Raw genomic sequence first — 288,358 nt, 5'->3', positions numbered from 1 at the left:
TCGGATATTTTCCATCGGAAAATCCGACCGTGTGTACGGGGCATTACCATTGTATTTGCCTTTCTGCATCCTGCATTTCTGTGTCCTGCACAGTCGTGACAAATAACTTTTTATTTCAATCAATAAACTAATATTTTTGATTAATACTGCCTGACTTTACTGAAGCAGGGACATTATTTTGCCTTCTTTTTTTTCTCTCACAGCCTCGTTTGGCGGAAGAGAGACGACTGCCTTCCTTGGACGTTGTCCAGGCAGTCAAGGTTTATTTGTCTAGATCTGCAGAGATCCAAGGATCAGACTCCTTTTTTGTTTTACCTAAAGGACCCAAGAAGGGGCAGGCAGTTTCCAAGGCTTCCATTTCCAATTGGCTCCATCAATCGGTCATTCAGGCCTACGGTCTGAAATGTAAAGCTCCTCACTTTAGGGTGAGAGCTCATTCTACCAGGGGTGTAGGAACCTCCTGGGCTTTTTGCCATCGGGTATCTGTGGCTCAGATTTGTAAGGCTGCTACCTGGTCTTCGGTGCATACTTTCACAAAATTTTATCAAGTGGATGTTTGTGCAGCAGAGGGTTTGGCTTTCGGCCGCAGTGTACTGCGGGCTGCCGTATAAGGTCTGGCTATTGATTGGCAGGGTGTCCCCCTCCCCTCAAGGCTATTGCTCTTGGACGCCCCAGTAGGTAATGAATATTAGCCCAACTGTGTCCCATGATGTATGAAAAAGAAAATACAATTTTCTCTTTCGTTCATTGATGGACACAGCACATTAGTCTTGACCTTAGGGTTAAATCACTACCTTTAGGCAGAACACAAAAAAACAAGCAAAGTACCGCCCAGGGGGCGGTCCTACTGGCTATAACCCCTCACTCTGCTTCCAGCAGCTCAGTTTTTTTCTGCCTAGTCTAGGAGGATCTGGCTCCCTGTGGGGACCAGTGGTCTTTGAAAATTTTTTTGCTGTCTTTGTTTTTTCTTCCTGTGATCTACAATAAACAGCCGGGCTGGGTGACAGGCTGGGTAATATAGATCCTGGTAGTCTCCCCAGCCTGGCCATCGAGCGCGTGCAGACTTTAGCTCCGCGCTGGGTCGGACGTGACAGGCCCCATTCTGGTCCGGGGCGGCCGGTGAGCTATATGCTCCAGGGCACACATATGACCGGGCTACTGCTGTCTGAGTCAGTGTTGCCATGGCCGACAGCCACTCCGTACTATGCGGGAGATGGGTCTGTCCGTGGAGTGCGTCAAGCAGTCCCTGCAGGAGGGATAAGTATGGTTCCACCTGTTTTGGCAGAATGGAGCAGCTGGGCACTCCCTGGGGGGTCGATTAGGGGGTCTCTCACTCCCTTTCCTCTCTCCCTGCCTCTTTCCCTCCTCCCCATCCAAAAGGGGCGATGCGTGGCCTCTTAGTAGGGGGTGCGATGCACTTACCTGGCCCGGGGGTCCTCCGGGCAGTCTCTGGGTCCTGGCAGGGGGTTGTGCTACCGTTTTTTTTCCCCCCGGCTGTTCCCCTGGTTTTTTTCCCTTCGTTTTGTGCCCTTTGTTTTTTCCCTTCGTTGTTTGCCTTCGTTTGCCGCCACGCAGGGGGAATGGTCGCCGCAGGAACCGCGCCCATTTTCTTGGAGCGCAGCGGCCATTTTCCAGGCATTTTAGGGCGCTTTTGTCTTAGACGGATGGCGACCATTTTCTTGTAGCCACAGGGGACATTTTCTGTTAGTTCTCTAGCGCTGGGCAGCTGTTTAAGCCAGGAACAGCGCGAAACTGACACAAAACACCTTGTGGTTTTGATGCCGGCAGAGGGGAGAACGGACAGCAGCACAACGCCTTGGTCAGGGTGGTGAGTCCTGCGGGGGAGGCCCCTCAGTCTGTGGCAGCTAGGTTAGGCATTTTTTGTCTCTTGCCTTAGGTCCCGGGTGACAGCCGAGAGTGGGTCAGACATGGCGTTGGATGCTGGCGCTTCTTCCCCAGACACCCCTGTGATAGCAACCGGTTCCCCTGCACCTGCGGTGCCCATGGATGCTCTGTCGGCGGTCCTGGAGTAATTTTGTTTCCAGGGTGGAAGCGGCGTGCGTGCGCAAGGTGGGTAAAGAACGCCCCCCCCGTCTTCCGGAGAAAGCTCTGATTCAGACTCGGGCCCCGCTGTGGCAGGCGGCCCCTGTTCTGATGCTTCAGAGGTTGCAGACCATGACCCTTCGGACAGTGAGGAGGAAGCCTCCGTGTCCGTTTCAGCGCAGGAAAAAGCGCTAGTGGGGGCACTTATCTCGGCGGTGCGGGATACCTTAAAGATAGAGGATACGGCTGGGGCATCTGCAGATGTGTCGGTCCCTTTTGGGTCCCTCAAGCCGGTCCGTACCACTAAGGTGTTTCCCTACCTAACTTATTTTGATAAGTTTATTTACAAGGAGTGGGAACGCCCGCAGCTTGCCTTTTCAGTCCCGAGGCAAATGGCTGTGCGTTACCCCTTTGAGGAGAGTTTTCTGAAAAAATGGACATCTCCGGTCGTTGACCCCCCGGTATCTAGGTTAAATAAGGTGACCACGATTCCGGTGGAAGGGTCCCCCTCTTTCAAGCACCCTGCTGACAGAAGGGCAGAGGCGGTTGCCCGGTCCATGTTTAAGGTGGTGGGGTCGACGTTTCGGCCGGTGTTTAGCCACGGCTCTGGTGTCACAAACACTTACTGAATGGACTAAGTTGTTGCACCTCGAGTTGAGGTAAGAGCAGGTTTCCCCAGTCTGTGTGGAACTGGCAGACCAGTTGGTGCACGGCCTTAAGTATATTTCCGATGCGGCCCTGGATATGGCCCCTTTTTCTTTCTGGAGCCTCGGTATCAGCAGTATTGCTGTGTCAGCTGATTTGGCTCAAGTGTTGGTCTGCGGACCAGACATCTAAGAAAGCGCTGGCTGAGTTGCCCTTCCAAGGTGAGAGGCTGTTTGGCCCCTCGCTGGATTACATTATTAAAAATGTTATTGGGAAAAAGAGTACTTTGCTCTCACGGTCCAGAAAGGGTAAGGAGTCACGCCATAGGCAGGGGCCCTCTTTTTCGTCAGAAGCGGCTTTTTCGTCCGTCCGTGTCTGCTGGTAAGCACTCCCATTCCGACAAGGTGTTCGCCGAGGGACAAAAGCGTCCCTGGTATCGCAAGCCGAACAAGCCTGCGAACAAATCAGCTTCCGCATGAAGGTTCGCCCCCGCCCGACTCTCGGGTGGGGGGTCACCTTTGGGAGATTGCAGACCGGTGGACTTCCCTTTCCGACCAGTGGGTCTGTGAGCTGGTTTTGTCAGGCTACAAGAGTTTCTTTCTTGTCAGCCAGACAGGTTTTTTCCCTCTAACCTTCATCTCCTTCCGGCTCGTCGGGAGGCCCTGTTTGGGGCAGTACAGGACTTAATACTGCGTGGGGTGATAGTGCCTGTATCGACGATGGAAAGGTTTCAGGGATTCTACTCCAATCTGTTTGTAATCCCGAAGAAGGAAGGGGTCCGTCCGGTCCTGGATCTCAAGGCCCTCAATTGTTTTGTGAAGGTTCGGAGGTTCAGGATGGAATCGGTTCGTTCCATGGTCGTTGCGCTTCATTAGGGGGATTGCCTGGCGTTTTTGGACATCAAGGATGCATACTTGCATGTCCCCATATGCATCAGACACCAGAGGTTCCTGCGATTTGCAGTCGGGGACTAGCACTACCAATTTGTAGCTCTTCCCTTTGGCTTAGCGTCGGCACCAAGGGTCTTCACCAAAGTGCTGGCTCTGATTCTGGCGTTGCTGAGACAACGAGGGATTGTGATTGTGGGTTACTTAGCAGTTACAAGCAGCTTTTGCCTCAGAACTAAGGGAGGATGTGGCGATCACCATGCAGACTCTTCAGGAGTTTGGCTGGGTGTTGAATCTCCAGAAATCTGTGTTGATGCCGATCCAGCGCCTGGAGTACTTGGGGTTGATTCTGGACTCCTCAAAGGCGAGAGTCTTTCTTCCTTCAAGCAAGCTGCAGACTCTCCAATCCGCGGTGCGGTTACTGATGTCTCGCAGGTGGTCCCTTTGGTCCGGGAAATCGTTCCTTCCTCTTCATTGGACGGTGATCACGACGGACTCCAGCCTGACCGGCTGGGGGGAATTTCGGGCATCCAGTCGGCCCAGGGTCGCTGGACGCAGGAAGAATCCCGCCTGCCAATCAATGTGCTGGAGCTGTGGGCGATCAGGCGGTGCCTCTCCATGTGGTCGCAGAGGCTGCAGGGCATCTGGTCAGGATCCAGTCGGACAACGTCATGGCGGTGGCTAATGTCAATCAGGGAGGGACAAGGAGCTCAGCAGTGGCACTGGAGGTCTCCCACATCCTGCAGTGGGCAGAGTGGCGCGTGCCGGCTCTGTCAGCCATGTACATTCCAGGTGTAGAAAACTGGCAGGTGGACTACCCCAGTCAGTTGCTGGACCAGGGGGATTGGTCACTGCATCCGGAAGTGTTTTGGCTCATTTGCCTATGGTGGGGCATGCCGGATGTGGATCTCCTGGCCTCTCGGCTCAATCGGAAGGTGCAAAGGATTTGTGGCCAGGTCAAAGGATTATCGGCTAATTTATGACTTTCCCTCCTCTCAGGCTCCTCTCTCGTCTGCTGCGCAGAGTGGAGGCCGAGGGGATTCCGGTGATTCTGATTGCCCCAGACTGACCTTGACGACCTTTGTACGCCGACATAGTATGAATGGTGGATGTTCCTTGGCGGCCGCTGCCGGTGCAGGAGGACCTTCTGTCTTAAGGTCCGATTCTCCACCCTGCTTTTACTGTCGCTGGCTTTAACGGCATGGCTGTTGAAAGCCAGGTGCTGAGGGACCGAGGGCTGTCAGCTTCGGTAATTTCCACTATGCTAAGGGCATGAAAGTCTTCGTCCAGGAAGATTTATCATCGCACCTGGGAAGGCCTACATCTCCCTGTGTGAGGAGGTGGGGTGGCATCTGGGTTCATATTTGGTTTTCAGGATCCTGCTGTTTCTGCAGCGAGGAGTGGATCAGAAGCTCTTGCATTAAGCACCATTAAGGGGCAGATATCAGCTTTGGCTGTCTTTTTTCAGCGACCCTTGCCGACTCACTCATTGGTGCGTGCGTTTGTTCAGGGGGTTTGGCATGTGACCCCTCCGGTACGCCCGCCACTACCCCCCGTGGGATCTGAATCTGGTGCTCTCTGTGCTTCAGAAACCACCATTTGGAAACATTAGGGCAATCCCTTTATTGACGCTCTCTCAGAAAGTAATCTTTCTAGTGGCCATTACATCTGCAAGGCAGGTTTCTGAGTTGGCGTCCTTGTCATGCAAGTATCCCTATTTGATCCTCCACAAGGATAAGGCGGTGCTGCGTCTGCAGCCCTCTTTTTTTCTTCCGAAGGTTGTTTCGACCTTTCATCTAAATGAGGACATTGTGCTTCCGTCCTTATGTCCTTGGCCATCGCATCCCAAGGAGGTCGCTTTACATTCTTTGGATGTGGTCCGGCTCTGCGGGTGTATCTGTCTGCTACGGCTCCTTGCCGGAGGTTGGACTCTGTCTTGGTGGTTGGTCCGAAGAAGGGCATAGCCTTCTCGTCGGCCACCATTTCTCAGACAGATTGCTGTTCAGGCTTATGCCATAAGGGGGTGGGCGCCTCCCTTTCCCATCGTTGCGCATTCTACCAGGGCAATTGGTGCTTCCTGGACTTTCTGACATCAGGCATCCGTTTCACAGGTGTGTAAGGCGGCTACCTGGTCGTCAGTACACACTTTCACCAAATTTTACAAGGTCATTTGGGGGGGCATCTTCGGATGCATGCTTCGGCAGCAAGGTTTTGCAGGCGACCGTCTGAGGTTGCGGCTCCTCTGATGGGGAGTTTTTTGTTGTGGGTGGAGTTTATTCTCTCTGTGTTCCCACCCCTCATTTTTGGCACTGCTTGGGGACGTCCCTAAGGTCAAGACTAAAGTACTGTGTTCGTCAATGAACGAAAGAGAAAATGGAATTTTTGTACTTGCCATAAAATCCCTTTCTCTGCAGTTCATTGACGGACACAGCACCCACCCCTCCTATTTATGTTTGTACTGCTTTTTGACGAACTGAGCTGCTGGGAGCAGAGTGAGGGGTTATAGCCAGTAGGACCGCCCCCTGGACGGTACTGTGCTTGTTTTTTTGTGTTCTGCCTAGTCCTCTCCTAAAGGTAGCGATATAACCCTAAGGTCAAGACTAAAGTGCTCTGTGTCCGTCAATGAACTTCAGAGAAAGGGATTTTATGGTAAGTACAAAAATCCCATTTTTTCATTATACTTACCTGTAAAATCCTTTGAGTACATCATGACACAGAGATCCCTCACCTCCTTTTTTGAGGATTCAGTGCTTGCTACAAAATTGAAGTACTTCCTGTATGGGAGGGGTTATATAGGGGATCACTTCCTGTCTAAAGACCTTTTGGTCTGCCAGTGTCCATTCACCTGGAGATGAAGTATAACCCCAGCAGGTAAGGAATATTAGCCTAACTCTGTCCCATGATGTACTCAAAGAAAAGGATTTTACAGGTATGACGAAAAAATCCTATTTCTTTCCAATATCAGTGTCACAGGGAATGACCAGGGTACATCAGGCAAATATACCCAGAAATAGTCCAATACAAGCACATAACCCCCACCCCACCTCAAACTATCTAGCAATGGTCTGTGAAATACTGTACTCTTACAAGATGCTAGCAGTTGTGAAGGATATTGCTCACAAACATTAATGCCCCAAGTGAAAAGAGCCCCTTTACTTCATCACAAACCACACACACAGAATCCAGGACAACAGTGTCAAGGAAATGCTGAGTCTGGTCGTGTTGTACAGTGAGTTTGGGTTAGTCAGACCCAACTGGAGTTCTCGGTCACCCTGTGCCCCGAATGGGCAAAGGGTGACTTACACATAGGAGGGGGCCATGGGAGCTGGACTAGGAGCTTCCAGTGCTCTGCAAGGTAAGCTGGGTTCCACAAGCCCCTCACCTTAAGTGACTCCCGTCGCACATCTCCCCTTTCGGCAGGGGACTAGCACAGGAGGAGACCCCAGACAGGTTGACTGAGAAGTTAGTCAGTAGTAGTTCCAGTCCCCCAATGCAGGTATCCACACAGTACCCCAAATTTTCCTAAATAGAGCATTACTCATTCAGCCAACCTCTACCTCTCTCATAGAACATACCCGCCGCTAAGGGGGAGGCGTGGATTGGCCCTTCTCCCTGGAGCCCTTTCAGCCGCTGGAGAGAAGACAGGGTGACTGGGCTCACTTCATCGTGCTGTTGGGGGTCAGGGCTGACTGCCCAGCGTCCATGGGGTATACATGTAGGGACTGTAGTCCCATCCACATTCCCGAGTGCTTGCAAAGCATTGCTGACCTTCTCCCTCAGTGCCGGACCATTTTCTGGGGTTGTGTCAGTGGATACCTAAGTCCCATTCACTTCCACAGGAACTTCATCTTCTGTTAGTTGAGGGCAGAGGCCAGCAGCACCTCTGCCCTGTTACAAGCCCTTCTGCTGGGTTGCTGTAAGTGGAGACTGCAGTCCCATCTACCGATATCAGCTCAAGCTGCAGTTGTTTGCAGAGGCCAGTAGCATTCTGCCCTGTTAGCACTTAAGCTGAGGACCCCACATCATCCACTCTGGCTAACTGTTGGGGAGTGACCGTCGCCTTCTCACCATGGGCCCCTGGAACTGCCGCAGGTGTGGGGCAGAGGTCTTAGACCCTCTGTCCGGTGGCCATTCTTCAGCTAGAGAAGTCTCTTGTAACTCCACAGATGCTGCTATTGGTGCTGGGCAGAGCTCAGTGAAGTTTGGCCCTGATATACCAGCTCTTCTGCTGAAGGCTCACCAGGTTGTTCTTCCTCAGCAGAACAGTCTATCAAATCTCCAGTCTCTGCAACTGGTGTCTTGGGATAGAGGTTCACCATCTCCTGTCCAAGTTAAGCAGGGTTCCACAAGCTCCCCACCCTAAGTGACTCTGGTCACACCCTTCAGGTAGGGTTTCCTGGGAACCACCCAACATGAATTATTTTGTAGGTATATAGAAACTCCACTGCCATACTCCATCCTCATGGATGAATATAACCTAGTTGCTACCTACCAGATAATTCATAGATTACACTTCCACTCTTACGTTTTATTTAAAATTGCAAAATTGCCCAAAAATGTATTGAAAAAACATTGGAATAATTGCCATACCTAAATGGATCCATACATACCACCGCCATCTAGTGGTGTTTTAATATTGGACACCCCAAAATACTAAACATTTTCTCTGTAGAAATCCTCCCTATATTAAATTAATAACAAGCTCATACAAGGTTTAATTGATTATTACAACGAAGATTAACTAGAGCCAACAAATCCTAACCATCCCCCCCCCCCCATTGGTTGCAATCCTATACAGACTAGGCATTTATATTAATAGTTTGTCAGAAAACATTTTAAATCTATATCTAAATTCATTCCCTGTGGCTGCAAAGTACATAATTCATAAATCCACTTCATTTCTATTATCTTTTTTGTATACTATCAAATGCAAAAAATGTATTTGATCCCATTCCCCATGAAGATAATATATTATATGCATTTATATTTCTTCAAAGAAGGCTTTCAGGCTATCCTCCCTTCCTTTCCACGCTATTATGACATCATCTAAATACCTTTTTATAGACCTCTAGTTCAGCTCTAAATTTACCAAAAATTTCCTCATATTCCCACTTACTGAGGAACAGGTTTGCTACACTTGGTGCATACCTGGCCCCCATTGCAACACCCTTATGTTGACAATAGTGGTCCCCATAATGCCAAAAAACTGCTTTCCGTGGCACATTCTTGTGCTTCCAAGATGTAGGTTTGCTGTGACAGTTCCAGTTGAGATTTGTCATTGAGGGCCTATTGGACCACTCTGAGGACATCATCCTGATGGATGTTTCATATACAGTGATTCAACATCCACTGTAGCCAGGGTAACACCCTCATCTACCCGGATGTTGTTCAAAATATTGTTTGCTGTCACGTAAATAAGCAGGATATTGTTGTAATAAAGGCTGTAAGTAGGTGTCTCGATATTCTAATCTGGAACATATGGAGTCAATGCCACTAATTATAGGCCTTTACAGGGGATGGTTGAATAAGATTTGAAATTGATAAACACTAATAATAATAAAAAACACAGGTGACATGAAAGGGATATTTGGACAGGAATAAAAGAATTAGAAGAAGGGAAACAAGTGATAATACATCCAGCTGACGGTGGGGGATAGTGATTCTTAAAAAAAAGACCATAAAAGATCATTGGATAGATTGGTGAGTGACATTCCTACATACACAAAGTCATTATACAGCGGCAGGTTGGCACATTCCTGCGAGCGAGGCCCCCGCTGCACTGCGGGGGTGCCGATGCTCATGACCGGCAGTCGCCATGACCGCCAGCCACGAGTAATCGCGGGCATGAGAGGCAGAACAGGGACGTGTGTGTGTGTGTGTGTGTAAACACACGAATCCCTGTTCTGTTCTGAGAGGAGATGCAGATTGTGAGTTCATAATAGCTAGGAACCACGATCTGTCATCTGCTATAGTCAGTCCCCTCCACCTACAGTTAGAACGCACAGTCAGGGAACACAGTTAACCCCTCCCTAGTGTTACGCCCCTAGTGTTAACCCCTAGATCGCCCCTAGTGTTAACCCCTTCCCTGCCAGTGACATTTATACAGTAATCAGTGCATTTTTATAGCACTGATTGATAATTGTCACTGACTCGGTTAAATTGATGATAGGCAACTCCTATCCTCATATTGATTAGTGGTTCCAAATTAATAACTACTGCAGTAGGGAACAGACACAAAAGATACCCTCAGCATCTTTCCAAATAACTGTTCTGTTTTATTATGACGCAATTGAAGGTTTTTATACACATGATTATGTAGGTATCACATTAATATTACAATTGTACGTTTATGGTAACAAGGGTCGTTACATAGGCAGTCTAATTCTAATCAGGACTCGAAAGAATGTAAACATGCACTGAAAACATTATTAGTGCTGTGTGCACAGTGAGGGCAGTGTGCAATACATACAAAATAGAATACAATTATTTACAGAACTTACAAATTTCTATTAGTCTCCCCTCTTTTGATCAATATTTTGATCACTAACCATACCTGCTATCACCTTTTAACCTGGAACCTCCACACGCTTAGGTGGAGGTAGTCCTGGCCAAAGAGGCAAAAAACTCCATTGTGGAGAAAATAATAGCTGAGCAACTTTTTTCATTACAAAATGACTTTTCATTGTGAAAAACAAATGATTGATAAGACATATTTACAGAATACTGGCTGTACACTCCTGTGGCCAGAATGGCCTTCCAGCTGAATTGTGGGCATGCTGACTTATCAGCATATGTAAACACAGACAATTCTACATAAAAATGGAAGACGTACAAAAGACAAATATGACTTCAACATGGCTAAACTACTTTTCAAATATATATATATCCCTTACAATTAAAGTAATTGAATCAAAAAGTACCCTAGACTGTGATCACAAGAGGGAAACAAATCAAACACAGAGATTTCTTTAATTTAGTCATTTTTGCAGTGTCTGGTGTGGATCCAGGTGACTTTTCCTTCAAGTTTTGCAAAAACTGTACATGAAATAGATGCTGTATTGAGTCTCCAAACATTTCCTTATAAATGTCTCTTAACAAGCCACAAGTCACCTGGCTTTAGCATTAGATCCTTCCAAACTTTTAGGATCTGGAATTGGGGAGAAAACACATAAATGAGTTTGTCAAAAACCTTAAAAGATCAGCAACATTCTCTGTGAGATCCGAATGGAGGACTTCAGCTGCTGAGACAAAATATAAGCAATTGAGTAACACACTCCCAAACCAAATCACATAGGGAGAGAGTCCAACATCCCCCTTAGAGGCTTGATAAAATATAAGAAAACATTCAGGCAAAATGTTTCTAGTTTCTTACTCTACTTTGTCTGCTACATTGTAGACAGTAGGGGGTGTAAAAATAAAACCTCAAAACTTCTAGTAAGGACTCTCCTATAAAAATGATTTCCTTTGTTACTATCTGTACTTTCTGCACTCTGTATTTACAAACTACTGATAACACTTTTTACTGTGGCCTTTGCAGTAGTATTTGCCACTGGACATCCAGAAAACATGTCCATACAAACAAAATCCATACTTTTAAGATCCTAACTTGGGCATCTGGATATATCTTTTTGTAATCTCTGGAAGGGATGTTCAGCTTTTGGTAACACCTTTGGTAACAGGTAAAACAAGAAGTGGTATGTTATAAAAACAACTGTGGTGAACCCTGGCTCTATCCCATGCTCATTTACTAAGGCAGCCATAACTGCTTGTGACTGATGACATGGTCCATGTGTCAAGCTGGAGGGAAAAGAGTGGCTGGCGGACATAAATGATCACCTTTTCCAAAGTCCTGTTTCATAAGAAGTTGCCCCCTGTGGACCACTTGTTCTTCTCGTTCTGGGGTCCTTAAAGTTGAATTATTAATCCCAGCTATACTGGGCCAGAACTAGGGTGGAATCTGTGAGTTGCACAGACCCATCAAGTGTCCGGAGCTGTAAATGCAGCATCGTCACCTGGTCTGCTTCCATGTGTGAAAGTTAATATGGCTACCTCAGCAAGAACCTGGAAGACTGAAAACAGCCAATCAAATGAACTTGGCATGCTTTATTGGTTTACCTGCCAAAGTAAAAACAAACTTCTAGCCCTTCAAATGGAACCAAAAGCTCTCTATATCTTGACTATCTATATAAATATACATTCTTTTTATAGCTCACAGGCTTTGCTAAAACATGGAGCTCTGCTTCTTGAGCTGGGGAAAAAGGATCCAATGACTTTGAATACAGATTGTCAGTTCACCCGAGACCAGATGACAGATGCACTCTGTAGGAGTCGGAAGTGCACCGCTAAGGTAGTGGACCCTAGGACTGACTGCTGTGGATTGAACCCAGGACGGTTCAGGAGGCAGGTCTACAGGATAACTACCATGGATCCCAGTAGGAGTTAGAGCATAGATTCCCCAGGGCGCTGAGTCTAAGAGCCAGCAGGTGTTCACCAGAGCCTCTAGTGGTCAGGATGGACTGCACTGCAGTCTGGCTCCAGGTCGCGGCCCCCAGGGTCTCACAGCTCATGCTCACCGCAGACTACAGGAGAAGAGGAAGGAGGCAGCAGGCTGGAACGACAGGGAAGTAAGGGGAAGCCAAAGGTCAGGGCAACTAGCAGACAAGGATAAACGTAACACGCCAAAGGTCAGGGTAACAAGCAAACAGGGGGAGAACAGGCCAAAGTCGGTAACAAGAATCAGACGTAGGAAACACAGCAAGTACACACAGAGGCTAACACACAATGGTTGATCAGCACTGCTGGCTTGCAGTGCACAGGTTAATATAGGGTTCCCTGATAGGGCCTGGGGTGGGGCCATGCTTAGAGGAGAGGTTATAAAACCAGTCAGGTGAGAGGCAGCTGGTCTTTAGAGATGAACACACGGAGACAGGTAAGCTGACAGAGAAAACTCTATTGCATAACCATGACACAGAGTATCCTTCTGGGTGATAAACTGTATACTCAAATCTACAAAACATTTAATATCTGGGTCTTCAGGGAGTGTGTCCCGCACTGGGCTCACAGCAGCTGATTCCTACGTCATCAATTTAACACATGTGTCTTCCTTTGTCTCCAGCCTCCTCCAATAGAGGCAATAAGGTGGCTGGATTCAAATGTACGCATTTTTCATTGTTAGATTTGTACATAAACAAACTCATATGTTAAACCTTTCATTAGACAAACATTTAGTTAGCTGTATATTTGCTGCACAGAATGTCAGACCAATAAAAATTAAATGTTTGACCAAAACAATATCTAGCTTTGTCTAATAGCACCTTTGCATAAAAGCTACAGCTCTGACATATCGGGATGAACCCTTCATTACTGGGTCCAGCTTCCATAAATATATTACAATGGCTTGTTTTCTATCATGCTGTTTGTGTAAGAACTCCAGTTTCATGTTTCAAAAGACAACTTTTTCCTGGCAATATTATAATAAATGATTATACTCTGCGGTCATGCAGAGATGCCCATAAATCAAAAATATTCTTCTGCTTATACCACTGTACTTACAAGGAAAAGGGGCACATCATTTCACAATCCACACATTCTGCTTTGGATTTTAAAAATAAAAGTAAATAAAAACAAAAGGACCAACAATCTGTATGATGGACCAGAAAGCATCAAAAACTAAAACTGGCTGCAGGTGGCATCTATCCTAACAGGGTGTGTGGACTTGATGTGATGGGTCTGTTATATTTAAATTGTATTTATTATAACTCACATCATGGACCGCACATCAAGTTATTATCAAAAACCTTAAAATTTCATTTTTGTAGAAAAACTTCTTATGTATCCCATCCATCTTGGCTTTGTTAAATATTATGGCAGCTGTATTCCAAATAAGAACCTCATCTTAATCTTTTTTTCTCTCAATAAGGGCTTATTGAATAAATGTAAAATTATATAATTGTTATCTTAATCTAAACTAATCCCATTTTTACAAATTTCCCCAATAACCTGGATTTCATTTCCAACCAAAGGTTGTCTAAACCAGTTTCAATATATCTATATTATCAATAAAATTGTTAAACTCATATTAGAAATGAATACTCATTATTACTTAATTTTACTTAATTTACCTTTTTTAAATGCACTGTTTCCACTATCAAAGGATATTCAATTTGTGTAATACATGGATTAATGTAACCTTCATTTTACCATGTCTGGAAAACGGATTCAAAAAATAATTGTGATCACATTGTTTACCATTAGATTTGTTAACCCGGCACATTTTGTTATAAATGTTTTGTCTAAAAAAACTGGAATTGGCATGGTGTCCTTCCAGCTTATCACTGACCTCTCATCCCAGCCACATTCTTTCAGGAGAGCACAAAGGAGGGGGTCACATCTGCATACATGACACACATAAACAATAGAACTAAAGGTCCCAGCATTCGCACACACATACACCAATATCTCTCTAAAATCACTTACATTTTTCCCATTTGTACACAACACATGCATATCATTCTCTCACTTTCTTTTAACTCTCATTAATATTTCCCTGCCTAAATTCTGCTTTCCTTATTTTGTTCAGATATCTTTTTTATATCTAGCTTCTATGATCAGACGGGCAGCCAGAGTGCTCATCCCATCTTCCCTCTCTGACAACATTTAAAGTATTTTGTTTTAATTCTCATTTCTCTGTTTCTGACTCTAATAGTTGTAGTGCCTGACCCCAAATTCACCCCACAAATTAACATGAAAATGTCCCTTTCTGTCTAGTGTTAATGTCGCCCTTGATCCATCTTGCTCACATAGCTGTTTCTCTAGCTGTTTACTCTGCATGATTCTTAGTCCCTGCGGACTTTGGTGGTAACCCAGTTACCCATTGTGGATCCCTGTAAACTTTAACCATTAATCTAGGGGCTCAGTATAGGCGGAACCGCACCTTTGGTTCATATATAGCGCTCCTCTTGCGCTGGGCATTTTTGAGGGTCTCTTACCCTTCATTCCCTTGCTTAATTCAATGCCCATAATGACTGGCCAGTCTTCTCTACATGTGCCTATACCTTCTTGCCTCTAAACTACTTTATCTAGCAGATGTACTATATACCCGTGAACAGCACTATTCTTCCCTTTCTTATCCATAACACTCCGATGGACAATAGACAGTGACAACATAACATATATCCACCAATCAATACAGTTCGATTAAGGGGAGTAAAATAGGTACCCTTTGTCCCAAAAATGCCTTACCGATCAAGGAAGTCTGATAACTCAAATGTAAGCAAAAGGCTTACCTCAGCTGGCTGATTATCAGAAATTCCCGGATCGTCTCAAGCTCCTCGTTTCAGATACTCAGGGCCACCTGGAAACCCCTCCTGGCTGGCTCGCCATGCTGACTCGGTTAAATTGATGATGGGCAACTCCTATCCTCATATTGATTAGTGGTTCCAAATTAATAACTACTGCAGTAGGGAACAGACACAAAAGATACGCTCAGCATCTTTCCAAATAACTGTTCTGTTTTATTATGACGCAATTGAAGGTTTTTATACACATGATAATCAAATCAGCTTTAAGGTAAAATCCAAATAAGTGTATAGACATAGAAATCATATATAATGTATAAATAATCAATAAATCTGTCATCAAAAGTGCAGTCTTCATGTGCAACAATAGAAAATATAATTATTGTGAAAAATAGACCACCCGAGTGTTGAATTAAATTGGAGTGAAGGTCCTGCTGAATTAGGACAAGGTGCTTGGGTCCACCACCACATATAGAGTGACTGGCCGCTTACCAGAAACCCATGACCCCCCGTTACAGAGGGTCTGGGTGAGCTGTTAGATCTGATCGCTCCGGACCACCGAAAAACCGAGATTGGACACTGGGATGAAACATCAGGGACCTTGGTGTAGATGGATGGATCAGCGGGGAGTTAAGCTCTCAGCAGAGTGATGTGACCATGTACGTTAAAAGGGGGGGCTCCAATAGTGTAAAATCTTAAGGCTTTATTAAAAACACGAATAAAGTATACACTCACATGTAAAATCGAAAATGAGCGCCTGTGGAAAGAGGTCTGGAGCACCGACGGATGCTCACAGACAGCCCGTCCTGCTGGTATCACAACATCGGTGGGAGGTGACGCAATTACATCGCTCAGCCCTACGTGGAGTTTCGTAAACAGATTACGTCTTCCAGGGGCGTAATGGAAGGCGTAATCTGTTTATGAAACGCCGCGTAGGGCTGAGCGACGTATTCACGTCACCTCCCACCGATGTTGTGATACCAGCAGGACGGGCTGTCTGTGAGCCTCTGGCCGGTGCTCCAGACCTCTTTCCACAGGCGCGCATTTTCGATTTTACATGTGAGTGTATATTTTATTTGTGTTTTTAATAAAGCCTTAAGATTTTACAGTATTGGAGCCCTCCCTCTTTTTCCGTACATACAAGAGAGTAACTAGCTCTCCTAGGCTTGCAAAAGGGGGCCGTGCCACATCCATAAACATACATAAACACAAGAAATTATGAGTTCCACTACTCAGCTGAGCGCGATGATTGCGCCGGCTGATTGGAACTCACCCTACTTATAGACCAGTTCCACTCATTCCCAGCTCAGGCACCGTGTCTGCCGGATGCTGGGATCTGTGGCTGGCCAATTCCTAACGTTTTCTAACTACAGGTACTGATTTATCTTTTCGTTTTGAAACTTTCTACCTATGTTTTTTAAATTCATGATCATTCATATAAGTGTTGCTTCTTGCTCCTTGTCATTATTTGTTGCCCTTTCAATTCATTAATACCTATGCCTGTAGGTGTGATATAGGCGCATCCTGTGGATGTGACATTGTTGTCACCCTGACAGGATGTGCAGGACTTTCCATCTACACATACTCCCTCTTACTATACAATACTATTTATACTCTATTTATTTATATACTCTTTTGTCTTTAAACTTAATGAAGCATAGTAGTGTATTATCACCCTCAGGATGTTTAAAAGATCTATAGTAACTAACATCATAGAGGCATACACTGTCTCATTTTCATAATTTCCAAAAAACTATTCTATAGACACTCTTTTACAATTTGACAATAAAACCGTCCACCTGAGCCTTATTACCCTACTTAATGTCATCTAGATTATCAACATCTAATAGGAACTTACTCTATTTTATTTATATGAATTACTCTTACTTTACTTATAGGAGTGCCTCCTCTTTGCTCCAGTATAACGCTGTGGCCGGCGCGCATCCGGGGCGGACGGGGTAGGTGTAATGCTACACACCCCCATGTGGGGAACTACTATACACTGGTAGAGTACCCAGAAAGCAGCATTTTACACATGCAAACTATATTCATTTGCCATCCTACTCCCAAGCATCTCTTGCCTCTCCTTATGGTTTCTAATTTATTTGTTCCAAAGAAAGCAACGCTAACATTACAGGTAGGTGATCAATGGATCATTTAACCTATAGGTGGACATCCATATATAGATTTGTATGGTAACTCATCCATTACGCTTTTCAATTAATTTAGATGAATCTCTTTCCAAGTAAGCCCCTGAAGGACTGAAATTTAATGTACCCCGAAACGCGTTGGGCTTGAAAAGAGTCCACATCTTCTAAATATTACCGTTTAGTAGAACACAACTACAAATTCTTCTGAACTGTGTTTACTAACAATGTTTTCGTTGTTCATTATGTTTACAATGCTTTTAATTCATGATAATCTCTAAATAAAAATATTGCTTTTATTCTTTATATGAGTTTGTACTCCTATACTTTATATAATTGCTGTGCAAGTGCCGGAAAAATCCACCCAGGGGGAACCCCCTTTTTCTTGTCTTTTTCCGTACATGGTCACATCACTCTGCTGAGAGCTTAACTCCCCGCTGATCCATCCATCTACACCAAGGTCCCTGATGTTTCATCCCAGTGTCCAATCTCGTTTTTTCGGTGGTCCGGAGCGATCAGATCTAACAGCTCACCCAGACCCTCTGTAACGGGGGGTCATGGGTTTCTGGTAAGCGGCCAGTCACTCTATATGTGGTGGTGGACCCAAGCACCTTGTCCTAATTCAGCAGGACCTTCACTCCAATTTAATTCAACACTCGGGTGGTCTATTTTTTTTCACAATTTGGACTCGCAATAATTAGTTATATTTTCTATTGTTGCACATGCAGACTGCACTTTTGATGACAGATTTATTGATTATTTATACATGCTAATTTACATGATATATGATTTCTATGTCTATACACTTATTTGGATTTTACCTTAAAGGTGATTTGATTGTCACTTGTATGCACATTTGTTCTCAATAGCGCAATTCAATAGTTTTACAATATTCATGTTTTGTGTTTGTGTTACATATAGGAATTCGCAGCTTTTATAATATTTCATTAATTTTTCTTTTCATATATTTTCAATTGATTCTTTTTTGATTACACAATTTCACATATGCGCAGTTAATTACCCCCCCCTTTTTTTATACACATGATTACGTAGGTATCACATTAATATTACAATTGTACGTTTATGGTAACAAGGGGCGTTACATAGTCAGTCCAATTCTAATCAGGACTCGAAAGAATGTAAACATGTACTGAAAACATTTAGTGCTGTGAGGGCAGTGTGCAATACATACAAAATAGAATACAATTATTTATAGAACTTACAAATTTCCATTACAGTCACACATCCCAAAAATGTGTCAAATGTGTCCGCCATAATGTCAGTCACGATAAAAATCGCAGATCGCCGCCATTCGTAAAAAAAAAAAAAAAAAACATAAATCTATCCCCTATTTTGTAGACGCTATAACTTTTACGCAAACCAATCAATATAGGCCTATTGCGATTTTTATTTATTTATTTTTTTACCAAAAATATGTAGAAGAATACATATCAGCCTAAACTGAGAAAAAAATTAGCTTTTTTTAAAAAAATTTGGGGTATTATAGCAAAAAGTACAAAATACTGTTTTTTCTTTTTTTCAAAATTGTCACTTTTTTTTTTTGTTTCTAGCACAAAAAATAAAAACCGCAGAGATGATCAAATACCACCAAAAAAAAGCTCTATTTGTGGGAAAAAAGGATGGCAATTTTTGGTACAGCATTTGCATGACCGCGCAATTGTCAGTTAAAGTGACGCAGTGCCGTATCGCAAAAAAATGCTCTGGTCATTGAGCAGCCAAATCTTCTGGGGCTGAAGTGGTTAACATCTAACCCTTTAGAAGGTTATAGAGCCAAATGCAAATTGTTGATTAAAAAGGCGATTCTAAATCCAAAGGAATTCCGTTATTTAATTCCGGACAACCTTAGGCTACCAGTGATATACCAAATCCCAAAGGTTCATAAAAATCAAACCCATCCTCTGGGAAGGCCTATAATTAGGCATTAACTCCCTATTTTCCAGATTAGGAGAATATCGAGACACCTACCTACAGCCTTTAGTACAACAATATCCTGCTTATTGACGTGACAGCAATCAATTAAATTCTGGATAACATCGGGGTAGATAAGGGTGTCATCTTGGCTACAGTGGATGTTGAATCACTGTATAGGAAACATCCGCCAGGATGATGCCCTCAGAGCGGTCCAATGGGCCCTCAATGACAAATCTCAACTGGAATTGTCACAGCAAACCTACATCTTGGAAGCACTCGAATGTGCCATGGAAAAAGTTATTTTTGGCATAATGGGGACCACTATTGTCAACAATAAGGGTATTGGAATGGGGGCCAAGTACGCACCAAGTGTAGCAAACCTGTTCCTCAGTAAGTGGGAATATGGGGACATTTTTGGTAAATTTAGAACTGAGCTAGAGGTCTATAAAAGGTATATAGATGACATCATAATAGTGTGGAAAGCAAGTGAGGATAGCCTGAAAGCCACCTTTAAAGAAATAAATATAAATGCATATAATATCTTCACGGGGGAATGGAATCAACAGCAAACTATTTTTTCGGATTTGGCAGTATACAAAAAGACAATAGATTGTATACCAAGACACATTTTAAGTCCACTGATAGAAATGGGTACATTCCCTGACATAGTTGCCACCATCCCAGGTGAATTGGGGGCATACCCAAGGGACAATTGATGAGAGTACGGCGTAACTGTAGAGACAATGAAGATTTCAACTATCAGGCAGATGTATTAATAGAGAGGTTTACGGAGAAAGGGTATAAGGTGAAGCCTCTGCAGGATCTAAAACAAAAAGTCCATGACATGGGTTGTTAAAGGATAAAATAAAAACAAAAAATAATTATGACAGTGTTTATTACCAATTTTAATAACCATTACAAGCAATTTGAAAAAAGTAGTTAAAATTGGCCAGTTCTGCTTAGAGATGTGACGTTGGCAGCCTTGTTGCCGAGCAGGCCAACGTTTGTCTATAGAAGGGCTCCTAATTTGAGAGATCGACTGGTGCTGAATTTACCTGATCCTCCTAGTAGGCTTGGCACATTTTTGGACCACAAAAAGGTGGTTGCTGTGGTAAATGGAAGCCGTGCAGAACGATTAAAAATATTATTAGACACACACACATTCCAATCAAATGCCACTTAAAAAAATATCCCATAAAAAAACTGATCACGTGTCAGAGTACTCCTGTAACCTACCTTCTGGCTTGTCAGTGTGGCCAACAATATGTTGGTCGCAGCACTCGCATTCTAGCGGAAAGGTTGGGTGAACACTATATAAAATATAAAGAATGGGTTTAGAAAACATAGCTTATCATATCATTTTAGGCAGTTCCATAATAGGGACCACTCTTTGCTTACCTTTGTCAGTATAGACAAGATTGAGAATCATTGTAGGGATAACAATATGCGCAAAGCTGTATCACAAAATGAAACGAGGTGGCTTTATGAAATATGTACTTTGCAGCCACAGGGAATGAATTTAGATATAGATTTAAAATGTTTTCTAACTATTAATATAAATGTCTAGTCTGTATAGGATTGCAACCATTGGTGGTGTTGGAATGGTTAGGATTTGTTGGCTCTAGTTATTCTCTGATGTAGTAATCAACTAATTAAACCTTGTATGAGCTTTCTGTGGAGAATTTTTTTTGTATTTTGGGGTGTCAAAAAAAAAAAAAAAAAAAAAAAAATATATATATATAGATATATAGATATATATATATATATATATATATATATATATATATGTATATATATATATATATATATATATATATATATATCTATATATCTATATATATATATATGTGTATATATATAAAAAAATGTTGTGCTCATAAGTTTACATACCCTTGCATAATTTATGATTTCTTGGCCATTTTTCAGGGAATATGAATAACACAAAAACTTTTCTTTCACTCATGGTTGGTGTTACAATATGCCAAACGTCAGAGACAAGCCTCAAACCTATTAACCTGTAAAGATTCCATTAACTCATTGACCTTTTATACACACACACTAATTACAAGCAAACAGATCACAGGTGAGGATGGTTATCTTTATCAGCCATTCAAACCCCTTTGTGTCAAATTTTGTGCGTGTTATCAGGCCAAAATCACCAGGGTATGTAAACTTTTGATCAGGGTAACTTGGGTAGTTTCTGTTGCCATTATGATTTAAAAAGAGTAAAATCAGTTGATTGATAATAAATGGCTTCAGCCAAACACTAACCATGAGTGAAAGAAATGTTTGTGTTTTTGTTCATATTCTCTGAAAAATGGCCAAGAAATCATAAATTCTGCCAGGGTATGTAAACTTATGAGCACAACTGTGTATGTATGTACAGTGGGGATGGAAAGTATTCAGACCCCCTTAAAATTTGCACTGTTTGTTATATTGCAGCCATTTGCTAAAATCATTTAAGTTCATTTTTTTTCCTCATTAATGTACACACAGCACCCCATATTGACAGAAAAACACAGAATTGTTGACATTGTTGCAGATTTATTAAAAAAGAAAAACTGAAATATCACATGGTCCTAAGTATTCAGACCCTTTCCTCTGACACTCATATATTTAACTCAGGTGCTGTCCATTTCTTCTGATCATCCTTGAGATGGTTCTACACCTTCATTTGAGTCCAGCTGTGTTTGATTATACTGATTTGGACTTGATTAGGAAAGCCACACACCTGTCTATATAAGACCTTACAGCTCACAGTGCATGTCAGAGCAAATGAGAATCATGAGGTCAAAGGAACTGCCTGAAGAGCTCAGACAGAATTGTGGCAAGGCACAGATCTGGCCAAGGTTACAAAAAATTTCTGCTGCACTTAAGGTTCCTAAGAGCACAGTGGCCTCCATAATCCTTAAATGGAAGACATTTGGGACGACCAGAACCCTTCCTAGAGCTGGCCGTCCGGCCAAACTGAACTATCGGGGGAGAAGAGCCTTGGTGAGAGAGGTAAAGAAGAACCCAAAGATCTGTGGCTGAGCTCCAGAGATGCAGTCGGGAGATGGGAGAAAGTTGTAGAAAGTCAACCATCGCTGCAGCCCTCCACCAGTCGGGGCTTTATGGCAGAGTGGCCCGACGGAAGCCTCTCCTCAGTGCAAGACACATGGAAGCCCGCATGGATTTTGCTAAAAAAAACACCTGGAGGACTCCAAGATGGTGAAAACTAAGATTCTTTGGTCTGATGAGACCAAGATAGAACTTGTATTGAGAAAACCAGGCACTGCTCATCACCTGTCCAATACAGTCCCAACAGTGAAGCATGGTGGTGGCAGCATCATGCTGTGGGGGTGTTTTTCAGCTTCAGGGACAGGATGACTGGTTGCAATTGAGGGAAAAATGAATGCGACCAAGCACAGGGATATCCTGGACGAAAACCTTCTCCAGAGTGCTCAGGACCTCAGACTGGGCCGAAGGTTTACCTTCCAACAAGACAATGACCCTAAGCACACAGCTAAAATAACAAAAGAGTGGCTTCACAACAACTCTGTGACTGTTTTTGAATGGCCCAGCCAGAGCCCTGACTTAAACCCAATTGAGCATCTCTGGAGAGACCTAAAAATAATAAAAAGAAAAAAATACCACGCTAGATAATGTGTATGAAGCAGCAACTAAAAACCATATAATATCTCCATGGTGAAAAAGTCCAGTAAGTAAATAAAGTTGTGCTTAAAGTGATAATGTGAAAATTTCATACAATAAATATTTGGATGCACTCTCTATATAGTGAAATAAAAAGTGAAAAGCAATCACAAAGTGCAAAGAAACATAGTCCACATAACATAGAAGGATTGGTGCACACAGACAGTGTGTATTGAATCCCAAAGTGAAAAATATATGGAAAACTCCCAGGGGCATGGATAATATGCGATTGAGTCACAAATTATAGAGCGGCAATCTGTATGTGCAGTCCCTTACTGGACAAGGTAGACCCCCTCCAGCGCAGGGTCGTGTAAGCAGACAGATTACCCTCTGTGGGGAGCTGTAGATGTGTTGGTATCTGATGCCTTCGGTCGCCGATTCGTTCTGATGAATGTAGGTGTCCAGCAGGAAGCAGAACAAAAAGCCAATAGACTGATCTCTCGAGCTCTGAAAGGAAAACACACTCGGGCTCCGGGCCCTGAGTGTATAAGCGAGAGAGATAGGAGACGCCAATCGTGTAGTAGAAAAGCGTGTTTATTAAAAACGTGCGGATGCCCACAAACGAACAATAAAAGTGTGAAGCCCGAGTGTGTTTTCCTTTCAGAGCTCGAGAGATCAGTCTATTGGCTTTTTGTTCTGCTTCCTGCTGGACACCTGCATTCATCAGAACGAATCGGCGACCGAAGGCATCAGATACCAACACATCTACAGCTCCCCACAGAGGGTAATCTGTCTGCTTACACGACCCTGCGCTGGAGGGGGTCCACCTTGTCCAGTAAGGGACTGCACATACAGATTGCCGCTCTATAATTTGTGACTCAATCGCATATTATCCATGCCCCTGGGAGTTTTCCATATATTTTTCACTTTGGGATTCAATACACACTGGCTGTGTGCACCAATCCTTCTATGTTATGTGGACTATGTTTCTTTGCACTTTGTGATTGCGTTTCACTTTTTATTTCACTATATAGGGAGTGCATCCAAATATTTATTGTATGAAATTTTCACATTATCACTTTTTTAAGAGACCTAAAAATGGCTGTCCACCAACATTTACCATCCAACCTGACAGAACTGGAGAGGATCTGCAAGGAGGAATGGCAGAGGATCCCCAAATCCAGGTGTGAAAAACTTGGTTGCATCTTTCCCAAAAAGACTCATGGCTGTATTAGATCAAAAGGGTGCTTCTACTAAATACTAAGCAAAGGGTCTGAATACTTAGGACCATGTGATATTTCAGTTTTTCTTTTTTCATAATTCTGCAAAAATGTCAACAATTCAGTGTTTTTCTGTCAATATGGGGTGCTGTGTGTACATTAAAAAGGAAAAAAATGAACTTAAATGATTTTAGCAAATGGCTGCAATATAACAGAGTGAAAAATTTAAGGCGGTCTGAATACTTTCCGTTCCCACTGTGTGTGTGTGTGTATATATATATATGTATATATATATATATATATATATAAATATATATATATATATATATAAACACCACTAGATGGCAGTGGTATGTATGGATCCATTTGGGTATGACAATTCCAATTTTTAAAAAAAATATTTTTGGGCAAACCTATATATTTCCAATCTTAAATAAAATGTAAGAGTGGAAGTGTAATCTATGAATTATCTGGTAGGTAGCCACTAGGTTATATTCATCGTGAGGATGGAGTATGGTAGTTGAGTTTCTATATACCTACAAAAGCATTTTGGATGCTTCCCAGGTAACCCTGGTATATAAGGTAAATCACACACCTAAATCTTCAGCTTCTGATGAAGTCATTTACTATGGTGAAACATGTCAAGCTAGGATACACGGTGTGTTGGAGCAAGCTTTAGATGCTTTACAGCAAGTTTTAGATGCTATACAGTAAGCTTGTCACTGTTTTGGAGAATTTGTGAGGACCTTTTACGTCCCATCAGTGATTATCGCAAGCTGTTACTAGCTCAGACTGTATATTGTTATCAATCTCATATGATGTTACCATTAGCTATTATCTATTCAAACCCTGGTGAACGCATCTCATAAATCCAGGGGGTTTCTAACTTTTATATTTCTCAATTTGTTACAACCTCTCTAATGTGGATTAATGATACCAATCCCTACAAATTTAATCAGAGAGGAATCCCTGTGATGTTTTCGGAAGTGAGCTGATAGCGAGTGCTCTTTAAAACCTTTTTATATTATATACATGGTCCCTCAACCTTCTAGTGGTTCTGCCAATATATTGCTTTTTGCAAGGACATTTAACCACGTGCTTACTGGGCACTTAAACCCCCTTCCTGCCCAGGCCAATTTTCAGCTTTCAGTGCTGTCACTCTTTGAATCACAATTGTGCGGTCATGCTTCACTATACCCAAATTAAATGTTTATAATTTGTTTCCCGCAAATAGAGCTTTCTTTTTAAAATCACTGCTGGGTTTTTTATTTTTTGCTAAAAAAAACAAAAAAAAATTTTGAAGAAAAAAGTTTCATAGTTTATCTTGAAAACAGGTAATTTTTATTGATAAGACAGCACTGATGGGCATTGACAGCATTTGTGGGCACTGGCAGGCACTGCATAACAGCAGTGCCTCTCCGTGTGAGGGACTGATGTCTCTCTGACAGAAGGCGGTGATCTTTTTTTTTTTTCCCCCTTCACGCTCTGTTGTAATTTTCTCCCCACAATTCTTTGCAAAATGTACTTTTTTTTTCACAAAATTGTCTTTTTACCAAGTTATTTTTTCAAACACTGTATAGGTATACTTGCAACTACACCCCAAAAGACATTCTGCTACTCCTGAGTATGGCGATACCACATGTGTGGGACTTACACTGCCTGGCCACATACAGAGACCCAACATGCAATCTATACACTGGGGGGCAGAACCTCTTGGGGAATCTAGGATGGAAAATGACCTGGGGGCCTAGTAGATAGGCTCAGAAATGGCATGCAATGCCAAGCTGCTACTAACAAAACAAACAGAATATTGGCATGCATTAAAAAGGGGAACAACTCCAGAGATAAAACGATAATTCTCCCACTCTACAAGACTCTGGTCCGGCCGCACCTAGAGTATGCTGTCCAGTTCTGGGCACCGGTCCTAAGGAAGTATGTACTGGAAATGGAGCGAGTACATAGAAGGGCAACAAAGCTAATAAAGGGTCTGGAGGATATTAGTTATGAGCAAAGGTTGCGAGCACTGAACTTATTCTCTCTGGAGAAGAGACGCTTGGGAGGGGATATGATTTCAATATACAAATACCATACTGGTGACCCCACAATAGGGATAAAACTTTTTTGCAGAAGGGAGTTTAACAAGACTCGTGGCCACTCATTAAAATTAGAAGAAAAGAGGTTTAACCTTAAACTACGTAGAGGGTTCTTTACTTTGAGAGCAGCAAGGATATGGAATTCCCTTCCACAGGCGGTGGTCTCAGCGGGGAACATCAATAGTTTCAAGAAACTATTAGATAAGCACCTGAAGGACCGCAACATACAGGGATATACAATGTAATACTGACATATAATCACACACATGGGTTGGACTTGTCTTTTTTCAACCTCACCTTCTATGTAACATGCAAGTAGCACCTCCGGGCGTTCTAGGAGCATAAATTACACTTATAATTTCCTGACAACCTATCACACTTTTGAAGGCTCTGGAGCACCAGGACAATGAAAATGCCCACAAAATGACCCTATTTTCAAAAGCAAACCCCCCAATGTGTCATTTTTTTCTACAAGTTTTTGGAAAATGTTGAAAGAAAATAAATTGTCTTTTTTTACACAGTTGTCCATTTATAAAATATTTCTAAGACACAGCATGTACATACCACAAATTACACCCCAAAATACATTCTGCTGCTCCTGAGTAGGGATGGGCCGAACACCCCCCCGTTCGGTTCGCATCCAGAGCATGCGAACAGGCAAAAACTTTGTTCGAACATGCGAACACCGTTAAAGTCTATGGGACATGAACATGAAAAATCAAAAGTGCTAATTTTAAGGGTTTATATGCAAGTTATTGTCATAAAAAGTGTTTGGGGACCTGGGTCTTGCTCGGTGCAAAAAAAAAAAAAAGTTTTAAAATGGCTGTTTTTTCAGGAGCAGTGATTTTAATAAAGCTTAAAGTGAAACAAAGTGAAATATTCCTTTAAATTTCGTACCGAGGGGGTGTCTATAATATGTCTGTAAAGTGGCGCTTTTTTCCCATGTTAGAATAGTCTGACAGCAAAATTACATTTCTAAAGGGAAAAAAAAGTCATGAAGTAATAGCGGCTATAGTGAATTGTCTATGGGAGAAATTAAAAGTGCTAATTTTAAGGGTTATTATCATAAAAAGTGTTTGGGGACCTGGGTCCTTCCCCAGGGGACATGTATCAGTGCAAAAAAAAGTTTTAAAAATGGCCGTTATTTAGGAAGCAGTGATTTTAATAAAGCTTAAAGTGAAACAATAAAAGTGTAATATTCCTTTAAATTTCGTACCTGGGGGGTGTCTATATTATGCCTGTAAAGTGGCGCATGTTTCCCGTGTTTAGAACAGTCCGAGTGCAAAATGACATTTCTAAAGGAAAAACTCATTTTAAAAAAATGCCCTTCAGGTCTGGTATGGATTTTAAGGGGAACCCCGCGCCAATTAAAAAAAAAAAAATGGTGTGGGGGTCCCCCTCAAAATCCATACCAGACCCTTCAGGTCTAGTATGGATTATAAGGGGAACCCCGCGCCAATTTAAAAAAAATGGTGTGGGGTCCCCCCAAAAATCCACACCAGACCCTTATCCGAGCACGCAACCTGGCAGGCCGCAGGAAAAGAGGGGGGACAAGAGAGCGCCCCCTCCTGAACCGTACCAGGCCACATGCCCTCAACATTGGGAGGGTGCTTTGGGGTAGCGGCCCCCCAAAGCACTTTGTCCCCATGTTGATGGGAGAAGGGCCTCATCCCCACAACCCTTGCCCGGTGGGAGGCTTATTGGAATCTGGAAGCCCCCTTTAACAAGGGGACCCCCAGATCCCACCCCCCCGTGTGAATTGGTAATGGGGTACAAATGTACCCCTACCATTTCACAAAAAAGTGTCAAAAAGGTTAAAAAAAGACAAGACGAGAGGGGGAGGAGCTGCTGACCAAGATGGCCACGTAGGGAGATCGAGAGTCTGATATGCCGGCACGCTGAGAAGCAGACACGCTGATAAGCAGACATGCTGAGAAGCAGATGCGCTGGAAAGCTGATATGCTGACAAGCTAACAAGCTGATAAACTGCGGACATTGGAGGCCTGCACATACCTAGAGCGAGATCGACGGTTCCGTTGTCATCCTCCTGAAATCTTCCCGCTGGGACACAGCAAGAGCGAGCGGGAGCAGGAGGGGTGGAAGGAGCGGTAGACAGAGCAGTGGCATTCGTGAGAAAAAGGAGACCCGAGAGAGCCGATAGGAGACGAGCCTGTGGGGTGCCGGGATCGCTTCCAGGGGCAGAGCCAGGAGACAGCGGGCGTGGTTGGGCGGGAGCCTCTGCGAGTCTGCGGAAGCGGACGGCGGAGACACTCGGCTACGGACGCCCTCTCCGGCGGAGGCCTCAGGAGCTGAGCGGCAGAGATCAGGCGGACTCGGGGATATCCATGATGGAAAGCAGCAGCCGCCTATGGTAAAGTTAATAATCATCCGGAGGAACAGGTATGACTTTGGCAAAAACAATGTAAAGAACGGAAAATCTAATCTCTGGTAATTATACTCTGGAAATAAGAAGGATACAACATTTAAGTAAGGAGAGAGAAATAATCAAAATGAAAGGAGGAAGATAAAGGAAAAAAGGGGGAAAAAAAAAAACCCCACAGCTTACCAATCTAAGGATCAGTGTTCATCACTGAATTGTTTAATATCCCTTTTAATTTAATCTATCCCGCAAATAATAAAGGACTACCAAAGGACTGTAAGTAAATAGGACCCCTTCAGTGCCCCCCCCCCCCCCCCCCCAGCATAGTACTCAAAAGTTTAATAAATAAAGGAGAGGGAAGGGGGAAGATGGCACCTAAGAAAGGTAGTAAAACACTGCAAACTCAAATAAGTAAAAAAGATAAGGTGGAAGTTTAATAGCAGAAATACTACAGGGGCACAACCAATACAAAAAACAGACATTAAGGAATTCTTCCAACAGCTACATTTACAATCCCCTCATGCAACACAGGAATTACAAACATCACAGGAACTATCAAATTTAGCAGAGTCATCGGCAACATCTAGATCATCAGGAGAAGAACAAGTAAGCCACCCTAGAAATAGTTCACCAATTGATAAAACAGGGTTAATAAACAAACAAAAAGAGGAGGATAAAGAGAAATGGGACATAAGGGCGTATATTCGATCGCTCCCAACTAGGGCGGACATGGACCAATATTTTCACAGGTTGGAAGAATCATATAAAATAGAGATACAAGAATGAAAAACATCCACCAAAAACACACAAGAAAAAATAGACACAGTAGACAAGAGAGTCTTAAAAACGGAACAAGAATTGAAAAGGATAGAGGAGAAAATACAGAAGCAAGAAAGACAACTAAAGCAAGTAATAAGCAATTTAGACGAACAAGAAAATAGAAATAGAAGATCAAACATAAGAATCAGAGGATTAAAAGAAGAGGTCAGCTCAAGAGAACTTATAACAACATTACAAAATATCTTTCAGGAAGTTGCCCAAGACATTGATATCAAAGATCTAATCATCGATCGGGCACACAGAGTAACAGGGATAAGGAAGTCTGACTTAAAAAAGCCTCGGGACATTATTTGTAAAATGCATTTTGCCCATATAAAGGATAAAATCATGTTTGCGGCCCGTCAAAACAAAAATATTCAACATGACTGAGAACCTTTATTATTTTTCCAAGATCTATTGAAATTCACGCTGGATCGTAGAAGAGCGTTAAGGCCTCTTGTGGAGCAATTAATAAAGAACAATCTCCAATATCGATGGAAATTTCCATTCCAACTGCAGGTTCAAAAGGAGGGACAAACTATATCATTCAGAGACTTGGAAGATTTGCCGGAATTTTTGGACATTCTTAAAATTCCAGAAATAGCACTACCAGACTGGCCCATTCTGTATACACAGAAAAAAAAGGTGTGGGGGGTGTTGGGGAGGGAGGGGGTTGGGGGGGGAGAAGGGAAAGGCCTATTTTTGATTATATATAGTTTTTTTTTTTTTTTTCATTAATAACAATGTATGAGGTGAAATATTTAATGGTTTAGGCACTGAAGTATTGAATTTAATTGGTGGTTTAAATAGGTAATGAAAATTTTTTTTTTTTTTTTTTGTATAAAGTGAAATATTTAATGGTTTATGCACTGGGGTATCGAATTTGAGGCAGTTTAATTGTAATTAATTAATTGGTGGATCAAACAGGTAATGTTGTTTTTTTTTTTGGAAAAGGGTTAACAACAATGTATAAGGTGAAATATTGTTTTAATGGATTATGCACTTGTAGTATTGTATTTGAGATATTTTTATTTTAATTACATACAATGAAATAATAAGCACAGAAGTGATAATATTAGGTTGGGCATAATGGTTTATGCACTGGGGTATTGAATCTGAGGTATTTTTATTTTTAACTAAAGGAAGGGGAAAATACTTTTTTTTTTTTTTTTTTTGTTAATAATGTATAAGGTGAAATATTATTTTAATGGTTTATGCAGTGTGATATTGAATTTGAGGCAGTTTAACTGTAATTAATTGGTGGAACAAATAGATAATGAAAATCTTTTTTTTTTTTTGTAAATAATATATAAGGTGAAATATTATTTAATGGTCTACGTATGTAATGAATTAATGAATTTGTAATTTGAGGTATTTTAATTATATAATTGGTGGTTCAAATAGGTAATGATTTTTTTTTTCTCCCCCCTTCTGAGAGCGTAAGATAATAGTGGCATATAGGCAAATACAGAAGAGATAATATATAGGATATACGCAGGGGGATAGCTATTTGGAAGTATACATATATAGGATAATAGCAGCAATTAGAGGTAATGAAATGAAAAGATATTGGAAGAAGGAAGATAGTTCGCAAGTGCAAAAGAAGGGTAGAGGGAAAACAGAAGAGGAAGGAGACAGAAGGAAAAAAAAGGGTTAAACTAGCAATTAGAATGTGGCACGAGGACGACGATCGGGCGACACTTCTTGGTCAGCAGGCTCAAAACCCCTCATAGTAGGGAACTTACTTTAGATAGTAAGATAGACTGTATTCATTTAAGTCAAGTAGAAGTAGGATAGATCAAGTGTGTGGGGAGCGTGAGTGAGTGAATACATTTTTTTTTTTTTTTTTTTTTATCCTATTGAATGGGCGAGATTAAATTTTGTTCCTTTAAACGCAAGAGGCCTTAACTCTCCTAATAAAAGAAATCAAATTCTAAATTTTTTCAACAAACAAAAAGTAGATATTATACTGTTCCAAGAGACTAATTTTCGTTCAAATCACATTCCGAAACTTAATAATCAAAATTTATAATAACTGGATACATGATACATTCTCCTATTCTAAATCAAGAGGGGTATCTATCACTTTCCATAGGAACGTACCTTACCAAATAATACAAAAATATATGGGTAGTGATGGTAGATCTTTGGTTGTTAAGGTAGCGATATATGGGAAAACTTTCACAATTATCAATCTGTATTTACCAAATTACGATCAGATAAGGATGGGGATAAGGGCCCTAAATAGCACTATGGAAAAAGCAGAAGGTACAGTGATTATGGGCGGAGACTTTAATTTTGTTATAGATATAAAAAAAAACATACAACTAATACCCACGCTTACAGAAATAAGGGCCAAATAGAGGAATTTAAGGGGATAATAGAGAAACACCACCTGGTGGATATTTGGAGAGCCCAACATCAAACGGAAAAAAACTACTCTTATTATTCTAACATACATGATTCCTACCATAGGATAGAATATTTTTTCATAAACCACTTAGGAATGTCAATGATTCCATCATTGGATATAGGCAGGTTTTTATGGTCAGGTCATGCTCCGTTGTATTTGGAAATTAAGGTAATAGAACGAGAAAAAATAAAGGGGAACTGGAGATTAAATGATAACTTGTTAAAAGACAAAGAGTGTATAGAGGATATACGCAAAACAATAAAGGAATTCGTAGAGATTCACGAGAAGGATGAAACATCAATTCCCATGCAATGGGAAACATTAAAATGCATACTAAGGGGGACACTCATCAAGCACGGCTCAAGATTAAAAAAAAGAAAGGATCAAAAGAAATCTCAGCTAATAAAAGAAATAGAGGAATTGGACAAAAAACATAAGCAGAGCCTAAAGTCATCAGATAAAATAACATTGAAAGGGAAAAGGATGGAATTACAAGCCTTGCTTGATGAGGAATCCCTTAGGATCTCAGACCGTAGGAGGGCACAATGGTATCAGTATGGGAACAAGACAGGAAAAATACTTGCTAAAACATTAAAGGAACAACAGACCTTAACAAATATAATTAAAATATTAAAAACAGATGGGGAATATACATATGATCCAAAAGAAATAATAGAAGAATTCCATACATACTATTCTAATCTGTACAATATTAAAACATCACGGGGGAATAAAGGGGAGGATTTGAACAGAGAGAAAATTAAAGAATATATTGAAGAAACAGCCCTTCCTAGGTTCCCTAAAGAAACACTTGAGATGTTGGAAAACGATATCTCCCTAGAAGAGATTCAACAAGCAATCAAAGAACTAGTTCCAGGAAAAAGTCCAGGACCTGATGGATATACTACTAGATTCTATAAGAATTTTCAGGATATAATTGCCCCATATTGAAAAAAACATACAATTCCATATCTGACATACAAGGCTTTGTACCACAAAGCACAGAAGCTCACATTACCTTAATTCCAAAACCGGAAGAGGACCACACGCTATGTAAAAACTACCAGCCAATTTCTTTAACCAATATAGATATACGACTATATTCTAAAATTATTGCGAATAGAATAACACCAATCCTACCTAATTATATAATATTAGATCAAGCCGGATTTACGAAAGGGAGAGAAACCAAGGATAACATCATAAAGACCTGCACACTGATGGAATTTGCTCAAAGAACAGCTATCGAAACATGTATGTTGGCCGTAGATGCGGAAAAAGCATTCAATAGGATAGGGTGGTGCTTCTTAGAAGAAACACTAAAACAACTTGGTATGGGTCCAAAAATGCGTAATAGGATCGCAGCTTTGTATTCTAACTCGAAAGCAAAAGTTAGAGTAAATGGCATGTTATCAAAGGATATTAAAATATCAAATGGCACCCGTCAAGGTTGTCCCCTTTCTCCCTTGCTGTTTGTACCTTTAATGGAACATCTAATTACTGCAATTAGAAACAATAAAGATATTAAGGGGTTAAAAGTCGGGAAGGAATATAGGATAGCGGCATATGCAGATGATCTACTAATATACATAACCAACCCCATCATAACTATCCCAAATTTAATGAAAGAATTTAGAAGATTTGGGGAACTAAGTTATTTCAAAGTAAATTATGACAAATCAGAGATATTGAATATATCAGTAAACGAAAAAAGTTGTTCACTGATGCAAAAGGATTTTCCATTTAAATGGAAACAAAATGCAATAAAATATCTGGGAATTTTTATAACTAAAGATTTGAAACAATTACAAGGGGATGAACTATGAGAAAATAATTCGGAATGCTATCAAGTTATTACAGAAATATGATAAATTGATGTACTCTTGGAAGGGAAGAGTTAATATTGTAAAAATGGATATACTGCCAAAACTCTTGTATACTTTTCAAACGATACCATTGGAACCCCCAAAAAAATTGATGAAGGAGTTAAGAAAAGCTATAGTCGAATTTATATGGGCGCATAAAACTCCCCGGATACAAAGGGAAAACTTAATCAGGAAAAAAAAGAAACGGAGGGCTCGCGTTACCGGACTGCGTCAAATATCTGCAGGCAGCATCACTAACCAGTATAGTAGACTGGTACCATAATAAAGAAAATAAGCAATGGGTTAGTATGGAGGAGGAAATAATAGGGCCCCAATTAAAATCCCTTCCATGGGTAGAACCCCACTTAAGACCCAAGAGAAATGAGCTGACACTCTTTGTAAGCACAATGTTAAACGTATGGGACGGTATAGTGAAAGGTGGGAAGCTCTCTACGATGATGGGACCATCCTCGAGAACGGGAAAATACCCACACTGAGGGATATGGGAGTGGGAAATGAAAAAAAATGGTTGCAGCACCAACAGATACAGACGTTTATAGAGCCCAAAATAGCTAGGATAACTAGACCACCGACCAGGTTTGAAAAATTATTGTTGGGAGAACAGGCCCCAATTAAGAAATTATCGAAGATATACGATGAATTAATCCCGATCAGCCCCCTCAGAGATAACAAGCATAAGGAAATGGGAAGCAGTAATCGGAAGGCCCCTATCTGAAGAAGAATGGGAAAAGGTTTTCGAAATTATACATAGAACAACCATTGCAAATAAATACCAGGAGAGAAACTATAAAATCGTAATGAGATGGTATAGGAGCCCAGTTACCTTTAACTTAATCAGTAAAAGAAATACAGATTTATGTTGGAGATGTAAAGCGGAAAAAGCAACAATGGAACATATATGGTATGGATGTCATATGGTGAAGGGATTCTGGAACAAGATATTCGAGATTTATTATAAGGTATCAGGAGTGGAGTTGACCCCGAGTGTGGAAATCTCACTACTGTCTCTGATACCAAAATCAATAAGGTCAATTAAAAAAGATATCATTCACCATATGACATCAGCAGCTAGAACAATAATCACAAGAAACTGGAAAAAAACAGAGTCCAACTATAGCAGATTGGATATGTGAAATGAACGAAATTCAATGTATGGAGGAACAGATAAGAGAGGAAGGGTATATAACAAATCAATTACCTGCAATCTGGCAAAGTTGGGATAAGTTTCGGTCATCGAGAATTACTAGAATTGGTATAAGGAACGAGGTTATGAAGATTAATATATTTTTTTTGGAACGGATGTGGTACGTATGTGAAGATAGGTATTGGGGGGGCGGGTAAGGGGGACTATATCCTTAGGGGATTAGGAGGAGTAGGTAAGGTAATGATGCAGGCGTTTACAGCCTGTTAAAAGGAAAACATTTTTTATGTATTAGAAATATGAGGAACACGCTGTAAAAACGTCTTGCATAATTGGGATGTTATGTTTTTTATGATTGATTTATATGAAATGAAAAACTTAATAAAGAGAGATTGAAACAAAAAAAAGACAAGACGGGGAAGGGCCTGGTATGGAATTTGGAGGGACCCCCACGCATTTTTTTTTTAAATTTTGGTTCGGGGTTCCCATGCCTTTTTTTATCAATAAACTTTTATGTGTATTGCTGGACTGACAATTCATTATAGCTGGCGCTAGCGCTAGTACTTTTAAATGACTTTTTTTTCCCTTTAGAAATGTCATTTTGCACTCGGACTGTTCTAAACACTGGAAACATGCGCCACTTTACAGGCATACTATAGACACCCCACAGGTACGAAATTTAAAGGAATATTATACTTTTATTGTTTCACTTTAAGCATTATTAAAATCACTGCTCCCGAAAAACTGCAGTTTTTAAAACTTTTTTTGCACTGATACATGTCCCCTGGGGCAGGACCCAGGTCCCCAAACACTTTTTATGACAATAACTTGCATATTAACCCTTAAAATTAGCACTTTTGATTTCTCCCATAGACACATAGACAATTCACTATAGCCGCTATTCATGACTTTTTTTCCCTTTAGAAATGTCATTTTGCGGGGGGCAGGAGGCGGAGCATAGCGGAGCAGACATGCATTGTTAGAGCTCCACACCGCTGAGGAGAGAAGAGAAGGACAAAGCGGAGCCTGCAGGCTCAAAAGGTACCCATTTGAACCTTTTTGCCCCAGGGAACAAACTGTGAAAGTTTGGGCAGGAAATATGGTACTGGGAGGAAACCGTGGCAGAAATAAAAATCGCCTCACAAAGAGCTCACAGGCACTCACTGCAGCTGAAGCAGCTCCAGTCACCTCACAAGATACAGCATCAGGGCGCTCTCACAGACAGAAAATGTCACAGCAAGACTCTCCATTTGAGTCAGATACAGAACAAATCCTCTCACAAACTTCTCCACAAGCCTCCTCAGTATCCCCAGTAATATTATTACAATTTGAAAAGATGCTTCATAAGGCTTTAAAACAAACCTCAGACCAAATAACAAAAAGCCTAACCAAAGAAATAAGAGAGCTGGGAAACCGCACTGCAGCCTTAGAAATAAAAATGGATGAAATTGAAATTACAACCCAAGAAAATATAACAGAATTGGAACAATTAAAAAAAGAGAATTTAATACTTCAAACTAAGCTCGAAGATTACGAAAATAGAGCCAGACGTTCAAACTTGCGCATAAGGGGAATACCTGAAACTGTGACAGACCTGCAATCTACTATTACTGCTCTATTACAAGAACTAAAGCCAGATATCCCTATTGAACGTTTAGAACTGGACAGAGTACACAGAGCCCTCACAGCCAAAAAGAAAGATGGACCCCCACGTGATATAATCACAAAATTTCATTATTACAGAACGAAAGAACAAATACTAATTGCTGCAAGAGAAAAAAAGGAACTTAATTTTCAAGGACACAATTATCAAATTTTTGCTGACCTATCCCAACTTACTATTACTAAAAGACGGTCAATGAAACCCCAACTAATGGAACTGCAACGCCACAACATTATGTATCAATGGGGCTTCCCCTTTTCAGTCAGATTTAACTACCAAGGTACAATTTACAGAAGCAGATCAGCAGATGAACTACAACAAACCCTTTTAAAATTAAATCTGACAGAACCCACAAGCAGCAACACTCCCACACGCAGAAGAATGGCATCATCTTCACCTTCAGGCAGCACCCAGAAAATTTCAGAACAAAATGGGAATCATCATTCTCACAAAAGAGGCCGTTATGCCACATCATCCATGGACCAAGAAGATTCAATGGACTGACATCCTAATTCCTGATATCTCTTCATTTATTATACTAAGAGATGATTCTCTATAAAAAAAAACTATATTTATAACTGAATGTAACTGCATTCTGATAGTCACACACTGTGTGGGATCATGTTACATTCCAGTTATATTTCTTATTACTTCTGATTCATATAGCCTTAGAATATATAAGTGAAATAAGGAAATTCTTGTTCAGTTATATATTATCAGGTAATAACAATAGATTTATTACTTTTTAGGACAAATATGTTCAATAATCCAGAAGTAATGGAAGCTTTTTCTTTCTTTTCTTAAAACAAATATATTATTACCTAACTAATTCCTAGAATTATGTTTTTGTTTATTCTAATCTGAAGCAATACAACCTCAATTTTATGAGTTAACATATCTAAACAGTTACATATGAATAAAATATGTAATTGTTTACTCTAAAAGGGTTAAAATCCCAAAATAATTCAAACTATCTTCATCAATACCAAAGTTATTAACAGTACCTTTCTAACTGAATTATTTAGCCTAGGGCAAGACTAACCATATACAACCACCCTGGAATAAATAATTTCAACAAAAACTATATTCTGCACTCCAATTAATGAAACATCATTTTGATGTCTTTTGACATAGCACTTCTCTCCTGTAAGCGGTAGATCCGTGTACCCCCATTAGCCCTCCTCATTCTCCCAACCATATTATGTGGGAGTGTGACGAAGGCACTTATTCCCCTGAGAGAGATATTTATTCTCTTTCACGGGTAAATTGTAATTACTTGCAAAAAATAATTTATACAATGTATCATCTAATCTCATATGTTTTTTGTTTACTCTTTACTCCAGAATTCACTGGTTTCTTTTCTATCTATTCATCTCTTCAGCCCACACAGGTTGATCTGCGCAGTCAGCTCTGCATAACAAAAAGTAAGTCAAAACTATTTGATCTATTGCCATGGCACCACTGAATATACTTTCCCTGAATGTTCAGGGAATAAATGTCCCTCAAAAAAGGACCAAAGCCTTCCGTACTTTCCATAACAAGAAGGCTCACATAGTATGCCTCCAAGAAACACACTTCACCAAAGATTCTACTCCAAAATATATTTCTCCTTTTTATCAACAAATTTACATGGCTTCTGCCTGTACCAAGCAAAGGGGAACTCTAATTGCATTTCACCGATCCACACCATTCACCTTATCATCAGAAATTAAAGACCCAGAAGGTAGATACCTGATACTCATGGGTTATATAATGGATACAGCAATCACGGTGATTTCCTACTATGCTCCTAACAAACAACCTACACCATTCCTCTCACATATATTACAAGTGATTAATACACACAAAATAGGAACAGTGATAATGTGTGGGGATTCGAACCAGGTCCTCCTCCCATTTCTAGATAAATCACCTTTTACACCATCCAAAATAACCTCTAGATTACCTTTTTCTCAACTTCTTTCCAAATACAATCTGGTAGATTCATGAAGAGAAAGTAACCCAGTAAAAAAGAAATTCACTTATTTCTCGCACCCTCATCAAACCTTCACCAGAATAGATCATATTTTTCTAACAATAGGAATGATACCAGAAATTATTGCATCAGATATAATTCCGATTCCGTGGTCTGACCATAATGCAGTATACACTACTATAGCCTCAGCCATACCAAAAGCGCACGACCCAACGTGGTACTTACCGGACATAATGCTCAAACACCCACTACATCAGATGGCCATTGAACAAGCTTTAAAGGAATACATATCAATTAATAATACAACAGACATCTCCCCAATAACACTGTGGGAAGCTCATAAGCCTGTCTTGCGTGGTACAATACAAAGACAAATGGCACTATTTAAACGGGAACGCAAAAATCTAGCAAAAAAACTAGAACTCAATTTTAATGCAGCCTACATATCATTTCAAGATAATCCATCTCAGAGTACAAAATCTCATCTGGAAAAATCTAGATTGGAATACGATCTATTTCTCACTGAGTCAGTTGATAAATCCCTCAAACGCTCCAAACACAATTTCTACATGAATACAAACAAACCAGGTACATATTTGGCTCGGGCATTAAATTCAACTAACAAATCTTTCAAACCAATACGTTTGAAATTATCAAAAAATGTTTACACTTGTAATCCAGTTAAAATAGTCCATAAATTTCACTCACATCTCGCAACTTTATACAAGACAAACAATGAATTTAATCCTACAGAGGCTGAATCCTTCTAAAAAATAACCTTACCTGAGTTATCTCAGAATCAAAAAAGCAGTTTGGATGAGCCTATAACTATAGATGAAGTTGCTAACGCCATAAAAGACCTAAAACTTAACAAAAGACCAGGCCCAGACGGCTACTCGGCTTTATACTATAAAACATTCTCAGAAATACTCTCTCCCATTCTCACTGAAACTTTTAACAAACTTCTAGTTGGACATTCTTTTCGGCAAGAAACACTAATGGCAATTGTTTGTATGATCCCAAAACCCCTTTCTGATGATACTTCCTGTGTGAATTATTGGCCTATCTCTCTGTTAAACCTCGATATTAAATTATTAGCAAAAATAATAGCAAAACGCCTCAATAGCATTATAGGAAAATTAATACATAGAGATCAAGTAGGCTTCATGCCAAATAGACAGGCAGGCGATAATATACGCAGGGCAGTGTTATTGGCACATATTGCTAAAAAACGGAAAATCCCTTTATGTTTTCTATCTCTCGATATTAAGAGGGCATTTGACACAGTATCCTGGCAATATATGCAATATTCATTACAAAAATGGGGTTTTGGACCCCACTTTTTAACATGGATCAAAGCATTATATAATAAACCCAAAGCCTATATAAAATATGCTGGATACAAATCTGATGCCTTTAATATCGAAAGAGGTACCTGACAGGGTTGCCCATTATCTCCCTTATTATTTGCCCTTATACTCGAACCCATGGCCCAATACATCAGAACAAACCAAACTATAACTGGCATTGAAGTAGGAGGTATTACACACAAATTATGTATATTTGCAGACGATATATTACTTTTTCTATCATCACCACAGGTCTCTGGTCCTAACTTAATACCAGCTCTTGATGGATTTGCAGCCCTATCCGGCCTTATGATTAATCCTAAGAAATGCCTAGTGCTTAATATTTCACTCACAAACATGGAATTGATCCCGGCTAGGGCTGCACTCCCATTCACATGGGCAGAAAAATCAATCCCATATCTTGGAATTCATTTAACAGCATCTCATTCTGACTTATTCTCAACCAATTATCCTCCTGTATTAAGACAGATCACAAATCTAATAAAACAATGGTCGCAACTTCCTTTATCCTGGATAGGGAAGATTAATGCAATCAAAATGACTATTCTACCCAAATTGCTTTATCTATTCAGAGTCCTCCCTATTCCAATTCCTTCCTATTTTTTGAGAATAGTACAAAAAAGAGCAACTTCGTTTATATGGGGCTCTTCTAAACCACGTATACCTATACACACACTACATCTTCCCAAAAATAAAGGAGGCCTGGGATACCCTAATTTTACTAACTACTACAGAGCAGCACATTTGGCCAGTCTGTCCAAATACCATGCAAAACAGGAAATCCCATTATGGGTATTTATAGAGGCTTCAGAAAATGACCCTCTATTAATATCAAATTTATTATGGCTTGATCCTAAAGACCGCTTTAAAATTCATAATCCCATAACTAAACACTTCTTATCTCTCTGGGATAAACTAAAAACCAAATATCAGTTACAATCTCCACACAATCCTCTCCTTTCTTTTATCAGAAATCCGGCCTTTTATCCGGCATGGATCTACCCAAATTCTTTTAAAGCTTGGACAACATCAGGCATTCAGACACTAAATGACTTCATAGCATCTAAATCATTCCTTTCATTCCCATCGCTTAGAGAAAAATATGATCTACCAAACTCTGAGATATTTAGATATCTCCAAATCAAAAATTTCTATACACCATTCCTAAAGGGGGATACACCATTATCCCAATTATCCATTTTTGAATCAATCTGTACAAAAGATCCATTTGCTAAAGGTACAATTTCATCACTTTATAATCAATTATATGGAGTAGCAAATCTTAATAGACCCTCTTACGTTCAGAGGTGGGAGGAGGACCTGAGACGAACTTTAGAAGACACGGACTGGTCTAACATATGGCTTACATCTAAGTCATCTTCACCCAACATCTTAGCACTGGAGACAAATTATAAAGTACTAACTCGCTAGTACCTTGTACCCGCTAGAGTGGCAAAATATTCACCTAATACCTCAGCTCTTTGTTTTCGAGGATGCCCAGAAATAGGCACATATTTACACATATGGTGGACGTGCCCAGTAATCCAAACCTTCTGGAAGGAAGTCTTCGTGATTGCATCTAAAATATTTAAAAAAATAATACAACCAGATCCATATTTAACTTTACTTAATCTAAAACCGGAATGGTTAACACTCTCTCAATTCAAACTTATGATCCAACTAGTAACGGCTGCAAAACAAACAGTGGCCAAGGCATGGAAATCTCCTACATTGGTACTAGCAGAAACAATTCACAGAATGAATAATACAATGTCCCATGCTAAGATGGTAGCCATCGATCAAAATCAAATTCCAAAATTTGAAAAACTTTGGCATCCTTGGATAAAACAACAGTTCCTGTCAAACTTCAATGACTCTGTCCTGTTGCCATGGTAACAGATTAAATGACTTACAGAGACACCCATTCTAAGGCTTCAAAGAGAACTAAAAAGAATAATAAACTGACGAGCGGGACAACCTTGTGGACCATACCTCTACCTTTCAACCCTTTTTCTTCTTTCTCTTTCCTTTTCTCCACCTTACAATTAAAGCTCATTATCAGAATTTATTTGACCTATATACACTCTACTTGTAAACAATATGTATAGTAGGTATAAATCATTTAAATACCTACAAAAGTAACTAAGGAAATGATATATATCTTTAATTTAGGTTTACGTGAACCCAATGTTTAATATTTGAAATTTCATGATATTTACCTATATAAACCCTACTGTAAAACAATAAGCTTACTTTATAGACCCTTGTAAACTTACTTTATGTATCTTTAGAACATTGTATACTCAATAAACTTCTTTTGACAAGGAAATGTCATTTTGCTGTCACTGTTCTAAACATGGGAAAAGAGCGCCAATTTACAGGCATACTATAGTCACCCCCCAGGTACAAAATTTAAAGGAATATTATACTTTTATTGTTTCACTTTAAGCTTTATTAAAATCACAGCTCCAGAAAAAACGGCCGTTCTTAAAACTTTTTTTTGAGCTGATACATGTCCCCTGGTGCAGGACCCAGGTTCCCAAACACTTTTTATGACAATAACTTGCATATAAGCCTTTAAAATTAGCACTTTTGATTTCTTCCATAGACTTTTAAAGGGTGTTCCGCAGCTTTCGAAATTGCCGCGAACACCCCAAATTGTTCGCTATTCGACGAGCAGCCAATGTTCGAGTCAAACTCATGTTCGACCCGAACATAAAGCCCATCCCTACTCCTGAGTATGCCGATACCACATGTGTGAGACTTTTACACAGCCTGGCCACATACAGAGGCCCAACATTTAGGGGGGCAGTGTCAGGTGCTCTAGGGACATAAAATTACAAATCAAATTTTCTGACTACCTTTTGTTAGGCACTGTTGTGGCACTGATATGGCATGGATGTGGCATTAATGACCACGGATGAGCATTGATGAGGCACAGATGGGCGATGGATGAGGTACGGGTGAGTACTGCTGCAGTCTCCCTCCTCTCCTTGCACGCTGTACCAATGTGATCGGTGTGTACAGTGTGCGAGGAGAGGAGAGAGCTGAACCAGTAAATGCGCTGGTTTGTTGACAAGTGATCACTCTGTCATTGGCTGGGTTGATTATGTGGTAAAGGGCCACTGTCATTGGCCCTTTACCCCAATCCGTGATCTGCTGGGTCCCCTGGACCCAGAGGTAACGGAAATTTCCGGGTATGTGCGGGAAACGCGATTCTGGTAGGACATCCCTGGACACCCTCCCAGAACTAACTGACTGTGCTGTAGCCATCTTTTGGCTATGGCCCGGTCGGCAAATGGTTAACAAAGGTTTAAGTTTTGTGCCACAAGCCAAAATGAATAGGTATTAAATGTATGCGGATGTGCATAAGTTTACAAGGCAGATTTCCTTGGAAAAAAAACTTTATTCAGAACCCAATTGTAAAGAACTCTTTAAATTGAACAACACAGGTTTTAAGGAATGCATCTTTAATCCCCCAATGTGCAGGAATTCCCATATTATTAGCACATAAGGATATGGTTTGATAAGGATCTAGAATTCCTGAGGACACTTTCACACTGAGAGCGCGGGGGCATCGGCAGTAAAGCTCCGCTAGTTTTTGCAGCGCTTTTCGGCCACTAGCGGGTGCTTTTAACCCCTGCTAGCGGCCAAATGAATAAAAGTGTCTGCAAAGCGCTGCTGCAGAGGCGCTTTGCAGGTGCTTCGCAATGCCCATCGCTTCTAAAGCACACCAAAGATGCTGCTTGTAGAACTTTTTTTTAATGTCCTGCCAGCACACCGCCCCAGTGTGAAAGCACTCGGGCTTTTACACTGGGACTGCAAATGAGGCATTTTTCAGGTGCTTTAAAAAATGTCATCCCTCTTCATAACCACATGTTTATGGACATGTCTGGAAAAGATTAGTTTCCTTCAATCTTTACAGATATTTTTAATAATTTTTCGCTTGGGATTTGGATCAGATTTATTGAGTAACATTTTATAAGAAGTGCATAGCATTTAGTTTTTTACTTTTATTTATTTTTAAATCGCACCCACTTTTTATATTTTTGATTTGTCTGTTCCTGTGGTTTAGAAGCTTTTTTATTATTGTCCGGTCCATAAATATTGGGACATCGACACAATTCTAATCTTTTTGGCTCTATACACCACCACAATTGATTTGAAATGAAATGAACAAGATGTGCTTTAATTTGAGGGTATTTACATCCAAATCAGGTGAACGGTGTAGAAATTACAACAGTTTGTATATGTGCCTCCCACTTTTTAAGGGACCAAAAGTAATGGGACAGATTAACAATCATCCATCAAACTTTCACTTTTTAATACTTGGTTGCAAATCCTTTGCAGTCAATTACAGCCTGAAGTCTGGAATGCATAGACATCACCAGTCGCTGGGTTTCATCCCTGGTGATGCTCTGCAAGGCCTCTACTGCAACTGTCTTCAGTTCCTGCTTGTTCTTGGGGCATTTTCAAATTTCAGTTTTGTCTTCAGCAAGTGAAATGCATGCTCAATTGGATTCAGGTCAGGTGATTGACTTGGCCATTGCATAACATTCAACTTCTTTCCCTTAAAAAAACTCTTTGGTTGCTTTCGCTGTATGCTTTGGGTCATTGGCCATCTGCACTGTGAAGTGCCGTCCAATGAGTTCTGAAGCATTTTGCTGAATATGAGCAGATAATATTGCCCAAAACACTTCAGAATTCATCCTGCTGCTTTTGTCAGGAGTCACATCATCAATAAATACAAGAGAACCAGTTCCATTGGTAGCCATATATGCCCACGCCATGACACTACCACCACCATGCTTCACTGATGAGGTGGTATGCTTTGGATCATGAGAAGTTCCTTTCCTCCTACTCTTCTCTTCCCATCACTCTGGTACAAGTTGATCTTGATCTCATCTGTCCATAGGATGTTGTTCCAGAACTGTGAAGGCTTTTTTAGATGTTTGGCAAACTCTAATCTGGCCTTCCTGTTTTTAAGGCTCACCAATGGTTTACATCTTCACTCTGATGGAGTCTTCTCTTGATTGTTGACTTTGACACATATACACCTACCTCCTGGAGAGTGTTCTTGATCTGGCCAACTGTTGTGAAGGGTGTTTTCTTCACCAGGGAAAAAATTCTTCGGTCATCCACCACAGTTGTTTTCCGTGGTCTTCCGGGTCTTTTTGTGTTGCTGAGCTCACCGGTGTGTTCTTTCTTTTTAAGGATGTTTCAAACAGTTGATTTGGCCACACCTAATGTTGCTATCTCTCTAATGGGTTTGTTTTGTTTTTTCAGCCTAATGATGGCTTGCTTCACTGATAGTGACAGCTCTTTGAATCTCATATTGAGAGTGTACAGAGTTGAGAGTTAACAGCATTCCAAATGCAAATAGCACGCTTGAAATGAACTCTGGACGTTTTATCTGCTCCTTGTAAATGGGATAATGAGGGCATAACACACACCTGGCCATGGAACAGCTGAGCAGCCAATTGTCCCCTTACTTTTGGTCCCTTAAAAAGTGGGAGGCACATATACAAACTGTTGTAATTCCTACACCCTTAACCTGATTTGGATGTAAATACCCATTGTGGTGGTGTATAGAGACAAAAAGATTAGAATTGTGTTGATGTCCCAATATTTATGGACCTGACTGTATACTGTCATGTGTATACTATCATGTTTTTCTATTCTACTACCATTAGTAAAATGGCAGAAACAACCACTTCCTGTTGCTGCCCTATGGAGTTTTATTTATTTTCGGCTTTTTATTTTGAGCTTCAATAAAATGACTGAATCGTGACTTCCAGCCATAATAAAATGATGGAGTCACCATTTCCGTTTTTTTTACTTTATGGAGCGCAATTCATTTCTGGGTAATACACAGAATGGGCTAAAAGAAAGTGGCACAATTGCGGCTTCCGCCCATAACCAGATGGCAAAACCATCACTTCCGAACATAGTAAAGTGTCCTTATTTTCCCCTTGATGCATGCTAAACTCCAGGTAAATAATCAATGCCACTGTAATGCTGTCTCCCGATTTTTGGGGGAATGAGAACAGCATTTGTTTCTGATAACCATCGAGGGTTCTTCTTTTTTGGTGAATTCCAGGCCTGCGATGTATGGTGAACTTCAGGAAATGGTGGATACGCTACTTCCGGTTTCGGAAAGATGGTATTTTCACCTTTCGGTAAACTGGTTTGTAATTCTCTTAATCGGCAAGCTATTTAAGGGTTCCCAGATTTTGGCTTTGGTAGAGGGCAGAACCCCTGAGGACGAGCTTGTGCACGAATTGCGTTGGGTAGGGCATAAGTTTCCATTTATCGGTTCGGCGACTGAGTAAGTTTTGGCCAATTGTTTTTATTCACATAAATGCTGCAGCTTTTTTTTATGTAAATTATTTTTGTGGATGTAATGCTACACTATATACGGCTCCGTGTGGTGAGCTTTTTTATTGCAGTGTTTTAAGCGATACTGTGACACACTGGAACAAATTGTGTAGAGACCTAAGAGACCAAATAATGCTGGGAGAATTAAGATGGACATGATCATCATGTACCTCTGAGTGCATAGATAGTGGAATCACAGAAATAGGGATTGGTCTTCACATGGTGGAAACTGACGATTATCTACATGTTTTTATTCACATATATTGCAGAAGGGTGTATTTGAATGGAGATTTACCCATCCCTTCTTTTAAGATCTCTATTAGTGGATTTGAACTGGATTTTTATGGACATGAAGTTTTGATACATGCAATGTATTGATTATATATTGTGTTCACTAGAAGTGCTGCACATTACTTTGTTACGCACACTACTCTGACCTACAGGCTTTGAATAATATGTACGGTCACTGTACTAATGACACTGGGCAGGAAGTGGTTAACATCTGGGACACTCAAAGGGTTAATTGTTTGCCTAGGGAGTGTAATGTAACTGCACTGTGTACTGTTTTACTAAGGAATGTGTTGGTTTTTGCAGAAACTCCTGGTGCCAACAGTGAATGGGCTGACAAAAGCCCAGGACACAATTTCTAGTCGCCATGGCGACCTGGAGCCTGGGATTTGTTGAGCCCTGTAGTAAACGGTTTGTAATATTTAGTCTAAGGTATTCATGTGGGTTAAATCATGTGGATTCAATGAGCATTGTTGGTTCCTTGAAGAGGAATTTACCAAATATAGCATCCCGACATTTAAGTGTCCATCATGATAAAGATCCTAGGGGGCTTGAGTTATTCGGTATAGAGACACTTTCAATGCAATTGCCAGAGGGTGTAAGGTTCTCCAAACTCTGCCAGAGGGAGACCTTTTGGATCTTTATGCTTAAAGTGATTGTAAAGTTTCCCTTTTTTTTTTTTTTTCTAAATAACAAACATGTTCTACTTTTCTGCTTTTGATCTTTTTTCATACCAAGTCAGTGGTCTTTTGACTTTTGTTACTCAATTTATTTTATTTAATTACTTTTCACGTTTCACTTTACTATCTCTCCCCAGGATGTCCAGTGATGGCACTCTTCATCTGTTTCTTTTTTCTTTCTTTTTCACCCCTATCACCTTTACGACTGTCCTTGGTCATTTGGAGCACATTTGCCAGACATTTACACACTGTTCATTATACCTACCCATACTCGACCACATTTTTTACTATGTTTTTTTCAGACCAGTGTTGGTCAGATGTGCTTTTCTGCTTTTTTCACTCCTTCCCTCTGGCCGGTTCCTATGCTGTTCCCCTGGTCCGTGTAGTATGTCCCTGCCTCAGCCCCGGGTCAGACTTTGTCATTGGCAACCCATCTTGTAGGCTGGATTTTTATTCTGAACTGACATGTGACTTGTGGCCTATGTTATAATATTTTCTGTTACCCCTTTATGGGGACTTTTACCCCTACACATCTTTTATTTATTACTTGTATTCACAGAGCATTTTGGCAACATACATGAGCCACGAAACGCGTTACTATACGTCAAGACAGTCTGATCCTTACATTTTAGATCTATCATGCGTTTGTCTATTCTATTGTACCATGTATTGTTTTTTTATGAATTTATTATAATAATCATGTGCCATATGTCAGCTCTTAATTATGTTTATCAATCAATTTTTATTCTGTACCATGTATTTTGCTAAACATGACATTTGCTTGTGTTTTTTAATCTGCCCAACAACAAATTGGCCAAAAAAAAATGCAAAAACGCAAATTGCAGCAAAATCAAAACACACAGCAAAAAGCACTGCAGAAACCGATCAAAAGCAAACTGTATAGGTGTATACCGAGCCTTGTGCTGGCCACACGGATCAATTCAGATGAGAATATTCAGACGAAAAATCTTTGTACATTCGCTGAATGAAAGAATGTTTGAAATTTTCACTTGTTTTTAACATTCTGTTTTTTAAAATAATTGTAATTTCTGAACGAAAACCACATACACTGTTTGAAAATTCCTTTGACCGAGAAGTTTTCTATTTCCAAATTTTCCCGTCACTGTGGTTGAAAATGAATGTCGATTTGACCCCACTAACAATTAGAAAATCGAACGTTCTTAAAATGAATTTTTTTGGAAGGAAGACGTTTTTTTTTAACAAAAAAAAATGATCTCTGAGTCTGATGATATTTACCAGATTCACCCTTTAATAGTATATATCCTCTAATAGTATATACAGTATATCTCTCATCTAATAGTGTATACAGTATATCTCTCATCTAATAGAATACAGTATATATCTTCTGTCTGTTATTCTCAGAGTGGATTAGATATTTTGCTCCCTAACCATATAGTTGGTTATTTATATTTAATACTGCATAGAGATATTTAAGAATAACTTGCCTTTTTTAAATGTTTACATATTAACTAAATTATACACCACACTTTTTTAAGGTTATTAACCGATTAATCGAAACAATAATCGGCCAACTAATCATTAGCTGCAGCCCTAATGTAAAGGGGCATTTATTTTATCAAAAAAGAGGGGTCGATCCTACTGTTTTTTTTTTTTGGGGGGTGGGGAGAGAGGAAAGGGCACTGTGCCCGGTGATCTATGACTTCCTCGGTGTTCAAGTAGATCTCCATCTCTCGAAGGTTGCCTACCCCTGCCTTAGGGGATGGGACCTGCCTATTACTATCTTTTAGATGGTAAAAGCGTTTTACTGTAATGTCCCTAATGAATTTATTTAAAACGAATGCTTTACAGCTAGGGGAAAAATGTAACCCTTTCTGTAGAAGACTGGCTTCACTCTTATGCCGCGTACACACGGTCGGACTTTTCGTCTACAAAAGTCCGACAGCCTGTCCGACAGACTTCCGACGTACCTTCGGCGGACTTGCGGCAGACTTTCTTACGAACGGACTTGCCTACACACGACCACACAAAAGTCCGACGGATTCGTACGTGATGACGTACACCGGACTAAAATAAGGAAGTTCATAGCCAGTAGCCAATAGCTGCCCTAGCATGGGTTTTTGTCCGTCGGACTAGCACACAGACGAGCGGATTTCGGGGTCCGTCGTACTTACGACGTAAAGATTTGAAGCATGTTTCAAATCTAAAGTCCGTCGGATTTGAGGCTAAAAAAGTCCGTTGAAAGTCCGGAGAAGCCCACACACGATCGGATTACCAGCCAGCTTTAGTCCGTCAGCGTCCGTTGGACTTTTGTAGACGAAAAGTCCGACCGTGTGTACGCGGCATTAGACAATAGATGAGAGGATGGATTAAAACATTTTATGGTGGAATGTGACTCGTTTCCCTCTATTTTTTTTTTTTCCTCTTCCTTCTTCCCCCTATATTTTCCCTTTTTTTTGTGGGAGAACTGTTTTAGCTAAAGAAAAAAAATACAACTGCTACTTCCTACTGTGTTCCCAGGAGACACAATAACACCTGAAGTTGAATCTGGAGAATTGTTCTCTAAAACCTGGTAGGAATTGTAAACTGGGACATTATATTTTTCAGCCAAAGTTGACTTTATAATAGCCACAGGGTTGTCCTTATTATCAACTCCTGGATACTGTCAGATGGTTTGGGTGCTTTTTTTCCAGTTAAAAATGCAGCCTTTTTCATAGTCCTCCATATCTCTGGAGACTGCATTTAATGAGGTCCTGTTTCCTGAGTGTCTATTAAGTTGAAACACCTATGAAAACTAGGCCCTTCTTTATGCTTATCAAGGGATTGACCCAATTCAGACAGAAAAGTTTTATTTTTAGCTAGCATGCATTCCCTCTGCATACACACAATTTCCATCCATTGTGTTGTGCACAATAATTAAACTTCAGCGCAGGTTACGTGCAGATCTTGGTCCAAAAAAACACATTGTTCAAGAAAACTACATCCCACCATTGGGTGGCATGATAATTATAAGCTGTCTCAGCCTTCCTACATATTGCCCAAAACTCTTCCTCAAGTGCAGGTAATTAACTGACAGGGGATCCCAGTGGGATGGCCGGCCCTTCACCACCACCACTGATCTTGCGAGAATCTGCAGCACTGGAGATGGTATTCATTTTTTAAATGAAAAAGCAAACAGCTGCAGATCTGCTATTCCTACTTATGTTTTCCTCATTAAGACCTAAAAAGTGAAAATACTAAACAGTTGTATATACAGTAGTACCTTGTATTACAAGCATAATCCGTTCCAGAAGCATGCTTGTAATCCAAAACTCTTTAAAGCGAGTTTCCCCATAGGAATCAATGGAAACTCAGATAATTGGTTCCACAGTCAATGCTAGTGTATGCAGAGGCTCGGAGACTATTGGAACGGAGTGTCTCTGGCGACCCCTGGCCGAATGCAGTACTGCACACCCCATCGGCTTGAATCCTGCTTGTCTTGCGAGACAACACTTGCAAACAGAGTCTGGTTTTAAAGAAAAAAATGCTTGTATTGCTGTATCACTAAAGTAGTGCAGATTAACCACTTTTCCGCCAGAAGATTTATCCCCCCCGTTTGTGACCAGGCCAGTTTTTGCTTTTTGCCACATAGTTTCAGACAATTGCGCGGTACTAGATCTTTCTAAAGATCTAATAGCGGTAAATAGAGCTTTCTTTTGGTAGTATTTAAGTGGGGGTTTTTTTGCGCTAGAAATGATTTTTTTTTTTTTTTTTAAATAAGAAACCCTTTATCTTCTAAAAATATCCAATAAAAAAATTTAGGAAATCACATTTCTTCATAAATTTAGGCCAATATGTATTCTGCCACATATTTTTGGTAAAATAAAACACAATAAGATTGGTTTGCGCAAAAGTTATAGCATCTACAAACTAAGGGATATATACTGGAAACAAATAGAAAAAAAATGTATATATTTATCGGCGTATAACACGCACCCCAAGTTTAGAAGGGATATTTAAGGAAAAAAATGTACATTTTAAATGCCCATCAATGCAGCCTTATCAGTGTCCATCTGCAGCCTTGTCCATCATTGCAGAATGAACAGTGTCCATCTGCAGCCTTGTCCATCATTGCAGAATGAACAGTGTCCATCTGCAGCCTTGCCCATCATTGCAGAATGAACAGTGTCCATCTGCAGCCTTGCCCATCATTGCAGAATGAACAGTGTCCATCTGCAGCCTTGCCCATCATTACAGAATGAACAGTGTCCATCTGCAGCCATGCCCAATAGTGTCCATCTGCAGCGTTGTACAAAATTGCAGCATGATCGTTTTTTAAATTGCGCCCCCGAGATAGACCGAACCGGATGTCCTTTAACCGCGACTCCTTTCGTCTCACAGTCCCGCCCCTTGGCCCGGCTCCTATGATTGACAGAACACTAACGTAAATGCTAGGAGGCGTGACTGCGAGCGGAGCCGAGCCTAGCCGAGTAAACAGTACACACGGTCTATGTCGGCGGCGCTCCTCTTCCCCTCAGACAGCGGGGATCCGCGTATAACACGCATCCCCTGATTTTAAGGGGAAAAAAGTGCATGTTACAGGCTGATAAATACGGTGTGTGTGTGTGTACAGTGGGGATGGAAAGTATTCAGACCTCCTTAAATTTTTCACTCTTTATTATAAAACAGCCGTTTGCTAAAATCATTAAAGTTCATTTTTTCACTATGTTATATTGGAGCCATTTGCTAAAATAATTTAAGTTCATTTTTTTCCTCATTAATGTACACACAGCCCCCCATATTGACAGAAAAACACAGAATTGTTGACAATTTTGCAGATTTATTAAAGAAAAACTGAAATATAACATGGTCCTAAGTATTCAGACCCTTTGCTGTGACACTCATATATTTAACTCAGGTGCTGTTCATTTCTTCTGATGATCCTTGAGATGGTTCTACGCCTTCATTTGAGTCCAGCTGTGTTTGATTATACTGATTGGACTTGATTAGGAAAGCCATACACCTGTCTATATAAGACCTTAAAGCTCAAAGTGCATGTCAGAGCAAATGAGAATCAAGAGGTCAAAGGAACTGCCTGAAGAGCTCAGAGACAGAATTGTGGCAAGGCACAGATCTGGCCAAAGTTACAAAAACATTTCTGCTGCACTTAAGGTTCCTAAGGGCACAATGGCCTCCATAATCCTTAAATGCAATACGTTTGGGACGACCAGAACCCTTCCTAGAGCTGGCCGTCCGGCCAAACTGAGCTATCGGGGGAGAAGAGCCTTGGTGAGAGAGGTAAAGAAGAACCCAAAGATCACTGTGGCTGAGCTCCAGAGATTCAGTCGAGAAAGTTGTAGAAGGTCAACCATCACTGCAGCCTTCCACCAGTCGGGGCTTTATGGCAGAGTGGCCCGACGGAAGCCTCTCCTCAGTGCAAGACACATGAAAGCCTGCATGGAGTTTGCTAAAAAAAAAAAAACACCTGAAGGACTCCAAGATGGTGAGAAATAAGATTCTCTGGTCTGATGAGACCAAGATAGAACTTTTTGGCCCTAGTTCTAAGCGGTATGTGTGGAGAAAACCAGGCATTGCTCATCACCTGAATTGATCCGAATCCCAAAACTATACCTCTCACATGTGTACAGATAGAGATAGTGGTACTAATATAAATTGTGTAAAATAATGAATCTGAGCAGCATGATGCCTATGACCCTCTACTTATACATGAAAATAATAGTTTCTTGAAAAAAATTATTTTTTATCATGGGGAAAAAAAAATTTTCATGATACTATTATTTTCATGTATAAGTAGAGGGTCATAGGCATCATGCTGCTCTGACTCATTATTTTACACAATTTATATTAACGCCACTATCTCTATCTGTACACATGTGAGAGGTATAGTTATGGGATTCGGATCAATTTACGTATTTATTTAAGTGGCAACTTTTTTTTACTGTACACTGTATATGTACACACATTTTGCATTAATTTACACATCTTTTATATAGCTTTGCACTTTTCTTTGTGGAGTAAGAGGGATTCAGGGGCGGTTTATTTGTATATCTCTTGCTACAAACCACTGCTCATCACCTGTCCAATACAGTCCCAACAGTGAAGCATGGTGGTGGCAGCATCATGCTGTGGGGGTGCTTTTCAGCTGCAGGGACAGGTTGCAATCGAGGGAAAGATGAATGCGGCCAAGTACAAGGATATCCTGGACAAAAACCTTCTGACTGGGCCGAAGGTTTACCTTCCAACAAGACAATGACCCTAAGCACACAGCTAAAATAATGGAGTGGCTTCACAACAACTCCTTGACTGTTCTTCAATGGCCCAGCCAGAGCCCTGACTTAAACCCAATTGAGCATCTCTGGAGAGACCTAAAAATGGCTGTCCACCAACGTTTACCCTCCAACCTGACAGAACTGGAGAGGATCTGCAAGGAGGAATGGCAGAGGATCCCCAAATCCAGGTGTGAAAAACTTGTTGCATCTTTCCCAAAAAGGCTCATGGCTGTATTAGATCAAAAGGGTGCTTCTACTAAATACTGAACAAAGGGTCTGAATACTTAGGACCGTGTGATAATTCAGTTTTTCTTTTTTAATAAATCTGCAAAAATGTCAACAATTCTGTGTTTTTCTGTCTGGGGGGCTGTGTGTACATTAATGAGGAAAAAAATGAACTTAAATTATTTTAGCAAATGGCTCCAATATAACAGAGTGAAAAATGTAAGGGGGTCTGAATACTTTCCGTCCCCGCTGTATGTGTATATATGTGTGTGTGTGTGTGTGTGTGTGTATATATATGTGTATATATATATATATATATATATATATATATATATATATATATATATATATATATATATATTTATTAGTAATGGCGGTGATCAGCAACTTACAGCTGGACTATGATAATATAGCGGGCAATCTGACACAAAAATGTGTCAAAAGTGTCCGATGTGTCCGCCATAATGTCGCAGTCACGAAAAAAAATCGCAGATAGCCGCCATTACTAGTAAAAAAAAATTAAAAATAAAATTTTTTAAAAAATGCCATAAATCTATCCCGTATTTTGTAGACGCTATAACTTTTGCGCAAACCAATCAATATACGCTTATTGTGATTTTTTTTTTTTTTTTTACCAAACATATGTAGAAGAATACGTATCGGCCGAAACTGAGGAAAAAATTCCTTTTTTAAAAAAAGATTGGGATATTTATTATAGCAAAAAGTATAAAATATTGTTTTTTTCAAAATTATTGCTCTTCTTTTGTTTATAGTGCAAAAAATAAAAACCACAGAGGTTATCAAATACCACCAAAAGAAAGCTCTATTTGTGGGGAAAAAAGGACGTCAATTTTGTTTGGGTACAGCGTCACACGACCGCGCAATTGTCGTTTTAAAGTGCGACAGCGCTGAAAACTAAAAATTGGTCTGGGAAGGAAGGGGGTGAAATGTCCTGTATTGAACCTGTTAATAGAAAATTAAATCATTTAAAAACTATCTCAAGCTAGCAGACACTTGGCTTCTGTAAACACAATATACTATTAATTTGCGCTAATGCCAGGAGTAACCTGCATAATGAGTTCAGACTTCACAATTCAACAATTTTAAGTTGTGAAGCTTAGGTGACTGAATCCTGGGAAGCCTTGCTGCCCCTTTATACCAGCAGGACACTGGAAACTGAAAACAAGCAAAGAAGAGAACTCACAAGCTCCTTGGTGCAGTAAACTTTAATTGGATAAAACCAAGGTAAAAAATGCACTCACAAGATACTATTTGCACATCTCTAACACCACAGGATGATTCCTAATGTAGTCTATGTTGTATGCAGCATGAAGACTCGACTGTTGGCTTCAGCTCAGCGCCTTGTTCCTCTGCACATACAGTATCTCACAAAAGAGTACGCCCCCTCACATTTTTGTAAATATTTTATTATATCTTTTCACATGACAACATTGAAGAAATTACACTTTGCTCCAATGTAAATTAGCAAAATGTATAAAAGTGTAAATTTGCTGTCCCCTCAAAATAACTCAGCACACAGCCATTAATGTCTAAACTGCTGGCAACAAACAAGTGAAAATGTCCAAATTGGGCCCAATTAAAAGGGTCGCTGGTTCGAATCCCAACCACGACACTACCTGCCTGGAGTTTGCATGTTCTCCCTGTGCCTGCATGGGTTTCCTCCGGGTACTCCGGTTTCCTCCCACACTCCAAAGACATGCTGGTAGGTTAATTGGCTTCCGTCTAAATTGGCCCTAGTATATGAATGTGAGTTAGGGACCTTCGATTGTAAGCTCCTTGAGGATAGGGACTGATGTGAATGTACAATGTATATGTAAAAGCGCTGCGTAAATTGACGACGCTATATAAGTACCATTAATAATAATAATAATAATTTTCCCTCCCTGATGTCATGTGACCCATTAGTGTTACAAGGTCTCTGGTGTGAATGGGGAGCAAGTGTGTTAAATTTGGTGTTTATCGATCTCTCTCTCTCATACTGGTCACTGGAAGTTCAACATGACGGCTCATGGCAAAGAACTCTCTGAGAATTGTTGCTCTACATAAAGATGGCCTAGCCTATAAGAATATTGCCAAGACCCTGAAACTGAGCTGCAGCACGGTGGCCAAGACCAATACAGTGTGTTGTAATTATGATGAAGAAATAATACATTTTGCTCCCAAAAGAACACTTCCCCTACCATCAGAATTAGGTGACTAATTTATAGGACCCATTGAAAAGCTGGGATGCAAGAAACAAGAACTTGTGTTGAAATAGACTTGCAGGAACAATAAGGTTCCATTTCACAAAACAAAAGATGCGTACCTATCTGTGGTGGGTAAATAGAAGCTACAAAACTTTTAATTCAAGGAGAACTTGGGTAAATATGTCCTATTGTATCAGAGGATGATATTGCTTTCCTAGTCAAACCACAATGTTGACCCAGGCTTGTTCCCCAGAACAATGACTGAGAGAATGTGTTAATATTACACTAACTGACACACACAAACTGAAATTTCTGAATAATATGTCACTAAATTGACTGACAGGAAGGAAAAGATTTGAAATGTGTGCAGTCAGTATTAGGTTTTATAATACATCTGTTATAAGGTAAAAATATAAAGGTTATGATATAGGACAAATAAGTAGAATTGTTTAAGATGCCAATCAGTATTATCAAAGATTTATGAATCATGATTATGACTGTATAAAAATTTACACATAGCATGTGTCTTTAGATAAACAAATATTCATTAGATATACCAGAATTATACATTTATCCATATAGATAATCATTTTATGTGATATTGATTAATATATATATATATATATATATATATATATATATATATATATCATGTGTCTCTTTATAAGATACAGTCATGGCCGAAATTGTTGGCACCCCAGAAGTTTTTCCAGAAAATAAAGTATTTCTCACAGAAAAGTATTGCAGTAACACATGTTTTGCTATAACCCCTTCCCGCCGACCGTACGCAGATATGCGTACTCGGCTTTCCGGGGTTATACCGGGATGATGCCCGCAGCTGCAGGCATCATCCCGGTACCGTTGTTTACAGCGGGCGATCGGCTACCCGTGTATAACAACCGATGCGGCTAAAAGCCGCTCGGTTGTTATACCGGAGGAGCGGGAGGGGACATCCCCCCCTCCCGCCGCTGTTACCGGGCCTCCCGTGCGATCGGGAGGCCCGGTATCCAATCGGGTACCTTCGGCGGCTGGGGGCGGGCTGGAACGAAGCTGTGAGCAGCTTCGTTCCAGCCTTCTCGTTGTAAACGCGGAAGCGACGTCATGACGTCACTTCCCGTTTACTCGGCTGCCAATGGCGCCGAATTTAAAAAAGTACACAGTATTCAGAATCGCCGTTTTCGGCGATCTGAATACTTTGAAGTGTAAAGGAGGGATCGGGGGTCTTTTAGACCCCCGATCCCTTCATAAAGAGTACCTGTCACCACCTATTACTGTCACAAGGGATGTTTACATTCCTTGTGACAGCAATAAAAGTAAAAAAAAAAAAAAATTTTTTTAAACACAATTTATAAAGTAAAAAAATAATTAAAATAAATTAAAAAAAAAAAAAAATTTTTAAAGTGCCCCTGTCCCCGCAAGCTCGCGCAGCGAAGAAAACGCATACGGAAGTCGCGCCCGCATATGTAAACGGTGTTCAAATCACACATGTGAGGTATCGCCATGATCGTCAGAGTGAGAGCAATAATTCTAGCCCTAGACCTCCTCTGTAACTCAAACCTGGTAACCGTAAAAAAATTTTAAAGCGTCGCCTATGGAAATTCATAGGTACCGTAGTTTGTCGCCATTCCACGAGTGCGTGAAATTATAAAGGGTGACATGTTTGGTATCTATTTACTCGGCGTAACATCATCTTTCACATTATACAAAAAAATTGGGGTAACTTTACTGTTTGGATTTTTTAAAATTTATGAAAGTGTCCCTTTTCCAAAAATTTGCGTTTAAAACACCGCTGCACAAATACCGTGTGATAAAAAATATTGCAACAATCGCCATTTTATTCTCTAGATTCTCTGCTAAAAAAAATATATATATAATGTTTGGGAACTCTAAGTAATTTTCTAGCAAAAAATACGGATTTTAACTTGTAAACACCAAATTTCAAAAATAGGCTTAGTCATGAAAGGGATAAACATGTTTATCCCCTTTGTGAGTATTGGAACAAAACGAAAAAAGGGAGGAAAAAAGCAAATTGGACATAATGTCACACAAAACTCCACAAATGGGCTGGTCAAAATTCTTGGCACCCTTAACTTAATATTTGGTTGCACACCCTTTGGAAAAAATAACTGAAATCAGTCACTTCCTATAACCATCAATAAGCTTAGAGCTTACACCTCTCACCCGGAATTTTGGACCACTCTTCCTTTGCAAACTGCTCCAGGTCTCTCTTATTGGAAGGGGCACCTTTTCCCAACAGCAATTTTAAGATCTCTCCACAGGTGTTCAATGGGATTTAGACCTGGACTCATTGCTGGCCACTTTAGAACTCTCCAGCGCTTTGTTGCCATCCATTTCTGGGTGCTTTTTGACCATAGTTTGGGGTCATTGTCCTGCTGGAAGACCCAAGATCTCAGACGCAAACCCAGCTTTCTGACACTGGGCTCTACAGTGCGACCCAAAATCCTTTGGTAATCCTCAGATTTCATGATGCCTTGCACACATTCAAGGCACCTAGTGCCAGAGGCAGCAAAACATCATTGAACCTCCACCATATTTCACTGTAGGTACTGTGTTCTTTTCTTTGTAGGCCTCATTCAGTTTTCCGTAAACAGTAGAATGATGTGCTTTACCAAAAAAGCTCTATCTTGGTCTCATCTGTCCACAAGACGTTTTCCCAGAAGAATTTTGGCTTAATCGAGTACATTTTGGCAAACTGTAGTCTTGCCTTTTTATGTCTGTGTCAGCAGTGGGGTCCTCCCTGGGTCTCCTGCCATAGCGTTTCATTTCATTTAAATGTCGACGGATAGGATTCTTGGAGATATAAATACCCACACAAACAATCATTCTCTTGCTTCTCTTCTTCCCACAACTCTATGTCTAGAATTGACATGATATTGCTATCACAAAGTCTCACACCTCGACTACTAGAGACAGTTTTCTCTCCCAGGTTATTGTCTGACCATAGCCCATACTGGATTACATTAAGCGTGCCCACTGACAAACCAAAACGGAACTGGCGATTAAACCCATTCTGGCTCTCATTATTTCCTGAGGATGATGAACTTACGAATGAATGGAAGTTGTACTTCAGGAACAATAACCGTTCAGCTTCCATGACAGCAATCTGGGAGTCTTTTAAATCTCATGTTCGCATGATACTTTCAGCCCGCATCAACAGAATTAAAATAGATTCTTCTAGAGAGCTTGATAGAGCGGTAACGGTACTATCCCAATCTGAACAAAATTTTATGGGTGATCCCTCTCCCGCAAATGCAGACTTACTTAAACTTCAGGCCAGAGTAGTAGCCCAACTCCAATATGGGAAGGAACGACACAAAATGTTCTTTGCTAAACAAAAGCTGTTTGAGCACGGGGAAAAGGCTGGCAAGCTCCTAGCATACCTGGTACACAATGAAGATAGACCCCCGGTGGTAATATCCTTATACGGTCCTGGCGGTCAAGCCATTACTGATCCCCTCACAGTGACCTCTATGTTCAGGAGGTTTTTTATTGACCTTTACACCTCAAAAAGTTCTGAGGACAAGGGCCCAATGAACTCCTTTTTGGAGGAAACGGCACTTCCTCAGTTAACAGAAGACCATGTTAACCTCCTCGAGGCACCTCTCACCGAGGAAGAAATAGCGGTGGCTATTGCTGGATTTGCCAGATCCAAATCCCCGGGCTCGGACGGCCTACCTATAGATGTCTACTCTCAATTCAGCGATTTTTTGATCCCAAAACTTCTAATCTTATATAACCACTTATTCGAGACATTTACACTACCCGCTTCTATGAGAGAAGCAACAATAGTCCTCATACCCAAACCGGGAAAAGATCCAGGATACCCTGAATCCTACCGCCCAATTTCCTTATTACAGGTAGATATCAAGATATTAGCCAAGGTACTCTCCCTCCGACTCAATCAAGTTATTCTTTCATTGATTCATACAGATCAGGCGGGGTTCATGCCTGGTCGTAACACCTCGTTCAACCTACGAAAATTGTTTATAAATTTACAGGCCACACATGAAAATGTAGGATCCCGGGTGATTGTGACGCTTGACACGGCCAAGGCGTTTGACTCTGTGGAGTAGGGATACCTATGGCAATGCTTGGGAAGGTATGGTTTTGGCCCCAGGTTCCTTAAGTGGATCAAACTACTTTATCAAACTCCCACAGTTAGAGTGGTGGCGAACGGGTGGCCGTCTCAAGAGTTTGACCTCAGTCGAGGCACGAGACAGGGCTGCCCTCTTTCCCCACTTCTCTATGCCCTAGCTGCAGAGCCTCTGGCCGTGTCTATCCGTGTAAACCCCGAGATTGTGGGTCTACAAATGGGAACCTTAACCGAAAAAATTAGCTTATACGCGGATGATACCCTATTATATCTCGCTGACTCAGGCCCTTCCCTTCAAAAAGCATTACAGTTGATCGAACACTTCGGAACGTTTTCCGGTTTAAAGATAAACTGGGAAAAGTCCCAAATTCTACCTATAGACAGTTTCCCACCACCTGAATCATGGACAGAGACCCCACTAAAAAGAGCAGATACAATCAAGTACCTAGGAATCCATATATCCAGAGATCCAGCTGATATTCCCCTCAATATTGAACCCCTCTTTTCACTAGTCAAAACCAAAATACGCACTTGGGCCCGTCTACCACTAGGAGTATGGGGTCGCATAAATCTGATAAAAATGGTCCTTCTCCCAAAAATCCTTTACATATTGTGGCATACCCCAATCTACCTCCCATTAAAACACTTTAAGTCTCTTGAAGCTCTACTCAAACCCTTTGTGTGGGGGACTAGCAGACATAAAATCGCATGGCCAGCGCTTAAAAACCCGACAGACATGGGGGGAATGGCCCTACCGGATCTGAACTTTTATTACATTGCATCACAATTATCACAACTATTTCACAAGACAAGACAGATAACGTACGCTTCCTGACCCTTCTTTGCTCCAAAAGAGTGCAACTTACCGGCGATTCCCTCTATGCAATATAGACGGGATCTAGGAATACCGAGATGGGGGGAGACACGAAGTCCTTGATATACCACTACAGACGTATTTGGGACCTTGCTTCCACTAAATTAGGAATACCTAGACTACACGACCATACACCGATATGACAGAATTTATAAGCATACCGGACTCGGAGTTGTGGGAGTCTAGGGGAATTTACTATGTACATCATCTGCTATTCAATGGAATCCTCAAAACTTACAACACACTTAAAGAGGAATTTTCTCTTCCAAATTTCATGTTCTTCAGATACCTGCAAGTAAGACATGCGACCCAAACACAATTCTTGCGGGCTGGGGCTTCGCCCGCTCTTCATCCCATTATGGCTATTGTTAAAAATACAGACCCACGTGGACTAATATCCACATTTTATAATATGCTTCTAACTCCCACTTCGTCAAAAATAGCGTTTGATCTGAAGCCTCGCTGAGAGAGAGAGGTGGGCCTGATGGAAAATGAGGAGTGGGAGGAAGCCCTCGAGACATGCAAGGCAGTATCACCAAAACTTTCAGACAGACTCTCTCAGATTTACATAACACATAGAACATACCTTACCCCAATTCGAGTAGCCAGATATAAGCGTAATCAGTCTACTCTATGCCCGTTGTGTGGACAAGAAACAGGCACGTTTTTCCATTTAATATGGACATGTTCCAAGATTCAACAACTTTGGAAACAGGTTATAACATTTCTACACGATACCATGGGCTCCCCAATAACGTTAGAACCAAAACAATGTCTCCTAGGGATATTTCCAGACACAGTAGACAAATTTACCAAGGTATTTCTACATGAAACCCTATTCTCTGTCAGAAAAATTATTGCACGAAAGTGGATGAGGCCATCTCCCCCCAGTGTGGCGGAGTGGAAAAAGAAGTTAACGCTACCTTGCCATACAAAAAACATATTTACATTAATAGAGGTTGTCTGACAAAATACAACAAAATTTGGGATCGATGGTTGCAAGAACCTGAAACTTGTACTTAATTATAAGCTCGCTCAGCAATACAACACTTAGATCTCTGTAACTAAGACTTTATTCCAGATACACACAGAGAAAGTATAAATCAAAAGACACCATGGTTCATGTTGTTCTGCCATAATGGTCATGTCTGTACTGTACATAATATATCCCCTATAGACTTAAATGTATGTAACATATATGAGAACGTCACATTATGCATATATACATCAAGTGTACTAAAATAAAATTAAACAAAAATATGCTCAACGGGGGAGGGGGGGAGGGAGATAATATTACTCATTAAATTGATAGTATTTCATAGTTGTATACATTTATTTCTACATTAATGCATATTACTCCTAATATTGACTATATTAACAGTGTATACTTCCCTTGTTTATTATGCATTTTATGTATATTAGTATCACTCTGTATTTATATGCACCATCTTTACTTAATAAAACCTTTGTTTAATGAAAAAAAAATTCATCGACGTATAGTTTGCGCTGACACTGATGCTCCCTGAGCCTGCAGGACAGCTTGAATTTCTTTGGAACTCGTTTGGGGCTGCTTATCCACCATCCGGACTATCCTGCGTTGCAACCTTTCATCAATTTTTCTCTTCCGTCCATGCCCAGAGAGATTAGCTACAGTGCCATGGGTTGCAAACTTCTTGATAATGTTGCGCACTGTGGACCATGGCAAATCTAGATCTCTGGAGATGGACTTGTAACCTTTAGATTGTTGATATTTTTCCACAATTTTGGTTCTCAAGTCCTCAGACAGTTCTCTTCTCCTCTTTCTGTTGTCCATGCTTAGTGTGGCACACACAGACACACGATGCAAAGACTAAGTGGACTTCTCTCCTTTTTTATCTGCTTTCAGGTATGATTTTTATATTGCCCACACCTGTTACTTGCCCCAGGTGAGTTTTTAAAGAAGCATCATATGCTTGAAACAATTTTATTTATCCACAATTTTGAAAGGGTGCCAAGAATTTTGACCAGCCCATTTTTGAAATTTTGTGTGACATTATGTCCAATTTGCTTTTTTTCCTCCCTTTTTTGTTTTGTTCCAATACACACAAAGGGAATAAACGTATATAGCAAAACATGTGTTACTGCAATACTTTTCTGTAAGAAATACTTGATTTTCTGGAAAAATTTCTGGGGTGCCAACATTTTCGCCCATGTGTGTGTGTGTGTATGTGTGTGTATATACCATTTTTTGTAATGGTGATTAATCAAAATTATACTGAGCGTATTTTATATTAGACTGGTTACCAGAATACTTAAAGATATATATTCTTCTCACCACGATACAAACAAATACATGTTATGAAAATTTAACATTTTATTTAAAAGATAGTTCAGAACACATTTTTCTGCTCTCAGACATGCCTAGTGATTGAAGGTGATATTACCTAAAACTCACTAAAGTCAATTATTAAATTTCTTTAACCAATAGAAAAGAAGCCATGTCTTTTGGGCTGAGCCTATTATAATTTTATGATCTTATTGTCTGAGATGGTATTTAGAAGCAAGAAACATGCCATGAAGGGACACTCAAGAACATTCAGAAACACCTGATTGCCATCAATCATACACGCAGACACATACACTAGTCATCTACTCACACTTGTACATTCATGAAGATTCCTGAACACCTTAAGCTTTGGAACTCACATGTTGCAAGAAGTAATTCCTCTTTAAGAGTATCCATCTTGAAAGGGTATGCACAGTCCTTGTTTAACTTGGAAATTGAGAAAGTCAGGCTCACAGACAGGAGTACTATTGTGGCAGATGAGTTAAGGACCAATGACGTTGAGGATAATACGGCCAGTTACAGAATTTTATTGGATTTGAATTTTATAGCTAAACACTGGCCTATACTCAAAGGTGATAGGACTTTGGGAAATATTCTTTCTCAATACCCTAAGTTTATTTACCGTAAAGCACCCTCACTTCGGGACCGGTTGGCACCGGGAGTAGTAGACCCACCCAAAATGGCGGATAATAGGCTGTTTAGCTTCTTGTCTGGCTTTTATGCGTGTGGCAGATGTGCCACCTGTAGGAATGCTAGTAGAAATATTAAGAAACGTAAGGAATTCATTGCAAATGTTACACAAAAATGCTATCGGATCGAAAGCCTTATTACATGCACCTCTGTAGGGGTGGTTTATATGCTTGAGTGTGATTGCGGCCTTCAGTATGTGGCCCGCACCTCAAGAGCTCTACAAGTGCGGGTAGGTGAACATATTAGCAACATCAAAAGAGGTGTGAAGACCCATAGTGTATCAAGACACTTCAGAACTTGTCATCAAAGAGACCCCAAATGTCTCAAATTTTGGGGTATTGAAAAAGTTCCCCGCCACTGGAGAGGTGGATACTCTATTAGATAGTTGAGTCGTCGAGAATCCTTCTGGATTTATGAAACCAAAGTTATGTCACCAGCAGGAATGAATGTAGATTTCGATCTCAACTGTTTTATCTCTAACAGATAGTGAAGTTTTTGTGGTTTTTATGTAGCCCCGCCCACTCCCCTTTTATTCTTATCTCATATCTTATGTATATTTTTATTCCTGTATTGTATTTATTGTAGGTTCTATGTTTGTATTAACTCGTCAATAAGATGGCCGTGGATGATGTCTATTTTTATGATTATATTTTAGATCATATTTATTCATTAACGTGCTGTATTGGATTGTACTACCTGCTTTATATTTATGCAAGAGAATGGCGTTCTTTATATATTATTTTTCCTTTTTTTTCTTTTTCCTTTGTGTAATATAGTTTTATCATATATGAGGAATAATTTATCCCTATATGTAATTTTAATTATATTTGCGCCATTATAGACAACCATATGCACAGTAGCATTTTATCTTCTGATTTTATCTTCAGTTGCAGCCAAACGGGATGTTTTCACAACAGAGCCGGTCATTTGATCATTGTGTGTAGTCCTTGGATTGGCTCACTGTTGATTGCTATGGCAATATAAATCACTAGCGGGCCGTCTGTACGCACCTTGCCCCGCGCTGATGAAGTCCTGCCTTGGACGTAACGCGTACGGGGGTCAGGTGCTTGCATGATGTCACCCATGGCCATCTCGTTCGACGCTTCACATGCTTGTATGCCGCCACTCGGCTTAGAGTGCTCCTTGATGTAAGTGCAATATTTACTTTAATAAATGTTGACAAACAGAGAGCATTAGATCGCTTCTTTCTTGTTACCTACTTATATGTACTGACTGGGACAGACCCTGGAGCGGCTTTTTCTGGTGATTTTGCTTGGGTCGCTGTGTCAGCTGTTTATTGACTCCCGCTCTGTGACCTGTCTCAGGTCGAGACATTGAGGTGAGAGGCCATCTGTTTGCGGTGGAGGGATCACTGGCACTTATCTGAAATCCATCATATGTGTGTCACCTGCACTGCAATTTTTCATCTACACCGGCACCTACTGGGAGTTTGTTATATGGACTTTTAAATTGCGCAGCACTTTATTTATTCATATCCATCTTGAAAGTCACGGCAGCCATTCTAAAAACTTTGGTAACCAGCAATTCAGACCAGTAGCCGTTTTGGAACGGGTAATTATTTTGTGTTGATTTTATCTTATATTCATTCGTGTTCTCTTTAATATCAATTTATCGAGCATTTTACAATTGATAATTTTTCTCCCGAATCAATAGCCGCCATGTATATTCTTCTCCAAAGATTCAGTTTTCAATATATATTTTTCATTTTGAATAGTTTCCATTTTATGACATAACAAACGTCTAAGTTTGTTTCACGCTGTTAACCACTTACTTACAGTATAGTAACGATTGAATTTGTGAAATATAGATGTTCTGTCTAATTGTCATTTTACAAGGTTATTGATTCTACAGGGAAGTTTATAACTGTTGTATCACATCAAAGGTATTACACTCCAATTTAGCGGGTGTTTCAAATTGATATTCAAGATTTTATGTAACGCAATCAGTATTTAATATTTTATGTAACATTTGTTTATGTCAACCAATGTATATAACTATTTTGTATGATTAAATGTCTGGTGAATAAATTTCATATTTTTAGACGGTGGTCATAATTGTTTCTTTATTGTACATCACGGGACACAGAGCACCATAATAATGACTATCTGGGTTATATGCTACCTTTAGGTGATTGGACACTGGCAACCAATAGTAAGAAGGTTCCTCCCATATAACCCCTCCCACACGGGAAGTACCTTAGTTTTTTGCCAGTGTCTTGAAGGCGATGGTCATGGCTGTTGAAGCTCTTCAAATTCTTCAATGATGTCCCAGTGAGAATGTTATAATCAGATCCATTCGGATGGCAAGAAAGCTAAAGTGGATGGTACCCGAGCCTCGGTCCAAGAACGAGGTTTTGCCTGTAATGTGTCCTTTATGGCGCTGGACCCTTGTTAATGGTATTCCTGGTCTATTACTTGCCCAAGGGAACCAGAAGGGTGCTTTACAGGTCCAAGGGTGTGGACCCCAAATAAAGGGGGACCCGGTCCTTGAAGGTCCTCTGAGGCGCTACCCGCCGTGATGGGGGAAGATTGGGCCTGTCTCAGGCCCTGCAGCATGGACCGGCGAATACTCTCTCTGGGATGCCTAAAAAACTGTTGTTCCCTCTATATCATGTTTTTAGGTCCTAATTTGTGTGTGCCTTGTGTCCCACTGTGTCTGAGGTTACAGAAGACGGCCAGCGGTGTGCACTCATGCGGGTGTTTCCCGCGTGTGCTGTGCGCACCGTGGGCATGCGCATGCGCCACAGGGGTTCCAGGGCGTGCATGCCTTGGGTCACGTGGGGGCGCGCGTATGCACGCGGCGATGCCGGTTGTCGGCATTAGTTAATGGGCTCACAAGAGCCAGGACTCCTGGAGCGCGCGGCTGGGACACAGAGGTTTGGGGCACGTGAGTTAGACAGTTGCAACAAGTTTGAAGGGTCTTTGTATAAGGCTGTGATAGCTGCTATACACTGGATTCCAGCCTGTAGTTCAGAGGGAGTACTTTTTATTCCTCAAACTCTTGTAAGCAATGTCTTCCAGAAGACGAGGTACAGGGAGCAGGGCAAGTCCAGGGGTTAAAGTGCCTCCTTCAAAAACAGGAGATCAACCTCAGGTTGCTGCAGCCTCAGTCTCTCCTGAAAGACCTGCGGCATCTGGCCTGGCTGAGCCATTGCATTTGTCAGGCGTAGTGGCCACTACCAATGTCCCTGCCTCGGCTTATGTTACTAAGGATGACTTAGCATCAGCCCTAGCTGGCCTTGAGGGCAAGATAGCGGGTATGATTGCCACAGTAACGCAGGGAGGGAAGAAGCGTCATAGATCTCCCTCTCCTGAGCCTGGCCCCAGTGGAGAGTCACTTGAGCACCAGGACTCTTAGCCAGATGATGGGTCCATGTGATCTGGATCCAGCATGGGCAGAGGATTTGGAGGAAGTGGGCTGTAAAGGATAAAGAGGAAGGAGAGGCTGAAGATTCCTCGGCGCGGGATTCAGGTTCTGAGGAACCAATTTTGGCCTCCCAATCCCAAAAATTGTTTATCCAGTCTCTAACTGAAATGGTAAGAGCTGGGTTTAAGTTACCCCCTGTGCAGGAGCCTGGACTCTCCTGTTCTACTTTAGGATCCTTGCGACCTCACCAAGGTTCCCAGGCATTCCCTTTGCATCCATAGTTGGAGCAGGTAATTTACGCTGACTGGGACCACCCTGACAGGATATACTTGCCTCCGAAAAGGTTTTCCTTTTTATATCCTATGGAGGAAAAATTTAGGAAGAAGTGGGATACACCTTTGGTTGATGCTGCCATTTCTTCAGTGAATAAAAGCCTAACCTGTCCAGTGGATAATGCCCAGGTGTTTAAGGATCCGGCAGATAAAAAACTAGAATCCTTGCTAAAAGCTTCCTTTGCGGTAGCTGGGTCAGCAGTACAGCCGGCAGTTGCGGCTATTGGTATTTGCCAGTCCCTGAAGGACCGTTTTAAGAGGTTGGTTAGGAAACTACCTTTTCAGGAGGAATCTACTGACAAATTGTCTGAACTTCCTCGCGCTTTATGTTTTGCTGTAGATGCATTAAAGGACTCAATCCAGCAGATGTCTCGTTTTGCGCTACTTTCAATACATATGCACAGTAGTTGTAGAACTGTTGAAGAACTGGTCTGCCCGAGATGCCATGCAAAAGGCTGCTCGCAACTTTCTTTTCATGGAGAGCGCCTATTTGGAGAGGATCTGGATAAATATATCCAGAAGATATCAGGAGGAAAGAGCTCCTTGCTTCCTGTTAAAAGGAGGAATTAGCAGCCTTCCTTTAAGATGCCCAATGCTCCAGGGCCAAGCGCTTCTTCTCCCAATCGGTATCGACGGCCTCAGCCGCCTAGTTTTAAAAAAACCTCAGGGTCAAAGAAGACCCTGGACCCAAAAGCAAGCCAAGTCCAATTCCAAGTCTACCTTGTGAAGGGGCGCCCCCAGTCTTAAGGGTGGGGGGCAGACTTCGGCTGTTTTCAGATGCTTGGGGGAAACTGGTTAAGGACAGGTGGGTCATTTCCACTGTAACACAGGGTTACAAAATAGAGTTCCGGGAATTTCCCCAACTCGGTTTCTGGTATCCAGAATTCCATCAGATCCAGAGAAAAAGAAATGCCTGTTCCTGGCTTTAGAGCATCTGGAAAAGCATGAGGTAATTGTCAAGGTTCCGCACAAAGAAAGATTCAAAGGGTTTTATTCGAACCTTTTCACAGTGCCGAAGCCGAACGGGGAGGTAAGGCCCATTCTGGACCTCAAGTCCCTCAACTGCTTTCTAAACGTCCGATCCTTCCGTATGGAGTCGGTCCATTCGGTAATCGCATCCCTGAGAAAAGGGGATTACTTAGCATCCATAGACATCAAGGACGCTTACCTACATGTACCGATCTTCGGTCCGCATCAAAGATTTCTGCGTTTCGCAGTAGAGGGGCGTCATTTCCAATTTGTGGCACTACCATTTGGTCTAGCCACAGCCCCTCGGGTCTTCACAAAGATTCTGGCCCCGGTATTGGCATTCCCAAGGTCCCAAAAGATATCAGTAATAGGGTATCTGGACGATCTTCTGTTAAAGGACCAATCTTGCTCCATCCTAGTCGAAAACGTTACACCAACGGTTCGTTTTCTGAGGTTCCTAGGCTGGATTCTGAATGTGGACAAATCAGCCCTCCGTCCGGCTCAGGTCTTGATATATCTGGGCCTGATCCTGGACACCACTCAAGGTATTTTTACCTCCCTTAAAGGTCAACTCCATAGTGGAGCTAGTCCAAAAAGTCAAAGGAGTAGAGAGGCCTTCGATTCGACTGTGCATGAGATTACTGGGCAAGATGGTGTCCTCTTTCAGCGCAATTCCCTATGCGCAGTTTCACTCCAGGTTGCTCCAGAAAAATATTCTGGAGGCCCGGGACAAGACTGTTCAAGCCTTGGATCGTCCCATGTCTCTATCCCCACAGGTACAATGGCACCTCTCTTGGTCGAAGACCAGCAACTTAAGGGGCAGAAAAGCCTTTCCGCCTGTTGCCTGGAAGGTGGTAACTACGGATGCCAGTCGTCTCGGCTGGGGGGCAGTCCCGGAAGAGGCATCCGTCCAGGGAATATGGTCCCAAGTGGAAAAGACCTTGCCCATCAATCTGCTGGAGATTCGGGCAGTTCGCTTGGCTCTATTCTGGACATCCAGATTGCGAGGTCTTCCTGTCCAAGTCCAGTCCGACAACTCCACAGTGGTGGCATACATCAACCACCAAGGAGGCACCCGGAGCCAGGCGGCCTAAAAGGAGGTAAATCATATATTAACTTGGGCAGAGAGGCATGTGCCGTTTCTTTCAGCAGTCTTTATTCCGGGTGTAGACAATTGGTGGGCAGACTACCTAAGTAGCCAGCAATTGTTACCTGGGGGGTAGTCCCTTCATCCCAAAGTTTTTATTCAAATCTGCCAGCACTCGGGGATCCCAGATGTGGATCTTCTGGCATCCAGATTCAATGCCAAGCTGGACAGGTTTGTATCTAGGACCAAAGATCCACTTGCTGTCGGGATGGATGCATTGGTGGTGCCCTGGGATCAGTATTCTCTAATCTATGCTTTTCCCCCATCCAGATTCTGCCGTACCTGCTACGCATGGCTATTGAGACCAGAGTACTGAAAGACCGTGGCATTAGAGGTTCAGTCTTGTCTAGTCTGATAAATGCTAGGAAACCAGTTTCTAGAAGTATTTACCATAGAGTCTGGAATTCATACATTTCCTGGTGCGAGAGGAGAAAAGGCACACTCGCGGCCGCTTGGTCTTCGGTTCATACGTTCAACAGGTTTTACCAGGTGGATGTTAGATCTCAAAGGGAGACTGTTTTTGGCTTTTGCTTTAGGACATCCCAGATAGTCATTATTATGGTGCTCTGTGTCCGGTGATGTACAATAAAGAAAAATGGATTTTTAAAACAGCTTACCTGTAAAATCCTTTTCTTGGAGTACATTACGAGACACAGAGGTCCTTCCCCTCTTTTCTGGGATCTTCATTGCTTGTTATAAAAACTATGGTACTTCCTGTGGGGGAGGGGTTATATGGGAGGAACCTTCTTACTATTGGTTGCCAGTGTCCAATCACCTAAATGTAGCATATAACCCAGATAGTCAATCATTATTATGGTGCTATGTGTCCCGTGATGTACTCCAAGAAAAGGATTTTACAGGTAAGCTGTTTTAAAAATCCATACTGTGCAGGAAAACTTTCCTTAATAAGCACAACAAGTGATTTAACAGGATGGGTTCCACTCAGAACAGGCCTCACCATGGTCGACCAAAGAAGTTCAGTGCACGTGCTCAGCGTCATATCCAGAGGTTGTCTTTGGGAAATAGACGTATGAGTGCTGCCAGCATTGCTGTAGAGGTTGAAGGGGTGGGGGGGTCAGCCTGTCTTTGCTCAGACCATGCGACGCTCACTGCATCAAATTGGTCTGCATGATTGTCATCCCAAAAGCAAACCTCTTCTAAAGATGATGCACAAGAAAGCCTTAAACTTAAAACCTTATTTGGTTCACGTGGTGTCAAGCGTGTGTGGTGGCAACCAGGTGAGGAGTACAAAGACAAGTGTGTCTTGCCTATAGTCGAGCATGGTGATGGGAGTGTCACGGTCTGGGGTTGCATAAGTGCTGCTGGCACTGGGGAGCTACAGTTCATTAAGGGAACCATGAATACCCACATGTAATGTGACATACTGAAGCAGAGCATGATCCCCCTCCCTTCGGAGACTGGGCCGCAGGGCAGTATTCCAACATAACGACCCCAAACAAACCTCCAAGACCACTGCCTTGCTAAATAAGCTGAGGGTAAAGGTGATGGACTGGCCAAGCAGGTATCCGGACGTAAACCCTATTAAGCATCTGTGGGGCATCCTCAAACGGAAGGTGAAGGAGCGCAAGGTCTCTAACATTTAACATGTCATCATGGAGGAGTGGAAAAGGACTGCAATGGAAACTCCATGCCCAAGAGGGTTAAGGCAGTGCTTGAAAATAATGATGGCCACACAAAATATTGACACTTTGGGACAAATTTGGACATTTTCACTTAGGTGTGTACTCACTTTTGTTACCAATGGTTTAGACATTAATGGCTGTGTGTTATTTCGAGGGGATAGCAAATTGACACTGTTATACAAGCTGTACACTCACTACTTTACATTGTAGCAAAGTGTAATTTCTTCAGTGTTGTCACATGAAAAAATATATATACGGTAATAAAATATTTACAAAAATGTGAGGGGTGTACTCATTTTTGTGAGCTACTGTAGTTCTGACAAGGTGCTGAGCGAGCAACGGGTCGAATGAGCTCACATGGCCACCTGGCAAGCAAGCAAAAAACACAGATCCACAGGTGTAAGAGGATCAGCAGCAAGATGGATAGCAATGTGCTGCCATAATGTCCACTCCAAGCTGACAGGTTCCCAAGCTCACATCGGGACAGTTGGACACTCATGGCTGCCAGGTCAGCCAGCACAGCATGTAGAGCCACATAAGGGAATTAGCAGCGGGTTAATTTACAGTCTGTTGCTGTGCTGTTTTTTTTTCTGTACAATGCTTTTTGATACCTAAGGCTTTATTCTCTTATACCAGGCAGGTTTCCTCTTGCACTTTATTCAGCAAGGGAGCAAACAGATTCAATACCATTTCAATGCTGGAGCTATTTGTACTGCAATTCCATAGCATAAAACTGCTTGTCATCCAGCCGTTGAAAGCCCTGAGCATCCGTCAGCTCAAATATATAAGGCCTGTGGACAGCTGAGACTTGTTAATGATGTCTGGCTACCAGGTAAGATGTAGACCAGGGAATGAAGGCTTTTTTCACACAAACCTGTAAAAAGGCTCCAGGCAACAGGGCAGGACCTACAATTCTGAGAAAACAAGAGTTTTCTCCATATCAGACACAAGCTCTGGTGCCCCTGGCATCATGTGTGACTGAGAAACCTAGGTGAACATATTTGCCAGATGAATAGGTTCATCGCTAGAGCTTAACAGGTTTAATAACTTTTAAGCATCTAGATTACATTTAATTTTGGATACTGTTGAAGGTTTAACATTTTCTTGTTGCTGAGAAGATCTAGGCTCACACACATGAATATCTGGCTGATTGATCTAGCTCACCTTGGGCACATATACCAAAACTAGAGCAAACAGAATTTGGAGCAGCTGTGCATGGAAACCAATCATCTTTTTTTCATTTTTAATGAAACAACCTGAAGATAGAAGTTGATTGGTTGCCTTGCATAGCTGCTTCAAAATTCTGGCTGCTCCAGTTTTAAGAAGTTCCTCTCAATGTTGATGACCAGAACTTGTGTCCAAATTAATGCCACATGATCATTGCTCAAGCCTCCATGCTTTTTATAATGCCGCGTACACACGGTCGGACTTTTCGTCTACAAAAGTCCAACGGACGCCGACGGACTAAAGCTGGCTGGTAATCCGTTCGTGTGTGGGCTTCTCCGGACTTTCAGCAGACTTTTTCAGCCTCAAATCCGACGGACTTTAGATTTGAAACATGCTTCAAATCTTTACGTCGTAACTACGACGGACCCGAAATCCGCTCGTCTGTGTGCTAGTCCGACGGACAAAAACCCATGCTAGGGCAGCTATTGGCTACTGGCTATGAACTTCCTTATTTTAGTCCGGTGTACGTCATCACGTACGAATCCGTCGGACTTTTGTGTGGTCGTGTGTAGGCAAGTCCGTTCGTTAGAAAGTCTGCTGCAAGTCCGCCGAAAGTCCGCCGGAAGTCTGTCGGACAGGCTGTCGGACTTTTGTAGACGAAAAGTCCGACCGTGTGTACGCGGCATAAGAGTTACTTGTTGGATATTGATTCTTCATTTTAATTGAGTGTTTTAACATAAGGTGTAATACTTTTTTTTTTCTAGGTACAGAAGCAATACCCACCACTTCTGCTACTCCTAATATTGAAGAAGACTCAGCACTTACAAAAAACATCACAGATTTCACAAAAAAAAACTCTAGCGAAAATCAAAGTGAATTGAGTGTACAAACAAGCACTCCTCCAAATGTCACCACTGTTTCCTCAACACCAACACAAAAAAACACCACTCAGGTGGCAGAGAAGGGGGGGATTTCCGCAACCCCTTTCCTTAGCAAATTGGTAAAACTAAAAACTTCAGCTGATCCAAAAGTTGAGCCAACCACTGATAACAACCTGATGTTTGAAACAAAAGATGTAGTTGGCACTAACTTGCCAAACACCAAAGAAGATGATGAAGATGACTATAATTTTGAAAAGAAAATTGACATAACTAAAAATAAGGATACCTTAGGCAGAGCTGACACACTTCCTGAAACAGACGAAGAGCCCAGTGATGCGGACTATGATTCAGATTCCAATGATTATGAATTCAGATCTGATGAGGACAGTTATGATGAAGATGGTCACTTCTTTTTACACTTGGTTCTAGTAGGACTTTTAATTGTTGTGGTGTATATTGCTTACCACAACAAAAGAAAGGTAGGTTTTATTTCCGCCTATAGACAAAATAGGTATTTCTGCTTTAGATTATATCTAAAACCAAGAACAGAAAATTAATATATTGAGCTTTAACCATGCCTTATATGTGATGGCTGCATTATTTTCTTTATGGATCTTGTTTGTTTTTACCTGGTTATACATTTCTTTTATATGGTAACACTGCTCGCTTACTGTAATAAACATATATAGCAGCAGGGCAAGACTACAGAACACCTCCCCCTCTTCCCAAAAATGTTGGCTGGTCTGTGGTTCCGAGCTGGGGAAAAGAAGAAATATCAAAAAGATAACTAGGAAAAGAATAATACAGGAAAATATTTTTTTTTGGCAAGAGCAGCTTGTATATTTGCACTTGTCAGTGATATTTTTATTAGACCAAAAGGGAACAAATGAGTAGTACATTGCTGATGTATACAAAATAGTCTATTTTGCCAGGTTATATCAGATTCCAAAATTCTACAGCTCAGAGTTGTGTTACTAAACAAAGACAGAATAACGCTGTAATTTTTCTTTATTTAGGCTTGGTTCATGCTGTTGAGCTGCGGTAATGCATTCTTAATGGCACCCCTATAAACCGTGGCAGGGGATTAGTTTTACAGCATATGTCAATACACCACCATGCATTGTGGTGTATTACAAAAAAGTGCATACAACTTCTTTGCGTTAGGCTGCCCATTTAAATGATTAGACTGTAAACAAAAAAAAGCGCACACCCACCCTTGTGTGATAATGTTTATTAAAAGAGAATTATGGGGATTTCTTTTTCCCCATAATCATACTTACCTAGGTGGATGCAGCATTGGTCCCCCGGCGTCTGCACTGAGAACTGAGCCATCGAACATCGCAGATGGCTCAGCTCACTGACCAGAGAGCTGCTGCCTGTCAATCAGCACCTCTGCTCCTCCCACACTCTCACTGGAGCGCTGAGCTGGGGAGGGGCGCGGAGAAGCCGTCTCAGCGGCTCGCTGAGACGGCTATCAGTCCAGGCACCTGGCGGTTCCAGACTCAGAGTCCGGATGATGCGGTGCCTGGAGTGATATTGGTGACATCAACAGAGAGTGGACTTCAGTCTGCTCTCTGCTGAAAATAGGTCACAGGAGTGCAAACCTTATTGCACTCATGTGACCCATAGGAGAAGCCCAGCCAAATGAGCTCAGGCTGGACTTCTCCTTTTAACGAGGATAAAAGCAAGCTATGAGCGGATACACTCACAATGGGAGACTTGATGGTCGCACATATGAGTATGCCTCCTCTCTCCGCCTGTGCTGATAAGATGTGCAGGGATGAGCACTGCTAGGAACCGGCTTAGTCACGCATGCGCCCAGACCAGCCGGTGCTGTGCGACATCAGACCCAGCTGCGATGTGAAAGGGATGAGAGTAGTCTCCACACAAGGTTGCTCTGACAATGCATTTTGGAGGTGTGGCCTCCTTCCTCAGGTCACACCCCTACTCTAAACTATATATAGGAATACCCTCCCTGAGTGCTCATCTTAAAGGAACCAGGCCGAGAGTAATGGAGTTCACAGGTTTAGCAGCGGGTAAAGGCATTAATAGCAACCGTACAATATCAAGATTAAAGCCATGTACAAATACAAAAAAATTCTAAAAATGCAAATAAAATCAATCCATTTGATCGATTTTAAGATCAATCTGTTTAGAAAAAATGTATTTATAATCAATGTATTTAAAAACACTCATTAGATCAGATTTGCCTAAATATTCATATACACATAGGTACATAATCGGACTATTCCATTGTAAATAAAATTAACATTAGGTAGGAAGACCTTCTTTACAAGTAGGAGCTGTGAGGGAAAGGGAGGGGAGCTGTTTGTGTACAGGAAGGGGCCAGAGCCTTGTGTGTTTACAGGTTTGTGTATGTGAGGGGCTGCCATATATACAGGTGTGTGTGGGGGGGCCTGACATATATACAGGATTGGGGGGGGCTGAGTGTGTACAGGTGAGATGGCCACTGTGCGGATTTGGTAGGATGGTCCGTGGGCAAGCCCTGGGGAATGTTGGTGGTCAGGCTCAGGGGGGTGGGCCCAGGCCTAAAGCTGTGTAAGGGGCCCAAAAATTTGATGGCTGCCCTGGCTACCCCCATGTATTTGTGTGAAATGGCGTGGGACACTATTTGTCTTTTTTCTGTTCTATAAACCTGCGATGCTCACCAAACCTGGTACGCATGGCTCGCACCATCCTGCCCACATATAGAAACCCACATATGGGCACCTCAGCCCATATACATCGAACTGGGTACTGCAACAGATAAACTGTTTAATATAGAAGACCCATTCGTCTCTTCTGGCAAAAGTCTTTAGGCCATGGGACACAAACTTGCACGCTTTACATTTGCTTAATTGGCATTTATATGACCCTATCATTTTGATAAACAAGGGAATATCTTTAATCTTTGTCACAAGTTTGTTTCCAATTCAACTGGGAGCAATGATACTTTTGACATTAGCTTGCCTAAATACTACCTTAGGTTTTTTTTTGGGAGAACTGTGCCCAAGGCAGAGTCTTGTCCCAATATGGGCCAATACTCCCGTCTGATATTCATTTCAAATGGCATGTCATCCGAAGGGTTAAATGAAGAATTGGAGATAGGTACTCATCTAAAAGGCTCTTCTAAATAGGTACTCTTATATAAAATTGGGAGGTTTATTTCATGAATAGTATTCCTTGTCTGTCTTTTCTTTTTTCCCTTCCCCCTCAGCTATCAGTTGTTAGCCTAAGGTGTGTTCATCACAGTAGGTTGGTGTGACCAATTACCCGAGCCACACCCATGCTGCTCTAAATAATAGACTACTATTATAACTTTGTATGCCGTTGAGATATGGAGATCTTTTTTTATCTTCTTTTTTTTTTTTTTTAATACACAAAGTTGTCACTAAATGATATATTGTTCAAACATGGCATGGTTATATGTGGAATTACACCCCATGATACATTTTGCTGCTTCTCCTGAGTACGGGGATACCACATGTGTGGGACTTTTTTGTAGTCTAACCGCATACAGGACCTCAAAATCCAAGCACTGCCTTCAGGCTTTCTAAGGGTGTAAATTTTTGATTTCACTCCTCACTGCCTATCACAGTTTTGGAGGCCATGAAATGCCAAGATGGCACAAAACCCCCCCAAATTACCTAATTTTGGAAATTAGACACCCCAAGCCATTTGCTGAGAGGCATGTTGCGCATTTTCCACATCTCGCTTTTTGTCACCATTATCACCAATAAATTTTCCTTTTCTTTCTTCGTTTTCAAAAACAAATGAGAGCTGCAAAATACTCACCGTGCCTCTTAGCAAAAACCTTGGGGTGTCTACTTTCCAAAATGGGGCCTCCGAACCTGTGATAGGTAGTGAGGAAGTGAAATCGCCATTTTACGCCCGTAGAAAGCCTGAAGATGGTGATTGGTTTTCGGGGTCCTGTACACGGCTAGGCTCCCAAACAGTCTCACATGTGGTTTCCCCATACTCAGAAAAAGCAGCAAAATGTATTTTGGGATGTAATTTCACATATGCCCTTGGCATGCTTAAGCAATATATCATTTTAGTTTGTAATTTTCCCGAAACTTGTGGCAAAATATAAAATATTCCATTCCAATATTCCTCTCAGCAAATAGTTTGGGGTGTCTAATTTCCAAAATAAGGTCATTTGGGGGGGTTTTGAACTGTCCTGGCATTTTATAAACATTAGACGCTTTATGCCACACATCACCCACTCTTCTAACCACTTGAAGACAAAGCCCTTTCTGACACTTTTTGTTTACATGAAAAAATATTTAGTTTTTGATAGAAAATTACGTTGACCCCCCAAACATTATATATATTTTTTTAAAGCAAAGGCCCCACAGATTAAAATAGTGGGTGTTGCAAACTTTTTTTTCACACAGTATTTGCGCAGCGATTTTTCAAACGTGTTTTTTTGGGGAAAACGCTTTTTTTATTTTAATGCACTAAAACACACTATATTGCCCCAATTTTTGATGAAATAAAAAAAGATGATCTTATACTGAGTACATGGATACCAAACACGACATTTAAAATTGCGCACAAACGTGCAGCGGCGACAAACTTCATACATTTTTAAAAGCCTTTACAGGGTACCACTTTAGATTTACAGAAGAGGTCTATTGGTACAATTGCTGCCCTCGATCTGACGTTTGCGGTAATGCCTTACATGCATGGTGCATTTGCTGTTTACATACATGAAACTGACGCTTGCCTTCGCCTTTGCGCGCAAGCACGGGGGGGATGGGTTTTTTTGTTTCACTGTTCCTTTCGTTTTTTTTATCATTTTTTTGTTATCTCAGGGAATGTAAATATCCACTATGATAGCAATAGGTAGTGACAGGTACTCCTTTTTTGAAAAAATTGGGGTCTATTAGACCCTAGATCTCTCCTCTGACCACACCAAGATAGGTGTGATAAAATGCTTTCCCAATGGTGCTGTTTATATCTATATATTTGAATGAAAAGGCAGAAAAAATGGACTTTATAGGCACCAATCATAAAAAAAAATATAAATTTTATTATACACATAATACAAAAAAAAAACATATTAAAACATTGCAAGTAAGGTGCGAAAAGCTAGCTAAGTCTCTCTCATAAGGGTCATAGACCCCAGAGACATACCCTTAAAACAAGGACATATCCCTACAGTGTAGTATAAAAGACAACAAACTTTGTGTAGCTCTACATGTTTCACAATTGAATTCTTCTTCAGGAGCTTGTTTGATTAGTCTACAAGAGAGAGAAAACACGAATGCAAACAATAAATACAATTAATACTAAACATCTTGGTAGAGAGTCTCAATAGTTTGTGGGGAGTACCACAAGGCAATCAGTAGGTGGACCTCAAAGAGGACATGCAAAAGGTGAAACAGCTAACATGTGGGGACGTGCCTGGTAGCAAGGCTATAAAGGATGTAGAGAGGAGGAAAAAAAGGGAAAAGTAGCAAAAATAAAAATATATATATCCACTGCCAGGAATAAGAGAAACATCACGACCCATCAAGGGTTAATTAGGGTGAAATGGAAAAGTTCACTCCATGCAGGAGAAGGGTAGGTGAGTATGGTGAAATACAACCACATACATTTAAGCCTACCTTAGATGGAACAATAAAGTACTACTTCTGGATGACTGGTAAATGCTCAAAATAAAGCGAGCTTTTAGATGGTGGGGCTCTGCTTGGTAATAAACATCATCACTTCTAAAATATATATGTATATAAATATGGTAATGAAAGACAGACAGTTTTAAGTGATAATAATCTAACTATCACATAAGTTAAGCGATATTGTTAGAAAAATACGGAGTCTCACCTTATAGTAGTAGATTAAATATATAAAGCCTTTAGATCAAGCATAAAAAATGCTCACTTCAGAGGACTACCAGCAAGAAAAAGGAAGCTTAATGGAGATTTATATGCAGCAGCACAGTCAATTTGGCAGATGCCAGGTAAGAGCCATCTATAAAGAGAGAGGTGTATATATCTAAATCTCTACAGTGCATGTATTATAGCAGCCAGCAGCGGGGGTGCAGCAAACCAGGTATAGGAAGATACTCCACTAGTGTGTGGTAGCATTGGAAACATTCACCGATGTAGAGACCAGGTTGGTCAGCACAGGAGGGACAATAAAAATAGATGTCACGGCTGTATCCGCGTTTCCTACAGACACAATATCTTCTTTGGGGTGTTCTTTGGGCAGGGGTACCAGGGAGGACATACGGAAAATGCTTCTCATGCAGCTGGCTCACTGCATTTGCGTTGGGAAGGTGGGGCACAGCACCAACTGGAAACAGAAGGGCTGTGATGATCTATTCCTGGAATTTTAGGAAGAATACAGTTCGAACTGACGCTTTGTATAGCACATAAGCGTTCAGCAGAGCCAATTGGAATAAATATACACACTTTTTTTTATACCAGCGTCTGGCCTTACAGGCAATTGGGTACAGCGCCAACATCTGGTCGTTGAGGTCCACCCCTCCCATGTTAAGGTTGTATTTGTGGATGCAGAGGGACTTCACAACAACACCAGTCGCCATGAAGGGCAGAATGAGAACATTCCATGTATCCCTCCACTTCACTGCAAGCACATTATTACATCTCAAGCAGGCTCTCTCCCCCCGTCTAAGTCGGGACTTTAGAAGCCGTTGGGGGAAGCCCCAGTGATTAGATCGCACGGTGCCACATGCGCAATTCCACAATCAAAAAGGTGACACGCTTGTGTAATAATTGTCCACGTACAAATAAGGGTGACACCAAGTCCCAAACAATGTGGCCAGCGCTCCCTATGTAGTCTGGGCAGTTCTCAGGCTCCACGTGACTATCTTTTCCCTGATAAACCATAAAACTATATGTATAGCCTGTTGCCCTGTCACAGAGCTTATACAACTTGACCCCATACTGAGAAGATACTTTTTTGAAAGACAAGTGGCCAGAAAAAGTAATCAGGGACTCCTCAACGCAGAAAACTTGATCGGGAGTAAACAAGGCTGCAAACTGTTGGTTGAAGTGGTTTATGAGGGGCCAAATTTTGTGGAGCCGATAGTATCCAGGGTCACCCTGAGGATGACAGAGTTCATTAAAATGCATGAACCGCAAGATCTGCTTGTATTGCGTCCTGGTCATGGAGGCAGAGAACACGGGCATATGATGAATTGGGTCAGTGGACCAATATGACCGCAACTCACTTCTCTACATGTACGGAAGTCTGTGGAGAAGGACTCTCTGACAAATCCTGTGCAAAGATATGCTTGGTTCGTGTATACTCCAAAGGTCAACCTGAAAAGGCTATAAGACTGTATACTATTCTGGATGATCAGAGCAACAGATCTCTTGCAAGAACACTGTTTTTTTTAACTGTTGAACATAACAGGAGATGCTATACCTTTTACCCTAAGCACTTGTGCGGGCACTACAGAAGTCTTAGGTAGGAGAGCCAGCGGTCTTGTAGTTGCTCCCTTGAATGACAATGTGGAAATATTCTTGCCCACTATCACTGAGTGCAACCAGATTCCAAGCAGCAAAGAGGAGATCCCTACTCTTGAAGCTACCTTTCACCATTCTCACTTGAACGATATAGCCGACTAAATACCAGCCCTTGAGGAAAGTGCTGCTATCCTGCTGTTACTTGGCCGAGACATCTTAAGTGTGCACAAGTTTTGTCAGCAAATTAACGGTCCACATGATGCTCAGTGTCTGGATCTAGGTTGGGTCATCATAGGCAATGTCTGTTGAGACAAAGGCAGAAGGTCTTACTCAGTCTCTTTCTTTAAAACACATGTCCTGTCAAACAGACAGACTACTTGTTCGGCACAAAGACCACATCAATATAATGTAAAAGACTGTTTGAAAAAGGTGCACTATGGCATATCATACAAGACTATAAGAAAGCCCTTCATTTCTGGGATGACAACATCGGCAACACAGTGTTCGAGGTAACTACTAAAGACAGTTGGCAGCTACCATGGAAGACACAGGATTCTTGAAAACCATGAGTTAAGAGTTCTACCAAAATGATTCCAACAGTTGGGTAGCACCTCTACCATTTCGTACTACAAGAAAGAGACTACCAAATAACAGAGTGGAATGCATTAGGAAGTTCTCTACGCTTCCCACTAACCTTAACCCTGCTGATCGCAGCAGTCGTGCAGTACCTTTTACTGCATTTATGGATACATCATGGCTATCTCCACCAGTACTCTTGAATGATTCATCTCAAGTTCTACAGATTCTAACTTTGAACTGGTTCATCCAGAATCTGATAAGGAAATCAGAGCTGTTACCATCACACTCAATACCTCTGTGAAATTAAGGGTATGGCTGAGTCCTCACCGCTTAGAATGCTTTTTTAAGTGGTCATCTGTTATATGAGCCATTTCACGTCTTATTCACATTGCTCATCAATTTGCAAACAGCTCTAGCACTGAAAAAGTGTCACATCTGTAAAGGCCCCCCACAATTAAAGAGGTCTCAAGCAGAAAGGGTTATCATCCAATGTGTCCAACATGAAGTATACTCACAAGAGAATGTGAATGTATAAAAAGGACTCAACCTATCTAAGGAAAGCCCTCTGTACAAATTAAATCCAATAATTGATCACAACAAGTTACTTCGAGTTGGTCGCATTGGAAGGTCGAATTCGTTCAGTGAAGAGAAAAATTCCCTCGTTATTCCAGGACATCATCACATTACTGCTCTGTTAGACATTTCCATGAGCAAATTCAGCACCAAGGACGTCACTTCACAGAAGGAGCAGTAAGATCTGCAGGTTTCTGGATCGTCAAGATAAAAAGGTGTATATTGTCCATACTCCACAAATGTGTTAAGTGCTAAAAACTAAGAGGAAAGCACCTACAATAACAGATGGCAGAGCTGCCAGCTGACCGATTAAGCACTGAACCTCTGTGGACATATTTGGCCCCTGGACTGTTACACGCAGAACTCATGGCTGAGTTGCTAACAAGCGATGGACTGCGCTGTTTACTTGCTTTAGCATTTGTGCAGTGCACATCAAAGTGATAGAATCAATGGACTCTTCCTGTTTTATTAATGCCTTCAGAAGATTTGTATCTGTGCGAGAACCTGTAAAGTTACTTAGATCTGACTGTGGGACTAATTTTACAGGAGCAGAAAAGATTGTGAACTCCTTGAATGACAACAAGTGTAAATGGGAATTCAGCCCACCTCATTCCTCTCATGGGAGGCTCTGGGGAATGCATGATTGGAGTTGCAAGGCAAATCCTGGACTCTATGCTACTGGACCAGAAAACTTCCCAGCTTACCCCTGAAATTTTAGTCACTCTTCTTGCAGAGGTGTCTGCGATAATCGATGCAAGGCCTCTGGTTCCTGTGTCCTCAGATCCAGAGTCTCCAGTATTGCTCACTCCAGCCACTATTCTTACCCAAAAAATTGGGATAGCCACTATTCCCACAAAAGAACTTCATTATCCTAATGTTTACAAGCATCAATGGAAACGGGTTCAACATCTTGCTAATGTGTTTTGGAACCGCTGGAAGATGGAGTACCTTTCTAACCTTCAAAGTCGCAGTAAATGGCAAACTAGCAAACCCAACCTACAAGTGTGAGTCCTAGTTCTCTTGAAAGAGACTGATTCTCATCACAACCATTGGCCTATGGGTCTTACAAAGACTATGCCAAGTAACAACGGAAAAGTACAGAAAGTAGAAGGTTCTGCACACTTTTTTTACTTCAGGCCTATAAAGGAACTAGTACTTTTGCCCAAAGAAAAAGTCTTGCAAGTCATAAACTTGATTCAAAGGGAGGTATGAAGGACTGATGCATGTTGCTGCCTTCCCCTCTGCTGAAGATGGATATTTCCTTGTCACAGCCTGGACCTTCGAGACCAACATCTGCAAGTATATGTTAATGTTTGCATTGTTTCCCTTTCCTCTTGTTTTGCAGGTGTTCTTGGAAAGAATCTTCATTACTTATATTTGGACTTGGACTAAAGTTTGTTAATAGAAATCATAGATTTTGACGGAGTGTCATGTTTCACATGCTATGTGATATGCCTTTTAAATGTATTATTCTGTCCCTGGTTCCTCCCCTTCCTGTATCTCAGCTTATGCTGTATAGTTGGCTCCACCCTTTGTTCATTTCCAAGTTATGCATCTCAGCACATGTCTTATGGACTGGATCACATTATAATCTTTTGACCTGTCCGAGGTTCATTGCTGTAAGATCCTCAGTTTACAGATTAAACTTCACAAGATCAACAAGGTGTCGTCTGGATCAAGTCACTGTCTGTTTATCCAAATAAGATTGGGAATATCGACATCTCAACACAACTAACTGTAAGTTACAGAGATTACACTTTCAATGCTTAGATTGGAGAGGCAGAACACTGTGGATGTTATGGGGCGAGGCACAACTAGTACACTTCCGCAACAATGAGTTTCTGGAGCAGTTGAAGTGTTGCAGCTTGATCTACATGCTTGCATGGATGAACAAGCAAGTCCTGAATAGGTTTCTACTGCAGTGAAACGGGGAACTGATGAAGTCAATCTGCTAAATCTCTGCAGGCATCTCACCCCTCTGTGTACTTTTGCAATGGTCATTGTATAACTTCTCTACTCACTATACAGCTCCCTGTTACAGCCTTTATGATGTCCATGGATATAGGCAATCCTCTGCTGTGCCCATTAATATGTAGCTTTCTGGAACAAATGTCAAGATTGCTTTTGGTCTCAATTGGCCAAGTTCATGAAGACAGGATCAGTTGGCACAACTGCAGCCACCTGTGCAGTTTTGTCTGCCACTCTGTTATAGTTTTCGAAGTCTGGGGCAAGGCGCACGCGTGCCAACATGCCACACTTTAATAGTGCTGGAGTGAGCTGCTTTTCAGATTTAACCCCAGACCTACTGGTCTACCCACACCACTTTTTCATGAATCCTCCAGTCATTGGACCTCCATGTGGACATTCAAGTTGCCAATCTGTTAGAGATCACCTGACTGTCAGTGTAGATAGTGACATGGGAAGACGAATCCTGCAATTTTGCCTGCTGACTGGACTCTGATTCTGGTCTCCAGCAGGACTGTATCTTTACTTTATTTGTAAGCTGTCATTGTACACTGTTGAGGGCCAGACGTGGTGATTATGCCTGAGCTGTCAGTGAACCATTCTGCTATTTTCATGTTTTCTGACAGACTCAGAGGTGGGGGGGGGGGAGGGCTCTTGAATAGGGGATGGGACACGGCTGCAGCATGGGAATTTCTTCTGACTGGGTGCTGGTAAGTGACAAGCCCTGCCAATTGCTTTGAAAGGTCCCTGACATCCTTGGCTGAAATACCCACTCTTGAAGGTACCCCTTCTATTTCATTAATCTGGTCTTGCGCTGCAGTTACCCCAGTGGTCAGTCCATTATCGTTCGCCCCTTCCTGCTATTGGCAGTGCAGTATGGATGGTGACTGGGTCCTTTTCTCTAATGGTCTCTACAAGTTGAAGTGCTGTGTAGGCACTTGCCGACTGCCCGCCGTTGATTGACAGCAGCAGAATGGCACTCCTGCACAAATCGCCATAGCTGTACGGCAGGCACTTTAAAGAGTATAGGGGGTGCGCGCCCTATAGCCGATGTGCGTGCCTGGCGGCCGCGATGTCCGCCGGGCACCCGCGATCGCTTCTGGCAAAGCGAGAATGGGGATTTGTGTGTGCAAACACACAAATCTATGTCCTGTCAGGGGAGAGACAAATCGCGTGTGTTCCTAGTATATAGGAACAACAATCATCCCCCCACAGTTTGAACACACAGTCAGGGAACATTGCCCTCTAGTGTTAACCCCTTCCCTGCCAGTGATATTTGCACAGTAATCAGTGCATTTTTATAGCACTGATCGCTGTATACAGCACTGCGTCGCTTTAACTGACACTTGTGCAGTCATGTGATGTTGTACCCAAACAAAATCTATTTCCTTTTTTTTACACAAATAGAGCTTTCTTTTAGTGGTATTTGATCACCTCTGCAGTTATTTTTTGCTCTATAAACAAAAAAAGAGCGACAATTTTGAAAAACAAAAAACACAATATTTTACTTTTTGCTATATCAAATATCCCCTTTTCTTTTTTTTTTTTTTTTAAAAAAGCTCATTTTTTTATCAGTTTAGGCTGATATGTATTCTACATATTTTTGGTAAAAAATCACAATATATATATATATTGATTGTATATTGATTGGTTTGCATGTGTAAACACACAGATGTGTGTGTGTTAACACACAAATCCACATCCTGTCGGGAGAGGAGGCAGATCGCGTGTGTTCTTAGTATATAGGAACAACAATCGGTCTCCTCCCCAAGTCAGTCCCATCCCCCCCACAGTTAGAACACACAGTCCGGGAACAAATTTAACCCCTTGATTGCCCCCTAGTGTTAACCCCTTCCCTGCCAGTGATATTTGCACAGTAATCAGTGCATTTTTATAGCACTGATCACTGAATACTTATACAGCAACCAGTGCTATAAAAATGCACTGATTACTGTGCAAATGCCCTGGAAGGGCATTTGCACAGTAATCAGTGCATTTTTAGCGATACGGCACTGCGTCGCTTTAACTGACAATTGCACGGTCGTGCGATGTTGTACCCAAACAAAATTTATGTCCTTTTTTTCCCACAAATAAAGCTTTCTTTTAGTGGTGTTTGATCACCTTTACGCTTTTTTTTGCGCTATAAACAAAAGAGAAAAAGCACTTTTTTTTACTTTTTGTTATAATAAATAACCCAAATTAAAAAAAAAATCTTCATCAGTTTAGGCCGATATATATTCTACATATTTTTGGTAAAAAAAAAAATCGCAATAAGCTTATATTAATTGGTTTGTGCAAAAGTTATAGCGTCTACAAAATAAAGGATAGATTTATGGCATTATCATTTTTTTTTTTTTACTAGTAATGCGATCTGCAATTTTTATTGGGACTGCGACAATGCGGCGGACGGATTGGACACTTTTGACACATTTTTGGGACCGCCTTTACTAGTAAAAAAAAAAAAATAACAAAAATGGCATAAATCTATCCCCTATTTTGTAGATGCTATAACTTTTGCGCAAACCAATCAATATACGCTTATTGTGATTTTTTTTTTACCAAAAATATGTAGAAGAATACATAGCCTAAACTGAGAAAAAAAATGAGCTTTTTTTTTAAAAAATTGGGGATATTTATTATAGCAAAAAGTAAAAAATATTGTGTTTTTGTGTTTTTTCAAAATTGGCGCGCTTTTTTTTGTTTATAGAACAAAAATAAACTGCAGAGGTTATCAAATACCACTAAATGAAAGCTCTATTTGTTTTAAAAAAAAGGAAATAAATTTTGTTTGGGTACAACATCGCACGACCGCACAATTGTCAGTTAAACCGTCGTAGTGCCGTATCGCTAAAAATGGCTTGGTCAGAAAGGGGGTAAATCAGAAAGTCGCATCACAAGTCACAGCCCATTGATTTCAATTTCAAACGTTCCCATCTATGCGACTTTGAAAAGGTTCCTGCACTACTTTGATGCAACTTTTGATGCGACTTTGATCCAGAGTGTAAAGTTGGATTAGAGCTGCACTTGAAGTCGCACTCTAAATCGCACAGTTTTGGAGTCACACTAGTGGAAATATAGCCTAAGGCTAGAGTGACTTTGATGTGACTGAGTACAGCTTTGATCCAACTTTACACTCTTTGGATCAAAGTCGCATCAAAAGTTGCATCAAAGTAGTGCAGGTACCTTTTCAAACTTGCATAGATGGGAACGGGTGCCATTGAAATCAATGGGCTGTGACTTTGTGTCCAAAGTCGCATGACAAGTCATACTAGTGAAACTGAGCCTTAGGCATCATGTACACTGCTGCTGGTAAACAGACGTTTAGGAAGAGTTGGGCTTTTTTTTTCAACTGTTCCTGAACTCTCTTCTGTTATCTTATCAGTACATGTACACAGGTTCATTTATAGTTCTTTCTAGACAGTTGAGTTTAAAGGCTTTTTTTGGAACCCCAAAAAAGCGTTCAGAAGCTGTGTTTAGAGGCATTTCAAGCGCCAAACGCAGCTACCCACGTTTAGGCGCGTTTTAGTCTAGAAGCGTTTTTAAAGGGAAACATTTTATTTATTACTTTTGAGCCTGAAAAATGCTAAAAACATACCAAAAACTCAATTATCACTGCCTGCAAGCTTGATATACCCCTCATCAGCCAATTATGCTGTACAATAAACAACTTGCATTACTTGATGCTAAAGTTGAGTCACCAACAGACGGTCACGCTTTTCCTCATGTTGGTGTCCATGTGAACTAGACGGGGTCTAACCTTTTCCAAGAGAACGTCAAAAGTGGCAATTGACATGCATGTAAAATTAAAAAAATTCTCTGGGTAATTACGCAGCTGAACATACATATTAGAAAAGTATCCTGTGGACATGCGTTGAGCCATCAATGGATGCATCCAGTAGTGACGAACTCTGGTCCTCTCACGCAATTTTCTACATCTTTGGAGCCTCAGCAAAAGCAACATCAGGAGCATTTCCTCACATATGCTCATCATGGGATCCATATTAACAAACCAACCAAAAAATAACAGCTAGCTACAAGCACACTGCTTTCTCAGCTGCTACTCACACTGTTCTATCACAGAATGGCTGAAATAGTTAATAAATACTTGTTTTTAGTGCTTTCTAATCATTTGGGAGGGTCTCCTGAGGTTATCCTTTAGTAAACGCTTCTGAACGCAAACGCGGCTTAACACAGCTTGTAAACCTTGCTAAACACACATTTTTAAACATGGATCACTAGCTGTGATGTTCCAGCGTTCAGGAGAGGTTGAGAAACGTCCCATGTACATGAAGCCTTAGTGTACGTTTTCACTATTGCAGCCCCAAAGTTGCACAATTTAGAGTGCGACTGAGTGCAGCTTTGATCCAACTTTACATCCTCTGGATCAAAGTCGCACTAAAAGTTGCATCAAAGTAGTGGCGGTACCCTTTCAAAGTCCCTGACATAGATGGGAACAGGTACCGTTAAAATCAATGGGCTGTGACTTGTCATGCGACTTTGGTTTTCAACTATTTTCATAATTGATTAATCGGTCAGACGATTAATCGGCCTGCATACAGAATGCATTATTTGTTTACATATCAGGAAATACAGTTCAGCACCTATACAGCTCAGTACACCATTAATACATGTCCGTAAGTCCCTGAGAACTTGTGAATGTATGAGGAGCAATGCCTCATGGGACATGTAATCCTAGGCAGGAAGTGAGTGGTTATAAAGTCAGAAGTTTTTTTACCTTGCTATAAGGAACTCTTTTCCATTCCAGAGAGAGGAGAGGTGACATCTCCTAGTAAGTTGCACCAACATTACACTGACACAGTTCACATAGCCATGCTTGTCGCCCCCCCCCCCCCCTTCAGTGCCAGTAGCGCTAATACGCACGCACCATATGCCTCCCTTAGTAGTATAGTGTCTGAACGGATCAATATGGTCAGATCTATACTAGCGTCCCTAGTCGTTTAGGGTTGCCAAAACACAGTGTTAGCGGGATCAGCCAAGATACCTGCTAGTGCCTGTGTTTAGCCCCTCCGCCCAGCCCACCCAAGTGCAGTATCAATCGATCACTGTCACTTACAAAACACAACACACATAACCAGAATTCGCAGAGTCAGGCCTGATCCCTGCGAACGCTAACAGTTTTTTTGGCAGCGTTGGAAGCAGTTGCTGACAGGTGCTTTTTTTTCCTTTGAGTCTCACTAGTGTTCCTTTGAGTCTCACTAGTGTACCGGTAAATTTGTCTGAACGGATCGATATGGTCAGATCTATACTAGCGTCCCTAGTCGTTTAGGGTTGCCAAAACACAGTGTTAGCGGGATCAGCCAAGATACCTGCTAGTGCCTGTGTTTAGCCCCTCCGCCCAGCCCACCCAAGTGCAGTATCAATCGATCACTGTCACTTACAAAACACAACACACATAACCAGAATTCGCAGAGTCAGGCCTGATCCCTGCGAACGCTAACAGTTTTTTTGGCAGCGTTGGAAGCAGTTGCTGACAGGTGCTTTTTTTTCCTTTGAGTCTCACTAGTGTTCCTTTGAGTCTCACTAGTGTACCGGTAAATTTGTCTGAACGGATCGATATGGTCAGATCTATACTAGCGTCCCTAGTCGTTTAGGGTTGCCAAAACACAGTGTTAGCGGGATCAGCCAAGATACCTGCTAGTGCCTGTGTTTAGCCCCTCCGCCCAGCCCACCCAAGTGCAGTATCAATCGATCACTGTCACTTACAAAACACAACACACATAACCAGAATTCGCAGAGTCAGGCCTGATCCCTGCGAACGCTAACAGTTTTTTTGGCAGCGTTGGAAGCAGTTGCTGACAGGTGCTTTTTTTTCCTTTGAGTCTCACTAGTGTACCGGTAAATTTAGAGGCCAAAATGTCAAATCGAAGTTACACTAGTGAAGAGGCCTACACGTTTCTGAGCATGACAGGTGAGAGTGAAGAGGAACTCGCCTATCTGACAGATTCAGGCTCGAAAACAAACCCGTAGACAACAGCAGCACCCTGACAGATGGCTCTGACGGAGTAGTGGTCCCTGCCAAGGTCAGGTGTACCCGACCCCATTCTTCTGCTGTTGTTGAGGTGCAGGAACCGCAGGGCTCTTGTATGGAGCAGAGAGCCAGTACTAGTGCCGCTCATCCTTCTGGTGAACTGGCAAGCACCAGCGGCCTAGTACATCCTGGTCATGCATCCAGCACTGCAGTAACACTTGGTGACGTGGCGAGTTCCATAAGTGCAGTTCAAGCTGGGGAGGTGACTAGCACAACTAGTGTCCCGCAGCCACCAAGAAGACAAAGTCAAGCCCATAGTGCCCTTCCTGCTGCATTTGCCAATCCTAATTGGGAGCCCACCACTTCTACACGGAAGATCTCTATTGATCTATTGTGGACCAAGCAATTTGTATGCTGGTCAATTCATCGCTGCTAATCCCCATTTAACCCTTGCCAGAGATTGGAAACCTATTACGGTTTCCAAATTTAAGACCTTCCTGGGCCTATCCCTCCTCGCATAACTAAAAAGAGTGAGTTGCGGTCATATTGGTCCACTGACCCAATTCACCATATGCCCGTGTTCTCTGCCTCCATGACCAGGACACGATACGAGCAGATCTTGTGGTTCATGCATTTCAATGACAATGAACTCTGCCTCGGGGTGACCCTGGATTTGATCGGCTGTACAAAATTCGGCCCCTCATAAACCACTTCAACCAGCAGTTTGCAGATTTGCTTACTCCCAATCAAGTTGTCTGCATTGATGAGTCCCTGATTAAGTTTTCTGTCCGCTTGTCATTCAAACAGTATCTTCCTAGCAATTGTGCCAGATATGGGGTCAAGATGTATAAGCTCTGTGACAAGGCAACAGGCTATACATATAGTTTTATGGTTTACGAGGGAAGAGATAGTTACGTAGAGCCGGAGAACTGCCCAGACTACATAGGGAGCGCTGGTAAGATTGTGTGGGACTTGGTGTCACCCTTATTCGGAAAGGGGTACCACTTGCATCTTGACAATTAAAAAAAAAATTGCCACTTTTTAGTTACATAGTTACATAGTTACATAGTAGGTGAGGTTGAAAAAAGACACAAGTCCATCAAGTCCAACCTATGTGTGTGATTATGTGTCAGTATTACATTACATATCCCTGTATGTTGCGGTCATTCAGGTGATTATCTAATAGTTTCTTGAAGCTATCAATGCTCCCCGCTGAGACCACCGCCTGTGGAAGGGAATTCCACATCCTTGCCGCTCTTACAGTAAAGAACCCTCTACGTAGTTTAAGGTTAAACCTCTTTTCTTCTAATTGTAATGAGTGGCCACGAGTCTTATTAAACTCTCTTCTGTGAAAAAGTTTTATCCCTATTGTGGGGTCACCAGTACAGTATTTGTAAATTGAAATCATATCCCCTCTCAAGCGTCTCTTCTCCAGAGAGAATAAGTTCAGTGCTCGCAACCTTTCCTCATAACTAAGATCCTCCAGACCCTTTATTAGCTTTGTTGCCCTTCTTTGTACTCGCTCCATTTCCAGTACGTCCCTCCTGAGGACTGGTGCCCAGAACTGGACAGCATACTCCAGGTGCGGCCGGACCAGAGTCTTGTAGAGCGGGAGAATTATCGTTTTAGCTCTGGAGTTAATCCCCCTTTTAATGCATGCCAATATTCTGTTTGCTTTATTAGCAGCAGCTTGGCATTGCATGCCATTGCTGAGCCTATCATCTACTAGGACCCCCAGGTCCTTTTCCATCCTAGATTCCCCCAGAGGTTCTCCCCCCAGTGTATAGATTGCATTCATATTTTTGCCACCCAAATGCATTATTTTACATTTTTCTACATTGAACCTCATTTGCCATGTAGTCGCCCACCCCATTAATTTGTTCAGGTCTTTTTGCAAGATTTCCACATCCTGCGGAGAAGTTATTGCCCTGCTTAGCTTAGTATCGTCTGCAAATACAGAGATCGAACTGTTTATCCCATCCTCCAGGTCGTTTATGAACAAATTAAATAGGATTGGTCCCGGCACAGAACCCTGGGGAACCCCACTACCCACCCCTGACCATTCTGAGTACTCCCCATTTATCACCACCCTCTGAACACGCCCTTGTAGCCAGTTTTCAATCCATGTACTCACCCTATGGTCCATGCCAACGCACCTTATTTTGTACAGTAAACGTTTATGGGGAACTGTGTCAAATGCTTTTGCAAAATCCAGATACACCACGTCTACGGGCCTTCCTTTATCTAGATGGCAACTCACCTCCTCATAGAAGGTTAATAGATTGGTTTGGCAAGAACGATTCTTCATGAATCCATGCTGATTACTGCTAATGATATCATTCTTATTACTAAAATCTTGTATATAGTCCCTTATCATCCCCTCCAAGAGTTTACATACTATTGATGTTAGGCTAACTGGTCTGTAATTCCCAGGGATGTTTTTTGGGCCCTTTTTAAATATTGGTGCTACATTGGCTTTTCTCCAATCAGCTGGTACCATTCCAGTCAATAGACTGTCTGTAAAAATTAGGAACAACGGTCTGGCAATCACCTGACTGAGTTCCCTAAGTACCCTCGGATGCAAGCCATCTGGTCCCAGTGATTTATTAATGTTAAGTTTCTCAAGTCTAATTTTAATTCCGTCCTCTGTTAACCATGTAGGTGCTTCCTGTGTTGTGTCATGAGGATAAACACTGCAGTTTTGGTTACTGAAGCCCCCCGATTCACTCGTGAAGACTGAGGAGAAGAATAAATTCAATACCTTTGCCATCTCCCCATCCTTTGTAACCAGATGTCCTTCCTCATTCTTTATGGGGCCAATATGGTCTGTCCTCCCTTTTTTACTGTTTACATACTTAAAGAATTTCTTGGGATTTTTTTTGCTCTCCTCCGCTATGTGTCTTTCATGTTCTATCTTAGCCGTCCTAATTGCAGCCTTACATTTCTTATTGCATTCTTTATAAATTCTGAATGCTGAGGATGATCCCTCAACCTTGTATTTTTTGAAGGCCTTCTCCTTTGCTTTTATATGCATTTTTACATTGGAGTTAAGCCATCCAGGATGTTTGTTCGCTCTTTTAAATTTATTACCCAATGGGATACATAGCCTAATGCCCTTATTTAATATGCTCTTAAAGCAAACCCATCTCTCATCCTTATTCTTTGTCCCTAATATTTTATCCCAGTTTATGCCTTTTAGCAAGGTTTGTAGTTTAGGGAAGTTGGCTCTTTTGAAATTCAGTGTCTTTGTGTTCCCTTCATGTTTCCTATTTGTGTGATTTATACTGAAACTAATTGACCTGTGATCGCTGTTACCTAAATTGCCTCGTATTTCCACATCTGTGATCAGGTCTGTATTGTTGGTAATCAGTAGATCTAGTAATGTTTTATTTCTAGTTGGTGCGTCTACCATCTGACCCATAAAATTGTCCTGCAAGACATTAAGGAACTGGCGAGCCTTAAATGAATGCGCGGTTCCCTCCGCCCAGTCTGTCTGGATAATTAAAATCCCCCATTATGATAACACTTCCCATCCTTGCTGCTAATCCAATTTGTGATAGGAGATCCGTCTCCACTTCCTCCCTCAGGTTAGGGGGCCTATAGCATACTCCCAGTATTATTTTCCCCTTAGCTTCATCCCTTTGGAGCTCTACCCATAAAGATTCCACCTCCTCCCTAGCCCCCTCAGTGATGTCATCTCTTACATTCACTTGTACATTATTCTTGATATATAGGCATACCCCTCCCCCTTTTTTACCCTCTCTATCCTTGCGGTATAGGGTATACCCTTGAATGTTTGCCAGCCAATCATTAGAGCTGTTGAACCAGGTCTCTGAAATTCCCACAAAATCCAAATCCTCCTTGTACAACAGTATCTCTAGTTCACCCATCTTGTCCGCCATGCTCCTGGCATTAGTGAACATGCCACATAGTTTAGACCGGTCGCATATTGTCCTCGTATTGGGTGTTTCAAGATTGCAACTAGGACTTGCTACTATACTCACCTTGTGTTTTTGTGCTTTGGTTAACCTACCACTAATGCCCCCAATACTACCCTCTGGAATATCTTCCGCGCTGGCTATCACTGTCTCTGGACCCTCCCCCCCATCGCCTAGTTTAAAAACCCCTCTAACTTTTTGGCCATCTTCATTCCCAGCAAATCTGCACCCTCCTCATTTAGGTGCAGTCCGTCCCTTCTATAGTACCGATTACCGACTGAGAAGTCGGCCCAGTCCTCCAGGAACCCAAACCCCTCCTTACTACACCAGCTCTTCAGCCACTTGTTTACTTCCCTAATCTCCCTCTGCCTTTCTGGTGTGGCTCGATGTACCGGTAGTATTCCTGAGAACACTACCTTGGAGGTCCTTTTCCTCAATTTAGCTCCTAAGTCCCTAAAATCGTTCTTTAGGACACTCCATCTGCCTCTGACTTTGTCATTGGTGCCAACGTGCACCATGACAGCTGGGTCTTCCCCAGCCCCTCCCAGTAATCTGTCCACAAGATCCGTGATGTGCCGAACCCGAGCGCCCGGTAGACAACATACTGTTCGGCGCTTCAGGTCTTGGTTACAGATTGCCCTCTCTGTCCTTCTAAGAATTGAGTCCCCTACCACCAGAATCTGTCTTTCCTTTCCCTTTGCTGCCCCCCCCACTCTCACTGGAGGAGTTCTTCCCCTGGCAGCTAGGAGAGTCCCTCATCTCCAGCAGTGCTGGTCCCTGACTGGTTTCACCAATGTCACTCAATGGAGCGTACTTATTGGGATGCTCCAGTCCTGGATCGGCCTCTCTGGCACTTCCCCCTCTACCCCTCCTGACTGTCACCCATCTACTCTTTGCTAGTGCCTGCACCTTTTTGTCTCCACCCGCCTCTGTGCTGGCCCCTGCCAGCACCTGCCGTGTACGTTCCTGGCTCACCTTTAGTATCTCAGTGCTGACAGTTGCTTCCCCAGATTCAGAACCTGGGCTTCCAGGGAAACAATGTGCTTACATTTTGCACAGCAGTATTCGCCCTCGATCGGATGATCAAGGAACGCATACATGCAGCAAGATGTACAAAGAGTCGCCTCTCCACACCCGCCGGGCATCGTACCTATTAAATTTAGTGAGGATTTGGGGATTTTACCCTGTCCAAATTACCTAACAGCTAGCTTCCTGGCACTAATACTCAAGACAATACACAGGTACACAACAAGACAATACACAGGTACTCATAGACCTACGTGCACTCGCAATACACAAGTACACAATACACAAGTACTAACGATCCACACACACTACTCAGACAACACTCAGATACTCACACTACACAGGTACTATGACCCCTGTTATAACCTCCTGTTTTAAACTCTGGTTTTTTAACTCCCACTTATTCCAGCTCCACTTACACCAAGTTCCACAGCTTCAGACTGAGCACGCTCAGACTGAGTCCTACAACCAGTTAAATAGGCACCTGTGAGCAATTAACCACACCCCTTAATTGGTAGACTGATGTTAGATGTTAGACTGATAGTCATTTGTTTGATCATGGAATTGGCGCGTGTGGCACCATGCGATCTAATCGCCGGGGCTTACCCCAGCAGCTTGTAGATTCCCGTCTTAGGCTGGGGGAAAGAGCCTGCTTGAAGTGTAATAATTTGTTCGCTGTGAAGTGGAGGGATAATCCCTTCACGCAGACATGACAGTCCAAATTCCTAAGGCGACTGGTGTTATGGAGTAACCCCTCTGTGTCCACGAATATAACCTTAATATGGGAGGGGTGGACTTCAACGACCAGTTGTTGGCGCCGTACCCAATTGCCCATAAGGCCAGACGCTGGTATAAAAAAGTGTCTGTATACTTATTTCAATTGACTCTGCTGAATGCTTATGTGCTATACAAAGCTTCAGGACGAACTGGATCTTTCCTTAAATTCCAAGAAGAGATCATCACAGCCCTTCTGATCCAGACGGTGCTTTGGCCCAACTTCCCAATTCAAATGCAGTGAGCCGGCTGCATGGGAAGCATATTCCGTATGTCCTCCCTGGTACCCCTACCCAAAGAAATCCCCAAAGAAGTCGTGTCTTTAGAAAGCACAGATATAGGCGTGACACCCGCTTTTATTGTCCCTCCTGTCCTGACCAACCTGGTCTCTGCATCGGTGACTGTTTCGAACGTTACCACAAACTAGTGGAGTATTAGCGTAGGGTACAGCACTACACAGTCCTAGGGCACACTAACACAGGGTCTTGAAAGATGAGATGGCCATCACATTTTGAGACCCCTAATCTGGAACGTTTACAGTTTATATATAAGTGCAAAAAAAACAAAAAAAAACACAAAAACAGAAAAAATAAAAAAAGCCAAAAATAGTTGTGGTTTTATTTTTCTTCATTTTATTGTTCTCTCTCTTATGTTCGCTCTCTATTGTCCACTCTATTGTTCAATCTTTATTGTTCGATATCTATTCTCTCTATTGTTCCTGTATTTTAGAACTGTAATGTTTTATTTTTACTATTTTTTTTGTATTTGCTTTGCATGTATGGTATGTTATACTGTAATGTTACTTTGTTTTATTGTTAACCATTTGCTTAGCAGGTACGCCATTCAGCTGTAGCACGGGTTTATTTATTCTGACAGCAACATCGTTTGCTCCCACGATACATAAAGCCGTGACTCCAGCGCTGTAGGAGGTGATTTCATCACCACAGTTAAAAAAAAAAAAAAAATGGTGCATGTATAACCATCATTAGAAGTGGGTGGATGAAGGGCGGTATTCTAATGGTTGGGCATACCCACCGATCTGAAGGCGGTGCTTGGTTTTCGGGGGTCCTGTACCCGGCTGGGCTCCCAAAAAGTATCACACATGTGGTATCCCTGTACTCAGGAGAAGCAGCAGAATGTATTTTGGGGTGAAATTTCACATATGCCTATGGCATTTTTTGAGCAATAGATCATTTAGTGACAACTTTGTGTAATTTGATTTATTTTTTGTCATTTTTCAATCACTTGTGACAAAAAAATAAAATATTCAATGGGCTCAACATGCCTCTCAGCAATTTCCTTGGGGTAAAAAAAAAAACAGAAAAAAGGCAGCACTACAAAGTGCATAAGAACCCTGGGTAAGTATGCAGAAGTGAGTGCTCAATATAAGATATTAATTGGTGAAATGAATGAACATTTAATACCAATGTGCACGCTGAAAATGCTATGTATATATATATATATATATATATATATATATATATATATATATATATATATATATATATATATAAAAAGTCCAAGAGGTTGCTGCACTTAAAAACTTCTTTGCTATATTTCACAATATCTTCAGGAGAGATTTACAAAGCAAGTATAATCCTTTCAAGCAATATCAAAAAGCAACAAATGCTTACACAGTTTCAGACATGAGTAGATTCAGATATGGATGGATTACGTTTCGGGCTAGTCAGCTTACGCCCTTCCTGAGATCCATTAAAGCACATCTGAAGATTTCATTCCAATCATTCATTTAAATACAGGTTTAGTGAAGTACTTCACATATGGAATCAATATGGCTAATTAGTTCAAATCGCATACCATTTAACATCTATATATGCATATGTTTCTATAACATGCCATTAAAGCAAGGATAAGCAGCATGTGTCAAATCTCTCATTCTCCTCACTCGCATTATAATATATTCAGAATACCTACAAAAATGCAGGAAAATGGTACATTCATGAGTAAAAACAAAAAGATATCCCCATCATAAAGTTTTTATCTGGCTACTTTTAAATGCTTACTCCAACAATTAAACAAATAAATAAAGATCCAAATCAACATTTAAGCCATATGGAGCAATCGTATTTAAAAAATGTATCCAGTATACTTCTCTTTTTCTTAGAATCAATTCACGGTTGCCCCCCCTCCTATTTTTCTCAATCCCTTCTAGGACCATATATTTTAATTGATACATTGTGGCCAAATTCCAAAAAGTCTCGCCAACGGTAATTGGGTTAGTTTATCTCGTATTGAGTATTTGTCTCGCTATCCTGTCTTTTATTTTTTGTGTAGTCTCCCCTACATAAACTAAACCGCACGGGCACTTTATGGCATAACTTACATATGAGGATTGGCATGTATAGTAGCCCGGTATGGGGATATTAAAACCCCTATGTGTATGTGTAAAGTATTTACCTTTAATCATAGAGTTACATTGTATGCATGACAAGCAGGGATACGATCCCAGATTTTTTGGTCCCAGAAAGGTCAGTTTGGCTGCTGCAGCCACAGGTTGATCAGATTTAATCAATCGATCTCGTATCGTTCTACCTTTTCTATAAGAGGGCATGGGTGGATTCCAGAATTCCTGTACCATGGGGTAACTGGATCTTAAAAGATTCCAATGTCTTTTGACAATTTGGTTGATTTTGTTGGAGAAGGGATGATACTGCATAATAAAGGGGATTCTCTTGTTTTCCTTTTGGGGTGATCTCTTATAATCTGTATGAGGATAATCGATATTAACTAAAGCTTGTGGGTATCTTCTACTAGTAAGTTTGTTTTTTATTTCATTACGTGTCTGATCACGGCACAGCAGGTCACTCACGATCCGCTGTACCCTCATCATCTGACTTTTTGGAATAGATGAAAAAATGTTTGGGGGATGAAAGCTATTAAAATGTAGCAATTGGTTACGGTCCGTGGGTTTCACATATAGGTCGGTAGTAATCTGTCCATTGTTCAATTTAAGTAGAGTATCAAGAAAAGAGATCTCATTTTTACCAATTTCAATGTTAAACTTTAATCCAGGTACTAAATGGTTAATGTATTTATCAAATAAGTATAGGCTTTCCATGTTACCATCCCATATAGCGAAAATATCGTCCACAAATCTGTACCAACATTGGCAATGTTTTAAAAATAAATCATTGACATAAATAAAGGACGTCTCTATCATATTCATAAATGCGTTCGCATATGGGGGTGCAACATTTGAACCCATCGCTGCTCCGTTCAGTTGCAAGAAATGAGTATCCCTGAAAAGAAAATAGTTCTTCTCAAGAGTAATTTTCAAGAGGTCAAGCAGAAATGAAATTTGTTTGGTTTTATAGATGCCTGATTGAATTAACAATCGCTGACATGCCTCTATTCCTAAATCATGTGGAATAATAGTAAATAAACTAGAGACGTCCCATGATATCAGGATGGAATCTGGTGACAAGTTTTTATCTTGAATTTTTGACAAAAAATCAGTAGTATCTCTTATAAATGATTTAGTGTTTAATAGCAATGGTGTCAAACACTTATCCAGGTATTGTGCTAGATGTGTTGTCACAGATTCCATCCCTGATACAATGGGACGTCCCGGGGGATTTTTGGGGTCTTTGTGGATTTTTGGTAACATATACAGTACCGGTGTAACCGGATATTCACATATCAAAAACTCCATAGTTTCATCATCAATGATTTTTTGTTTAACTGCCTTAGTTAAGGTTGTTTTTATCCTTTTTTGTACTTTAAAAACTGGACAGCAATCAAGTCTTTTATAAGTAAGAGTATCACTAAGATGTTTCATAACTTAATTTTCATACATGGATGTGTCCATTACCACAATAGCTCCCCCCTTGTCAGCCGGCTTGATAGTGATATCACGCCGGACTGACAAGGAGTTTAACGCTGCAATCTCATCTCTATTTAGATTGTGAGGTATATGGTCTCCCTTATCTCTATCACACAAAAAAATTTTTATGTCATTTTCCACTTTCTCTATATATACCTCTACAGCAGCACATGAAGTGGGTGGTACTTTAGTGCTTTTTGGTTTTAAACCCATGTTTTTGATTGATAATTTTGATAATTCTTTAGTTGTGGCAGTGGACACACCAGAATAGTACGCTTTAAATCTTAATTGTCTAAAAAATCTATATAAATCCTGTTTAAGTACAAAATCATTCATTTTCTCTTTAGGGCAAAAGCCCAAACCCTTATTCAAAACACTTAGTTCAGTTTTAGACAAAACAATAGAAGAAATGTTATGTACCAGGTTTTCATCTAGTGTCTCTGGCGGTTCTGGCGTTTGGTGGTTACACCCCCTACTCTGTCTTTTCTTTGTTCGCCGACCGCCCCTCCTGGTCCGGATTCGGTCAGGTTCCCTGGTAAAAAAGGAGTAGTTGATACACTGGTGGATGATCCAGTAGATGTCATAGAGGAGTTTGAGCTAGCCAGATTTTTACGTTGTATTTTTCTGTAGCCCTTTGGTAATATGTAGGATCAGTCCAATTGTAGACACAATCGTTTTTATAATCTTCCCGATCTCGTTCAAGTTTTGTATGCTTACGGAATTAAATATTGATGCAAAATCTTTCTAATTTATCATTATTAATTTTCTTGAATTCCTGTAGTTCCTCTTGATTAGAACATTGTTGTAACTGCCTTTCAAGTTCAGCAATCTCCTGCTGTACGAGAGTCCTCTCTTGTTGCAAAAATTGCACAGTTAATGTCATGATATCAAAGGAACATTTATTGAGGATCTGGGCAAATTTGGTTTTAAAATCCTTGTTCTGTGAAAAGAGGGTTGTAGTCAGACGAACCCTCAGCCCTCTGGGTATCATTTGTAACTTATAGTATTCCGCTAACGTTACCTCGTGGAGTTCCATGGTGATGGCTCTTTGCATTAGTTTCTCCATTTTTCTGGTAAGTTGTATAGAGGAGGACTGGATCAGAAAATCCCTGGATCCCATGGTGTCAGTGAAGATCCTTGAAGCCTCTGTTTCAGAGAATGAGCCACCTGTTGCCATTCTTGCAATGATTCCTTGATAGTAGCTGGTGCTTGTTCCCAGGGGAAAATATATTCACTTGTAGAGGAGAACCGCACTCTGCTTACAGTTTAGTGCCAGCAATCAGGTCTTCCCACCGACCTTATATATAGAAAAAAAGTCCAAGAGGTTGCTGCACTTAAAAACTTCTTTGCTTTATTTCACAATATCTTCAGGAGAGATTTACAAAGCAAGTATAATCCTTTCAAGCAATATCAAAAAGCAACAAATGCTTACACAGTTTCAGACATGAGTAGATTCAGATATGGATGGATGGATGGATTTCGTTTCGGGCTAGTCAGCTTACGCCCTTCCTGAGATCCATTGAAGCACATCTGAAGGTTTCATTCCAATCATTCATTTAAATACAGGTTTAGTGAAGTACTTCACATATGGAATCAATATGGCTAATTAGTTCAAATCGCATACCATTTAACATCTATATATGCATATGTTTCTATAACATGCCATTAAAGCAAGGATAAGCAGCAGGTGTCAAATCTCTCATTCTCCTCACTTGCATTATAATATATTCAGAATACCTATAAAAATGCAGGAAAATGGTACATTCATGAGTAAAAACAAAAAGATATCCCCATCATAAAGTTATTTTATCTGGCTACTTTTAAATGCTTATTCCAACAATTAAACAAATAAAGATCCAAATCAACACTTAAGCCATATGGAGCAATCGTATTTAAAAAATGTATCCAGTATACTTCTCTTTTTCTTAGAATCAATTCACGGTTGCCCCCCCCCCCCTCCTATTTTTCTCAATCCCTTCTAGGACCATATATTTTAATTGTGATACATTGTGGCCAAATTCCAAAAAGTGTCTCGCCAACGGTAATTGGGTTAGTTTATCTCGTATTGAGTATTTATGTCTCGCTATCCTGTCTTTTATTTTTTGTGTAGTCTCCCCTACATAAACTAAACCGCAGGGGCACTTTATGGCATAAATTACATATGAGGATTGGCATGTATAGTAACCCCGTATGGGGATATTAAAACCCCTATGTGGATGTGTAAAGTATTTACCTTTAATCATAGAGTTACATTGTATGCATGACAAGCAGGGATACGATCCCAGATTTATTGGTCCCAGAAAGGTTAGTTTGGCTGCTGCAGCCACAGGTTGATCAGATTTAATCAATCGATCTCGTATCGTTCTACCTTTTCTATAGGAGGGCATGGGTGGATTCCAGAATTCCTGTACCATGCAGTATCATCCCTTCTCCAACAAAATCAACCAAATTGTCAAAAGACATTGGAATCTTTTAAGATCCAGTTACCCCAAGGAATTCTGGAATCCACCCATGCCCTCCTATAGAAAAGGTAGAACGATACGAGATCGATTGATTAAATCTGATCAACCTGTGGCTGCAGCAGCCAAACTAACCTTTCTGGGACCAAAAAATCTGGGATCGTATCCCTGCTTGTCATGCATACAATGTAACTCTATGATTAAAGGTAAATACTTTACACATACACATAGGGGTTTTAATATCCCCATACGGGGTTACTATACATGCCAATCCTCATATGTAATTTATGCCATAAAGTGCCCGTGCGATTTAGTTTATGTAGGGGTTTAGTTTATGTACACAAAAAATAAAAGACAGGATAGCGAGACATAAATACTCAATACGAGATAAACTAACCCAATTACCGTTGGCGAGACACTTTTTGGAATTTGGCCACAATGTATCACAATTAAAATATATGGTCCTAGAAGGGATTGAGAAAAATAGGAGGGGGGGCAACCGTGAATTGATTCTAAGAAAAAGAGAAGTATACTGGATACATTTTTTAAATACGATTGCTCCATATGGCTTAAATGTTGATTTGGATCTTTATTTGTTTAATTGTTGGAATAAGCATTTAAAAGTAGCCAGATAAAATAACTTTATGATGGGGATATCTTTTTGTTTTTACTCATGAATGTACCATTTTCCTGCATTTTATAGGTATTCTGAATATATTATAATGCGAGTAAGGAGAATGAGAGATTTGACACCTGCTGCTTATCCTTGCTTTAATGGCATGTTATAGAAACATATGCATATATAGATGTTAAATGGTATGCGATTTGAACTAATTAGCCATATTGATTCCATATGTGAAGTACTTCACTAAACCTGTATTTAAATGAATGATTGGAATGAAACCTTCAGTTGTGCTTCAATGGATCTCAGGAAGGGCGTAAGCTGACTAGCCCGAAACGTAATCCATCCATCCATCCATATCTGAATCTACTCATGTCTGAAACTGTGTAAGCATTTGTTGCTTTTTGATATTGCTTGAAAGGATTATACTTGCTTTGTAAATCTCTCCTGAAGATATTGTGAAATAAAGCAAAGAAGTTTTTAAGTGCAGCAACCTCTTGGACTTTTTTTCTATATATAAGGTCGGTGGGAAGACCTGATTGCTGGCACTAAACTGTAAGCAGAGTGCGGTTCTCCTCTACAAGTGAATATATATATATATATATATATATATATATATATATATATATATATATATAAAATGTGTGTGTGTGTGTGTATATGTATATATATATATATATATATATATATATATATATATAGTTGTATGCAAAAGTTTAGGAACCCCTGACAATTTCCATGATTGTCATTTATAAATATGTGGGTGTTTGGATCAGCAATTTCATTTTGATCTATCAAATAACTGAGGGACACAGTAATATTTCAGTAGTGAAATGAGGTTTATTGGATTAACAGAAAATGCACAATATGCATCAAAACGAAATTAGACAGGTGCATAAATTTGGGCAACCCAACAGAAAAATCACATCATAATTTAGTAGAGCCTCCTTTAGCAGAAATAACAGTCTCTAGACGCTTCCTATAGCCTGTAATGAGTGTCTGGATTCTGGATGAATGTATTTTGGACCATTCCTCCTAACAAAACCTCTCCAGTTCAGTTAGGTTTGATGGTTACCGAGCATGGACAGCCCGCTTAAAATCACCCCACAGATGTTCGATGATATTCAGGTATGAGGACTGGGATGGCCATTCCAGAACATTGTACTTGTTCCTCTGCATAAATGCAGAGTAGATTTTGAGCAGTGTTTTGGGTCGTTGTCTTGTTGAAATATCCAGCCCCGGCGTAACTTCAACTTTGTGATTGATTCATCAACATTATTCTCAAGAATCTGCTGATATTGAATGGAAGCCATGTGACCCTCAACTTTAACTAGATTCGCAGTACCGGCACTGGCCACACAGCATGATGGAACCTCCACCAAATTTTACTGTGGGTAGCAAGTGTTTTTCTTGGAATGCTGTGTTCTTTTGCCGCCATGCATAACGCCCCTTTTTGTGATCAAATAACTCAATCTTTGTTTTATCAGTCCACAGCACCTTATTCCAAAATGAAGCTGGCTTGTCCAAATGTGCGTTTGCATACCTTAAGCAACTCCGTTTGTAGTGTGTGTGCAGAAAAGGCTTCTTTCACATCACTCTCCCATACAGCTTCTCCCTGTGCAAAGTGCGCTGAATTGTTGATGCACAGTGACACCATCTGCAGAAAGTTGATGTTGTAGGTCTTTGGAGGTGGTCCGTAGGCTGTTATTGACCGTTCTCGCCATCCTTCGCCTCTCCAATATTTTATGAGGCCTGCCACTTCTGGCCTTAACAAGAACTGTGCCTGTGGCCTTCCATTTCCTCACTATGTTCCTCACAGTGGACACTGACAGCTTATATCTCTGAAATAACTTTTTGTAGCCTTCCCCTAAACCATGATGTAGCACAATCATGGTTTATTTTCAGGTCATTTGAGAGTTGTTTTGAGGCCCCCATGTTGCCACTCTTCAGAGGAGAGTCAAAGAGAACAACAACTTGCAATTGGACAACAATGCACCTGTCTATGAAGTTCAAGGCTTAATGAGCTAACCAAACCAATTGTGTGTTCCAATTAATCAGTGCTAAGTAGTTACAGGTATTCATATCAACAAAATGACAAGGGTGCCCAAATTTATGCACCTGTCTAATTTCGTTTTGATGCATATTGTGCATTTTCTCATAATCCAATAAACCTCATTTCACTACTGAAATATTACTGTGTCCTTCTTCTGTTGTTTGATCAATTTTGCATACAACTGTGTGTATGTATGTGTGTGTATATATGTATGTGTGTATATGTATATGTGTGTGTATATATAAATATATATATATATATATATATATATATATATATATATAATATAGAAACAAAAGTGTATATTACAGGCCTATAATACACCGCTCAGCTCCACAGAAGACCAACCACTATTCCAAAGTAGCCAGCATAAATGATGACATAATAGAAATAATAAAAAATACATCTTCCAAAAGCACCCAAATGGTTTAAAACTAAGGGTGTGGAGACTAAGCTGCCGTTTAAAAAACAATAAAATACACAAAATAGTATATAAAACGTATGATCAATAAGTGTAATAGTCATATACTAAAACAGCGCTAATGTTGAGCACATATAAACATAAAGATAATGTGTGGCCAACTTCACACAGAAAAGTCCTTAGGAATAGTGACGCAAAAACAGTGGTTCAGAGAGTGTTCAAAGTAGATCCTATAGAATGTCACAGCGTGCACCTTCCACCGATCACTCCAATTCTACCATGCGTGAACACACTCCCCTCAGGGGTTCAAACTCACCAGAGCTAAAATAAACAAGAGCCTCCAAGGGAAGAAAATCTCTGGGCCAAACTGATATCAACACTTTTCCAGGAGATAAGTAGATGGTAAGGCTCCAAGAAGGATCATAGACAAAAGAAAAGCGCATATAGCGTAATCCAGTTTATTGATAATAAAAACCCATCACATCATACATCCCCCATCAATATATACGTACTAGACAAAGGCAATCATAGAGCAGAAAGAGTAAAATCACCGTGCGCTGCGCCATAAGGACCTCTGGTAATCCCGTCTCGGCAATCAAGGAGCGAAAGAAAACACTTCCTCGTTCCGGGTCCAACAGCGGTGGAGCGCACGCGTCACTTCCGGCATTGTGTAGGTCACGCTCTGGCGCGTTTCGTCATATCCTGACTTCAACAGAGGGTGTGCCTACACGACAAAATGGACGGGCTTAAATTGTCCCGCCCCAGACCTCCGCAGCCAATCACAGCATACAGCGAGTCGACAGGTGCAAGTCAACACAGCTAAAGTAAACAGTGACGGCTTCCTACAGGAGGGGGAGAGGGACAAAAAACCTCACTCCACTAATTACATAAACAGGCCAAAATGAACCAAAGCGATGAATAATGAGGGGATGAGATGGTTGTAAACCAACCCTCCATAGCGTCCCATACCCCAAATATTCATTCTTATATCTTTAAGTTCCATTACAGTACATTACAAATAATGCTATATCATTAAGATTACATTACAGTATATTACATAGTATTAATTCATAGTCGTCAAATGAGTATAAAAATACTCTTATATGCTACGACAAAAATAGTGCATCTAGGCAAATCAGATGAAAGACATGATAGTTACTAAAAAAACTTCCAAATAGTATTATGTATATAAAACGTACATAAAATTACATATAAATTTACATATATAGAAATTGTCTCAAATTACATATATATAAAAACAATAAAAAATAGAATAAAAACTACTCTGATAAATTGACCCTACATATAATTAATAGTCACTTATGAAGCAATTGATGTCTAAGTCGACATTTAACCCCTTTGGCGATAAGGTATCTGCCAAAAATATCCATTGGGTCTCTCTCTTAGATAAGTCCCTGACCAAATTGGAACCCCTCCACTGCGGTTTTAAGTGAGCTATGCCCCAAAATTTCAGACCAGAGGGGTTCTGATTATGCATCAATTTAAAATGGAGCGAGACATTGTGGTCTTTAAAACCTAATTTTATATTAGCTATATGCTCTGCAATTCTAATTTTCAATAGCCTCTTAGTTCGTCCTATATAAATAAGACCACACGGACATTGCAGAGCATAGACCACGTAAGAAGTGTTGCATGTAATGAATTTTTTGATGGTAAATTCTTTATTGCTGGACGTTGATGTAAACCTCTCAAGGGCCCTCAATGGCCTGTTTACTTCTTTGCAAGCCCTACACTTCCTGCAACAGAAAAAAACATCTCTAACCCAAAAGGTAAGAGGCCTCGCAGGAGGGTCCAGCACTTTTTTTACTATTTTATCAGCAAAGCTCAATGACTTTCTATAGATAAACCCTGGTTTACAGGGCAATACTGAGTGCAAAACTTTATCCATAAGCAGGACATGCCAGTGGGTGGAAAAGATATCTTCCACCTCTCTGTATTGAGAGTGGAAGCCTGAAATAAAACTCCACTCATGACTGTCATTTTTCAAGATAGGGTGAGCTTCCTTCAGAAGAGTATCTCTGGGTAGCATAGCTAATTCCTAAATCGTGACATCCAATGCTTCTTCATAATAGCCTTTTTCAATAAATTTCTTCTTTATAATTTGGGCTTGTGATATAAAGTCAGCTTCATTTGAACAGTTCCTTTTCACTCTAGCGAGCTGGCCCTTAGGGATGTTTTTTAGTCACATGGGGTGATGGCCACTGCTAATAGGTAGGTAACTGTTAGTATCCGTGGGCTTGAAGTACACCTTAGTTCCCAACCTATTTCCTTGCATAAAAATGCTGACATCTAAAAAGTGAATATCACTTTGACTGTATTCACTAGTCAACTTGATGTTTTTCGTGTTTGAATTTAGTTCCCTTAAAAATTCCTGTAAAGTGTCAATGGACCCCTCCCAAATAAAAAACAGGTCATCTATATATCTTTTGTACAATAGGAGCTGGGTACGAGTGACGGAAAAGATCGTTTTATCCTCCCACTCTCCCATGATCAAATTTGCTATACTGGGGGCAAATTTAGCCCCCATAGCAACGCCCCTACATTGGGAGTAAAACTGGCCATTATACCAAAAAAAGTTATGGCCCAAACAAAAGTCAAGGGCATTCCGTATAAAAACTTTTTGATTATGCGGTAGGTCGTCACGTTGGCATATAGCCCAATTTAGGGCCAAAAGAGCATCATCATGTTGAATGATTGAATACATTTACATTTATTGATCATACGTTTTATACACTATTGTGTGTATTTTATTGTTTTTTAAACGGCAGCTTAGTTTCCACACCCTTAGTTTTAAACCATTTGGGTGCTTTTGGAAGGTGTATTTTTATGTATTTTTATTATTTCTATTATGTCATCATTTATGCTGGCCACTTTGGAATAGTGGTTGGTCTTCTGTGGCGCTGAGCGGTGTATTATAGGCCTGTAATATACACTTTTGCTTCTGTTTTTTTCCTTATTTTTCTTGGCAGCCATGGATGCTCTACTGTTCCTTAGTAGCAGGAATATTGACATTAGTAATTGTCACGGAACGCCCCAAACTCCACTTGAGTGCTTCCGTCATATACCGCTTCCTAAGTTCTGGAACACGAGTCCAATGGATCTGGCCATAGGAACCCCAAGAACTAGACAACACCAGTCTTGGAGTACATCAGAACTGTTTTTTATTTGAGATATCACACACATTTATACACCAGGCTGACTCAAAGCTAACCTAATTAACATGAGCTAATTATCTCATCCTTTATACAGCCTAGGTGGCTGAGACATGACCTTTCGCCCAGACTTGTGGTCACCGAGCTTCACACAGGAATATAAACACAATAGCTGGAGCTAATTACAATTAACAATACAAACATAACCTAATTAACCTAATTAACATGAGCTCCAATAGGAGTCGTCCCGTCTCCTACATTGTATAGAGGACAATGTGATCAGCTCATTCAATTAACACACATTACCATAAACATCAACACAGGGTTAATTAGAACAAACAACAATGAGTTGAATACCTTTAGAACCTAGACTAAACTTATTTACATTAAACCCATTATAGCTGACATCAGACAGGATGTGTCCCAACAGTATAATTCAGTCTTATCATTCTAATATGGCATATAACGGGTTCCAGAGTCTGTGTGTTTTGGGGGGACATGGAGCTGAATCCAAAGTAACACCAACCCCAGGGTCCCCAGGCATACAGCTCACAGAGAGCACCATTCCCCCAAATGCTAGGGCCCATAATCGGTGGGCAACAGGCTTGCATACAGTCCTCTCCAACAGCCTCTGTTCTGGCTAGGTCTGTGACATTTCTCCCCTTTCGGCAGGAGACTAACACAGGAGGAGACCCCAGACGGGTTGACTCCGAAGTTAGTAAACAGCTCCAGTCCTCTACTGCCTGTACCCACACAGTACCCCAAATAAATTGTTCCAAACAAAGCATTACTCACCCAGCCAACCTCTGCCTCTCTCAGAGAACATATCTGCTGCTGGGGAGAGGCCTGGACTGGCCTTTCTCCCTGGAATCCTTTTTGCCGCTGGAGAGAGGACAGGGTGTCTGGGCTCACTCTGTCATGCTGTTGGGGATCTGGGCCCACTGCCCAGCATCCCTGGGGTATACAGGTGGAGACTGAAGTCCCATCCACCTTCACAGGAAATCCATCCTCTGTTAGTTGAGGGCAGAGTCCAGCAGTCCTCGGCCCTGTTGCCAGCCCTTCTGCTGGAAACCCCACACCATCTGTTCCGGCTAACTGTTGGAGAGGGAGGCCGACTGCCCCGCCTCCCTGGAACTCTGTAGTTGTTGCCGGTGCTGGGCAGAGGTTGGTAGCACTCTGCCCTGTTGCCAGCACTTCTGCTGGGGACTCCGCATCCTCTGCTCCGGCTAACTGTTGGGGCAGGAGGCTGGCTTCCTCCACTCCCAAACTGTGTAGCTGCCATTGGGGAGGTGAGCCGGCTGCTTCCTTTTCCATTCCCTCATCTGGCTGCTGGGACGACATGTCGATGGTACTGTCTCCCAGGTACACGGATCTTTGCTGGGGAGGAAAGCCCACTTCCTCCACCCTGGCCAACTGTTCGGGAGGGACAACACACACCTCCTCTCCCTTCTCCCCCTGTATCTGCTGCTGGGACGTGATTGCCATCTTCTCACCCTGAGCCTCCACAATTGCTGCAGGTGTGGGGCAGAGGTCTTGGACCCTCTGTCCGGTTGCCAGCACTTCTGCTGGGGGTTTGCCAGGTGGTTCCTCCTCTACAGAAACGTCTATTAAATCCCCAGTCTCTGGAATTGGTAAAAGTGTGGGACAGAGGTCTTGGACCCTCTGTTCAGTTACCAGATCTTCAGCTGGAGAAGTTTGTTTTAACTCCATAGATGCTGCTGGCAGAAAATCACATGTCCCTGTCAGTGTTGTGGGAGAAAGGCCGACTACCTCTTCTCTCAAGAAGGCCGAAGCCACTGTTGGTGCTGGGCAGAACACAGTGAACTTTGGCCCTGATAGCAGCTCTTCTGCTGGAGGCTCATCAGGTTGTTTTTCCTCAGCAGAAAAGTCTATCAAATCCCATGTCTCTGCAACTGATGTCTGGGGATAAAGGGTTCACCATCTCCTGTCCATGGAACCCAGAAGATGCTATCATTTCTGGGCAGAGGTTAGCAGAGCTCTGCCCTGTTGTCAGCACTTCAGGTTTGGGGACGGCAATCTCCGGATTTTCCACTGCCGATTCTCTGGCATGCTGCTGAACTTGTTCTAGCAGTTTCCTGTATGCCCTTTCCAGATGCTGTTCCTTCCTTAGCTAATGGTCCAGATCAGGTTTGAGCTCTGAGACCCCTGCAAGACCGAGCATAGACTCTCTATAGTCTCTCAGGTCCTCAAGGTCAGGTTCCCCTTCATCGCCAAACATAAAAAGATCTGTAAGGTTCTCCCACAGCAATCCAGGGCCGCCAAAGTCATATCCCTCTGGAGAGCATTCTGTTGTCTCCCCTAAATATCCCTCCTCTGCGTGCCATTGCAGAGCCCGATAATGATTGTCCAGCTCTATCTCCTGCTGGACCAACCTGTCCAACTCAGTCACCCATTGCTCCTGGGGCTGCTCTCCCAGGAATGCCATCCGCAATGTCCGTTGGTCACTGGCCCGTTGCTCTTGGGTTGGAAAGCACTTGCCCTGTTTTATACCAGCGAGACGGAGGGCTGCAATCCAGAGCTCCACCCGAATCAGCTGCCTGAGTTCCAGGTATTCATCCTCAGACACAGTCCTGGTGTACGTTGAAAGGATGATCCGCAGCAGCCCCGGGAATTCTGATGCCAGGTCCATATCTCCGCTGGGGTGACTGAAGTCTGCTATGCTGATCTTGGATCCAGTTGGAGGTTTGGATGTCCCAGACTTCAGGAAGCTTTCCCGCTGCTTGCCACCAATGTCACGGAAAGCCCCACACTCCGCTTGAGTGCTTCCGTCATATACCGCTTCCTAAGTTCTGGAACACGAGTCCAATGGATCTGGCCATAGGAACCCCAAGAACTAGACAACACCAGTCTTGGAGTACATCAGAACTGTTTTTTATTTGAGATATCACACACATTTATACACCAGGCTGACTCAAAGCTAACCTAATTAACATGAGCTAATTATCTCATCCTTTATACAGCCTAGGTGGCTGAGACATGACCTTTCGCCCAGACTTGTGGTCACCGAGCTTCACACAGGAATATAAACACAATAGCTGGAGCTAATTACAATTAACAATACAAACATAACCTAATTAACCTAATTAACATGAGCTCCAATAGGAGTCGTCCCGTCTCCTACATTGTATAGAGGACAATGTGATCAGCTCATTCAATTAACACACATTACCATAAACATCAACACAGGGTTAATTAGAACAAACAACAATGAGTTGAATACCTTTAGAACCTAGACTAAACTTATTTACATTAAACCCATTATAGCTGACATCAGACAGGATGTGTCCCAACAGTATAATTCAGTCTTATCATTCTAATATGGCATATAACGGGTTCCAGAGTCTGTGTGTTTTGGGGGGATATGGAGCTGAATCCAAAGTAACACCAACCCCAGGGTCCCCAGGCATACAGCTCACAGAGAGCACCATTCCCCCAAATGCTAGGGCCCATAATCGGTGGGCAACAGGCTTGCATACAGTCCTCTCCAACAGCCTCTGTTCTGGCTAGGTCTGTGACAGTAATGTTTTTGCAGTCAATGAGCAGACCACTGCACAACTTAACACTAACGGGCTGTTGACCGTCTTAGGGAATGCGTTAGAGAAACAGGTCCGTACATGGTGGGACATCTGTATGTTCGAACAGTACATTAAAGAAAAAATTATTGTTAGAAGTTTAAGGTGGGATGTAGTCCCACAAGATGGTCTTGATGACCCTGAGTCTATGAAAGAGTGGTATGAATTTTTTACTACCATGGGGTTCAAGCTGCAGGATCTTGTGCTTGCACGGAAGCGTAAGAAAATGGCTATGCTAGAGGCTAAGATCAATGAACTTAGACTGCAATTTGACCCCTTGAAAGACTCACAGCAAGTGGTAGATTTTAACACTCGGATAAAAAAGAAGCTTGAGAAAGTTGACAAAGACACACAAAAGAAGAAAACTAAGAAATTCCATAGAGATTTGGGAGATTTTAGATCTGGAGTCTGTGTATCTGTGGCAACAAGTTAAGACCCCAGTAAATACTGAAAGAAACGGGGAGAGTGTCCAAACAGAAGGCCCAGAAAGTAGATATGCCACTATACCCCCCTTTACCCTCCGTGTTGGTGACAACAGAAGGGGATAAGGGTATAGTCGACAACCGAGGGACCACTCTACCCCTGTTAGAAATAATATTGATTATGGGAGAAATAATGCAGGTAGAAAAGGGCCTAGTAATGCCTACCACCATGCACCTTCCAATAACCAATATCAAGTCCCTATGCATAATAGGATTGATCCTTTGAGGGAAAATGCTGATAGAGAAAGGTTCCAATCTCCCCTTCCTTTTTTAGGGAGAGGGAGAGGCTGGCAGAAACGAGGCCGGGGGTACCCTCAGCGAAGAGGGAAACCACCAGCACGATCGCGGCAGGGGCAGGATTATTGAGAATCCCAGTTGAGAGAGCAGCCGCAATGGGAGAGGGATTATGCCCACCATCCCGGTCAGAGGAAAGAAGAGCAAGGGGATGTAGGGCTGGACGAAGGGCCCAAAAAAAGGAGAGAGCAGGATTAGGGGGTATTTTTAACCTAAGTAATGTTGTTTTAAGTCATAAAGAAACCAATATCTTTCATTTGGGCTTGAAGTGTGGTCTTAAAAGGCCAATTAATAAATGTTATGTTTTTATTGACATACACAAATACATCAGGAAGGTCAATATGAAAAAGTATTTTTTAAATAAAAATTCCCAACCTGTGAGCACTATGGCCTCAGTACCTGTAGATAGCGGACTAAGGAATAAGTCCCTTTTTAATCCGTTGAATGGAGCGAACCAACAAAGAGGGGTTGTGATTTTAAATAAGGAATTGTATCACAACCAACTTCCGGAAATGTTGAGTGATAGGCGCACCTATGTGAAATTAGAAAACGATCCTACTGCACAATACACCAAGAACTTGAGAGGTTTTGTTGAAATGGGATATTCAACGGGCGTGTTATCAAATCGAGAAAGGAAGTATCTCGTGCCAAGTAGTAGTAGAATTCCCACAATGTATACCCTTCCTAAGATCCATAAGGATACGCAGAATCCCCCTGGGAGACCGATCGTTAACGGGATCGGGTCTATTACGCCCCGGATGGGTCAATATTTGGACAGCTTTCTGCAAGATAGTGTCATACGAACTAAGGCATTTCTCAGGGACACTAAAAGTCTCTTGCAGATATTGCAGCAGACTGACCTAACAGGCAAGCAGGAACTGTATTTGGTGACGGCAGATGTGGCATCCCTTTATTCAATCATTCAACATGATGATGCTCTTTTGGCCCTAAATTGGGCTATATGCCAACGTGATGACCTACCGCATAATCAAAAAGTTTTTATACGGAATGCCCTTGACTTTTGTTTGGGCCATAACTTTTTTTGGTATAATGGCCAGTTTTACTCCCAATGTAGGGGCGTTGCTATGGGGGCTAAATTTGCCCCCAGTATAGCAAATTTGTTCATGGGAGAGTGGGAGGATAAAACGATCTTTTCCGTCACTCGTACCCAGCTCCTATTGTACAAAAGATATATAGATGACCTGTTTTTTATTTGGGAGGGGTCCATTGACACTTTACAGGAATTTTTAAGGGAACTAAATTCAAACACGAAAAACATCAAGTTGACTAGTGAATACAGTCAAAGTTACATATATACATAGGTGAGGTTGAAAAAAGACACAAGTCCATCAAGTCCAACCTATGTGATATTCACTTTTTAGATGTCAGCATTTTTAGGCAAAGAAATAGGTTGGGAACTAAGGTGTACTTCAAGCCCACGGATTCTAACAGTTACCTACCTATTAGCAGTGGCCATCACCCTATGTGACTAAAAAAACATCCCTAAGGGCCAGCTCGCTAGAGTGAAAAGGAATTGTTCAAATGAAGCTGACTTTATATCACAAGCCCAAATTATAAAGAAGAAATTTATTGAAAAAGGCTATTATGAAGAAGCATTGGATGTCACGATTCAGGAATTAGCTATGCTACCCAGAGATACTCTTCTGAAGGAAGCTCACCCTATCTTGAAAAATGACAGTCATGAGTGGAGTTTTATTTCAGGCTTCCACTCTCAATACAGAGAGGTGGAAGATATCTTTTCCACCCACTGGCATGTCCTGCTTATGGATAAAGTTTTGCACTCAGTATTGCCCTGTAAACCAGGGTTTATCTATAGAAAGTCATTGAGCTTTGCTGATAAAATAGTAAAAAAAGTGCTAGACCCTCCTGCGAGGCCTCTTACCTTTTGGGTTAGAGATGTTTTTTTTCTGTTGCAGGAAGTGTCGGGCTTGCAAAGAAGTAAACAGGCCATTGAGGGCCCTTGAGAGGTTTACATCAACGTCCAGCAATAAAGAATTTACCATCAAAGAATTCATTACATGCAACACTTCTTACGTGGTCTATGCTCTGCAATGTCCGTGTGGTCTTATTTATATAGGACGAACTAAGAGGCTATTGAAAATTAGAATTGCAGAGCATATAGCTAATATAAAATTAGGTTTTAAAGACCACAATGTCTCGCTCCATTTTAAATTGATGCATAATCAGGACCCCTCTGGTCTGAAATTTTGGGGCATAGATCACTTAAAACCGCAGTGGAGGGGTTCCAATTTGGTCAGGGACTTATCTAAGAGAGAGACCCAATGGATTTTTTTGGCAGATACCTTATCGCCAAAGGGGTTAAATGTCGACTTAGACATCAATTGCTTCATAAGTGACTATTATATGTAGGGTCAATTTATCCGAGTAGCTTTTATTCTATTTTTATTCTATTTTTTATTGTTTTTATATATATGTAATTTGAGACAATTTCTATATATGTAATTCATATGCAATTTTATGTACGTTTTATATACATAATACTATTTGGAAGTTTTTTAGTAACTATTATGTCTTTCATCTGATTTGCCTAGATGCACTATTTTTGTCGTAGCATATAAGAGTATTTTTATACTCATTTGATGACTATGAATTAATACTATGTAATATACTGTAATGTAATCTTAATGATATAGCATTATTTGTAATGTACTGTAATGGAACTTAAAGATATAAGAATTAATATTTGGGGTATGGGACGCTATGGAGGGTTTTTTTACAACCACCTCATCCCCCTCATTATTCATGAGGTTCATTTTGGCCTGTTTATGTAATTAGTGCAGTGAGGTTTTTTGTCCCTCTCCCCCTCCTGTAGGAAGCCGTCACTGTTTACTTTAGCTGTGTTGACTTGCACCTGTCGACTCGCTGTATGCTGTGATTGGCTGCGGAGGTCTGGGGCGGGACAATTTAAGCCTGTCTATTTTGTCGTGTAGGCACGTCCTCTTTTGAAGTCAGGATATGACGAAACGCATCAGGGCGTGACCTACACGACGCCGGAAGTGACGCGTACACTCCACCGCTGTTGGACCCGGAATGAGGAAGTGTTTTCTTTCGCTCCTTGATTGCCGAGATGGGATTACCGGAGGTCCTTACGGCGCAGTGCACGGTGATTTCGCTCTTTCTGCTCTAATTGCCTTTGTCTAGTACGTATATATTGATGGGGGATGTATGATGTGATGGGTTTTTATTATCAATAAATGGGATTACGCTATTTGCGCTTTTCTTTTGTCTATGATCCTTCTTGGAGCCTTACCATCTACTTATCTCCTGGAAAAGTGTTGATATCAGTTTGGCCCAGAGATTTTCTTCCCTTGGAGGCTCTTGTTTATTTTAACTCTGGTGAGTTTGATCCCCTGAGGGGAGTGTGTTCACGCATGGTAGAATTGGAGTGATCGGTGGAAGGTGCATGCTGTGACATTCTATAGCAGTGTTTCTCAACTCCAGTCCTCAAGGCGCCCCAACAGGTCATGTTTTCAGGTTTTCCATTATTTTGCACAGGTGATTTGATCAGTTTCACTGCCTTAGTAATTACCACAGCCTTTTCATCTAAGGGAAATCCTGAAAACATGACCTGTTGGGGCGCCTTGAGGACTGGAGTTGAGAAACACTGTTCTATAGGATCTACTTTGAACACTCTTTGAACCACTGTTTTTGCTTCACTATTCCTAAGGACTTTTCTGTGTGAAGTTGGCCACACATTATCTTTTGGCTTATGTGTGCTCAACATTAGCACTGTTTTAGTATATGACTATTACATTTATTGATCATACTTTTTATATACTATTGTGTGTATATATATATATATATATATATATATATATATATATATATATATATATATATTTATTTCACCAATTAATATCTTATATTGAGCACTCACTTCTGGATACTTATTCAGGGTTCTTATGCACTTTGTAGCGCTGCATTTTTTCTGTTTTTTTTACTTTTTATACAATTAGACTTATTGTTAATGTTAGCAGCTTTTCTAGATATAAGTAGCGCAACTTTATTTCCACTTTTTAAGTTCCTTGGGGTGTCTACTTTCCAAAATGGGGTCATTTGGGAGGGGGGGGGGGTTGTACTGCCCTGCCATTTTAGCACCTCAAGAAATGAGATGGGCAGTCATAAACTAAAAGCTACGTAAATTCCAGAAAATGTACCCTAGTTTGTAGACGCTATAACTTTTGCGCAAAACAAATATACGCTTATTGACTTTTTTTTTACCAAAAACGTGGCTGAATACATTTTGGCCTAAATGTATGACTAAAATTGAGTTTGGATTTTTTTTTTATAACAAAAAGTAGAAAATATTTTTTTTTTTCAAAATTTTCGGTCTTTTTCGGTTTCCATATTGCAAAAAATAAAAATCACAGAGGCAATAAAATACCATCAAAAGAAAGCTCTATTTGTGGGAAAAAAAGGACGCAAATTTTGTTTGGGTACAACATTGCCTGACCGCGCAATTACCAGCTAAAACAGTGCAGTGCCAAATTGTAAAGTGCTCTGGTCATTGAGCAGCTGTCAGGAGACTAGTAGACCAGACTGTGTGGACTGCACGGAGATAACCCAAAACGCATGTAAGTGAATAAATAATATTTATTAAAATAGGTGATAATTCAGAAAATACAAACAGTGCAAAACCAACACAACAAACCCACTACAAACAACAATATATACAGCAAGGGGCAATACCGGAATCACAGATGTCAGCCAGGCCAGGGTCATACACAGCAGGTCAGCAGGAACAAGGGATATACCAGAAACATAAACGTTTAGCCAAGCCAAGGTCATACACAGGAGATAAGCAACTGAACAAGGGCAGGTTAGGATAGGGGGGTAATGGATGGGATAGGATACAGGCTCAGGTTCAGATACAGGTTTACGGGATAACAGGTCAGGGCGCAAGGAAGAAAGATACCAAGGCAAGCCTATGAGGGCTTGCCAGGTATTTATAAGGCTGTGGTAATTGACCTCATGTTACAGCTGAGCGCAGAGTGTGCTGTTTGCTCCACACTGCCGGAGTGCACCCGCTGGCGGACACCGGTACTACGGCCCAGGGATGCAACAGTGCCACCAGCAGGAGAGACCTCTTACTACAGGTCCCAGGTGTTGGAAGACACCCGCTGGTGGACACTGGTACTGTGATCCAAGAGACCGATAACGCCACCAACGGGTAAACCCTCTCATGACAGCAGCCAAATCTTCTTCTGAAGAGGCCGCCGAGTAAACAGGAGATTCTCGCTGTATGTAATCTGACGGCGCTCGTCCCGCCTCCCTCCCTGTCCCCTCCGAGGCAGCAGTAATCTAAGGTGAGGCTGCAGATGGGCATTGATCAGGCTGCATTCATGGCAATGGTGAGGCTGCATATGGGCATTGATCAGGCTGCAGAAGGACATTGATCAAGCTGCATTGATGGGTAATTGTGTGGCTGCAGATGTGCATTGATGGGTAATTGTGAGGCTGCAGATGGACATTGATCAAGCTGCATTGATGGGCAATTGTGAGACTGCAGATGGCATTGATCAGACTGCAGATGGGCAATGGTGAAGCTGCATTGATGGGCACTGACCCTTATTTTTAGTTTTCTTTCCTGAAACTTCCCTCCTGCATGTTATATGCCGATAAATACGGTGTGTGTGTGTGTATATATAATATATATATATATATATATATAATTACAGTGAAAATTTGGACTGCGGTTAACGAGTGTTTCGCAATACGAGCTATTATTTTTTAAAAATCCTGACTCGATTTGCGAGTGTTGTCTCACAAAATGAGCAGGATTCAAGCCACCGCTTGGAAACACTCGTAAATACTCTGTTCCCGAGGGTTTCCGAGTGCATCTGAGCGGTCTCCGAGTCTCTCTGGCGCCCCCTCACCTGTGGCCACATGCGGTATTGCATGCAATAGAAGTCCATGTGGAACGAATTATCTTTGTTTCCATTGACTTCTATGGGAAAACTTGCTTTGATATGCGAGTGCTTTGGATTACAAGCATTCTCCTGGAACAGATTATGCTCGTGAACCAAGGTTCCTGTGTGTGTGTATATGTATGTGTGTGTATATATATATAATTATATGTGTGTGCTTGTATATATTGCTTACAGTGATTACTTTTACTGTTTCCCAATATAAATGAACCCCTATGGTAGCGATTATCTACTCTTTTTTTTTTTTTGTACTATAAAGGGCTAATTTTAGTTTTTTTAACCCGATGACAGGTGATGCCAAAAAGCATGCTGCTGCTACTAAACGGCTTAGGCCTGGTTCACACCTATGTGTTTTTTGGTGCTTTTTGCAGAAACACTACAGCCCATTTAACATGGTTTCCTATGGGACACGTTCATCTATGCTTCTTTTAGCAGCTGTGTATTTGGAAAGGGTCAAGGACTTTTTCAATGCAAAACTGTGCTTTCTTGGTTCAATAGACTTCACTAGAGAAGCTTCAGAAACGCATGTTGTGCGTGTTTGCAGCAATTTGCGTTTTTTAATCTGCTCAACAACAAAATGGCCAAACAAGCATAGAAAATGCAAAACAAATTGCAACAAAATCGCACGATCGCTCATGCAAAAATGCAAAAAGCAGTGTAGAAACGGATCAAAAGCAAACTGCATAGGTGTGAACCAAGCTTTATGCTGGCCATACACATCAATTTTCGGACGAGAATATTCATATGAAAAATCTTTGTACATTTGCTGAACGAAAGAATGTCCTTTGAAAATTTCAATACCTCTTCACATTCAGTTTTAAAATGAAAAATCCCAGTTTTTCTACCTTTATTTTGCAGTATCCAGTGCTGTCACATGACTTCAATTATATTTTCTTTTGAGTCTAAAAGCAGCCAGTGGGTGTGGTTACTAAATGCTAGTGTCATCTCTTCCAGGGGGAGACACTGTTCAGTTTTAAAATGAATTTTCTGAAACCACATACACTGTTTGAAAATTCCTTTGACCAAGAAGTTTTCTATTCTGCTCCTTCAAATTTTCCTATCACTGTGATCGAAAAGAACATCGATTTGACCCCACTAACGATTAGAAAATCAAACGAAAGTTCTTAAAATTACATTTTTTTTTGAAGGAAGACATTGTCTTCGTATGGCCAGCATATAATATATTGCAGTTCTGTCTGAAAATCAAGAAAGTCTTTAATTTCTTTTTTCTTTAAATTAAGGAAAATTGTTGTCCATACATACCGTAATTTTCCTTTCCTGGATCCTCCCCATGTCAGCCTACTATGGGTCAGCTCCGCCCCCTCTGACCCCTCCAGGACCACTTCTTTCTTAGCCCATAAAGGGTGGCTGTCTGCCCACACCAGTGTTCAAAAAATACCCGCCTCGCGACGGATAAACTGAGTGGGAATCCTCCGGCTGACATGGGGAGGATCCAGGAAAGGAAAATTACGGTAAGTATGGACAAAAATTTTCCTTATTCCTGGACCTCCCCATGTCAGCCAAGCAATATTAAGAAGGGAGGGAAGACAAAAAATTAGCCAAACCCTCAATGCAATGCTACTCAAATTTTTAATGGACAACAGCCGCCGTAATAACCGTAGAGCCAAATGTTTCCTCAGGGGGACAAGCCAAATTAAGCCTGTAATGCCTAATAAAAAGGTGTTGGGTGCACTCCAGCTTGCTGCTCTGCAAACCCCCTCAGGGGCGACCTTCACGTATGCTGCCCAGGATGCTGTCATACCCCACGTCGAATGTGCTTTGATCTCTGAAGGAGGAGGAAGGCCCAGCGTTTTGTATGCAATATGTATGATCTTGACAAACCAGGAAGACACAACTCTGGATGTTGCTGGCATACCCTTTTTAGGCCCCATTGGGAAAACCTACAGCTGATCTTGTTTTCAAAAGCTTTTAATCCATTTCAGGTAGGTTGAAACCGCAGAGACCAGGTCTAACCTACTCCACCCATCACCTGTATCCCCCGGAAAGGCTGGGAGAATGACCTCCCAGTTCATACAAAGTTATGTGGCCACCTTAGGTAGAAAGCTTGTTATCGGCCTAAGGACTATCTTGTCTGGGAGCACCAAACAATATGGTTCTTTAGTTGAGAAGGCGCACAACTCGGAGACTCTTCTGGTCGAGGCAATGGCTAGTAAAAAACAAACAAAAAACTGTTAAAGGAAATAATGAACAAGAGAAAGCTTGATCAAACGGAGGAACCAGCAATGTTCCCAAGACAGTGTTAAGTCCTCTTTTGGAAAAAACTATTTCAATGGAGGAATGATTTCTATGGCTGCCCCTAAAAATCAGATCACTAACGGATGTAGAGCATATCTTGTACACGACGTAGCCAACAAGGCGGGGATTTGACCCTTCAGGGAATTATAAGCTAACCCTTATGCCGCGTACACACGGTCGGACTTTTCGTCTACAAAAGTCCGACAGCCTGTCCGACATACTTCCGACGTACCTTCGGCGGACTTGCGGCAGACTTTCTTACGAACGGACTTACACACACACGACCACACAAAAGTACGACAGCCTAGTACGCGGTGACGTACACCAAGTCCGACGAGACTATAAAACGGAAGTTCAATAGCCCGTACGACACCCTTTGGGCTCCTTCTGCTAATCTCGTGTTTATCTCGTGTTAGTAGAAGTTTGGTGAGAGACGATTCGCGCTTGTGAGACTCGTATTTTTCAGTTCATTTTAACTGTTGTTCAGTCTGTGCTTGTGAGGTTTGTATCTGCTTTTCAGTGCGTTTGGTCAGTTGGCATTGAGAAATCTTTGTTTTATTGCCCGCTCGTTCCTGATTTTCAGGTCGTTCTTCACAGGCCTTGCTGTTCTTCAGTGCGTTCTGTTTAGTGCGTTCTGACCAGCCGACCGTTTTGAAGCCATGTTACCTGTACGTACTCGTCGTCGAGCTCGTGCATTGTATGTGCTTGGTGCTGTAGTTTATTCTTCAGCCCAAGTCCAGTCCATGAACAGGGCGAGGAGGAGTTCATGGACCAAGAATTGGTTGCTTCAGCGTGACCAGTTCTGTCACATGCCTTTGCTCCGTGAGATCCGTGAGAATAATCCTGAGGATTTCAGGAACTTTCTCCGGATGACGGACCCCGTTTTTGACCGTTTGTTGGCTTTGCTGACCCCCTATATCAGTAGGCAGGATACCTGCATGAGGCAAGCCATCACTCCGGAGCAGAGGCTGGTCGCTACCTTGCGGTATTTGGCCACAGGGAGAAGCCTGCAGGACCTTAAGTTCTCGACAGGCATCTCCCCCCAGGCTCTGGGGATCATTATCCCAGAGACCTGTTCTGCCATCATACAGGTCCTGCAGAAGGACTATATTAAGGTAAGATATTTTTCTTTTATTAGCATCACATGTTCTTTTATGTAATCTTTGATAATGTGATGTATTTCTTGCTTCAAACACTACTTACCATCATTGCAATATAGTGTGAATGTCCCCTTTTTATCCTCACACATGCTGGAATTTTTTCCTGTTATTTTTTGTCATGCATGTATATTTTCCTTCAATAACCTTCCCAGCATGAAGTGATGGGAACATATCCACCTAGTCTACTCATTTGGAATGTATTTTGTTTGAGTGTATTTAGTGTGCTGCTAATGAGCAATTATCTAGATTTCACAACCCCCCCACCCCCCCCCCCCCCACCTAAACTCACTCCAAATAGTGTGCTGCTAATGAGCAATTATCTAGATTTCACAACCCCCCCACCCCCCCCCCCCACCTAAACTCACTCCAAATAGTGTGCTGCTAATGAGCAATTATCTAGATTTCACAACCCCCCCACCCCCACCCTCGTTAAAATTTGCTGGAATGTTCTGTGGTGTTGATTTGTCTAAAGCAAATATATGTTGCACTTTGCAAAATGCATGTGCACTCTACAAGTGCATTTGTTCCAGTGCTTTAGTAAATGAGCAGAAGCTCTGCTGATTTCCATCATCAAATCATATGCAAGCCTCAAAGTGTTTTCATTAATTGCCCTTGCATGTGATTGTGTACTCCTTGCAACATGAATGCCTTTTTACATTACCTCATTTACTGTAAGCTGGTTAGCAACTGCACCTGCAGAGTGCGACAACTGCAGTCTTGTAGCCTTTTTAGTCCCTAAATTCCTGCGTGTCCTAAAAGTAATTTTTTTTAGGGATTTCACAACCCCCTAAAATGTAATCAATGTTCCATCAGAGGGGGTGAGCAATCTGATAAGTGTGCCTTTCCATATTAGTTATTCCAGAACAATTAAATTATTGAATGTTATACTGATGCTGGGGAATAATGTTTTTAATTGTCTAATTTTCTTGCAATGTTAGCTTCCAAATTAATTGATTTTGGTTTTCTTGTTTGATTTCCCAGTTTCCTTCAACGCCACAGGAATGGCAGACTGTGGCATCCCATTTTGCCAGCCGTTGGGACTTTCCCAATTGTGGAGGGGCTATAGATGGGAAACATGTCCACATTGTGCCACCACCCCATTCGGGGTCATATTATTTTAATTATAAGGGGTTCCACAGTATTGTTTTAATGGCGGTGGTGTCGGCACACTATGATTTTTTATATGTGGACGTGGGGAAGAATGGCCGGATGTCGGATGGAGGAGTATTTGCCCAGACGGAGTTCTGCCAGCGTCTCCAGAGTGGTGGCCTGGGATTGCCACCTGATGAGGATAACGTGGAAGGACTCCCCTTTGTCTTCATTGCCGATGAAGCCTTTGCTCTCAGCAAGCACCTCATGAGGCCATTCCCCCAAAGAACCCTCACCCCGGAGAGGAGGGTTTTTAATTACCGGCTGGCCAGAGCTAGAAGAGTGGTTGAGAATGCGTTTGGAATTCTGGCCAGCCGGTTCCGCCTGTTTCAAACAGCCATTAATTTGGCGGAATACAAACTTAATTTTATCATTTTATCGTGCTGCATTCTGCACAACTTTTTAAATAAGCATTCTCCAAATTATATAGGCACAGTTGGGCCTGAGGCCGGACAAATAGAAGCCAACCTTACAGGCCTGGATACTGTCCGTACTGGCTTGGCCCCCCAAAGTGCCCGTCAAGTTAGACAGCAATATGTTAATTATTTTATGGGTAGGGGGGCCATTGCAATGGGCCAGGATATATAATTTTTGACAATAAAAAAATTATTGATGAAATCTTGCATTATATTTATTGCTTGCCTTTCTTTTGGGCTGTCTCCTAGGTTATGGTCGAGCAGTTGTAGTGCCAACTGTATTGTAATTTTAAATGTCTAAATAAGCTCCATTGCCACTGTAAACAACTTTTTTACAATTATAACTAAAATGATACTGAGCCTTGAAATAACAAACCACACATTTATTTAATTCCTATAAGGAGATGTTTTTATTAATGGTTGTTATGCATTCAGTTCTGCATTTAGTATAAAATGTTCATAGACAAAAATAGAATGATATCTTAATAATGTAGCAAAATATAATTATATCTAAATATTTATACCTAATCCACAAAAAATATTTTTGGCTTTTTGATTTTCACAAACAGGCTTATTTTTTTGTTTTGGGAAAATCAAGTTTTGTTTTGTTTTTTTTTTTTTTAAAGCAATTTTTTTGTTTATGTTTTTTTTTATCAAGTTATTTTTGTTTTTATTATTTTTTTTTAATAAAGTTTGTATATTATTTTTTTTGGTTTTTTAAAATCAAGTTTTTTAATTTTTTTTGGTTTTTTAAAATCAAGTTTTTTAATTTTTTTTGGTTTTTTAAAATCCAGTTTTTTAATTTTTTTGGTTTTTTAACATCAAGTTTTTTAATTTTTTTTGGTTTTTTAAAATCAAGTTTTTTAATTTTTTTGGTTTTTTAACATCAAGTTTTTTAATTTTTTTTGTTTTTTTAAAATCAAGTTTTTTAATTTTTTTGGTTTTTTAACATCAAGTTTTTTAATTTTTTTGGTTTTTTAAAATCAAGTTTTTTAATTTTTTTGGTTTTTTAACATCAAGTTTTTTAATTTTTTTGTTTTTTAAAATCAATTTTTTGATTTTTTTGGTTTTTTAAAATCAATTTTTTTTTTTTTTTTTGTGTTTTTTTGAAAATCAAGTTTTATTTTTTTGTGGATTTTTGAGGTATTTACGAGAAACAGCCCTCCTTTTTTACATTAGGTTAAACAGCCATTTATGTTCTGCCAAAAAAAAAAAAGAGAAGGCCCAGAATGGGGTCAGCAAAACAGGAAATGAAGGACATGATTGATGTTTTGGGGTTTAAAAAAGGGCATTTAGATTCGACCCAAAACATCAATCATGTCCTTCATTTCCTGCTGCATACGATCCAGCCGATTCCCCATTTCATCGATGTCCTTATTCCAGGCCATTATTTGACCAATTAGCCGTTGGGCACTTTCAGAGGTGAAATAGTCACTTCTTGTTGTTGTACCTAAAGTGGAATGAAACCAAAAAATGTCTTTAGAAATATGCACACATACATAGTTTACCTTACCATAAATAAAGCTGTTGTCTCAGACACTGACCTGGTGGGGTGCCCATGTAGCCTAATTCCTCCACATCCTCGGGGGTGGCACTATTGCTTGAATGAAGCACAACCAGATCCCCTAAAATAGAGTAGACAAATTACATTAAACAAAAGGCAGCCATGCATAGATTAACGTAAGCTGGTGTGTCAGACACTCACCTGGTGGGGTGCCCATGTCGCCCACCTCTCCTTCCTCCACATCCTCAATGGGACTTGGGCTTATTTCCCAATCATGTTTTGCTTGGGGTGGACTGTCTTCTGGTTGTTGGCTGAGTGATTTTTCCCCTATGTGAAACAAAAAATTATTAATCTAATTAGCACACAGATATTTTAGTACATAGTAATTTTCCAACATTTGTAATGAAGTGGTTTGTGTAGAGTTCCTATTTTACCTCAATATTTAAAATTAGAAAGACATATCGGATAGATAGATATCAATATCTCAAAATATAGTTAATAATCTTTTGATCTCTCTCTATATCTGGAACAAAATCTCTATAAATATCTAACTAAATGTAAAGCCAAAAAATTAAGATAACTTCAAATCTTCAAAAAGAATGTTTTACATTTCTATATCTATCTATCTACCTATCTCTATATTTCTCTCTCTCTATATATTTCTCTCTCTCTCTCTCTATATATCTCTATATCTATATCTATATCTATATATATCTCTCAATATATATATATATATCTCTCTCTCTCTCTATAGTTATATATATATATATATATATATATATATATATATATATATATATATATATATATATATGTGTATATATATATATATATATATATATATATATATATATATATATATATATATCTATAGATATATCTCTAGATATATATATATCGATCTATCTATAGATATGTAACGAGGTTTATTAAAAGATCGTTTAAAACGATGAACAAAAAATCGGATAGGAAGGAAAAGCACATGGAGCAGTATACAAGGTAATAAACACAAGAGAAAAACACGACAAGTACTTACTTTTTTTAAGAACTTTCCGGATACGTCGGTATTGATCCGGCTCCCTGAGTTTCAGGTCAGACCATCTTTTTCTCAGTTGATCTTTGGAGCGCTGGACCCCAAAAGATGCCTGCAAAGTCTCCACGACCTTCGCCATTATTTTGGCCTTGCGCAAATTTGGCCGTGCGTACGGCCCATAATTGCTATCATAGTCGTCTTTGTGAAGAATGGCCACCATCTCCACCATCTCTTTAAAACTCATATTAGAGGCCTTAAATCTAGGCCTCATAGATTTCGCTGACGTTCCAGCCTCCAGGCTGTCTCCACTACCTGAGGTCGTCAACATTTCAGGTGTCTCCGCCATTCTTTAACTCCACTACGCGCCGTAACAAAAAATGGGCGGAGAACATGAGTTAAAATCGAACGTCAGGGGCGGGCGACGCAGGCGGAGTTTCACACATGCGTAGTGTATAAAGAGGGGCCTTGCGCACGTGTCGTACGTACGTTCTGTGCGTCGAATTAGGGGGCGGAGAACATGAGTTAATTTCGAACGTCAGGGGCGGGCGACGTAGGCGGAGTTTCACACATGCGTAGTGTATAAAGAGCCTTGCGCACGTGTCGTACGTACGTTCTGTGCGTCGAATTAGGGGGCGGAGAACATGAGTTAATTTCGAACGTCAGGGGCGGGCGACGCAGGCGGAGTTTCACACATGCGTAGTGTATAAAGAGCCTTGCGCACGTGTCGTACGTACGTTCTGTGCGTCGAATTAGGGGGCGGAGAACATGAGTTAATTTCGAACGTCAGGGGCGGGCGACGCAGGCGGAGTTTCACACATGCGTAGTGTATAAAGAGCCTTGCGCACGTGTCGTACGTACGTTCTGTGGTAGGTGATAGTGGACCTGGACGTTACAAAACGAAGGTAATTTTAGATATATATTTTTTTTTTTTGGTTTTTATGGTCATGACTTTGTAGCAAGCGGCCTATATGGCTTGATAGATTGATGAGGCCTACATAGGGAGAAGATGATGAGGGGTTAGCCGAAACCTATAATAAAAGTGTTTTTTGTCTTGTGACTTCATCTTTTCCAGATATAATGAATCCCCTATTTAAGGATCCAGAGTTCCTTACATCTTTTATTTCCAAATATCGAGAGATGAGGAATTTGTGGGAGGTGAAACATCCTCAGTATTATGCTAAGCATGTGAGGAAGTCAACGCTGGAGAGACTTCTGGCCTTTGTCCAGGCGACCATCCCGGAAGCAACAATGGAGACATTGCTCAAGAAAATTGGGGTCTTGAGGAACATGTATAAGAGGGAGCATAAGAAGATCCAGGAATCAAGGAGATCAGGAGCATCAGCAGATGATGTTTATGTACCCAGGCTGTGGTACTATAATCAACTCCGTTTTCTGGATGACCAGAATGAAGCCAGGCCATCACTTTCAACCCTTCCCTCCACCCTTCCCTCCACCCCAGCAGAGGCTGATGAGGAGCAAGCTGGGTCTTCCATCCTGGATGAACCAGATATGACCATCTGGAGTCAGGTAAATTATTTTAACAAATATTTACTGTACTAATATTAATGATGTTAACTGGATGTTATAATTGTCTAAAATAATTTGGCACTCAAAATTGTGTATACATATCAATTGACAGTAGTGGCTAAATATGTTTGGCACCTGCTTGAAATAATTATGTGTCTGATTAGACTCTTTTATTAAAGAGAAGTATTCACATTGAATTTGCTATTCATGAGAAGCAAACTGTGTGTCATTGATGAACCCAAAAAAATATACTCAAACTATTGTCCTTTTTTTAAACACAGGATGAGTCCATCCAGGAGGAATGTGGGGAAAGTGGCAGGCAGGAGGAGACCAGGCCCATGGACAGCCTGGAGGAGGCCGGATTCACCATCATCCTGGAGGAGGCTGGGCCCAGTGTCAGGCAGGAGGTGGCTGCTCCCAGTGAGGTGGCTGCTCCCAGTGAGGTGGCTGGGCCAAGTGAGGTGGCTGGGCCAAGTGAGGTGGCTGGGCCCAGTAGGAGCCTGACCGAATCCCAAGTGCCTCCCCTCCACCTTCCCAAAAAAAGGGCCAGGAAGGGGATGGTCACACAGGACGCATCCCTGCGCCTCATGCAAGAGGCCACCCGTTTTTTAAAGAGCCCCCCCGAAGCGGAAGAATCCTATGGCTGCTACTTAGCCAGCAGGCTTCTTCAGATGGATTGGGAGCAGCGCCTCATTTGTGAGCGCCTATTTGGGGAAACAATCCATAAGGGGCTGCAGGGCACGCTAACACAAAACACCCAACTACATGAGGCAGCCCCCCCTCCTCCTCCTCCTCCTCCTCCTCCTCCTCCTCCTGCCACAACTGAAACACCAGAGCCACAGCCTCAAAAGAAGGCTACAGGGAAGGCTGCAGGGCAGCGTGGAGGAAAGGCTGCAGGGAAGAGAAGAAAATGATGACCTGGGTTCAGTCTGGTCTGACAGAAGACGCAGGCTGTTGTAGGACCACAGTCTGGGGACATCTAGATCATCTGCTGGTGCTGTTGATCTCTGGGATTCTTGGACCAGATTGTGCTCCCTCTTATATGGACTCCGCAAGATCCCAATTTTCTGGTACACCGACTTTTTCCAGCGTTGACTTCCTCTTTATTTTATTTTGACCATGAATAAATGGATCTTTTTTGAGTTTAGCAAAAGACTTTATGTGTTTTCTTTGAAATCATTGATTTTACACACAATGTTAAATTAACAAGGGACAACAATCTCATTGAGTTTGAAAAAAAACACACCAAAAATACATTACTAATGTTAATAATGTTCAAGTGGTAAGTCTTGAAAATCAAAAAATTTACGTAACCAAAAACGGTGCTTTGGGTTAACTTTATCTAAAAACTAAAAAATAATCACTATAAAAAAAAAAAATAATAATGGGTTCTTTGTGTTAACTTTACAAACCTAAAAAAAAAAAAAAAAAAAGGGGAAAAAGTATTATTAGTATGGAAACATTGTTTTTAAAATGCATACTATATCATTCATGAGATCAAAGAGAAAAAGAATCCAGAAATCAGTTTGGGAGAACTCTGATTATGAACAGCAAAACACCTTCGTTCTTTAGAGCCTTCGTAAAGAAGAAATAAAATGCGCTGCATTCAACGATCACAGATTTTGCAGCGTGATGAATGTGCTACCTACAATACGAACACTAGTTTTACTAGACCGAGTGCTTCCGTTTAGTTTTTGCTTATGAGCATGCGTCGTTTTTTTGTCCGTCAGACTAGCATACAGACGAGCGGACTTCGGGGTCCGTCGTAGTTACGACGTAAAGATTTGAAGCATGCTTCAAATCTAAAGTCCGTCGGATTTGAGGCTAAAAAAGTCAGTTGAAAGTCCGGAGAAGCCCACACACGATCGGATTACCAGCCAGCTTTAGTCCGTCAGCGTCCGTTGGACTTTTGTAGACGAAAAGTCCGACCGTGTGTACGCGGCATTAGAGACCACTTTGCAGAAACTCCAAAATGTTAGATACTGAAGGAGATCCAAGGTCCCAACCCCTTTCTGTAGTATTCCAGATGCGGTGATAGGTTACATTCGTGGACCTCTTACGATCCTGTATTAATGTCTCCACTACACCGCCCGAGAGACTGAAGCTAGTTAAAGGCCCCCTCTCACTTCCAAGTCATTAACTTCAACCTCCTGTGGTTCGGGTGTCAGGCCCCACTCTGCAGAAGGAGATTTTGACAAGGAGGCAGTGGGATTGGTGAGCCCAACTTTATCCTCTGAGCCAGAAGGAACCACGGCTCCCTGAGCCAGTAAGGTAGGACTACTATTGCTGTGACCCTTTCTCGCTGAATCTTCAGCAGGATTTTGAGAGCCAATGAAAGCGGCGGGAACACATACACCAAGGGGAAGTTCCAAGACCTGGACAGAGCACCCTGACCCAACGCCTGTGGATGCCAGGTCCGGGAGAAGAAGCAAGGCAGTTGACAATTCTCCAATGCCATAAGATCTATCAAAGGCGTCCCCCAGACCCTGAAGATCTTGTGTAGATACTTGGGGTTGAGGCCCCATTCATTGTGAGATAAGATGCTGTAAGAGAGCCGAGATTCTTCTCTGCGCATAGGAAGATTGACATGCCACCTGAAGGAGAGGGCAACTTCTTGTGCCCCCTTGATGAGACACATAAGCCACCGTAGTTTTGTTGTCCAGAGAAATCTTGACAGCTCGACCTCGCAAATAGGTTGGAACGCTAAGAGAGCGTGTCTGACAGCATCCAATCCCAGGAAATTTGAACTCTTTGCCCCACAAAGGTTCCATTGGTCTTGAACCTGCTGTCCCAGGCAGTGTGCCTAACAGCCTGCCAGACTAGCATTGGTCCTCATCACTATTGGTTCTGAGGGCTTCAACGGAACTTCGCGGGAAAGATTGCGAGCTACTGACCACCAAACCAGGGACCAGATTATCAGAATTGGCAGATAGATTTTCTGGAACAAGGAGTGATGATCTCACTGAAGAAGAAAGTTGCATTGAAACCACCTTCTGCGCCACCTGACCCACGGGACTACTGGAACTGTGGCTGATAGAACCCCCAGATACTGTATGCATTCCTTCACCATCATAGAAGGCCTGGCCATCACTACTTTTTTCTGAGACTGGATCTCCTGGACCTCTGAGGAAGAGAAACACGACCCCGATCCGTGTCAAATTGTACTCTTAAATACTCCAACATTTGGGTCGGATGCATCTGGCTTTTCCAAAAGTTGATCAACCAACCGAAACAAGCTAGTGTTTTGCAGGTGAAATTAACTAGAAATGAAATGAACTAGAAGGACCTCATTTGACGGACCAGGGTAGCATGTCCTCTAGATAATGGAATATTTGCACTCCCTTGACCCTGAGAGTCACGACAACAGCAGACAGTAGCTTTGAAAACGTTCTCGGAGTCGTGCAGATACCGAATGGGAGACATTAAAATTGAAAATGAGAGCCTTCTACGGAAAACCTGAGAAAGCGATGGTGAGATGCATCTGTGGAAACATGAAGATACGCATCCGTGTAATCGATGGAAACCATCCAGTCTCCTGACTCCACAACCGAAATGATCATTTCCAATGACTCCATTTTGAATGGTGGAACCTTCATGTAAGAATTCAGGACTTTGGAGGTCAAAAACATTGCCTCCTTTCCAAATCCGTAGGAAGTCCAGTTTCTACGAACAAGGTCTGAGGGGGCCTTGTTCTGAACTCGGGACGATAACGTGATCGAATAACAGCTACAATCCAGGCATCCTGTAATTTGTCCACCCAAACCCCCCTGAAATGAGCTAGTCTTGCTCCTACTTGAGAGGGTTAAGCGGAGACACCTTCAGAAGGACTTATTTGAAGCCCTAGGAGCTTCGTTGGCCCTGGGCTTGGAAGGTTTCCTGAAGGTCGAACCGGCTCCCTTCCACTGTCTGAAAAACTGTAAGCACTGGCCTCTCTGAATCCTTCTTTGGATTTCTTGTTAAACCGAAAGGGCTGCTGTTGTCTTCTTCTCTTCTGCGGGATTAGGCCAGATCTACCGCCGGAAACCCACTGAATTGCTGATTCTAAGTCTTCCCGAAGAGTAGCTTCCCATCGAATGGAACCGAACACAGACTGTGCTTAGAAGCTTTATCTGTCGACCAATGCTTCAACCATAAGGCTCTGCGGGCTGTGACGGAATGAGCCATTACCTTTGCTTGACCTGGTCGACAGCCACTTCAGCCACAAACTCTACAGCAGTCTTGAAACCTGCAAAAGGGGAACAACTGCCACTTCCCAGACTTTCATCCGAACATCCATCCACCAGCTCCGCTTCCCACACTCTAAGGCTGGATTCACACCCATGCACTCCCAGCGCTCCCTGCATTCCGCAGACCCGCACCACAGAATGTGCTCCATAGGAGACAAAGCACCAAAAATGCACAGGTGCAAATCCAGCCCAAGTGCTGCTGCCACAGAAGTGAGTGCTACCGACGGTCTGCAGGCTGCTCCGGCCAAACTATACAACCTTTTTAGGTCTGCGTTTATTCTAGGATCCATAGGATCCCTAAACGAGACCGAATCCTCCAGCGGAAGTGTAATGTGGCAGGTGAATCTACGTAATGAAGCATCCACCGTGGGCGTAGTGTCCCAAGGGGTACAGCTTCGATACTCTATTATGCACATCGAGCTTTTTCTCAGGCCCCGCCCACTCATCGTCAATTACTTCTTTAAATTCAGAAATGAATGGGCAGGAAGGTAACGATTTCTTTAAATGGGGGTAGTATCTTTGCTGTTTCTTTGGAGGCGACGATTCTTCCTGCCACTTCATCGCAAGGTGGGAACCAGTGCAAAAATCAGACGTATGCGATTCCGAGACCATCTCAGCCTCCGATGGATCCGAATCGCTATCAAATTCAGAGTTAAAACGCACTGAAAACACATGATCTGAATCTGCAGATGCTGAAGATACAGCAGGATGAGCAGGATTCCTTGAAACACTCTTTAAGCCTTCCTTGACTGCGTGCTTAATGTAGGATTTAACCTGGCGTGCCTTTGCAGCATTGTCCTGAGCCACCTCCTTGAAGCAAGATGCACATACCCGTTTTCACTGAGGACCTCAGTTGAGCAGGCCCAACAGGATCTTTCTTCTGCCTGGGCTGGCAATGAAGACCTATCCGAAAGAGAGGATCTTCTTCTGTGTCTGCACCCGGATTTGCTCTTTCTAGAGGCTTTCTGATGTCTTGAACCTCTTGGCTCGGGTCCGAGCGACTAAAGTGAGGTAAGGGCGAGGGAGATCTGGAATACTGTGACAACGGGCGTCTATCCAGCTGCATGCAACTCTGCTATTTGTCATGTCTAGTCCCTTTTTTACTCCTTTGAGACTGGAATGCTGATTTGGAACCTCTTTGAGGGCGTTTATCCCGCACTGGGCCCTTCTCTCTGTAAAACACAGAGGATGTGCTATCTTTTAAAAATAAATAAATAAATAAAAAACTTTTTATTTATTTTTTGTTTAAAAAAAAAAATAAATAAAATAAACTTCTCCATCCGAATCTTCAGTGCTAAGGCAGCTAGGCAGGCAGGCAAAATTCCCCAGACCTATAAGGTACAGGATAATAAAAACACTCTGACAGACAAGTAACACAGCAGTAAGTAATGAGAGTCCTGTAAGGAGGCTTACCAGAGCATAGCAGATTGATCAGCTGGAGACTGAGATTAGCCTAGAGGACAGAGCCTGCTGCAAATCAGCAGTGAGCATTCTGGTGTTTGCTAGGCAACCCAAAGAGGAAGCTGCCTTTGACCTCACCTGCTCAACTCTGAGCTTCCTGAAGAATACATGTGAAGGCGGTGAACTACAAGTCCCAGCGAGCCAAACCACTGCCTGAACACACAAAAACATGGAAGGAGAGAGTGCCAGCACCTACCTAACAAAGATATATACAGTCATTTATACTGCCAGTGACCATTGCCAGTAATACACAGTCATTTATACTCTTCCATACACCACGGGAACCCACCTCCTCAGGAGATTTACAGTCTATATGGGGGGGTCTTCTGAACTGGGAGAGGCTGAACCCGAACAGGATGGATGGTGAATGGAGAAAAAAAATAAATAAACTTTAAAAGGCGTCCGGAGCAAGGACGAATAAAGAACACTGGTGTGGGCAGACAGCCGCCCTTTATGGGCTAAGAAAGATGTGGTCCTGGAGGGGTCAGACGGGGCGGAGCTGACCTATGGGCTGACATGGGGAGATCCAGGAAAAAAAATTTTGATCAGAGTCTGATGATATTTACCAGATTCAACCTACATGTATATATCTATTCTGTTTGTTATTATCAGAGTGGATTACAGATTTTGCTCCCTAACCATATAGTTGGTTATATATTTACTACTGCATAGAGATATTTAAGAATGAAATGCCTTTTTTGTATACTTTACATATTAACTAAATTATACTCCACACTTTTTTTATGATTATTATCCGATCTAAACAATAATCGGCCAACTAATCGATTATCACAATAATCGTTAGTTGCAGCCCTAGTGTGGTTGCCTGTACTGTTCCTTTAGTGTACTATGATCATTGTAGACTATGAGTTGAGCTGAGACCCCAGTGCACTTCAAGCTAAACTGACAGTTCCCCTGTGTCCAGCTCCCTTCTCCTGTGATGGTCTTCATTTAAAGCACATCTATACTGTATATGTGCACTGTACCTCCCCCCGTGTCCTGTGTGGATGGGTCTTTTTTTTATTAATTTTCTCATGAATTAGGATGTACAATGCATCCTTACTGATGAGAGAACACTGGGCAGGAACCTATGATCAGCTCCTCCCATCCTGTATATGCCCACTGGCTACACAAGAACAGTGTCCCTCCCTGGAAGTGATCTCACTAGCTTTAAGTAACCATACCCACTGGCTGCTTTTAGACTCAAAAGGAAATATAATTGAAGTCACGTGACTGCACTGGATACTGCAAAATAAAGGTAGAAAAACTGGGATTTTTCATTTTGAGGCAAAAGGCTGAACTTCGCTCACATTAATGATTGCAGGGGAGAATTTAAGTGTTAGGGTGGACTTCCACTTTAAATTTTGGACAATCAGTCCATGATAAATCGAATAAAGCTAGCCTTGAGGAAGCGCAGTTAAAGCATAGAAGTGTCCTTCCCACATAAAGGCAAACCGGTCTTGCCACTTAATCTACAGTATTATAATTGAAAAGAGTGCATTGGCAAGGTCTATTACTGCATGATATTCTCCTTCTCCCTTACAATTTTCTCAATGATGGAGATCATATAGGGTACAGCGGACTTCAGTGGACGTGCCGCTTTGTTTAGTCCTCTGTAATTCATAGTCATTCTATATGTCCCATCAAGTTTTTCTACTGGGAACACCAGAGCCGAGAGAGGACTTATAGCAGGATCCCTGTTTTCAATAGTTCTTGACTAGTCTCCCCAATTTCTTTGTGGCCTCCTGGAAGTCTATATTGCTCCAGACAGACTGGCTTTTCTGGTGGAGGAATGGGTCCATTTTGCATGACCTCTGACCACAGCCTTCACCGCCCTTCCCAGATATACTTCGTCAGGATAACCAAATGTGGATGTTCCCTGTTCAGTCTGAATTGAAGGTCATCCATCTAAAAAATGTTTCCGGTAAAAAGAGCCGCAAGCAGAGACCGCGACAGTCTACTTGCCCTAAACCCACTTGACCCCAAAGATCACCGCCCTTAAACGAATGATCAGACTAGAATTATAACTACTTTTGGCTCACAGTGGAACACAGTCCGCTCTGTCTTGGAGAAACACTGGGGAGTCATAACAAACTCCCCAGGCCTGGCCAGTATAGTGGGCACCTCACCCAGATTGGTGGCCCAATGTGCCAGGAACCTGGGCAACATGCTAATTAAGTCGGAATTTACCAGACAGACTCCACCTGGTTAGCCAAATATCCACGCAGTATAGGCATATTTCCATGTAACAAATGCCAGATTTGCCGTTTGTACACAGAACCTCCACTTTTTTGGATGCTCTAGGTAAAGAAAGTTATGAAATACGAAATTTAATAAACTGCTCCACGTCCCATGTCATCTATATGATAACCTGCCCTTGCCCTAAAATTTATGTAGGCAAAACAAAGAGATCGCTTAAAATACGAATAGGGGAACACTTACAGGAAATTAATGACAAAGGAAAAATCCCTGAAAAGCCGCTAGCCAAACACTTTGCTCTACATCACGGTAGAAGCTCTGTAGGGATGCAGGTAAAAGGCATTTATGCTTTGAAGCTACCCACCAGATGCGGCAATTTCAATCGTGTGCTCCTGCAAAAGGAGAAGTGATGGGTGTATCGTTTTACACTCAATTAAATTTACAGGTGTTTTTGGAGACCTATTGAGACCCCCCCTTCTCTCGCCTCCATAGAGATGCTAAGGCAGTGGTTCTCAACTCCGGTCCTCAGGGCCCACTAACAGGCCAGGTTTGCAAGATAACTGAAATACATCACAGGTGACATAATTTGCTGCTCAGTGATTGCAGTATTCTAGTCTGCATCTCCCCAAGGTAATACTTAAGATCTGGTCTGTTGGTGGGTCCTGAGGACTGGAGTTGAGAACCACTGTGCTAAGGAATAGCACCCACCTACAATTATTAAAAATTTAAACTCATTCACTTTATTTCTGTGTTTATTAGTGTTTGTTCCCCCCGTTCGACCATACATAAAACGTTATTGTTTACTCCTGGTGGTTTGGTTCTCTGGAAACTCCTCTCCTCTTTCCTCCCCAAAATGAATGTGTGACCTTTTTTCATCCCCCAATCTTTCTGCTATTGCAGTGCTTCATACCATTTTTCACAATTCATATACATTGTTTTATAAACACAAGGCTTTTTCTTGAAGTGATATGGAATTGACTCACTAGCAATCAATTGATTGATTGAATTTTGTTATTCAAATATATACGTATATCTGCTACAAAACCTGAATCCCGTAAAGTAACCATGATACAGAACGAGATACTGTTCCCTGTAAATCCTAATACCTGATTGGCCGTGACCATGCAAGAACACCGTAATAAAAAGGGAGTGTGGTCTTTACACCAAATCAACGTCCGAGATGAAGCTACGCTACTAGCCCAGCGAAACGCGTTGACGTTATCAACGGCGCCGTCACATCCAAGGACGCTATGGGAGCTGAATACTCGAGAGAGACAGAACGCCCGCCCTTGTAGGCATTAACAGCAGTACTTACACATGAGTATCCGGCACGCTGGAGGAATTAAGAGGCGGTGAATGGAGCTGAGAGCCGGATGCACTGCTAGTGAAGTTGCAGTGCGCTTGCTACAGGTGATCGTGAATCCCAACAGCCTAAAAGCTACCCTAATTGTGCAGCTGCCTGCACTGAAATGGACCTTTGGAACTGACCCCTTTCCTACAGGTTGATAATGTACAGATTTAATATGTATTATACCAACATAAAGGACTGTATCGCTAGCGCCGCACCCTGATTTATAGGTCCCGTAGCTACCGATCTCAGTACTGCAGTGACATAATCGCCTACATAAGGGCCAGGATATCTATAGTCCGCAATAACTAGTGTCTCAATATATGTAATCAATGCCGCCATGAATTATTATTTTTATGAGTTGCCTGCTGCCTGTTGAATTCAAGGAAGATTTAACCATCAGACTAAAAGTTAATCTGCCATCTGAGAGGCCCAGAACGCTTGCTTGACCTATGTGGGACTATTTTTGCAGTTCTTGACGTGTTATAAGGTCATCTTAGAGTATCTGCATGAAGACATTCCCTTGATGCCGGCCTAGTATCCCAATTCTGTAGTCTCTCCCCCCAATAGCTTTTCCATCTATTCTGTCTCCCTTCCATTTGGGTTGATCAGTGCCAGTTATCACCAAAATTCTGAGAATTAAGTGATCTACCATGATCCTCTCAGGGTAATATCTCTACCTCAATTTAATTGGATACTGGATCACTGACCACTACAAAGTGTCCGGACTGTGTTCAGCGTTGTCTTGTATTGTGTGTGTGTTGTCCCGTCTGTTTATAATTGTTACATGGTTACTTGCCCAAATACCATACCTTCATTGCTTTTATGGAATACACCAATGTACCTGAATGATTTGTTCAAGCAAATAACAAAATGATTTGATTCATTTTAATCAATAAATTTGATACTTTTTGATATTTTATTTTGATCAATTTTTGTTGCTAATAGTAACCCTCTTTTGTTACCGGTCCTCCTCAACTGCGTAATTCCTTTCTTTTTGTTATATTATATGCCTAATAGTTACAGCAACAACACCAACCTAGGTGAATGATCAGTGGTCGGTTACCCAATATATCTGACCACCTATTAGTGAATTGCTTGCTCATTCCCTTTTTCCCCATATTTTCACAGGGAACCAGAGGGGCTGCGCTCTCTCCAAGGAGGGGGTTTTGGCAGTACCTTCGTGTTTTGGTGCTCAGACTAGCCCAGTTCCTTCCCGCATGAGAGGGGGGTGCTCTGGTGTCCCTTCCTTCTCTGGCTCACGGGAGTAATGGTCTGCCGGAGGTCGTCCGTTCGGGTTGTTCAAGGGGCCGCAGGTGTGCTCAGAGCGTCCATGCCAGGTCTCTGCATGGCGGTGCCGAATCCTGGACAGTGGGTGACGTCAGTTCCAGTGGGCGGAGACCTCCGGCAGGGCGTAGCAGCGATTGGTTCCGGCTGCTGGAACACAGGAGGAAGGGGAGGGTCCTCTGCCCGGGACTTCCTTCCATTCACAGGAGCAGCTGAACGGGTAGGAGACATTTAAAGCCACAAAAAGGCGGCTGCTGCAGAGGTTCGCGATGGAGGAGACGGAGCCGTCAGCAGTTATGGCGGATGCAGGCACCCAGGTTCCCGGCCAGGCCCAGGTAGAAGAGGTGCAGTGGCGCCTCTTTCCTTTATATGTCACTGGGTGTTTTTTCTTGTTTAACAAATCCTGAAGCTGTCTGCTTTGGTGTAAATGTTCTGTTATCAGTTCAGCAAGGAGAGAGACTCTGGGCATTTGGGGTATTGGCTGTGGGTGCTATCTGTTCTCTTTTTTAGAGGCTATAGCCCTAAAGAAGGACCTGGGGGTTCTTTTGTTTACTGTTGTTTCAGAAAGCTACTGCCAAGTCAGGGAGAACAGGGAGAAAATGCCCCTCATGCAAAAATCCTTTAAGGGACTCTTGGCCCAAACCACTGTGCAGATCCTGCATTGTGGATCCTCTTCACAGGAGTGCAAGGAACTCTTATCTTCTGTGAGGAAAGAATTAGCAGAGACCCTAGGGACAGTGCGTTCCCTTGTGAAAAAATGTGGCCAGAGTTCCACCCAAGAACAGAGCTCTCAGTCCAGTCCCCCTTCGTCCACTTCCAAGCAGGTGGAAAGTGAGTCTGAGGAAGAAAGAGCTTTCCACCATCAACCATTGATTGTGAGGATGAGGAGGTGGAAGAAGAACAAGATCATCTAGGTATAAGCTTTCACTTGAGGAGGTGGACAAATTACTCAAAGCAATTTATACTACCCTGGAGATCCAGGAAGAAAAAACTCAGCTGTCGGTACATGACAAAACGTACAAGGGGCTGAAGGAAATTAGACAGTCTTCCCTGTTCATAAAGTTCTAACAGACACTATTTAAAAGGAATGGAAGGATCCAGAAAAAGGACAGTTCTTTTCTAAAGACACACGAGAAATTGGTGTGGAGTAAAAAAAACAAAAATAGATGCTGCCTTTTCACAAGTATCAAGGAAAACTGATTTAGCCTTTGAGGATATGGGCATTCTCAAAGATGCTATGGACAAGAGGGCAGATGGGCTACTGAAGAAAGCCTGGGATTCATCCCTAGCCAATCTTAAACCCGCAATGGCAGCTACAGTTGTGGCTAGGAACTTGGAGTGTTGGCTAGATCAACTTAAGAATCATGTGGTAGCAGGTACCTCCAGAAAAGATCTATTGGAGTCCTTCCCTACCCTGCTTAAGGCAGTCAAATATATGGCAGATGCCTCTGCATAATCTATCAGGATGTCAGCCAGGTCCTCCGCGCTTGTTAACTCAGCAAAAGGAGCCCTCTGGCTAAAGACCTGGTCAGGGGATTCGGCTTCTAAAGTAAACCTGTGCGGAATTCCCTTTTCAGGCCAGAACTGGAGACTCTCCTTGACAGGACAGCAGATAAAAAGAAAGCTTTCCCACAGAAGAAGAAAGTGGTGCAGCAGAGGAAAATTTTTTTTGTACTTTTCGAAAAACCGATAAGGAAAAAGACCAGACACAGAAAAGACCCTGGAATCCTCAGAGAGGAAGAGGCAGAGGGGGGGTACTCTTTAGAACCCCCAAGAAAACCCCTAAAAAACAATGACCATCTCCCAGTAGGTGGGAGACTACAGGACTTCTTACCAACTTGGCAAAAAAACAAAAAGTCCATTCGTTCTGGGTTCAATCAAACAGGGATATCAACTAGAATTCTCACAAAGCCCCCCAAATCGGTTTTACATCACAAACCTACCAAAGGATCGAGAGAAGCTTCTGGCCATGAAGTCTCTTCTACAAGAACTGATGCAACAGAAGGTAATTTCCCAGGTTCTGAAAGATCAGGAGGGGAAAGGGTTTTACTCCCATATTTTTCTGGTCAAAAAACCATCAGGAAAGTTCCACCTGATTCTCAATTTGAAGGTCCTAAACCGATCCATAAAATACAAATAACTCAGGATGGATACGATTTTCTCGGCGAGGAACTTACTAACCCCCAAATGTTACATGGCCTCCATCGATTTGAGAGATGCCTATCTCCATATTCCAATAGCGCCCCCATCACAAAGATTCCTGCGTCCTGCAGTCAATCTAGGGGGGGAGGTTTGGCATCTGCAGTTCCGGGCTCTGCCCTTCGGCCTTTCCTCTTCCCCTAGAGTATTCACGAAAGTGATAGCAGAAGCTTTGGAGCCCCTGAGGCTGAAGGGGATTCCAATAGTGCCCTATTTGGACGACCTGCTACTGTTTGCCGACACAAAGGGTCAAGTAGAAGTCAATCTACAAATAACTCAAGCACATCTAAAGAGTTTGGGTTGGCTTCTCAACCTTCAGAAGTGAAACCTAATACCATCCCAATGGGTAAGGTTTCTGGGGTACGAAATAGAATCGTTAGAACAGAGAATATTTCAGCCCCAAGAGAAAATAGAGAAGATGCAGTCGGCCCTGAGAGCACTTCAATTCAACTCAGAGATTTCTGTAAGACATGTCCGCTCTGGGTCTGTTGACAGCGGCAATCCCCTCGGTACAGTGGGTCAGGTTTCATGCCCGTCCACTGCAGGCAGATATTCTGATGAATTGGTCATACCAGGAACCTCTGGAGAAGAAGTTCAGCATAGGGGCAAGAGCAAAAAGATCACTCTGGTGGTGGAAAAACCAAAGAAACATATCAAAAGGGCTTCTTTGGACCTTTCCGGTAACCCAAAGGCTGACCACAGGTGCCAGCGCGTGGGGGTGGGAAGCTCACCTAGAAGAACAAACAATTCAGGGGGTTTGGTCCAAACCAGAGGCGAGCAGATCATTGAATTGGGGAGAGTTGAGGGATATTCACCTAAGCCTTCTCTCCTTCCAGGAAGTTCTAGTGAAACAACATGTCCAAATATTGTCGGACAACATGACAGCAGTATTATATTTAACAAAGCAAGGGGGCACAAAAAGCAGAACCTTGATGGAGCTTGCTCATCAAATCCTGAGATTGGCAGAGAACAATTTGGCCTCTCTATCCGCAGTCCATCTGAAGGGTACGGAAAACACCCTGGCAGATCTCCTCAGCAGGAAAGAAATAAGAGAAGCCAAGTGGTCTCTAAATCAGGAGTTATTCCAAACGATCTCCGGAAGTTGGGGTTGCCCTCAGGTGGACCTCTTTGCAAAACAAGAAAATGCAAAAATACCGGCCTTCTTCTACTTTCAGAGACAGGATCAAGCTCTTGGAGTAGATGCGTTAGCCCACAAGTGGGACTTCCATCTGTCTTACGCTTTTCCTCTGCTTCAACTGACACCAAGGGTGTTAGCAAAATTCAGACTGGAGTCCACGGAACTAATCTTTATAGCTCCCTACTGGCCGAAAAGACCCTGGTTTTCCACCTTGATGAACCTCTCAGTGAAGCCTCCTTGGAGGTTACCGATCAGGACAGATCTGCTGAGTCAGGGCCAGATTCTCCATCCAGATCCAGGTTATCTCAATCTAACAGCCTGGTTTCTGAAGAACAAATCTTAAGACAGAAGGGTTTATCAGAGAAGCTTATTATTACCCTTCTTGCAAGTAGGAAAAAAGTGACAAGAGACATTTACTTCAAAGTCTGGAAGGTTTATAATACCTGGTATTCCAGCAAAAACTTTAATTTTCTTAGTACGATTTTGGTTTTGGAATTTCTTCAAGAGGGATTGGAGAAGGGTTTAGCAGCAAGTACGCTCAAGACACAGGTAGCTGCTTTATCAGTTTTTTTGGTAAGAACCCTGTAGGGCTATGACAAAAGTAAAGCCTAGATCTTTGGTTAGTTTTCCCAAATGGGATTTATCTTTAGTTCTTCAGGGGCTTACTAAGGCTCCGTTTGAACCTATTGAAGGATCATCGTTAACATTTTTGACACTCAAAACTATTTTGCTGGTAGCAGTAACTTCTGCCCGTAGAATTAGTGCGTTACAAGCTCTTTCAATCAAAGAACCCTTTATGAAATGTCTACCGGATAGGGTAGTCTTAAGGACTGATCCAGCCTTCCTGCCAAAAGTGGCTTCAGTCTTTCACTATACACAGGAGATCATTCTCCCTACCTTTTGTTCTTTACTTTCAGGGCCAGGAGAAGAAGCCTTCCATACTCTTGATGTCAGAAAGGTGCCTTCTTAAATATCTGGAGATAACAAAGAAAGTTAGAAAATCGTCTTCACTCTTTTGTTTTAATGGAAGGTACTCACAAGGGACGTAAAGCTTCCAAAAGCACCCTTGGAAGATGGTTAAAACAAGCCATTAAAGAGGCATACATCTCTTTGGGTCTGGAACCTCCCGAAGGGATCTTACTTCATTCTACTCGAGAAGTGGCGGCATCATGGGCAGAAAGGGCCGGGGCATCTTCTGAGCAAATCTGCAAGGCTGCGTCCAGTTTTTCGACCTTCATAAGGCACCACCGCTTGGATCTACTATCTGCCGCGGACCAATCCTTTGGTAGGAAGGTTTTACAGACAGTAGTCCCACCCTGAAGTAAGTTTCTCGGTTATGCTCTCCAAGGTGCTGTCCTGAAATGCGAAGGGAGAAAACCTTGGACTTACCGGTGATGGTATTTCTACGAGCCTTTCAGGACAGCAGCCTACTTGCCTCCCTAGGTTATCATACATAAAGTATAATTATAGGGCTTGGTAATTGTCTACTTCTATTTTCCAGCATGTCGGAGGATTTCTCGGTAACAACTGACGGCATTGTGGAAGCAGCTGCTTTTTTGAAAAATGCCAAAATCTCGCTTTTTGTCACAACGTTTTGAAAATTAAAAAAAAAAACAATTTTCCTTTTTTCCTCATTTTCCCAAAAATTGTGGCAACACATAAGATCTGCAAAATACTCACCATGCCTCTTAGCAAATACCTTGGGGTGCCTACTTGCGGCGTTGTCACGCAGTGTTTCCTGTGAAGAGGTGGAGCTACACTCTCTCCAAAGTGCTGTCCTGAAAGGCTTGTAGAAATACCATCACCGGTAAGTCCAACTAAGGTTTTTTTTTTTGCAGTTTGGCACTGCGCTACTTTAACTGGTAATTGCATGGTCATGCAATGCTGTACCCAAATAAAATTTACGTCCTTTTTTTTCCCACAAATAGAACTTTTGTTTGGTAGTATTTGATCACCACTGGAATTTATTTTTATTTTTTTGCGATATAAACGAAAAAAACATTTTGAAAAAAATATTTACTACTTTTTTGTGTTAAATATTCAATAAACTCAATTTTTGTTATACATTTAGGCCAAAATGTATTCAACTACATGTCTTTGGTAAAAAAAAAATCTCATTTAGTGTATATTGGTTTGCGCAAAAGTTATAGCGTCTACAAACTCTGGTGTTTCTGGAATTTATGCAGCTTTTACTTTGACTGCCTATCTCATATCTTGAGGTGCCAAAATGGCAGGGCAGTACACCCCCCCCCCCCCCAAATTACCCCTTTTTGGAAAGTAGACACCCAAAGGAATTTGAGGCATGTTGAGCCCATTAAATATTTCATTTCTTTGATTATAAATGCCAAAATCTCGCTTTTTGTCACAACGTTTTGAAAATTTAAAAAGAAAAACAATTTTCCTTTTTTCCTCATTTTCCCAAAAATTGTGGCAACAAATAAGATCTGCAAAATACTCACCATGCCTCTTAGCAAATACCTTGGGGTGTCTACTTTTCGAAAAGGGGTCATGGGGGGGGGGTGTGCTATCTTGGCATTTCAGGGCCTCCGAAACTGTTATAGGTAATAAGGAAGTGAAATGAGTAATTTACACCCTGAAGGCGGTGATTGGTTTTCGGGGTCCTGTATGTGTCCTGTATGTGGCTAGATTGCCAAAAAGTTGTGTGAACATCTGGTATCCCCATACTAGAAGCTTATGCCACACATCACCCATTCAAAAAAATTAAAAGTGATTTTTATTTGCTGGAAAATCACTTTGAGCCCCCAAACGTATATTTTTTTATCGTACATCACGGGACACAGAGCACCATAGTAATCACTATGTGGGTATATAGGCACCTTCAGGTGGACACTGGTATACCCAATACAGGAAGTTCACTCCCTATATAACCCCTCCTCCTACCAGGAGTACCTCAGTTTTTTCTACAGAGTCTAAGGTGTTGGTCACAAGTGAAAATGTGCTCTGAGGAGCTCCAGGAGGGATCCTTGCTGGATTTAAATAGCCTCCACAGACCGGATCCATCCAAAGTGCCACTGAGGCCAAAGTGGATGGTACCCGGGTCTTGTATATGAAGCATGAGGTTTTGCCTGTAACGCCTCTCCAAGGGCTGGACCCAGGCCTTTGGTCATGCTTACATTACCTAAAGTTATTCCTGGCGGGGTGCTATTACAGGTCCAAGGGAGTGGAACCCCGATAAAAAGGGACCCGGTCCTGGAAGGTTTGCTGTCGCAGCCAGTCGTGATGGGTGAAGGTTGGATCTGTCTGTTACAGCAGTATCCTGCAGCGAGATAAGGTAAGGGAAGAAGCCTAGGAACTATAAAAAGTCCACCTATGGTTTTTTTCTTTAAGGAAAAAAATATTGTCATGCCTTAGTTCTCCACTAGAGGGAGAACAGAGATTGCCTTTGTATGTATGTGCCCATACCTTAATCTGTGGGAATGCTCTTGAGGTAAGAGATCTGCCATGCTTTTCTCCCCCCTGAAAGGACCAGGAGGGTTAGGGAACCAGCAATCGTTGTTACTCCTCCTTGCAATACCCCCCCTCCCCCACGGGGGGTGCGGAGGTCCCGTTTTTTGGCTCCACATGTTTTTTTCCTTCCTGCTTGCCTTATTAGACTTTGCCTCTCCCCCCTCATGTTGGTTCTGTGGACACGAAGGCCGCCCTCGCATGCGCAGGAATGTTTGTATTTCAAACGAAAGGGGGGCGGGTTGACGAAGGGGGTGGGGCCTAGGCGCAGCGTCGTGTGTAGGACATAGCGTCCACGAGGATGCATGGCGCAAGCACAGGCTTAAGAGATCAACTAGAGCAGTCTCTCCTCGGCTGATAACGAGGAGAAGCAAGCCTGGTTACACTCGGGACACAGGAGTGGTGGGCACGTAAGGGCTGCAAAGGCATTCCTAATGTGGAAAGGACATTTTTCCCAGCGCTAGACTGAACTGGTCTAGCGGCATTATACTGTCAGACTATTCAGCGATTAGTGCATTTAAATAGTGCATCTGCTCTTTGGGCTTAGGTCTATGTCTGCCAAAAAAGACACCACAAAGACCTCAAAAAAGGTACCAAAGATTCCATCCCCAGGCACTGGGAACTCCAGTCGTGCCTCCATACGGTCATCCTCGCCTGAAATACCAGTTGGGGCAAGCCAGGGTGAATCATTGGAACAAATTCGTGGTGCAGCTGCTTCTCACATCTCAGCCCCTGTATACGTGACTGAAGATGCCTTTTCCTCCGGCCTGCAGGGCTAGAGGGAAGATTAGTGGCTTTAATTGCATCCTCCATCCAAAGGGATAGGAAGCGTGTTAGATCCCCCACCTTAGACCCTTTGCAAAGGGGACAGTGGGTAGAGGATGAGGTGTTACCCTCAGGCGATCTGGAGGAAAAACTGATTACTCCTCTGTGGAGGAAACAACGGTAGATGAACCTTTTTCAGCTTTGCAATCTGAGAAATTGCTGGTGCAATCTCTTACGGAGATGGTTCGTTCCACTTTCATGCTACCCCTAACGGAGTCTGCTGAAAGTTGGGTTTCTTCCTTAGGTTCTTTAAAACCTTCACAGCCTTTGCATGCATTTCCTGTCAATGCATTACTAGAACACCTTATTTATGCTGAAAGGGATCACCAGGATAAGCATTTTCTCCCTCCAAAGAGATTCTCAGTTCTCTATCCCATGGAGGAGAACTTCACCAAAAAATGGAATGTACTAGCAGTTGACGCTGAGATTTCTAGTGTGAATAAAAGTCCAACTTGTCCAGTAGACAATGTACAAATGCTTAAGGATCCAACAGATAAAAGATTGGAATTCCTGTTAAAGTCCTCTTTTTCTTTGGCAGGTGCCGTTACTCAGCCTGCAGTCGCTGTGATAGGCATCTGTCAATTCCTAAAGGACCAATTTAGACAGGCCCTTAAAGAGGTTCCTGTACAGCAAGCCCGGGATTTAGCCGAACTTTCAAGAGCATTATGTTTTGCCATAGACGCCATTAAAGATTTTATTCACCAGGCGTCCCGCCTAGTACACATGCGGAGAATCCTGTGGTTAAAAAATTGGTCACCGGAAGCGCCATGCAAAAAGCTCCTGACTGGTTTTCCTTTTTATGGGGATCGGTTATTTGGGGATGATTTGGACAAATACATCCAAACGATTTCCAGTGGGAAAAGTACTCTTTTGCCAGTCAAAAGAAAGTATAAACGCCCTTCATGTAAGCGGACTCTTTCTCCTGCGCCAGGGGCATCCGCCTCTAAGCACTGGCAACGGCCTCTGCCATCAGACTCTAGAGGAAAACCTCAGGGTCAGACCCAGGCACAAAAGAAGTCCTGGGGCCAGAAACTTGCAAAACAGAATTCTAAAGCCTCATTATGAAGGGGCGCCCCCCCTCGCCAGGGTGGGGGGGAAGACTTCTGCAGTTCTCAGAAGTCTGGTAAGAGGAAATTCAGGACAGATGGGTCATCTCCACAGTAACTCTAGGGTACAAACTAGAATTTTAGTCTCGTTTTCTGAGGTCAAACGTTCCCAAAGATCCACGGAAAAGGCAATCTCTGTTTCGGGCACTAGACCAATTAATGGCTCAGGGGGTGATCATACAAATCCCCACAGAAGAGCAAGGTTTGGGGTTTTATTTAAACCTCTTTATGGTACCAAAACTGAATGGAGATGTCAGACCCATTCTAGATCTAAAAAAACAAAATCAGTTCCTGAAGATCCGCTCCTTTCGCATGGAGTCGATCAGGTCAGTGCAGTGGTTTCTATCCTACAAGGAGGAGAACTTCTGGCATCTATCGACATCAGGGATGCGTATCTGTATGTCCCTATATTTCCTGCTCACCAAAGGTTTCTGCGGTTCGAGGTAGAACAGCAGCATTTCCAGTTTGTAGCCTTGCCCTTCGGGCTAGCTACAGTACCCCGGGTGTTTGCAAAAGTCCTGGCCCCACCTCTAGCCAGGTTAAGGGCACAGGGCATAACAGTCTTGGCATACCTAGATGTTCTATTGCTAATAGACCAGTTAGTGGCTCGTTTGGAGCAAAGCGTACGCATTACAATCAGTTACCTGGAAAATCTAGGTTGGATTCTCAACATAGAGAGGTCTTCCTTAAAACTGCTAAAAAGGCTGGAGTACTTGGGTCAATGCGGCTGTCCCCAAGCGTGTCCCAAAGCCTCAGTTGGTGGCTACTAACCCAGAATCTGCTGAAAGGAAAATCCTTCAGACAAGTTATCTGGAAAGTGGTAACGACAGATGCCATCCTTCCAGGCTGGGGAGCAGTGCTAGAGAAGACAACTGACAGTGGTCAAGAACCGAAAGAGCCTTGCCCATCAACATCCTAGAGATTTGGGCAGTGCGTCTGGCTCTAAAGGCCTAGACTTTCAGGTTACGGGATTGTCCTGTCAGGATCCAATCCGACAATGCCACAGGTGTGGCCTATATCAATTACCATTGGGCACCAAGAATCTTGCAGCGCAGAGAGAGGTGAACCATATTCTAACTTGGGCAGAAAGGAATGTTCTGTGCCTATCGGCAGTCTTCATTCCGGGAGTAGAGAATTGGCAGATGGACTACTTGAGTCGACAGCAGTTATTCCCGGGTGAATGGTCCCTTCACCCCGACATTTTTCAGGCTGTTTGCCAAAGATGGGGACTTCGGATGTAGATCTTCTGGCGTCCACATTCAGCATGAAGTTGGTCAACTTTGTGTCCAGGACAAGGGATCCACTTGCATGCCGAACAGATGCGTTGGTGACCCAGTGGGATCAGTTTTCACTGATCTATGCATTTCCCCCTATTCAGTTGCTGCCATGACTTCTTTGCAGGATCAAGCTGGAAAGAAAGCCGGTAAATCTGGTAGCCCCAGCGTGGCCCAGAAGGTCCTGGTATGCAGAAATCGTAAAGATGGAGGTGGAGGATCTATGGTCCCTTCCACTACGGCCAGACCTACTCTCACAGGGGCCGATATTCCATCATACCTTCCGAATGCTAAATTTATTAATGGCTTGGCTATTGAAACCCACGCTCTGAAAAAACGTGGGCTTTCCGGGTCGGTTATCTCTACCTTGATTGATGCAAGGAAGCCAGCTTCCAGAACTATATAACTATATAAACACTATATTATAGAGTCTGGGGGCTTACATTTCCTGGTGTGAATCCAAGGGTTGACACCCTTGAAAGTATATCATAGGCAGAATTCTTGCCTTTCTACAAGTAGCGGTAGAGATGAAATTGGCTTTGAGTACTATTAAAGGCCGAGTCTCAGCTTTATCGGTCTTATTTCAAAGACCGCTTTCTTCACATTCTTTAGTTTTATGCAAGGGGTGATGCAGCTTAATCCGCCAGTTAGATCACCTTTGAACCCTTGGGACTTGAACTTAGTTTTGTAAGTGTTACAAAAACAGCCATTTTAACCGATACAGCATATTCCCTTAGTCCTTCTGACAAGGAAGTTGGTGTTCTTGGTTGCTCTACAAAAGATCGAAAATTCCCCAAGGGGTTTTTTAAGCAGCAAAACTTTGAGTAATATTACATTAATAGAGTAAATCTAGTTCAAAATGATTTCAAATGCAATAATTTTATTGTAAAATACAGGCTCTGGTTCATGTGTAACAAAAAACAGCATAAAACATCACTCATGGCCAAAGGGCCCCCAAACGAACATTTTTCCAACATCGTATAACAAAAATCGTATAACAAAATTGATATCCACATGAATACCCCGATGCATTTCGACCCATTCTGGTCTTCTTCAGGGGGATTTAGATTCTAGGGAAATATATCAAAATTAAAATTGGACTTAAAACTTTAATCATTATACAGAACATTTATACAGTATTTTGAGTTATGCAAATAATTGTATCTCATCATATTTGTGGAGGTATATTTACCATTAAGTGGATGATAACGTGAAGATGCATCACACAAACCAGCTTGTTTAAAAACATGAAAGTTCTGGAAATATTTCCACATCTGCACTCAACCCCCACACACTTTTTAACTGACATATGTTTTTTTCTTTTTCTTTGTTACAGGCACTTCATACACGTTTTTTAGTTTTTCATCACTTTTTGTTTTTTTATGCACCCCATTTAGTTTCCCACATTATACCTTACAGCGCACTCTAACATTATTATTTTCATACCCATCCCCATCACATAAAGCACAGCCAGCCCATTCACTTTCTCATTTTTGATCAATTGGGTATAACACCTCATTTCACTTCACTATTTATTACATTCTTTGGCTATACTCTCACTCATCTGTATCCCATACTAATTCCAATTTTTTAATTATACACTAATACTAACAGGTTCAATTAATACAAATATATAATTGCCTCAGTGAGGGCTAATCCGTCACTGCCCTATGGCACTAGATACTTATAGAATACCTACTACTAAGATTACTAACAAAGCCCTTTTATACCTAATGGCAGGTGCCTCGCCCCCGTCCTCTCCTCCAGGTCCAAGAGTGTGGCCCCTTGTAAGTTCAATGGACTGTGGAATGCGCCTAGAGGGTGCTGGGGGATATGTGTGGCCTTTGGTATCTCTGAACTTTCATGTTTTTAAAAAAGCTGGTTTGTGTGATGCATCTTCACGTTATCATCCACTTAATGTTAAATATACCTCCAGAAATACGATGAGATACAATTATTTGCATAACTCAAATTACTGTATAAATGTTCTGTATATTGAATAAAGTTTTAAGTGCAATTTTAATTTTGATATATTTCCCTAGAATCTAAATCCCCCTGAAGAAGGCCAGAATGGGTCGAAATGCTTCGGGGTATTCATGTGAATATCAATTTTGTTATACGATTTTTGTTATACGATATTGGCAAAATGTTCGTTTGGGGGCCCTTTGGCCATGAGTGATGTTTTATGCTGTTTGTTACACATGAACCAGAGCCTGTATTTTACAATAAAATTATTGTATTTGAATTCATTTTGAACTAGATTTACTCTATTAATGTAATATTACTCAATGTTTTACTGCTTAAAAAACCCCTTGGGGAATTTTCGATCTTTCGTATTAAATTTTTGGGTTGTGCAGCCTTGGGTGCTCTTGCATATGTGTTTTTTCATTTGCGTGTTCTTGGTTGCTATATCCTCAGCAAGGAGGGTTTTGGAATTGGCTGCTCTTTCTTGATTATTCACGAGGACAGAGTGGTGTTGCGCCCTTGTCCAGGTTTTCTGCCAAAGGTGGTTTCAGGTTTTCCTGCCATTGTTTTTTCCAAAACCATGTTCCAGGGAAGAGAAGTCACTACATTGTCTTGATGCGGTGAGAGCAGTCAAAGCCTATTTAAAGACGAAGGCTCAGATCCAGAAGACTGATGTCTTATTTGTACTGCCAGAGGGTCCTAAGAAAGGACAGGCAGCGTCGAAATCCACTGTCGCTAAGTGGATTGGGCAAGTTATAATTCAGACTTATGATTTAAGGGGAAAGATTCCACCTTTTCAAGTCAAAGCGCATGCTACCAGAGCGGTTAGTGCTTCTTGGGCAGTGCATCACCAGGCCTCCATGGCTTAGATCTGTAAGGCCGCAACTTGGTCTTCAGTACATTCACCAAGTTTTATCAGGTGGATGTAAGAAGGTATGAGGATATCGCCGTTGGGCACAGTGTGCTGCAGGCAGAAGTATAGGCCCTCAAGTCTGTGGGTGCTCTAGGGGTTGTTGTCTCCCTCCCCTCAAATAGCATTGCTATGGGACCTCCCACATAGAGATTACTATGGTGCTCTGTGTCCCGTGATGTACGATGAAGAAAATAGGATAAATAGGATTTTTATAACAGCTTACCTGTAAAATCCTTTTCTTGGAGTAAATCACGGGACACAGAGGTCCCTCCCCTCTTCTGGGGTTTATATATATTGCTTTGCAACAAAAACTGAGGTACTCCTGGTAGGAGGAGGGGTTATATAGGGAGTGAACTTCCTGTATTGGGTATACCAGTGTCCATCACCTGAAGGTGCCTATATACCCACATAGTGATTACTATGGTTCTCTGTGACCCGTGATGTACTCCAAGAAAAGGATTTTACAGGTAAGCTGTTATAAAAATCATATTTTTTTTAAAGCAGAAGCACTACAGAATAAAATTATGGGCATTGCAATTTTTTTTGTCGCACAGTATTTGCGCATCGATTTTATAAACTCAATATTTTGGGAAAAAATTTTTTTTTGAATTTTAATGCACAAAAAACACAATATATTGCCCAATTGTTTGGTAAGGTATAAAAGATGATCTTATGCCGATTACATAGATACCAAATAAGACATGCTTTAAAATTGTGCACGCCTGTGCAGCGGTGACAAACTACGGACATTTTTAAAAGCCTTTACAGGTTAGCACTTTTGATTTACAGAGGTGGTCCACTGCTAGAATTACTGCCCTCGATCTGACATTCGCGGTAATGCCTCACATGCATGGTGCAATTACTGTTTACATACAGCACGAGACCAATGCTTGCATTCGCTTTTGCAAGCAAGCACTGGAGGGGGTGCTTTAACTTTTTTTTTATCACTTTTTTGTCACAGGGAATGTAAATATCCCCTTATGATAGAACTGGGTAGTGACAGGTACTTTTTTTTTTTTTTTTTTATTGAAAAATTGGGGGTCTATTAGGCTGATTTCACACTGAGATGCTTTACAGGCGCTATAGCACTAAAATAGCACCTGTAAAGAGCCTCTTCTGTCACTCCAGTGTGAAAGCCTGAGTGCTTTCACACTGGAGCGGTGCGCTTGCAGGACGGTAAAAAAAAGTCCTGCAAGCAGCATCTTTGCAGCGCTGTAGGAGTGGTGTTTACATTGAAATCAATGGGCAGCACCGCCGGCAAAGCCCTGCTGCAGCGACGCTTTGTGGGCAGTTTTAACCATTTTTCGGGCGCTAGGGGGGTTAAAAGTGCCCCGCTAGTGCCCGAATAGCGCCACTAAAACGACGGAAAAGCGCCGCTAAAAAGCTTTACCACCGACGCCCCCAACGCCTCAGGGTGAGAGCACTCTTAGACTGTAGATCTCTTTTCTGCCCTTAAAGCACCTGACCACTCCCAAGATCGGTGTGATAAGATGCTTTCCTAATATAAAAATGGCGCTGTTTATATCCAGTGAAACCGAAGTGATGAAATGCTTGTAGCTTCTGGCCATAGAGATGATTGGAGCTATTCCGGTCTCCAATCAGCTATATGGTCATATATGGTCAGCTGAGGGAACCCCCGTCTGTATTCTCAGGTACCCCGGTGGGACAGGAGAGCCTGAGAAAACCGTGAAGGGGGGCATGTCGTCCCCTCCCACTACTTTTAAAAGCAGTCTAGCAGCTAATTAGCAGCTAGGATTGCTTTTACATGAAAGCCGACCACCGGTTGAAAAAAAACATTCCAAGCTGATTCCTAAATCATCCTGGTATAACCACTCAAAGTCCAGCAACGTACCAGTACGTTGCTGGTCCTTGTTGGGCATATATTGTAATGTTTTGGGGGGTTTTTCATTTAGCCTGTGGGCTGAACGAAAAAAAGAGAACCTAACAGATTTCTCTATTCACATCAATGTGGATGAAGGAATCTCTGCCAGAAAGTGTGTGGTATACCCACCATTGGAATATACTGCCCTGCATCCACCCACTTGTAATAATGGGCATACATGCAATGGTCATTCTTTCTTTTTTTTTTTTTTAAGGAAATCTCTGCCAAGAAAAGTGAAAATAAAAATATATGCCGAAGCATAGGGGCGATCCACCCTCTGTCCACCCCAGCCCCTATGCTTCTGCATATATTTTTTTTGTTTTTTTTTAAAATTTTTTTTACATACTATGAAATCATAAATTAAGTGCCGTGTTAAATACACCAACAATCAATGCCTGTAAAATAAACCTAGCTTACATAAAGTGCTAAATGCATGTGCTAAATCATCAATCCAACAATAAAGTCTGTGAGATGAACAAATATGAATAAAGTGATCAGTGCATGTGCCAAATCAAAAATTTGTGCATGGTGACATATTATAAATCCACATAATAAAGTTCATAATGAAGTTCATATACTGCAAACAAAATCTTGTGATGGTGCTCCAGATGGATCAACGTGCCACTAAAACTTGAGCTCCCCCCTGTGAGAATCTGCTCACCTCAGGGCGTGTGACCGCACAATTAAGTCTGGTGAAAACACTCTTGTAAACCACCCCTGGGTTCTGTGTAGTTGGACTCAATGGGATCCTGGGATATCCAATATTGTGTTCCTCCGTACATACAGTGGATATAAAAAGTCTACACACCCCTGTTAAAATGCCAGGTTTCTGTGATGTAAAAAAATGAGTTTTCAGAACATTTTCCACCTTTTAATGTGACCTAGAAACTGTACAACCCAATTAAAAAACAAACTGGAATCTTTTAGGTGGAGGGAAGTAAAAATAAAAAAACTAAAATATGGTTGCATAAGTTTGCACACCCTTAAACCAATACTTTGTTGAAGCACCTTTTGATTTGATTACAGCACTGTCTTTTTGGGTATGAGTCTATCAGCATGGCACATCTTGACTTGGCAATATTTGCTCACTCCAGTGGTGTACCAATTGGGCCACACACTGGAGGGGGTGTCAGGCCGGCGCTCCTTCCTCCCCCGTAAGTGAAGCAGTGACAGCAGGGCAGGCTCAGGCAGCACAGAGTCGATGTGACAGCATAGGGAGAGAGCCTGAAGAGGCGAGCTGTGACAGGGTGCCAGGCCGGGTGTGGACTGTACCACTACCTGGGTGACACTCAGGACCAGCTGCCGGATTGACAGAGCGGATCAGGAGAAAGAAAACACAGTTTCTTTCTCTTGTACAGAGGGGGGTGAAGAGACAGTGGGGCAGCGCTGAATAGATGTGTCTCACCCTGTGCATGAGTAAGGTAGGAAGGGACAGAGCTGTGCAACATGCAGGGGGTCCAGAGCTGTTGGGGGGGTTTGTGTAACATGTAGGGGGTCCAAGGTTGTGGGGGGCTGTGTAACATGCAGGGGGTCCAGAGCTGTGGGGGGGCTGTGTAACATGCAGGGGGTCCAAAGCTGTGGGGGGCTGTGTAACATGCAGGGGGTCCAAAGCTGTGGGGGAGGGGTTGTTGTGTAACATGCAGGGGTTCGGAGCTGCAGGGCGGCTGTGTAATGTAAAGGGGTCCAGAGCTGCAGGGGGGCTGTGTAATGTAAAGTGGCCAGAGGTGCAGGGGTTGTGTAATGTAAGGGGTCCAGAGGTGCAGGTTGCTGTGTAATGTAAAGGGGTCCAGAGGTGCAGGTTGCTGTGTAATGTAAAGGGGTCCAGAGCTGCAGGGGGGCTGTGTAATGTAAAGGGGTCCAGTTGTGGAGAGAGGGTTAAAAATAGTGACAAAAAGATATTGGGGGTATGCAGGGGGCACAGTGGGGTGTTTTTACATTTTAAAGTTGGGGGGTGCCAGATATATGTGCCAAATGCTCTAGGTATGCCCCTTAATTGGGGGGTGCCAGATATATGTGCCAAATGCTCTAGGTATGCCCCTTAATTGCAAAAACACTCTAAATCTTTCATGCTGCGTACACACACGGGCGGACTTTTCTACCGGACTGGTCAGACGGATAATTCGACCGTGTGTTCTTCATCGGACCTGCAGCGGACTTTTTCGGTCGAAAATCTGACAGACTTTAGATTTGGAACATGTTTCAAATCTTTACGTCGGAAATCCGCCGGACCCAGTTCCTATCGAAAAGTCCGCTTGTCTGTATGCTAGTCCGACTAACGAAAACCGACGCTAGGGCAGCTACTGGCTATGAACTTCCTTACTTTAGTCCGGTCGTATGTCATCACGTACGAATCTGTCAGACTTTGGTGTGATCGTGTGTAGGCAAGTCCGTTTGTTGGGAAAGTCCGTTGGAAGTCCGTCGGACCAGTTGAAAAGTCCGCTCGTGTGTACGCGGCATCAGATTGCGAGGGCTTCTCCTGTGCACGGCCCTCTTCAGATCACCCCACAGATTTTCTATGCGATTCAGGTCTGGGCTCTGGCTGGGCCATTCCAAAACGTTAATCTTCTGGTGAAGCCATTCCTTTTGTTGATTTGGATGTATGCTTTGTTTCCTTGTCATGCTGAAAGATCCTTTCATGTTCAGCTTTCTAGCAGAAGCCTGAAGGTTTTGTGCCAATATTGACTGTTATTTGGAACTGTTCATAATTTCCTCTACCTTGACTAAGGCCCCTGTTCCATCTGAAGAAAAACAGCCCCAAAGCATGATGCTGCCACCACCATGATTCACTGTGGGTATGGTGTTTTTTGTGATTTGCAGTGTTGTTTTTGCACAAAACATATCTTTTGGAATCATGGCCAAAAAGTTCCACCTTGGTTTCATCAGACCATAACACATTTTCCCACATGCTTTTGGGAGACTTCAGATATGTTTCTGCAAAATTTAGCCAGGCTTGGATGTTTTTCTTCGCAAGAAAAGGCTTCCATCTTGCCACTCTACCCCATAGTCCAGACATATGAAGAATACTAGAGATTGTTGATACATGTACCACACAACCAGTACTTACCAAATATTCCTGCAGCTCCTTTAATATTGCTGTAGGCCTCCCTGACCAGTTTTCTTATCTTTTCATCAATTTTGGAGGGACGTCCAGTTCTTAGTAATATATAGTAATATATAGTAATATAATATATAGTGGAGAAAAATTCCATATTTTCTCCACTTGATGATGACTGTTTTTACTGTGTTCCATAGTATATCTAATGCCTTGGAAATTCTTTTGTACCCTTCTCCTGACTAATACCTTTTAACAATGAGATCCTTCTGATGCTTTGGAAGCTCTCCGTGGACCATGGCTTTTGCTGTAGGATGCGACTAAGAAAATGTCAGGAAAGACCTACTAGAACAGCTAAACTTTATTTGGGGTTAATCAGAGGCACTTTAAATGATGGCAGGTGTGTGCTGACTCCTATTTAACATGAGTTTGAATGTGATTGCTTAATTCTGAACACAGCTACATCCCCAGTTATAAGAGAGTGTGCACACTAATGCAACCACATTATTTTCGTTTATTTTTACTTTCTCTCTCTAAAAGATTTCAGTTTGTTTTTCAATTGAGTTGTACAGTTTATAGGTAACATTAAAGGTGGAAAAAGTTCTGAAATGATTTATCTTTGTCTCATTGTTTTACATCACAGAAACCTGACATTTTAACAGGGGTGTGTAGACTTTTTATATCCACTGTATAAAAGATAAGGTCTGGACAGCGTTTTACAGTTTCTAAAACTTCTTTAACCACTTGCCGACCGCCTAACGCAGATATACGTCGGCAGAATGGCACGGGCAGGCAGAATCACGTACCTGACCCCCCCCCCCCCGGTGCCAGCGGCGGTCGGCATTTCACTGGGAGCGTTGGGAGGCGAGGGGGAGACCATCCGATCGTGGCCCCCCCCTCGCGATCGCTCCCAGCCAATCGGAATCCTCCCCTGCCTGTGTGTAGTTTCACACAGGCAGAGGATGTGATGTCATCTCTCCTCGGCTTGGCAGTTTCCGTTCCAGCGCCGAGGAGAGAAGACATGTAAGTGCACAAAACACAAACACACACAGTAGAACATGCCAGGCACATAAAACACCCCTGACCCCCCCCCCGATCGCCCCCCAACCACCCCCCCCCGTCACAAACTGACACCAAGCAGTATTTTTTTTTTTTTCTGATTACTGATTGGTGTCAGTTTGTGACAGTTACAGTGTTAGGGCAGTGAGTGGTAGCCCCCTTTAGGTCTAGGGTACCCCCCTAACCCCCCCTAATAAAGTTTTAACCCCTTGATCACCCCTGTCACCGGTGTCACTAAGCGATCATTTTTCTGATCGCTGTATTAGTGTCGCTGGTGACGCTAGTTAGGGAGGTAAATATTTAGGTTCGCCGTCAGCGTTTTATAGCGTCAGGGACCCCCATATACTATCTAATAAATGTTTTAACCCCTTGATTGCCCCCTAGTTAACCCTTTCACCACTGATCACCGTATAAGTGTTACGGGTGACGCTGGTTAGTTCGTTTATTTTTTATAGTGTCAGGGCACCCGCCGTTTATTACCGAATAAAGGTTTAGCCCCCGTACACCTCCCTTGGTGGTATAGTATCTGATCGGATCAATATCTGATCTGGTCAGATCTATACTAGCGTCCCCAGCAGTTTAGGGTTCCCACAAACGCAGTGTTAGCGGGATCAGCCCAGATACCTGCTAGCACCTGCGTTTTGCCCCTCCGCCCGGCCCAGCCCAGCCCACCCAAGTGCAGTATCGATCGATCACTGACACTTACAAAACACTAAACGCATAACTGCAGTGTTCGCAGAGTCAGGCCTGATCCCTGCGATCGCTAACAGTTTTTTTGGCAGCGTTGGAAGCAGTTGCTGACAGGTGCTTTTTTTTCCTTTGAGTCTCACTAGTGTTCCTTTGAGTCTCGCTAGCCTAGTACACCCCGGTCGTAGTCAAACCCGCACTGCAGTAACACTTGGTGACGTGGCGAGTCCCATAAGTGCAGTTCAAGCTGGTGAGGTGGCAAGCACAAGTAGTGTCCCGCTGCCACCAAAAAGACAAACACAGGCCCGTCGTGCCCATAATGCCCTTCCTGCTGCATTCGCCAATCCTAATTGGGAACCCACCACTTCTGCAGCGCCCGTACTTCCCCCATTCACATCCCCAACCAAATGCAGTCGGCTGCATGAGAGGCATTTTCTTTATGTCCTCCCGAGTACCCCTACCCAACGAACCCCCCCAAAAAAGATGTCGTGTCTGCAGCAAGCGCGGATATAGGCGTGACACCCGCTATTATTGTCTCTCCTGTCCTGACAATCCTGGTCTTTGCATTGGTGAATGTTTTGAACGCTACCATTCACTAGCTGAGTATTAGCGTAGAGTACAGCATTGCACAGACTAGGCACACTTTCACAGGGTCTCCCAAGATGCCATCGCATTTTGAGAGACCCGAACCTGGAACCGGTTACAGTTATAAAAGTTAGTTACAAAAAAAAGTGTAAAAAAAAAAAAAAACACATACAAAAATATAAAATAAAAAATAATAGTTGTCGTTTTATTGTTCTTTCTCTCTCTATTCTCTCTATTGTTCTGCTCTTTTTTACTGTATTCTATTCTGCAATGTTTTATTGTTATTATGTTTTATCATGTTTGCTTTTCAGGTATGCAATTTTTTATACTTTACCGTTTACTGTGCTTTATTGTTAACCATTTTTTTGTCTTCAGGTACGCCATTCACGACTTTGAGTGGTTATACCAGAATGATGCCTGCAGGTTTAGGTATCATCTTGGTATCATTCTTTTCAGCCAGCGGTCAGCTTTCATGTAAAAGCAATCCTAGCGGCTAATTAGCCTCTAGACTGCTTTTACAAGCAGTGGGAGGGAATGCCCCCCCCAACGTCTTCCGTGTTTTTCTCTGGCTCTCCTGTCTCAACAGGGAACCTGAGAATGCAGCCGGTGATTCAGCCAGCTGACCATAGAGCTGATCAGAGACCAGAGTGGCTCCAATCATCTCTATGGCCTAAGAAACCGGAAGCTACGAGCATTTTATGACTTATATTTCGCTGGATGTAAACAGCGCCATTGGGAAATTGGGAAAGCATTTTATCACACCGATCTTGGTGTGGTCAGATGCTTTGAGGGCAGAGGAGAAATCTAGGGTCTAATAGACCCCAATTTTTTCAAAAAAGAGTACCTGTCACTACCTATTGCTATGATAGGGGATATTTACATTCCCTGAGATAACAATAAAAATGATTTAAAAAAAAAAAATGAAAGGAACAGTTTTAAAATAAGACAAAAAAAATAATAATAATAAAGAAAAAAAAAAAAGCACCCCTGTCCCCCCTGCTCTTGCGCTAAGGCGAACGCAAGCGTCGGTCTGGCGTCAAATGTAAACAGCAATTGCACCATGCATGTGAGGTATCACCGCGAACGTCAGATCGAGGGCAGTAATTTTAGCAGTAGACCTCCTCTGTAAATCTAAAGTTGTAACCTGTAAAGGCTTTTAAAGGCTTTTAAAAATGTATTTAGTTTGTCGCCACTGCACGTTTGTGCGCAATTTTAAAGCATGTCATGTTTGGTATCCATGTACTCGGCCTAAGATCATCTTTTTTATTTCATCAAACATTTGGGCAATATAGTGTGTTTTAGTGCATTAAAATTTAAAAAAGTGTGTTTTTTCCCCAAAAAATGCGTTTGAAAAATCGCTGCGCAAATACTGTGTGAAAAAAAAAATGAAACACCCACCATTTTAATCTGTAGGGCATTTGCTTTAAAAAAATATATAATGTTTGGGGGTTCAAAGTAATTTTCTTGCAAAAAAAAATTATTTTTTTATGTAATCAAAAAGTGTCAGAAAGGGCTTTGTCTTCAAGTGGTTAGAAGAGTGGGTGATGTGTGACATAAGCTTCTAAATGTTGTGCATAAAATGCCAGGACAGTTCAAAACCCCCCCAAATGACCCCATTTTGGAAAGTAGACACCCCAAGCTATTTGCTGAGAGGCATGTCAAGTCCATGGAATATTTTATATTGTGACACAAGTTGCGGGAAAGAGACAATTTTTTATTTTTTTTATTTTTTTTTGCGCAAAGTTGTCACTAAATGATATATTGCTCAAACATGCCATGGGAATATGTGAAATTACACCCCAAAATGCATTCTGTTGCTTCTCCTGAGTACGGGGATACCACATGTGTGAGACTTTTTGGGAGCCTAGCCGCGTACGGGACCCCAAAACCCAAGCACCGCCTTCAGGCTTTCTAAGGCCGTAAATTTTTGATTTCACTCTTCACTGCCTATCACAGTTTCGGAGGCCATGGAATGCCCAGGTGGCAAAAACCCCCCCCAAATGACCCCATTTTGGAAAGTAGACACCCCAAGCTATTTGATGAGAGGTATAGTGAGTATTTTGCAGACCTCACTTTTGTCACAAAGTTTTGAAAATTGAAAAAAGAAAAAAAAAAATGTTTTTTCTTGTCTTTCTTTATTTTCAAAAACAAATGAGAGCTGCAAAATACTCACCGTGCCCCTCAGCAAATAGCTTGGGGTGTCTACTTTCCAAAATGGGGTCATTTGGGGGGGGTTTGTGCCACCTGGGCATTCCATGGCCTCCGAAACTGTGATAGGCAGTGAAGAGTGAAATCAAAAATTTACACCCTTAGAAATCCTGAAGGCGGTGATTGGTTTTCGGGGCCCCGTACATGGCTAGGCTCCCAAAAAGTCCCACACATGTGGTATCCCCGTACTCAGGAGAAGTAGCTAAATGTATTTTGGGGTACAATTCCACATATGCCCATGGCCTGTGTGAGCAATATATCATTTAGTGACAACTTTGTGCAAAAAAAAAAAAAAAAAATTTGTCACTTTCCCGCAACTTGTGTCAAAATATAAAACATTCCATGGACTCAACATGCCTCAAAGCAAATAGCTTGGGGTGTCTACTTTCCAAAATGGGATCATTTGGGGGGGTTTTATGCCATCTGGGCATTTTATGGCCTTCAAAACTGTGATAGGTAGTGAGGAGTAAAATCAAAAATGTACGCCCTTAGAAATCCTGAAGGCAGTGATTGGTTTTCGGGGCCCCGTACGCGGCTAGGCTCCCAAAAAGTCCCACACATGTGGTATCCCCATACTCAGGAGAAGCAGCTAAATGTATTTTGGGGTGCAATTCCACATATGCCCATGGCCTGTGTGAGCAATATATCATTTAGTGACAACTTTTTGTAATTTTTTTTTTTTTTTTGTCATTATTCAATCACTTGGGACAAAAAAAATGAATATTCAATGGGCTCAACATGCCTCTCAGCAATTTCCTTGGGGTGTCTACTTTCCAAAATGGGGTAATTTGTGGGGGTTTTGTACTGCCCTGCCATTTTAGCACCTCAAGAAACGACATAGGCAGTCATAAATTAAAGGCTGTGTAAATTCCAGAAAATGTACCCTAGTTTGTAGGCGCTATAACTTTTGCGCAAACCAATAAATATACACTTATTGACATTTTTTTTACCAAAGACATGTGGCCGAATACATTTTGGCCTAAATGTATGACTAAAATTGAGTTTATTGGATTTTTTTTAGAACAAAAAGTAGAAAATATCATTTTTTTTCAAAATTTTCGGTCTTTTTCCGTGTATAGCGCAAAAAATAAAAACGGCAGAGGTGATCAAATACCATCAAAAGAAAGCTCTATTTATGGGAAGAAAAGGACGCAAATTTCGTTTGGGTACAGCATTGCATGACCGCGCAATTAGCAGTTAAAGCGACGCAGTGCCGAATTGTAAAAAGTGCTCTGGTCAGGAAGGGGGTAAAACCTTCCGGGGCTGAAGTGGTTAATAAAATAGAATCATTCGAAGGGGTGTGGCTTGACTATGCAGGAGTGAGGACGCACGTCGCCTCTGCTCTGTACCCACCGCCACATAACAAGCAGCAAGGAGAGGAGCCTGCCAGAACGGCACATAAGATGTCCCAAGGACGGCAGGCATTTTCCCAGCAATCACGGGCTAACGGGACCCAACAGGAGCAGCTGGAGGCATTTTTTTGCGGGACCCGCGGAACGGCCACGAGGCTTCCAAGATGGCGCCGACGCCGAAATCAACTAAGGCAGCACAGAAGGCTGCGGCTCAGCAGGCTCCCCTAATGGAGTCCCGGATCCCCTCTCCCAGGCTGGTGAGTGATATGCCCCCCCCATCTCCCTGGGATCCTCCACCTCTCATGACAGGGATTCTGACTTTGCAGACTTTCTAGGGGATGAGGATATAAAACGACACATCTGATCCCTCCCCACCCGAGAGGACTTGGAAAAATTCACTACCAGGGTGGAGAAGGTCTTCAGGGAAAATATAGCACAAGTTAAGGCTGACACTAACCATCTAGGGGTCAGGGTGGAAAACGTAGAGCAGAGACTAGATGAGGCCCTGCCTGCCATTTCTATGCTCCAAGACAAATGCACAGCCCAGTATCAGAAAATTGAGACTTTACTGTGTCAGATGATTTTCAGAATCGCAGCAGGCGGGCTAATATCCACGGTCCCTCAGAAGCTACAGCCCCTAAAGATATTGTCCCCACACTGAAAGATATATTCAGAGAAATATTGGGACTGCCTGCAACAGCACCTATTGACCATGCTCACAGGGCCCTCAGACCTCCCTCCAAGATGCACGCCTTTTAGATGCTCCCATAGTGGGACACCTTTTCTACTCTGATGGACACTGTCCCCCCCCCCCCATATGTTGATCCCGTTGATTTTTTGTAGACGATCTGCAGTGGAGGCCCTGATCAGTTTATCACACCCTCCTATAACATATAACAGCTGCCTTGACTGCCGAACCCCCACCTTTTACCCTGGGTAACGGCTATACTCTCCTGGTTAACTGCAAGCAGCAGAGGGGCGGTGGTGGCCTGGGGCAGACTCTCACGGCCTCCCCTTCCATGGTGGTTCACATTCCCCACATAGGCCATACCTTTCTAGGTATATTTCCTTTTTTTGGAAATGGGGACAGGTTGCGGGGGTGAACCCGGCGCCTGCCCCCCAATTGTTTTCCAAAGTGGTATTTTTACCACAGATTGTGTTTTACATGTTTGTAATGCTGTTTCTAATGGTTCTCTTCTTCCTTCCCCTCCTTTTCTCTCTCTCTCTCCCCCCTCCCCCCACTCATCTCCTCTCTTTGTATACCATTTTGTAGGACCGGCCTCTGGCTCCACCTCAATCGCTGCACCTGCCAACGTAACTCAAGACTTGCCTACCCCGTGGAACTTCTATGGCTTTACTTAAGGTAATTACTCACAATGTATGCGGTCTCTGTTCCCCATGTAAACGCAGCAAGTTGTGGTGGGAATTGAAGAGGCTAGGTGCCCAAGTAGTCTTCTTCCAAGAGACACATTTCACACCCCAGTCAACACCCAAGCTGCCAACCCACCTTTATAACCAGTGGTTCTTGAGTAACTCAGCCATCCAGGGGTACGGCTATTGCGATACATAAGTCTTGCCCCTTTCAGGTCACAGGGACCAGGGTAGATCCTCAAAGACGCTACATCTTCTTGAAGGGGTCACTAGTGGGTCAGAAACTCACATTAGCTACAATTTACGCCCCTAACTCCAACCAACTTACCTTCATAGACAGCACGTTGGAGACCCTGGCGGACTTTAGGGAAGGCTCCTTAAATCTGGGAGGTGACTTTAATGTCAGCCCGGATAGGCTGCTTGACACATCGCACTTCCCTCTCACTCCCCCGCCTTCCTTAAACATTTTCGCAGATCCCTACAGAACCACCGATTGATAGACAGCTGGCGTGTACTTCACCCCTCAGACAGGGATTACAGCTATTATTCGAAGGTACATGACGTATAACGAATAGATTTTATCTGTATTGATCACCTAACCCTAGAGCTACTTCAGGCCTTGACCATTAAGAACCTTACCATCTCTGACCACGCTCCAGTGACAGCCACAGTAGCCCTTCAACTAGGCACCCATAGGACCTGGTCGTGGCGATTGAACGAGTCCCTACTGGATGACATTGGGGTGGTCTCTGGGGTTACAAATGTCCTGATCCACTATTTCAGGGAAAACATGAGTAATGAGTAAGGGAATAATATGGGAGGGACATAAGGCGTTCGTCCGCAGTGAACTGATCTCTTGGGGATCAAAGCTCAAGAAGGCCCGACAAGTTGACTTTGATACTGAAGGCACTTCAAAAAGCACAATTGGAGCATAAACAGAATGGTATCCCAGAGGCATTGAGGAGACTGACAGAAATAAGAGAATTATTTGCACGTTTGCTAGACCGCCAAGCTTGTAAACAACTAAGGTATATGTCGCATAAATACTACGAACAAGGCAACAAATGTGGCCGAATGTTGGCCAGAGCTCTCAGGTGGAAACGTGCGCTAATGCATGTGCATAAGCTGCACCTTCCCTCTAACGAACTCTCGGTTAAGTCCTCTCATATAGCCTCTGGTTTCCGGGACTACTATACCACCCTTTACAACTTTGAACCAGACAGCCTACAGATGCGCAGGCAGCGAAACTAGCAGCAATCCAAGATTACATGAGCTTCTAAGGCCTCCCCCTACTGACTGACAAACAGTGTTCTGGGTTTACTAAAGCTTACTACAAATTATTTTTACCCCTGCTATCAGAGACGATGTGTAGCTACTTCAATTCTATAGGAAAAAAAGGGGGGGATTAACTGCGCATAAGTGAAATTGTGTAAACAATAAGAAAATTTGAAAAAGCTGCGGATTCCTATATGTAACACAAACACAAAGTAAAATCGTCTTAAAAAAATATGAAATAGCGCTAATAAGAAACTGGTGTGCGTACAAGTGACGATCAGTTCTCCTTTGGGGTGAATCCCAAATAAAGTGTGTAAACATATGAATTATATAAATCGCCAATATATAAAATAGAATGACAAATAAGTAAATCATCAAAAGTGCAATCTTGATGTGCAACGGTGAGAGGAATACATATGTAAGTCCATATAAAACAACAAGATGAATCACCCAGGTGTTTGTCAAAATTCAATTGAGGTCCTGTTAAATGAGGACAAGGTGCTTAGGTCCACCACCACATATAGAGTGACTGGCCGCTTACCAGAATCTCATGACCCCTCGTTACAGAGGGTCTGAGTAAGCTGTTAGATCTGATTGCTCCGGACCACCACCGAAAAACCGAAATTGGCACTGGGATAGAACGTCAGGGGCCTTGATGAGGATGGATGGATCGGCGGAACGTCAGGCTCTCAGCAAAGTGATAAAACCATATACGGAAAAAAGCTCCAATAGTGTAAAATCTTAAGGCTTTATTGAATCAAAATAAAATGTATACACTCACATGTAAAGTTCGGAGTTAAGCGCCTAGAAAGAGGTCTGGAGCACCGGCCGGATGCTTACAGACAGCCCGTCCTGCTGGTATCACAACATCGGTGGGAGGTGACGCGAACACGTCGCTCTGCCCGACGTGACACTATTTAATATTTTTATTTTAACTCTTTATTTAGGGTTAAAGGTTTATTTATTTATATATATATATATATACACTACCGTTCAAAAGTTTGGGGTCACATTGAAATGTCCTTATTTTTGAAGGAAAAGCACTGTACTTTTAAATGAAGCTAACTTTAAACTAGTCCTAACTTTAAACAAATATACTCTATACATTGCTAATGTGGTAAATGACTATTCTAACTGCAAATGTCTAGTTTTTGGTGCAATATCTACAAAGGTGTATAGAGGCCCATTTCCAGCAACTATCACTCCAGTGTTCTAATGGTACAATGTGTTTGCTCATTGGCTCAGAAGGCTAATTGATGATTAGCAAACCCTTGTGCAATCATGTTCACACATCTAAAAACAGTCTAGCTCCTTCCAGAAGCTACAAAACTGACCTTCCTGTGAGCAGATTGAGTTTCTGGAGCATCACATTTGTGGGGTCAATTAAACGCTCAAAATGGCCAGAAAAAGAGAACTTTCATCTGAAACTCGACAGTCTATTCTTGTTCTTAGAAATGAAGGCTATTCCATGCGAGAAATTGCAAAGAAATTGAAGATTTCCTACAACGGTGTGTACTACTCCCTTCAGAGGACAGCACAAACAGGCTCTAACCAGAGTAGAAAAAGAAGTGGGAGGCCATGTTGCACAACTAAGCAAGAAGATAAGCACATTAGAGTCTCTAGTTTGAGAAACAGACGCCTCACAGGTCCCCAACTGGCATCTTCATTAAATAGTACCCGCAAAACACCAGTGTCAACATCTACAGTGAAGAGGCGGCTGCGGGATTTTGGGCTTCAGGGCAGAGTGGCAAAGAAAAAGCCATATCTGAGACTGGCCAATAAAAGAAAAAGATTAAGATGGGCAAAAGAACACAGACATTGGACAGAGGAAGACTGGAAAAAAGTGTTGTGGACGGATGAATCCAAGTTTGAGGTGTTTGGATCACAAAGAAGAACGTTTGTGAGATGCAGAACAAATGAAAAGATGCTGGAAGAATGCCTGACGCCATCTGTTAAGCATGGTGGAGGTAATGTGATGGTCTGGGGTTGCTTTGGTGCTGGTAAGGTGGGAGCTTTGTACAGGGTAAAAGGGATTCTGAATAAGGAAGGATATCACTCCATTTTGCAACGCCATGCCATACCCAGTGGACAGCGCTTGATTGGAGCCAATTTCATCCTACAATAGGACAATGACCCTAAACACACCTCCAAATTGTGCAAGAACTATTTACAGCAGAAGCAGGCAGCTGGTATTCTATCGGTAATGGAGTGGCCAGCACAGTCACCAGATCTGAACCCCATTGAGCTGTTGTGGGAGCAGCTTGACCGTATGGTACGCCAGAAGTGCCCATCCAACCAATCCAACTTGTGGGAGCTGCTTCTAGAAGCGTGGGGTGCAATTTCTCCAGCTTACCTCAATAAATTAACAGCTAGAATGCCAAAGGTGTGCAATGCTGTAATTGCTGCAAAAGGAGGATTCTTTGATGAAAGCAAAGTTTGATGTAAAAACAATGTTATTTCAAATACAAATCATTATTTCTAACCTTGTCAATGTCTTGACTCTATTTTCTATTCATTTCACAACGTATGGTGGTGAATAAGTGTGACTTTTCATGGAAAACACAAAATTGTTTGGGTGACCCCAAACTTTTGAACGGTAGTGTATATATATATATATATATATATATATATATTACACACATCTAGTCATTCACTTGCATTTTTTTTTCAAAACTTTTTCAGCACCCTATTCAATCGCACAGGTTATTCATCTTTTTTGATTGCGTCCACAGCATTTGCTCGTTTGTTGATTGGACCCAATTAATCACTTATTTGATCACATGGTCAAAAGACACTAGTGTATATATATGATATCCATTTTTGTGATTGCTATGATTAAGCACTGTTAGTGTGAAACGCGTCTGCTCTTCTGTCCATTCTGCCGTGGCATGTATTTTTGATCCTTTTTGACAAATTAAGGCTATTTTTTGGAGTGCGGCTGTCCAGGATTTTTCTCAAGTTTATTGCTATATGCATTGCCCACATCTTGGGGGTTCCTAGATAGAGGAGAGGTTCATTCCATATTGACCTGCCTGGTGCGGTGATATCTCTTTACCAGTAGATCTAGCAAGGATATACCCATCCACGTCAGATCGATTCTGGAGGGGCTGCGGTCAATGTGGCACACTGCTGCACATTTGGTGGGACTGCCCAATGGTTAGACCCTATTGGGAAGACATCCAATCTCAGATTAAAAACATCATGGACCCGGATATCCCCCTCTCACCAATTCACTACCTATTGCACATTCCCCCTATGCCAATAACCCAATATAAAAAAAGTATCCTACCACACTTACTAAACGCAGCTAAGAGGTTACTTCCCATTTTTTGGAAAAGCCCACAAATCCCAAATAGGATGGAATGGAAGCGTAAAGTAAATTAGATAAAGGAAGCAGAGGACTGGATTGCTACTTGTAGGGGAACCAGAGACCGCTTTTGCGGTACTGGTCACCCTGGACAGCATATGACTCAGACCCAGGTCAGATATCCTCCAGCATAGACGTGGCCCTGTTAGAATTGGCAGACCCATCCCTTAAAAGAGGTCCTCGGATCTCGGAAAAACGCGAGCAGAGACCATAGACATAGTGACTTAACTTTAATAGCCAACAGGGGAAAGGAAATGATTTTTCCCTTCCGAACATCCACTGTACTCTATAATGGCAACATGGAGGAGGCGAGAGAGGTGGAGCTGAACGGGAGACCGCAGGTATGTCCTAACTCACCCTAACCTCTTCCTCTAACTTTCTCTACCCTCCTTTACCCCCCTTCCTCTAACTCTGTTAAACTTGCTCTGGTCTCTTAAAAGAGGAGGATATTTGATGTTGAATTAACATGTGGTGGGCTAGGTGTGGGCATGCCAGCCAGTTAGACCGATCGGAGAAGTTATTGATGTGCAACCACCCAACTCATTCGGGGGTCGACAAGGATAGTGTCGAATGGCCGCCCTGCCTTGGGGTGGTCCCAACAAGGGTGGAGAATGGGGATAGGTTAGTTGTAAGCTAATGGATGCCCCCCTGTCCTTATGCCCCGCCTGACGGAGCCATCTCTAAATTACAATGACTCATTTTAATTTAAGGGTCGCCCGGGCCCTGGCTGGCATATCCTTTCCTAATACACAGATCCCTATGTTAGGGACAGTCGGAGTGAATCGGGGGACAGTGAGGTGGAAGTATACCCAACAAACCCCAGAGAGAGAAGGGAGACCCCACACACCACACCCACCACCCGAATACTGAGCCTTTCATGTTATTGGTTGGACACTCAATTCTATTCTTGTCCCTTGTTTTTTCTCCCCTCTTTATTTTCTTTATAATTTTCATTTTTTTGTCATTGCTCTGTTTTTTTTTTCTTCTTCTCTGAAAAATGACAAGTGAGACAGTTGATGTGTATATTATGGCACCTTTACTGAAATGTACAACCTTGTCCTTTATAAATAAAGATTATACAAAAAAAATAGAATCATTCAGGGTACTCACATATTGCAGGTGCTAACACTCTACCACTCTGAAGCAGGTAAAATCAAATAAATGAAATGTCATGTCCCTCCACAGCAAACAGAGCCAGCTGCCTCCTACAGCGTCCTGTCCCCTCTATAACGCGTGTCGACACAGGGAACTGTCACATGTCTTCTCCCTGAGGATCTTAATTTTACCTGCTACAGAGTGGTGCGCTTTAGCACCTGCAATATGTGAGTACCCTGAATGATTCTATTTTAATAAAGAAGTTTTAAAAACGGTAAAACACTATTCAGACCTTATATTTTATATGTACAGAGGAACACAATATTGGATACCCCAGGATCCCATTGAGTCCATTCACACAGAACCCAGGGGTGGTTCACAAGCGTGTTTTGACCAAACTTAATTGTGCGGTCACACGCCCTAAGGGGGGGGAGCAAAAGTTTTGGTGGCACGTTGATACATCTGGAGCACCATCACAAGATTTTGTTTGCAGTATATGAACTTTATGTGCATTTATAATATGTCACTAGGATTTTTGATTTAGCACATGCACTGGAGCACTTTATTCATATTTGTGTATCTCATAGACCTTCATTTTACAGGCATTGATTGTTGGTGCATTTAGCACAGGACTACATTTATGATTTTATTGTAAAGCACAAACATGTGCTTTATAATATGTCTCTGTGACCTACATTACCATACATTATTTGAAATGACTTATAATACTCATATAGGTACTTTTAAAATATTTTTGACTGGCACAAAATTCACCTCTTTCTACCATGTGTTGAATTGAACTTAGTTTCAAGGGATGTTTAGACAGTTTAGCTTAGTTTGTCCATATAGTTCCTAAAAATTTACACAATAGGTTTTGTTGGCCAAGATGTTAGCTGTTTAAACAGTTCCTCACTCGAACACAATAGGTTTAGGCCAGGTGAGGTAATTTCTATGTGATAACAGTCTGTATAACCTTGTTTCCTATGGCTGTAAGGGTAGTTTTTGTTTATCCACTAAAACCATGTAAATATCTCCTTGTTTTGTGACTGAGAACTACCATTGTTCCATCGAGTTTCTGTCTCAAAGCAGGCTTGTAAAACTTTTCAGAGATGGATGATGCATTAAGCTTTGTAAAGTGTGTGAGTTCACCTATTTTGCATTAAAGGGTTCAAATAGGAGAACAGTTCAATTATTGCAACATCACAGTTCATCTACTTTTTGAGGCCTAAGCAACTCATATTTCTGACAGTAAATATAAAATGTATTTCTTCGTGAATTCACAACAGCAGTCTCATGGGTGGACGTGCACGCGAATCATGTGCAGATACGTGATTTCGCGGGGAGAGGCCACACTGCTGTAGTAAATCTATGTGGGGCTATCAGGAAGAGGTTAAAGAACACAACTATGGGATATGGGAAATAATTATCAACACTGACACGTACACCTACACAGGTTGAACTGGATGCACTATTGTCTTTATTGAACCTTATCTACTATGTAACTATGCAATGCATTTAGCAGATCCAACACGTTTCAATCATTCCAATCCACGTACAATGTATATTATGACAGTCCCAACCATAATTGCAGTTTTTGCCTTTAAATACTTACAAATTGAACCTAAGGACACAAAGCCATCATTGCCTTTCCTTCAAAAAGTATTAACAATGTTTGCCATGGAATCTTGGGCTGGAACAGGTAGGTTTGCTGCCTTGGGGGTACACTGATGACCACTTGAACATCCCATCAAGGTGGAAGTGAGGAGGAGACCAAACTATCCACAACAATGTGTAGCGATCTATTGCATGTAAACCTCCATTCCCCGTGGCTTTCTGAGGCTCTCCTATCCTACCAGGAGACCCAAAGAACAAGCCGGTGCGTCCGCAGGCTGATCGGTGAGCCAAATAAAGCCTGGATTGGCTTGGATTGGCTCGCGACTATGGTAACCCGGAAGCAATGACACAGGACAGAAACTCTTTATGGAGGGATCCGGGGTCCATAATACCCCAAATCCCTCCTCTGCCCTTAAAATCATTAAAACACAAAGATCAATGTTTTCAAATGCATTTGATTTTTTTTTTTAAATATTGCCGTGGACATCCCGGTAAACTGAAAGTAAACTTCCAGTTTACCCGGATGTCAACGGCAAACCTTTGGGGGGAACTGGCTGGAGGATATCCTGAGGTCACGGAGACCAGACCACCAAAGCTTTGACCGATCCTTGTCATAAGACAGGGGGGTCAACATCGTCTGGTGAGTGGGGTCCTTTACTCTGTTTGTCACAGGTAGTGTTTCCAATTCCTATTGCTCAGCATTGGAGCGATTTGTGATTCACTGCAGGAAGGGTTTCATATATTGGATGGCACAGAAGACTCTCTTGGGACTTTGCACTTTAATCACTGTTTATGGATTTCACTCATATAAGTGTGATTTAAAAGATATAGATTGCATAAGATATTGGATTTCTAAGCGCATTAGCACATGTCACTTTGTGTGTGTGTATGTATATGTGTGTGTATAGCTGTAAATAAAAATGTAATACATTTTTTCGTGCTTATGAGAATAATTTTTCTCCACGGTAATTATGAATGAGTATTTTTTTAAACAATAATATTTTTAAGATAGAGGATCGATCAATATGAACACAGACAAAAAATAGATCTATTCACCAGCCATGTATTCATACACTCATATATATATATATATATATATATATATATATATATATATATATATATATATATATATATATACCACACAGAAATAAATGTTACATAAAATCAAGAAAACGAATGGAAACACCCGTTACTGGGATTGTTGTACCTTTTATATTACACAAATGATAAAACTTCCCTGTAGAGTGAATAACCATGTGTATATATGACGATTAGACAGAACGTCTGTATTTCACGAATTTAACCATTACTATACTGCAGGTAAGTAAGTGATCAACAGCGTGAAATAAAATGTCAAACAAACAAAACTACAAAAATTATAATGTAAAAATGAAGCTTAGAGAAAAATCTACAAGGTGGTTATCAGCTTGAGAGAAATGGTTATTCAACTGTATAATCAAAATCAGTACTTGGCTGCTGGACACTTAAACCCCACCTCCTGCCCAGACCAATTTTCAGCTTTCAGCGCTATCACACTTTGAATGACAAAAATATAGAGAAAAACTCAGCGCTCAGGATAGCAACAATATTATAACAATATTATAACAGATTGCAGCCTCCCCTAATTAATCCCTGAGATGGAACTGAAGAAAGTAATGATGTGCAGGTGTGGGGTTGGTGGAGCTACCTACTGGCTAACATATAAGGATAAATATAGTGGCAATGTGCATGCCAGTGGTGACTGCACGTACTAGAGGGTTAGTTGCCCTGATAATGCAGGCTCTGTGCATCCATACAAATGTGTGCAAGAAAGGAAAAATGGAAAAAATTATACAATACACAAATAAAAATAAATATTAAGTGGATCCCAATAAACCTCACATATAGAATAGCATTAAGAAAAAACCTCATGGGGTCCATATACCATCAAAAACCTATTGTCCAAAAAATAGAGAATGTATATACATTTTATACATTATAAAATGTGCAAAAATATATATGTATAAAACCCAAAAACCAGCAAAGACCAGTGACACATATGTGTAGTCATAAACCGTAAAAGAAAAAATCAGCATAAAGATGAAAAATATAAAATATATATATAAGAAAAATATATATATAAATATTAGTGAAGTTCCAAATTAACCAGCAAAAATCAAAAAAAGTCCAAGGTGCTCAAGTGATGCTTGTGTTCAGAGAATCAAGTGACTTCTGTGCTCCCCCTGATGAGTCCCTAATCACCAGCTCCCTGCACCCCTGCAGGGGTAATGGGCATTTATAGATAGCCTGGGATAGTTCCTGGTATCTCGCCTCGTAGTCCGCGTGTGGTATCTGTGGTCTGTAGGGCCTTAGCAGCTCACTCCACCCAGGAGGGGAACCAAGGGAGTCTTCCTGGTCACTTTTCCCAAAGTTAATTCCTTAGCTGTTCATAGATCCTCATAGAAAGAGATAGGACTTCCATTGTGTAGTATTTAAAAAAGTAGTATTTATTAAAAATGAAAAGCAAAAACAAAAAGTGTCCCTGTGCAGGGAAACCTATAAGCACAATGAAACAGGCAATATGTAAGGTCACTGGTTTGCAGCTTGTGCTCCACCTGCATTCTATCCCCCTACTTCCATACCGGAAATGATGTAGCCTAGCCACGGCTTACGCGTTTCGTCATTGGACGTTATCAAAGGCGGTGCCAGCATACTAGTTGTCACGTCTAATAAGGCAAGTGGACATGCGGGGCTCCTCCCCCTCCCATAAAAAGTAACCAATAACAGCAAACATTAACCAGATGGAAAAAAGGTGTCCAAGAAACCTCTATGGGGAAGCATAATGCGCGCGCACACTGCGCCATAGTCCCTCCAATGAAATAGAACAAGTTCTATAGAAAAAAACGCCCCTCTGCATCTGCGCTCATCTTATAGTAAATATACCAGACATAAATACAATGGAGGTATACAATCATGAATAATGCATATACCCTGATAACATCCAGGGGTAAACATAAGTGCAATAGTGAACAAAAGGGGATCATAAACCAGTCCCCCTCATCCTAGGTGCTACATACTACAGCTCATGAACAGACCCAGATATTACCCAGTAAACCTTAGGAAAAACAGTTCATCAGGAAAAACACATTCTGGTCAGATTATGTACCAGTACTAATAATTGAGTCACACTACTTGTGTTAGAAGGGGAGTTTGTAGTTTAGAAACAGCCCCCTCCAACAAAACAAGAGATGTACATATAGAGTGAAATTGATAAAGGGATTGATGTAAGCCTCTTAGGTACGTGTTGATGTGCATAGTAAATCGGAAAGTGGTGAACACTGTGGGTCTGAGAGCCACAGGGATATTTTCATATGTATGCCTGGATAATAGCCCAGTATAAGAACTGAGTATCTCCATTGCTGGAGAAATTATAATGTGTAGGTCCCCAGTAACCACTATGTAACCTATGGTACTGCAACCCACACCTCCTAACCAAACCCAGATATTACCTAGTAAAACTTGGAATGAGGATCATGGGTAGGGAGAGAAAACAAATATGGTCACTGGAAACCAACTGATTGACATTATTGTCGATAGGTAAATCTAAATCCATACTTATATGTATAATAATAATCATGAATACCACACGCATAAGCATGCATATGCCCAAATACACATCCAAGGGTGAACATAAGTGCAATGGGGATCATGAACAGGTCCCATGTGGTCTACCTAGGTACTGCATACTGCAGCTCGTGGACAAACCCAGACATTACCCAGTAAACCTTTAAAAACAGTTAATAAGAAAAGCCCATTCCAGTCAGATTAGGTACCAGTACTTATGATTAAGTCACAGTCTTGTGTTAAAGGGGGGGTTTTGTGGTCTAAAATCAGCCCCCTACAATCAAACAAGAGATGTACATAAAGAGGGGAGTTAGTAAAAGGGATTGGGATAGGCCTCAAATCTTAGGCAGATGTTGATGTACATAGTAGATCGGGGAGTAATAAGCGCTGTGGGTCTAAGAGCCACAGGGGTATACTCATATATGCCTGGAAATTAGCCCAGTATAAAAACTGATTATCTCCATTGTTGGAGAGATTATAATGTGTAGGTTCCCGGTGGTTGCCTATGATACTGCAACCCACTCCTCCTGACCAAACCCAGATACTACCTAGTAAAACTTGGTGTGAAGATCATGGGTAGGGAAAGAGAGCAAATCGAAGGGTACACGTGCCCCCTATTATAGTGGGTTAAGGGTTGGCTATAAAGCAGTTCAAACCTATATCTAGGTTGAGCCCTTTGGGGGCAAGTGATCCTAGCTGGTATATCCAGCTGGTTTCATTCCTGGAGATTAAGGTATGCTTATTTCCCCCTCTCCAGTGGTCTTCAACAGGATTCAATACCATAGAATATGAGTCCACTTGGATCCCTTTGGTTTACTTCATCGAAGTGTCTGGATAGATTGTGCTTTGGAAATCTATTTCTGATATATTTAATGTGCTCCCTTATACGGACAGAGGCCTGAGGAGTTCAACCCACGTACTGAAGGTGGCGTGGACATTCAATGACGTATGTAACATGGGTACTATGGAATGTGATCAGATGCTTTATCTGGTACTCTCTATGATCAGTGAGTGACCTGAAAGATTCTTTTTCCTCGGTTGTTTTTTGCTAGCTTTACAGGGTAAACATCTTTGACATCTATAAAACCCCTTCATGTCAGGGAAGATTTTCACCGGTTTGGGAGGGTCGATAACATTATGCAGTAGATGGTTCCTCAGGGTAGGTGATTTTCTATACACAAATATTGGTTTGTTAGGCAGGATGTTAGATAACACCCGATCCTCTTTCAGGATGGGCCAGTATTTTTTCATAATACATTCAAAGGCTTTGTATTGACTGTTAAAAACCCAGTAATGAAAGTTATATCCCTTTGGCTGTCTTTATCGTTAGTTTTTTTCTGGAGTAGTTTATTTCTATCCATTTTCATAATTTCCAGTTTTAGCTTCACAAGGTTGTCAAGTACATATCCTTTTTCGTGAAATCTTTGTATGAGGATATCAGCCTGTGCATCAAAGTCTTCCATTAAGTTACAGTTTCTATACGTATCCTTAATAGTTGCCCCTTAGGAATATTGCACTTCCACTTAGGATGGTGACAACTGGATGTGGGAATGTATCCATTTCGGTCAGTTGTTTTAAAAAAAGTCCGGGTGCATAAGGTGTCCTCCACTTTGAAAATCTCTAGATCCAGATAGTCGATTTTCTGATAATCCCATTTGCCTGTAAGGGTGATCCTGTATTTGTTGGCATTTAGATCTCCAAGGAATCTTTCAAAACTATCCAGTGTACCATCCCACATAATGATCAGATCATCTATACACCTTCTGTACATTTTAATTTGGGGAATGTGTTGGGTATACAAGTACTCCTCCTCCCACATATTCATAAATAGATTCGCTACACTGGGAGCTTAGCGAGCTCCCATAGCACCCCCTTAGTTTGTACAAAATACTCCTTGTACCAGAAGTAGTTACACTCCATAGCCAATTTCAGGCCTTCTAGGATGTAATCTATCTGTTCTTGTTTCATACCTGTGTTCTCATGTAGTGCTTTTTCTATTCCAAGCAGACCATCTTTTTGTACAATACTTGTATACAGTGAACTAACATCTATTGTTGCCAGTAACCAGTTCTCTGCGCCCTTCACATCCTGTCGTTCTTGAATAAGCTGTAAGCTATCGCATAGGTATGATTTCCCTTGTTGCACCAGTGGCTTTAAGTATTTATCCAGGTATTCCTCAAGCCTGGAGAAAACTGAATTAATCCCACTGATAATGGGCCTACCAGGTGGTTTCACCAATCTTTTGTGGATCTTAGGTGTGTGATATATAACTGGAGTCTTAGTAGAGTTAGAGACCAAATACTCCACTTCTTTCGGGTTCAGTGTGCCCATATTCTTCCCTTTATCAACGTACATCTTCAATTTCCTTTCATATTTGTTCTTTGGGTTCCCTGTTAGCTTCTTATATGTGTTTTCAACACTTAGTAGATTCTCCATTTCTTCTTGGTAGTCCTTTATTTTGAGAATAAACAGCCCTCCCCCTTTGTCTGATGGGCGTATTACTACTTCATATTGTTTTCCTATTTGTTTGATGGTTTTCCATATATGTTTAGTTTTCCTGTTTTTCTTCTCCATATTTCTCAGATCGTCCTCAACCATTTTTTTAAAAGCATTCATGCATTGGTTTCCTGGCATCTTGGGGTTGAAAACAGAATTATTCCTGAGGTTGGTTTGTACATATTCTGGGACCTCTTTTATCCTGTTATCTGTATTCATGGTAAAGTGTTTCTTGATATTGAGTTTTCTCATTAACTTTTGGAGGTCAATAAATACCTCAAGTTTGTCCAAAGGTTTATCTCGGGTTGAACATTTTTAATTCTTCATCTGAGAATTGGGCATGGCTCAGGTTGTAGATACCTTGACCTAATATCTTCGTCTTCTTTTTCTTCCTACCTCCTCTTCTCCCTTTTGTCTGTTTTCTCTTTCCGGGTTTCTTTGTGTTAGTCCCATATCTCTCCCTAAATTGTTGTTCCTGCCATCTCTGGGGTGCATATTGGCTCCATAACCCTGGTTGCCAATAGGGGCTTGATCTTCCCTCATTTCTTGGTGGCCCCCTCTCTGGGTACCCCTTCCCATTCTCCCATCTCCATCCAGGGTTCCTGTAGGAGACATGGGGTCTCCATCTCCCAGGTGGTCTGTCTCGATGTATGTCCCTGGGAAATGCCTGCTTATGTGTGGGGTATTCATGATTAATATTATACATATAAGTATGGGTTTAGATTCTCCTATCGACAATAATGTCAATCAATTGGTTTCCAGTGGTAGCTTCCCCAGTTGTATCATGTTTGTGACCATATTTGTTTTCTCTCCCTACCCATGATCCTCATTCCAAGTTTTACTAGATAATATCTGGGTTTGGTTAGGTGGTGTGGGTTGCAGTACCGTGGGTAACCACTGGGGACCTACACATAATTTCTCCAGCAATGGAGATACTCAGTTCTTATACTGGGCTATTATCCAGGCATACATATGAGAATATCCCTGTGGCTCTCAGACCCACAGTGTTCACCACTTTCCAATTTACCATGCACATCAACACGTACCTAAGATTTTAGGCCTATATCAATCCCTTTATCAATTTCACTCTATATGTACATCTCTTGTTTTGTTGGAGGGGGCTGTTTCTAAACTACACCCCCCCCCCCTTCTAACACAAGTAGTGTGACTCAATTATTAGTACTGGTACATAATCTGACCATAATGGGTTTTTCCTGATGAACTGTTTTTCCTAAGGTTTACTGGGTAATATCTGGGTCTGTTCATGAGCTGTAGTATGTAGCACCTAGGACGACCACATGGGACTTGTTTTATGATCCCCTTTTATTCACTATTGCACCTATGTTTACCCCTGGATGTTATCCGGGTATATGCATGCTATATATGTTATTCATGATTGTATACCTCCATTGTATTTATGTCTGGTATGTTTACTATAAGACGAGCGCAGATGCAGAGGGGCTTTTTTTTCTATAGAACTTGTTCTTTTTGATTGGAGGGACTATGGCACCAGTGTGCGTGCGCATTATGCTTCCCCATAGAGGTTTCTCACACACCTTTTTTCCATCTGGTTAATGTTTGCTGTTATTGGTTACTTTTTGTGGGAGGGGGAGGAGCCCCGCATGTCCACTCGCCTTATTAGACGTGACAACTAGTATGCTGGCACCGCCTTTGATAACGTCCAATGACTAAACACGTGGCTACGCTACTACGTCATTTCCGATACGGAAGTAGGGGGCTGGAACGCAGGTGGAGCGCAAGCTGCGAACCAGTGCCCTTACATATTGCCTGTTTCATTGTGCTTACAGGTTTCCCTGCACAGGAACGGTTTTTGTTTTTGCTTTTAATTTTTAATAAATACTACTTTTTTAAATACTATACAATGGAAGCCCTATTTCTTTCTATGAGGATCTAACTATGAACAACTAACGAATTAACTTTGGGAAAAGTGACCAGGAAGACTCCCTTGGATACCCTTACTGGGTGGAGTGAGCTGCTGAGGCCCTACAGACTACAGATACCACATGCGGACTACGAGGAGAGATACCAGGAACTATCCCAGGCTATCTATACATGCCCATTACCCCTGCAGGGGTGCAGGGAGCTGGTGAGCAGGGACCCATCAGGGGGAGCACAGAAGTCGCTTGATTCTCTTTACACAAGAGTCACTTGAGCACTTTGGACTTTTTTTGATTTTTGCTGGTTAATTTGGAACTTCACTAATATTTATATATATTTTATATTTTTCATCTTTATGCTGATTTTTTCTTTTACGATTTATGACTACACATATGTGTCACTGGACTTTGCTGATTTTTGGGTTTTATACATATATATAGTTTTGCACATATTATAATGTATAAAATGTATATACATTTTCTATTTTTTGGACAATAGGTTTTTGATGGTATATGGACCCCAAGAGGTTTTTTTCTTAATGCTATACTTTTGCACGCATATATATGTGAGGTTTATTGGGATCCACTTAACATTTATTTTTATTTGTGTATTGTATAATTTTTTTCATTTTTCCTTTCTTGCACACATTGGTATGGATGCACGGAGTCGGCATCATCAGGGCAACTAACCCTCCCGTACATGCAGTCACCACTGGCATGCACATTGCCACTATATTTATCCTTATATGTTAGCCAGTAGGTAGCGCCACCAACCCCACACCTGCACATCAACACTTTGGATGACAATTACTCAGTCATGCAACACTGTACCCAAATTATTTTTTTGTCCCTTTTTTCATACAAATAGAGATTTCTTTTGGTGGCATTTGATCACCTCTGGGTTTTTTTTTTTTTTGCACTATAAATGAAAAAATACCAAAAATTAAAAAAAAAAAAATCTTTGTTTCTGTGATAAAATTTTGCAAATTAATTTTTCTTCATAAATTTTGGCCACAATTTATACTGCTACATATCTTTGGTAAAAATATCCCAAATTGGTGGATATTATTTGGTCTGTGAGAAAGTTAGTCTACAGGCTATGGTGCAAATCATAAAAAATTGATCACACCTGATTTCTTGAGACCCTAACAAGCCAGGAAAGTACAAATGTCCACCAAATCACCCCTTTTTGGAAAGTAGACATTCCAAGGTATTTGGTGAGTTTTTTGAAGTTGTAATTTTTTCCTACAATTCTTTGCAAAATGAAGATTTTTTTTTTTCCCCACAAAATTGTCATTCTAATAGGGGTGTGTAATTCTTGGTATGTGCATGCAATGTGTCCTGCATGTTGGGCCTCTGTATGTGGCCAGGCTGTGTAAAAGTCTCACATGTGTTATCTCCATACTCAGGAGGAGTAGCAGAATGTATTTTGGGGTGTCATTTTTGCTATGTACATGCTATGTGTTGGAAATATCTTATAAATGGAGAACTTTGTGTAAAAAAATAAAAATAAAAAATAGGGTCATTTTTGTTTTTTTGTTTTTTTTTTTATTATTTTTTATTAAGAGAAAAATAGAAGTAAATGGTACATTGTGCAATATACGATACAGAGAAAATGCAGGTAAGTGGACAACCAAATCATGCATTATTTTGTCAGACAGTTAAGTGAGTAAATAGCGCCAACTTCGTTCTTAACTTAATCGAATCTCTAACTACTACCGCTGCAAAAAGTATTACAAAAATCTAGACAGAGATAAAATCATCATCACTAATATGGGTTTAACATGGGCAGTAGTATCATTGTTAGATAACGACCTTATACAGATAAAGTACCTTAAACACAAACATGAGTAAGAGTAAGTAGCAGAAAGAAAGTATAGAGTATTAGGAGAGAGTAAAAGAAGAAATGTTGGGGGTGGGGGGGGGAAGATAGGGGGGAATAAGGAGGGGGGTGGGGTTGCCTCAGCTCCTATTATGCAATATAAACCATCAAACCATCAAAGAAATTTACTTAGGCTGTGACATAATTTCCGCGAATGCAGCTGTGTACTTAAAGGCAAACCAGCAGGACCATATTTTTTTTACAAAATCGGCTTTGTTTCTAAGGGAGAGGGTAAGATCTTCCATATAATATGTACGATCCACTTCCACTAGTCATTGGCATAAAGTGGGTATATTTTTTTGTTTCCAGAATCTGGGGATAAGTGTTTTAGCAGCATTAAGAAGGTGAGGGATTATAGATTTCTTATATGTGCCTACTGATTTGCCTGTACAATGTAACAGTACAACTAACGGATCGTTAGGCACCTCAGATCCCTGGATCTCTTTAATCCAGTGAAGTATAGTCAACCAAAATGGTCGTATCAGCGGGCAGAACCACCAGATGTGAGCTTAGGTTGCACTCTCTCCACATCCCCGCCAGCACAGAGGGGAGATGTGTGGAAAGTATTTATGAAGTAGCACGGGCGTGTAATGCCATCTCGTCACAAGTTTATAGTTTACTTCAGCGGTTTTAGTGGCTGAGGAAGAAATATGAGACATTATGAGAATAGTAGCTTTTTGGGTTGCTGACAGTTCTTTCTGAAGATCTTTTTCCCAATTGTGTAGAAAGGCCGGATCTCCTGCGGGAGTTAGTATTTGCAGAATTTGATAAAAGTGGGAGACAGGCTTATCCACTGGTTGGACCTCGGCGAGAGCTGCTTCAACAGGTGTTAATTCCATAAAAGACCTGATGGGTTTAGGGAGAGAGTGGACAAAGGCCGCCAGTTGTTGATATCTCCATTGATCCATAAGGGTAATCACCTAATCATGTAGAATTGTGTTCATTGGGATAATTCCCATAGGGGTGGTAACTTGATGTAGTTGGGTCGACATCTGTAGAGTCCATGTATGCGTTTTGGGGTCTGTGTTCCCCGGCGGGAAGAAGTTATGGCCTGTCAATGGCATGAGAGGCGAATTATATGGCCAATTATTTGTCTTACATAATGAATCCCACATCATAAGGGTGGAGTGTGTAAGTGGAGAAGTCTTGGACGATAGGGATCTATATTTTTTAGGAATCCATAATTGCGTAAAGAGGTCAGAGCCACTTAGCTCTGCTTCCAGCTCTACCCAAAGCTTAGATGTTTTATGGAATCTCCAATCAGAGATTCTGGTCAAGATGATCGCCATGAAATACTTTTTAACCACTTAAGGACGGCCGCACGCCTATGTACGTCCAAACTTTGAACGGGGATATCGTTGTTATGGAAGCAGCTAGCTGCCATAACCCCGGTATCCCCGTTTTCGTGCGGCGGTCGGCTTTCAGATAAAAGTGGTCCCTGTGGCGGATTCACCGCGAGATCACTTTTATCGGTGACGGGAGAGGGGCCCCCCTCCCGGTGCCCTCCATCGCTTACCGGAGCCGTCCGTAGCGGCGGAGGCGATCGCGTCCTTCCCTGTGGTGTGTCTGGAGACGAGTGAGGCTAAGATGGCGCCCACTCGTCTCCATGACACTGCTGGGTGGAAGCGACGTCAAAACGTCACTTCCGCCCACGCCTCTTAAAGGCACATTTTTTCAAATGTCATTTTTCTAAATGACTTTTTTTTTTTTAATTGCATTTTAGTGTAAATATGAGGTCTTTTTGATCCCAGATCTCATATTTAAGAGGTCCTGCCATGCTTTTTTCTGTTACAAGGGATGTTTACATTCCCTGTAATAGGAATAAAAGTGACACCATTTTTTTTTTTTTAAACGTGTAAAAATAAATAAAATATTGTAAAATAAATAATAAAAAAAATAAAATTTTTAAACCCCCCCCCCGTCCCGACGAGCTCACGCGCAGAAGCAAACGCATACGCGAGTAGCGCCCGCATATGAAAACGGTGGTCAAACCCCACATGTGAGGTATCGCAGCGACCGGTAGAGCGAGAGCAATAATTCTAGCCCTAGACCTCCTCTGTACCGCAAAATATGCAACCTGTAGAATTTTTTAAACGTCGCCTATGGAGATTTTTGAGGGTAAAAGTTTGACGCCATTCCACGAGCGTGCGCAATTTTCAAGCGTGACATGTTGGGTATCAATTTACTTGGCGTAACATTATATTTCACAATATAAAAAAAAAATTGGGCTAACTTTACTGTTGTCTTATTTCTTTATTCAAAAAAGTGAATTTTTTCCAAAAAAAGTGCGCTTTTAAGACCGCTGCGCAAATACGGTGCAAAAAAAAGTATTGCAACGACCGCCATTTTATTCTCTAGGGTGTTCGAAGAAAAACCATATATAATGTTTGGGGGTTCTAAGTAATTTTCTAGCAGAAAAACCTGTTTTAAACATGTAAACACCTAAAATCCAAAACGAGGCTAGTCCTTAAGTGGTTAAAGTTTGGTAAGGCTAAGCCCCCTTCTCGCTTAGATCTATTGAGAAGGGTCCTAGCAAGCCTGGGACATTTTCTGTTCCATATATATTTGCCAATCAACGATTTTAGTATTGTAAAGAAGCCTACAGGTATTCCAAACGGGATCATTTGAAATAGAAACAGCAGCCTGGGTAGTATGTTCATCTTAACGACCCCTATCCTCCCCAGCTACGAATGAGCCATCTGAGACCATTTTTGTAAGTCGGCTCTAATCGTGTTTAATAGGTGTAAGAAGTTTGAGCGAAATAGGGCGTCTGGATTCGGAGTAAGGTAAATACCTAGGTATTTCATTTTGTGTGCCTGCCGTTGATAGCAACAGGGTGAGCTGGGACGACCCCCAAGCATGAGCTATTAAAGATAGGGTACGGAGGGAATTATCCCGTGCCACCCTACCAGGAATGAATCCCGTTTGATCGGTGGATACCCATTGCGGGATTAAGGGAAGGAGTCTATTCGCAATAGCTTTAGCATATATTTTGGCGTCAATGTTCAACAGTGAAATAATAGGGCGATAACTTCCACATGCACTAGGGTCTTTGCCAGGTTTGGGAATGATAGTGATGTGTGCGTGGGTGGTTTCAGGTCTGAGGGACTCACCATCAGAGATCGCGTTAGCATAGGAGGTTAAATGCAGAAGGAGGATATCTGCAAATGCACAGTAATATGCTACAGTAAATCCGTCCGGACCTGGGGCTTTACCATTTGCCATAGCTTTCAAAGCAACGCGTAGCTCCGAAGTGGTGAGCTCCCCATCCAGGGTAGCCAGAATGTCAGGTGATAGCTTGGGTAGGTTGGCTTGTGCTAAATAGTCCCTAATAAGCTTAGTTTTAGCGTCTCAATCTGTTACTGAATGTTGGACATGGTATAAGTGTTGATAGAACTCCCGGAACTCTTTAGCTATGGATGGCGTGTCGTGAACTAACTCAACTGCAATGTTTTTAATTTTAGCTATAAAGGTAGCTGATTTCTTTTGTTGTAGTGAACGGGCCAGTAATCTACTCGGTTTGTTACCCCATTATTAAAAATTTTGGGCCACTATGCGAGCTTGTTGTTTTTGTTCTGTGTGGAAAAGGGACTTTAATTCTTCCCTCTTCAGAGTCAGATTGTGTAGTACCGCTTGAGATTGTGTCGCTTTATGTGGTTGCTCCAGATCCCTAATCTCATTTAGCAACTTAGATTGTTGAAATGTCCGTTCCCTCTTTTTCCTAGTCCCCATTTCTATGAGCTTTCCCCTAATATGGGCCTTGTGCACCTCCCATAGCGTGCCCTATGAAATGTCAGGATGTTTATTCTCAGTAAAATAAAGGGATAAATTCTTACCTATTTGTTTTCTATCTATTTCCTCAGCTATGAGATGTTCGTTAAGCTTCCAATTAGTAGACCTGTGTGATAGGGAAGGGACCTTAATGGTTAGTATAATCGGGGCATGATCTGATAGGGGAGATGAATCAATATGAGCGCTTGTGGGGAGTGAGAGATGATGGTGATCGATAAGAAAAAAGTCTATTCTTGAGTAGGTATGGTGAACCTGAGAAAAGTGAGTGTAGTCTTTCGTTCGTGGGTGCATAATTCTCCATATATCAACCAATTGGGCCTCGTGTAGGCGTTTACGTATAAACAATAAACGTTTATGTGGGATATTAGTTCTACCTCTATCTATGGCAGGTTCCAATGGGGTATTAAAATCTCCAGTCAGGAGAACGCACCCACGTGCGAAGTCTCTGAGTTTGAGTATGGAGGCAATGATGCCGGCTTGGTCACGGTTGGGAGCATATATAGTTGCTAGGGTGCAAGGCATACTACCCAGGGTGCCTCTAATGAACAGAAAACGCCCAAGTGGGTCACATAGCATAGTTTCGAATGTGAACTGGGTGCCCCTGCGGAACCCAATGGCCACTCCTTTAGCTTTATGTACATCCGATAAGCTATAGTACCATGTGGGGTACTGTTGAGAAAAAAGTTTTACCTGTGTGGTGTGAGTGAGGTGAGTCTCCTGGAGAAAAACAATGTCTCCCCGCAGGCGACCCAGCTCCCTATATAAATTGTGCCTTTTCCCCGGGGCATACAGCCCCCTTACATTAAAAGAGATAAGATTTACCTTAGCATGGGGACCAGCAGGGGGAATCCGCGTCCACCGTAACCTGAGGAATCGGACCTGAGGCAGGGAGGAAGAATTTGAGAGGAGAAAGGACATGGTGGGGAGGGAGGGAGAAAAGTAAAGAAGTTATAAGACAGAAAAGAAAAGGAGGACAATCGATCCATTAGCGACAGAAACTTAGACCATTCGGGGGGGGGGGTGGTCACAAAGTGCACGCATTAAACTGCGGTGCATGGTGGGGCACATGAGCGGCCCAGCCCCCCCATACCCGTCACCCAAATATGAGCTGGAGCATGGGGACGCAGGCCCGCACAGCACCCCAGGAACAGGGGAGTGAAGGTCTCCGTGCATAAGCACACGGTCACCGAAATTGGCGTGGGCGTCGTCGGGCTGCCCCGGCACCAACACCAAAACATCACAAAGTGAGAATTGCAAATAGCAAGGCACTTAAAGTGCGTCATAACACCTTAACCCGGTAGTGGTAGGCCGTACGACTGGATGCCCGGAGTATAAAACATAAAACACGTATGAAAATAAAAACTTGTATAAAAACAAACAAAATTAGAGCCTGTCATTAGACTGCTATAGCGACTCCATGCAGACAGACAACTTAAGGCCGAAACATTAACCTTCCAAGTCTGTGCTATTACCAATCTGTATAGGACCTAGTAACAGTCAGATGCGATCCGGGTGGGTCAGATGTAGAGTGGACAAAGAGCTTGAGCCATTCAACTTGATGGGTCAACCCAATTCGGGTGAACCTCCAGAGGCAGAAGAGCGATGTTTACAGTCAACTTTTTGCCATCTTGTTTCGGCATTAGTGGGCAGAGGTGGGATGTGATCCTGCCAACCAGGAAGCTCCGGCGGAGATATGTTAACATGCATGCAGAATTTTTCCAGTTCCTCGGGAAAACGAAGAATCGCTGTCTTACCATCCTTGTTAGTGATCAGTGCAGCCGGGAACCCCCATCTGTATTTAATCGAGGCGGCTCGCAATTTCTCCGTCAAGGGGCGCAGAGCCCTGCGGCGCTCCAGAGTCTCCCTAGCAAGATCTGGGAAAAAAGATAGCATAGCGCCATCAAAGTCCAGCGAAGCAGCATCTCTAGCTTTTTTCATAATAAGTTCTTTTTCCTCATAATAATGGATCCTGCAAATGACATCGCGAGGGACATCTGAAGAGAGATTACGGGGGCGAAGGGCCCTGTGCACTCGATCTATTTTCAATGGGTAATCAGCAGCCTGGCCCAGTAAGCTGTTGAAGATGCCCCGGACGGAGGGGAGAATATCCTCATCCCCAGTCGCCTCCGGCAGACCTCTAATCCGGATGTTATTCCGCCTGTTGCGGTTTTCCTGGTCCTTGATTTTGTACAACGCCATTCTATGAGCTATAGTAAGTTCACGGGTTGAGGTTTGTAAGTGTCTAATGGCCACCGTGTGGCGATCAAGACGCTGCTCTGTCTCCTCTACCCTCTCTAAGACATGTGAGAGGTCGGCGTGCACAGCAGACACTTCCTTTTTAATGGCACTTTCAAGGCCTAACAACATGGAAGCCAGTTCAGACTTAGTCGGTAGGTCGCTTACCAGAGCCGCTACTCCCAAATGTCTGGGGGAGTTCTCCTCTCCCTCCGAGCCGGCCGAGGATACTGGAGAGAGGTGTCTGTGTTCAGGCCTGCGCTGGGGGGTGGAGCCTGTACCGGAGCTTATGCCGCCAGGACAGCGGCCTAGGCCGTCCATGTCCTCCGGATCGTCTGGTTCTGCAGCTAAGAATCATTTCATCAAACCCACGGCAGCTCCTTTCTTAGGCAGAGGCTTGCCAGATCTCCTCCGCATCTTTATGAGGTGGATTGGAGCGAGCAGATTAGTGTAAGTGCTGAAAATAATGTGTCAGCACCGGAGCACAAGAGAGCAAGAGAGACACGTCCTCCCTGCTGCATAGCTAAGCCACCACACTCAATAGGGTCATTTTGTGAGCGTTTCCATTGTCCTGGTGCTTCAGGGCCTTCAAAAGTGTAATGCCCTGTACACACGGTTGGACATTGATCGGACATTCCGACAACAAAATCCATGGATTTTTTCCGACGGATGTTGGCTCAAACTTGTTTTGCATACACACGATCGCACAAAGTTGTCGGAATTTCCGAATGCCAAGAACGTGGTGGCGTACACCACGTACAACGAGACTATAAAAGGTCAGTTCAATACCAAGCGCGGCACCCTTTGGGCTCCTTTTGCTAATCTCGTGTTAGTAAAAGTTTGGTGAGAGATGATTTGCGCTTTTTCAGACTCGTGGTTTTCAGATCGTATTTCTGCTGTTCAGTTGGTGCTTGTGGGTTTGTATCTGGTCTTAAGTGCGTGCAGCAAGTTCACATTGACTTGTCATTGTGTTCTTGTCCGTTCGTTACTGATTTTCAGGTCGCTCTTCACAGGCCTTGCTGTTCTTCAGTGCATTCTGTTACTTCGTTCTGACCAGCCGACCGTTTTCTAGCTATGTTGCGTGTACGTACTCATCGTAGAGTTCGTGCTGTGCGGGGGCTTGGTGTTGGGGTTCTTACTTTGACACAAGCCCAGTCCATGAACAGGGCGAGGAGGAGTTCATGGACCTAGAATTGGTTACTCCAGCGTGACCAATTCTGTCACATGCCTTTGCTCCGTGAGATCCTTGAGAATAATCCTGACGATTTCAGGAACTTTCTCTAGATGACGGACCCTGTTTTTCACCGTTTGTTGGCTTTGCTGACCCCCTATATCAGCAGGCAGGATACCTGCATGAGGCAAGCCATCACTCCGGAGCAGAGGCTCGTCGCTACCCTGCGGTACGTGGCAACAGCGAGAAGCCTGCAGGACCTTAAGTTGTCGACAGGCATCTCCCCCCAGGCTCTGGGGATCATTATCCCAGAGACCTGTTCTGCCATCATCCAGGTCCTGCAGAAGGAGTATATTAAGGTAAGATTTTTATCCTTTAACATCACATTTTATTGTATTTAATGTTTGATAATGTAATGTATTTCTTTCCTTAGTCCCTAATTACCATGATTGTAATATGCTGTGAATGTCCCCTTTGTCCTCATGCATGCTGGATTTTGTTTAAAAAAAATTTTTGTCCTTCATACATATTTGCCTTCACTAACCTCCCCAGCATGCTCTCCTGGGCCTATATCCACCTCGTCTACTCAATTCACAATGTATATTGTCAGCTCCATAGTAGTGCTTTACCCTAAATACCCCCTAAAATGTGTAAAATTGTGATGTGCGCTTTAATTTCTGGCAGAGTGCCAGAGGAGTTTTTTTTGGGGTCCCAAAATCACTTGGAACCCTCCCTTCCCTCAACTGCTAACTCGGCTGTTACCAATCCTCTATCTGCTGACTTTGCCAAACCCATACACACTATACCCACCTCTTTTGTGGTCAGATTTATGGATGAATTCAGCAAAGCATGTAGTGCAAGGGCCTGCCTGAATACTTTCAAATGGTACTGTTTAAAGTTTTTGTATCCTATTATTACCTTGATAGGTAATAGCAGAATGTAAAAATGTGCTAAAATGTGTACAGTGTGTATTTATATCTTTGTATTATGACACTTCTTACCTGGCCAGTGGGCTGCCAATAGTGTAAGTAAGGAGGGGCTGGCCAAAGTAATACACATTATTTAGGCATTCATCTCTCAATGAAGTGGAGAGGGTTACCTGTCCAAAACATCCCCCCCCCCCTAAAATTTTTAAAATGACCCATGAGAGGGTGGGGGCAGGAATCTGATAGGTGGACCTTATACCTTTGTCTTTAAATACTCCCTAAAATAAATCTTATACTGATGTTGGCCAAGAATGTTTGTGTCTAATCTGCTTTCCATGTTTATGTGCAAAATGAATCATTTATTTTTCCTTCCACAGTTTCCTTCCAACCCACAGGAATGACAGACTGTGGCCTCCCAGTTTGCCCAGCGGTGGGACTTTCCTAACTGCGTTGGGGAAATTGATGGGAAACACGTCCACATCGTCCCACCACCCAACTCGGGGTCATACTATTACAACTACAAGGGGTTCAATAGTATTGTGATGTTGGCGGTGGTGTCGGCTACTTACAAGTTCCTGTATGTGGACGTGGGGAAGAATGGCTGGATGTCAGATGGTGAAGTCATCGCCCACACGGTGTTCTACAGGCATCTCCAGAATGGCAGCTTGGGCTTGCCACCTCCAGAAGACAATGCGGAAGGACTCCCATTCATCTTCGTTGCGGATGAAGCGTTTGCACTGGGGGACCATCTTATGCGGCAATTCCCTATGAGGACCCTCACCCCGGACCAGAGGGTTTTTAATTACCGGCTGGCCAGAAGAGTGGTGGAGAACACGTTTGGAATAATGGCCAGCCGGTTCCGCCTATTTCTTACACCGATACACATGGCGGAATATAAACTCAATCACATCATCCTGGCTTGCTGTGTTCTCCACAACTTTTTAAGGAGAAATTCTTGGAACTATGCTGGCTCAGTTGGGCTTGAGGCGGGAATTCATATTAATGAACCAACCCTGACGGCGCTTGAAGCTGGCCGTCCTGGCTTGCCCCCCCAGAGTGCCTGCGAGGTCCGTATAAGATACATGGAATACTTTATGGGTAGGGGGGCAATCGATATGCCAGACAATGTCTGAGACATTTTTTAAATAAAAATATATTTTAAACTGAACAAATATTTGCTTTGATTTCATGCTTGGCTTTCTTTTAGCTGACCATGACCGAAATTTGGGGAGTCCTGAAAATGGCGTGATTGTGTAAAATTAGAAAGCACTGTGGGTGTTATTTACTAAAGAAAAATACACTTTGCACTACAAGTGCACTTGAGACTGCACTGAAACTGCACTTGTAGTGCAAAGTGGATTTGCCTTTAGTAAATAACCCCCATTGTCACTGAAAACAACAACTTTACTACAAAAAATGCTTTTGAGCATTGAAAGAAGAAGCCACACATTGTTGATTCTCAAGCTTTTTAATGAAAGCACAATCACATGTGCATTTCTAAAAAAAAGGTTTTTAGAACAAACCAACATGTTTGTTGTATAACAATTTTTTAGGTCACATTAAAAGTAGAAATTGCCTTTTAAGGTAAAACAGGCATGTTTAAAACCATAAAAAAAATACACAACTCTGGAACTTACAAAGTTCAACTTTTATAGAAAGTGAAGGCAATATCAGACGTGAGTATTTATAAACTGTGTTTGATATTGCGTTCAGCAGATGGGGTGAGGTCACCCCTGGAAAAGCCAAATTTTGAAGATGCACACAAATTACTGAATGTCAACATGTGCTAGCTGCCATCATGGGGGATCAATGGACGTGTTTTGTGGGTGCAACCCCCTTCCTCTCAGCTACTTTATTATTGAGGAAGGTGTTGCACCCTCAAAACTCGTACATTGATCTCCAGTGATGGCAGATAGCACATGTTGACACAGTGTGTGCATCTTCAAAATTTGGCTTTTCTATAATATGTCCAAAAATTGTCATAAAAAAATACAATAAAGCAGAACTAAGTTAGGGATTTCTAGGGGTTTTAAACTCTCCCTAAAACATCAATGATGTTCTTCATTTTGTTTTGAACATCATTGATGTTTTGATTGATGTTTTCCAAATCCCTATTACACCCCATTATCTGATCAGGATCTGGGCACTTTCACTGGTGAAATTACCTTCTTCCACAACATCACGATCACCTAAAATGTATAAAAAAAAACACCATGTTTTATAAATATGCAGGCATCCATCTCTTACCTGACAATAAAAAAAGGGGGTTTATAGGGCGCACAGGACTAACATGATCCAGAAAATGTCTCTACTAAAATTAGGCAGTCCAAAATATAAAGAAAGGTGTTGGTAAGGATGATGGGAAGGTAGGATGATCTTCAGCAAAAAGGGCTGCAACTTTAAAAGACTGAAGCAGGCTCTATAATGACACAAGAAAACAACAAAGGCGCCTCTAAGTGCAGAAGATTAACAATTTTAATGCCCCAAAACGGGTTAAAAACACTTACAGAATGGAAGTGGTAATCAAAGCGTCCCTTTCTGATGACATCACATCCTCGCCCAGGCTGTTTGTTTGCGGTTCAGGTTGGTTATTGAGCCGCTCCGTGGATGACATCACTTCCGGGTTCACCGTCCTTCCAGCTGATGACGCCGGCTTCACAGCGGCTTCCTGTGTTCTACACCGCTGTGTTTAGTGATCACATCTATTCCATCTGAAGGCTTCCTCTGACCGCCACCCTTTCCAATGCAGCTTAAATTATGATGTGCTTGATTACCACTTCCATTCTGTAAGTGTTTTTAACCCGTTTTGGGGCATTAAAATTGTTAATCTTCTGCACTTAGAGGCGCCTTTGTTGTTTTCTTTTCTCATCTCTTACCTGACCCTGTGGTCGCAGACACTCACCTGTTGTGGTGACTATTTCTACAACATCTCCCTCCTCCTCCTCTGCTTGAGTTTGGGGGATTTCCCCTTCTTCATGAGGTGGGGGGTCCGTTGTCTCCTCTGATGAGTGGTGTCCTCCGAGTCTTTACTCCCCTATGTTAAAAAAAATAGGTATACTTAGCACACAGATATTAGATGGCAGAAATAGGAATATGAAACATTGCTTGGAAGTGGGGTACAATTGTCTCTTTTGGCAGAGTTGTAAGATGAAGAAATATTTTTTTCCTTTGTAAAGCTTGAATACTTACCTGTTTTGTACAAGCTTCACAGATGGAGACACCCCTATAGTATACACCGGAGCAACTGTGTGGGCCTCCTAATAAAAAGGGTGTTCTTTTGTCCCACACTAGTGCTCCAGCGTCCAGATGTGTAAACAGCTGCTGAGTGTCCTCTCCTTACACAGAATCTAGTTTGCATTTCATTCTAGGTACTGACCCATCTAGACAACAAAATTATTTTAAGAGAAGTAGACCATAAAAAATGTATTGAACTGCATCTGGACAAAACATGGTGTTTTATTGGCTGAACGAACAATGTTTCCTACGAACTAATAATGTGTCCATGAACATGAAAGTTGCCATTTTAAACTGTACAACAGTAAAGAAAAGCACATGGAGCAACACGAATGTAATAAAGAATAGGAACACAGCACAACTACTTACTTTTTTGCAGCACTCTCCTGATCCTTCTACACTGATCGTGCTCCCTTAATTTGAGGTCCGACCACCGCTTCCTCAGTTTATCCTTGGATCGACGTATCCCAAAATTACGGTGCATACTCTTCACAACTTTCGCCATGATCTTGGTCTTTCTGACATTGGGATTGGGGTAAGCTCCATACTTCCCGTCAGCCCTCTTCAAGATGTCCACCATCTCCACAAAGGACATATTTTAGGCCTTAAATCTTCACCTCCGGGATCGTAACGTTCCTGGCTCTGGGCTTTCGTCCTCCTCCTCCTCGTTGCTGTAATTAGCATGCACCTGCTCTGTCTCCGCCATGTGCTCTTCCCCACTGCACCTAAAGAGAAGGGGCGGGGAATAGACTAGAAAGAACGTGGGGCGGGCGGAGTTTCACGCATGCGCAGTGTATATAAAGCGTAACATGCGTGCGTTGTACGTACGATCTGTGAGCGGAGGAAGGAGTATAGGAAGCACCGGTCATAACGAAGGTAACATTTAAAATTGGGCCTATACTGCTTATATAAAAAGTAGGGAATGGGGAAAAAAAGGGGTGGACAGTGCAAATACATTATTAGTTATTGATCAGTGCAATGACTGATCATGATCTGACCAACCACCAGGTGCAATGTTATTGCTTTAACTAAAGAAATCGGTACTACAGCTCAAAGGCAAAGGGAGGGAGGGAAAAGGAACGAGGATACTCGGTATAAAGGCTATCGAGGGAAAAAGTAGTTACTACAGCAATTGTTGGTCAGAATATGATGGTATCAAAAATAACAATTTATTAAATATATATTATTAAAATCGGTGAAACATACTGAGGCTTTCAGTAAGGACAAACATATTATGTAAATACAGAAATCATGGTTAACAGGTGATGAGACAAAGACAGGACAACATTGAGACAAAAGACACAGAAACCAGCACCAACACGGTCCGGACTTAATATGACGGTCAGCAGCAATATGGGCCAATCAGATCGCTGCAATAACACAATGGTGTTGCAGACGAGTAGGTATGAAAACTATATGTTAATGTAATCTGGTATGCTGCTGAGCATCATATAGCTAGGGGAACATGGGAAGCAGAGGAGCACAGGCAGGAAGAGAGAATCAACGGCACCGCCGCGGCCCACGGAGCTGGATGTGCGGAGAGAGCCGAATGGCTGCGCGGCATAACTGAATGCGGGGACCCACACCAATACGGCTATAAGCCCGTTCAAGAGCTGGACAAACGGAAGGCATCTCCAACACTGAAGTAAGCATGTCCTGAGGATTCCATGTTTGGAAGACATCTCCGCATTAGACGAGGATCACCAGTCCTGTGAGACGGCTACTTCCAGCGGAAGTAATCCTACTGACACCTAAAGAAACAAAAAGGGTGACCAAAAAGACCAGCCTTATTAATTATAGGTGAATATGAGTTTTTACTAGGGCTTATCCACTGCCCACTCAAATTAAAACACCTATGTGTTTCATCACCCCCTTAATGAACGGGAAAGATATCACCGGACATGGGATGATTGTCCTCTGAACTCATTCATAAGTTACAAAAAGGAAACCAGAGAATACTCTGTAAAGCAGTTCTTCAACAAGGACCCATTAACATATTTAATTATAAATCTTTAATTAGTTATCAAAAGACGAACAAATTTAGAAAAGCCAAATACATTACATATAACTCTTCCACATCAAATTACAACTACTAATGACATATAGTTAAAATAAGACTGACGTCTTAAGAGACTTGGGTGGCCACCATGCCTATATAACACCTCTCACACTGATATCAGCCATACACATACAGACAAAAATCTCTAAGACCCGGGTCCAATGTGCTTTCAATGGTCCAAAAAGGCACTAACTAAGACAAGCATTGTTGCGGCATCCATTGGGTATATAGTAGAAGCCTTTGCCTGTATGGGTTATATTAAGGGGCTTAGATAAATCATCCACTTTACAGGTACAGTCCCGGCTGGAATTGTTTGCAGTGCGGTGCCGTAATCAGCCCTTATTGGTCTGAACTTCCAAATATCCCCAGCGTGATTTAACAGTCATTAATTACCGTATATTCATTCCCCAAATGATGGGATGTGTTTAGAGCTCACCCGCCAAGGATCCCAGGATTGTTGGTTCTCTCTCCTGCTTCGGACTCCCGTCCGTGCGCGGTCTCCTCGCTCACTGAATAACACTGCACTCACGTCTGAGTTACTTGGTTCAGCTTCACAACCTACGGTGAGCCGCAGAGTTCACATCCTAAGACAGGCAGTGTTCAGGGGCTGAGATGAAGCAAGCTGTGGAGAGCGATATCCAGGTTCAAGGGTGATTGGTGAATGGGGAAAATCCTTTTAGGACTGCTTCAGACAGTTCGGCTGCCGGCTAGAACGCAGCGCTAGGTTAAAGTGGAGAGGGTCTAGTGGAGGATATCTACTGACACCTAAGCCATTCTGATTTCACCACCATCCCCTGGATACCGATCCTGGACCAGCGCTCCCTACAATCCAAGGGTGGTAATGTATACACACCCTTAACGGCCATGATATGATGCCTTTACTATCTGCACATTGAGGTATAGCGCTCCCATTACTGTTATCAAGAGACTGAATCACGGTATGCCACACTTCATTGCACCTAATGTATAACCTACGAGACTGACACTATACACAGGGGACTGTAATCTTATCTACTCAATGTAATGAAGTGAACCTGACCGAACAACGATACCTGCATCTTATGGTTCATTTATAACTTAGGAAGCACTCCTAACTTCATCGCTGCAGACTTTTGAAGGTCCACAATCAATATCCATGGTCAGCTCCTAACACACGGCCTGCCTGGTGTTTACTCCCGGCCATTCCCTCTTCCTGCCTGTGCTCCTCTGCCCCCCATGTTCCCCTAGCTATATGATGCTCAGCAGCATACCAGATTACATTGACATATAGTTTTCATACCTACTCGTCTGCAACACCATTGTGTTATTGCAGCGATCTGATTGGCCCATATTGCTGCTGACCGTCAAATATTAAGTCCGGACCGTGTTGGTGCTGGTTTCTGTGTCTTTTGTCTCAATGTTGTCCTGTCTTTGTCTCACCACCTGTTAACCATGATTGCTGTATTTACATAATATGTTTGTCCTTACTGAAAGCCTCAGTATGTTTCACTGATTTTAATAATATATATTTAATAAATTGTTATTTTTGATACCATCATATTCTGACCAACAATTGCTGTAGTAACTACTTTTTCCCTTGATATCCTTTATACCGACTATACTGCTTATAGATTGAGGCCTATATTGGGACAAGATTAGGAGACTTTAGCCTGACATTAGTGTTTGTCTTGTGTTGTGTCTTGCAGAGAAAATGGATCTAGTCAATGATCATGACTTTATGCCAATATTCATTGATATGTTCAGGGAGCTGCCCTGTCTGTGGCAGCTAAACCACCCACATTATAACCATACAACAAAGAGGAAGGCAGCGCTGGATCAATTGCTGGAATTTGTGAAGCCGGTGATCCCCACGGCAGACATCCCCTATTTGAAGGCCCTAATTGGTGGCATGAGGAGCACTTATCTAAGGGAGCGCAAGAAGGTCCAGGATTCCCTGAGATCAGGAGCTGCAGATGCCATTTATGTCCCCAAGCTGTGGTACTATGACAGACTGCATTTTCTGGCAGGCCATACTGAACCCAGGCCAGCACTCTCCACTCTTCCTTCCACGCTTCCTTCCCCCTCAGCTGAGGCTTCTGACGCCCAACCTGGGCCTTCCAGGCAGCAACATGTGGAGGAGCCCAGCTTGAGTCAGGTATAGCATTCTTCAAAATATTTCTGTTGGTCAAATTAATGATGTTAAATATATGTTAGTTTGGACTACTAATTTCTGATTTCACAAAGTGTTTTACATATCAATAGACAGTAGTGGCCACAAATGATTGGGACAAGAATGAAAAATGCTGGGGTCAGAATGATAGTCTTTTCTATTTATTAACATTCAATTTGCAACAGTCATGAGATGAAAATTGTGTGTGATTGATGAACAAATAACTAAAACAATGTTCCTTTTTTTCATACACAGGAAAGTCTCAGCCAGGAGGTAGCCAGGCCCAGTAGCCTGCCCAATACCCAGGTCCCTCCCCTCTGCCTTCAACCAAAAAGTGGCAGGAAGAGTAACATAAAGAAGAGTAACATGAAGGAGGCAGCAAATGGCCTATTTTGGAAGGCTACTGCGGCCCTCAGAACACCCCACAGTGTTCAAGAGAACTTTGCAATAATAACAGCCTGCAAAATTCTGGAAATGGAGGAGGGCCAATGCCTAATATTTGAGTATATCATCTTCCAAGCCCTAAATAAGGGGTTGAGGGGCCAACTCACAAGCCAAAGCCACGTTTGTGAGTTAAACCATGGTCCTCCTCCTCCAGGTCCTCCACCTCCTGCCACACCTCCAACACCAGAGCCACAGCCTGGAAGGAAGCGTCTAAGGAAGACCAGAGAGTGATGACCTGGGTTCAGTCTGGTCTGACAAAAGATGCAGGCTCTAGTATGACCACAGCCTGGGGACAGATGTGTCATCTGCAGCTGTTCACGATCTCTTGGACTTCTGGACCAGATTGTACTCCCTTCTATAAGGACTCAACAGGCCACCAATTTTGCATTAAAATAGTTAATGTGTGCCCTGGGGGCCAAAGGCTTTGCCAACTTCAGCAGTTTCTCCAGCGTTGCCTTCCTCTTTCTTTGGTTAGGACCCCTTAATAAAGGTATTTTTTTTTCTATTATACTCGCCTATGTGTTTTCCTTCAAAAAGGACAGTTTGTGAGGAGGCAGGTACATTTCAAAAATACAATGTCAAATTAACAAGAGACACCAACACCAAGCAATCTCCTTGAGATTAAATAATACAAGATAATAATGGTGTTGTGGTAACTTGACACACAACACACCCCAAACTATTCTAGAGTAAAAAAAAAATTTTTTAAACAAAAAACAGGAGATCAGGATTTAACAATCTAAAACAAAATAATACAAAATCTAAAAACATAAAAAAATACATTTTTTTAGGGAGATGTGACTAATCTAAATATTATATTCATGAAATCACGATAAGTAATAAAGAAAGAAGTTTGTGAGAAGTCTGTGTGAATATGAACAGCAAAACAACTTCATTCTTCTAAGCATTATAAAGAAGAAGAGAGTGCGCTGCATTAAACAATGCATTAAATTTTGCAGCGTGACGAAAGTGCTATATCCATTACGAACGCTAATTTTACCAGACCGAGCAGTTCTGTCTCGGAATTTTATTCTGAGCATGCATGGCACTTTGTGCGTTGGAATTGTCCACACACGGTCGGAATTGACGCAAACAGATTTTGTTGTCAGAAAATTTTATAGCCTGCTCTCAAACTTTGTGTGTCGGAAATTTCGATGGAAAAAGTCCAATGGAGCCCACACATGGTCGGAATTTCCGATAAGCTCTGATCGCACATTTTCCGTTGGAAAATCCGACCATGTGTCGGGCATAATAGGTAGTCAACAAGTTAGATGCGTAATTCATGCTCCTAGAACACCTTATGGTGCTCCCTACATGTTGGGCCTCTCTATATGGCTAGGCTGTGAAAAAGTCCCACACGTAGTATCGCTATACTTGGAAGTAACAGAATGTATTTTGAGGTCATTTGTGGTATGCACATGCTATGTGAGAGAAATAACCTCTCACATAGCATTACACTATTACACATTGAAGGCACTGGAGCACCAGGAGAATGGAAAAGCCCACAAAATGACCCCATTTTTCTTTCTTTTTTTTTTTTACACAAAGTTCTTAATTTATGAGATATTACCAACACCTAGCATGTACATAGCAAAAATGACACCCCAAAATACATTCTGCTACTCCTGAGTATAGCAATACCACACGTGTGAGATTTTTACACAGCCTGGCCACATACCGAGGCCCAACATGCAGAACACATAGCATGCACATACCAAGAATTACACCCCAAAATACATTCTGCTGAGCAAATGGGTAAACAAAAGATTACCTATGGTTTTAGTAGCGCAGTTGTCCACAGGAGGATAGCACTGGTCCAGGCAGCAGGTAGGGACTTGGTCAGCAACAGTGAATGCAATTGTCCAGGCAACAGGCAGGAATACTGTCCATAGTCAGTACAGGCAGCGATACTGCCCATATACAGTCCAGGGTCAGTGCAGCAGAGATACTGTCTGCAGTGCCAAAATATTTGTCCTGGTAGGCAGGATCATGGTCCATGTGGTGTGGTCAGTTCATGTGATAGACAGAGGCATGATGGCAGTAAGTCCTACAGGCAGCAGGCAGAAGAAGGGCCTCGTTCAGGACAGAATGGGGACAGGGGTGGAGGCTTCAAAGAGATTTGGGTGGGAGAAGTCTCACCCAAATCTCTTCGAAGCCTCCGGTCTCCAGACCCTAATCTAGGAATGAGAGAAAAAAAAATTGTTTTCATCATCCAGAAAAACAATTCTGGAGCCCCTCCCATATGTCAGACTCCTGTGTTATGACTCCCACTACTCCAGTAGCGGGGTACAAGATCAGTTCAAGAGGCAGGCAAAAATCATGGTCAAACAGTCCAGGGTCAGTTCCAGATCAGGCAGAGGTATGTACAGATGTGGTAGGCAGAAGTGTGGTCAAATAACACTGGTACACACTTTACTTTTTTTCTGACGTCTTTGACCTGTTGGTCTGGGAGGGATTTTATCGGGAAAGTGGTGATTGGAAAGTCTAAGAACATTGGATCAAATGTTTTCTGATGGGCCATTCGGGAATATAAGGGCAGCGATAATTTCCTCCTGGTAGCCAAGGAAGGGTTGGGGGCTTTCGGTGGAGTTGCGGTAAATTTTATATAGGAGTTGTATATGGCAAAATGAAAAAAAATAAATTTATACTTTTTTTTTATACCAATGGTATGTTCGTCTTGTGGCAAGGTAGGGTTCAAGCATTTGGTCTTGAAGCAGACTCCCCCCCCCCCATAAACAAATTGTATTCGTGGACACATGTTGGCTTTTGGATGGGGCCATGCCTTCTGGGGATTTCCACGTAGGTGGTGTTGTGAATTGAAAACCGCATATAGACATCCCTTCTGTCCCCCCACTTCACTGCCAGAATTTCCTTGTTTCGCAGACTCACCGTCTCCCCTCTTCTTAACTTCATATTGACAAGCCTTTGAGAAAAGCCATTCCTGTCCTTACGGTGCCACATGCTGGCGTCTTCCTCCGGTGAAGGTTGTGGAACAGGGTCAGACGCTTTCCAGCTTGATCCTAAGTAGTCTGGGCAATTAGGGGGATGCAGCTGGGTGTCCTTCCCTTCATACACTATGATGGCAAATGTGTACCCTGTGGCTCGGTCACATAATTTATACACTTTCACCCCATAGCGGCCCTTTTTGCTGGGGCTAAATTGCTTGATTCCCAGCCTGCCGCTAAACTTTACAAGTGACTCATCCACACATTTGTGTTGGTCCGGGGTAAAATTGGGGGGAATTTTTCAGAAAAATAATTTAGAAGTGGTCAAGTTTTGTAAAGTTTGTCATAGTTTGGGTCATTTCGGGGAGGGCACTGGGTATTGACATTGAAATGTAGGAACCTCATAATCGTGAGATATCTTGTTCTGGGCATTACCGTGGAGAAGATCAGCATGGAGTGGGTTGACCAATAGGAACGTAATTCATTTTTTTTTGGTGAGTCCCATACAGAATGTGATGCCCAAAAAAATCTTAAACTCCTGCACTGTTAGGGACAGGAATAATAGGACCTTGGGTTACTTGAAATAAATTGTTGTGCATACAGGTTGCACTGGGCCACAATTTATGCTAGCATGTCCTCTGTAAAAAATCAAATAATTTGGGGAAAAATTCTGTGTCCACCTGGTTAACAATAAAACATTACAGTATAGTATAAAGTACAGTAAGAACAGCGAAAGGGGGAATGTTGTCTTCTCCTGAATTAGGAGGAAGCCACAAGGAGTTTTGAAGGGCATAGGGAAGACTGGCATGGGTCCTAACCCTTTGGGCCTGAGGTGACACCCCACTGGTACTTGGCCTTTCTTGCCGAGGTACTGCGGTGCTGGTGGATGCCACTGCCTCCTCACCAGAACGCCTTCATTTGGCAGGCAGATTATCCTCCTCTTCTGAGTCTCAGTATTCCACTGCTTAGGACTGGCTCGTAATTTACATCACACTCAATTTGAATTTGAAGAGGAATCCGAAGTAGAGAGCGCCACATTGCTCTCGTCGGCAGCACTAAGAATTTGGTACGCCACCTCAGCAGAAAAGGATTTTTTTAGACATTATTTTTGGTGGTGATGAGCCTGCACAGGTGTGTGCTGATAAATCTGCACTGATGGGCACTGATGAGTCTGCACAGATGTGTGCTAAGCCTGCACTGATGAACCTGCACAGATGTGTGCTAAGGCTGCACTGATGACTGATGGCACAAATGGGCATGGTGGAAATTATCTGCAGCCTCAGAGGCTCCCCATTTAGTCCAGTACGTAAGCCATGTAAATACGGCTTACTTACTAGGTCACGTGACCACTGTTCTTTACACAGTATGGCCCACACAGAGGTAAATCACAGGGTGTTGCATGTTATAAGATATTGCTTTAGCTATTACACACACTCCCTTCTAGGCCATTCAGAGCAGAGTGAGCTGAGCAGTCAGGTATTTGCTCCAGCCCTAGGCAGATAAGACTTTTGACTGACAGCGCACTCCTCTTTACATGGCCCAGAAGGAAAGAAGGGCGAGTGAAAGGTAAAGCGATTTCACAGAATGTGATGACATGCTGTGGCTTGGCTCTGCTTTGGGCTGTACTGAGTAATCACTGTTCTTTTCACCAGAGCGCAGCCCAGGTTGGGGGTGGAGCTAAACAGCGTGTCACATGTCATGTGACATTTCTTTTACACTTCCTCTCTTCCAGGCTATTCAGGGCCGAGTGAGCTGTGCTCCGCCTCCTACACAGATCAGATGCTTGACTGACCATGCATTCCTCTCTGAATAGTATGGAAGGGGATGGAGTGTAAAAGCTACAGATGTCACAGGACATGTGATGTTACATAGTTACATAGTTAGTAAGGTTGAATAAAGACACCAGTCCATCCAGTTCAACCTGAGTGAGTGTGGGTGCATGTCTACAATTATCCTTATTCATTTAAGGTACCCATATAGTGCTGTCAACCTACGCAGCACTCCACACACACACTGCACACCCACATCGGCCCCCACCCTCAAGGAGCCCACAATCCAAGGTCCCCAACTCGCATTCATATACTAGGGCCAATTTTGAACAGAAGCCAATTAACCTACCAGCATGTCTTTGGAGTGTGGGAGGAAACCGGAGTACCCGGAGGAAACCCACGCAGGCACAGGGAGAACATGCAAACTCCAGGCAGGTAGTGTCGTGGTTGGGATTCGAACCAGCGACCCTTTTTACTGCTAGGCGAGAGTGCTACCCACTACACCACTGTGCTGCCCTAGATCATGTTCTGTGATTTAGCTCTGCCCTTGACCCAGGGTGTTCTGCTGTGGTAAAATGACCAGCAAAAGTGACCTATGAATAAAAACTAAAAAAACGCAAACCTGGTTTTTAAAGTCCTGCGGCTATTGGTATGCCTTACCACTACAAGGTAGGGCAGGTATCTTACTTAAGGACCACTTTAATTTGAATAAATCACCAGTACCAGATGGCTTACACCCTCTCAAAGAACGTAGTCATTCATTTCCCTCACATAAATCCCCGGGACCATATGGGTTCCTGGTGGAATGGTATCGGTAGTACTCTGACATGCTGGCACCCCGGCTGCAAACTCTATACTCCTATTGCTTTGAGAATGCTGCCCTGCCCCCTTCCATGCTGGAGGCTTGTGTAGTACTCCTTTCTAAGCCTGGTAAGGACTCCGCTCAGTGCTCCTCCTACAGACCCATAGCACTCCTCAATGCTGATCCTAAAATCCCTACAAAGGACTTGGCTGTCCACGGTTATCCCTGCCCTGGTTGACATTGATCAAACTGGCTTTATTCCAGGTTAATCTACTGATGCCAATCTCAGTCGCTTGATTACACGTCTACAAGTCTCGCATGAGGTGGTAGGGACTAGAGCGGTGGGGTCTCTGGATATGGCCAAGGCGTTCGATTCGGTGGATTGGGGCTACATGCGAGTGGTCTTTTTGTAAATGGGTCTATTGTACAACAAACCCAGGGTGGCTCTAAAAATAGTGTCCTCTACCCCTTCTTTGACATTGGCAGGGGAACTAGTCAGGGGTGCCCTCTTTCAGTCTTTTAGTTCTACTTATTGATAGACCCTGTCAGGGTACCATTGGCACCGAACCGGGGCGTCGGCGTACGCCTATGCGCCGGCGCGCTCCGTTACGCGCTGTTCAGCAAATCCCTGTTGTTCCCGGGCGTCGGCGCGGCGCTAGGGCGCGTGCGGGTATGCGGCGCTTGTGCGCGTGCGTGTGCACGTGCGCGCGTTCGCGATAGCGCCGGCTTGGCGCCAAAGTGCACATAAAAGTCCCCCTGTGCCTCTGGCACATTGCTGCTTCGTCTCAGCTTCGTGATCCTTGTATTTGAACCTGATTGCTTGCTACCTATCTGACCCGGCTTGTCTGACCATCCGTCCTGCTCCAATCCGACCTGGCCTGTCCGACTATTCTTCTACTACCTGCCCGATACCGTTGCCGATCTCTGCCTGCCTACCGACTCTGCCTCTGCCTGCTGTTTTTGCCTGTCTCATATCCTTGCTGACCCGGACCGTCTGACCCTGCTTGTTCCTGTTTAGTCCTTGCTGTTGCACCTTCAGCCTCAGCTCCAGAGACCTCTGCATCTCCAAGTGTTCCAGTTTGCTGCCTCCAGTCTCACCTGATCTGCAGTCCAGCCATCCCTGTGGGATCTCTCATCACTTCAGCATCAGAGACTCAGCTCAACAGGCACTCCTACCCCACTGTGCTCAGGAGACCACTGTCCCCACTCCAGTGGCTCCTGAACCAGCGTTGTATGAGAGGTCTTCTCCTACAAGTCAGGCTCTACTACCAGGTACCTAACAGTACGAAGCAGCCATGTCTGAGCCTGCAGGAGATACCTCTCCATTGAAGGAGATATGCACACACCTGGCAGCTCTCACCCAAGCAGTGCAAGCCCTTCAGGACAATTATAACAGACTGGAGGGACAAGTTCAGAATCTTGCAGGGTCTAACCCTTCAACCTCCTCTTCAGCTGCTGCCCCAACACAGACTGTTCCAGGGCCTTCAGTGGTAATGCTCCCGACTGAACCACGGGTCCCCATTCCTGAAAGGTTCTCCGGAGACCGGGCTAAGTTTCGGGGTTTCCGCAATGCTTGCCAGCTCTTTTTTGCCTTACAGCCCAGAACCTTTTCGCTGGAAGCCACTAAAGTTGGATTTGTAATTTCCCTCCTACAAGGGGAACCACAGATCTGGGCACATCGTTTACTTGAAGGGGACTCTGCTCTAACTCAAACCTTATCCGCTTTCTTCCAAGCCATGGCACAATTATATGAGGATCCTCAACAGACTGCCACAGCCGAATCTGCTCTGCTCGCGCTCCAACAAGGCCGCAGACCTGCGGAGGACTATGTTACTGAATTCAGACGTTGGAGCGCGGACACCCAGTGGAATGACGCGGCTCTGCGTCATCAGTTCCGCATTGGACTGTCTGAAAGTTTAAAAGATGAACTTGCTCGAGTTGGTGTTCCAGATACCTTGGAGGCCTTTGATCACCCTAACCATTCAGATCGATCGCCGCCTCCGAGAACGCCGATCTGAACGATCAGTTCAGCCAAACCGCCCGACCTGGATGACACCACGAGCCCCGATTCCTGCATCACACTACTTACCTGTGCCCAGTCCAAATTCAGTCAATGTCACACCAGATACCTCCGAACCAATGCAGTTAGGTCTGATGCGACCTGCCCTGTCTCCCGAAGAACGTGCCCGACGTCGACAATTAAATCTGTGTCTTTACTGTGGAGGAACCGGGCATTATGTCCATAATTGCCCAGTCAGAATAAGTAAGTGTTCATCTCCTATACTTATCAGTCTCTCTGCTTTATCTACAAATCCTACCCACCTTGCCATTCCTCTCTCGTTACAGCTTCAAGAAAGGACACTCCAAGTCAACGCAATTATTGACTCCGGGGCATGCAGCTGCTTTATAGACTTAAACTTTGCCAATCAGCACAACATCCCTTTACGGACTAAAGCCCATGGACTTTCTGTCTTTCTTGCCGATGGCTCCCGTATTAGATCCGGACAAGTGACACAGAAGACCCTGCCATTACCCGCCACAACTTCTTCTCAACACAAGGAATTGCTGATCCTTGACGCCATCACCTCCCCTATGTTACCCATTATCCTGGGCATTCCCTGGCTACAAGCCCACAATCCACACATCCACTGGGCATCAGGAGAAGTAAAATTTCTGTCATCCTACTGCCAGGAACACTGTTTGGCGAAAGAGTCGGATCCCCAAGCTACCCTGCTTTGCCTGGACTCCGACCAGACAAATTGTCAGGTCATTCCCAAACACTATCATGACTACATTGATGTCTTCAGCAAAAAGGGGGCAGATTCTCTTCCACCTCATCGTCCCTACGATTGCCCCATCGAATTGCTGCCAGGATCCGAAATTCCCTTTGGACGCATCTTTCCCCTATCTGAGAAGGAACAAGAAGTGTTGAAAACATATATAGATGAAAACTTGGCCAAAGGATTCATTCGCCATTCTACTTCTCCAGCAGGTGCGGGAATATTCTTTGTTACTAAGAAGGACAAATCTCTCCGCCCGTGTATTGACTACCGAGAATTGAATAAAATCACGGTCAAAAATCGTTATTATCTACCCTTGATACCCGAACTGTTCCAGAAATTAAGGACTGCCGTCATTTTTTCTAAGCTTGATCTAAGAGGGGCCTATAATCTGATCCGCATTCGGGCTGGGCATGAGTGGAAAACAGCTTTTCGGACCCGATTCGGGCATTATGAATATTTAGTCATGCCTTTTGGACTCTGCAATGCCCCTGCAACCTTTCAACACCTAATTAATGATGTGCTTAGAGACTTTTTAGATCTGTTCGTGATCGCATATCTAGACGATATTTTGATCTTTTCAGAATCCCTAGAGCTCCATCGGAAACATGTTTGCCAAGTGTTGGATCGTCTCCGCTTACACAGACTTTATGCAAAGGCGGAGAAATGCGAGTTTGAACAACAGAGCATCCAATTCTTGGGCTTGATTATCTCCTCAACTGGCATCAAGATGGACCCACAGAAGGTTTCTGCCCTTCTGGACTGGCCGGTACCCATGGACAAGAAAGGGGTTCAGCGATTCATCGGGTTCGCAAACTTTTACAGGAAGTTTATCAAGGGTTTCTCTGCAATAATCGCACCAATCACACAACTGACCAAACAGAATACCCGTTTTTCCTGGAATCATCTAGCCCAAGAGGCTTTTGAGAACCTCAAGAGACTTTTTACCTCAGCACCTATTCTCAGTCACCCTGAACCATCCTTGCCATTCATTTTAGAAGTGGACGCTTCGGAGATAGCGGTCGGTGCGATACTCTCGCAACGAAAGTGCAGTAAGGATGTTATGCACCCCGTAGGGTTCTTCTCCCGAAAACTCTCCTCGGCGGAGAGAAACTATGATGTTGGTGATCGGGAGCTTCTTGCCATCAAGACTGCATTAGAGGAGTGGAGGTACCTGCTGGAGGGGGCTGTGCATCCAGTGCTAATTTATACTGATCACAAGAATTTAGAATATTTACGATCTGCTAAAAGACTAAAACCCCGTCAAGGCCGTTGGGCGCTGTTTTTCTCACGCTTTTCCTTCCACATTACGTGTCGGCCAGGTTCAAGAAATGTCAAACCAGACGCATTATCACGAATGCATGACAACCCAAGGGACTTATCTGCTCCGGACACCATTTTACCTGCAAACAATTTTTTGCTCATACAAACTGATCTTCTCTCTCAGATTAAGGAAGCATCTTCTGAATCAGCCAGACCCACAGGGTTTACCTTAAGTAGCAAGGACGGACTGTTCTGGAAAGGTAGCCAAATTTTTGTTCCTGAGGAGGTTCGGGTCAAGGTCTTGGCACTCCTGCACGATCACCCACTGGCAGGTCACTTTGGGGTTCGTAAAACCCTGGAATTGGTACAGCGTACCTTTTGGTGGCCCAATTTAAAGGACTTTTGTGAGAAGTATGTCAAATCTTGCCCTATCTGTACCCAGAATAAGACTTCCAGGAGTCGAGCTTGGGGCCTGTTAAAACCTTTACCAGTACCCGATAGGCCCTGGAAGATTATATCCATGGAATTTGTTGTAGAGCTTCCATGTTCTGAGGGGTGTTCTGCTATCTTCGTGGTAGTAGACCGTTTTACCAAGATGGCCTATTTTCTTCCATTAAAAGGAACTCCGTCAGCTATTGTAACGGCTCACATCTTCATTAAGGAAATCATTAGACTTCACGTAATCCCTGTAAACATAACCTCTGACAGAGGGGTACAATTTACCTCACGTTTCTGGAGAGCCCTGTGTGAGTCTTTAAAAATTAAACTGGCCTTGTCTTCGGCCTATCACCCTCAGACCAATGGTCAGACGGAGAGGACCAATCAGACTCTTGAGCAGTATATCAGATGTTTTACTTCTTTCTCCCAAGATGATTGGGTATCCTTGCTGCCTTTGGCAGAATTTGCCTACAACAATGCCAAACATTCAGCCACCGGTCAATCCCCCTTTTTCGCTAATTATGGTTTCCATCTAACCTTTTTACCCGATTTCCTTCCAGAGTCCTCAGTCCCGGCAGTACAGAGTACGGTAGACTTCATCAATCATAACAACCAGATGTTGCAGGAAGCAGTATCCAAGGCTCAGTCGGACAGCAAGAGGATCTTTGACCGGAAGAGAAGAGGGGAATTGAAGCTTCAGCTTGGCAATCAGGTATGGCTATCTACAAGTAATATCAAACTAGCATGTCCTTCTAAGAAGTTGGCACCTAGATTTATGGGACCATTTCCGGTTAAGAGAAAGATCAATGAAGTTTCGTATGGACTAACTTTGCCTGACTCTCTTAAAATACACCCCGTGTTTCATGTGTCATTGCTCAAACCTGCTGTACCTGATCCCTTCCCCGATAGAGGAACTAGATCTCCTGAACCTATTGTGATTGATGGCAACGAGGAATTTGAGGTCGAGGCTATCCTTGATTGCAGGAAAAGACAAGGGCAGATCCAGTTCCTAATTAAGTGGAGGGGCTACGGCCCAGAAAGTAATTCATGGGAACCAGATAGTAATGTGCATGCTAGGCGTTTAGTGCGAGCCTATTTTTCTAACCATCCGGAAAAGAAAAGGCTTTTGGGCACCCGGAGGTTGCCCCTTGGGGGGGGCAATGTCAGGGTACCATTGGCACCGAACCGGGGCGTCGGCGTACGCCTATGCGCCGGCGCGCTCCGTTACGCGCTGTTCAGCAAATCCTTGTTGTTCCCGGGCGTCGGCGCGGCGCTAGGGCGCGCGCGGGTATGCGGCGCTTGTGCGCGCGCGTGCACGTACGGGCGTGCGCGCGTTCGCGATAGCGCCGGCTTGGCGCCAAAGTGCACATAAAAGTCCCCCTGTGCCTCTGGCACATTGCTGCTTCGTCTCAGCTTCGTGATCCTTGTATTTGAACCTGATTGCTTGCTACCTATCTGACCCGGCTTGTCTGACCATCCGTCCTGCTCCAATCTGACCCGGCCTGTCCGACTATTCTTCTACTACCTGCCCGATACCGTTGCCGATCTCTGCCTGCCTACCGACTCTGCCTCTGCCTGCTGTTTTTGCCTGTCTCATATCCTTGCTGACCCGGACCGTCTGACCCTGCTTGTTCCTGTTTAGTCCTTGCTGTTGCACCTTCAGCCTCAGCTCCAGAGACCTCTGCATCTCCAAGTGTTCCAGTTTGCTGCCTCCAGTCTCACCTGATCTGCAGTCCAGCCATCCCTGTGGGATCTCTCATCACTTCAGCATCAGAGACTCAGCTCAACAGGCACTCCTACCCCACTGTGCTCAGGAGACCACTGTCCCCACTCCAGTGGCTCCTGAACCAGCGTTGTATGAGAGGTCTTCTCCTACAAGTCAGGCTCTACTACCAGGTACCTAACAGACCCAATGGCCATGGCACTGCATTTCTCTGTGGTGAATGCGTTGGAGGTGTTCCATCAGAGAATGCTTGCCGTTGTACGCAGATGGTTTACTGTTATTCTTGAAGGAACTGGGCCCGTCTCTATGAGCGATTTTCCACATACTGGACAAATCTGCGGTTTTCTCGGGTCTGCGGGTAAATCGACTATTCTGCCACTAGACCCTGGTACCAGTGCTGTGGCAGACAGCACATTACAGCTTCAGTGGGTTACCCAATTTACATATCTAGGTGTTTGAGTTTCTACTAGGGTCGAGGATTATTTTGCCTTAAATCTGCAGCCGCTGTTTTCTTTTTGAAAAAGAAAATCGAGGCGTGGAGGGATCTCCCCTTGTCGGTGCTGGGGCGCATCAACCTCCTTAAAATGAAGGTTCTTCCTTTTTTTTCTCTAATTTCTCCGCAACTCAACAGTTTGGGTCCTGAATTTATTTTTTTTTTTGGTCCACGACCTTTTTGGTTCCATTTGGGGACACTCCTCCAAGAATTGGCCTCAGGGCCCTTCAGAAGCCTTGTGGGCAGAGGGGGCTGGTTCTCCAGAATATATATATATTTCCTGGCAGGGTGTTTTTGCATGGAGGTGGCTCCTGGGTGATAATGGGGATTTGGCCATGAACAGAGCGATCAAACCCCACTGTTTGTTGGAGGCAGCTATATTGAGCTTTTATGACTTGTGACTTCTTTTATACAGAGGTTCGGGAGCTAAATTTCCCCTTGCAGAGACGATGCGAGCCACAATTAAAGCTTGAGAATGTATTCAGGCTATAGTGTCGCCCACCTCTGGCTCCTCCTGGATGAATCCCCAGTTTCCCCAATTTCTTATCATACCTGACCCCATCATATGGGCTGCAAGGGGGATTAAAACTTTAGGGGATGTTATTACAGTGGGCAAATTGTCATCATTTGCTGATCTGAAACAGTTTGACCTGTCCAACCCTTATCTGTTTAGATACCTCCAGTTGTGGCACGCCTTTGTATTCTAGTTAGGCTCCACCCATGTGAAGATCCGTGTACTACTTGGAAAAAACCCTATCTGAATTCTATAAAGAAATGTTCCCTATCTCTTCCCCCTCAGTGACTAAATGCAGATAGATATTCACCAGTTTCGATGGGGTATAATATATCCTATGTAGGAATTTGAATTGAATTAACCTGTCCCTGGGCACCACTTAATGAGCAAAGGGGAAACTCCACATGTTACAGTCCTCTCCATTGAGATCAGGGATCATTGAGGTCCCTGATGAACTTACAAACGACTCCTACTTACAAATGGAGGGAGACAGCAGGAAGTGAGAGTAAATCTACCCCTAGGAAGGGAAATTCACTCCCGTTATAGTAATGGGAAAAAGGTATCCGCACTGATGCTTTATCACCAAGGCTTGTTTCCACAACAACCCAAAATTTTCCCTAATCTAATTGTCATTGGGACAAAGTGAGATGAAATCTTCTGAACAGAGGCACAGACAGCAAAACAAATGTTACAGGGGTGTTAACCTTTCCCTATGCTATCCAAAAAGTATTTTTGGCTTGAGCTACACTTAAAAAATGTACCTGTTCCGACTTACAGATTCAACTTAAGAACAAACCTACAGACCCTATCTTGTTTGTAACCCGGGGACCGCCTGTATATGTATTTATATGTGTATATTGTGACGGTATGCAAGGTCATCGATGATCGATATATTTCACCTCGCATTTGTTCTATTGTCAGAGACTGAACCAGAATCTGGCCCGGATTTTTCCAGCCTCTGTGGCAGGCTTAGTTCCGGTGCAGGTCTTATGGTCCACTTGAGTCCATGCTCAGGTGGACTTTTAATAACCAGGAAGAGAGCCCAGCAGTGCTCTGGCCTGAGACTCAGAAGGGAATTTGAGAGAGAGGAGCCCTATTTGTTTGGACTGAAAGCAAAGGTTTGCTTTACCTCATGTTTTGTGGGTGACGGGGACCAGCCCCACACCGTATAGAGAGCAGCACACTGTTTAGTTTAGCGCCGGATGGCAAGGATTTGTTTTAGGGTTTTGTTTATTTTTATGACTTTGCAAACCACCTGTAAATAAAGCTGGCAACCCAACAGATTTTAAAGAAACTGCCTGTACGCTGACCTTAATTTTGAGAAAAGGTGATCCCCACGAGCTAATCTCCCCATACGTGGTGGATTCAGCAGGCAATTTCTAAAGATGGAGGAAATGATAAAGGCCCTGCTACAGGCCAATGCAGCTCAGCGGAAAACCAACCAAGTCGCAGAGGCCACTGCAGCACAACAGGTGGCCCAGCAGAAGATGCACCGCCAAGTCGCAGAGGCTCAAGTGGACCACAAGGCTTCTCTGCTTCAAGGCTAAGATCAAGTGTAGTATCTGTTTTTATCAGTTGCCAGGAGGTGGCGCTTGCTTCTGTCCCTGATCTACGGCGAAGTGGTATCAGGGATGGCGGAGGCTATGCAAAACCTGCTGGTGTAAAGGTAACCTGGAGCGGTTCGTAGCCGAAAGGGAAGCCTTCTGATGGGGATGGAGAATCATTGGGTCTGGCCAGAGGGTCGGGTCCCTGGCCTTCTGGCCTAGATTGGGTTGGCTCTAGCTCTGGTCAGTTATTCGGGAGAGAACACTTGCTCCTCCTTTGGGAGGCGGGGGAGTGGTTAGTATTTCCCAAATGTAATTAGGTAGGAGGGATGGGAGCGATGGTGAGGCCTGATGATAAAGGGCTCTCACCAAGCTTCCAGAACTTCAGGCCTTCCTGGCTGGGGTGGAGGCTACTGTGGTCTGGGTTGGGGGTCATGGTTTCACGAAAAACCAGTGGTGAATGTGCCCCTGCCTCAGTCCCCGTCTGGAGCCTCACTCCCCGGGGGATCAGGGTAAGGTCCTTCCCTAGTGGAGGATCAGTGTAACACCCGTTGCATGTTTTTGTATGTCACTCTTTATGTGTGTGCACTTTTTTTGGCATGGGGTGGAAGTTTTTGGGTGTGTTTTGCACTCCACTGGCTTTTAAAAAAAAAAACAAGACCCGCATCGGAACCAAGCCTGCCACAGAGGCTGGAAAAATCCGGGCCGGATTCTGGTTCAGTCTCTGACAATAGAACAAATGTGAGGTGAAATATATCCATTATCGATGACCTCACCTCGCATACCTTCACATATCCTTCCCCTCTGCTCAAGCCCCTGTGGCTGAGCAATTGTCCCAAACATGCAGTGCATGCAGGAGAGGGCATCTGCATTGTTTTGGAGCTTGCCCATCCTATGCTCCACTGTAAATTTTTAAAGGGCTGTAAAGCCAGGAACCACCTTGTCACGCGGCCATTTTTCTCCTTTGTCACACATCCACTTCAGGGGAGCATGGTCGGTGACCAGCTTAAATGACCTCCCCAACAAGTAATACTTCAGGGAGTCTAATGCCTTCTACACACAAGCAGACTTTACAGCAGACTTTGGCAGACTTTTCGACGGACTTTACGACGGACTTTCCGAATGAACGGACTTGCCTACACACGATCAACCAAAGTCCGACGGATTCGTACGTGATGACGTACGACCGGACTAAAACAAGGAAGTTAATAGCCAGTAGCCAATAGCTGCTCTAGCATCGGTTTTTGTCCGTCGGACTAGCATACAGACGAGCGGACTTTTCGACCGGACTCGAATCCATCGGACAGATTTGAAACCTGTTTCAAATCTAATGCCGCGTACACACGGTTGGACTTTTCGGCTTCAAAAGTCCGACAGCCTGTCCACGGACTTTTGGCGGACTTGCGGCAGACTTTCTTACGAACGGACTTGCCCACATACGATCACACAAAAGTCCAACGGATTCGTAAGTGATGACGTACACCGGACTAAAATAAGGAAGTTGATAGCCAGTAGCCAATAGTTGCCCTAGCGTGGGTTTTTGTCCGTCGGACTAGCACACAGACGAGCGGATTTCTGGGTCCGGCGTAGTTACGACGTAAAAATTTGAAGCATGTTTCAAATCTAAAGTCCGTCAGATTTGTGGCTGGAAAAGTCCGCTGAAAGTCCGCTGAAAGTCTGGGGAAGCCCACACACAATCGGATTGTCAGCCAGCTTTAGTCCGTCGGCGTCCGTCGGACTTTTGTAGACAAAAAGTCCAACCGTGTGTACGCGGCATAAGTCCGTCAAACTTTTGAGAAAACAAAGTCCGCTGGAGCCCACACACGATCGTCCGACGAAATCCGGTACGCCGGACCAAGTATGCCGCAAAGTCCGATCGTGTGTACGCGGCATAAGGCCCATTTAATAGCGAGACACTCCTTTTTGACAATGGCATAGTTTTTTTTCGTGCTTGTTCAGTTTCCGACCCAAGTATACAACCGGGTGTTCCTCACCATCTCTGTTCTGGGATAGTACAGCCCCTAGTCCCACCTCAGAGGCGTCAGTCTATACCACAAACTCCTTTGTGAAGTCCGGGGCATTTATTCACTTTATTGATTATTTATTTGCACTTATTCACTTTACTGATTATGATATCAGGGTATTTTTTTGGTTTAGGATTTTATATATAAGCACCACTCCAACAGATGGGGATAGTTTGAAAAGCAGACTAACATATTTTATATTGATTTATAGCAACAGGTGCCATTTTTGAATTGCCTCAACCTTAGTGGTCTGAGGCTTGACCAGTCCACAGCCAATAACGTACCCAAGGTATTTGGCCACCTCCAGGCCTATAGTTGGCTGTGAGACCTGCTTTCCTAAGGGAATCTACCGCTGTTTGTACTAGGGGCAGATGCGATTCCCAATCTGGGCTGTGGATGACCACATCGTCCAAATAAGCAGCTGCATACGGGCGATGTGATCTCAAAGTTTTGTCCATCATTTGCTGGAATGATGCAGGGGCTCCATGAAGACCAAAAGGCATCCGCTTGTACTAAAACAAGCCCTCAGGAGTGGAAAAGGCAGTCTTCTCCTTGGCCGATTCAGTTAGCGGTATTTGCCAATAGCCTTTCGTTAGGTCTAGGGTGGTCATGTAGCGAGCCTGTCCCAACCTGTCCACGAGTTTGTCGACCCGAGGCATTGGGTATGGATCCAACTTAGACACACTGTTGAGTCTCCTAAAGTCGTTACAAAACCTGATAGTGCCATCAGGTTTTGGGACCAGCACTATAGGGCTCGACCACTCACTGTGGGACTCTTCTATCACGTTGAACTCTAACATATTTTTGATTTCCTTCGTGACTGCATCTCGCCTGGCCTCTGGGATTCTATATGGCTTTACATTTACGAGAACCCCGGGTTCCATCACTAGGTCATGCTGGATCACGTTGGTCAATCCGGGTAAGGGGGAGAAAAAGTCTCTATTTTTGTACACAATCGCCCTAACGTCACTTTGACGTTATGGGGACGTCAGGTGTCACTGGTACCTGGTCTGAGGGAGGCAGGGATGCGGCCAGTAAAGTCTCTCTCTGTCCTTCCAGGGCTTTAAGAGATCCACATGATAAATTTGGTGTGGTTTCCTTTTCCCTGGCTGGTAGACTTTGTAGTTTACTTCCCCCACCCTTTCGACAACCTAAAAGGGACCCTGCCAAAGTACGGACCTTGGCACCCCGATCATAGGCCCTCCTCTAAGCCTCCTGGGCTAGCTCCATATGTTCTCGTACCGGGGCAGGACAGCTGCAATTCGATCCTGCATCAAGGAGACATGCTCTATGATGCTTCTATATGGGGTGGCCTCTTTCCCACGTTTCTTTGGCGACATCTAGTGGATGTCTACCATACAAGAGCTCAAAGGGGGAATAGCCTGTGGATGCCTGCGGAACCTCACGTATGGCAAACATGAGATAAGGTAGCAAAAAAATCCCAGTTTCTCCCATCTTTGTCGACCACCTTTTTCAGCATACTTTTCAACTTTTATTAAATCTTTCGACAAGACCATCTGTTTGGGGGTGGTAGACAGAGGTACAGAGATGGGAGATTTTATATAGCTTACACAGTTTTTTGGAAACCCCGGACATAAATGGGGTGCCCTGATCGGTTAAGATCTCTCTTTTTTACATGCGACCTGTGCAAACAGAGACATGCGTCTTTTCAAATGAGCATAATTGCATTGCATAGGTTCATCATTTATAGGACAGTTTGCAGCAAAATGCCCTAATGCATGGCAACGAAAACACCGTAAACACCGCTCTACCCCAAGTCCTCTTAACAGTCCCAAAGACCTTCCTGGCTTCTTTGGCCAGTCTCCAGGTCTAGGACCCACAGTCTCATCAGCTGTAACAACAGTCTTATCTACCTTCCCCATGCTCTTGAACCCTGGAACAGTCTTACCAGAACGGCTGGGCGATCTTGTACCCCTAAACACAACAAAGTGGGGCGTAGACGGGTTCACCAAATCCTCAGTAGCGATGTACCTCTCTACTAGGTCCACCAACTGGGTTGCAGTTTTGGGGTCCCCCTGTCTGACCCACTTCTTCAGAGCAGCTGATCGCCCAGCCGTTCTGGTAAGACTGTTCCGGGGTTCAAGAGCATGGGGAAGGTAGATGAGACTGTGGGTCCTAGACCTGGAGAGATCTTAACCGATCAGGGCACTCCATTTATGTCCAGGGTTTCCAAGAAACTCTGTAAGCTATACAAAATCTCCCATCTCCGTACCTCTGTCTACCACCCCCAAACAGATGGTCTTGTCGAAAGATTTAATAAAACGTTGAAAAGTATGCTGAAAAAGGTGGTTGACAAAGATGGGGGAAACTGGGATTTTTTGCTACCTTATCTCACGTTTGCCATACGTGAGGTTCCGCAGGCATCCACAGGCTATTCCCCCTTTGAGCTCTTGTATGGTAGACATCCCAGAGGGCTAATAGATGTCGCCAAAGAAACGTGGAAAAGAGAGGCCACCCCATATTGAATCAAATTCTGCACTATAAGGGGTGGTAATAGTAAGTCTGCGATCTTGCACCCTATTATTATTTAGATCATTGACCTTACTTTGGGTTCTTTTTAGATAATAAATCTATTCCCCTCTTCCCCCTTGCAATAGACAGCACTCTATCGAGCATCCATCTCGTATAACCCTTGTCTAAAAAAACGTCTGTACAAGGCAGAAGCCTCTTGTTCTAAAGTGATATCATTGCTACAGATCCATCTGACTCTTAGGAATTGACCGACAGGTATGCCTTTTGATCGTATGTTTTAGATGACCCGAAGGAGGGTAATGCCCTATAAAGGCTTTCTGTAAAGGGAAGTACTGGCACCCGATTCCTTACCGATCAATTCCACATCTAGATAACAGATGCTTTTATTATCCTCCTGTCCCGTAAATGACAGATTTTTATTGTTGGAATTCAGGAACACAAGGAAGGGATCGAGATGTGCAACCCCATCCTCCATACCTATCAATAAATCATCTATATATTTTATAAAAGGTTTAAAGGGGTTCTCTGATCCAAAGATGCAGGACCGCTCCCATCAACCCATGTAGAGATTGGCAAGGGAGAGTGAAAACTTCACTCCCTTCGCGGCCCCACATCTTTGGAGAAGGAACTCCCCATCAAATGTAAAATAATTGTGAGAGAAGAAGCTCCAAAATATCTAAAATGAATGAACGGTGCTCCACAGGTAACTCGGTCAAGAGTTCTAAATAGAACGAGATTACCTCAATAGCCAAATGATGAGGTATAGAGAGGTGTCTCTCTGGTATGTGTCAGCTCATCCACATCTTCCACCGTTAACTGCAATTGGGATCTGCTTGCTGTCTCTGTGTGTGTGTGTCTCTCTGGTATGTGTCAGCTCATCCACATCTTCCACCGTTAACTGCAATTGGGATCTGCTTGCTGTCTCTGTGTGTGTGTGTCTCTCTGGTATGTGGCCTTCTCTATCTGTTGCCCTGTGCGAACAACCATGACATTATTTGTTTTTCTGGACTGTCTTACCTAAGTTTTATGTGTTGATCTTGTCTTGGCCTCTTGCTATTCTGACTTTTGAAGCAAAAAGTTCACTTTGATTGCTAGGCACTCTTATAGTCACTCATGATTAATTAACGAACTTCAACCCCACCCTTATAACAGTATATATTTGAGCATCCTTAAGGGGGTAGCACATTGCAGGGGCTTCTATCGTTAAGGCTTCTTTCTCTAAGTGATTCTTTCTACAAGTGATATGCACTTCATTCTCTGCACTTCAGTGATTGCACGAAGCAAACAAATACAGCAATCTGCACTGGAAAGCAGCTAACAGACTGCAGGTGACCCGTCTCTCTATTAAGCTCTCCTTCCACTCTGTAACATGCACTCTCTACCACTGCTTCTGACACTCCTGTCCTCTCTCCTCAAACTCTCTTACCTTCACCCCCCCTCTCCACCCGCCTGCTTATACATATCACCCTGCCTTCTGTCTTCCCCCTACTACTGCTCTTACCAACTCTCGCTCATTCTACATCCATACACTGATAAAACCTCCAGTACTCTGAGACATGCCCCTTCACATAAATCACAGTCCCACATTACCTCCCTCACCCTCCTGCTTCTCCTAGTCTCTGGTGACATATCCCCAAACCCTGGGCCACCATCATCTGTCGTTGCCCAACGCTCCCATCCCCCTACACCCTCTGGCAGGAGCCGCAACCCACAGAACTTGGTCCATATTCCTCTTTCCAAAACCAGCCCCCCCTTTTCCTGTGCCCTGTGGAATGCACGTTCTGTCTGCAACAAACTCACCGCCCTCCACGACCTCTTCATCACAAATTCCTTTAACCTACTTGCCATTACTGAAACCTGGCTTCATGAATCGGATACTATTTCTCCTGCTTCCCTCTCCCATGGGGGCCTTCTTTGGACTCACTCCCCCAGACCAAGTGGACGGAAGGGAGGTGGAGTGGGAATCCTTCTAGCCCCATGCAGCACCTATCAGGTTCTTCACCCACCTCCCTCTCTGACACTCTCCTCTTTTGAGGCACATTGCATTCGTCTTTTCTCTCCCATTTCTCTAAGAATTGCTGTCATCTACCGGCCCCCTGGACCGGTATCAGCCTTTCTTGATGACTTCTCTGCCTGGCTACCCTACTTTCTCTCTTCTGAAATCCCCACAATTATTCTTGGGGACTTCAACATCCCTGTCAACACTAACACTACTATTACTTCTAAACTTCTCAGTCTAACCTCATCGCTTGACCTGAAGCAATGGATACAGGCTCCTACCCACTCCAACGGCAACACCCTTGACCTTGCCTTCTCCTATCTGTGCACTCCGTGCAACCTTTCCGACAATCCTCTCCCACTCTCTGATCACCACCTTATTAGTTTTGCTCTCTCCTTGTCTTCCACCTCTTCTCCCTCCAACCGCCCAACAGTTACACGCAGAAACCTTCGCCACCTCAACCCTTCTCTTCTCTACTCTGCTACTGATCACCTCTATGACAAAATCTCCCCCCTGTCCTGCCCCAACCTAGCTACTTTCATTTACAACAGCTCACTGTCCTCCTCCCTAGACAAGCTGGCCCCCCTCACTACACGCAGAATTAGGCCCCGACTGCTACAACCCTGGCAAACAGATGACACCAGAAGTCTCAGAAAACGTAGCCGCGCTCTTGAGCGCCTGTGGCATAAGACTAAGACCCAGGAAGACTTCACACAATATAAATCTGCCCTCCTAAAATACTACTCCTGCCTTCACACTGCCAAACAGACCTACTTTATCACACTCATCAACACCTTCTCATCCAGTCCACGTCAACTCTTCTCTACCTTCAACACTCTACTCTGTCCTCCACTGCCTCCACCCACCAACTCAATCACCGCCCAGGAGATTGCCAATCACTTCAAAACTAAGATTGATACAATTCATGAGGAGATCGCCAATGCGCAAAAACCTCCCCCATGCAACACCTCATGTCCACAGATACAGTCATTACTTCCCTCATTCAACCCTGCTACTACTACTGAGGTTGCTAAACTTTTATCTAGCACTCATCTAACCACTTGCCCCCTGGATCCTGTTCCCTCGCAAATGCTACGCTCACCCTCTGACTCGATTCTACGCTCTCTAACTCACATTTTCAACCTCTCCCTCTCTTGTGGCATCTTCCCAAACTCTCTAAAACATGCACTAGTCACCCCCATACTAAAAAAGCCCTCACTGGATCCCACCAATCTCAACAACTTACGTCCTATCTCCTTACTCTCCTTCTCCTCCAAACTTCTTGAAAGACTGGTCTACAACCGATTAAGTGACCATCTGACCATGAATAAACTTCTTGATCCCCTTCAGTCCGGTTTTCGCCCTCAACACTCCACGGAAACTGCTCTCCTTAAACTCTCAAATGACCTACTAATGGCTAAAGCCAATGGACACTATTCTGTACTACTTCTCCTGGATCTCTCTGCTGCCTTTGACACAGTGGACCACCCACTCCTCCTCGAAAAACTCCACTCCTTTGGTCTCCGTGACTGCACTCTTCGCTGGTTCTCATCCTACCTATCCCACCGCTCCTTCAGTGTCACTTACAACTCTACTTCCTCCTCTCCTCTTCCTTTTTCCGTTGGGGTCCCCCAAGGTTCTGTTCTCAGACCTCTCCTTTTCTCAATCTACACCACCTCCTTGGGTCAGTTGATTGCCTCCCACGGCTTTAAATATCATCTCTACGCTGATGACACCCAAATCTATCTCTCCACCCCCCAGCTCTCTCCATCTGTCTCCTCACGCATTACCAACTTATTAGCAGACATATCAGCCTGGATGTCACATCACTTTCTCAAACTCAACCTATCCAAAACCGAGCTCATGATATTTCCTCCCTCAGGTGCCACTTCCCCTGATCTCCCTGTCAAGATCAACGGCTCTACTATCAACCCATCTCCCCACGCCAAGGTCCTAGGTGTAATCCTGGACTCTGAACTAACCTTTCGACCCCACATTCTATCACTATCCAAAGCTTGCCGCCTCTGTCTTCGCAACATCTCCAAGATACGCCCCTTCCTAACCATTGACACCACAAAGCTTCTAATCCACTCCCTGGTCATCTCCCGCCTTGACTACTGCAACTCCCTCCTCATTGGTTTACCTCTAAATAGGCTATCCCCACTTCAGTCCATCATGAACGCTGCGGCCAGGCTCATGCACCACACAAACCGCTCAGCGTCTGCTACACCCCTCTGCCAATCCCTCCATTGGCTGCCACTCAGTCACCGAATTAAATTCAAGATACTAACTATAACTTACAAAGCCATCCACAACTTGGCCCCTAGCTACATCTCTAACCTAGTCACAAAATACCAACCTAATCGTTCTCTTCGCTCCTCCCAAGACCTCCTGCTCTCAAACTCCCTTGTCACCTCATCCCATGCTCGCCTTCAGGACTTCTCCAGAGCCTCCCCCATCCTCTGGAATGCTCTACCCCAATCCGTCCGTTTTTCTCCTACTTTATCCACTTTCAGACGATCCCTGAAAACTCATCTCTTCAGAGAAGCCTATCTGGCCCCCACCTAACAACTGTACATTTATCTTCTCAATCAGCACATCACCCACAGTTATTACCTCTTGTATCTCTTGACCTCCCCTCTTAGATTGTAAGCTCTAAAGAGCAGGGCCCTCTGATTCCTACTGTATCAAATTGTATTGTACTTGTACTGTCTACCCTCAAGTTGTAAAGCGCTACGTAAACTGTTGGCGCTATATAAATACTGTATAATAATAATACAGGCTAAATACATCGCAAGTCAGCCAGGAAAAATTATCTTCCCATTTCAAATTATTGACTATCTGCAACAAATGGTTGGTATATTTTAAGTAACCCGGTAACTTGTCTACTAAAGGTTGTAATTGTTTATCCAACCGTTGTCCAAGACTCTAAGGGACCCGATTCCTGATATAATCAGTCTCCCATGAAGGGGATTGAGTCCCTTATGAGTCTTGGCCAGATGGTAAAAGGTGGGGAGGATGGGATGTTCCTGGACCAGTGTATCTGCTTCTTTGCGGGTACATAACCTTTACCTGGCTCCCCTATCTACCAAACTGGAAAGCAGTGTCTTTTATCACCGTGTGGGGTCACTTTTTAATGTGGTGTACAGGAACAAGGAAGCCCCAGAACCTGCAGGATCAACATATAATTATTATTAGAAAGATTTTTATTAAAAATGAAAGGCACACATAGATACAAGCTGTAATTAGGAAGGTTTGATTTTTTATTTCTTTTTTTTTTTTTGTATTTGGGTTTAGAGGTGGCAGTAGAGCCAAAGATTTTTTGGCCCTACTTTTCTATGGATCACAGGAGTGCAGTTTGTTCTGCACGCCTGTGACCCATTTTCAACCAACAGCAGAGAAAAGCCTGCTGTCGGCTGACATCAATGAGCTGGTCCATGCTCTGAATCGAGTCCCAACTTTAAAGTCAGGATCCACCCAAATTTCAGTGAGCCGTTGAGAGCCTGAGCTAGCCGCTTCTGCCCCCTCCACAACCCAGCACTCCAGTGAGCACTGGCGGGGCAGAGCAGAGAGCCTGTGACTTACAGTTACCGGCTCACTGCTCACTAAAGACAGAGAACTGAGCAATTTAGTCGGGTTTGATCGCTCCGTTTATGGTCTTACAGGCGACGGGGGACAGATGCTGCATCCACCTAGGTAAGTATCTGTTTTTTTTTATTCCCGGAATACTCCAACTTTTTTAGTGTTTTTTTTTTTTTTTTTTTTTTTTTTTGCTGTCTGCTGCACGGGTATATTAAATATGGGTATAATAAATATGTTATGAACATTACTGTCTTGTTTGTTATACTCCACCTTTTTTCATATAAACTGAGGAGAAGAATGCATTTTAATACAAATGCCTTCTTCCTGTCACTTGTGACCAACTTTCATTGATCTTTTATGGGGCCAACTAGTTCTGACCTAGTTTTTTACTATTAGATTTTTTTTTTTTTTTTTTACACTCCTCAGAAATAGGTCTCTTGTAATCTATTTTAACTGCCTTGCATATCTTTAGTTTTCGAAAGGACAGTTTTTTTCTCATCTACTAAGAAATGTGCTCGATTTTTTTTTTCCTGTTTTGCAGAGAACCAAAATCCAGCACATCCCTGCTGACAGGACAGAGCTCTGCATTGTTTACATATGCAGAGCTCCGTCCAGCCTATCTCCTCGGCAATCAACGGGTGCCAGAGGACATCCATTGTCTGGCACCCGCTGATCAGCACCTGCTGTCCAATCATAGCAGAAGTGGCGAATGCGTGCCCCCTACCTGGAAGTGCAGAATCACAAAAATATATACGCCATTCTGCACAGAACGGCTGCCCTGTAGCAGTAAATCTGCTACAGGGCAGTTGGCAACGGTTAAAGCACTCCCACTTTTCTTAAGTGGTGCTTGTTGCAAGAATTTGATCCCATATAGCATAAAGTGCAGCTTAGTAAAGTTGGCTCTTTTTAAAATTTAGTGTTCCCCGTGCTACCTTCATGTCTCCCTTTACTATAATTTATGTTAAACGTAATTACTCTGTGATTGCAGTTTCCTGAATTATCCTTTACTTCCACATCTGCAGGTGCATTAACCCCTCAGCTTCCAGTCATTCATGCATGAGCATAAATCTATAGGCTATCAGGCCCCACTTGTGTGTGAATGCATCTGTGACCAGTCCCCAGTGCATCTGTGTTAATTTTTTTATTCCCCTAGTCTCACCCCCTCAGTGCCCTAGGTCCCTGCTCAGAAACAGCCATTTCATTGCCTACTCGCCATTGCATGTGTTAACCCCTCAGCAACCACTTCCCAAAGTGCATTACATGTCTCTTCTGCAAAAAAGAGCTACTTTAGTTCTGCTTTATGGTGGTGGTGGTGGTGGTGATGGCGCTGAGACGTAGATGGCAAACTTTCATTAAAAATCATACAGTTGCGCTCAAACGTTTGCATACCCTGGCAGAAATTGTGACATTTTGGCATTAATATTGAAAATATGACTGATCATGCCAAAACACTGTCTTTTATTTAAGGATAGCAATCACATGAAGCTATTTATTATCACACAGTTTTTTGGATCCTTTTAAATTCATAATAACAGAAATCACCCAAATGGCCCTGATAAATGTTTACATACCCTGGAATGTTTGGCCTTGGTACAGACACAGAAGGTGGCACACACGGGTTAAAATGGCAATTAAAGGTTAATTTCCCACATTTGTGGCTTTTTAAATCACAATTAGTGTCTGTATATGAATAGTCAATGAGTTTGTTAGCTCTAGTTTGTTAGATCTTGGCCTGGAATCCAAAAGAGCCCCTAATTTTCCACTTCTTAATACGTGATTAAACAGTACTGACTGGCATATTCAAGGCTTTGGATATTTTTTTATATCCTTTTCCATCTTTGTAAAGTTTCATTACCTTGTTACGCAGGTCTTTTGACTGTTCTTTTCTACCTCCTCGTGGCTCAGTGTCTAGCCTGCTTAGTGCATCCATGTGAGAGCTAACAAACTTCATTGACTATTTATACATGGACACTAATTGTGATTTAAAAAGCCACAAATGTGGGAAATTAACCCTTTAAATGCCATTTTAAAGAGGAAGTAAATCCTGATGGGTTTTACTTCCTCTTTTTTTCCCTGCAAAGGTAAAACATAAAGGGCTACTATGCATATATGTCACTTAACTTAAAATGAAGCCTGCGATGTCACCACTGTCCCTGCTGGCTGGAAGCATCCATCTTCAGCCCTCTTCCTTCGGGGGCCACGAACTCTGGCTCTGTGACTGGCTGGAGTAGCGTGACGGGAGTCGCCAGTCATGGCACAATCCCTTTAGAAACGGCACGACCATGCCCTTTCTAAAGTGCGAATGCGCCAATGACGTTGGCGCACGCGTATATTGTAAATATCTTTCCAGGCCAATATCTTTCCAGCACTTACAGGTAAGCCTTAATATAGGCTTACCTGTAGGTAAAAGTGGTTATACAGAGTTTACGATGAGGCAGTAAGCAAGAAAGCCACCAAGGAGCTCAATCAATAAAAAGCCACAAATAAATTCAAGCTTCTATATTGCAAAGACTTGAAAAAGAGGCAAGCGCCCCAAAACCTTGCCAGACGTTGGTCTACATGAGACACTGCATTGCACCTCCGGGCTATACCCATCAGGTTTGGTGGCAGAATAATCCATCACAAATTAGTTCAATCTGACAGTTGTGTTTTCGATGGATACAATTTGTTTTGTGTATTTCTACTTTAAGAGCAAGTTCACACCACATGCAGTCCAGTACGTTTTCTTTCAGCATCAAAAATGCATGGACAGTAGGTTATATGGTTTTCAATGGCATAGTTCACACCAGTGCAGTCAGTTCCAGTTCCAGGAAAAAAGTATAAAATGCGCAATTTTTTCTGCAATGGACTGTACTGGAAAAACGCACTGGAACATAAATTATCCTTATTTAAGGGGAAATAAATGCACTGGAAAGCATCAAAAACGCACCAAAAATGTGTAAAAAAAATGTGTCAAAGTGCATGCAGAAAAGCATCCAGACTAAATTTCTATGGTGGGAACTGGCCCTAAGGGCGGGAGGTCCCTCTATATTGTTGAACAGAGGGCTTTTGAGAAGTGACCACTTAGTTAAAGCTGTAAAAGTATTCTGTATCAAAGTAAAAATGGCAGCACCTTGTAGAAGTAAATGGTTTTGTTGCTCTGATGCAAAAATAATTGCAAATGTATTACTTTATTATATTACTTTGTTTCAGATCTTCCTTTTGATCCAGAAAAGAAGATGGAGAGACAGCCTGTACTCAAAGAATGCAGGTTATCGTCGTCTGGATCAGAATGTGAATGAAGCAATGCCTTCCCTTAAAAGAACCAATAATTATACATTCGAAGACTAAACTTTCTATATTACTTTTTTAGGGTATCATTGCCATAAATCTTTTGGACAGTTGGATTAGTTCAGATTAAAGTTTGATTTTTATTTTTTTTTATATTTAACAAACTCATATTAACTTTTATATTAATTGGGAATTCAATAAAGCCTTTAATCTTGTGAATGTAGGAATCATGCAATTGTACCTTTTTTTACATTTATTTTCAAGTATGAGCATGTGTGATGTGGTGTTGCATTAGCTCTGGCTTTAGGTAAATATGCAGTTAAATATGTTCAAAACGAAGTGAATATATTTTTATACTTTCAAAAATCTATTATTAAACTGAGTTTTAAAATCATATATACATTTCCATGTTGTGTTTCATTGATTTCTTGTCTCCTTTTTAAGCTGGACAGTCTTGAAGTTTTAAAACTGTACATGGCTTCCTGAAAATCTTAGCCCCCTCAGTACTCCTCAGCCCTGATACAAGCATTGGGCTGACTCTTGTGAGTAGTTATGCAATGATCAAAATGCTTTAATGGGTTGATGTCGTTTGAAGGAGTAGGAATTCCTAGGCAGGCTGCAAGTAGACTGCTGTAGGTAACACCTATATGATTCAGAATCCCATTATTAAAAACATGAATGAAAGGGGTGGGCAAGTAGGCAGTCAAGATGGGGAGGAAAGAGCTTAGATGATGATAGACATTCTCCAGCCAGTACATGGGGTGGGCTCTATCTGACATGCTGCAGCATCTAGAGCACACTGAGAAGCGTATAATGTGCAATGTAAGTAGAGTAAACAACTTCATTACAGGAGAGGAGCTAATAAGACACAAGTTCAGTTTTAAGATACAGGGCAAAAACCTCAGAAGCATATACTCGCTTTGCTTTCCTTCTCCCTCCTCTCAATTTAGGGCTCATTCACCCATGGACATTGAAATAACACATAATAAAGCATGTGGTTATGCACCCTACCAATCATTTTGAATGACACCTCAACCCACTCCCATAGTGTACAAACTTTAATTTCTGTGTTCTGCACTGCAAAAAAAAAAATCAGCATGCACTGAATTTTCATATGTTGTGCTGCATTGCATCCCATTCAATGGGAATGGGCTGTCTGGTGCAGTGCTCCTCAACATAAGGCAAAGCACAGAATTGCTATGAGATGTTTGTGCAATCAACACCATAGTTACTAGGAATTCTAATATCTAAAGTGACTTCTCACCCCACCCCATAGCATTTCCTGCTTAGAAGAGCCAAGTAAAAGTGTAAATTCAAAAACCTGCTACATTTATTTTTACATGCATTTGTTTTATGTCATGGTTGATTATTCAATTCCAAAAATTATCATTGCATTGTTGAATAATTAGTATGGAATAAACATTTATGTGTTCATCTACTGCACATTAGGGATGGGCAAACGGTTCGGCCCGAGCATAAGTTCGGGCTGAACTGCGGTTGTTTGGACATTCGGCAAACAACGAAGATTATGCGGTGTTCGCAGCAAATCCGAAAGCCACAGAACCCCGTTAAAGTCTATGGGACACTAACGTGAAAAACCAAAAGTGCTCATTTTAAAGGCTTATATGCAAGTTACTGTCAATCAAAAGTGTTTGGGGACCCCGGGTCCTGCCCCAGGGGACATGTATCAATGCAAAAAAAAAATTTCAAAACGGCTGTTTTTTCGGGAGCAGTGATTTTAATAATGCTTAAAGTGAAAAAACAAAAATGAAATATTCCTATAAATATCGTGCTTGGGGGGTGTCCTTAGTATGCCTGTAAAGTGGCACAGTTTTCCCGTGTTTAGAACAGTACCACAGCAAAATGACATTTATTAAAATAGTAGGACAAACCCCAAAAAATTCTTCAAATATATTAATAGTAAAAAGGTCATGTCTGAGCATGTAGGCCCTTTACAAAATAATCTAGAGTGGGTGACTGGGGACAAGGAGAAGGCTAATTTATTAAATACTTTCTTCAGCTCTGTGTATACAAAAGAGCATGGGGAAGCTCATGTCCATAATGGGGGTGGTATTGACACAGCCCCCAATGATCCACAATGGCTCAAAAGGGATATGGTCCAGAAATATTTAGACAGAATAAAAGTGGATAAAGCACCTGGACCTGATGGCATCCACCCACGGATCCTAAAAGAATTGAGCTCTGTAATTTCAAAGCCATTGTATCTAATTTTTAGGGACTCATTAATGACAGGAATGGTACCACTGGATTGGCGCAGGGCGAACGTGGTGCCTATATTTAAAAAGGGATCAAAGTCTTTACCAAGTAACTATAGACCTGTTAGTTTAACTTCTATAGTCGGGAAGATACTGGAGCGTTTAATAAAAGACCACATAGACGAGTTCTTGCTGGAAAAAAACATTTTAAGCAACAGACAGCATGGATTCATGAAAGACAGAAGTTGTCAGACAAACCTGATTTCTTTTTATGAAGAGGTAAGTAAAACCTTGGACAGAGGGGTGGCTGTGGACGTGGTTTACTTGGATTTTGCAAAAGCGTTCGATACAGTTCCGCACACACGGCTCATGTGTAAGCTAAAGTCTACAGGGTTGGAAATATCAGTTTGTAAATGGATAGAAAACTGGCTAAAAGACAGAATTCAGAAAGTAGTGGTTAATGATTCTTACTCTGAATGGTCTAAGGTTATCAGTGGTGTACCCCAAGGTTCAGTGCTGGGACCCTTACTCTTTAATATCTTTATAAATGATATTGGGTCTGGGATCAAAAGTAACATTTCTGTCTTTGCAGATGACACCAAGCTATGCAGTGGAATAACGTCCTTACAGGATGTCTCCAATTTACAAGCCGACCTCAATGCACTGTCTAATTGGGCGACTATGTGGCAGATGAGGTTTAATGTTGAGAAATGTAAAGTTATGCACTTGGGGGCTAAGAATATGCATGCATCATACATTCTAGGGGGAGTACAACTGGGGGAATCCGTAGTGGAGAAGGATCTGGGGGTTTTGGTAGATCATAAGCTCATAGCATGCAATGCCAAGCTGCGGTTTCCAAAGCGAGCAAAGTTCTTTCTTGTATTAAGAGAGGTATGGACTCCAGAGAGAGAGATATCATTTTGCCCCTGTTCAAATCATTAGTAAGACCTCATCTGGAATATGCCGTTCAGTTTTGGGCACAAGTTCTCAAAAAGGATATCGGGGAACTGGAGAAAGTGCAGAGAAGGGCAACCAAACTGATAAGAGGCATGGGGGAGCTCAGCTATGAGGAAAGATTAGAGGAACTGAATTTGTTCACTCTTGAGAAGAGGAGAATAAGGGGGGATATGATCAACATGTTTAAATATATAAGGGGTCCATATAGTGAACTTGGTGTTGAGTTATTCACTTTACGGTCAACACAGAGGACAAGGGGGCACTCTTTACGACTGGAGGAAAAGAGATTTCATCTCCAAATACGGAAAGGTTTCTTCACAGTAAGAGCTGTGAAAATGTGGAATAGACTCCCTCCAGAGGTGGTTCTGGCCAGCTCAGTAGATTGCTTTAAGAAAGGCCTGGATACTTTCCTAAATGTACATAATATAACTGGGTACTGACATTTATAGGTAAAGTTGATCCAGGGATAATCCGATTGCCTCTCTGGGATCAGGAAGGAATTTTTTCCCCTGCTGTAGCAAATTGGAGCATGCTCTGCTGGGGTTTTTTGCCTTCCTCTGGATCAACTGTGGGTATAGTATTGGGTATATTGTTTTTTTTGTTTTTTTTTGTTTTTTTTTATGGTTGGACTGGATGGACTTGTGTCTTTTTTCAACCTGACTAACTATGTAACTATGTAACTATGTATGTAACTATGTAACATTTCTAAAGAGAAAAAAGTAATTTAAAACTGATTGTGGCTGTAATGATTTGATGGTTTTTGGCAATATGGATAAAACTCATTGAAAAAATGGCATGGGTTCCCCCCCAGTCCATTACCAGGCCCTTTGGGTCTGGTATGACTATTAAGGGGAACCGCAAACCAAAAATTTTAAAAAAAAATCTCGTGGGGGTCCCCCCAAAATCCATACCAGGCCCTTCAGGTCGGGTATAAATATTAAGGGGGACCCTGCGCCAAATTTTTTTTAAAAATGGTGTAGGGGTTCCCCTCAAAATCCATACCAGGTCTGGTATGGATTTTAAGGGGAGCTCTGCACCACAATTTTAAAAAATATGGCGTAGGGGTCCCCCCAAAATCTATACCAGACCCTTATCCGAGTACACAACCTGGCAGGCCGCAGGAAAAGGGGGGAGCAAGAGAGCGCCCCCCCTCCTCAACTGTGAAAGGCCACATGCCCTCAACATGGAGAGGGTGCTTTGGAGTGGCCCCCCAAAGTACCTTGTCCCCATGTTGATGGGGACAAGGGTGTCATCCCCACAATCTTTGCTTGGTGGTTGTGGGGGTATGTGGGCAGGGGGCTTATCAGAATCTGGAAGCCCCCTTTAACAAGGGGACCCTCAGATCCCGGCCTCCCCCTATGTGAATTGGTAATGGGTACATTGTACCCCTACCATTTCACAAAAAAAGTGTCAAAAATAGTAAAAAAAAAGACAGGAGACACTTTGGGACAAGTCCTTTATTAAAAAAAAAAAAAAAAAGTCCCACAATGTAAATCCATCTCACGTCGCCCGACGAGCTGAAAAAAGAAAAAAAAAAGGACGCAACAGCTCCGCCTCTATGGGAGGCTCCCGCCGAGTGACGCTTCTCAGTGATAGCTGTTATATAGCTGAGGGCGGGGCCACTCAGTGACCTAAACGGATGGCCACGCCTTCCTCTGATGTCAGATGGGGCGGGGTCAGCAATATAACAGCTGTCATCGAGAAGAAGTGGCACTTGGCGAGAGCCTCCCATGGAGGCGGAGCTGTTGCGGCTTTTTTTTTTATTTTTTCGGCTCATCGGGCGAGGTGAGATGGATTTACATCGTGGGACTTTGTTATTTTTTAATAAAGGACTTGTCCCAAAGTGTCTCCTGTCTTTTTTTACTATTTTTGACACTTTTTTTTTGTGAAATGGTAGGGGTACAATGTACCCGTTACCAATTCACATAGGGGGAGGCTGGGATCTGGGGGTCCCATTGTTAAAGGGGGCTTTCAGATTCCGATAACCCCCCCGCCCGCATACCCCCACAACCACCGGACAAGGGTTGTGGGGATGAGGCCCTTGTCCCCATCAACATGGTGTTTTGGGGTGGCTTCTCCAAAGCACCCTCCCCATGTTGAGGGCATGTGGCCTGGTACGGTTCAGGAGGGGGGGCGCTCTCTCGTCCCCCCCTCTTTTCCTGTGGCCTGCCAGGATGTGTGCTTGGATAAGAGTCTGGTATGGATTTTGGGGGGACCCCTAAACCATTTTTTTTTTAATTTGGCGCAGGGTTCCCCTCAATTTCCATACCAGACCTGCAGGGCATGGTATGGATTTTGGGGGGACCCCCCACGCAATTTTTTTTTTTTACATTTTTGGTTCAGGGTTCCCCTTAATATTCATACCAGACCACAAGGGCCTGGGGGGGAACCCATGATGGTTTTCAATGAGTTTTATCTATCTATTTATAATTTTGCTGTGGTACTGTTCTAAACACGGGAAAACTGTGCCAATTTACAAGAATACTATAGACACCCCCCAGGCACAATATTTAAAGGAATATTTCATTTTTATTGTTTCATTTTAAGCATTATTAAAATCAGTGCTCCCGAAAAAACTGATGTTTTTAAAACTTTGTTTTGGCATTGATACATGTCCCCTGAGGCAGGACTCAGGTCATCAAACACTTTTTATGATAATAACTTGCATATAAGCCTTTAAAAATGAGCACTTTTGATTATTCATGTCCATGTCCCATTGACTTTAACGATGTTCGTGTGTTTGCCTGTTCGCAAGTTCTGGTTCGAACCAGGGGTGTTCGGCTCATCCTTGCTGCTTATGCTCATTTTATCTTGATGTAAAAGATGCATACCACAACCTTGTATATTCTAAAGAGAGAGATGGTGCTTTTCTCCACTCTTATGGCCAATTAAAGAGGAACTGCAGTCTGCTCACATAATTTGTAATTAAAACATCTTTGCCATTCTGAAGCTTCCCTCCAACCACTTTTCATATTATATATTTTCTATATACTGTGATTCTGTACTTGCCAAATAAGCTGCAGAAATCTCCCTTCACTATGTCTGGCTGCAAGCATTTTAACTCTGAGCAGCTGAAGCCTAATTCACTTTCATTGTTCACTTTCTGGATTTACACAGAGGCACACCTCCAGCTCTGCAGCTTTCATTGGCCCTCTTATGACTCACCCCCCTCCCTTCCTGGCAAACGCTTATGAGGGTGAAAGAGAGAGCTGTGCATGATGTCATAAGCCTAGGCTAATGACCAGACAAGAAACTTTTCGAATTCGGATAACCAACTTTCTGAGGGCCTTGGTCCCAATTCTATTGGAATTCCGTGAGGGTACCTTTCTGTTGGGTAGGGATTTTACTTTCTCCCCGGAGCCGTTACTAGACGTCTCGAGAGGGGCATCCCACATTTCCTACTCCTACCTTAGAAAACTAAAAGCAGAACTGTTTAATCTAAATCTGGTTGATCCATGGAGAATTATGCACCCGAAGGATGGGGATTACCTGTTGTGCAATATACCTATTACTCCTCGGTACATCGCATGTATTACAGAATTGACTTCTTTTTGATTCAACATAAAGATTTTGCTGCTTGTGGCCTCCTCCCAGATTGATTTCCTGCCCCATTTTGAGACCTTTTTTTGGGATGGGGCGACAACCACTATTAAACATTTGACCTTAGTAGATTTGAACGATAATCCAGCCGCATGTCTCCTATACCTGACAGACCTCTTTGGAAGTATAGGAAAACTTACTATGCAGCAAGGACCTGTGTTTCTGCGTTGTGGAGGCAGTCTCAACCACCAATCAGGGTCCTGTGATACTCTAAAATTAACCACCTCAGCCCTGGAAGATTAGGTTGCTCAATGACCAGAGCACTTTTTACAATTTGACACTGTGCTGCTTTAACTGGTAATTGCGCGGTCATGCTGTTGTACCCAAACGAAATTTGCGTCCTTTTTTTCCCAAACATACAGCTTTCTTTAGTATTTGATTGCCTCTGCGATTTTTATTTTTTGCGATATAAACGGAGAAAGACTGAAAAAAATGATATTTTTTACTTTTTGTTATAAGAAAAATCCAATAAACTCAATCTTAGTCATACATTTAGGCCAAAATGTATTCAGCCACATGTCTTTGGTAAAAAAAAAAAATGTCAAGCATATATTGGTTTGCACAAAAGTTATAGTGTCTACAAACTATGGTGCATTTTCTGGAATTTACACAGCTTTTAGTTTATGACTGCTGTAACGAACCCTACTCGCTCGGTTCCACTCTCCCGACACTCCTCTGCGACTATTGAATCAGATTGCAGATCGCAACATCTGATGGTTCGGTCATCCGATGCTCCGGGATTCGAACTACAGCTATGTGCCGTTCTAATCAGTTGTGATAGCTCAGAACAAACACCAGGCAGGCTGTATGTAAGCTCAAACAGGAATCTCACTTTTATTGATGCACACAACACACTTTTATACACAGCAGTTTGAACACCCTGCCCCTAACAACCACTTTCCTATTGGTCAATTGTAAAGTACACTAGTCTTCACTCAGGTCCTCTTGTCCATGCAAATGAGGACTTAAAACAGGGTCAGCAGAGATTGGTCCGATAGCTTGAATAGGAGGACTGATATGTGTAATGACACAGAGAAGCCCCAGGGGGTAATTAAAGTACATAAACAATGGTCAAACACAGAACAATGCCCTCCTTCCAAACCATGGAGATGTCTGGAGGGGGTTAGCCTTAAGACAGGGCAGAAGACCCCCCACTGTGTATTAGAATCAAAGGAGAAATACTTCAGTATTCCAAGCTTCATGACAATCCAGTATTCCAAGGTTCATGACAATACTCCCCCCTGGGAAACAGTCCAACAGCCACAGTGGGACCCCGAACGGGTCAACTCGAGGATGTTGAAAAAGTAGTCTTAAGGTTCCAGGTCCGTCTGCCGGGATAACCCATCCGCATTCCCGTTTCGAGGCCCTGGCCGATATTGTATGGTGAAATTGTACGGTTGCAAAGCTAGGCTCCACCTTAGTAATCGGCTGTTCTCTCCCGCCACCCGGTTAAGCCATATCAAGGGATTCTGATCCGTCATGACTGTAAAAGAGCGTCTATACACGTAGGGCTGCAATTTCTTTAAAGCCCAGACTAAGGCCAAACACTCTTTTTCCATGGCAGCATATCCAACTTCACGGGGCAACAACTTGCAGCTGAGATACGCCACCGGGTGCTCTTTCCCTTCATCGCCAATTTGACTTAGTACGGCTCCCAGTCCGAACATGGAGGCGTCTGTATGAATGACAAAGCGTTTGTTAGGATCGGGTGCCGCCAGTATGGGAGCTTGCGTTAGGGCAGTTTTTAACTGATGAAACGCTGTCTCGCACTCCGGGGACCACAGGACCTGTCTAGGGAGAGTCTTTTTGGTCAGGTCCGTCAGGGGTTTGGCTATATCAGTATAGTGGGGTACAAACTTTCTGTAGTACCCTGCTGTCCCTAAAAATGCAAGTACCTGGGTCTTGGTTCTGGGAACCGGCCAGTTTAGGACGGCCTCGATTTTTGCAGATTCTGTCCTCTGCTTCCCACATCCCACTCTATGTCCCAGATATTGCACCTCAGACATCCTGATGTTACATTTGTCTGGCTTCAGGGTCAGGTTAGCAGCTCGGATTCTATCTAGCACTATTCCCAGGTGTCTAAGATGTTCCTCCCATGTCTGGCTATAGATTGCGATGTCGTCAACATATGCACATGCAAAATCTTGCAGACCATCGAGGAGTTCATCTATCATCCGCTGGAAGGTAGCCGGAGCATTCTTCATCCCGAATGGCATTACCTGAAACTGGTAAAGGCCGAACGGGGTGATGAAGGCCGACTTTGGAATTGCTTCCGCTTCCAAGGGAATCTGCCAGTAGCCCTTACATAAGTCAATAGTCGTCAGATAATGTCCCTGAGCTATTTTGTCCAGCAATTCGTCCACTCGGGGCATAGGGTAGGCATCTGTCACAGTACAGTCATTCAGTCGCCTATAGTCCACACAAAATCGGGTCGTGCCATCCCGTTTTGGGACTAATACTACAAGGGGAAGTCCAGGGGCTTGCCGATGGTTCGATCACCCCTAACTCGAGCATCTCCCTAATCTCCGCTCTCATCCCTTCTTGCACTGCTCCGGGAATCCTATAGGCTGGTTGTCTCAGGGGCTTCTGCCTAGGGGTCTCTACCTTGTGCACAGCTATGTGAGTGTACCCAGGGAGCGCCGAGAACATCTCCTGCCGGTCCTGGAGTAATTCTCTGGCCTGTTCTCGTTCTTGGGATCCTAATCTATCTCCTAGCCGTACATCTTCCACACCCCTGGAACAGTTACTGATTTCGGGAAGCTCCAGCATCGGTAGATATTCGGAGTCCCCGGTGGCAGGAGCGCATATGACGGCTACTGCCTCAGTCCTCTCATGATAGGCCTTCATCATATTAATGTGGAACGTCCTCTTAATGTTTGTGTCTGCACAGCTGGCAACCACGTAGGTGGTATCGCACAGCTGTTTCACCACCTGATAGGGGCCCTGCCAGGAGGCCTGTAATTTATTTTGCTCCAGGGGTTTTAGTACCAGGACTTTCTGTCTGATATAAAAGGTGTGATTCCGCGCAGACCGATCATACCAAACCTTCTGCTGACTCTGGGCCGATTGCATATTCTCATGGACTAGATTGGTAAGTTCCCGCAGGCGCTCCCTGAGTTCCAAGACATAACTAAGGATGGGGAGGCCTTCTGGATCCTCTACCCCCTCCCACTGGGCCCTCACTAAGTCTAAGGGCCCCCTAACCCTTCGACCATACAACAGCTCAAATGGGGAAAACCCCGTGGACTCTTGGGGTACCTCTCTATAGGCGAACAGTAGATAGGGAAGATATTTCTTCCAATCCTTCCTACTCTCCACGAAGGCCCGAAGCAGCTGCTTCAGGGTCCCGTTAAATCTCTCACACAGCCCGTTAGTCTGAGGGTGGTAGGGGGCACTCTGGAGGGGTTTAATCCCACAGAGACGCCAGAACTGCTGCATCAGCTCGGCTGTGAACTGGGTACCCTGATCGGACAATATCTCCTGGGGAAACCCTACCCTAGTGAATACATAGTAAATAGTAAGGCATCTGCTACTGTATCAGCCTGGATATTGGATAAGAGAATGGCCTCCAGGTAACGGGTGGCATAATCCACCACCGTAAGAATATACTTCTTCCCAGTGGCACTGGGGTGGACCAGTGGGCCTATAATATCTACCGCTATGCGGCTAAACGGTTCTCTAATGATCGGCAGGGGTTGCAGCGAGGCTTTTGGGTGATCCCCTGTCTTCCCTACTTTCTGACAAGTCTCACAGGTCCGGCAGTATTCTCGCACCTCAGCATGTAACCGGGGCCAGAAGAACGCATGGGACAACCGACTCCTGGTCTTAGCTATCCCTAAATGTCCGGCCAAGTGGATGTCGTGAGCCAGCTGCAATAGCTCCCGTCTGTATTTCTGGGGTACAACTAGCTGTTTGTGGGGACCCTGTCGCTTCCCGGTGCCCATTCCCTCAGTGTAACGATAAAGAAACCCCCCCTCCCACTCTATTCTGTCTTCCCCCAACCCCCCCGGATCCTTGCCCGCCCTGTCCCGATAACCAGCTAATGTTGGGTCATTCTGAGTCTCTTGCTTAATGTCAGAGGGAGAATCCCAGGACACAGGGTTGTCAAGTCGGGGTAACGTAGGAGGATATGGTCTTACCTGGGTCCCCATAGGAGTGGAGTTGCCTTGAAGTTGGCTCTGACGTCGGGTGGTCACGGCCATGGCGGCCTCTGGGGCATATGAGGAAGTTAAATGCCCCAAATCATTCCCCAAAAGTACTTCCGCTGGTAACTCACGTAGTAATCCCACTCGAACTTGTCGCTCCCCTGAGCCCCAATCCAAGAGGACTTGGGCGGTGGATAAACGTAGTACCTTGCACCCTGCTACCCTGACTGCAACAGTCTGGCCGGTCCGGGCCGACTGGGGAATCATGTGAGGCTGGATGAGGGTAATCATAGCCCCGGAATCACGGAGTCCCTGGGCCGGCTGCCCATTAACTCATACTGCCTGACGATGGTGCTGCTTGGACGGGATCAGCCTCAAAAAGTTTGCCGCACTCTTCCTGAACATCTCGATGGTTGGGCTCGTTCTGGAAGCAATAAGCCACTGGTCTGGATGGATGAGCAGTCTCTCGGTACCTTGTGGATTGGGTAGGGCAATATCGCTGCAGATGACCGGTTTGGTTACAGATATAGCACTTAGGTCCAGTAGGAGGGTTGTGTCGGGCTGGGGGTCTAGAGGCAGACCACTGAGGTACTGAAGTTGGGTTAGAGACTGGTAAACTGGGTAGAGATAATGGATAGCGCTCGCTTTCGCCTGACCTTCGAGAGTCCAGATATTCATCGGCCAAAGTAGCCGCTTGCTGTACAGTCTGTGGTCGCTTATCTCGCACCCAATCCCGTACTACCAGAGGGGTGTGGTTAAAGAACTGTTCTAAGAGAACTAGCTGGGTGATGTCCTCTATGGTATGAGCGTGGCTTCCCTGGAACCAGCCCTTAAGGTTCCACTGCAGACGATGTGCCCACTCCACGTATGTTATGTTGGCTTGTTTCCAGGATTCTCTAAACTTAATCCGGCTGGCTTCGGGTGTAATGGCAGAGCTTCTTTTACCCGGTCATAATCTTTAGCGTCCTTGTCCTCCAGGGCCCGATATGCATCGGCTGCTCTGCCAGTCAAATTACTCGCCAGTAAGGCGACCCAAACTTGGGACAGTACATCATGTATCTGACATAGTCTCTCAAAGTCCTGCAGGAACGCTTCAATTTCCTCCTCTCTTTCCCTAAATAGTTTGAACGCCCGAAAGGGCAACTTACGGAAAGGCGCTGCATCTTTAGGTGTTGTCTCCGATTGCCGTATTTCCGCCATTCTCCGCTCATGTTGCCGCTCTAGTTCTCTCTCTTGTCGCTCATCCTGCAGCTGGATGTCTCTAATGGCATTCTGTATGGCGGTCTCTGATGGGTTGGCACCATATAATGCCAACCGCTTCCGAACTCGTTGCTGAAACAAGTCTTCAACTGACCGGGGTCCCGCATCACCATCCCTCTGATCCATCTGGGCTAGCTCACTGATCAGGGTGGCCTTGTTCTTTGTCCCACCGGTCCCACCACAGCTCTCAAGTACGTCTTTCAGCGTGGCTCTCCTGCAGGCTGCATAGCTGGCCATTCACTGTGGTGGTTTGGAGTGTCCCAGTAACTGGAGAGCAAATCCCACCGCTGCCAACCAATGGAACGAGCCCCTGCTCGCTCGGTTCCACTCTCCCGACACTCCTCTGCGACTATTGAATCAGATTGCAACATCTGATGGTTCGGTCATTCGATGCTCCAGGATTCGAACTACAGCTCAGAACAAACACCAGGCAGGCTGTATGTAAGTTCAAACAGGAATCTCACTTTTATTGATGCACACAACACACTTTTATACACAGCAGTTTGAACACCCTGCCCCCAACAGCCACTTTCCTATTGGTCAATTGTAAAGTACACTAGTCTTCACTCAGGTCCTCTTGTCCATGCAAATGAGGACTTGAAACAGGGTCAGCAGAGATTGGTCCGATAGCTTGAATAGGAGGACTGATATGTGTAATTACACAGAGAAGCCCCAGGGGGTAATTAAAGTACATAAACAAATGGTCAAACACAGAACAATGCCCTCCTTCCAGACCATGGAGCCGTCTGGAGGGGGTTAGCCTTAAGACAGGGCAGAAGACCCCCCACTGTGTTATAGAATTAAAGGAGAAATACTTCAGTATTCCAAGCTTCATGACAATCCAGTATTCCAAGGTTCATGACAACTGCCTATCTCATTTCTTGAGGTGCTAAAATGGCAGGTCAGTACAAACCCCCTCCAAATGACCCCATTTTGGAAAGTAGACACCCCAAGGAAATTGCTGAAAGGCTAGTTGAGCCAATATAATATTTTATTTTTTGGTCACAAGTGATTGAAAAATGACAAAAAAAAATTACACAAAGTTGTCACTAAATGATATATTGCTCAAACATGCCATGGGCATATGTGGAATTACACCCCAAAATACATTCTGCTGCTATCCTAAGTATGGGGATATCACATGTGTGAGACTTTTTGGGAGCCTAGCCGTGTACAGGACCCCGAAAACCAATCACCGGCTTCAGGCTTCGGTGTCCTGTACATGGCTAGGCTCAAAAAAAGTCTCACACATGTGGTATCTCCGTACTCAGGAGAAGCAGTAGAATGTATTTTGTGGTATAATTTCACATATGCCCATGGCATGTTTGAGCAATATATAATTTAGTGATGACTTTGTGCAAAAGAAAAAATTAAAAAATTGTCATTTACCCGGGTGCTTGTGGCAAAATATAAAATATTCCATGGACTCAACATGCTTATCAGCAAATAGCTTGGGTTGTCTACTTTCCAATAAGGGGTCATTTGGGGGGTTTTGAACTGTCCTGGCATTTTATGCACAACATTTAGAAGCTTATGTCACACATCACCCACTCTTCTATCCACTTGAAGACAAAGCCCTTTCTGACACTTTTTGTTTACATAAAAATTGTTTTTTTTTTTGCTTACTTTGACCCCCCAAACATTATAAATATTTTTTTAAAGCAAAGGCCCTACAGATGAAAATGGTGGGTGTTGCAATTTTTTTTTTCACACAGTATTTGCGCAGCGATTTTTCAAACCCAATTTTTTGGAAAAAAACACACTTTTCCAAAACATCTTTCAGGACAGCACCCGAGAGATCATGGCTCCTCCTCCCACAGGAAACACCTCATAAATTAAGTCTTTAATAGGAGGCCTCTACGTTGATTCCATCAGTTTTTTGTGTTTCCTCCAGCTGGAGGAACACTTCTAGTGGGAGCCATATTCTCTCAGGGCTTTCCTGGGAGACACGAGGTTCTCACCTGTTGGTCTTTTTTTGCTGGGAGAGTGATCCTCCCACTTACCTCCTGTTGGACGGTCCCGTGGGCTCCCTCTCCCTCTTCTGTGCTTGGGGAGAGCCTGTACGGACTGGCACTCCCCTTTTTTTCTCAGGCGGGCGGTTGCTGTTTTTTGTTTCCCGCTGACACCTGCACCGCGGGACGTAGCAGCCGTCATTGTTCTGGTGGCCGAGGAGAGCCTCGGCCACATCCTGTATAGGAAGGGGCAGTATTTCCAGGTCGGCACGCGGCGTAATTTCCGGCCGCAAGTGCAGGGGGAGAGGGCAGAGTCACCTGGTGCCTTAAGTTCTGGGTCGGCGCGGCTGCGTTTTTCAATCTGGAACTGGCGTTCTTCACCAAGCGTCCGCAGTGCAGCTATGGACAGAGATGCAGCGGATAAGGAGGCAAGCCAAGGCACCAGCAAGGTCAAGGTAAAGGACTGTGTCCTCTGTTACTCTGGGCCATTTTCTCCTGTGGGGGGTTACTCACTCTTTCCCCCCACCCCCCATCTCCCTGGGAATGTTTGTTGCAGTGGTTATTGGTTAGCATATCTGCCTAACAACAGGGGACCTTAGGTGGTGGTGGTGGCTTGCTGGGCACAGGGAAGTAAGATGTTGTCTTTCCTAGTGCACCTATCTTATCTGTGCTGTGTAGCAGCCTTTTTAGCGTGGCTCCTTGTCTTTTTTCTGTTTGTCCAAAGGTTCTGCCCAACCAGTCAAGAGAAGGTGCTCTGTCTGCAAAGAGAAATTAAGCGAAGTTTGGGACAAATTGCTTTGTGCAGATTGCATTGCAATTCTAATCAGGGAGGAGTCTCCATCCAATTGTGGCGAGTTACAACCATTAAGGATGAGCTCCGTGCCACCTTTTAAGCTTTTAGGACAAAACCTACGAGAGGAACCAGGTCCCTCAGGGGATCCCAGGGTTCCGCAGTAATCTTCAGAACCCCAAGGCGGCTCTCAAATACTAATAGGGGGTCCGATATCCCAGGACACTTCCCAAGAATCCGCTTCCCTCGCTCCAGATGAAACAGATTCTGAGGAGGAGGAAAATGAAGCAGATGCCGCTTCTAAGTACAAAATGTTGCTAGAAGAGGTTGGAGGACTCCTGAAAGTAATCCATGCTACTTTTCTTTTCCAGTCCATTCAATAATCACAGATATGATTAAAAAAGAGTGGCTGGAACCTGAGAAAAAGCCATTCTTTTCCCGGGCTCACAAGAGAAGATTTCCATTTGAGGAAAATCCTGACTCTATCTGGAACAAGGTTCCAAAATTGGATTCTGCCTTTTCCCAGGTCTCAAAGTCTATGGACCTCGCCTTTGAGGATATGGGCACTCTGAAGGAGCCCATGGATAAAAGGATAGATCTGCTTCCTGAAAGAACCTGGCAATCAGTGATGAACAATCTAAAACCGGCAATGGCAACAACTTGTGTTTCAAGGAACTTAGAACACTGGGTTAACCAGCTGAAGGCCCATGTTACGGTGGATTCCCCAAAACAGGAGATTCTGGACTCCTTTACAACTTTGTCTGCAGCAATATCATACATTGCGGATGCTTCAGCAGAATTGATTTGCATGTCAGCCAGGTCAGCAGCTTCAACAAACTGTGCTAGGAGTGCTTTGTGGCTGAAAACTTGGCCAGGGGATGCTGCATCTAAAAACAGATTGTGTAGCATTCCCATTGCAGGAGATTTGCTGTTCGGTTCGGAGCTAGAGTCCATTCTTGACCGTGCAAAGTCATTTCTGGTCAAGAAGAAACAGGTGTAGACCCGTAAGCATTTTTTTCGGCCTCAAAAAAGGGCAGCAGGAAGGAAAAACGCAGAGCTAGAGGAAGCCATGGTCTTCCCAGAAGCCCAAAGGTAGGAGGGGAGTGCTCTTCAATCCTACTACGACCTCAACCCGCAATGACTCCACCCTCAAGGTCGGAGGAAGACTCCAGGAGTTTCTTCCCCAGCGGAGAGCCATTACTTCAAACCAGTTTATTGTGACTATGCTCTCCCAGGGATACGTGATAGAGTTCACGGAAGAACCTCCAAAAAGATTCTTGGTGACAAATGTCCCAAGGGATCCGGTCAAGGCTTTCGCCATGAAGTCCCTAATTCAGGAGCTGAAATCCCAGAGAGTAATTGTTGCGGCCCTGACAGGGGAGTTCTTCCAGGGTTTCTACTCACATGTATTCCTTGTTCAGAAAACTTCAGGAAAGTTCCGCCTCATCCTAAATTTCAAAATGCTGAACAAATCAGTAGAGTACTGAAGATTTCGGATGGATTCCATTTTCTCAGTAAAAAACCTCCTGAATCAAGGGTGCTACATGGCATCAATAGATTTACAAGATCCCTACCTCCACATTCCTATTGCCGCCAGGTCCCGGACTTGTCTGAGGTTAGCACTGAAAGAAGGAAAGAAGAGAAGGTGGTACATATGCAATTCAGAGCACTCCTATTCGGTCTGTCATCATCCCCAAGGGTGTTCACGAAAATAATGGCCTCTGCCCCTAGAAGGAATCTCAGTGATTCCTTATCTGTACGACCTGCTGTTTTTTGCTCAAACCAGAGGAGGTCTTCAGGAAAACTTGGTCAGAGCCCGTGTTCACCTAGAATCCATAGGGTGGATCTTAAATCTCCAAAATTCAAATCTGATCCCCTCACAGGAAGTGTTATTCCTGGGTTTCCATATCAACTCTTTGGAGCGAAAAATTTTTCTTCCAGAAGTAAAACAGAAAAAGTTGGTAGAAGTTGTGTCACTGTTTACAGTCCAGTCAGATTTTGTACATCAGGAAGATCATGTCAGCGTTGGGAACCCTGACCTCTTCCATACCGGCAGTTCAGTGGGCAAAATACCATTTCAGACCTCTGCAAAGTTTTTTGTTAAAAACCTGGGATCACCAGCAAGATTCACTGGATTCACTAGTGAAGATCCCCACCAGGGTAAAAAGGAGTCTCTGGAGGTGGAAGAACCAGACAAGATATTCAGAAGGCCTGTTATGGTCCTTCCCAACCCAGGTAAGGTTAACAACCGATGCCAGCTCCTGCGTTTGGGGGGCTCACATGATCGCTCTGTGGGCTCAGGGCTCGTGGTCCACAAGAGAAGCACTGAGGTCCTCAAACTGGAGGGAACTAAAGGCAATAGAAATGGCCTTACTAAACTTTGCAGAAGAAGTCCGGGGAGAGCATACTCAGATCCTGTCAGACAACGCCACGGCGGTGGCCTACATAAACAGACAGGGGGGAACTAGAAGCAGAGATCTGCAGGACCTAGCAAGAGGCATTCTAAGTTGGGCAGAGCTCCATACTCTGTCCTTGTCCGCGGTCCATTTAAAGGGGACTCTAAACAGGTAGTGGACTACCTCAGCAGGAATCAGGTATTCGAAGCGAAGTGGCAATTGAATCCAGATGTCTTCTGTTTGATTGTGAAGAAATGGGGGCGGCCATGAGTGGATCTCTTTGCGACTTTGCGAAAATTCACAAGTGTCTCGCTTCTCCCTGAACAGGAATGAGTCATCACTGGGAGTAGATGCTCTGGCGCACAGTTGGAAATTTCACCTCTGCTATGACTTCTCCCTGTTTCAGCTTATCCCTCAGGTCTTAACAAAAAAAGAGGATATGAGAGTAATGAGGATAAGAGTGATGAAAGAGGATATGACAGTAATCCTCATCACTCCCTTCTGGCCCAAAAGGCCTTGGTTTTCATCCCTTCTACAGATGCAACTAAAACCGTATTGGCACCTTCCATTGAGATCATTAAAACAGATTTCCTCTATTCTGGAATTCCTGCAAGATGGAGCGGACAAGGGCCTAGGGTGAGCACCCTCAAGGTTCAAGTTGCCGCACTGGGGGTATTTTTGGAAAAATCTATTTCATCAGAACCCTTAGTGATCAGATTCTTTAAAGCTCTCACCCGGTCTAGACCAGTGGTGATCAAAAGTTGTCCAGTATGGGATTTATCAGTTGTTCTACAGGCCCTGACCAGGGAGGGAACCTTTCAAACCCATTAATTTAGCCTCCCTGAAATTAGTTACTTTGAAAACAGTTTTTTTAGTGGCTATTACAACAGCTCGAAGAGTCAGTGAGCTGCAAGCCTTATCAATCAGGGAGCCATTTTTTTCCATTTTTTCAGACCCGACATGTTCTGAAGATGGATCCTAATTTTTTACTGAAGGTCGCTTCAGTCCAGAATTCAGACTGGACTCCGCAACCGCTTTGTCTATTGCGGAGACCGGTTCCAAACGGCCACGGTGCGGTGCATGGTGATATTAATTTAATCTGCTATGTTTTTATTATAATCTGGTACGTTGCTAGCATTGGGGAAGTGTTTATGTTATGGGTGCTTTTCATTAATAAAACGGAATTACGCTATATATGCCTTATCTCGTTTTTTGAATGGTTTGGAGCCCCTGCATCTCCCTATTGCCCAGAGAAGTGCTGTATTGAGGTGGTCCAGAATATCTCTTAATTGGATGCTTTGATTTTTTAAAGCTCTGGTGAGTTTGACCCCCGAAGGGGAGTGTGTTCACATATGGTGGAGTTGGAATGATCGGTGGAAGGTGCACGCTGTGACATGCTCTAGGATCTACTTGAACACTCTCTGAATCACAACTGATATTGCACTAGTCTAATGGACTTTTTATGTGTGTAGTTGGCCACACTTCTGTTTTATGTTCAACATAGCGCTGTTTTAGTATATGACTATCTATAATATTATATGTATGTCTTATATACTGTCTATTTACATCTATTTGCTTTTTTAAACTTTGCTTTTCTTTTGCTCCTTACCCTTGGTTTTTATATTTTTATTTCAGAGGGTCTGGTAGATAGCCTTTGTATGTCCTTTTATCTACTGAAGGATCTGGATGAATGTGGTTAGAGGTTCTGTGGCGCTGAGTGGTGTACTATAGGCCGAATTTTACACTGTTCTGTTATATTTGTCATGATCATATGTTGTTCTCATACCATGAATGTTTTCTAAGATGTTTTTTTTGTAAATGTGTAGATAACCACCCATCTCATCACCAGCCCCTGAAGAAGAGGTTCCAACCCATTTAAAACCTCAAAATGCGTCAGGCTTTTTATATGTGCAAACCTTAGCCGCAATAGTCGGTGTGGTTTTCTGTGTTTATCATTGTACCTTTATATGCTATTGCTATTGTTATCACCACTTGAATTGTCAGCATCCGTATCTTTTTATCCAAGTTTTTTCATGTCCTCTGTCATGATTTTAATCTTTTGATAATAAAATTATATATGCGATTTTGATATATTGTTTGAAGGATCTTGCCTTACAAAGTCCCATTTAGAGGAAACAATGTTCTATTGTACCAGATGGATGAGTGTCACTAGTACTGGCTCTCTGCTCCATACGAGACTGCACCTCAACGACAGCAGAAGAACGGGGTTGGGTACGCCTGACCTTGGCAGGGACCACTACAGAGCTAACTGTCAGGGTGCCGCTACCGCCTACCGGTTCATATTCTGAGCCTGAATCTGACAGATGGGTGACTTCCTCTTCACTATCTGTCATGCTCATAAACGTGTAGGCCTCTTCACTACTGTACCTTCGATTTGACATTTTGGTCTCTAAATTTACTGGTACAGTAGTGAGACTTACAGGAAAAAGAGCTCCTGACTGTCAGTGACTGCTTCAAATGCTACAAAGAAAAACTTAGCGTTCACAGGGATCAGGCCTGACTCTGCGAACACTGCAGTTATGTGTTTAGTGTTTTTGTAAGTGACAGTGATCGATTGATACTGCACTTGGGTGGGCTGGGCTGGGCTGGGCGAGGCTGCGTTTTTGGAAACCCTAAACTGCTGGGGACGCTAGTATAGATCTGATCAGATCAGATATCGATCCGTTCAGACACTATAATACTAAGGGAGGTGTAGTGTGCATGTGTGGGAGTTAGCACTACTGGCACTAATCTGATGCTGCCTGGGGCGACGCAGACCCCATCTGACACTAAAACCTAACTGATATCACCCGCTGGGTGATCAAGGTGTTAAAGCTTTATTTAGGTAATATACGGCGGGTGCCCTGACGCTATAAAAAAAAACTAGCTAACCAGCGTCACCCGTGACACTAATACAGTGATCACTGGTGACGGGGTGATCAAGGGGTTAAACCTTTGTTGGGGGGGTCCCTAGACCTATCTGGGCCTACACTAAGTAGTACCGTAACACTGATTTTTGTCACTATTGACACCCGTACAGTGATCAAAAAAAATATGAACACTGCACTGGGGGACACAGTGACAGGGGGTGAAGGGGTTAACTGGGTAACTGAGGGGGGGCGATCGGGGGGTGACAAGTGTACCTATGTGAACAGGTGTCAGTGTAGTGTTGGTGCACTTACTGTGAGATGTCTCCTCTCCTCTCTCTGGAACGGAAAAGAGTTCCACGAGGAGAGATGACATCACTTCCCCTGCTGTGTTTACACTTACATATGCAGGGGAAGGATTTCATTCGCCAGGACCGATCACCAGGCCAGATATGATTGGCCTGGGACTGGGGATTGATCGGTTCCAGGATCGAATCTGATCGTCGCAGCCGCTTAGGGGGGGCGCGCGTGCAATGTATAGCTACGATCCTATACGCAACCGGGCCAACCTGCAGCAGTATAACTGCAGCGGCTGGTCTGGAACCGGTTAATTACATCCACCGTATGGAGGAACTGACAGTTACACTTCATAATACAGAAGAACAATTTAGAGACAAGTTGAGGCCCTGAAGATACTTCACTTGTACGGAACCACCTTACCTGCATGAGGTTGCCCATTCTGAGTCCTTATTGAGCTTCACCTGGCAGCAGCCCAGATTTTCATGCTTGGGCTTCTTTTTAGTTTTTAGGAGAGTGATCCATTTGCTTTGCTTTGTTCCCCCCCTTCCTCTTTCTTCCTTTATTTTCTGCTAAACTCTTGCTACTTAGCCGTTGTAACTGCAAATATGGAAATCGGTAGACTTTTCAGAATAATATGTGTTATGAGATAATTGTGGATGATTAACCACTAGCCGACCAGCGCACAACAATGTACATCGGCACAATGGCATGGCTGGGCAAATGGGCGTACAGGTACGTCCCCTTTAAATGGCGGCATTGTGGGCGCGTGCGCCCGCCGCGTACTCCATGTCCTTCCTTCGTGTCACGGAGCGAAAGAACGAGAAGATGCCTTTGTAAACAAGGCATTTCCCTGTTCTGCCTAGTGACATGACAGGGATCTACTGCTCCCTGTGATCGGGAACAGTGATTGCTGTCATGTCAGTGGTAGCCCATCCCCCCACAGTTAGAATACCTCCCTAGAACATGCTTAACCCCTTGATCGCCCCTAGTGTTTAACCCCTTCCCTGCCAGTGTCATTTACACAGTAATCAGTGCATTTTTATAGCACTGATCGCTGTATAAATGACAATGGTCCCAAAATGGTGTCAAAAGTGTCCGATGTATCCACCATAATGTCGCTGTCATGATAAAAATCGCAGATCACCCCAATTTCCAAACAAAAAAAAACTTATAAAAATGCCATAAATCTATCCCCTATTTTGTAGACGCTATAACTTTTGCGCAAACCAATCAATATACGCTAATTGTGATGTTTTTTGTTTTTCTTTTACCAAAAATATGTAGAAAAATACATATCGGCCTAAACTGAGAAAGAAATTTGTTTTTTTATACATTTTTGGGGGATATTTATTATAGCAAAAAGTCAAAAATATTGCTTTTTTCAAAATTGTCGCTCTTTTTTTGTTTATAGAGCAAAAAATAAAAACTGCAGAGGTGATCAAATACCACCAAAAGAAAGCTTTATTTGTGGGAAAAAAAGGACGTCAATTTTGTTTGGGTGCAATGTCGCACGACTGTGCAATTGTCAGTTAAAGCAACACAGTGCCGTATTGCAAAAAGTGCTCTGGTCAGGCAGGGGGTGAATCCTTCGGGGGCTGAAGTGGTTAAATGATGCACAAAGTTAGATATGCTAGCATTTCTATCTGTTTTCTCTCACCGATTTTTATATGTTATAGTACTGTATGCAAAGATAAACATAAATTATCAGCAAACGTAATCATAGGTCTTACCTGTTTTCGGTATCTGGTGTAAGCTTGGTAATTTGTAAAGATGACTTGACTTTAAGTATCTAAGATGCTAAAAAAAGAATAAAAGAAACAGTAACTGGGCTGTATAAGATATTTACTGGCAGAAAAAAAAACATTTTACTATCCAAAGTTAAAACAAAAAGGGGGGAAGATTTAATAGATGGAAAGTTTAAAAAAATGACTGAAGGTCCGCTTTTAAGGTGTTAAAATAAACGATTGAAGATTGAAGAAAATTCTAAACTAAATATTATCCGAAGGTGGTTACGGATTCCCTCTAATTATTGCATATATGTATTAACTTGTCTATTCCTATAGTTAGCTAGTCTATTAAAACTCTGATAATGTTACTGTTGATAAGCACAATGATATGAAAACAGCTATGAAAACAAACACACTGCTTAGTAAAATAACATCTTATTTATTTCCCAAGAAAATAGGAAAATGCTAACATGAAAACACAGGAAGATATTACAAAGCATATAACAAAAAACATCAAATATACTTATCGCAAGGCTGTCCTCTAAACATGGTCTCATCAGCTGGGCTCAGGATGGTAACAGACAGAACCATGAGGCTCAGAGAACCATCAGGTAAGAGCGAAGAAGGGCGATTTCCCTTCTGTGTGTACTTTTACCCTGCATTCAGACCCCTCGTAACCACACCCCATGAGCCTCCTGTCCAATGAGATATTGCCAAGAGGCAGTCCTTTCAATATATTATATTTCTGTCCATCTTGCTGTATTGGCCTCCAGGGGCAGTTCATAGTTGCCCTTTGATCTTCTGTTGCAGGACATTCATTGATCATCTTGTCAGTCATGTCAGTCATGATCCTTTTTGAAGCTTGCTTGCAGAGCTAAAAAGGGATTTCCATCACACCAGTTAGTCAGGAGCCAAGCTTTTGTTCAGCCTTGCTTCTTTCAGATGAATAATCTGATATGCTACAAAGCTTTGATGTGCAACTTGTTACATTCCAGACAGCCCCCAAGAATGTGAAGGTTTGGTATAGCCATAGTTCATATTTGAAACACCTCTTGTATTTATTAAATAAAACATGTTTCCTTCCAACAATTTCCGCTTTGTGCCTAAAGGGCACATATCACCCTTCTTCAGCCTCGGCTTCTATGGAACAGTCCATAACTGTCTTAACGTGTTGTGTTTTCCAACATGTACCTCAGAAACAGCTCCTATGGACAGTCCATAACGGTCTTAACGTGTTGTGCTTCCCAACATGTGCTGCTTTGCCACACCACCGTCATTCTTCAGTGATGGCTATGGAAGCTAGCTATGGAAGTGATTCTGTGTGTTCTCCTTTCTGTTATCTTCACGACGGGGTGCACTACAGGCAAGGGGTGTCCATTCACCAGCACACACTCAGAGCAATATATTTACCAGCTTTCAGATACAGAGTCTCGAGGAGGGCCTTACTAACCTAAAATACACATATGTCACATTATACCATAACATAAATCACCCCATTACCATAATATATGCATCCCATCAAATTACGCATCCCGCTCCTATAACGCTTTACTGTAAATATGGGTTGGGGTTAGGCAGGCTTGCTCACAATGGCCTTTCCTACCGCAATTTTGGCACGGCAGCAGTATTTCAGGGCTCTGAATTGGCAGCAAAGCCTCTAACTTGTACGAAGAGACCTTATGGTCAATTCATCCCTCAACTTGCATAGATAAATGTAAGACCTTCCTATAGTCTAACACATATAAACCTGAAACAATGACAAACCACAAAACTTCATCCCTGTGCTTGAATTTCAGAGACCATGCCCAGGGTATACCATGCACCTCTATCTACTGTTAGGTTCAAGGAACACCCTAGTTCCATGACTAACGTTATACCGGTGTCCTTTAGGACAAAGAATCAAACCAATGTCAAATTAATGTCCTAAATAATACCCAGGTTCTTCCTTCCTAGCAACGATCTCTCCATCCAGAACCCAGAGTGAAATATCTTCCCAACATTTCTTGTTCACCACTGTGTATTGATCTGGCACACAAAGGACATCATGGTCATGCCTCCGACAGAAGGAAATATCAACCTGCCTCCAGCTTCCATCCTCTCTGATCACATGTGGATAATTTAGCCTCAGATGCAACAAGGTAGAATCCCCAGTCAGTAAGCCCATTGATGCCACTATACAGACCAAGTCTGCACTTCTGTATATGGGATCAATGAGGAAGCATATAACATCTCTCATAATCCAAACTAGCACAGCCCATCCAGGCATTCGACCACCACCTTGGATTAGTGCAAGCAACATGTTTTGGCAAGATCTTACTGAGCTGTGATGCTAACCCATAAGTTCACTGCCCCTCATACAGAGACTGTACAATCAGCTTGAAGTTGGTTGATACCTGCCCCTGTGTGCACGCCAGAGCCCATGACAGATTACTGTCCTGTACCATCTCACTCTCTACCAACCTCTCAACATGGTGGACAAAATCCTGAGCCACTTTAACCTGGGTATTTATGTGACTTTGTTGAATGTTAATTAAGGATGCCACCAATCTCTCTGAGTAACAAAGCCCCGCTTACTGTCTGAAGCTATGGCTGAGAGTTTGTTCTTTAGGATACCGATGTCCACTCCTTTAACAACACCCATCCCAGCTCCAATTCCCCCCAATATAGTGCTGAATACATCCCTCCTCTTTCGGTTACTCCTCAGAAAAAAGCATCCTGAATGCCTTCTGTGTCCACACATCTCTGGGAGCAAGCCACTGGTACAATGACCGCACTTGATTCAGTGTATACTCAGCGCATATGGGGTAATAGGTTTTTAACAACCACTGAGAGATGTTAAAGCACCATGTGGTGAAGGCATACTGTACCCTGGTAGCCAGCGTTTGTTCCGCTTTCTCTAACGGAGCATGCTTCTGTGTGTGTTCACTGGCATTACTTGTGCAAGGTTCCAACCTCTCAGGTGAGACATCAACCAGGCGTACCTCCCCAATATCCAGCTCTGGTGTCCCACATGTCCAGTACCCGAGTTCCTCTCTGTAGGACTGCTAAGATTGAGACATCACCCCTACAAAGAAATTTTCACCCCATTGATGTGTCACCTAGCACCCTCTAGTCTGGCCAACAGACACCTTATTATGCACAAGTGCCAGCCTCCTGGGTACCTGCACCATATTAATTCAGTTATGTCAATACATGTCACATATTAAAAACATGATTTCCTTCTTTCAATTCCTCCCTCCAACAAAAAAAAAAAAACATATTTTACATTTCTTCTTCTGAAGGTTTGGATATGTTATATATCTTCCCCAACCTCCAACCCATTGCACTTGTATTCACAGTACGTTTTCACTCATAAATGACAGGAGAGACTCCGGCAAAATGTTTCACAAGTCTCGTTGCTGGGCAAAGTCTTTCAGATTCAGCATTGTTCTGATAAATATTCAGGAGAGAAGGGGCAAACGAAAAGATTCAGATTAATACTTGCAATATGAGGTTTCTTTGTGAAAAAAAAACAATGTGAAAAAAAGAAAACTAAAGCGCCGATGTGGATTCTCTATAAAATAACAAAACAGCAAAAAGAAATGTGTGAGCTGCAACCAACCAATTATTGCTGTGAAACCTGTTGCTATAAATCAATATAAAATATGTTGGTGCGCTTATCAAACTATCCCCATTGTCCATAAGAAAAAGAAACCTCATATTGCAAGTATTAATCTGAATCTTTTGTTTGCCCCTTCTCTCCTGAATATTTATCAGAACAAATTTGTGGTGTGGTATGGCACAAACAATGTGAAAAAAAGAAAACTAAAGCGCCGATGTGGATTCTCTATAAAATAACAAAACAGCAAAAAGAAATGTGTGAGCTGCAACCAACCAATTAGTGCTGTGACACCTGTTGCTATAAATCAATATAAAATATGTTGGTGCGCTTATCAAACTATCCCCATCTGTTGGAGTGGTGCTTATATATAAAATCCTAAACCATAACAATACCCTGATATCATAATCAGTAAAGTGAATAAGTGCAAATAAATAATCAATCAATAAAAGTGAATAAATGCAAAAAAAGCATCAAAAAAACATATACCCTGATATCACAATCAGTAAAGTGAATAGGTGCAAATAAATATATCAATCAATAAAATGAATAAATGCAAATATATGCATCAAAAAACATATAGGGGAACACACATCCCTAGATATATGTAGATGGGAAAAAAAGCAATAAATAGTGTCTGTTTGTGTTAATCCAGCTGAGGTCTAAATGTCCAATCAATTGCCTTTAATAAACTTGCTTGTATTTCAATTCTCACAGATCACAGTTGCATGATGAATACATTTGCAAGGTGATGATTCACATACAGATAAAAGAAAAACCATCATTGCGCAGTGTTTTTAAATGCTACAAGACTGGGCAAACAATGTAATCCACTCACACATTTGCAGTAGCTGAATTGCTTTTGTTATAATGGTCAGACAGCTTCACCACTCATACAGCTATCGCTGTGTTATCACTGACTCCTTCTCCTTCTTAGACCTCAGCTGGATTAACACAAACAGACACTATTTATTGCTTCTTTTTTTTTTCCATCTACATATATCTAGGAATGTGTGTTTCCTTATATGTTTTTTGATGCATCTATTTGCATTTATTCACTTTATTGATTGATATATTTATTTGCACATATTCACTTTACGGATTGTGATATCAGGGTATATGTTTTTTTATGCATTTTTTTTGCATTTATTCACTTTATTGATTGATTATTTATTTGCACTTATTCACTTTGCTGATTATGATATAAGGGTATTGTTATGGTTTAGGATTTTATATATAAGCACCACTCCAACAGATGGGGATAGTTTGATAAGCGCACCAACATATTTTACATTGATTTAGGGCACAAACAAACTGCCAACCAGATGAACATTTTTCATCTCTGTTTCAGAAACCTCTCAAATCTCGCTCCTCCAGGACTCTGGAAGTGAAAAACAAGAGCAGAATCAAATTCTTATCCACAATATCTACTCACTTGCAATGTTTACTTATAGTTTCCTCCTTGGAACCCAGGAACTTAGTATTCCTGGCTTCTGCAACTCTGAACAAATTATCAAAACAACCATGACTTCTTTAGGATGAACCCACTCTAAAATTGATCCCCATGGTATGAGCAAAAATTTAAGAAAAAACAAACGTGAATGTTGCTTCTCAAAAATTCTAATTTTAAACACTAAAAAACCCAATGCATTTATCTGTACCTTAAGACCTATGCACTAACTCCCCTTTCAGGTGGACAAAGCTTAGACCTTTTTGGAACTTTTTCCACCTGAATGAAAATAAAAACAAATAAAAAAAACTACAAAAATCCCAGTGACCCCCCTTTCAGGGGGACTAAACCTAACAATTTTTCCACCTGAACAAAACAAAAATAAAATAAATGAATAAACAAATAACAAAAATAAAAAATTACAAAAAATAAAATGTAATTACATTTTTAAAAAATAAAAATAGAATGAGAAAAAAAAATAATAATAATCATAACAGAAATTAAAAACACAAAAAAAACAATCCAGAGCTTATCCTTGAAAATACTAAAAATATATCAAAGTCCTCTATAATATTCCAAACATGAAGGGAAAATCTCAAACTCACATCTAAACCTTATTCATAGCAAAGAAACATTAACCAGAAAATTCTTACCATCCAGCTCACTAAAGGCTGCTAACATTGTTTTCCCCAGTGCTATATTTGAGTGGACATGCGGCTACCTCCATTTTGAGTTTATGCAACTGTTCTACATAGTGACGTCTTTCCTGTCTTAATTGACTATTTTCGGTTTGTAGTCTCAACATTTTGGTCTTAAAAGGGAAACGGGTTTGATTACTATGGCCTCTATGCCTTGTATTGCTACCCCATCTTGCAGAATAAACTTCATAACGCCTTGGTGTAGTTTTCGGGTGGTGTGACCTCCTTTGCATATCATTATTAGCCATCAAACAATACCTAGCTATGTCACCCCCCTTTTTACAAACAAAGCACTTGAGAGCTGGTCTCCCTGCATAGGCCCTTCTCTGAGCATATGGCGATGAAGACTCACATTGCTGCATAACTTTACTATGATTGGAATCAACAGACTTTACACTTTTATTGTCTGAGGAGTCACTAGCAATGGACTGTTTCAACTCCTAAATCAATTTCAAAAGCAGTTACCACACTTTTATTTAAATATTCCTCATTCAGATCTCCAACATTAAGTCCCATCATAGCAGCATCACTTGCAGCAACGCTAGTATTTGGCTTTTATACATGTTGTTCCAGAGCCTCTATCTTTGCTAAGCACTGAGCATGTGTGGAGGAGAACTCCATGGCAGACTGGGCTTCATGTAGTTCCTTCCTAAGCAGTATTATAATACGCCCATTCTCAGCCCCTCTCTGATTCAAAGAGGCAATGCAACTTTCTCTTTGTTTACACGTTTCCTCTAATTCATTCATTTTCTGTTCCAATACACATTTCTCACTCACTAATTGTTCAATGTGATCACGAAAATTTGCATCTGCCTTTGCAACCATTGCTAATATATTCTTATTTACACTTTGTACCTGCTCCAATAATTGCTTTCTCTCAGTACACCATTGGCCTTCTTTCGCTATAGCAATGTCTTTAATTTTCAATAACATGCATACAGCATTGGCCATCTTCACTTTCCTGCCTTTTTTCGAAGACTTTGTTTTATCTGATCATTATGAATATCAAATTGTCTTAATAACTCATTAAATTGGCGGGTTAAAGCGTTTTCTGCCATAGTGTTGAATTTAACACAAGCATGTTTACCAAGAAGATCTTCAATGACTTCCATTAATGTGCTAATTAGTCCACACTGAATTTTATTTAACTAGTCTATACTACAGACACAAGACACACAGGCACACAGATAAAGCTGTTTAAAAGCTAACATTGACTTGTAGTTACCACACAAGGAGACATGCACACTCTTAATGCCTTACCATTTCCTTATTACCACTGATTTTAGTGCTATTATCTCAGAACGCAGGCCACGTTGAACTTCTATTGGAACAGAGAGCTATTTCACTCTCATGTGGAGAAAAAATAAATAAACGAATTAAAAAAAAAATCTATATTTCTCCCACTTTCTCCTCAAAGATGTGTGGTTTATCCTGTCAAGCTGCAGGCTATATCAGATAATCAAGGGTGATCAACTCCTAACTCGCCAGCTCACTTGACCAGCTACAGAGGCCTAAAACAATTTGCATTAGAAATACAATAAACGTTAACACATATAGCAGCCAAAAATCTCAATAAATTTTGCACGTCCGCTCACTGATGAAATATTTCATAGAACTTTCAGGATCACTCACACAGGGCTTCAGATTTCAAAAACCAGCACGAATCTTGTCCACAGTAAAGAAGGCTTTCAGTTCTAGGTGTTGTCCTAGCTTATAGGGACTCAAGACAAAAATACATTAGGGTTTGGATTCTGTGCAGAAATAAATTCCACACGCCTTCTGGGGTGCCAATTTAAATAAATTCTGAAATTGAAATAAATTCTAAACTAAATAGTATCTGAAGGTGGTTATGGATTCCCTCTAATTATTGCATATATGTATTAACTTGTATATTCCTTTAGTTAGCTAGTCTATTAAAATTCTGATAATGTTACTGTTGATAAGCACAATGATATAAGGTTAGCTATGAAAACAAACACACTGCTTAGTAAAACAACATCTTATTTATTTCCCAAAAAAATAGGAAAATGCTAACATGAAAACACTAAAGGAAGATATTACAAAGCATATAACACAAAACATCAAATATACTTATCGCAAGGCTGTCCTCTAAATATGGTCTCATCAGCTAGGTTCAGGATGGTAATAGAGAGAGCCATGAGGCTCAGAGAACCATCAGGGAAGAGCGAAAAAGGGTGATTTCCTTTCTGTGTGTACTTTTACCCTGCATTCAGGGTAAACTCATAACCACACGCCACAAGCCTCCTGTTCAATGAGATATTGCCAAGAGGCAGTCCTTTCAATATATTATATTTATATTATATTGTCCTGCTGTATTGGCCTCCAGGGGCAGTTCTTAGCTTGTCCTTTGATCTTCTGTAGCAGGACATTCATCATCTTATCAGTCATGGTCCTTTTTGAAGCTTGCTTGCAGAGAAAATCAAGGTTTTGCATCACACCAGTTGGTCAGGAGCCAAGCTTTTGTTCAGCCTTGCTTCATTCAGATGAATAATCTGATATGCTACAAAGCTTTGATGTGCAACTTGTTACATTCCAGACAGCCCCCAAGAATGCAAAGGTTTGGTATAGCCATAGTTCATATTTCAAACACCTCTTGTATTTATGTATTTATAAAATAAAACATGTTGCCTTCCAACAGGTGTGAACTTTGTTCCATCTAGAAGATTATATATATGAATGCAATCTATACACTGGTGGGAGAACCGCTGGGGGAATCTAGGATGGAAAAGGATCTGGGGGTCATAGTAGATGATAGGCTCAGCAATGGCATGCAATGCCAAGCTGCTGCTAACAAAGCAAACAGAATTTTGGCATGCATTAAAAAGGGGATTGGATAAAAAGATAATTCTCCCGCTCTACAAGACTCTGGTCTGGCAGCACCTAGAGTATGCTATCCAGTTATGGGCACCAGTCCTCAGGAAGGATGTACTGGAAATGGACCAAGTACAAAGAAGGACAACAAAGCTAATACAGCATCTGGAGGATATTAGTTATGAGGAAAGGTTGCGAGCACTGAACTTATTCTCTCTGGAGAAAAAACACTTGAGAGGGGATACGATTTCAATTTACAAATACCGAACTGGTGACCCCACAATAGGGATAAAACTTTTTCACGGAAGGGAGTTTACAGGTGGCCACTCATTAAAATTAGAAGAAAAGAGGTACGTAGAGGGTTCTTTACTGTAAGAGCAGCAAGGATGCAATTCCCTTCCGCAAGTGGTGGGGAGCATCGATAGTTTCAAAAAACTGATAAGCACCTGAAAGACCACAACATACAATGTAATACTGATACATTGTATTACATACAATGTAATACTGACATAAAATCACACACATAGGTTGGACTTGATGGACGTGTCTTTTTTTTTCAACCTCACCTACTATGTAACTATGAAAGAGTGGTAGATGGGCAGTATGCAAAGATGAGGTGCATGCAAGGGTACAATGATAGGAAGTATGTGCAAAGTAGGCATGCAAAGGTGTATGATGGTGGGCAGAAGACAAGGGGCAGCATGTTCAAGAGAAGAGTGCATAGGGTGTTAAGGAGGGCAGTATGTGCAGGAGAGGAATGTGGTTGTGTAATAAAGCGGAAGTAAACCCATCCATAAAACAGTTACCTTTCCGGCAGGTGCCGGAAAAGTAACACTCCCATTGGTTGTGCTCTCAACCAAACTGTCAAACCATCCAATGGCTGGTGTCATAACTGATCACAAGTGCAGCATCATGGCAGTTGTAGATTAAACAGAGGCCAAGATGGAGGCTTCCTTGGCTGAAAACGATAGGAGGATTTACTTCCACTTTAAGCTGACCATTTTCTTTACTGAAACCCAGGATTGAAAAAAAAAAATCGCTCATTTCCCCCATCAACACAGTTGTGTTAATGGGGGAAACCCTCCCTGTGTTTTACCGGTGTGGGGGGGGGGTGATTTCTCCAAACCAGTTTACCATGGTTCGGGGCAACTGACAAAGTGGTATTAACCAGTTGCAGGGCAGAACCTCCCAAGACAAAGGAGGACTTTAACCACTTCAGCTTCGGAAGGTTTACCCCCTTCATGACCAGGCCATTTTTTGCGATACGGCACTGCGTTACTAAAGTTGATAACTGACAATTGCACGGTTGGGCGACGCTGTACTCAAATAAAATTGATGTCCTTTTTTCCCACAAATACAGCTTTCTTAACCACTTCCCTACCCGCCCATAGTCCTATGGTGGGATCTCCCATCCTGGGTGGGCATCATATGATGTCCTCAGCTTCCCGGCATTATAGGGGGCGCGCACCCACCACATCACTTGGGAGACGATGTGTAAACTCAGATGGATGTGTAAACACAGATCCACGTCCTGTCAGGGGAGAGGAGACACATAGTGTGTTCCTAGTATATAGGAACACTGATCTGTCACCTCCCCTAGTCCGTCCCCTCCCCCCACAGTTAGAATTACTCCCTTAGTAACACGTTTAACCCCTTGATCGCCCCCTGGTGTTAACTCCTTCCCTGTAAAATAAAATAATATATCTGCGCTTAGGCCAAAGGGTAAATTAGGTGTCCAGCCTACCCTGCTAGGTCCCCCAATAGGGGACTATAATGATAATAGTCCCAAAAGTGTAAGACAAATATAAAATATTAAAAAATAGTTGAAATTATATGAAACAACCCCAAAAATTTAGCGTGCTAAGTCCAAAAAATACATAAAAAATCAATCCAACCAAAGTCTTATGTGATAGTTAAGTGCTTGGTGATGATACACAGGAACAAAATCCAGGTGACTTTTAAGTGCTCCCCCTCTTGGGTCCCCACTTACCAGCTCCAGTAACCCCAGTAATTTTTGGGGTCATTTCATATAATTTCAACTATTTTTTAATATCTTATATTTGTCTTACACTTTTGGGACTATTTATTATTTTTATTTGATTTTTATTTGATTTATTTATTTATTTTCATATACCTGTATTTTTGTTATTGTAGTATCACGTTTTTTGTATCACTTATAAACATTTATTTATATCTAGTTTATTTGGCAACCTAGTGAGGTTTGCAACACTAGCACTTGCACATTGGTAATTTATTAGGATTGCACTATTGGTATATGCACATTCAATAGTCACTATAGAGGCACATAGCACCTAACAAGTGAACAGGGTCTGTTGCCTTTCATTATATACAGTATATAGCGCCATTTACCCTCATACTTGCACTATTAACTCCTTCCCTCCTTCAGTGCATATTTATAGCATTGATCGCTGTATAAATGTCAATGGTCCTAAAATAGTGTCAAAAGTATCCGATCTGTCTGCCACGATAAAAATTGCAGATCACCGCCATTACTAGTAAAAAATAATAATAAAAATGCCATAAATCTACCCCCTATTTTGTAGGTGCTATAACTTTTACGCAAACCAATAAATATATGCTTATTGCGATTTTTTTTTGTTACCAAAAATATGTAGAAGAATACATAGCGGCCTAAACTGAGGAAAAAATTTGTTTTGTTTTTTTATTAAAAATGTGGGATGTTTATTATAGTAAAAAATAGTGTTTTTTCTTCAAAATTGTTGCTTTTTTTTTGTTTATAGCGCAAAAAATAAAAACCGCAGAGGTGATCAAATACCACCAAAAGAAAGCTCTATTTGTGGGGATAAAAAATTAATTCAGGTACAGTGTTGCATGACCGCACAATTGTCATTCAAAACGTTACAGCGCTGAAAGCTGAAAATTGGCCTGGGCAGGAAGGGGGTGATAATGCCCTGTATTGAAGTGGTTAAGGGTGGTATTTGATCACCTCTGAGGTTTTTATTTTTTGCGCTATAAACAAAAAAAGACTGACCATTTTGAAGAAAACTATTTTTTACTTTCTGTTTTATAACCTATCCAATAAAAAATGTACAAAATCAAATTTCTTCATAAATCTAGGCCAATATACAGTATCTCACAAAAGTGAGTACACCTCTCACATTTTTGTAAATATTTTATTATATCTTTTCATGTGACAACACTGAAGAAATGACACTTTGCTACAATGTAAAGTAGCGAGTGCAAAGCTCGTATAACAGTGTAAATTTGCTGCCCCCTCAAAATAATTCAACACACAGCCATTAATGTCTAAACCACTGGCAACAAAAGTGAGTACATCCCTAAGTGAAAATGTCCAAATTGGGCCCAAAGTGTCAATATTTTGTGTGACCAACACTGCCTTAACCCTCTTGGGCATGGACTTCACCAGAGCTTCACAGGTTGCCACTGGAGTCCTCTTCCACTTTTTCATGACGACATCATGGAGCTGGTGGATGTTAGAGACCTTGTTCTCCTCCACCATCCGTTTGAGGATGCCCCACAGATGCTCAATAGGGTTTAGGTCTGGAGACATGCTTGGCCAGTCCATCACCTTTACCTTCAGCTTCTTTAGCAAGGCAGTAGTCGTCTTGGAGGTGTGTTTGGGGTCGTTATCATGTTGGAATACTGCCCTGCGGCCCAGTCTCCAAAGGGAGGGGATCATGCTCTGCTTCAGTATGTCACAGTACATGTTGGCATTCATGATTCCCTCAATGAAATGTAGCTCCCCAGAGCCGGCAGCACTCATGCAACCCCAGACCATGACACTCCCACCACCGTGCTTGACTGTAGGCAAGACACACTTGTCCTTGTACTCCTCACCTGGTTGCCGCCACACACTTGACCCCATCTGAACCAAATAGGTTTATCTTGGTCTCATCAGACCACAGGACATGGTTCCAGTAATCCATGTCCTTAGTCTGCTTGTCTTCAGCAAACTGTTTGTGGGCTTTCTTGTGCATCATCTTTAGAAGAGGCTTCCTTCTATGACAACAGCCATCTGGACCATTTTGTGTGCGGCGTATGGTCTGAGCACTGACAGGCTGACCCCCCACCCCTTCAACTCTGCAGCGTTGCAGAGGTTGAAGGGGTGCACCAAAGACAACCTCTGGATATGACGCTGAGCATGTGCACTCAACTTCTTTGGTTGACCATGGCGAGGCCTGTTCTGAGTGAAACCTGTCCTGTTAAACCACTGTATGGTCTTGGCCACCGTGCTGCAGCTCAGTTTCAGGGTCTTGACAATTCTCTTATAGCCTAGGCCATCTTTATGGCTTAGGCTATAAGAAGATTTTTTTTCAGATCCTCAGAGAGTTCTTTGCCATGAGGTGCCATGTTGAACTTCCAGCGACCAGTATGAGAGAGTGAGAGCAATAACACCAAATTTAACACACCTGATCCCAGTTCACACCTGAGATATTGTAACACTAACGAGTCACATGACACCGGGGAGGGAAAATGGCTATATAGGCCTTATTTGGACATTTTTACCTAGGGGTGTACTCAATTTTGTTGCCAGTGGTTTAGACATTAATAGCTGTGTGTTGAGTTATTTTGAGGGGACAGAAAATTTACACTGTTATACAAGCTGTCACTACTTTACATTATAGCAAAGTGCCATTTCTTCGGGGTTGTCACATGAAAAGATATAATAAAATATTTATAAATGTGGGGAGTGTACTAACTTTTGTGAGATACTGTATATTCTGCTACATATTTGTAGTAAAAAAAAATCCCAATAAGTGTATATTGATTGGTTTTGTGCAAAAGATCTAGCGTCTACAAACTATAGGATATTTTTATGGAATTTTTACTAGTTGGGGGGCGGTGCTTGTACTATAGGAAGGCAGAGATCCGTGTTCCTGCTTTGCAGAAACACAGGATCACTACCTTCCCTAGTGACAGAACGGTGATCTGCCTTGTGTACATAGGCAGACCGCCATTCTGCTTCTGTCCCAAATGATCGTGGGTCCCGGTGGACAGCAAGAGCGGTTCGCTGGCAGCTCGCATGTGCGCCCCGGACCCGGAAGTGCGGGATCACGTACAGGTACGTGATCCTGTACAGGAGAGCAAGTCTTGCCGCCATATATATACAATATATGGTCGGCAAACGTTCAAGTCCAAATTTTTTACGACTAAATATCTTAAAAGTGTGGTGTGCATGTGCATTTGTATTCAGCCCCCTTTACTCTGATATCCATAACTAAAGATTTAGTGGTACCAATTGCCTTTAGAAGTCACCTAATTTAGTAAATAGTAATTAGTAATCTCATTAAAAAAAATACAGTTCTGTAAAGACCTCAGGGATTTGTTAGAGAACCTTGGTGAAAAAAACAGCATCATGAAGGCCAAAAAACACACCAGACAGGTCAGGGATAACGTTGTAGAGAAGTTTAAAGCAGGGTTTGGTTATAAAAAATATCCCAAGCTTTGAACATCTCACGGAGTGTGAGTATTGCACAGCTGCAAACCTACCAAGACATGGCCATCCACCTAAACTGACAGGCCTGGGCAAGGAGAGCATTAATCATAGAAGCAACAAAGAGGCCCACGGTAACTCTGGAGGAGCTGCAGAGATCCACTGCTTAGGTGGAAGAATCTGTCCACAGGACACATATTAGTCATGCACTTCACAAATCTGGCCTTTATGGAAGAGTGGCAAGAAGAAAGCTATAAGAAGTTAGGTTTGTGAGAAGCCCTGTGAGGGACACAGCAAATATGTGGAAGAAGGTGAGACCAAAATTGAACTTTTTGGCCTAAAAGCAAAACGCTGTGTGTGGCAGAAAACTAACACTTCATATCACCCTGAACACACCATCCCCACCATAAAACATGGTGGTTGCAGCATCATGTTGTAGGAATGCTTTTCTTCAGCTGGGGACAGGAAAGCTGGTTATGCCGCTTACACACGAGCGGAATTTCCGACAGAAAGAGTCCGATGGGAGCTTTTCATCGTATATTCCGATCATGTGTATGCCCCATCGGACTTTTCCCGTTGAAAATTCAGACAGACTTAGATATAGATTATGTTTTAATTTTTTCCGACGGAACTAATTACTATCAGTAAAACCGCTCATCTGTGTGCTGTTCCGATTTACCAAAAAGTATGCATGCTCTGGAGCAAGTACGAGACGGAAGCGCTCAATCTGGTAAAACTAGCGTTCATAATGGAGATAGCACATTCCTCACGCTGCAAATTCCGTGATCTTTTAATGCAGCGCATTCTTTTGTGCTTTATAATGCTAGAAGAATGAAGTTGTTTTGCTGCTTATATTCACAGAGTTCTCACAAACTTATTTTCTTATTATTTCTCGTGATCTCATGAATAATCTTTTATTATTTTAAAGCCAGATCTCCAGAATAATGTTTAGAGATATTTTTTATAGTCATCTTTTTTTAGAATTTTTTATTTCATCAAGATCTCCTTTTTCTTTTATTCTTGCAAAAGAATCCAAAAAAAAGGAACGCTGAGGAGACATGGCTTTTGCACGATTTAAGGTATGTAAATCTCTCCTTTACTCTGGGCATTGCTTCGTAACAGTTCTTCTTTTTATATGCTCAGGGTGCCTTTGTCCATGAACTCATGGTTGCTTGTTTAAATTTAATCCCCAGCAATCTGTGAAATCAGTCTTTTTTTTTCTACTCTGGGATGCCTCTTCTCTGACCATCCTCTCAAGACTCAGTGATACACTCCCCCTTCTCCTTAAAGGGAAAACAACTATCCAAGCAACAAAAATCTTTCTGTTTTCCAGGATTACACTTATACTTCTTATTTTTCATTTAAATTTAGTGTATATCTCTACACAACCACTTGGTAAGCAAGTACCATGAATATTCAGTTTGTTGATCTACATCACCTTTCTCTATTTCTTTCTCTCTTTTCCCCCTCTTTTCTCTTCCTCCTCCTCTCTCCCCTCCCTCCCCCCCCCCTTTTTAGCCTTTCCTTTTTTCCCTCTCTCCCTCCTTTCCCTCCCCCCTTTCCCCCCCTCCTTTCTCCTCTCCCCTTTCCCCCCTTTCTTCACCCTTCCTTCTGTCCTTCTCTCCCTCCTTTCCCTCCCCCCCACCCCCCTCCTTTCCCTTCACTTCTCCCCCCTTTTACCTTTCCGTCTTTCCCTCTCTCCCTCCTTCCCCTCCCTGCCCCCCCTTTTCCCCCCCTTCCCTCTCGCCTTCCCCTCCCCCCTCCCTCCCCCACTCCTACCCCCCCTTCTCTCCCTCCCCCACTCCTCCCCCCTTTTTCCACGTCTTTCTCCCTCTTCTTCTCTCTCCCCCTCCCCCCTTCCCTCTCTGCTCCCGCTTTCCCTCTCCCCTCTGTTTCTTCCCCTCCCTTCCTTTTCCCATCCCCCCCTCTTTTCCCTTTTCCCATTTCTCCTTTCCCTCTTTTTCTTCTTTCCCCCTCTTACCCTCTTCCCCCCCACCCCACCGTTCTTGACTTGCCTCTGTTTTCACTTTCTTGCTGTTTCTCCGCTGTCACTCCCCACATACTCACATCTACTCTGTTCTGCTTTCCTCAGTTGTGGTTGACACCTCCATTTGTCTTTGGAAGTGTCTATTATTACTATTATCATCTTTCAATTATTTAGTTTACCATGCTCTTTCATCTGCATATATAGGGGCCTGCCCTTTTTCCTCTCGGTTGAGGAGTGTTGGGGTTGGAGTATTCCCACAAGCACAAATGCCTCACAATGTCCCGCCAAGCCAGTACCCTCCAATTACAGTTCCCGGGTGAGTGGAAAAAAACTTTTTTATAGAATAATATGATAATAATAATATAATAATAAATACCAAAATATTTATATATATACGTTCTCTTTTCCTTCTTATATAAAAACACATCATTACCTGTTTAAACATTTAACAGTATAGAGTTGATCACTGCTTAACCTCACACGTTGACAAGCATCGCCATACACACCCCTAGTGGACTGATAATGCAGCTATATTTGTCTGTTGAATACATCTAAACAATAAAACATCTAGATCTGTTTAGTAAACATTGTTAACAATTTCTCATTAAACACATACCTTTGTATAAATTTATGCATCAATGTCTATATACATTTTAGCCCTCACTGATGTAACTTTATGTAACTTTATAAATCTATGCAATATTAATTGATGTGTTATTTGTAGAATCTACACGTGATCACATTGTGCCATTCTCAAAGGCCCTGACGAAGTGAAAACGCATAGGCCATAACTCTGTTAAAATTGGGGATTTGCACACCCTGAATCCATTTCAACCGTATTAACTGTAATGTATTATTAACCGTTTTTATACTGAATAAAATAAAATAATGTATTTTTTCATTAATTGTTTTTCATCTATTTATACTTCTTAGAGGCACAATTAAAGTCCCATTCAGTTCTATATACCTTTTTAGGAACACAGCAGCAGATGATATCTATGTCCCCAGGCTGTGGTACTACACCAGCCTACGTGTTCTGTCAGACCAGACTGAACCCAGACCATCACTTTCTTCTCTTCCCTGCAGCCTTCCCTCCATGCTTCCCTGCAGCCTTCCCTGCAGCCCCCCTTGGAGGCTGTGGCTCTGGTGATGGACTTGTGGCAGGAGGAGGATGGGCGAGCTCACATACATGGCTGTTCTCTGTCAGCTGGCCCCTCAACCCCTTCTGAAGGGCCTCAACAATAATTCCCCCACAGAGAAAGCATTGGCCCTCCTCCAATTTCAACAATCTTGTAGCTAGATAGCAGCCGTAGGCCTCTTCAGCGTCGGGTTGGCTTCTGAGGACATCAGTTGCTTCCCTAATGAGGCCCAGTGCTGTCTCCTCCGTGATTGTCCCCTTCCTGGGCCTTTTTGTTTGAAAGCGGAGGGGAGGCACCTGGGATTGGGTGAGGCTCCTACTGGGCCCAGCCACCTCCTGGCTGACACTGGGCCCGCCCACCTCCTGGCTGTCACTGGGCATGGCCACCTCCTGGCCGCCACTTTCCAGATCCTCCTCCTGGCTGAGCTCATCCTGTGTATAAAAAAGGGACATAGTTATAGTTATTGCTTCATCAATCACACACAGTTTTCAGCTTATGACTTGCAAATTGAATGTTAATAAATAGAAAAGACTATCATTCTGACCCCAGCATTTTATAGCACTACTGTCTATTCATATGTAAATCACTTGTTTTTAAATCATTAATTAGTTATCAATTATAACATCTAGTTAACATCATTAATATTAGGACAATAAATAAAATAATAAAATAATATACCTGGCTCCAGCTGGGCGCATCCACTTCTTCCAGGATGGAAGGCCCAGGTTGTTCCTCGTCAGCCTCTGCTGGGGTTGAGGGAAGGGTGGAGGGAAGGCTGCAGGGAAGGGTAGAAAGTGATTCCCTGGCTTCAGTCTGGTCATCCAGAAACCGCAATTTGTTGAAGTACCACAGCCTAGATACATACACTTGCGCTGCTGATGCTCCTGATCTGAGTGATTTCTGGATCTTATTATGCTCCTTCTTATACATGTTCCTCAAGATCCAAATTATACTTTACAAAAACTGGATGGTTGCATCGGTGACCCGAGTCCTCACAAATTCCAGAAGTTTCTCCAGCGTTGTCCTCCTAGCTTGTTTATTATAATATAAGGTATTTTCCACCTCCCACAAATTCCTCATCTCCCTGTATCTGTCTATAAAACTGACCATGAATTCTGGGTCCTTAAAGTGATTCACTCTCATTATTATATCCCAATATAGGCCTCATTCTTGAAGGCCTATATAGGCCACTGTGATGGGCCAAGTTCAAATTTTACCTTCGTTTAGGACGCTCGCCACTTCCGTTCGTCCTTCCTCTACACACAGATCGTACGTACGACACATGTGTGTTAGCTTGATATAGACTGTGCATGTGTGAAACTCCGCCCGCGTCGCCCGCCCCTGATGTTCTTTCTCAAAGGTTCCCTGCCCCTTCTCTCTTCGGCACGCAGTAGGAGCATCATGGTGGATAAAAAGCAGGCGTGTGGAAATTATTCCAGTAACGAGGAGGAGGAGAGCCCGGAGCCCGAAATGACACGATCCTGGAGGAGGAGATTTAAGGCCTCCAATATGGCCTTTGAAGAGATGGTGGAGATGGCGTACATCTTGCGGAGGAACGACTATGATGGGAAGCATGGACCGTACACCAACCCTAATTTGCGAAAGGCCAAGATCATGACGAAAGTTGCAAAGAGTCTGCGGCACAATTTTGGGGTACGATGCTCCAAGGAGTAATTAAGGAAATGCTAGTCAGACCTTAAACTGAGGGAGCAGGATCAGTATAGAAGGATATAGAGAGTGCTTCTAAAAAATAAGTACTTGTGTGTTCCTATCATTATTATTACTTGCATGCTGTGCCATGTGCTTTTCTTTATTGTTGTACAGTTTAAAATGGCGAATGTCATGTTCGTGGGAACAGTAATCGGTAGTAGGAAACATCGTTCGCTCATTAAATATAATGTTTTGGGCATGCCTATTTGTATAAAATTAAGTTTTGTACATTGCAGTCTAGATGTGTTTGTAACTAGAATAAAATGTAAGCTTGATTCAGTGTAATGTAAGGAGAGGACACTCAGCAGCTGTTTACACATCTGGACTCAGGAGCACTAGTGTGGGACACAAGAACAAACTTTTTAAGGTGTCTCCATGTGTGAAAATTGTCACAAAAAGGTAAGTATTCCAACTTTGGTAAGGTAAAAAAATCATGTCTTCAGCTTGGAACTCTGCCCAAAACAGACAATTGTACCCCACTTTCCAGCAATGTTTCATATTCCTATTTCTGGACTCAAATATCTGTGTGCTAAGTATACCTTTTGTTTCCTTCTCATAGGGGAGAAAAGACTCAGAGAACACCACTCAGAGGACACCAGGGACCCCCCACATCGCTAAGAAGGGGAAATCAGCCCAAGACCCCCCGAGGATCTGGAGGAAGGAGAGGTGGAGGAAGTGGGCAAGATTGTCACCCAAACAGGTGAGTGTCTGAAACCCCAGCTTCAGGTAATCTATGTCTGCCTGCATATTTATAATACATGTTTTTTAACCAATTTTTAGGTGATGTGCTGGTTGCTGAAGAGCAAGCTGAACCTTTCACAAGTGACAGCGCCCAAAGGCTCATCCATGACATCATGGTGTGGAATGGTGAAATAGACATTATAAGGAAGAAACTGAATGTTATGGAACAACAAATGAAGAACATGATATATGTATTGGGGAGAATATAAATTGCTTTCAAATCCCATTCATTTTCCTATTTGTTGGACTAAACCAAATTTTTTTTTTTTGTACATTTTAACCACTTGACCACTGGGTACTTAAACCCCCTTAATAACCAGGTCAATTTTCAGCTTTCAGTGCTCTCACATTTTGAATGACAATTAACCAGTCATGCAACACTATACCTATATGAAATTGTTGTCCTTTTTTTCACACAAATAGAGCTTTCTTTTGGTGGTATTTAGTCACCACTGGGTTCTTTATTTTTTGCACTATAAAAGAAAAAAGATCGAAAATTCTGTAAAAAGAATGCATTTTTCTTCGTTTCTGTTTTGCAAATTAGTAATTTTTCTTCATATACTTTGGCCAAAATTTATACCGCTACATATCTTTGGTAAAAATAACCCAAATCGGTGTATATTATTTGGTCTTTGTGAAAGTTGTAGAGTCCAAAAGCTATGGTGCCAATAGCTGAAAATTGATCACACCTGAAGTACTTACGGCCTATCTAAATTCTTGAGACCCTAACGTGCCAGAAAAGTACAAATACCCCCCAAATTACCCCTTTTTGGAAAGAAGACATTCCAAGGTATTTAGAAAGATGCATGATGAGTTTTTTTAAGTTGTCATTTTTTCCCACAATTCTTTGCAAAATCAAGATTTTTTTTTTCTTTTTTTTTTTCACAAAATTGTCATATTAGCAGGTTATTTTTCACACACAGCATATGCATACCACAAATTACACCCCAAAACACATTCTGCTATTACTCCCGAGTATGGTGATACCACATGTGTGAGACTTTTACACAGCCTGGCAACATACAAAGGCCCAACATGCACGGAGCACCTTCAGGCGTTCTGGAGCACCCAGACATGTAAAAATCACCATTTATTTGCTAGGAAATTACATAGAACCCCAAAACATTATATATATGTTTTTTTAGCAAAGACCCTAGAGAATACAATGGCGGTGGTTGCAACTTTTTATCTCACACGGTATTTGTGAACGCATTTTTTTTGGAAAAAAAAGTTTTGTGCTTTAAAAAAAACAAAACAGTAAAGTTAGCCCAATGTTTTTGCATAATGTGAAAGATGAAGTTATGCCGAATTAAATAGATACCTAACATGTCACCCTTCAAAATTGCACACACTCGTGGAATGGCGCCAAACTTCGCTACTTAAAAATCCCCATAGGCGACGCTTTAAAATTTTTTACTGGTTACATGTTTTGAGTTACAGAGGAGGTCTAGGGCCAAAATTATTTCTCTCACTCTACCAATCTCAGCGATACCTCACAAGTGTGGTTTGAACACCGTTTTCATATGTGGGCAGGACTTAAGTATGCGTTCGATTCTGCATGCGAGCACACGGGGACAGGGGCGCTTTAAAAAAAAAAAATGTATTGATCATTTTACTTTATTTATTTTAGTTTGATGCTTTTTTCCAAAAAATAAATTTTTTGATCACTTTTATTCCTATTACAAGGAATGTATACATCCCTTGTAATAGAAATATGGCATGACAGGTCCTCTTTACAGTGAGATATGGGGTCAATAGGACCCCACATCACACCTCTAGGCTGGGAAGCCTGAAATCAAAAAGAAAAAAAAAAGATCCTGGCTTTGATCGTAGCGGTGAGTCGAAGAACGATTAAGAACGATTAAGCAGTGGAATTAAGCTATGATCATTCTTATGGTGTAGGGAATCGCGAGCTGAAAAAGCTGATATCTAAATGATGCCTGTAGCTGCAGGCATCATTCAGATATCCCCGCACAAAATCAAGGACATCGTATGATGGCCGGTGGGCGGGAAGTGGTTAAAACGCATTTTTTTTTTTAACACAAAGTTGTCCATTTATACAAAATTTCTAACACATAGCATGTACACATACCAAAAATGACAACACCAAATAGATTCTCCTACTCCTCCTGAGTACGACAATATCACATGTGTGAGACTTCCACAGCCTGGCCACATACAGAGGTCGAGTACAGCCGAGAATGGCTGAGCATGGTTGAGTATGGCTGTGCGCAGAGGCGGACTGCCCATTCGGGCATTCAGACGCCGACAGAGGGCCCATGAGAAGCTCCTAAGAGATGCTCATCGGATCTAGGGGTATGCTGCTGGCAGTGCTGCGGCGGAGCCATTCTGCCGCTGTGGGGGGGCCCAAGACACAGCATCTCCCCCCTGCACCTCTGGCTTTCAGTTTGAATGCAGTGGTAGGAGTGGGAGGCTGCGATCGGCAGCTCTATGGTGCTTGCGGCATCTCCCTGGGGCTTGTATTTCTCCTCCAGAGTGTATACAGTGTCTCCACTGTATACACAGTATAGGGGGGACCTGGGCAGCTACAAGTTTCACTCTTCTGTGTACAAGTGACTTGCTCTGCTTGTACACAGTTGCCGACTGCTACCCGGGTCAGAGGCCCCTCCCCTTTTCACTGTACATAATCAGGAAGAGACCTACAAGCCCCAGTGAGATCCAAAGGCACCATAGAGCTGCCGATCGCCACCTCCCACCTCCCCCTGTGCTGGGAGTTGGAGGTGCACAGCCAGCTCCAGGGGAACCTCTGGGGGGGTTAAGTCTGGGAACCCTGATGTAAGGGGGAGGCTCTCTGGTGACCCTGATGTAAGGGGGAGGCTCTCTGGGGACCCTGATGTATGGGGGGAGGCTCTCTGGGGACCCTGATGTAAGAGGAGAGGCTCTCTGGGGACCCCGATGTATGGGGGAGGCTCTCTGGGGACCCTGATGTATGGGGGGAGGCTCTCTGGGGACCCTGATGTATGGGGGGGCTCTCTGGGGACCCTGATGTATGGGGGCTCTATGGGGACCCTGATGTATGGGGGAGGCTCTCTGGGGACCCTGATGTATGAGGGGGAGGCTCTCTGGGGACCCTGATGTATGGGGGGAGGCTCTCTGGGGACCCTGATGTATGGGGGGAGGCTCTCTGGGGACCCTGATGTATGGGGGGCTCTCTGGGGACCCTGATGTATGGGGGAGGCTCTCTGGGGACCCTGATGTATGGGGGGGCTCTCTGGGGACCCTGATGTATGGGGGTTCTCTGGGGACCCTGATGTATGGGGGGAGGCTCTCTGGGGACCCTAATGTATGGGGGGGAGACTCTCTGGGGACCCTAATGTATGGGGGGCTCTCTGGGGACCCTGATGTATGGGGGGAGGCTCTCTGGGGACCCTGATGTATGGGGGGAGGCTCTCTTGGGACCTTGATGTATGGGGGGGCTCTCTGGGGAACCTGATGTATGGGGGGCTCTCTGGGGACCCTGATGTATGGGGGAGGCTCTCTGAGGACCCTGATGTATGAGGGGGAGGCTCTCTGGGGACCCTGATGTATGGGGGGCTCTCTGGGGACCCTGATGTATGAAGGGAGGCTCTCTAGGGACCCTGATGTATGGGGGGAGGCTCTCTGGGGACCCTGATGTATGGGGGGCTCTCTGGGGACCCTGATGTATGGGGGCTCTCTGGGGACCCTGATGTATGGGGGAGGCTCTCTGGGGACCCTGATGTATGAGGGGGAGGCTCTCTGGGGACCCTGATGTATGGGGGGCTCTCTGGGGACCCTGATGTATGGGGGGAGGCTCTCTGGGGACCCTGATGTATGGGGGAGGCTCTCTGGGGACCCTGATGTATGAGGGGGGGGCCCCGGCCCCCATACATCAGGGTCCCCAGAGAGCCTCCCCCCATACATCAGGGTCCCCAGAGAGCCCCCCATACATTAGCATCCCCATACATCAGAATTCCTAGAGAGCCTCCCCCATACACCAGGGTCCCCAGAGAGCCCCCCCATACATCAGGGTCCCCAGAGAGCCTCCCCATACATCAGGGTCCCCAGAGAGCCTCCCCCTCATACATCAGGGTCCTCAGAGTGCCTCCCCCATACATCAGGGTCCCCAGAGAGCCCCCCATACATCAGATTCCCCAGAGAGCCCCCCATACCTCAAGGTCCCAAGAGAGCCTCCTCCATACATCAGGGTCCCCAGAGAGCGACCCTGATGTATGTATGGGGGTCCCCAGAGAGCCTCCCAGAGAGCCTCCCCCCATACATCAGGGTCCCCAGAGAGCCTCCCCCCCATGGGAGGCTCTCTGGGGACCCTGATGTATGTATGGGGGAGGCTCTCTGGGGACCCTGATGTATGAGGGAGGGGCTCTCTGGTGACCCTGATGTATGGGGGCTCTCTGGGGACCCTGATGTATGGGGGGAGGCTCTCTGGGGACCCTAATATATGGGGGGAGGCTCTCTGGGGACCCTGATGTATGGGGGCTCTCTGGGGACTCTGATGTATGGGGGGAGGCTCTCTGGGGACCCTGATGTATGGGGGAGGCTCTCTTGGGACCTTGAGGTATGAGGGGGCTCTCTGGGGAACCTGATGTATGGGGGGCTCTCTGGGGACCCTGATGTATGGGGGAGGCTCTCTGAGGACCCTGATGTATGAGGGGGAGGCTCTCTGGGGACCCTGATGTATGGGGAGGCTCTCTGGGGACCCTGATGTATGGGGGGGCTCTCTGGGGACCCTGGTGTATGGGGGAGGCTCTCTAGGAATTCTGATGTATGGGGATGCTCTCTGGGGACCCAGATCTATGGGGGGGCTCTCTGGGGACCCTGATGTATGGGGGCTCTCTGGGGACCCAGATCTATGGGGGGGCTCTCTGGGACCCTGATGTATGGGGGCTCTCTAGGGACCCTGTTGTATGGGGGGCTCTCTGGGGACCCTGATGTATGGGGGGGGCTCTCTGGAGACCTTGATGTAAGGAGGGCTCTCTGGGGACCCTGATGTAAGGGGGGCTCTCTGGGGACCCTGATGTAAGGGGAGGCTCTCTGGGGACCCTAATGTAAGGGGGGGGGCTCTCTGGGGACCCTTATGTAAGGGGGGCTCTCTGGGGACCCTGATGTAAGGAGGGGGCTCTCTGGGGACCCTGATGTAAGGAGGGGGCTCTCTGGGGACCCTGATGTAAGGGGGGGCTCTCTGGGGACCCTGATGTATGGGGGGGCTCTCTGGGGACCCTGATGTAAGGGGGGGTCGGGGGTCTCTGGGGACCCTGATGTAAGGATGGGGCTCTCTGGGGACCCTGATGTATGGGGGTTCTCTGGGGACCCTGATGTAAGGGGAGTCTCTCTGGGGACCCTGATGTAAGTGGGGGAGGCTCTCTAGGGACTTTTTTACATTGGCAGACCACTGTTCTGCCTCTGTTGGAAATGATGGTCGGGATCCAGCGGACATTGGGTCCGCCTGACCCGCTGATTAGCTCTCGGTGTGTCCAATCACAGCAGCAGTGGGTCAAACAGCACGCAGACCCGCAAGTGCAGATTTAAGTACCTGTATGTGATTCTGCTCACAGGAGACGCAGCCCCGCAGTAAATGTACGTGGTTAATGTGAGTTTATTTTTCTTTATTTTCTTAACTCTTTAAACATTTATTTTGAACATACAGTAGAGAAATTATGTGACCAATGCATTTAATGTAGCAGTGCAATATATACGTGGGGCTTTGTGAGGGTGAGGCTTGTGTGTGGGTGGGGACAAAGGGGGCCCCATGATCCCCTATTGCCCGGGGGCCCCATGAATTGTCAGTCCTCCGCTGGCTGAGCGCATGGTTGCGCATGGCTGGGTATGGCAGAGTATGGCAGGGTATCGCTGAGTATTGCAGAGTATGGCCGAGTATTGCAGAGTATGGCTGGGTATCACCGAGTATTGCAGAGTATGACAGGGTATTGCAGGGTATTGCAGAGTATGGCAGGGTATTGCAGAGTATGGCAGGGTATTGCAGAGTATGGCACGGTATCGCAGAGTATGACACGGTATTGCAGAGTATGGCAGGCTATTGCAGGATATGGCTGGGTAATGCAGAGTATGGCTTGGTATGGCAGAGTATGGCAGGGTATTGCAAGGTATGGCAGGGTATTGCAGAGTATGGCTGGGTATTGCAAGGTATGGCAGGGTATTGCAGAGTATGGCTGGGTATTGCAGAGTATGGCTGGGTATTGCAGGGTATGGCAGAGTATGGCAGGGTATTGCAGAGTATGGCACGGTATTGTAGAGTATGGCAGGGTATTGCAGAGTATTGCAGAGTATGGAACGGTATTGCAGAGTATGGCAGAGTATGGCACGATATTTCAGGGTATGGCAGAGTATTGCAGGGTATGGCAGAGTATTGCAGGGTATTGCAGAGTATTGTGGGGTTTTGAAGAGTACTGCGGGGTATTGCAGAGTATTGCGGGGTATTGCAGGGTATTGCAGGATATTGCAGAGTATTGTGGGGAATTGCAGAGTATTGCAGGGTATTGCAGAATATTGCAGGGTATTGCAGAGTATTCCAGAGTATTGCGGGGTATTGCAGAGTATTGCAGGGTATTGCAGAGTATTGCAGAGTATTGGAGGGTATTGCAGAGTATTCCAGAGTATGGCAGAGTATTGCAGGGTATTGCAGAGTATTGCAGAGCATTGCAGGGCATTGCAGGGTATTGCAGGGCATTGCAGGGTATTGCAGAGTATTGCAGAGTATTGCAGGGTATTGTGGAGTATTGGAGGGAATTGGCAGAGTATTGCAGGGCATTGGAGAGCATTGCAGAGCTTTGCAGGGCATTGCAGGGTATTGCATGGCATTGCAGAGTATTGCAGGGCATTGCTGAGCTTGAAGGGATGGCTGAGCATGGATGGCTGGCTCTGGATGTGACTGCATTTGACACAAAGCAGCACTGTGGGCACTACACATCCAGCCCACAGCGCTGCTGCCATCCGATCCCTCCCCATCTGTACCGATCGGTACACAGAGGGGTGGGAGGATGACATGACGCCGGTTTGTTTACATGTGATCGCTCAGTCATTTGACAGAGCGTTTAAACGTGATCAGCGGTCGTTTACCATGATCTGTGATGCGCCGGGTCCTCTGGACCCGGCGGTCATGGATGTTCTCGGGTGCGCGCCCCAGGGGGCGCGCGAGAACGGGATTCTGGGAAGACGTCACTGTACGCCCTCCCGGATTAAAGCAACCGCCCTGTAACTGTCATTTGGCTATGGGCTGGTTGTTAAGTTGTTAAAAGCCAAATTTTGAAGATAAAAAGTGTACTAAAGCGAACTAGTAAATAAATAAATAAGTGACAAATACTAGAAGATGACCAAATAGTATAGCTGCAATTATTGTGTATGTGAACTGATATCACACAAAAAGTGTTGTATATATTCAATATATACATTATTTGAATATATACAACACTTTTTGTGTGATATCAGTTCACATACACAATAATTGCAGCTATATTATTTGGTCATCTTCTAGTATTTGTCACTTATTTATTTATTTACTAGTTCATATCAGCGCTTTAGTACACTTTTTACTTTATTGTTTCACTGATTTTTTTCACTTGATGGCAGTTATGGATATATTTAAAATTTTGGAAAATCGCACGGTGGATTTAAACGAAGTTTTTTCCACTAGTCAAACCACTGACACAGGTGATTTGGACAGCAATTGGTCATCTAATGGGAAAAAAGGTGAGCTTATGGTGGGACATTATCACCCACGAACAATATGTAAAAGAAAATATTGACCCTAGACGTTTAAGGTGGGATGTCCCCATCAATGATGGCATTGTAGATGAGGATGGAGTAAATGAATGGTATACATTTTTTAATGAAAAAGGCCTGGAATTACTGCAGTTTTTAATTAAAAGGAAACAAAGAAAAACTGCAATCATAAACAAACAAATTGAGGATTGCCTCACTAACGAATTAGTTAAATAGAGTATTTGAGCAAAAGGATGTGGAAATCAAAGGAAAAAAAGAAAATACCTGAGAGATACAAATGATTACAAATTAGAAAAATCTTATAAATGGCAATTAAATTTAAAAGAAGGTAATACTGGATCCATAGCCTCCTCTCCAGAAAGAGAGGTACGAATCCGGTCTCCAAATTGGGATCAAAGGTATAAATCCCCAAATAGGCAATATAGGGATAATAATAATGGGCCACCAAATGGGCCACCTAAACAATATGAAACCAATAGGCCAAGGACTCCTAAACCATGGTGGCAAAACAAGAACAATCCTAAACCATGGGTAAAATCGCCAAAAAGGCCATATTGGAAAAATAATAGTAAAAATCAAAAACCCCGGAATCACCCTAATAATCATTATGATAATCCAGGGCCCCGAGTTTATGGCCAATCAGATACTAACAATATGATGTATCAGAGCTATGGATACCAAGGACATGGTAATCAGGGAGATCCAGAATATGGTCATTCAGGATATTCCAATTATTACAATCAGGACAGGAGGGAAGCAAGAGAGCAACCCCAATACCACTATCAACCAGGGTGGAACCAAGGGCATCATGATCAGTACCAATATGGATCTAGGAATAGCCCTATTCGTACCCAAAATCGATATGAAGCATTAAGAGACTATAGAGAAAATGACCCATCAACATCTTTTTTGCACCGGCGCAGGAGCGAAAGGACCCCGCCTCGGCAGGACGTAATAACGCATGTGAGAAGCCCAAAAGCGGGAGGGGATGCCGAGGAGGATTCAAGGTCCAAAAGAAAAAGAGAGTAGTGAGTGAAGGCATATACAATCTAAGTGGAATTGATCTAAGTAGAACTGAATTACTAGTATTGGATAAAGGATTGAAATACGCACCAAAACGCAATCTAAATAAGTTTGATCTATATGTGGATATCCAAAAATATACAAGAATATTGAAATTTAAAAAAAATATATGTTGAACAAAACTATTGTGACTAATGTAGAAAATGGAAGTAGGATTGATACACCTGGAAGAATTCTCCATAACAACTTAAGAAACAAATCCTTATTCAACCCCCCTGTTCATAACAACCAACATATAGAAGTTTTTAACAAAGTGGTGACACAAGAGTTAGATAAACTTAAAATTAAAAGAATGAAAGATCCGCAAGTTATTAGAAAAGGAATCAAAGAATTGGAAGATAATAACAATGTGGTAGTGAGACCGGTCCATAAAGGAGGTGCAATTGTGGTTTTATCAAAAGAATACTACAACAATGAGCTTCAAGGACAACTGAATGATCAGAATACGTATATAAAACTGAGAGGGGTTCCCACTAGAGAATATAAAAGTGAATTACAGGAGTTGATACTAAAAGGAAGCAAAAAGAATATATTAACCGAAAAGGAGGAAAAATATCTCCTACCAGATACACGCAGGGTGCCTATTATTTACACAATACCAAAGCTCCATAAGGATCAGAAGAATCCGCCGGAACGGCCAATAATAAATGGTATACATTCCATAAATGCAAGATTAGGGGAATATGTGGACAATTTTTTGCAACCATTAGTCATCAACACCAGCTTATCTAAGGGACACCAAGCACTTGATTCAGGAATTGAATAACATTGAAATCAAGCCAGATCAAAAATATTTGTTAGCCACAGAAGACGTTTCGTCTTTGTATACAAGCATAGGCCATCTGGAGGCCATACAAGCCTCAAGATGGGCCATGGATAGATATAGTAATATCATTTCTAAACAGAAAAGATTTATTTTAAGATGTTTGGCATTTGGTTTACAACATAATTATTTTTGGTATAACTCAGAATTTTATAGGCAACGTAATGGTATTGCAATGGGTGCTAAATATGCCCCAAGCATGGCTAATATTTTTATGGCCGAATGGGAGGAATATGCGGTGCACTCAAATACTTCCCCCCCCCCACAATTGATAATGTATCGAAGATTTATAGCTGATTGTATAATATTATGGAATGGGGATGAAAATACAGATTTTTGGAAAAACTGAATGACAATCAAAAAAATATCAAGCTTACCTATGAAATCAGTAATACATCTATACATTTCCTGGTTCTGGATATACAATTAACTAAGAATGGATTCCTAACAAAAACTTTTTTTAAACCAGTCAAGAGGAATAGTTATATCCCTGTGGACAGCTGTCACTTTGATCCCTGGCTGATTAACATTCCGAAGGGATGCGCAATACGTCTAAGAAGAAATTGCACTGACAAAAGCACTTTTTTGGAACAAGCTAATATTATTGGAAGGAGATTTGTTCAAAAGGGGTATAATAATGATTTTATAGAAGATAAAATCAAGGAGGTATCGGAGCTCTCAAGGGAAGAATTAATTAGAGACAAACAAAAGAAAACCACACAGTACCAAGAGATTCCTATGATTCTGGATTATAATATTCAGCATAGGCAAATCGAGCATATATTTAAAAAGCATTGGTCACTACTCTTAGTGGATCATCAATTACATAGTATTTTACCTGAGAAACCAAAATTTGTTTATAGAAAGGCACCAACTTTAAGGGATTTTTCATTTAAAAGATTTTATTGCGCACAACAGACAGGGCAAAAAAGTCAAACAACACACATTTGTACATTAAAAATGGGGTAGTGAGTACAGCAATAAAAATATAGCAACCCCTAATAAGAGCCTAACGAAACGGTTGTTAGAATAGCTCCATCACCTCTATGAGGGATTGAGTACAGAAACATCAAAATACAACTTTGTTATTGCCACAAGTCAGGTGTACCCAAACAATTTTTCAAGCCTGACGAAGAAGCTTTTCGTCATGGAGAATAGAAAGCAGAAAGGTAAGGATAGGAGGAGAGGACAGGATCAAAAGAAATAAGAAGAGGATAAGTAGAGTTAGGGGAAGGAGAAAGAAAAAGGGGGGGTTGGTAAAAGCAGGTGGTTGTGAAATCATGAATCATGCACGGTTACAATTACTCTACCGAGGGGGTCACAAAGGTGTTATAGTCTTGAGAGAACCGGAACTCGTGCCAGTAGTGGCAGGTTTTGTTGAATTTTTCCTCTTTTCGATGTAATGCAGCCATCAATTGTTACATCAGGTTTATTTAACTCACCACAGCTATCCATTGACCAATCGTTGGGGGTTCCACACTCTTCCACTTTTGTGGGATACATATTTAAGCAGCATTAAAGAGATGTATCATTAGGGACTTTTTATAACGACGCCTTGACATCGGGGTGAGGTGGAGTAAGCACTGCGCGGGGTCATCTACCAGTGAAATGTCTGTCAGTCTGAAAATCACCCGTCTGATATCGTCCCAGAAGGGGCGGACACGAGGGCATGTCCAGAATACGTGCAGTAGCGTACTGTCAGATTGTTGACATCGCCAGCAGGTAGATGGAACTGAAGGATAGATCTTATGTAAGAGAGTGGGTACTCTATACCAGCGGGTCAGCATCTTAATCCCCACCTCTTGAAACCTACTCGCGATTGAGGAGCGGTGAGCAAAAAACAAAATACGTTCTCTCTGGTCTTTTGATAAGGCCCCATGCAGGTAGTTTTCCCACTTCAGTAGAAAGGGAGGTATGTAGTTATCTTGGGGCTCAATCAGCATCCTGTACATTAAGGACAGTAGATGGCGGAGAGGTTCTAGATATAAGAGGTTCTAGATATAACCTCTCAAAGTCAGATGTGGAGTAGCTAGCAGAGGGCTCGAATTGTGAGGCAGTGATAAAGTGTCTAATCTGTGCTGCTCGCCATCTGTCCAGAGGGGGCGACAGCATTGCTTGAATTTCCTCTATAGTGTACCATCGGTCCCCTTGAAGAAAGTCTTGAAGTCTATATCTGTTGGATGCGAGGAATTCCCTGAACCTCCTCCCCGATAGACTAGAAGGGAACCCCTGGGCTCCAATAACCGGTGACAAAGGTGAGGGGGTGTGGGGGGTCATTGTGACACATCCCGATTTTGCTACTACCGCTAACGTAGTTCCAATCAATGGGTGGGATTTTAGGGGTACCGGCAAGGTAGAAGTTTGCCACAACAAAGTGGACAATGGGAAGGGGGACATTGCCTTTTCCACCCCCACCCACTCCTTCTCTGAGGCATGTTTGGTCCAGTCTAGGGCTCTAGTTAGATGGACCGCATAGTAATATTTAAATGGGTCTGGGAACCCTATACCACCCCGGTCTTTTGATAGGGACAGGGTGCGATGGGATAGTCTTTTTAGATTTGTAGCCCCACAAAAACTCCCCCCTGACCGAACGTAGAAAGTGGCTTGGAATCACTATTGGTGATGTTTGGAGGAGGAACAATAATTTTGGCACGACCGTCATTTTCAAAATACTATTCCTACCAAGCCAGGAGAAAGAGTTCTTGTGCCAACGTTGAAGATCTAGGTGCAAGGAAGTGAGGCAGGGGTAAAAATTTGCCTGAAAAACCTCGGACAATGAGGGGGTTAGATATAAGCCCAGATATTTGATTTTGTGGCGGGCCCATGCGAAGGGGAAATTCTGTTGTATGTTCCTGAGGCTCTTCTCAGGTAAATTTATGTTCAAGGCTTCTGATTTGTATACATTAATTGTATAATTAGATAGGGTAGAGTATGTTCTAAGAGCTTGCAATAAATTGGGGATGGAAGTCTCGGGGCTTGTAATAAAGAATAATAAATCATCGGCGTAAGCTGCTACTTTGTGATGTGCGTTGCCTGCACCAATGCCTTTAATATTCTGATTTTCTCTAATGTGTGCTAGCAGGAGCTCTAGTACCGATATGAATATCAAGGGCGATAACGGAAAGCCCTGCCTCGTTCCATTGCTCAGCAAGAAGGGAGAGGAAATTGCTTCATTGGCCCGGACTGCTGCTGAGGGATGGGAATATATTGCAACTATCCATTCACACATATGGGGTCCCAGACCCAGGTATCTCAACGTGCGTTTCATAAAAAGCCAGTTGACCCGGTCAAAGGCTTTCTCCGCGTTAGCTGAAATCAGCAACATAGGAGTTTTCCTGGACCGGGCCAAGTGTGTCATCTCTGGCCTCTCTGGTTGGGACGAAACCAACTTGGTCATAGTGAACTAACTTGGGAACAAACGTTATCAGACGATTGGCTAAAATCTTGTTAAAGATCTTGAGATCTGCGTTCAATAACGACATTGGACTGTAATTCGCGCAATCCGTCGCATCTCTACCCTCTTTTGGAATAAGTACTATGTGGGCAAATAAGGAATCCCTAGGGAGTGGAGCCCCATCTAGGAGCGCATTGTAAGCTCGCAGAAAGCGCGGAACTAGGTGTGCGGCATATGTATAATAGTAAAGTAACGGAAATCCGTCGGGACCCGGCGTTTTTCGCATTTCCATTTCCTTAATGGCTCTGAGGGCTTCTGTTTCTGTAATAGGGCCTTCCATTTCTTCCCTCTTCTGTGGAGTCAACGTGGGGACACCTGAGGTAAGTAGATACTCATCTATAATAGAGGTGTGGGCCGAGGAATTAGGTTCAGTACCCGACGAGGGCAAATTGTAGAGTTTCTCGTAATAGCTGCGAAAGCAGTTGGCTTTTTCTTGTGATTTATAGATTTTTTGGCCCGAAGGGGTCTTCAGTGAGGTCTTCGTGTTGTGGTCTCACGTAACGCACGTGCCAAAGGTCTTCCCGGTTTACCACCAAATTCATAGAATTGTCTCCGCGAGTACATGAGCTTGGTTTTTGCTTTAACCATTAAAAGGGAGTTTAGAGCATCACGTACGTTTTGTAAATCGACGGCCACCTCTCGAGCTAAAGATCGTTTATGTTGCCTCTCCAAAGTTCTAATGCGCTCTAAGAGAGAATCGACCTCACGTTGTCTGTCTTTCTTCACTTTAGCTCCCAATTTAATAAGGACTCCTCTAATTACGCATTTGTGAGCCTCCCATAGCATGCAGGAAGAGGACACAGTCGCTTCCTTGGCTGCAAAATACGCTTTAATCTCTTCCTCTACTAATTTAGTATATTGGGGCTGTTGGATCAAACTCTTGTTCAACCGCCAAGACCCAGGTTGGTGGGCTCCACCCCCCCCCAGCATGAGAGACAAAAAGATCGGTGCGTGGTCAGAAAGGGTTCTCACCCCTATACTGCTGGATGTCACTAATGGAAGGATTGGTGCACTAGGAAATAGTCCAATCTCGAATAAGAGTTGTGAGGGGGTGAGAAAAAGGTATAGTCTCGAGTGTCACTGTGTGCAATCCTCCAAGCATCTACCAGGTGAACCGCCGCCAGGGCTTTCTTAATCGGACAAAGGGCCGCATATGACAGATGGGAGGACCCCATGGAGGTGTCCAATAAGGGGTCCAAGGCTACGTTCAGGTCCCCCCTAGAATCAACTGTCCCTCAGCGAAGTCAGTCAGTTTGTCCAAGCAGTCCTCCATAAAACCTACTTGGCCTATGTTGGGGGCGTAGATATTGACTAGGGTTACAACTTGCCTGAAATTGGAGCCCTTCTGTCAGGAAATGTTCCATCCGCTGGTAATATCTGTCGTTTGGCATGCAGTACTGAGGTCCACCAGCAGGTGTCTCCTGGCAGTTTGGAACTATATAGTTACATAGTAGGTGAGGTTGAAAAAAGACACACGTCCATCAAGTCCAACCTATGTGTGTGATTATGTGTCAGTATTACATTACATATCCCTGTATGTTGCGGTCATTCAGGTGATTATCTAATAGTTTCTTGAAGCTATCAATGCTCCCCGCTGAGACCACCGCCTGTGGAAGGGAATTCCACATCCTTGCCGCTCTTACAGTAAAGAACCCTCTACGTAGTTTAAGGTTAAACCTCTTTTCTTCTAATTGTAATGAGTGGCCACGAGTTTTATTAAACTCTCTTCTGCGAAAAAGTTTTATCCCTATTGTGGGGTCACCAGTACAGTATTTGTAAATTGAAATCATATCCCCTCTCAAGCGTCTCTTCTCCAGAGAGAATAAGTTTAGCGCTCGTAACCTTTCCTCATAACTAAGATCCTCCGAGCACTTTATTAGCTTTGTTGCCCTTCTTTGTACTCGCTCCATTTCCAGTACATCCTTCCTGAGGACTGGTGCCCAGAACTGGACAGCATACTCCAGGTGCGGCCGGACCAGAGTCTTGTAGAGTGGGAGAATTATCGTTTTATCTCTGGAGTTGATCCCCCTTTTTAATGAACTGTCAGGAGAGCTTTTCACTGCTGATGTTATGTCATCTTTGGGCCGCAGTACTGGCGTCCACCAGCGGATGGATCCTGGCAGTGTGGAGCAGACAGTACCTCCTACAATCAGGTGTCACTTGAGGCCAATCACAGGCCTATAAATACCCTGCAAGCACTCACATGTTTGCCTTGGTTTCTTCATTGCCCCCTGACCTGCTAGCTTGTGATCTGATCCTGATTCTGAACCTGTTCCTGTGCCCTGAACCTGATCCTGTCTCCTTGTCCCAATCCCTATCCTGTCCCACCTGTTACCTTGCATCCCTGCCTGCAGTCTGATCCATCCATCCTCTCCCTGTCCTGTGTTCCATACCCCATCTGCTGATCTCCCTGTGTATGACCTTGGCCTGGCTTACGTTTATGTCTCCGGAACATCCCCTGTCCATCTGCTGATCTGCTGTGTATGGCCGTGGCCTGGCTATTGTTTATGATCCTGGTATTTCTCATTTATTGTACTTATCTGTCTGTTGTTATTTGTAGGTCTCTGTCTGTGGTTGGTTATTGCACTGTGTCATATTGGAGTTGGTTGTACTATATTATTCACTTACTTTAATAAATTATTATATTTTCACTTATATACGTTTTGGTGTCCTCTGTCGCAGATCACACGGTTCTGGTCACACCTGTTCATGACAGTAAACCAAGGCCATCTCTGACCAGAAGTGACTGCACAGAGGAACCATTGTAGTGCTGTTACTGCTACTAAAATGCAATCAGAAACAGTTTTTCTCCTTGCCTCACTGGTGTTGGAGGATAACAATTACTGTCGTCTGGTATTGAAAGAGTGGGCCAGGGATCAGCTCCTGGAGTGTATCCATCTGCCCATTCTCTGGTTGATCAGGGTAGATTACTGTTTAAAAACGTTCAGCCCCTGATACAGGTGTGTGCTGAGCTAGTCTTGTCTAGCAGTCCTAAAGGAAGTGACGATTTTTCTCCCCCCTTCAGTAGTGATCAGGTGGAGTCTCTGGTATGGCTGTTGGAGGATGATGCTGTATACTTTCTGGAGCATTATTCAGCTTGTCCTAAACAGGTGCTAGTGGATTGTATAGATTCGGTGCAGCCCCTGGTTAGACAGGCAGTATGTGAACCCACGTTTGTTCAACCTGTACTACAGGCATGGTCAGACTTATTTTTTCCAGCCTCAATCAGCTCTTCACAACCCAGACCTGCTATTAGACACCTGCCTGCCCAGGAGTCTTTTTCCCCTTCACTCATGGCAACCTCCGTTTCAGCCCAATATGCCCTGCTTCCCACCAAATATAAATACCCTGTCTCTACCCGCTGCACTTATCCTGCCTTTAACCCGCCTGCCTCTTCTCTGCTACCTACCACTTCCCCACAAGAATTTCCTCTGGCCACTGTTCCCTCTTCCTTGTCATATCCCAACCCTTCTCTTCAGTACGCCTCACCTCCTACCTACAGTCCTGCAGTCACCTACAAATCTCCAGCAGTTAAGCCAAAGAAGAAACGGAAGTTCTTTCCAACCCAAACGATCCTGCCAGTAACCCAACCTGCCTCCACACCAACCAACCTACTCCAGTCTGCTTGCATGCCAGCTGAACCTGATAACCCATCTGATTCTGTCAAATCTCTGCCTGCTATCCAGCCAGTGTCTCAGCCTGATGTGTTCCTGTCTGCTGCCCAGCCTGATGTGTTCCTGTCTGCTGCCCAGCCTGATGTGTTCCTGTCTGCTGGCCAGCCCGATGTGCCACCGTCCGCTGCCCAGCCTGATGTGCCACCGTCCGCTGCCCAGCCTGATGTGCCACTGTCCACTGCCCAGCCTGAGGTGCCACCGTCCGCTGCCCAGCCTGAGGTGCTCCTGTCCGCTGCCCAGCCTGAGGTGCCAGTGTCTGCTACTCAGCCTGTTGTACCAATGTCTGTGCCCGCTGTCCAGTTTGAGGTCCCAGTGCCTGCTGCTCAGCCTGACATCCCAGTGTGTCCATGTTCCAGTCTGACGCTCCAGTGACTACTGCCCAGTCTGATGTACCTGTTGTTCAGCCTGTTGTGCCAGTACCTGCTGTTCTGCCTGTTGTGCCAGCACCTGTACCTGCTGCCCAGTCTGAAATTCCAGTAACGGCTGCCCGGTTTGAAGTTACAGTACCTGCTATCCAGTCTGATGCACCCGTTGTTCAGCCTGTTGTGCCACCACCTGTTGTTCTGCCTGATGTGCCAGTGCCTGTGTCTGCTGCCCAGTCTGAAGGTCCAGTACCTGCTGCCTGGTCTGGTATCTCGGTACCCGCTGTCCAGTCCAATGAGCCTGCCTTCCAGCCTGATGTCTTGAAATTAGTATCTCAGCCTGAAGTTTTGGTGCCCGTGTCTCAGCCTGAAGTTTTGGTGCCCGTTACCCAGTCTGCTGAACCGGTGCCCGTTACCCAGTCTGCTGAAATGGTGCCGCTACCCAGTCTGCTGAACTGGAGTCCGTCACTCGGCCTGTTAAGCCAGTACCTGTTATTCGGCTTGCCGGACCAGTGCCCAGTGTCCAGCTCGCTGAGCTGGGGCCCGTTACCCAGCCCACTTGGCCGGGGCCCGTTACCCAGCTTGCTGAGCCGGTGCCTGTGATCCAGCCTGCCCTTACGGTGCTCGCTGTTCAGCCTAATGTTCCAGAGTCTGCTGCCCAGCTCGAGGACCCGGAGCCTGCTGCCCAGCTCGAGGACCCGGAGCCTGCTGCCCAGCTCGAGGACCCGGAGCCCGCTGTTTGCCCTGATGTGCCTGCTGTCTGCCCTGAGGTGCCTGATGCCCAGCCTGAAGTGCCTGTTGCCCAGCCTGACGTACCCCAATCTGTTATTCTGCTTGATGCCATAGACTATGGACAATTACAACCAGTTGGAGCGTCCAGAGGCCGCTCCTTTGAGGGGGGTACTGTCAGGAAATGTTCCATCCGCTGGTAATATCTGTCATTTGGCATGCAGTACTGAGGTCCACCAGCGGGTGTCTCCTGGCAGTTTGAAACTGTCAGGAGAGCTTTTCACTGCTGATGTTATGTCTTCTTTGGGCTGCAGTACTGACGTCCACCAGCGGATGGATCCTGGCAGTGTGGAGCAGACAGTACCTCCTACAATCAGGTGTCACTTGAGGCCAATCACAGGCCTATAAATACCCGGTAAGCACTCACATGTTTGCCTTGGTTTCTTCATTGCCCCCTGACCTGCTAGCTTGTGATCTGATCCTGATTCTGAACCTGTTCCTGTGCCCTGAACCTGATCCTGTCTCCCTGTCCCAATCCTTATCCTGTCCCACCTGTTACCTTGCATCCCTGCCTGCAGTCTGATCCATCCATCCTCTCCCTGTCCTGTGTTCCATACCCCATCTGCTGATCTCCCTGTGTATGACCTTGGCCTGGCTTACGTTTATTATGTCTCTGGAACATCCCCTGTCCATCTGCTGATCTGCTGTGTATGACCCTGGCCTGGCTATTGTTTATGATCCTGGTATTTCCCATTTATTGTACTTATCTGTCTGTTGTTATTTGTGGGTCTCTGTCTGTGGTTGGTTATTGCACTGTGCCATATTGGAGTTGGTTGTACTATATTATTCACTTACCTTAATAAATTATTATATTTTCACTTATATACGTTTTGGTGTCCTCTGTCGCAGATCACACGGTTCTGGTCACACCTGTTCATGACACCTTCACAAAAAGGTATCGCCCCAGGTCATCCCTGTACGTTGCAGACAGCACCCATGCTACATTTTTAGAAATAAGAGTACTGACCCCCTGAGATTTAGAGTCTGGAGAACAGCTGTGGTAAACAAAGGGGTACCTGGAGTTCCCGAACTTCGGGAGTTTTGAAACCTTAAAGTGTGTCTCCTGTAGCATGGCTATCTGGGCACGGTTCCTCCAAATCTCACTTAGCACCTGCGACCATGGGCATTCAGGGAGAGCAAGGTCACTGCTGGCATGGTAATGAACGAGGTACCACCTGCAAAAGAAAAAAAAATAAATTAAAAAAAAAAAGGGGGGGGGGTGATAAAGAACCAAGAAAGGGGAAAAAAGAGAGAAAGAGAAAGATACAGAGAACGAGAGTCTAGAGGGTTAGACCACCTGTCGGGAAGTTTCCCTCAAGAGTGGTAGCACAAATAAACAACAATGGATACACAAATACCAACTAATTATGGTAAACTCAAATCAAGTGTAAGGTCTCCACCTGTAACTCAGATGGAGAACGGGCCTATGTGGGGGAGTAGTGTCAACCGTGGCGTGTCCGACACTACCGAAGGGCTACCCCAGACCAAGGTAACTAAAATATAATTCACAGGAACCCTGAACAGAGAAAATTGGCCAAAACTTATAACTGGCGATTAAGCCGCTCCCTGCAAACGTAAAGGAGAGTCACATAGAGAAAACTGGCAACCCTATAATTTGGGGACTAGCAGGATCTCCAGCCCAGGAGTACCGGCTTCCCCTGGGAGAATGAATCTACGGTATACTGGGTATATTGGGTTGCACGAAGCAGCTCAATTTCGCCACCTACCCGCAGACAACAAGGCTAAAAACCACAACCAAATAACTATTTAACAGTTTAGTATCCCCTATGAGCCCCATGAGACCAGACTTCCTGATGTGACCCCTAAGCCTCCGAAAAACAGGCCAACCAACCAGAGGGACCGGAACATAGGAGGAGACTACCCCGGCATAGTCCAGTTAGGGTTGGGCCCAGGTATGGAATACAGTACTCCCCAAGGTGGCTGGGTGTCAGGTAAGACATGTGCGTGTCGTTAGTTACGTAAATGTCACAGCATCTCAGAGTACCCTAGGGTTAAACATAGTAAGACGGGCACGAAGAAGCAGATTTCCATGCCTGAGGTGTACAGTCCTGTTGGCCGAGCAGTGGCAGATCATCCTGGGAAGCTCACAGGGGGCTTTGGAAGTTATCACATTTCAGGATCAGAAGGATGAGTGTGGGATGGAATAGGAACAGCGCTTCTGGAATGGGCCCGTTTATTCCTCTGGGGCATTGGATTTGACGTTTGAGAAGTAGGATCTTCAAAAAGGACGTCTAGCCAGTTTGGGACAGGGATTGGTTCGGATCCCAAAAATGCAAAAAGCTCATTGACTTGGTCCGGGGACAGTAAGGTAAACTGGCGATTGTCTTTCTTTACTTGCAGATGGAATGGAAAGCCCCAGGTATAGATGGCACCGACTTCGCGTATAGCAGTTAGGAGGGGTCTGACAGCTCTGCGCATCCCAAGGGTAGCACGGGAGAGGTCGGGCAGGAGATGAACAGACGCACCATCAAAGTCAAGGGGACCCCTGTGCCAAGCCTTCTGTAGGATCAGTTCCTTTACTTTATAGTAATGGACACGTCATAATACATCCCTCTGACGGCCATTAGCAGGAGATATACCTGGAGCAACTCTGTGAACTCTGTAGAGTTCCATTTCCGCCGCTGGTTCTCTACCGAGGTATGTGTTGAAAATAGAAGTAATTGTCGCAGCAAAGTCTCCGGACGCCGTGGCTTCTGGTGACCCTCGGATCCTAATGTTGTTTCTCCTGCTTCTGTTCTCGATATCCTCTGATCTAAGCCGGAGTTGAAGGAGTTGGGATCTATGTTGGGACACTGTATTTTCCAATGCCGCAATGCGGGTCTCCTGTGCTGTTTGATTGGAATCAAGGGTAGTAACCCTGTTGTCAGTGTGGGCAACTTGAGCCCGGAGATCCTCCACCTCTCTCTTGAGGGAGGATTCGATCCGTTGAGCCCAGTGATCCAGTTCCTGTCTGGTAGGGAGAGTGGCCAGGCTGTGCTGTATTTGCCTAAGGGCTTCTAATGGGGTTGTATCAGTCATAGTTTGCCTGTCTTCAGCCACGACAGGGGAGGGGGACAGATTCAGGCATGGTGAGGGGATTGGAGAGCACTCTCTCCTCTCAGTAGCAGGTGCTGCAGGTGGATCAATGTGACAGGCTCGTGGAGGAGAGCGGCTCCGTTCTGTGTGGCTGAGGTCTCCGGAGCCTGTGTGGTGAAATAGCGAGTGATTGCTGCCGCTGTGCAGGACCGTGGGACACTCAGGGTCCCCCTCCTTCTTGGCATCTGTCGGGTGTCCTCGAAAGGTAATTTGTTCAGCCGTGGGGAAAGCCCTGTGTGTCGGGAGCACAGGATTTAATGTCCGGACTCTGCCATGGTTAGCCACGCCCCCCAACTTTAAGGGATTTAATAGCGAAAAATGTTTTGGACCCTTCAAAAATCTCACAGAGGTTCACATTTTTTCAAGGAAAGGATTTCTTTCCATGTAAAAGATGCTATGCTTGTAGAAATACAAAGCAAAATGGTCAAAAATGCATCAATTTCACATCTACCAGTACAAACAAAGATTTTGAAATCAAAGATTTTGTGTTATGTAGAACTGAGGGGGTGGTGTATGTATTACAATGTCCGTGCTCCCTACAGTATGTGGGAAGAACGAAACGATCTATGTGGTAACGCATTCAGGAGCACATACAGAATATTGAAAAAGGTTTTCCAAAACACAGTGGGGGTCATTTACTAAGATGAATGCACTGCGCTGGTTCAGACCTTAATTGGTGCGCTGGATAGATCTTTAATTTAGCATGTGAACCGGCGCACACACAGGAGTACCTACACGTGAGAATGTTTCCAGCATGATGGGATCGCGCCATGATGGGATAGCCATAGTATATTTATATAGTTGGGACAGGAAGTGGAGAAAACTCCATTTTGTTGTAGACCAAGTGTGTAACTATACCGCGGCCATCATTGAGAGGATGGTCACGCTGGATGTTTATAGATAAAGTTAGATTCAAACAAAAACGTAAAAAAAGTTAAAAAAAGGTTCAGACAAACTACTAATGTTTGAATGACATCTATGTTGGTAGTGTAAATGTTCATCAAAACTACGACCGCTCAACATGCGGTCATGCTAATCCTACAGGTGTTAAATTTACATTTAATCTTAAAAATAATACGTATAATATATTAACCCCTTAATAGAACTAAGAATAAAAACTAGAACATTAAAAATAGCTAAAAAAAAAAATATATATTAAAATTCATTAAAAATGTGGATATAGATAAAATCAAAAATCCATAATCATACAGGTACTATATAAAAAAATATATATTGTTTTTCCAAGCTTGCATAGTTAAGCACACCGGAAATGAGGTACTGAGTTTACATAAATAGGAATGTTCAAAATCTAAAAATCACTTATAAAGCAGTTTAAGTCAAATTCTATATTTAACCCTTCAGGTGCTAATGTCCTAATTTTATGTATCCACTTCGACTCCTTCTGACTGAGGGTTCTGATTTTGTGATCACCTCTCCAAGATTTATTATATTTCTCTATACCCCAAAATAATAGTCCCGTGGGGTCTTTATTATGTACTAACGCGAAGTGTTTGGATACATTATGTTTCGGACAACCTTTTATAATATTTTCAATGTGTTCTTTGATTCTAATTTTCAGTGCTCTCTTAGTCCTCCCTACGTACTGTAAGTTACAGGATCATTGTAAAATGTACACTACCCCTTCTGTATAGCAATTGATGAAATCCTTAATTGGGTAAGTGTTTCCCGTACTTGTTGCCTTGAACTCATGTTTCT

At 42.9% G+C, this 288,358-nt stretch overlaps 1 protein-coding gene across 1 annotated transcript; it reads left to right on the top strand.

Annotated features, from left to right (window-relative positions):
- Positions 1-68,912: 68,912 nt before the first annotated feature.
- On the top strand, positions 68,913-223,988 carry LG03H5orf15 (linkage group 03 C5orf15 homolog). Its single transcript, XM_073623574.1, has 4 exons — positions 68,913-69,038; positions 69,680-69,791; positions 72,984-73,579; positions 223,745-223,988. Exons 1-4 carry the CDS (start codon positions 68,913-68,915, stop codon positions 223,880-223,882), a joined length of 972 nt encoding a protein of 323 aa, XP_073479675.1. The 3' UTR covers positions 223,883-223,988.
- Positions 223,989-288,358: the final 64,370 nt, after the last annotated feature.

Source organism: Aquarana catesbeiana, linkage group LG03 (assembly GCF_042186555.1).
Source record: "Aquarana catesbeiana isolate 2022-GZ linkage group LG03, ASM4218655v1, whole genome shotgun sequence".
Classification (NCBI taxonomy): domain Eukaryota; kingdom Metazoa; phylum Chordata; class Amphibia; order Anura; family Ranidae; genus Aquarana; species Aquarana catesbeiana.
Note: the sequence above shows the minus strand (reverse complement) of the source record. Positions and strands in the feature narration are given on the sequence as shown.

Coding starts and splice junctions, on each gene's coding strand:
- LG03H5orf15 (XM_073623574.1), top strand. CDS start 68,913: ATGGTGTCCTCTTTCAGCGCAATTCCCTATGCGCAGTTTCACTCCAGG. Junction 69,039..69,679: donor CCATGTCTCTATCCCCACAG/GTACAATGGCAC, acceptor TCCCCCATCCAG/ATTCTGCCGTACCTGCTACG. Junction 69,792..72,983: donor TAGGAAACCAGTTTCTAGAA/GTATTTACCATA, acceptor TTTTTTTTCTAG/GTACAGAAGCAATACCCACC.